Source organism: Gigantopelta aegis, chromosome 13, assembly GCF_016097555.1.
Source record: "Gigantopelta aegis isolate Gae_Host chromosome 13, Gae_host_genome, whole genome shotgun sequence".
NCBI lineage: Eukaryota > Metazoa > Mollusca > Gastropoda > Neomphalida > Peltospiridae > Gigantopelta > Gigantopelta aegis.
Genome location: NC_054711.1, coordinates 34301345 through 34545394, shown reverse-complemented (window position 1 = coordinate 34545394; position 244050 = coordinate 34301345). Strand labels below are relative to the sequence as shown.

The 244050-nt window shown below is 37.7% G+C and overlaps 3 protein-coding genes and 2 long non-coding RNA genes across 17 annotated transcripts; 2 read left to right on the top strand and 3 right to left on the bottom strand.

Annotated features, from left to right (window-relative positions):
- Nucleotides 1-15364: 15364 nt before the first annotated feature.
- LOC121387366 lies at nucleotides 15365-16384 on the bottom strand. Its single transcript, XR_005959801.1, has 2 exons — nucleotides 16279-16384; nucleotides 15365-15843 (listed from the first exon to the last, which is right to left on the bottom strand). It is a non-coding gene; the product is annotated as an uncharacterized LOC121387366 (long non-coding RNA).
- Nucleotides 16385-23210: 6826 nt separating this feature from the next.
- On the bottom strand, nucleotides 23211-77584 carry LOC121387521 (chitinase-3-like protein 1). Of its 3 annotated transcripts, none has more exons than XM_041518666.1 (8): nucleotides 77412-77584; nucleotides 35506-35578; nucleotides 33465-33907; nucleotides 31531-31655; nucleotides 30364-30487; nucleotides 28715-28900; nucleotides 27790-27909; nucleotides 23211-23898 (listed from the first exon to the last, which is right to left on the bottom strand). In XM_041518666.1, exons 2-8 carry the CDS (start codon nucleotides 35561-35563, stop codon nucleotides 23644-23646), a joined length of 1311 nt encoding a protein of 436 aa, XP_041374600.1. In that variant the 5' UTR covers nucleotides 35564-35578; nucleotides 77412-77584; the 3' UTR covers nucleotides 23211-23643. The 3 variants fall into 3 exon arrangements, with proteins under 3 accessions (XP_041374600.1, XP_041374601.1, XP_041374602.1); XM_041518667.1 differs by lacking the exon at nucleotides 77412-77584 and adding an exon at nucleotides 39257-39279; XM_041518668.1 differs by lacking the exon at nucleotides 77412-77584 and adding an exon at nucleotides 35990-36080.
- On the top strand, nucleotides 57582-62737 carry LOC121387522. Its single transcript, XM_041518670.1, has 2 exons — nucleotides 57582-58453; nucleotides 62639-62737. Exon 1 carries the CDS (start codon nucleotides 57759-57761, stop codon nucleotides 58422-58424), a length of 666 nt encoding a protein of 221 aa, XP_041374604.1. The 5' UTR covers nucleotides 57582-57758; the 3' UTR covers nucleotides 58425-58453; nucleotides 62639-62737.
- A 12918-nt stretch (nucleotides 77585-90502) lies between the features above and the next one.
- Nucleotides 90503-131339, bottom strand: LOC121387475. 2 transcript variants are annotated; one of them, XR_005959824.1, is made up of 3 exons: nucleotides 130924-131339; nucleotides 128890-129092; nucleotides 90503-90614 (listed from the first exon to the last, which is right to left on the bottom strand). It is a non-coding gene; the product is annotated as an uncharacterized LOC121387475 (long non-coding RNA). The 2 variants fall into 2 exon arrangements; XR_005959825.1 differs by lacking the exon at nucleotides 90503-90614 and adding an exon at nucleotides 118836-120054.
- LOC121387474 (trafficking kinesin-binding protein 1-like) lies at nucleotides 99609-235276 on the top strand. Of its 10 annotated transcripts, none has more exons than XM_041518601.1 (19): nucleotides 99609-99634; nucleotides 128864-129071; nucleotides 130975-131175; nucleotides 134571-134651; nucleotides 202593-202669; nucleotides 202813-202929; nucleotides 205181-205275; nucleotides 206627-206717; nucleotides 207810-207888; nucleotides 210212-210342; nucleotides 211284-211358; nucleotides 215732-215934; nucleotides 216291-216494; nucleotides 217442-217585; nucleotides 219407-219418; nucleotides 226275-226429; nucleotides 228407-228553; nucleotides 229309-229423; nucleotides 231098-235276. In XM_041518601.1, exons 2-19 carry the CDS (start codon nucleotides 129038-129040, stop codon nucleotides 231696-231698), a joined length of 2562 nt encoding a protein of 853 aa, XP_041374535.1. In that variant the 5' UTR covers nucleotides 99609-99634; nucleotides 128864-129037; the 3' UTR covers nucleotides 231699-235276. The 10 variants fall into 10 exon arrangements, with proteins under 10 accessions (XP_041374535.1, XP_041374536.1, XP_041374532.1 ...); XM_041518602.1 differs by lacking the exon at nucleotides 99609-99634 and adding an exon at nucleotides 99698-99770; XM_041518598.1 differs by lacking the exon at nucleotides 99609-99634 and adding an exon at nucleotides 113202-114128.
- Nucleotides 235277-244050: the final 8774 nt, after the last annotated feature.

The window sequence follows — 244050 nt, the reverse complement described above, 5'->3', positions numbered from 1 at the left end:
AAACAAACTTATTCGTTTTTTGATTGATGATTACAATTAGTGTTAAAATGCAGTAACGTGCCTATATCCTTTTGTTTCAGCTATTGGATGTCAAACATTTGGTAATTTTTACTTATTGTTTTAGATCTTGAAGGTGGCGAGGAAATAGTTCCAGTTTTAGGGAGTTACAGATTTCGAAATTAATGTATAGAGTTCAAATCCCATCCCATCCCACCCAGCTGTTGGCATCTTCGACGCCTGTGATATATTTATTTTGCGTATATTGTGAAAGTAAGTAAATAATACAACAAAAAATAATAACCCAGATGAATTTGAACTATATACTTGGGCATATAGGCTACATGTAATTATTGACAGAGAAAAAAAAAGAAAAAAAAGAAGGCATTTACATGCATACATACATTCATACATACATAACAGAAAGTAAATGATATGATGAACGTTGACGTATTTTACACGTGTCAAAACATGGTGGAACTTAAGTAACAAATAAAACACTGAATGCCGAATAACACTAAGTATACATTTGTTTTGCACAAAATTGTTTACGCTTCGCACCTCTACTTTCTTTCTCCAATCTTACTTTTTAAAACCGATCTGACTATCTTTACGTTACCGGGTCCTTCCCCAGATTGGTCGATCTGTGATGTATCAATTGTTAACATAACTATATGACTGGTAATTGATAAACATTAACTGATACATAAATAGAAAAACTAAAGTTTGACACGATTTTCACGCCTTTGAGAGCAAAAACAAACAACGCTAACAATTATTACAAATGCTCTTTGAAGTTACCCAAACTGTGTCTGTAATTGTGTATTACGTAGCGAGGCTCTCCACCATGTACCAACACCGACAACCAAACACAGGATTTCGTTCCGCTTAGTCGGCGATCTATTATTCTGTAATTATGACGTAAATCCTCGACAGCAAAAACCACCCTAGGCAGGCGCGCTTCGCCTGATTGACCTGATTGACAATACTTTAAAATACTATCGCCAACGACAGTTTGATCAATCCACTCGAGTGGAGTTTTAGAGGTGCATACTCTCTTAAATATTTATGCGGGACAAAAGAATTGGGTCGAGAGATCGAGTTTATCGAGTTTATCGAGTTTTCGTAGGCCGTTATTACTAGTTTATATAGCAACTCGGCCGGGATCGTCGCTTTAGATCGTGAGATCGAAGTTTTCGAGAGATTGAAGGTGAAGTAATCGAAATTTGACTCTGTGTGTGTGTGTGTATATATATATATATATATATATATATATATATATATATATATATATATATATATATATATATATATATATATATATATTATTATTATTATTATTATTATTATTATATATATATGGACTCTGTCCAAAACAGCATTTTGTGTAAACCGACAGTTTTAAAGTCCCGTCCAGCTACCGTTAATTTATTAGGAATAAAACTCTGTCTACAGCGGATGCTGTCTATTCTAGACTTCGGATGTAAATTCAAGAACAGAACAGAACAGAACAGAACTTTATTTCTCTCAGATCACCAAACGGTTATACATTGAGGTGGTTTACAAACATATGTACTGACAGCTGCAGTGTACTATTAAGAACTTATGTTATATAATAATTAATTATGTTTTATAATAATAGCACTAATACATAAATGGGTATAATTATTATACAAGAATAATTTTAAAGACAGCACTGTACTCTAGACGTGATACATATGATATTACAAAACAATGGATATAATTATAACATATACATGTTTTTAAAAACAGTGTCGATAAAATTGAGGAATATACATAATTTCTTTGTTGTTGATAACTTTCTAGAATTAAATAGCTGATAAAATTTGAAAGTGTTAGGTCTGTTGTAGTAGTATTTGTTTAGATATGTTGATCTTTCATTTGTAAAATAAGGACACTGAAATAAATAATGATATTCGTCACCTAAAGAAATTTGACAAAGAGTACAAATTCTGTCTTGTCTTTCAATGTTTTGCCATCGGCCAGTTTCAATTGGTAAATAATGATTACTAGTCCAGAAGGGAATGTAGACTGTCCATAGATTCTCCGGTAAGTGAAAACGATAATTTTCGCATGCATGTGTTGATTTGAATATTCTATAGGTAATACATTTTGGATAGCCATTTAAATTATCATTCCATACCTGTATGTATTGATTTTTTAACCTTTGAGGCACAATACGAACCTAGGAAGAGGGTATAGGCAGGGCGATCCTGTGTCTCCATATATTTTCCTTCTGTGTGCAGAAATATTAGCCAGACTATTAAAAAACAATTATAATATAAAAGGAATAAAACTTGGTAACATTGAATATTTATTTACTCAATTTGCAGATGATAAACAGTAATATTAGATGGAACGGAGAAAAGCCTATATGCTACTCTGAATACTTTAACATTTTATTCTAGATTTCCAGGTCTTAAAGTGAATGTGGAGAAAACTAAATTGATTTGGATAGGATCAAAAAAACGCAGTCCTTATAAATTATGTAAAGAATGGAAACTTGATTGGACAGACCAGTTTAATTTATTGGGAATTAAGTTTGATGTTGATTTAGAAAATAATATTATAGTTAAAATTAATTATACTGATGAAGTCAAAGCTATTTAGTCTTTAATGAATATTTGGTCATGTAGAACTTTAACACCATTAGGAGAAAACACTGTTGTAAAATCCTTATTTATGGCAAAACTAAATCATTTATTTTCGGCCATTCCAAATCCGACTACTAATTTAATACTAGAATTTCAAAAGAAACTTTTAAAATGTATATGGAAAGGAAAACCAGATAAGGTCAAACGTGTACACATGAATTACAATATTAGAGATGGGGGTATTAAAGTTCCTTATGTCCAAATGTTTATTATGGCACAAAAGATTACTTGGATCAAAAAATTATGTACAAGTTCTAATTTGAAATGGACATTGTTAACTCTAAACGTGATTGATAAGTTTGATCATATAATGGAATTTGATCCAGATTATATTGAAAAGAATACTGTGCCAACAGTAAAAAAAATAACTTTTGGAAAGACACGTTATTGGCTTGGTGTGCATACCTCAAAACATGTAAGAACAAACTCAGTAGTGACAATGACATACAGTCTCAATTTATTTGGTATAATGATGACATTAAAATAAATAATAAATCAGTATTTTATAAAGACTGGTATGAAGCACGGGTTAGGTATATAAATGACTTAATAGATGACAATGGTAAATTTTATACATATGAACAACTTATTACAATATACAATGCTAAAATTAATTTTATACATTACTATAGTAGTTTAAGTGCAGTCAAGCGGTATTGCAAGATACATAAAATAAAAACATTCAAAATAAAACTACAAAAAAACCCATTCTTTCTTACAATAATTCTAAACTCAACATAAACTGCAAAGGCAGTAAAAATTATTATATATTGCTTGGATCAAAATTTCAAAAAAACACCCATACAATTTAAAATGGGAAATTGAGCTAAACTGTCATTATCAAGAATACGATTGGAAACTTATGAATGCAATGCCGTTTCGCTGCACGGAAAACACATAATTAAGATGGTTTCAATACAAAATTAACCACAGAATATTAACAGATAACCGTTTTTTGCATAACATAGGATATATCGAGTTTCCACTTTGTTCTTTTTGTAAAGATGAAATATCAACATTAATTCATTTATTTTTTGACTGTAGTAAAATTAATCCCATTTGGAAAGGGTTGACAGAATGGATCCTTGAAAAAACAGGTATATCAATAAATTTTACAAAAGAAAATGTAATTTTGGGTTTTAGAACAAGTAACAATGATCCAATTAATTTAATTATATTATTAACTAAGCAGATTATATTTAAGAGTCACTTGAAAAGTTATACATGTATTCCAAATATGAAATGGATTTTAAAAAAAGAATTAGATATATAAATAAACATTACAAAAGTGTAGCCTTTTCCAAGTGTGAATATGATAAATTTGTTAAATTTTGGTCAGTGTGTCACAATTTATTTAAGGAATAAATTTAATTGTTATTATTTATTTATTTATTTTAATTTTTAAAATTTATTATTTGTTACTCTTTTTTTCCATATTCACTTTCATATAACTTTGCTTTTGTAGTCAGAATTGTATCTTGATGTTACTATATATTGTTGTTGAATGTATGTACGTATGTATGTAAATATTGATCATATGTATGTATGGTTATGTAAACAAAAATGGTTAAATAAAAATAAAAAAATAAAAAAAATACGAATGAATGCGTTCTTGTTTATAATATTTTGATTTAACCAATAATTTCCCATACCCAATTTGTTTAGTGTATCTTCTATATCAATTAACCACTTAAATTTATGTCCATGCTTGGCAGTTTCATATAGTGTCACGGGGATTCTATAATACCCGTAACTGAATGAAACACGGTTATCAAAATATCTCTCCTAACTGTATATCTATTAGATCTCTCTGTATCGAGCAGTATTACCCGCTGTGGCTCGTCTCTAGGTATGATCAGAGATAAGATCTTATATAAAGTATATATAATATAGCACGTTTAGTTCACTAGAAAACACAACAAAAACACAATACTCTTTGGAATCTGTATTAACCTACGCTGACAAATGTACTGCCGCAGTAGTTAATTAATAACAACAATAATAACAACCCAGAACTGATCACTTAATTAGTTAATCTCTAGGTGTCTAGTTTACACAATATGCTAATCACTTCACCGTGACACAACACCCACAGGTGTGATAATTGAGAAACGCTAACACACACACGTGTGATAATGGAGAAACGCTTCCAGGGGAACTTAATTAATAAAGGAATTACAACACTATTCCTAACTGGTTAATTTTTAATTAACCCTAACTACTCATTCAATAACCTTGTAATACAGAATTAATACTGGTACCTATCACAATAAAGACAATAACCTACAGTTTACCTAGGTCCTCTAGAATGACTGGCTAAGCTTTATATATATATATATATATATATATATATATATATATATATATATATATATATATATATATATATATATATATATATATAATATATATATATATATATCAGAACGGTGAGCCTACAGAATACTGCGTCAGATGACCGGCAGCACCGTCAAAATAATATTGGTATAATACAGTATTACAATATTTAAAGTCACATCAATCACATCAAGGTTATACACAGAGCAGAAATATATATTTACCAAAGTCCCGTCTGAACTAATATAGATCGTTCACTGGACGACGACCGTTCCCCTGGATACCTCCAAAATGGTTCTCTCGATATATCTAAAATCCTAGCTATTTATTCAAAACTCTCAGAGACAGCGAATATCGCCTGGGGGTACATCGCGGCACCTTACGTATCATCTGATATTTCTACCTCTCCCAGAGTCGGTATATTTTTCTCTGATCGTCAGACTGGATGTCGCCATACCGCGAGCAATCCCCTGGCCATAAACAGCACTACCGGAGATATTACGTAACTACTAGCCACATGGCCTCCACACCTGCTAGGTGTGTATTAGAAGTACGGCTCGATGACCGTCGCGCAAAGGTATCACGTAACAAGTTGCCCACCTGGGCTAAGTGCATTTGGAACTGCACACGGCCTTCTAAAACAATTAATATCGCCACAGGCGAAAAGAAATTAAGAGCATGTACCGTCACATATAGCATAATTCTATATAATGTTGCTTAATATATTTTAGAACTTTTCCAGTAATCAAAGAGGCCCAAAAGCTAAGCATCCTGGTTTTGATCTTAATATCCAAAGGGAACACACCCAGTTCGCCATAAATCATAGGTAGTGTGGTCTTTTTTCTAAGTTTTAATAAGTCTTTAAAATAATTTTAACTGTATTTGTTCTAATCTTTAACAAAATCATTCCTTTTTTGCTTGACAAAATGACCCATTTCTACAAAATATGATGCCTAGGTATTTATAATTATCTACAATATTTATTTTCATGTCTTTGATGTAAAATGTCTTATTTTTAGGTAGTTTTGAACCAAAGATAAGTATTTTACACTTATTAGCATTTATTTTTAATTTCCATTTTTCACAATATTCTAAAAAAACATTTAATGATTTTTGTAAGTCGTCTGGAGACTCAGCCAAAATTACTGTGTCATCAGCATAAAGTAATAAAGTAATGACTATAAATAAATCAATATTGTTATTTTCATACTCTAGTTTGATTCCATTACATTGTTTGCCTGTTAATAGATATTCTAAATCATTTAGATACATAGCAAATAAAATAAGTGAAAGGTTTTTGCCTTGGCGTACACCGTTTTGGCATAAAAAGTAAGCAGAATGTTCATTATTATGATTAATGCATGATTTAATTCCTTGATACATGTTATAAATAATTCTTAGGTTTCGGTAATCTTACCATTGAGTATATTATTTTCATGCGAAACAACAATATTTAAATTGTCATTTTCATCAATAGCTGTTTCGTTAATTTCTTTGAAGAATTCAAATAACTTATCTATTTCTATATTCGCTTCACTTGAAGAATTGTGTTATTGTTTACTGAGTTAATTAATTTCCACAAATCTTTAGTCTTACCTGCATGCATTTGTCTTATGTTGTCCTCAGATGATTTATCATATTTCTTTTTATAGGATTTCACAGTTTTCCTATATTTCTTGCCAAAATTTATCACAGAGAGGTGATCAGCATTACACTTTGTATTATAAAATTTAAGTCGTGCTTTATGAAAATGATACCTTGCTGTTCTACATTCTTTTCAAAACCAAACTTTATGGCTAAATTGTTCTCGCTTATTTTTTTTGCTGAATTTATCAAAACTCCCAACAGTTTTTTCTGCACTTATCTTCATTACATGTGCTAAATCACTTACTAATCTGTTTATTGTTGTTTTTTTATCATTTGTACCAGTATTTATAAAACCATGTTCTATATCAGATGAAAGAGCATTAATCTTTTCCTCGTCCAAATTATTACTATATGCGTCGGCTGACAAACTATCAAGTTTCCTAATTGTTTTCGATGTTTTACCTTTATCAATAGTTTTGTATAATTTCACGTCAGCATCTGCTATGAACAACAGTTCGAGATAAAGTGGGCAGTGAATATCTGAAAGTATTGGATTGAAATCACAAATCTGGAAATCGTTTATGTATGATAGAAGAGAAATGGAGGCAATGTAGTAGTCAACTACAGATGAATCTTTACATGTAAATTTTCCCAAATGTTTATCATTGCCGAAACGTCCATTTAAAATAAGCAAGTTAGTAGACTTACACATGTCTAACAGCTGAGAACCAATATTGTTCGTTTTAACATCTTGACTGACTCTAGTTAAATGTATATTCATATTAACTATGCATGCTGCACTATTCAAATATTCACTCACACTTTCGTCTAGATCAAGCAAGTCAGCAATGTCACAATCAGCAATATAATCAGGTAAAGTACTGGTTCTGGCATTCATATTACCAAGTAGTAAAATGTAATCTGCCTTATTAACATGGTTTCTTTTTTTACAGTGTAGAAGGTTTCAGCATTGTAATATTTTGAGTTTTCAGGCGGGATATAAATCGTACAAATATGTAGATCAGCCGGCAGTTTTGTCAGTTTTCTGTCAATTTTACACCAAAGTAAATATTTTGATTCAATATCTAAAACGGATACAAATTTAGATAGCTCTTGCTTAATGAGTATTGCAATACCTCCAGATCTACATTTCGTTTTGGTTTTACGGTTATTACAGCACATAACGTAACCTGGAATATCAACAATATCAAAGGGATCCAATTTTTTCTCTACAAAACACAATGTCATAATTTTCAATAAAATCAATTAGATCTGGAAAATTAGACTTTTGTCGAAGACCACACACATTTAATGTTGCAACCCTAAGAGTTGTTAGCTTACCCTCTCTTTGTCCGTTAACATTGCTTGTTATGATATCACCCGAGCTAGTGTCGGTGTGATGTATTAAAGTTTCCATTACGCTATGTGCAGTATAACTGAAATATGGTGCTGTGACACATTGTTACGACTTGTAGCATCATGACTTAGCACGGGCTCTCCTAGCACAGTGCCATTGTTAACAACATTGATGTGTATGTTAAAATTATTTACATTATTACCACAACCATTAAATATAAAATCTGAACAAGCAACATTATTTTGAATATAGTAATGTGACAAATCATTGCGATTTTTAACGTCATGTGGCTTGGAATTACATAACACAAAATCACTACCTATAAAATCATAGTGTATATTATTGTCACATACGTTATGTGTTCCAGCCTTTATATCGTCTGTGGTTTCCACAGACGTGGAAGTATGGTCTGTCACACAAAGCGGATCAACGTGTGTTGACCACTGAACACAACTGCTGTGCCCAAGCTGACATAAATTATACTCTCTATTTAAAGCAGATTTGTGTGGATAATTATCAGCTTGGTTAATGTTTAATGGCTGGGAAAATGTTTTACACCTCTAGCCATGTTGACAATTGTTCTGTTGCGGTGAGGGAGGGGCCATAGGCCCATGTGCAGTGGGATTCACTACATTTTGAGGGTAATATAATGGTTGCGTTGGCATTGGGCAGGGGTAGGGCACATATAGACCTTGATATAAAGGGAGTGGGTGTAGGGGTGGGGGTGGGGGTGCTGGTCTGGGTTGAGGTGTATTCGTATTGAGATAAACACATATTCCATTTGCAAACAGTTTGTCCTTTAAAAGTCTGGCATATTCTCCTCTAGCTTTCGCTTGACGTAGCAGTGGATAGAGTTCCCGTCTTCGCTCCGCCATCTCACGTGGAAACTGTTCGTTCACTCCATACGGCGTATCTCGTTGGTGCAGCCGAGCGTACCATCTCCCTTTGTTTAAACCAGTGAAAGCGTGCTACGATTGTACGAGGTCGTGACCCTGTTCTGTTTGGAGGCCCAATACGGTGCGCATTTTGAAATATAATGTCCTCCTCGATATCAAGTTTTTCGTTAATAAATGATTTTAGCAGTGTGTCGCAATTTTCATCCTGTTGTTCTGGCAGTCCGCTAAATAGGAGGTTATTTTTCATGCTGCGGTGTTGCAGATCTAAAAAGTTTTCTTTCATCTCCAATATCTCGTTATGCAAATAACAAACTTGATGCGAACATATTGAAAATGACTTTTTAATATCATTCACTTCATCAGTTTGTCTTTGTAGACACGTTTCCAAAGTGTATGTCCGCCTCGCTTGTTGCTGTATGTTGTTATCATATTTCTCACATATAGAGGCAACATTATGTTCTATTTTACCTAAAGTACTGTCGGAAATAGAATAAAACTGATTTTCGTCGATTATTTCTTTCATATTAAACTGACAAGTAAATATTTTGTAAATACCTATTTAATGATACTCTACCTAATTTAGTATTTACTTGTTTGGGTTCTCATTGATGTACAAGGTGGTGTTTATTTCTTTAAATTAAAAGAAAGATGTCAGTAAACAGGTGATTTGTGCACTTTATTGGAATAGACTATAACAAATTTTGATCGACATGTGTCAATTTCATTTACCCTTAAACAAACGTTTAATTTAAAACTTCAAGTTAACTGAGTATTTTGAATTGCAGCATAAATTATTAATTATGGTCAGCATATTTAGTGAATATAAATTCAATATAAGTACATTAGAAATTTACCCAGTCTTGCAACCACTTAAAGGTGCAATATCATAGTTATATATGAGCATCTGTTTGTGTTAAAGATTCTCCAATAAAAATATATTTTCTACTAGTAGATAAAATTATATTGTTAGAATCATTTATGGGCATATAGTTGAAGGAGTAGTCTTTAAATTTTAAAGCAAAATTTAATTTTAAACAAATATTTGCAATAGCCGTGATTATGCAACCTGGATATAGCACCTTTAATACATGCACATAGTACCTTTAATACCGGTATACTAGATCAACTTTCGTGGCAAAATAATTACATATGATTATGTTGTAACAGATAATGGATCAGACCTCTTGCTCTTTCTTCCACTACAGCCGCCATGCACGCGATCTTACCTCTACAGTCTGGACAGGACAGGACTAGTTTTTAACGTGTACATTCAGAACAAGCTGTTGTAGCACACGCCTATCATTGGCACGGGTGCCGGCGTCGGCCGGCTCCCCTGTCCATGACAGGAAAAGGTGGGGAAGGTAGGAGAGAGGACCGCCTGCGCTGACTGGCGCAAGAGAGCACCAGCCGCCCGAATGATCGGTAGCAGGCGGAGGGCGTGGTGGTGGTGGTGGCCTCAGACCACAATTAATTTCGCTATATGTTTCTATATAGCCTTAGTGGCTATAACATTTTTATTAATATCAGCAGTCCCGTGAAGTTTTGTATGTACCTTTGCCTGCATGGGGGACACATACCCTGAAAAGGACAACCCCTGTTGTCCAGCTCTTTCTCCCAGCATATTGGTTTAAACAGACACACCCTCTAAACCAGGCCGGAGTACACCCATTTTACAAAAAAAGCACTACTTTTGCATGGGCCGGAATTACCACAAACAAGTCTTCAATGTCAACAAGTTACACATGTTTACAAACTACATGCTATCCCCTGTCACTTCACTCAAACAGTTGCCACTTCATAGCTGTCTGCCATGAAATAATCACAGTCAAACAGCAGACTACTTGCGCGGTGAAACTTCCGGTTTTGGACAACCAAATGGGAAGATAACTGTAATCTGAGGCCTATGGTATGGAATTTGGATGATTGCCAATATGAATGCCAAAGGGAATAAGTGCGCATTTTAGATTTGGCGCATTTTTGAATGGTCGGTCTAAAGAGTAAAATAAGGGAGCTACGTATAGGTTTGGAATTAGTGCGTCGAGAGTAGCTCGTTAATTAGACCTCGTTGATGCTGGGGTGTCTCCCTAGGTTGCCCATGGAGCCCTTAAAAAAAGGCCTGATCTCTTCTGATCGTGGCGTTACAACCCAGGGGAGACTCGATCGATTGTGTATGTATCTGGAGAGGCAAAGGCGGCTCTTGATGTTCCAGAGGTTCCCGTCGTTGGTGTGGTCGTTGCGTCCTCCTCCTCCGATTCCAAGTGCCCAAGAAGTCCGTACCAGCAGCAAGGATTTGGGGGTTGGGTGGAGGGAGCCGGTATTCTTTTGTCCAGCTCCCACCGGGTGCATTGCAATTGTGTACTCGGAGCCGGTTTTCTTTTGTCCGACTCCTTATTAGAGCACGTGCTGGGCCATTATTTTTTATTTGTGGGCGGATGCATTGTTATCATTAGTCAATGCATCCTGTGTAGAATGTTGCGTGTGCGCATGCTGTATGTCTGTGTACCTATTTATTGTGTTATGGTTGTTCCTAAGTCCCAAATCTAATTATCCAACGGCTGATTAGAGCCACCCATCCCCCCACCTCCTTGAATTGCAAGTTTGAATGCAAGGAGGGGGGAATTAAACTAGCCTAGCTATCTAATTTGAAGGGAATTTCCCGTATAGTGTATGTATTGATTTAAAAACCCTAGTGCTTCACATGGTAATTTTTGGAAGTAGGTACTGTTCGTTAGGCAGATATGTAGTGTAGTTCGCTAACCCTATTTGCCAATATTCAATGACGCCTCCCAGTCCCTCCCAAGACCCCCAGGGAATTATGTAGGTGGGTACCTATTAATTACTAATATAATATTCTTACTTAGTTTGTCTTCTTATCTGGTTAGATATGGGCAGTCTAAAAAACTCACCTTAATCTGCTGTAGTAAAACATGGATCCAACTACCAAGACATGTATAGGTGCGAAAACAAAGACGTGAAAGCTATGTACAAGTGATGCTCCTAATCCGTGATTGGCTGGATTGGACCAATCGGAACGCTGAAAAAAGAAGTCTGCCAGTGGTCACCTTTTAGACAATAACGGCAGATCCCCAGTACTTAGGACGCCAAAGAACGTGTTATGAAAGAATCGCGCCTTTTTGAGGGTTTAATAAACAATGAAGCACACCTGTTGTCAATGGTGTAGGTAGCGAGATAATCGGATTATTATGTGTATGTGTTAGTACTTGCATTGCATCTTACCAATCTGTTTAATATAATAAAACAAATAATTAAGACCCCTGTTTCATATGATTTTAATCAATAAAATAATGCTATTTATTCTGCTTGTTTTATATGCGTTCTGGTTTGAACACATTTTTTTTTTTTTTTTACAGTCAAATGTTAATATCCCACTTTCTAAAGTCAGGACTGAACTTGTGTCCCAGCCCGCTTCTCACTCACAATCCGTTGTATTTTCTTATTAATGCCGTAGCCAGCATGAGGGAGACGAGGCACTTGCCTAATCTGGAATTTCCCCCGTTTTATTTTATTTTTCCCATGACACTGATATTTATTTTACAGGTCTGGGTTTTCCTCGGCGTGTTTTCCTCTGTGACTATGCCTCAGTTTATCATGAGTTTAATTGGTTTCTTAGAAACGCAAATATCTTTCAGGTTTGTACCAATCACTGAAACAAGAATTACTTAGCCTTGCTTTTACAGATGGCTTACACATAGTGCAAACGTTTGGTAATATGACATTTTATTTATGTTGGTATTAACTCTGCACAAACTCTGTCTACACCAGCATATTGTATCGGTCCCAAGTGAATCCTGTTTAGACAGGGTCCACTGTGTGTGTGTGTGTGTGTGTGTGTGTGTGTGTGTGTCTCTCTCTCTCTCTCTCTCTCTCTCTCTCTCTCTCTCTCTCTCTCTCTCTCTCTCTCTCTCTCTCTCTCTCTCTCTCTCTCTCTCGTTTATATGGTTGTACATAGTGCTCAACACTAAAAGGTGGAGCATATATGGATTAAACCATGAGTATAGTACTTCCATAACTGAGTTTCACGCCTTATGACGATCTTCAGATGGCTAACCGTGACGTTTTTCATCTTATGACGTCATTGAAGCGCGATTTTTGTGACGGCACTTAGAGATAAGTTCAGATCTTTTATTGAGGTTGTTTTCTCCTTGTATGGACAGGCTAGTTAATGTTTCATCTAAACACAAGTTGCACTGCCCAGAGAGGCACCTTTGGGTGTTTGATTCCTTTATTATCCTCCAGCTTATGGTATACTGGGCTTCCTACCGCTTTGAACAGCTCCCATATGGACTTGGACAATTATGTTTTCTCTTCGTATTTGACGTGTTTGGATGACTTGATATGATTATTGTGTCTCTGCTTAAAGGTTCCTCCAGACAGACCTATGTAGCTTTTTGTTTCATAAACAGATGTTACGTTGGCTTCATATACTAGTGATTTTTTAAGGCATTTACCACCTAGTGGACGCTGTTCCTTGATTCTGCAGTTAGTCATTTTCTGGTGACTTTGTTTTGTTTGACTTTGGAGTTATGGCTTCTTATGATTGATCCAATGTTTTCCACGCAACTGTAACTTACTTTGATGTTATTTCTGTTGAACATTTTCTGATAATTATGGTCATGTGGGAAGTGCCAGGATATTAAATTAGTTTTTACAGTCTTGTTATATTGGGGGGGGGGGGGGGGGGGGGGGTTGTAAACCAGATGCTATTTATTGTTCTGGAATCCTGCCGTACCCAGCTTGGGTCAGCTGAATTGTTTCTGCATAGTTACTTGCTTTTAGGCCGTTGTTGTAGGTTGGAGCAGTTTCTTTGAAGTCGTCATAGCTGGAGGATAGAGATGATCTTCGTTTGCTGATAGTTGACGGTATCTGCTTTATGTTGCCGAGTAGGTGATTTGAATGAGAATCAATATACATCTGTTGGTCGTTAGGTTTTTTGTGTGGCTTGTAACATCCTGTTGATTTAATTTTCATTTTGTATGGTAAATTTTAAGCCGAATTCTGCAAAGAGTTTTATCAGGCGTTTTCTCGCAGGGTCTGCATCACAAAAATCGCGCTTCAATGACGTCATAAGATGCAAGACGTCACTTTCGTCAAATTATAACGATCAGCCATCTGAAGATCGCCATAAGGTGTGAAACTCAATTATGGAAGTACTATAATCATTCAAGGCTGGCCAAAAGTACTCATCCGCTTGTCCCAGACAGTAAAATTTACAATTCAGTCGTTCGCCGGGCAAACACAATTTCCGAACACAAACTGCCTTCTTATCTTTTTTGTACACTTGCGATTTTTGTAATTCCGTAGTTTGCAGCAAGTGGCGTGCACTATTTCAAATCTTGGCCAAGATCGCGAGTCCGTTCACAGACTTTGATTGGTTGTGCAAACTTGTAAGAAAACTGTGTGTGTGTGTGTGTGTATGTGTGTGTGTGTGCGCGAGCGCGCACGCGCGCGTGTGTCAGACCCCTGCATTTCACGAAACGATAGTTTTCGATACCATGTTGATAGCCCCTGCGTGTACTGTAACCTCACCGTGGTGCAGGGGTGAAACATTCTCGTTGAGAATGGCTAATACAGTACAACTCCTTGTTTGCCGTAAGGTGCAACCCGTGAAGATGGATGATGGGATTCTGGTGATTGAGTTGGGGCATACCTGCGGGTATCATTTTTGACAATACATCACTTTGTCCCGGAATTCAGATAGACGGGCGGTCAGGAAGGCACACCTGATCAATCGGCTGGTCACACCAAGCTCCAGAGCAAACAACCTTTGTTTTGTTTACATTAGTCAAGAGCAAACATTGTTTTATACACCATATGTATTTGTTACTCTTGAGGTGGTGGCTAGGGTCAATTCGGTGAGTTTGTTTTCTTAATGCCCATGTATATCAACCATGTATCCCTGGCATGGCTGTTTGCTGGTTATCCGCAGCACTATGTCCCCTTGTTGGACTCGGTGGTAGGTGGGGGCATGGTTGATGAACCTTTCATTCATTAAATATGGATAAACCTAAACTTCCAATGTCAAATTCTAATAGGACCCTAAAAAGGGTCCACACCGAAGTTTTGGACTTCTTGGCTTCAGACGAGCAGTCCATGAAATCAATTGGCCACGGTTTCTTGTCATCAGTTCTACTGATGATGGGGCCTTGAACAAATTATCCTAGTTTGCCATTCAAAAGGCAATAAAAAAAATAAAAAATTAAGAATGGGCTGTTGGTTGAATGTTCACAAGTCTATAGCTTTTTGTAACGCACCAATTAAAGTAACTCCGCATACCTCAAAGTGAGTGGTCAGATACAGACATCTGGAAGGAATCATTGAGGACGAAGTATATCAAAATCTATGCTCACAGGGTGTTACTGCCGTGAGGAGGATAAAGGTTCATCGAAACAATGACTTATTATTGACCAATACTTGTATCCTCACCTTTAATGTCCCTACTGTCACAAATGGACGAGAGATTGACTATTGGTAAGACATATTGTCCACGAAACAAGTCAAACAACAAATTTATATACAAAACATGAATATACAAAATGATGATATGACTCTAGCATAACACTACCCCAACCTTAAATTAAACTCATAAAAACTGTATTCCAATGTCCATGGTTTACTAGTTGGAACCAATTAGTCAATGTCCGAGCCTTAGTACATTAATCGTTTTAAACCTGTTCAGTTTGTATCAGTATTAACTCATCTGAAATTCACTGTCATTGCGAATACTCCGTCAATATCTTGATTACGACCAGACACTAGCACATCTTGGTTGGCTGGCTGCTGACATCTCTTGCAGACATCCTAACAACAGTCCGCCACCATGCTAGTCTGTAGACATCTCTTGCAGATGGCTCTCCTACAGTTCTGATGGTTACATCTGTGTCATCCGTCACACCCAGTTATAGCTCACATAGCCCACACAGCTCTCGTAGCTCACATCATTCTTATGGTTCTGGCTCACGCTCAAACCTAAAGGCTGAAACAAAAAATGGCTACAAATTGGCTCACTTACTATAATTATGGCAATAGACTACCACCTCATTATAAGGCCCGTCTGACACTTATAAAAACTATCGTAACACGATAAAACAAATTAACCTTAACCCTTGTCTTGTACCATATTTACTCCTGGCGCATAACAACACAAATTACGCTTAACCCTCTAATACGGTTAGTTACACAGCCGCAAACATACACTATACACACACACAATTATCCTATAACAAAGTAACACTACCTGATATTATGCACTAATATACAACACTACTTACATGTATATCTAAATAAAAAGAAATAAGCAACCCTATTAATAATCACCACAAACAAATTACAATTAACTAAACTGCCCTGTATTTGAGTCTTGGGGGAGAAATATAGTCAAACTATCTGTTCAAAAGACTTAACCACATACCTCCTAAGAACCGTTTTCCCAGCCAACTTGCCTGCTGGAAACCTTCTTTGCAAAAGCATTGATGAACAGACAGGTGACGTTCACCTTTCCCACAGCCTGCATGCAGCTTACTTTCCCCACTAAAGAAACTCAAAATACTGCTCATAAAAAGTTATGACAACGATTTCACATTTTACCAAGTATGTTCATACTCTACCAGATATGACCAAATATTGGGGACATTTATGGTATAAAACCCCTCTAACATCATAAAATACATAAAACTAATCTTTTCTGTGACAATACCCATCCCCTTAGTGGAAAAAAATTATCTTACAGAAAGGATTAAGGAACCTTAAAAGTCAACATAATACACCACTTTCCTCAAACTCTATATACATTCACTATTAAATACCATACCACATTAAGATCATATATAACATCTAAAACACTACATCTTTAATACATCTATATATTTTATAGTTCTTTGAAATCAACACATCTGACATTCTAATCTGATTCTAATCTATACTGTCACACAATGAAAACGCAAAAAAAACCACTTTTCATTGCAAATAACGACAAACTATTAATGAATTGATGGATAATGTAATATGACATTGACTGGTATTCATGAGATACATTCACATGAAAACATGGCCAGTTATGACATGGCGTAACGGGATGTTGACCAGGTCGAGGTCTGTTGATGTCGTTCAACAAGTCGTCCAATAGTTGATGGATGGACTCGGAAGGTCCTAGCAACTTGGCTTTGCGAAGTCCCCCCTTGAACCATGCCCAACGCTTGCTCCCTTTGTTTTTCTCCGAGTCGTGGCATTCTTAATGTGACGAGGAATATGACACCGTTACGTGACTTTTATGTGTCCACATACTGGCATTTCACGTGCATTTCATGCAGCATGACTGAGCATGTAGTTAACGCATTTCACACCATTTTGTGTGTTTCTGCTATTGTATGTGTAACGAGAACAAAACCAGGATTAAAACCCAGACAAAAGTACCAATCAATGGTTTCCTCTCATAAATTGTTATTTTAAGTCCAATAAATATATTTGTTTCATTAATCACAGCAAAATATTGAAAAATATCTCTTTTGCGTTTTCATTGTGTGTCAGTATACTTAGATAATCTGCTCCCTCATTATCCTTCCTTTTGATTGCTTCTATGCGAATTATGTAGGGTTGCAGCAGTAACGCCCATCTCATCAACCTAGCATTAACCATTTTGGCCTTGTTCGAGTATGTTAGGGGATGATGATCAGTTTCCACGACAAATGACTTGCCATAAAGATACCTGTGCAGCTTTTGGACACCCCACACCAAAGCTGAACATTCCTTCTCAATAGTAGCATAAGACTGTTCACGGGGTAATAATTTCCTATTTGCATAAACCACTGGATGTTTTTTCCCATCCTCCTCCTGCAACAATATAGCACCCACTCCTCGATCCGAAGTATCAGTCCTCAGAATAAATGGTCTCTCAAGATCAGGAACTTTTAGAATAGGACTGCAAATCATTGCTTTCTTTAGTGACTGAAATGCATGTTCATGGGCTTCTGTCCAACCCACATGGTTTGGATTTCCTTTTCTCGTTAGATCAGCAAGTGTAACAGCAATCATAGAGAAATTCGGAATAAACTTCTGGTAGAATCCAACCAGGCCTAAGAATGATTTCACCTGTTTCTTTGTTTTTGGTCGCGCTGCCTCTTTAATAGCTCTGACCTTGTCTGGAAGTGGCCATAACCTATCTTAACCAATCAAATGACCCAAACATTCCAGGTTGTGAAATCATGTGTAACACTCAGATGGTTTTGCTGTGAGATTTGCTTTCTGGAAACGCATAAACACTCTCCCCAGAACTGATAAATGTTCTTTCCATGTCATAGTGAAAATCAAGATGTCATCAATGAAGTTCTGAATACCATCTAACAATTTCCTCATCAATCTACGGAATACTGCTGGCGCTGTCACCAAACCAAATGGTAATACTCTAAGCTGAAACAAACCTTGTGCTGTGGAAAATGCCGTTTTCTTCCGACACTACTCTTTGATTGGAAGCTGCCAATAACCTTTACACAAATCTAGTTTTGAAAAAAACCTGTATCCTGACAACTTTGAAAACATTTCCTCAGCATTTGGCACTAGCTCTGCATCAAACAAGGTTATTTTGTTCAGATGGCGGAAATCAACACAAAATGTGTTTGTACCATCCTTTTTCTTTACCATGACTATAGGTGAACAAAAGGGTGATTCTGATCTCAAAAATTATACCCATCTGTAGCATTTTTTCTATTTCCTCCTTTACTGCATCCTTCATACTAAACGGCATAGGATATTGCTTAATTCTTATCAGTTCGTTTGAAGTAAGCTTGATATCATGATGTATTAGATTTGTGTAACCCGGAACATCTGTCAACGTGTCAGAAAACTGCTTTAAAACCTGGTTAATCTCCTGACGTTGGTCGTCTAACAGTTCCACAATTATCTTAACATCATTAACATTTTCTGTTTGCATCGGGTCAGGATATGATGGAATATTATTCTCCATCTCTGATTCAGTCTCCTCCATATCCAGATCAATGACTGCTACATTGACAATGGAAAGCACACATGCATCTGCATCAGTTCTTTCAAAGTAAGACTTCAAAACGTTGATATGAAACAGTTTGCTCTTTCCATTAATATCTACTGTGTAATCCAAAGTACCTACCTTTTCAATAATTACAAATATACCTTTCCATTGCATCAGTAATTTATTGTTACTGGTAGGAAGGAGTATCAAAGCTTTGTCATCCACCTTTAGCTGTCTGTCTCTGAGATGCTTTTCTGAAGTTGATATGAGCTAGTTGACAAGTTTTGTTAAGTTTCTCGTACAACTCGAACACATACCTGTAGGTAGTTTTAACATCAGGGTCTTGAACCTCTTGTGCAATGTCTTTCAAAATCACCATAGGACCTCGTACACTGCGCCCATATAATAGTTCAGAAGGAGAAAACCCCAGACTTTCCCGAGGAACCTCTCGATATGCAAACAGCAGTGCATTTATATACTTATCCCAGTCCCTTAGATGTTCTGAGCAAATCTTCTTGAGCATCGACTTCAGTGTTCCATTGATCTTCTCCACCAGTCCATTGCATATTGGATGGTAGGGAGTAGTAGTAAGCTAGCGAGTCGGTAAACGTCTACTCACCTCTGCCATTAGTTCGGATGTAAACTGAAAACCCATGTCAGTGAGTATTTCTCTAGGTACACCCACTCTACTAAAGATGTCCACCAGTGCCTCAGCAACTCTCTCAGTATCGATGCCAGGTAACGCAACTGCCTCTGGGTACCTCGTAGCATAGTCGACAACTGTAAGAATATACCTGTTTTTCCTGTCAGTGACAGGTTCTAATGGACCGACCAGATCCACTGCAATTCGTCGAAAAGGAATTTCTATGAGTGGCATATCTCTTAAAGGTGCTTTTATTATCTACCCTTTTAGAACTGTCCTCTGGCAAATATCACATGAACGACAAAAACGAGCCATCTCTGACTGAATACCTGGCCACCAAAATTCTGCCAATACACGCTCTTTTGTTTTCTGTGTAAAAAAAAAAATGACTTGCCATCAGTGATTCATGTGCTATCCCCAGAACTGTATTCCTTAGCTGCTTAGGGACGACTAATTGGGTAGACCTTTGTCCTCCAGTTCTTCCTGGTGCTTGAAATACCCTATACATAATTCCCTTCCGTGTTGTAAAAGACACTTTACCTCCACCTTTAGTTATTTTTTCTGCTCCTGTCTGTACAAGTTCCCTGCATTTCCTTAAACTGTGATCCTCTTGTTGGGCCTGCTGTATTTATGCAGGAGTTGCTTCAATCTGTAAAGCTTCTGGAACTCTCAATTTCTGACACCTCTTAGCTTCCTTCACCATCTGTGCCCTCGTTTGAACAGCCTGTATAAGAGCTTCCCAGTTAGGACCAGGATCATCTGGTGGCCTTACTCCCGAAATGTTACCTAGTATTAAATCAAATACTGGATTGTTCATACACCAAGCCTGTAGTTTACCACTGAAAATAAACAACTCTGCAATAGGAGCTTCTACTTCTGTACCATCCGCTAAAAGACAAATTGGGATCTTACCATTAAGTTGGTCATCAGGTACTAAACTCCTAATGACAACTCCACTGCAACCAGTGTCCCTAAAACCAGACACGTGCTGAGTACCAATCTTACCTCCAAGTACTGGCATTCTGTGTGGATTTGTAACCTGTTGATTACAAGCTGAGGTCAATGTCGGTTCGCTGTATCTTGTACCATCAATATTTACCACACGTCTATCACAAGTAAGGACATTTTGACCTTGACCCCTCCCTTTTCCTTGGCTATGTCCTCTTCTTCTAAAACCCATTTGTTCATACCTACATTAATATTTTAAGAAAGAAAATGTAATTAATATAGCCTTATTAGCAGGGGGCATGTTTAAATGTTTGTAAAGTCAGGAATGCCCCTTTAAGAGTCATGACTGTAATTTCTTAATGAAGTATAATGATGGAGAAAGCACTTTAAAATGTATGTCTAGGTGTAGTATAACGTGTTCATTAAAATTATACTGATGAAAAGTATGAAGTTTTACTTCCATCCGACACGAAAATATAATTTCCATTCGATATCAAAACTAAACTGCTTATATAAGACAAAGGGTTAATCAGAGAAGTAAGTTTGTTAATGTAGATTTCAAAAATTTTTCTTGGTTATGAAAAAAAAAACATTAGTTAATCAAAGTTCTCTCATACACTTTTGATAGAATGTTGCATTATTTCTGTTAAGTTGGCATTTTTTATTTCTACCAATGTCCGACACCAAAACTATCTAAACTTCACTAAGTCAAAATGGGTTAATTAAAGAATATGTTATATGACAACATTAATGCAGCTTCTCCTGCCTCATACAAAACTATATTACTTAATTCCTTATGGACTTAAAAGGAATATAAGCGCAAAGATTGAAAATCCATTCGATACCAAAACTAGTATTTTGAAATATGCCCAAGACTCGAGTCCGTTCACATGACTCGAGTACCCGTACAAAGAAGAGCACTCTCATTTAATTATTTTCTTACATCATTTTACCATATGCTTGCCGCCGGTTACATTATAGGGCTTTGAGACATCGAGGCAAAACCTCAAAAATTATAGAGATATTCGGACAAATTGTACTAACCTGAGATCTTTTTTACAACGTATTTCCATCATTTTACCCTCAAAATTAATTAGTTGTAATCCATGTAAAAATGCGTAGTGATTCGTTTGCAAGCCTATATAGCTGTTTGGTAGTAATGCCTATAGGCCCATGGACTATGGTCTCACTACACAGTTAGAGAGAGAGAGAGAGAGAGAGAGAGAGAGAGAGAGAGAGAGAGAGAGAGAGAGAGAGAGAGAGAGAGAGAGAGAGAGAGAGAGAGAGAGAGAGAGAGAGAGAGAGAGAGAGAGAGAGCTGTGATGATGGCACCCTTGAATCAGGTGTTCACGAAAGATTTACTCTCAAATAACCTTGTATTGAGAATCATTCAACATTAAGTGAGAGGATTACATATTAAAGTATGTTCATTCCCTTTTCCTTTCTTGTTCTAACAGCACATTACAAAGTTTCCAGAGGACTCCATTTTGAGCTTAAGCAAACAAAACAAAAGTGGACCCATTGACCAGTGCTTCGTCCTATACCTGACCAAGGGCCTTCAGCCGCTGGACCCTGGCTTCTAATTTTCTCACTCCTTAGAATTGCCACAGGTTTAATTTAATTCTGAAGTATGATCTTGACTACATTTTTGGCTAAAAATGAAATATTCCCTGAAGGCACCACATCACCATTTCTCGTGTCGTTAATGGTCATGGTCATGGTCAAAGGGGTTTTACGTGCACATTCAGAGAAAGCTGTTGTAGCGCACGACAGCGCAGGTGTCGATTTCCGCCAGCTCCTCCGTCCAGTACAGGTGTCGTTACTTGTAGCAACTTAATATAGTCCGGTTAAGGAAATAGTTCCTTATTAAACAACACAACAACAACAACAACAACAACTACTACTACTACTACTACTACTACTACTACTACTACTACTACTACTAATAATAATAATAATAATAATAATAATAATAATAATAATAATAATACTAATACTATTACTAATAATAATACAAACTTCTGAAATGCCTTGTGGATCTTTTTTTCTCTGATTACTATGTCCGTCTCATCATTCTATTAAAATAGGGGTTTTTGTAAATAATTTCAGTTTAGTTTGACATAAGAAGAAAAGTAAAATTGTTTTGGAAATAACAAAGAAATATAATTTGTGTGTGCAATTTACAAATCAATCGGCTCGGAAGTAAATAACTTGTAAATTACATAGTATGAAAATATGCGATCCCTGTGGGACGGACTACAAGTATGTTGACTCATGTAGTATCTAAATAACCACTGGTTTAAAGTTACTTGTTATAGTTAGCACTAACTGTACAACTGTACAAGTAGTATACTGCCACTGTTATAACACCAACATGAGGCGGTGCTCTGTTATGAGGTTGGTTAAATGACAATTTTCGTGGTCGACCCATGTTCATTTTTTGCAACGTATTTTTCAAGGGAGATTATTCCCAAACACTAGTAGACACGTGACCTTGTCGATGGCTGTAATGTTTTCATACAGAATATATTGTATTGAATTGCATGGAATAATTAATGTGTGGTGTGCAACCTTAATATCAAAAATTTATCGAGTTGGCATGAAGATGTTTCGTTTATTTGTTTCTGTTTTGTCTTCGAACACGTTTGAACCCTTGAGTCTTGATTCCATGAGGCCTAATTTTGTTGAGACTGACAAGAAAATTAAATTAATATATTTTATGCCGTGTGATCTCTTGAGATGCAAATTAAAAACAAAACCAAAGACAAAATCCAATTCAAAGCAAGTTTATTTTGTGATAAGAAATGTACTAAAGAAAATGTTAAACTATTAACTCATACCATTATTTTACATCCTAATATTTGTTCTCTCTTATTTTCTCTCCCGCTCCCCTATCTTTATCCCCCCCTCTCTCTCTCTCTCTCTCTCTCTCTCTCTCTCTCTCTCTCTCTCTCTCTCTCTCTCTCTCTCTCTCTCTCTCTCTCTCTCTCTCTCTCACACATACACACACTCTCTCTCGCTCTCAAACATACCCAAAGACGCACTCGCAATACACATCATTTAATTCTATTTCTCCCAACCATCGGATACACACATTCATACAAATGTGGTACTTTAAATACAAAATGACATATATTTATAGATACTGATGACATAACGCAAGAACAAATTATATCTCCAAAAACGATATCTTAAACCACAGTTCATAAATATACAACAAACAATGACAGCAACAATGGAACCACACTTGAAGTCAATTTAAAACAGTCTCCTTTCACAAGCAGTCTAAAATCTGGATCAACCGTTGGTCTTGATTCCAGCTTCACTTTGGACAGTTTCTTCCTTATAGCTGTGAGCAGCGGGTATTTTCCTTCATGGCAAAATTTACCAGAGAAGTCGTCAAAGCTGAGTTCCCAGAACATAATACCAGCTAACTGGTTTCGAATGATGTAGTCAGCCTGGAATGTTAAAATATAATGGCTATACTATAGTCCGTCCCATCATTCTATAAACATGTTTTTTTGTAAATATTTTCAGTTTGGTTTGACGTATGAAAAAAAGCAAAAGTGTTTTGGAAATAACAAAAATATACTATTATACAATTTACAAATGAATCGGCTCAGACATAAATAACTTGCAGTAAATTCCACAGTATGAAAAAAAGACGTTTCCGGTGGGATGGACTATAGACAGATGCGTGTGCAAGAAATTGTGCAAGATAGGTCTGTACTCTGGTCTTGCTGCCCCGGACAATATACTGGAGAAAAGAATATTCGCATGAAGCAGCGGGTTTCAACGCTGGACACACACACACACACACACACACACACACACACACACACACACACACACACATATATATATAGACACACACACACATACGCACACACACATATATAGACACACATACATACTGACACACACACACACAGAGACACACACACACACATACACACACACACACACATATATATATATATATACAGACGCACGCACATACAGACACACACACACACACATATACAGACACACACACACACAGAGAGAGACAGACACACACATATACACAGCCACACACACATACACACACACATATATACAGACGCACACATATACAGCCACACACATATATACAGACACACACACACACATACAGATACACAAACAGACACACACACACATACAGACACACACACATACAGACACACACACATGCAGACCCACACACATACACACGCACGCACACACACGCACACACACGCACACACACATATACAGACACACACACACACACATACACTGATATACACACACATATATACAGACACACGCACATATAAACATACACACACACATACAGACACACACACATACATACACACACACACGCACGCACACACACACGCACACACACACTAACTAACACACACCTATCCCCACCCGCGCACCGTGTACGGGACGTTTAAAATTACGTAAAGCAATATCTGGCCAATTTTGGTTCCCTCTTTTGCATTCTTTAAGACGTTTTTCTGTAGAAAAAAGTACCTAATATTTCAGTCATATTTACCTGCCTTGATAGCAACTCGATTTGAGTTACCTTTCTTGATATCAAACCGATTTGAGTTACCTTTCTTGATACCTATAACATTTGCATTACATGGTATCAGGGCATCCTCCCCCTGTCATTCTCCCCAGTCATCCCCCTATGGTCTTTTCCCCGCTAGGTCCTTTCCCTCCTAGGTAATTTCGCCTTATTATCAGTTGTAAACATTCAAAATAAACACATGAACAAATTCAAAATGTTGAGCTAATCAAGTCTACATATTGCAAACTGGGCAATTCCACGTAAGTATTCCAACACTGGTCGGTTGTTGTAAACATTTGCAATACATACGTTAATTTACGAATAACATTTGAGTTACCTACTACCTCTACCTCGTTAACAATAGTTAAAAGTTTGTTTTGTTTAACGACACCACTAGAGCACATTGATTAATTATAATTAATTATCGGCTACTGGATATCAAACAGCTGGTCATTCTGACTCGTAGTCATCGGCGAAAACATGCTACATTTCTTCCTAATGCAGCAAGGAATCTTCTATATGCACTTTCCCACAGACAGGAGACTTGTGAAGAAACCCCAAATCAATTGAATGGATCAGCCAAGGTGGTTTGATCCTGCGATGCAAGCACCTCAAGCGAGCACTCAACCGACTGAACTAAATACAGCCCCGCTGATAGGAATACATTATTTACTTTAAAACCGATAAAATGTTCGTTACTAACCAATATTAGTCTGTAAGATTTGTGAACGCAGTGTAGCTGGGGAACTGGCCTAGGACACAAGACGGGTTCTGAATTGGAGGGGGAATCGGGGCTTCAGACTAGTAATATATGAGTTATCTACCTTGACCTAAGCCAGTCTGATTGGAGTTACCGGCCTCTGTGGCGCAGTGGTTAAGCCATCGGACTGCATGCTGGTAGGTGCAGGGTTCGCAGCCCGGTACCGGCTTCCACCCAGAGCGAGTTCTTAAGGACTGAATTGTTAGGTGTAAGACCCTCTTTTCTCTCACTAACCACTAACCAGCTAACAATTAACCCACTGTCCTGGACAAACAGCCCAGATAGCTGAGGTGTGTGTGCCCAGGACAGCGTGCTTGAACCTTAATTGAATACATGTATAAGCACGAAAATAAATTGAAATTGAAATTTTTTTAAAAAGGAGTTGCCTCCATTGAAACCAATAAGGTCTCACTACACATATGTCATCTGCCATTGAAACCCATGTTAAATTGCCCAACTTCAAATGCGAACATACATCATATAAGCATTTATTTTCACTCCAAAATTGAGAACATTTCCGTCTCAGTTTTTTTCAATATGACTATATCTGGCTGTAGTACCGGTCAGAACAGGTGGTTCATTAACTCCGGCTGTCTCTTGCTCTATACACCCATGTCCCAGAAGGTCAATGCACAATATTACAAAAATAACATGGGTAAAATACAGCCAGGCGGCTTACCATTAAACATACATTTTGTTTTAATTCTTCATCATTTCCTAGAAGTGGATATGTGAACCACAACTTGTGTCACAATTATTGTCCGAACCAAATTGTTAACAACTACGAAAAATTACTCTCCTACCTTTAATTGCCGTTAGATTTCCTCCAAAGTTTGTCCAGACAGAAATCGCAAAAAAACCCACTACAAATATACAGATTCCCCACACGAGACTGCAATGATGTCGCCGATATCGTCTTTGCTGAGATTGCATAGGTCTCACTACACAGATCACTTCCAGGTGAGAGTTCATTCATCACGGTCCACTATAGTTCCTAATTGTGGCACATGTTATGGTTCACATATTCACTTCTAGGAAATGGTGAAGAATTAAAACAATATGTATGTTTAATGGTAAGCCTTCTGGCTGTATTTTGCCCATGTTATTTTGTAATATTGTGCATCGACCTTTTGGGACATGGGTATATAGCGCAAGTGACAGCCGGAGTGAATCGGTTAATGAACCACCTGTTCGGACCGGTACTACAGCCAGATGCGGTCATATAGCAAAAAACTGAGACGGAAATGTTCACAATTTTGGAGTGAATATAAATGCTTATATAATGTATGTTCGCAATGGTGTATGTTGTTAGTGCCAACGAGAACCCGTTCTATGGGCAATCTTCGATTGAAGTTGGGCAGTTTAACATGGGTTTCAATGGCAGATGACATCTGTGTAGTGAGACCATAGGGAAAAATACATGCAGTTTTCTGCCGTCTCCCATGTTTTTTTTTTTTATGGAATGCTCTTCAAGAGGGGTGAAAGCCTTCAAAGTATGTGACACAATTAATATGAAATCAATGATCTCTAGTGGTATCATTTAAAAAAAAAAATAATAATAATAATAATAATATGACGTCATCGCGTTTGCTTTTATATCATAACATGTTATAACGTTGTTAGATTAAATCCTATCCTTTCACCCCTCTTGAAGAATATTCCATAAAAAGTCAAAATGGCAGCTGATACAAAATTACATGTTTTTTCCCCTATGCGCTCTCAGCGAAGTCGATATAGGTGACATAGTTATCATCTGGTATGTGGAATCTGTGTCATTGTAATGGTTTTTTCAAGATTTCTGTCTGGACAGACTTTGGAGGAAACCTAACGGCAATTAAAGGTAGGAGAGTAATTTTTCGTAGTTGTTAACAATTTGGTTCGGACAATAGTAACTATAGTGGACAGGGATCAATGAACTCTCACCCGGAAGTGATCTTGGTACAGACCCTACACTGTCAGACTAAAGTTATCTACCTTGAGACCAGTGAGATTAGAGTTACCTACCTTGATAACAGTACTCTCTGGGTCCTCGTAACCGACCCACTGATCTCCCTTGTAAGCGAATGGCACTTTTTGTTCTGTGTCGAAAACTCTCTTCCAGCCTGCATCAATATTTCTGCAGATCTTTAAAAAATTATAAAAATAAAAATATATAAATTATTAGGAGTGTAACGAATATACATGGTAGTGAATGTGATACATATATTCTATTCGAATGGTTTATGGTGTCACCTGGCCCCTAAACAATTCCTGTGATGTTGAAGTGGAAGTGACAAAACGATTGCGCAGATGACGTAACCTTATTTGTCGATCTTCAAAATGTGACGTCACTCAAGGTGCTCCTGACCGTGGGCGATCTGCTGTTGACCCCGTTTGGTGGAAACGTCTCCTTAGATTGTGTATTGTCTGCTGCCTGCAACCAAACACTCGCGTGACTTCCAGTACTGACTGTCCAGCTTGAAGCCTTTCCATTGCACACTCCAGATCGTTATTCGACAGTCTAGGCATTCTTTTATTATTGATTTTCGCAGTTTCATGTATTTTTCTGTATTGTAGGAATAATGTGCATATACCCGTGTGAATTTTGCAATGATGTGGTGGCCATGTGACCTTCCGTACGTGCAAGTCATGCGTTGCATGAAATTGACAATGCGCGTCATCTCGGACGTCGAAGTACGGGCTTTGTGCAATGTAAAGCCATCACCAAGGCAACACACAATTTACCATTTCAGATACTTTAAAATAAATCGGGATATTCTATAGGACTTTGTAATAACGTCAAGTTTCTTTTTTGTTTCAGTATATATACATATACATATATATATATATATATATATATATATATATATATATATATATGTTATAACACGAATATGAGGTAACGAATACGAATACTTCTTTTTTAAATATGATTTGTTTCTATGCATACTTCCGGATAAATCAGTCGAGACTCCTCAGCAAACAAATCGCCTGGTTTGCCCTTTGCAATGACGTCACTTCCGACCTCGTGCGTCGAGTTGGGGTTGATGGTGAAGCTAGACCCAGCCCCAGTCAGTCCTACGACCAGTTTGTCTCGCGGTGCGCCGCCTTTCAGCCAAACCTTAACCGCATAATCCTGCAACAGAGAAGCGAAGATGATTTAAAAACAACTCCCTTAAGTTGTTCTTTTGAAGCCTACCTCTCAGGATCCCCGGGGGTGAGGTAGGTCAGAACGATCAAGTTCATGATTATTTTTTTTTCATCAATCAAGGAAGCTTCTCACCAAATGTAATTGGAAATGGTCTAGTAGATATGCAGAAATTACAGTTTAAAATGCACATTTAAATAATAATCTCGTTGGGTCGAAATCGGAATGGTCGAATATACCTCAACGCTCGAATCAGAAACGAAGTCCCGAGTTACACTTACACGATGTTGACCGAATGGTTACGTCGAAGTAACCAATGGGTCGAACACTTTCTCGAGCACCAACGGGGTTCAAACCGACGGGATTCATCTGTATATATCACTATACTAGTACACTTCATCCCATTCCCGATGGACCTGACGTTAATGACATTTACAAATTAGATAAACCATCTATTGATATTTAAATATGTGAAGCTATTCGGTTGTAGCAATAGAAAATAAACAAACAAAATTATATTTTGGGCTCCATGCCTCAGGCCAGTCATATGTGTTCGACCTGGAGTATAACAATCCTTAAACATTAAATAGGAAGCACTCTTCAATACACTAGGCAGTCAATTTGATACGTCATATTTCCCAGCCACATGAGCCAAGCTCCCAAAGAGATATCTAAGAAGGATTTGGGGGAATGATCCTCGGAAAGGTTTGAAGTAAAGATGTCCTGAGACACGGTTTCAAGTCAGTTTAGTGTTTTATATTATGGACGATGAATTAAAACAAACCCACCAAAAGTAATTTTAAAAAGGCACTCCAAACGGTCGGGGTGGTCACGGGACCCATGTGGACACCCCTACCCATGGATCGGCCAATGACTGAGGTAACAACGTGTATGAACGCACCACCCCGATTTTGCTGTGGCCAAATTTAGCTGTGGCTGTGGCCAAATTTAGCTGGTTCTAAGTCCAGACCAATTTACGCAGGGCTAAAAATGCTAGTGTGCATAAGCATACGAGACACAGGGCGAGGGGTGGGGGTGGGAGTCAACTGCTCCCCTAGTGCTGAAGCAAAATCAAAAATTCGGGCAAAATGTGCTTTTTTAAGACCTTTTTACCATTTATTTCCATCATTCTACCCTACAAATTAGTTGTAATCCATTTTTAAAATATGTAGTGATTCGTTTGCAAGCCTGTATAGCTGGTTGGTAGTAACGCTAATATGAATAAATGTTGTTATCCAGATTCGGGCATTTTCGCTTAATTCGTGCAAAAGCCAGCCTGCCCCTCTACAAAAATGGGAGCCCGTATTGTACGCATATGTTATTGTGAACTTGTATAACGCCAACAAGACCGTCGACCGGCTGGTGCGTGTTGGCTCACATATTCAAACAACTGCTGACTCGACCTTCGAGTCGTTTTTAATTGGTACGTGTGCACTAAGCATCATACTCACGACATTGTAAATGGGATCAAATCTCGGATCGGACGACCGGTTGAAGAGCGGACTGTTAAAACCCGTCAATCTACTCCAGGACCCGAAGAAATCGTATGCCATGATAAAAATGTAATCTACATATCTGTAATAAATAAATAAATAAAATGGAAACATATTGGTTATTGGTATAACAAAACGCCAGCACAATAACCTCAAGGTTTTGTATTTCGTAATCGTGGTTCAAATCGTATTTCTGCACAATGCAGAGTTAAAGTGATATTTTGACAATTTGTCTATAAGAGGACTACCAATTCTCAGGACAAATCCTACTGCTGTTTGTATGACGATATATCCTATCGTCTGTAGGACGGTCATTCCCAGACTGCTTTGAAATTGTACATAACACTTGATTGAATATTTAGAAAGTTGAGATGACATGTCCTTCTGCTGTCAACAAGTAAACTACTCTGAGTTTGGTTGTTTAGCATCAAGAAGCCGACCACATGATTGGATCGATTGGATCACATGGAAGGATTACGTACTTAGGTTTTGTCTTCTCGGAAACTCAACTGTAGCTACTAAAAGCTCTTACTGACAAAATACATTTATAATCCTCAATAAAAATTAAGTAACTGAATTTTTTACATAAATAATATTTGAACTGTATCTTGATTTATTTTAACAATGTCAATAATGTATACATGAAACACACATGTTTTTGCAAAAACACCTCAAAATGTCTCCATTGTGACTAAAAATGAACGAACCTCTACGTCATGATAAATATATTTTAAAATATATCATTTTTTTCATTCTTTTTTTTTGGGGGGGGTGGGGGTGGGGTGGGGACAGTATATTTGGTAACTATATTATTATTATTGTTTTGTTGTTCTTGTCGTTGTTAATGTGGGAGTTTTAAAGTGCATGTAATACTTGATGTACGGCAACTCCATTGTATATCCAGGTAAGCTTTATTCGCTGTCATTCTGAATTCATTATAGCTTGTTCAGCCACTGTCAATCTTCTGCACGCAGAATTTTTTATTTGTAGAATAAAGGGACATTTGGACACGGGATAATACTGGTTTTACTTGTTGTTAAGTCTAACTCAAGACACGATCTTAATCAGATAGAAACAAATGGTGTTGATACTGCAAGCAATACGAATTCCTCTGATTGTATCTACCTGGAAATTGTCGCTATCTCATACGCTTTGTGAATTTTCTGTTCTCCAGGAGACACGGCTATGGAGAGAAGGAGTTGTTTCTGGTTAGTATCTCGAGCTTCCTTCACAAACTCATCATAGACGATCTAACAACAAACAAACAAACACGCATTTAAACATTAAAGGTACACAAAATATGTATCTTTGTACATTTCAAAGGAGAACACGTGTTCTAGTTCAATCTACCGGTAGTCAGGTGCCAGAAAGGAGTGCTAGATAAAACAGATAGCACACATCCTAGACGGTGATACGCCTTTCATTGCTTTATAGTTCGCTCCAAGGATTGGTTCTCTTGAGTGTCACAAAAACTATCTACAAAAGGAATAGTGCCAGAAACTATTACACCAGAAAGACGTTTCAGAGTGCGTCATTAGCACCGTTGCAATTAAAACATTGATGTATATTAATACCTAACTGTAACATTAATTTCGAATCGAGTGTTTGGCAGCACACATTGTTAACTACGGTTAATGTTTGTGTAAGACCCGGTAACCAAACGGTTAACGTATCGGGCTGTCAGATGACATGGCAATCGGTGCAGTAGGTTCGAATCCTTGTGTTATTAAATATTACATTTCATATATGAGAAAATTCATCATGGACGATCTTGATGTAAGAAAAATTTAAACATTAAACGTAAATAAAATACGTTTTACATTTCAAAAGAGAACACGAGTTACATTTCATATCAGAACAGATGATCAGGAAACACGGTTTTACCTTACACAGAAAACGTTTTCAAGAAACAAATTTTTCAGTTCACTTCAGAAAGTGTTTAGAAAGAACTTTTTATATTTCATATCAGAACACATCTTCAACAAATAGGTTTTACCTTTCATATCAGAATAAGTGTTCCAATCTAATTATAATTAGCTCCACTATTACATGTGGATCTAACGGCAGCCAGTTGGAGCTCATGTCCACCAATCAAAACCTTACTTGCAGAATCATGCCAGTGATTTGAAAATAATTTGAAAATATTCCGAATTATCCTGAGGGTATACGATATGTTTCATGTGAATTATCTGGCCCAAATGAATTTAAAATCCGGCGTTCACAACTTCTCAAATCTCAATTATGCACTTTTACCTGAACTATGTTTTCCAATTAGGTCAACAAAGGAATCCCTGGTGAAGCATACCCCATACTAATACTGTCTTCAAGGTTATATATTTTAAGTATGAAACGGAAAATGCGGCTGCATACCTGGGCCCCATTTCACTAAACAAGTTTACGTCTGCTGCTAGCAGTTATACCGGTCGTGCGTTTGCACGTGTTTGGCATCAATTCCACGCAGAAAATTACATAATTACGGAAGATGGAGCATTTTAAAGACAAAAGAAAATGAAATATGTGTTCTTCAAACTATATTTGTTGAACTATAATAGTAATAAGAATTGTGGTTTAGTCGTAGATTTACGTGCAAAACCTGGCTTAAGATGTTTTGTGAAATTGGGCCCTGGTTGGTGATTTTAGTATAATTACATCCTTGCATCTGTTGTTTGCTGAAATTAAAATGGAATCCAATGACGAACTCAATACGCTATGCCGTTCACACAGTGTGTAAAGAGGTTCTTTGGTTAAAAAATTACCATGTACCATTACCATGTACCACCCAAAGCCAAGTTTAAAGACTCAGTAGGTAGGTGTAAGGTCACTACACCGACTTCCGTCCGACTAAACACTAACCACTAACCCACTGTCCTGAACAGACAGTCCAAATAGCTGAGGTATGTACCCAGGACAGCGTGGTGGAACCTTAATGGGATATAAGCACGAAGATAAGTATAAATGAAATAAAAATACCACGTTCACTTTTTTTAAATAATCTTAATGGATCACGATTTCTTTTTTTCTTTTTTCTTTTTTCTTTTTTTTCTTAATTTTTTTTTTACCTGCAAGAGAGATGAGAACTGTCTCTTGGCATTCTCCGGGGCGTCGGGGTACTCCCAGTCTATATCCAGTCCATCGAAGTCACGGTCTCGAAGAAACTTGATTGACGACCTGACAAACTTTCTAATCCACTGTGTTTTTCTTGTAAGCTTTAGAAACGTCGCCGTAGCGGCCTTATCCTGACCTCCTACTGACAGCAATGTCGTTAGTTCCGGTCTCATTTTCTTCAGCCTGTTTAAGCGGGCGTAATTTCCCGCGCGTCCCTGATAAGTGTCGTCACCAGGAGAGGGGAGTAACTCTAACGTGACGTCATCAAGAACCGCGAATGCGTAGACGAGGTGAGAGCACAGTGACGTGTCAACGTCTTTGAAAGAATAGCGAATGGCTTCGTTCGGACGGGAGAGAGACCAGCTTGTTATGTAGCACACTGTAACGAACTCCTTTCCTGACAAACAAACAAAAAAGAAAGAAAAAAGAAATGTGGGTAGAATGAATGAATGAATGGATGAATGAATGATTGAGTGATGAATGAATGAATGAATATATGGATTGAGTTTAGGATGGATGGATTAATGAACAAATTAACTGGTTAATGGGCAAAGGTAAATATATGAATGAACAGATAATCAAGAGAAATAACAAAGAAATGTAGCAATAACTGATATGATAATCTGAATACGTTAGAGATCACGTGTTGCACACATGTCCTCAAGCAATAACCACTGGTGTAATACTGGATACTATATAACATGGAGCTTTTTTTATAACCCGACGCCAAATATACTAGTAATGCATTGCACACGTTCTGTTAAACAACAACCAGGTGTAATATATAGAGGATATTCCATGTGTGTTGTCAAATATGATTTATTTGCGCAACAAGTGTGATACGATTGCAAACTTCACGAGATGAGATATAAATAATATTTTACCAAAAAAACATGAAATTTTCTATTTACTATATTATAACTTTTGGCAATTTACCTTTAATTTTTAAAATGCCTGCAGCAAAATGGTTCCGGCTTTCTTACATCGAAGATAACACTTTGTACAGTGCTATCGTCACTGAGTGACTGATAGCACTTTTATTTCACTAATATTTTAAGATACTTAACTAAATGTTATATAATAATGAGTTTTCTTACACACCCATTGGTGAGAACATCATGCGTTATTTTTGATAACACATGGTTGTTTACACACGTACCTGTGTTAACAATTTCAAGACATACGACTGGCTGCTCCTAGGTGATAACCAGGTCACCAGTGCCATGCATCCAATAAAAACCAACACGGTGGAAATAGATTACACTGTGGCGTATAGTTAACCTAACAATTATGTCTGTGACGCGTAAGTTAGCTACAAGTGCAACGACTGTAAATAACTTTTAGTCGAAAAAGATGTTAAAATTTGCTTAAAACCCGGTTGTGAGATAAATGGTATCTAACGGCCACTCATGTATTATTCTCTATATAAACAACTCGTTGTGAGATAAATGGTATCTAACGGCCACTCTTATTCTCTATATATTTAAGCTGTTTGCATTATGTATCACCCATTATTATATACTAGCATTATCTTTTGCGGCAGACATATCGAGTGTGTGTGGGTGGGGTGTGTGATATGTGCATTTGTGTGAGATGTGTATTTGTGTGTGTGCGTGTGTGTGCGTGCGCGTGTGTGCGTAAAGGTGTGTATGCCTTTGTTTATGTGTATGTGCTTAGGCGTGTGTCTGTGTATGTGTTTTTTTATGTCTGAGTGATTGTGTATGTCTGTATGTATGTCTGTGTGGGGTTTTTGTGTGGCTGTGTGTGTGTCTGTGTGTTTATGTGTGTGTTTGTATGTGTGTATGTGTGTGTATGTATTTGTGTATATGTATACGTGTGCGTGTGTATGCGTGAATACATACACATGCACACAAACACACACACACGTGTGTATGCATGTGTGCGTGCGTGCGTGCGTGTGTGTGCGCGTGTGTGTGTGTGTGTGTGTGTGTGTACTGGTGAGTGTTGAGTGTTTGACCGTAACTAGTTACTTACCCTTGATTCCTACTATTGTCACCAGAAGGAACGCCAGCGTAGTTCTAGTAACATCCATGTCAGCTATCTAGGCCTTGAATATAAAACAAACTTCATTATATGTACTCATTGAAACAAATAAGGAATCACACCATCACTAACAAGAACGAATGACTGCAACCAAAAATATCATCCACTAAGGTGACAGAGTTACTGACATTTAGTCTCAATTACTAATATCCAATCTCACATTACTGATATTCACTCTCACATTGCTGACATTCACTCTCACATTACTAATATTCAGTCTAACATTACTGATATTCAGTAACACATTACTGATATTCAAACTCACATTACTGATAATCAGTCCCACATTACTGACATTCAGTCTCAATTACTGATATTCAATTTCACATTACTAATATTCACTCTCACATTACTGATATTCAGTCCCACGTTACATCTGTGTACTTTATACAGCCATTACGACGCTGATACCGACCGAAGATTGGTCTTCAATACCAAGTGGTCCCTTATTTCTTCCAGTATATTTCTATACATGTTTAAAGATGTCCAACTGCAATGCGACTTCCTTCGAGGCTTTGAGATCTTTAAAAATGTTTTATCCCACGACTCTGACTTGCATTTTAGCGGAAAGATTCGATACCATCCGTAATGTAAACTAAGACGTGTCCTTTCTTTTTTAAAAATCAATCATCTCTGACGTAGATGAATATAATGGCTTACGGTTATCTCCCTTACATCGGCAGTAATTGAAGATACGTGTTCAGGAAAATGCTATATAGAAATCCGCCCAGGTGCGAATCTAGGATTTGTTTTAGGAGTGCCCATAATATTAATGCATTGTAAAAAAAAAAACCAGTCACTTAAAGAAGACCAAAATTAATTGCATTACTCAAAATAGGAGAGGCTAATTACAGGAAGGAAGGAAATGTTTTATTTAACGACGGACTCAACACATTTTATTTACGGTTATATGGCGTCAGACATACGGTTAAGGTCTCACTACACAGAGTTCATTGATCTATAGTTCCTAATTGTGACATATGTTATGGTTCACATATTCACTTCTAGGAAATGGGGAAGAATCAAAAGAATATGTATGTTTAATGGTAAGCCTTCTGGCTGTATTTTGCCCATGTTATTTTGTAATATTGTCATCGACCTTTTGGGACATGGGTGTATAGCACAAGAAATAGCCGCAGTGAATCGGTTAATGAACCACTTGTTCAGACCAGTACTACAGGCAGATTTGTTTTAGGCAAAAAACAGACGGAAATGTTCTCAATTTTGGAGTGAAACTAAATGCTTACATAATGCATGTTCGCAATGGTGTATATTGTTAGTGCCAACGAGAACTCGTTCTATTGGAAATCTTCATTTGAAGTTGGGCAATTTAACATGGGTTTCAATGGCAGATGACATCTGTGTAGTGAGACCTAAGGACCACAAAGATATAGAGAGAGGAAACCTATTGTCGCCACGGGATACTCTTTTCGATTAGCAGCAAGGGGTCTTTTATATGCACCATCCCACAGACAGAATAGTACATACCACGACCTTTGTTACACCAATTGTGGAGCACTGGCTGGAACGAGAAATAGCCCAGTGGGGGCCACCGACGGGAATCGTCCATGGAAGTTGGCCAATCTATTAATTAATCCTCCATCTGCCCTTTGGTAATTACAGATTTCTGTCATGTAGTAATAGAAACATTGCGTTGTATAAAATTACGAAGTGGCCCAATTTAATATAACTGCATGCATTTAAGGTATTTAAAGAACGTTTTGTTGCGGGGGGGGGGGGGGGGGGGGGGGGGGGTAGTTTTTTCAGCAATCCTCATTTTCGCTGAACATCGCCATTTCAATTGTTACTGTACCCTATATTGGGCCCAAAGTACAAACTGTATTCTAAAGGAGAAGTTTAGCCCTCGGAGGCAAGGTAATGGGCGGATGAGTGGGTTAGTTCCCCAACTCTGATGATAAATTATTACTTCCAAGTTGAAAATCAAATTAATATACGACTGTCTCACCCCCACCCCCACCCCCACCCCCACCCCACCCCACCGCCTCATCTCTAGTTGCTATCATCTAAGATTCTTCCGACCACAATGAAACGTAATATTTAATTTATTGGCAATATTTGCACAAATAATCAATGCCATTTAGGCTATTACTGTTACAGCTGTTTTAGCTCAGTAAATATTGATACAACTTCACAACGCGGTAATTCACGGCCTCGTAATGCATTCCTACTGACTGACTTTTTTTGTGTAAATGATTAACGATTTTCATTTATGACATATACATTTTTACACTGGTCAAAGGCCGTGGCATGTGCGTTTTTGTCTATGTGAAAGTGCATATAAAAGATACCTTGCTGTATTACACAAAATGTAGCGGGTTTCCTCTGATGACAGAATTACCAAATGTTTGACATCCAATAGCCGACGATTAATTAATCAATGTACTTTAGACCGGTGGGTGGTTGGAGTAGTGTACTGGCAGGAACGAGAAATAGCCCAATGGGCCCACTGATGGGGATCGATGCTAGATCGACCACGCATCAAGCAAGCGCCTTACAACCAGGCCACTTCCCGCCCCTAGAAAGACAGATGCTCAGAAACTCGTTTTTAGGGCAATTTTGTGTTCGACGCCCAGCCACTGGCTTTGCCAGAGACCGGACGTGGGATGGACGTGCCTGAACCTCGTTAGGATACAGGCACGCAAATAAAGTAACAGTAACAGTAATAGTCTTGTAGTCCCTATATTGTGGATGATGAATTTAGAAAAACAAAAACTTCATTAAAAGGGTTCTTCAGTAGGCGGCGGGAGGAGTCATGGGATCCGTGCCCCTGTCGTGATCCGTCAGTGGTGCTATATACAAGATATGAAACCTATTTATAAATCTAGTTATTTACCACTCGGGAAAAGAAGACACACGGCAAACCTGTTTCATAAATTACAAACAACACTCTGGTGTCATAATCTCTACTAACTGAACCATAAAACCACGATCTGAAACCGGTTTTGTGAGCGATTGACGTAACGAGTCTATAGATCTTATCTTGTGATGAGGCGGGACGTACCGTAGCCCAGTGGTAAAGTGCTCGTCTGATGCGAGGTCGGTGTGGGATCGATCCCCGTCGATGGGCCCACTGTGCTATTTCTCGTCCCAATCAGTGCACCACGACTGATTTACCAAAGGCCATGGTATATGCTATCCTGTCTGTGGGATGGTGCCTATAAAAGAGTGGCGGAAAATAACTCAGTGGTAAAGCGCTCGCTTGATGCGCTTTCGGTCTGGGATCGATCACCGTCGGTGGACCCATTGGGTTATTTCTTATTCCAGTCAGTGTATCGCAACTGGTATATCAAAGGCCGTGGTATATGCTATCCTTTCTGTGGGAAGGTGCGTATAAAAGATCCCTTGCTACTAATGGAAACAATATAGCGGTTTCCTCTCTGAGACCATATGTCGAAATTGCCAAATGTTTGGCATCCAATAGCCAATGATTAATAAATCAATGTGCTCTAGTGGTATCTTTTAACTTTATTTTTTACTTCAAAAATGGCTGAATATATACGTCCTTACCTCATAAGGAAGGAAAAGTTTTATTTAACGACACACTCAGCACATTTTATTTACGGTTATATGGCGTCAGACATATGGTTAAGAACCACACATATATTGAGAGAGGAAACCCGCTGTCGCCACTTCGTGGGCTCTCTTTTCGATTAGCTCTTACCTCATAAAGACAGGGGCCAAACGTCTTCTCTCATACACTGACCATACAGTTACATTAAAATGTAAACGAACTCTCCTTTCTTTTAATGTACTTCCGTGTACACAAATCAAATGAATAAGGCGTTGTTACCCTACATATCTGATACATCTGAGTAAATACATGTACGAATCTATTCTTAGATATTCAAATCACCATAGAAGATAAAGGATCATAAATATTTGTCAATATGGTTGTCGTACACCCGATAAGTACAATGATCCATTGGCAATGAAATATATATATATATATATATATATATATACATGTACATGTGTGTATACATACATATATACATGGATGCCTCGACAGCTCAGAGCGCATCGTGGTTAGTCTCGCAATTTGCGGGCGATTCGGTGCCACAGGTTCGAGTCCACGCAACGGCATGGGACAATTTGTGAGGCCAGAAAGTATTTAATTATCCCCTGTGCCAGTGCATTAATATCTACGTATGTAACAGTCAACCTCGACATACATACAATATATAGATATTCATACATCAATACATATAAACATACATACATACATGCATACATACATTCATTCATTCATTCATGCATGCATACATACATACATACATACATACATACAAACATACATTCATTCATTCATACATTCATACATACATACAGACAGACATACATTCATTCATTCATACATTCATACATACATACATATACTATTATATACAGAGAGATAGACAGCCAGACATACAGACAGACACAGAGAGACAAAGAGAGAGAGAGACATAGAGAGATAGAGAGAGGAGAAAGAGAGAAGAAAGAGACAGATAGATAGTGTTCGTTTGTGTGTGTGTGTGTGTGTGTTTGTGTGTGTGTGTGTGTATGTGTGTTGTGTGTGTGTGTGTGTGTGTGTGTGTGTGTGTGTGTGTGTGTGTGTTTGTTTGTGTGTGTTTGTTTGTTTGTGTGTGTGTTTGTGTGTGTTTGTTTGTTTGTGTGTGTATGTGTGTGTGTGTGTGTGTGTGTTTGTGTGTTTGTTGCGGTTGTTTTTAAGATATGCAGTCACCGTGCACACTAACGTATTCTCTCCTGGTGGTTTTATATTTGCATTCACATACAATACACATTTGTTCAGAACGATACACTGACATATGTACACTAGCGTATACTCTAAATGTTTTCATTTACATTAAACATTTGTTTGCACTAATAACGTGTACTCTCTGGACGTCATGAATATTCAGTAACATTACATACATAAAGGATATTAAACGAATTACCAGTACTAATTACATACATAGAGGATATTAAATGAGTTACCTGTAATATTACATACATAGAGGATATTAAATGAGTTACCTGTAACATTACATACATAGAGGATATTAAATGAGTTACCTGTAACATTACATACATAGAGGATATTAAATGAGTTACCTGTAACATTACATACATAGAGGATATTAAATGAGTTACCTGTAACATTACATACATAGAGGATATTAAATGAGTTACCTGTAACATTACATACATAGAGGATATTAAACGAGTTACCAGTAATAATTACATACATGGAGGCTATTAAACGAGTTACTAGTAATAATTACATACATATAGGATATTAAACGAGTTACCAGTAACATTACATACATAGAGGCTATTAAACGAGTTACCAGTAGCATTACATACATATAGGCTATTAAACGAGTTACCAGTAACATCGCATACACAAAGGATATTAAACGAGTTACCAGTAACATTGCAAACATAGAGGATATTAAACGAGTTACCAGTGGTATGTACTCTCTGAGCATCATGAATATTCAGTAACATTACATACATAGAGGATATTAAACGAGTTACCAGTGATATATCCGAGATGTCGAACGCCCAGTCTCGGTTATTAACATGTTTATATATCGAGTGAAATAAATTTTAGTTGTCACGAGCATTAGAGAATGACATATGAATTTTATTTCACGCAGGACATAACTTTGTTAACTGGTATCGAGCTTATTATTTATTTAAAATAAAATAACAAATGAATGAATGAATGAATGAATGAATGAATGAATGAATGAATGAATGAATGAATGAATGAATGAATGAATGAATGAATGAATGAAACTAAATGCAAACATAAAACAAAAAACAATCCCTCCACACCGGTCTACATTTATATATATAATTCACTACTCTCCTGAAAAATATTTAAAATAAAATAAAAAGAAGTAAAATAATAAAAATAATAATAATAATAAACAGAAACAGACAAACAACAACAACAAAACCCCAATACAACAAAAATGCAGGATGATCGTATATATAATAAAATCGATATCAAAAGTCACACCATAATAACGGATCTTTAGTTTGTTAATCTCACATAACAGACTTGGGGGTAATGTGATGGAAGAATAGCTCCCGGTCATGGGATCGTTAGCAATCGTTAGATAACGAGTCAGTGGCGAATCCAGAGATTTTCAGTGTAGAGATGGGGGTTGCACAAATGGAATGGGTCCGAGTGACTGTGCAGAGTAGCACACAAGTGCTACTTGGAACCCTCTAATTACAGTGGATTCTTCCACTGTTATTGTCTATTATATAACCAGTTGGTATACTATCGGGGGGGGGGGGGGGGGGGGGGGGCCTCCCGCCTGCTACCGATTCAATCGGGCTACTGGTGCTCCCTTGCACCTGCCAGCGCAGGCGGTCCCTTATTGCCCCCCCCCCCCCCCCCACCTTTCCTGTCATGGACGGAGGAGCCGGCCCCGGCTCTTGTGCCCACGACAGGCGTGCGCTACAACAGCTTGTTCTGAATGTGTCGTAAAACCCTATGACCTGACCTGACCTGACCTGACCTATCGGGGGGACAAACTATTTTTTACATGGGGGTGAAGGGTCGGGTGGACTTAGGGGAAAAGGAAATTCGCAAAGAGAACACATAAAAGAGGAACACAAAAAGGGGCACTTAAATATGTTTATGGGGGAACGGATCCCTTGCACCACCTTTTAAATCTAACTGAAAATTGCAGTACTTTATCCAAAGTCAATCAATTATATAGCTAGTCAGCATAGGCGTACTGGCTCGCATCTTTGTTGAGGGGTGGGGAAGGGGCAAGCTGGTTTTTGCCTCAATTAAACGAAAACGCTCGAATCTAGATAACAACATGTATACATATTAGCATTACTACCAAACAGTTATATAGGGTTGCACATGAATTACTACGCATATTTACATGGATTACAACTAATTTTGAAAGTAGAATGATTGAAATACATGGTAAAAAGGTCTCAGGTTAGCACATTTTGCCCGAATATCTCAATAATGTTTGCCCGTTTTTGAGGTTTTGCTTCAGCACTGGGGGGAGGGGGGGGGGGGGGGGCAGTTGCGTACCCTCCACCTCCCTGTTTCGTTTGCTAGTCAGACCCGTAAATAGGCCTAGTTGGGGGCCCACTGAAGTTTTAAATTGCAACTATTTAACTACGTGTGTGTGTGTATACATGTGTGTGTGTGTATATATATATATATATATATATATATATATATATATATATATATATATATATATATTCTGCTCCCCACTCCCAAACACGCACACTTTACATAGCACATACCATACTTATGGGCCTACCATTTGTAATGTCGTAATATTTATTTCATCGACATAATTTCATTCTTTCTGATTGTGTTTTATGTTAATAACTAAAAGAAAGAAAGAAAACGGGGTGAAAGAAACATATATTGATATTTTACCAGAGGTCAAAGTGAATGATAATAGAAGGTTGGAAATGTTTTATTTACTGAGATAGGAAACCCGCTGTCGCCACTTCATGGGCTACTCTTTTCGATTAGCAGCAAGGGATCTTTTATAGGCACCATCCCACAGACAGATTAACACATACCACGGCCTTTGATATATCAGTTATGGTGCATTGGCTGAAACAAGAAATAACCCAATGGGCCCACCAACGGGGATCTTCTTGAATAGAGAATACTGTTAGTAATCAACGCCTTGTGATAAAGAGTATGCACCCTGTGGGCCTAGCCCGAGTACTCGAACGGTTAGACAGCTAGACGGGTGTTTGGACAGTTATCATACGTATTTAACCAGAACATTATTGGAAGGGTGTGCTATCGGGTTTCTTCATGTATAGTATTCGGTAGTGTGTGTATAATACTATTTGTGATTAATATAGGAAAAATGATCGATGTAAAGATATTTAATGTCAAACAGGAAAATTGTATTAGAGCGGGAATCTTTGACTACCGTGGTTAGTGAGAGAGAAGAGTGTGTAGTGGTGTTACACCTACCCAGTCGTTAAACCTCGCTCTGGGTTGGATCCAGTACCTACCAGCCTAATGTCCGATGGTTTAACCAAGACACCACCGAGGCCGGTTCACTAATTTCAAATCACGCGAAACAACGTCATTCAAACAAAAATAACACATTGATGCTAAAGTTAAAGCACATTGATGTATTAATCATCGGCTATTGAATGTCAAATATTTTGTAATTTTAACATATAGTTTTTGAGAAGAAACCCGCTACATGTTTTCCATTAACAACATGGAATCTTTTATCCAACAGACAAGATGGCACATACCACGACCTTTGAAATACCAGTCGTGGTGCACTGGCTGGAACGAGAAATAATTCACCGATGTGGATTGATCCCAGACCGACCGCGCATCAAGCGAGCGCTGTACTATTGGGCTACTACCCGCCCCAACTCATAATATTACAAAAGCGTGACTTGCACTAATCCGAAATCACGCGGAAGAAAGTCATCCGAACGAAAAAACACTTTGATACCAGTCAATTATAAGGTCTAAAATATCAGGCCATGTCTTGACAGCGGTTGAATTTCTCCTCATACACCGGACCATGTTTCATGTTTTCCCTATCTATCACCATGCAGCTGCTGCTCAGTCTTTGTGGAGTCATGCCTGCGGTCAGTATGTGTGTTTTGTCACGATCGCTCGCTACCGATATGGCAATCTGATTAAAATTAGCTCTACTGGATCTACCAGTAGATCTAACAGCATTGCGTGGACTCCCATGTCCAGGTGACATTTCATCTATAAATAACAATTTAAATATCGACCAATTACACTTCGCCTTTTATAGCGTTATTCGGGAGCATACAAATTCTAAAAATATCGGGCAAGACTATTTATGCAATAGGCGAACTTGTTGGTCTATTTCAACATTGCTAAAAAACAGGTGGGAAAGTGCAGTAATAAACTTTGGATTGTATACTAGTATAAACAGATTTTATGGCTATACCATCACGGGGTTTTTTTTCGTCTTATATAATTTTTTATATTGCAATTAGTTTCCGGCATACTTCGTAATTCATCCGAATCATTTCGGCATAATCCGGAATGTTTCCAAATTCTTTTCAAATCACTGGCATGATTTTGCAAGTAAGGTTTTGATTGGTCGAATGAAAGGCCAACTGGACATGAGCTGCAACGGGCTGCTGTTAAATCCACATGTAATAGTGGAGCTAATTTTAATTAGATTGCCGATATGGCTGGTTCTAACTCTATAGCGTTAATGTAAAGATAAAGACGCTAATACTAGCTTTTCAGATTGCACACCATTATTCACCTTTGCATGCATTTCAGTCAATGTCTATAACAATATAAATTCTGTGATCAACAATACAACATTGAAAGAGCAACATGATTGCTATATTTAGGAAGTACTGTCACTTGATAACTACAAATCAAAAATTATTGTTATTATGTTTTTAAATAAAGGTTGATAACCCCCAAAATCGAGATGTCCACATTTAGGCGGGAGCACCACCTCATTTTGGTGCTTTTTTTGTTAGCGGCAGTATACCACATGCATTGCTTTTATCGTTTAGTAATAAAATTAACAATTAGTGGTGTCGTTAAAAAACAAATTACATATTACTTAAATTTATCGATTTTGATTTTTGTCGTTTAGATGTTTGTAGCATCTTAAAATACAGTTTATAAATACAAAACGGAAAGGGTTCGCACCTCTGAAATTATGGTCAGTTAGCGGTTTAAGAGCACAATGCCAGAACAAACAATCGTTTCGTAGCGCCACGGAGCGCTTCGCGTCTACTGAACGCGGGACAGGTTAAATTAACATTAATGTTCTTTTCATGTGTTCCGGGTACACAATTCAAGATGACAGAGGTGTTACCCGACATATCTCACATATGTTATTAATACATATTTAATCTATTTAATCTTACTAATAAATGTTTACTTTCATTTATGGGGCAGGTCATAGCTCAGTGGTAAAGTCCCCGCCTGATGCGCGGTCGGTCTAGGATCGATCCCCGTCAGTGGACCCATTTGGCTATTTCTTTTTCCAGCCAGTGCACCACATCTGGTATATCAAAGGCCGTGGTATGTGATATCCTGTCTGTGGGATGGTGCATATAAAAGATCCCTTCCTACTAATGGAAAAATGTAGCTGGTTTCCTCTCTAAGACTATATGTCAAAATTACCCTGTAACTGTAAAACTGTAACTTTAACTTTAACCGTCGTCCTTTCCTGATGATAACTGAAAATAAAAATGTGTTTTGTTTAACGATACTACTAGAGCATATTGATATGTTGATCATCGTCTATTGAATGTCAAATATTTAGTAATTTTGACATATAGTCTTAGAGAGAAAACCAGCTATTTATAAACAAATATGGTAGTGTCAGGTTTAGAGCTCTGGTATCACCATCTTACACAGAGGTGGATCTAAGGGGGGGGGGGGGGGGGTAGTTATAATTTTATTATATATTAATTTTCATTTTTTTACGATCCCCCTCCAAACCTCTCCCAAAGTTCCCTTGGAATTCCACCTCATGTCACTGCCCCCCCCCCCCCCCCCCCCCCCCCCAAATGGATTTTCTGGATCAGCCACTGTTACAATCATAGGTTAAACGTTCTACATAAGTGAATAGTATTGATACATACAGCATATTAATCCAACAGTAATAATGAATATAGATATATGAAAAACATAGTTTTATAGCTAGAAATAAAAAAGATAAACGGATGGAAGAAAGGAAGAAAAGAAAGTAGAAGAAACGATTGGGAGGGGGTGGGGGGGACGGTGAACGAATTAAAATAATACATTTCGAAATATACTATATCCAGAAACAGTCTACAGTTATGAATATACTTGCTGTTTGTCGTGTCATACACTATAATATCTAGAACCAGTTTACAGTTCTGAACGTATTTACCGTTTGCCATATACATAAACCTATATCGAAAACGACAGTTGACGTTATAAAACATACCTATGTCGTCTGTCGTGTGGTGTAGTAGCGTCATTAGAGATGGAAGGGACAAAGTAAAGTTTTATTTATTTTAGATCAGGTTTTGGGATACATAATGAAATCGTCTGCCAAGACTACAAATGAAGGTCTTGGTGACCGTGACCTTTTGGACAGTTTCCCAGGTCACGGTGATTCTGAAAGCAACGGGGGGGGGGGGGGGGGGGGTGACGTAGCCCAGTGGTAAAGAGCTCGCTTGATGCGCGGTCGGTTTTGGATCGATTTCCGTCGGTGGGCTATTTCTCGCTCCACGTGCACCACGACTGGTACATCAAAGGCCGTGGTATGTGCTATCCTGTCTATGGGATGGTGTATATAAAATATCCCTAGCTGCTAATCGAAAAGAGTAGCCCATGAAGTGGCGACAGTGGGTTTCCTCCCTCAATATCTGTGTGGTCCTTAACCATATGTCCGACGCCATATAACCGTAAATAAAATGTGTTGAGTGCGTCGTTAAATAAAACATTTCCTTCCTTCCGAAAGGAACAAGATGTGGCTTAGTGGTTAGAATGACCACTTGACATCCAATGGACTTCGGGATAAACATACCACAGTAGACTTATAAGTGTTCCTGGGTCTGTCTGTCTATTTGTCTGTCTGTCTGTTTGTCTCATCCTTATTCCCCCACTTTGGATATTCCCCTTACCAAATGTTTCACATCCAATAGCCAATGGTTAATAAATCAATGTGCTCAAGTAGTGTTGTTGAATAATAATTAAAAAGAAACTTTTAACCTTCCACCAGTCTTTCTCATTAACTCTCTTATAGACTACATACTATTAGACCACCACTTATTCTAGACCAATTGATCTCATATTAGTTCTAACTTTTGTAACGGAACGGGTGGGGTAATATATACACTCTCACTCTCTCTCTCTCTCTCTCTCTCTCTCTCTCTCTCTCTCTCTCTCTCTCTCTCTCTCTCTCTCTCTCTCTCTCTCTCTCTCTCTCTCTCTCTCTCTCTCTCTCTCTCTCTCTCTCTCTCTCTCTCTCTCTCTCTCTCTCTCTCTCTCTCTCTCTCTCTCTCTCTCTCTCTCTCTCTCTCTCCGTGCTATGTCCTTTCCTGTATGTGGGAAAGTGCATATAAAAGATCCCTTGCTGCATTTAGAAAAAATGTAGCGGGTTTCCTCTGATGACTAAGAGTTTGACATCCAATAGCCGATGATTAGTTAAACAAACCAAACATGTTATTTGTCTGTCTGCGTGTCTCTGTCTTTATCCCTTGATTAATATATAAGAGCAACCTTACATGACAATTAGATATGTTTTTTGGGTGGGAGCTAAACTCATTGTTATGCGCATGGTACACCACTTCACAGCGATGTGGTCACTTTTCGCTTTTAAGATTAACCCGAGTGTGTACGTTGCTGTAAAGCTGTTATCTGTGAGTAATTTCCTCCTTTAATATTCGCGTCACGCACTCAAAGATGAGAAGTCGAGAATTTAGTTACACCCATCCTCGCACTAACGTTACAATCTGTTTAATTAGAATGTTTTGTAAATTTCTTCCATTAAAAAAGAATCTACTTTTAAAAAGTGTCTCGCAACTATTTTTTCAGTGTGCAAGAGCGAATCCCAGAAGGGGGTTTGCGAGTTGTGTGCACCCTTTTCCTAAACTTCAAACTATCGAAATTTAACAGGCTTCCAATTTCAATTAATTTTTGTATTTATGTTTTATATATAAATACATACGCAAAATGAAAAACGCGTTGGTTTTCATATTGCAGCCTCATTAAATATTCTTTCATTCTTTCATTCACCGGCCTCGGTGGCGTCGTAGTTAGGCCATCGGTCAACAGGCTGGTAGGTACTGGGTTCGGATCCCAGTCGAGGCATGGGATTTTTAATCCAGATACCGACTCCAAAACCTGAGTGAGTGCTCCGCAAGGCTCAATGGGTAGGTGTAAACCACTTGCACCGACCAGTGATCCATAACTGGTTCAACAAAGGCCATGGTTTGTGCTATCCTGCCTGTGGGGAGCGCAAATAAAAGATCCCTTGCTGCTAGTCGGAAAGAGTAGCCCATGTAATGGCGACAGCGGGTTTCCTCTCAAAATCTGTGTGGTCCTTAACCATATGTCTGACGCCATATAACCTTAAATAAAATGTGTTGAGTGCGTCGTTAAATAAAACATTCTTTCTTTCTTTTTCATTCATTTATTGATTCATTGAGTCATTCGCTTTTATGGAGAAACAAATTCTAGTGGAAAAGAAATTACAAATATATTAATAAAGAACTTGTAAAACCTTTACAAATCTACACAGGAAAAAGAATAGAATCTTTTACAAATAGTTTGTTTTGATCATTACTCACAGTCAAATGAAAGCTGGAGTGTTCCTAATTTCACCATTTCATCATTTCACCAGAAGACGTTTTTATTCCCCCGCTTCAACATTTCGTTTTTATCATTTCAAATCCCATAACTCCATTCATCCGTCAAAATACAGATCTTTCCAAAAACCGGTCTCAACACATATTTCTTCTTTTCTGTACTACTCAAGCAATTATTTCACAAAGATTTAGATTTCTGTTGGCGTCCTACCTCCCCAGAGCACACACTGCTCTTTGTTCGGGGGCCTGCGGAATGATGGTCAATATTGGCTAACAACCAGAGTCACAATAAGCCCGCATTTCTAAAGTGTTGCTAGCTAAGTCGTCTGCTTTCTTTGTTGGACGGGAGACACACATAGATCTAGAATCTTCATAAACCTGTCATGTTATACCATCACTTATAATCCGTGTAATATGGTGTGGTGGTGGTGGTGGACGGGAGACACACATAGATCTAGAATCTTCATAAACCTGTCATGTTATACCATCACTTATAGTCCGTGTAATATGGTGTGGTGGTGGTGGAGGTGGTGGACGGGAGACACACATAGATCTAGAATCTTCATAAACCTGTCATGTTATACCATCACTTATAGTCCGTGTAATATGGTGTGGTGGTGGTGGAGGTGGTGGACGGGAGACACACATAGATCTAGAATCTTCATAAACCTGTCATGTTATACCATCACTTATAGTCCGTGTAATATGGTGTGGTGGTGGTGGAGGTGGTGGACGGGAGACACACATAGATCTAGAATCTTCATAAACCTGTCATGTTATACCATCACTTATAGTCCGTGTAATATGGTGTGGTGGTGGTGGAGGTGTGGACGGGAGACACACATAGATCTAGAATCTTCATAAACCTGTCATGTTATACCATCACTTATAGTCCGTGTAATATGGTGTGGTGGTGGTGGAGGTGGTGGACGGGAGACACACATAGATCTAGAATCTTCATAAACCTGTCATGTTATACCATCACTTATAGTCCGTGTAATATGGTGTGGTGGTGGTGGAGGTGGTGGACGGGAGACACACATAGATCTAGAATCTTCATAAACTTGTCATGTTATACCATCACTTATAGTCCGTGTAATATGGTGTGGTGGTGGTGGACGGGAGACACACATAGATCTAGAATCTTCATAAACCTGTCATGTTATACCATCACTTATAGTCCGTGTAATATGGTGGTGGTGGTGGTGGAGGTTGGGGTGGTGGTGGACGGATAGACACACATAAATACTCTTCATAAACCTGTCATGTTATACCATCACTTATAATCCGTGTAATATGGTGTGGTGGTGGTGGACGGGAGACACACATAGATCTAGAATCTTCATAAACTTGTCATGTTATACCATCACTTATAGTCCGTGTAATATGGTGTGGTGGTGGTGGAGGTTGGGGTGGTGGTGGACGGATAGACACACATAAATACTCTTCATAAACCTGTCATGTTATACCATCACTTATAATCCGTGTAATATGGTGTGGTGGTGGTGGACGGGAGACACACATAGATCTAGAATCTTCATAAACTTGTCATGTTATACCATCACTTATAGTCCGTGTAATATGGTGTGGTGGTGGTGGAGGTGGAGACACACACATAGATCTAGAATCTTCATAAACTTGTCATGTTATACCATCACTTATAGTCCGTGTAATATGGTGTGGTGGTGGTGGAGGTGGTGGACGGGAGACACACATAGATCTAGAATCTTCATAAACCTGTCATGTTATACCATCACTTATAGTCCGTGTAATATGGTGTGGTGGGGGGAAATAATCTTCATAAACCTGGTGGTGTACGGGTGGTGGTGGTGGACACACATAGATCTAGAATCTTCATAAACCTGTCATGTTATACCATCACTTATAGTCCGTGTAATATGGTGTGGTGGTGGTGGAGGTGGTGGACGGGAGACACACATAGATCTAGAATCTTCATAAACCTGTCATGTTATACCATCACTTATAGTCCGTGTAATATGGTGTGGTGGTGGTGGAGGTGGTGGACGGGAGACACACATAGATCTAGAATCTTCATAAACCTGTCATGTTATACCATCACTTATAGTCCGTGTAATATGGTGTGGTGGTGGTGGAGGTGGTGGACGGGAGACACACATAGATCTAGAATCTTCATAAACCTGTCATGTTATACCATCACTTATAGTCCGTGTAATATGGTGTGGTGGTGGTGGAGGTGGTGGACGGGAGACACACATAGATCTAGAATCTTCATAAACCTGTCATGTGTTACCATCACTTATAGTCCGTGTAATATGGTGTGGTGGTGGTGGAGGTGGTGGACGGGAGACACACATAGATCTAGAATCTTCATAAACCTGTCATGTTATACCATCACTTATAGTCCGTGTAATATGGTGTGGTGGTGGTGGAGGTGGTGGACGGGAGACACACATAGATCTAGAATCTTCATAAACCTGTCATGTTATACCATCACTTATAGTCCGTGTAATATGGTGTGGTGGTGGTGGAGGTGGTGGACGGGAGACACACATAGATCTAGAATCTTCATAAACCTGTCATGTTATACCATCACTTATAGTCCGTGTAATATGGTGTGGTGGTGGTGGAGGTGGTGGACGGGAGACACACATAGATCTAGAATCTTCATAAACTGGTGTCATGTTATACCATCACTTATAGTCCGTGTAATATGGTGGTGGTGGTGGTGGAGGTGGTGGACGGGAGACACACATAGATCTAGAATCTTCATAAACCTGTCATGTTATACCATCACTTATAGTCCGTGTAATATGGTGGTGGTGGTGGTGGAGGTGGTGGACGGGAGACACACATAGATCTAGAATCTTCATAAACCTGTCATGTGTTACCATCACTTATAGTCCGTGTAATATGGTGGTGGTGGTGGTGGAGGTGGTGGACGGGAGACACACATAAATATATACATATACTCTTCATAAACTTGTCATGTGTTACCATCACTTATAGTCCGTGTAATATGGTGTGGTGGTGGTGTGGAGGTGGTGGACGGGAGACACACATAAATATATACAACTCTTCATAAACTTGTCATGTGTTACCATCACTTATAGTCCGTGTAATATGGTGTGTGGTGGTGGTGGAGGTGGTGGACGGGAGACACACATAAATATATACATATACTCTTCATAAACTTGTCATGTGTTACCATCACTTATAGTCCGTGTAATATGGTGGTGGTGGTGGTGGAGGTGGTGGACGGGAGACACACATAAATATCTACATATACTCTTCATAAACTTGTCATGTGTTACCATCACTTATAGTCCGTGTAATATGGTGTGGTGGTGGTGGAGGTGGTGGACGGGAGACACACATAAATATATACTATACTCTTCATAAACTTGTCATGTGTTACCATCACTTATAGTCCGTGTAATATGGTGTGGTGGTGGTGGTGGAGGTTGGGGTGGTGGTGAACGGATAGACACACATAAATACTCTTCATAAACTTGTCATGTGTTACCATCACTTATAGTCCGTGTAATATGGTGGTGGTGGTGGTGGTGGAGGTGGTGGACGGGAGACACACATAAATATATACATATACTCTTCATAAACTTGTCATGTGTTACTATCACTTATAGTCCGTGTAATATGGTGGTGGTGGTGGTGGAGGTGGTGGACGGGAGACACACATAAATATATACATATACTCTTCATAAACTTGTCATGTGTTACCATCACTTATAGTCCGTGTAATATGGTGTGGTGGTGGTGGTGGAGGTGGTGGACGGGAGACACACATAAATATATACATATACTCTTCATAAACTTGTCATGTGTTACCATCACTTATAGTCCGTGTAATATGGTGTGGTGGTGGTGGAGGTGGTGGACGGGAGATACGCATAAATATATACATATACTCTTCATAAACTTGTCATGTGTTACCATCACTTATAGTCCGTGTAATATGGTGTGGTGGTGGTGGAGGTGGTGGACGGGAGACACGCATAAATATATACATATACTCTTCATAAACTTGTCATGTGTTACCATCACTTATAATCCGTGTAATATGGTGTGGTGGTGGTGGAGGTGGTGGACGGGAGACACGCATAAATATATACATATACTCTTCATAAACTTGTCATGTGTTACCATCACTTATAGTCCGTGTAATATGGTGTGGTGGTGGTGGTGGAGGTTGGGGTGGTGGTGAACGGATAGACACACATAAATACTCTTCATAAACTTGTCATGTGTTACTATCACTTATAGTCCGTGTAATATGGTGGTGGTGGTGGTGGTGGAGGTGGTGGACGGGAGACACACATAAATATATACATATACTCTTCATAAACTTGCCATGTGTTACCATCACTGATAGTCCGTGTAATATGGTGTGGTGGTGGTGGTGGAGGTGGTGGACGGGAGACACACATAAATATATACATATACTCTTCATAAACTTGCCATGTGTTACCATCACTTATAATCCGTGTAATATGGTGTGGTGGTGGTGGAGGTTGGGGTGGTGGTGGACGGATAGACACACATAAATACTCTTCATAAACTTGTCATGTGTTACCATCACTTATAATCCGTGTAATATGGTGTGGTGGTGGTGGTGGTTTCGGTGGTCGGTGGGGGTGTTTGGCTGGAGGTGGTGGTGGATGATAGACACACATACACACCAGTCAGAAACATGCCATGTTTTACCATGACTTCTGGACTGTTTGAGGGGTGGTGGATGTGGTGGTGGAAGGGGTGCTTGGATGGAGGGTGGGGATGGGGATGGGGGTGGGAGTAGCTCAGTAGGTAAAGCGCTCGTCGGGGTCCATCCATTGATAGGATTAACAACTCTCAGTGCACTCTGGGTTTTCTCCGGTTCCAACAAGTGTCCAGGCGTGTTTGTAGGAAGTTATGTTCTGAGTCTAGACTGTGGCAAAAGTAGGTCGCGGTGACCTAGGTATTGTTCGAAACAAACACAGCCATCCTGAGTTGTACTGAGTTTTAATGATCCTATATGAATTGATAAGGCAGATTTGGCCCAGACAAAGATTTTCTTTAATGTACAATAATGCGTGCAAAGTAGGTCGCAGTGACCTAGTTATTGTACGCAACAAATCGCCATTCCAAGTTGTACTTGCATACAACGTTTGATGGCCATGTATGAACTGATAAGGAATATATGACCTGGACAAGGATTTTCTTTAATGAGCAGTAATGTGTGAAACGTAGGTCGCGGTGACCTATATGCAACACACTGCCATCACAATTTGTACTTGCATGAAAGGTTTGTTGATCCTATATGAAGTGATAAGAAAGACATGTTCCGGAAACGAAAGGTTTACGGATGGACGTACGGACGAACAACGCAATACTATAAGACGACAAGTCAAAGACGGGCGTTCAAAAAACAAAACTCGTCTTGAACATCGGAGGCTTTCGACAACTGAACACCTTCTGCACACGCGCCTGGTGTCCCACGACTGGTACATTAAACAGCTTCGATCCTACGATCAAAGCACATCGAAGGATCGCTCTACCGATTGAGCTAGGTCCAGGAGGCCGAACGCTCGCGAACTCTCGCGAGAGAGAGAGAGAGAGAGAGAGAGAGAGAGAGAGAGAGAGAGAGAGAGAGAGAGAGAGAGAGAGAGGGGGGGGGGGTTCGTCACAGGATCAAACCTCCTTAGTGGACCCATTGTCTGGCTGCTTTTTCCTCATACCAACCAGTGCACCACGACTGGTATATCAAAGGTTGTGGTATGGGCTGTCCTGTCTCTGGGAAAGTGCATATAACAGATCCCTTGCTGCTAATGGGGAAATGTGACGAGTTTTCTCTGAAGATTACAAGTAAACATCATCAAATGTTTCACATCAAATAGCCGATGATTAATAAATCAATGTGCTCTAGTGGAGTCGTTAAATAATAAAAGAGTTAAACCAAAGAAAAAGGGGGTTGCGAACGACCGCAATCGCCCGCCCTCCTGAACACGCCTAAGGTGAACGCTCTGCCTTTGAACTCTAGCCGGCTCCCAAATTGTTGGAGAGAGAGAGAGAGAACTTGTTTGTACGAACACCATGACAAAGATAACTAGAGATAACCGCCCACACTGTAAACATAATCTGTTACTAATGATCTGAAACATTCAGTTCATAATGTGTCACGATTACAACTGCAAACAGTTTTTCATACGCTTTTTACTTCTCATTTCGTGTTTGTTCCCTATACACTAGTAAACCCAAGTGACGTGTTTGTGTATCGGCTGTATGCAGTGGTATAAACGTATTATGAAAGATTTCTTTTCATGATGTGTGTCTATTCGATTATCCAATCATCCGTCCGTCCCTTCATCCGTTTATCTCTCATTCGGTTCGTTCGTCTGTGTGTTACATTAAATAATATAAATAGCAATAATCATCTCCAACTGGACAGTAGGCATGGCGGAGCGGGGGGGGGGGGGGGGGGGGGGGGGGGGGGGGGGGGGGGGGGGGGGGGAATCAAAAATATTATTCGTAGTAAATCTTAAGGCAGAGATGAATGTTACTTGTTGAATGTAGGAAACTGCATTTCAGGACATCTACTTTTCAAACGTTTACGTGGGAGCATACCCCGAACACTTTTTCGAACTTTGCTTTCCACCCTCGATCTCGGTCGCCCCCTCACCCCATATCTGCTTGCTACCGCCGCACCTGGACTGTGCACCACGACTGGTATATCAAGGCCGTAGTATGTGCTATTCTGTTTGTGGGATGGTGTATATAAAAGATAACTTTCTACTAATGGAAAAATGTAGCGGACTTCATTTCTAAGACTATATATCAAAATTACCAAACGTTTGACATTCAGTAGATCAGTGTGCTCTAGTGGTATCGTTAAACAAACAAACAAATAAAAATAGTTTGTCCACTACACAACGAGGCATGTACATCAATTCCGTACCGATGGCGATATGATTTTAAGTCTCTACATCCAACAAAATTCCATGCACGTTGTCTTGGAAACGCAAGCTAAGACACCAGTCTGTCTGTCTGTCCAGGACATACACCTCAGTTTAAAGCAACAAACGAAATGTAGTTGAGAGTTCCAGCACTCACCTGTAATAGTTCACAACGTTGACGCGACAGGTGCGTAAGGCAGGGAGACCTCATATCTCGGGCGTTTATGATACGTTGAGTGTATCTCTTGATGTTAAAAATTCGGAAACGTTTTCAGACACGGAATGTGAGAGATTGTCTCCCGTCTTTGAAGTAGTAAGACCTTGTGCTATCGATTGCTGGACATGAATCCAGCCGCTTTAAACAAGTAACTAATACACTGTACAAACATGGACCTTTTGTTCTCTGTATTTTTATTTTAATATTTATTTTAAAGAAAGCAATTTCTAAATGGAAATATTAATAGAGACGCCTGAAGAAAATTATGTATCCAATAACCTAACCCTGTTTTCTCTTCTTCCGCGTATAAAAAAAATATATAAAAAAAAAATAAAAAAAAAAATAAAAAAAAAATATATATATATATATATATATATATATATATATATATATATATACACACACACACACACAAACACATATATATATATATACATTTGTTTAAAAAATCATAAATGAAGATAATATCCCATTAACTTTTGTTAAAAACAATATTGGGCCGAATTTACGAAACCTGTTTTTGTCTAATACGCCTGTAACTAACATATTTATAATGTTTAAACACCTGTTTTTGTCTAATACGCCTGTAACTAACATATTTATAATGTTTAAACACCTGCGTTTTAAAAAAAAATAGGCTTCGTATATTCGACTCACATTTCATTAAAACATATTATTTAATATGGATTAGTTACACGATTACCTTCTTTTCTCAACCCCCCCTCCTTCCCCCCCCCCCCCCCACAAAAAAAAAAAAAAACAAAAAACAAACACCCAACATACAACTAAAACGAAAAAGACAACAAATTGTTAATAATTAAACAATTTGCGCAACCACCATCAAAGAGAAATAAGCTCATATTAATACCTAAAGAAAAATATATGGTAATCGCAAAAAAAAAAAAAAAAAAAAAAAAAAAAAAAAAACGACAGTATAAAACCAATAAAAGCAAGCTCAAACGGTATCATCCCACTATCCCTGATTTCACTAGCCCTGATTTCACTAGCCCTGGTACCAACAGCCCTGAAAAATGACCAATTAATGGCTGCCATGGATGTTCCATTTCTTTAGACTACTCCCCTGTACATATAAACTATTAATAAATAAACATATCTTGTTTTACTGATTAGGTAGACACAATAGATGAGATACCCTTTTAATGCCTCAGTTGAAAACGTGGAGTACTTACTTAATCCTCTTCGTACAATTCCTTTATCTATAAACATGTGTTGTTTTAATATGCTCGCTGTGCGTTAATCCTCTTCGTACAATTCCTTTATCTATAAACATGTGTTGTTTTAATATCACTATTACTGTCAATACATAATTAGTAGGGACCTCTATATATGAATGTTGCAAATGTGACTATACAAATAAATGCTCCAGTTTCAAATATGCAGCCAATCCAACCAGACGTTGTCGAGTGTGCTGTGCAATTAGCCCCCCCCCCCCCCCCCCCCACCTGGGGGGATTAATTGCAACGTATGGAAGCCTGATCGATAACCGCGTCTCGTACACCGGGTCACGGGCAACCGTGACCTTGGTGTACGGAGATAGGATACCGAAGAAAGGAAGGTGGAGGAAGAGGAGACGTGCGCCAGCGGCAGCGCAGGGGGAGACAAAACCGGTGGCTAAACCGCCGGCAGCGACTCCGTCTGTTAGACCGCCCAACGCCGCTCACCCGAAGAAGAAGACGAAGATGGAAGTGGCCCCGGCTCCAGTCATTGCAGTCTCTTCAACGGAGGATGAGGAGTTGAAGGAGTTCGACACAGCGATCTGTGACACACCATTCAACAGACCCGATCCACCGCCCTTTACTTCAGGTTTTCCGGATGTGTCGCCAATTAAACCGGCGACACCCGTAGAGAACCAGGCCCGGAAGACGGCTGTGGTCAAGAGGAAGGCGACCACTCCTCCGAGTGCCACTCCAGCCAAGCCAAGTCGCCCTACTCAACCGCCGAAGCCAGAGAAACAACCAGAGGGACAATGGACACTTCAGGCCAGCAAACTCCATCCGCGGTTCCAACAGCTGATGAAGATCAATCTCGAGGACGTGCGCCAGCTCATTAGTGAGCCGAAACACAAGGCGTACCACCCGCTACCTACCGAGCCCGATGAAGGGGACTTCGCCGTCCACCGAGTCCAGGTTGATGTGGATATCAACGCAGTTTGCGTCACCATTCGCCGGAGGGGAAGATACAATCAAGCGCTGCTACTCAAGGAAATGGACAACCCGTCACTACACCGTGTCCTCAAAATCATTGCGGGGAGTGAATACCGTCACATCACCAAGATACTAGCAGCCTCTCCCTACCGGCATGATCTTCCACATCTGGACGCCACCGACTTCATCGGCTCGCCGTAGACGCCAACCTCCTAACAACCTTTTCCTCCGTGAGTACCAACCTCTTTTTGGGGGGGCTAGTTAGACTTTAAACGTTTTCGATCGAGTTCCAAATTCTTATGTTTATTTTTTTATAAATATTCTAACGCACTTTATTTTGGCACCCGATCAATTGCTCAAAATCACCTTAAAAATCTTTTGGCTGAGCAGTCTTAACTATTTTGGGTCAAATTTTAGAGTCCAGACATGTTTTTGGATGCAGTTACTCTTTGTAGACTTAGGTATTTGTCAGGCTTCACCGAGGAATCGAAATTTAGCCAATCAGAGCACGGCTCCCACTCGGTGTTACTTCAAGTTTGCGAAGTGTCTGCTATTCGGTCCGTGCTCGCGTTTGACCGCACTAAATGGCTTTTTTCCAAAACCTGCCCACTTCAAACTCAATCCCCCCCCCCCCCCCGCCCCCCCCACCCACCCACCCCCACCCCACCCCACCCCCCGCTACGGAGTTGGTCACTGGCGAAGTCAGAGGCTAAATCCGTAGTGGGCGTGCCTGAACCTTCGTGGATAGGGGCACGTTAATAGTTTCCCCAGTCCAGATAAATGCTCGCTGTGCGTTATGGCGGAGGTAACTTTGTAGAGGGTGCCAGAGGCAATAAAGTAGCAATTTTGGATGACTATGTCTTCCATAAGAACGCACAAGTAAAGGCGGCCATGAAATGGAGATGTAGCGAGACTAAGAATTTGAAATGCAATGTGTTTATTGTAGTATCTGAGGGGTTAGTTGTTAAACAACAGTACGAACACAATCACGCTCCCAATGTTGGTGACAACGTATGTTGCATTGTTTGTATGGTTTTGAAATGTCATGTTTTAAATGTATTAATTTTAAGTGCTATTACCGTGCTATTACCATAAACACTATCGAATAAAACATTTATTTAACTATATTCATTTTTGTAATTACTTATTTGATTTAGTTTGTTTATAATGGGGATGACAACCGGTGGCAGTAACAGCCAATATGACTGACAATCTGGGGCTAGTGTAACCAGGGCTAGTGGAATCAGGGCCAGTGGAACCAGGGCTAGTGGAACCAGGGCTAGTGGAATCAGGGCTAGTGGGGCTAACTCGCTCAAACCACAACCCCAATAGATTTGTACTAAAAATTAAAACAAAATTTAAGAAAACAATTAACATTTGTATTCTAACTGATGAATATTCTGCATTTGTGTATTTAAAACGAAAACGAAAACGAACAGGCATTGTTAATGATTTGGAAAAAAACAATTAAAACGCAAATGTCTGATATTGCATACCAACACTTGCGTATTTGACTAAGAGTGCAAACGGAAGTCACGTGCACAAAGCACATGCGCAAGTGATATGAGATGTATGTGAAAATGACGCCAGTATTTATGGGATGCATCGTCGCCGTTGTTGTAGTCGGGATACACACACAGCTGTGGTGATGGTTCGGTGTCAGTGCAAACAGCCAAAAAACCGTGTTTGACAAGAAAAATGTTATTTGGAAAAGACATGGCTTCAATAAACTGCATAGTTCATTGGCTTCACACAATGGACACATGTCTGTAGCTTTCTACAAACCCACACACGTTGGCGACTGAACGGAAATAACAGAAATAAAAGAGTATTGACCTTCTTCCCCACTTGTTATAAGACAGCCGTGTCCGCCTTTCCAACCCCTCATAAGATAGCATCGTCCTTCATTCCCACCCACTATAACAGATCACTGCAATCTCTCCCACACCCTAGAAAATACAACTGCCCTTTTCTCTCACCTGCTATAAAATATCACTGCCCTTCTCTCACACACCCTATAATAGATCACTGCCCTTCTCTCACACACCCTATAAAAGATCACTGCCTTTTTCTCCCACACCCTATAAAAGACCACTGCCTTTCTCTCACACACCCTTATAAAAGTTCACTGCCCTTCTGTCACACACCCTATAAAAGATCACTGCCTTTCTCTCACACACCCTATAAAAGATCACTGCCTTTTTCTCACACACCCTTATAAAATATCACTGCCTACCCCTATAAAAGATCACTGCCTTTCTCTCACACACCCTATAAAATATCACTGCCCTTCTCTCACACACCCTATAATAGATCACTGCCCTTCTCTCACACACCCTATAAAAGATCACTGCCTTTTTCTCCCACACCCTATAAAAGACCACTGCCTTTCTCTCATACACCCTTATAAAAGTTCACTGCCCTTCTCTCACACACCCTATAAAAGATCACTGCCTTTTTCTCCCACACCTTATAAAAGATCACTGCCTTTTTCTCCCACACCCTGTAAAAGAGCACTGCCTTTTTCTCCCACACCCTATAAAAGAGCACTGCCTTTCTCTCACACACCCTTATAAAAGTTCACTGCCCTTCTCTCCCACACCCTATAAAAGATCACTGCCTTTCTCTCACACACTCTATAAAAGGATCACTGCCTTTCTCTCACACACCCTATAAAAGATCACTTCCCTTCTTTCCCATACCCTATAAAAGATCACTGCCCTTCTCTCCCACACCCTATTTGAGACTAAGTAATGCCTTTTTGTCCCATCTGCAAAACGAGAGCCTTACCCTACTTTCCCACCTTTTTTTTTTTTCTGTCCACATTATAAGATAATATTGCCCTTCTTCCCCACCACTCATAAATGGCATTACCTTCTTTCCCACCCTTCATAGATAGCATTGCCTTCTTCCACACCCCTCATAAATAGCATTGCCCTTCTTTCCCACCCCTCATAAATAGCATTACCTTCTTCCAAACCACTCATATATAGCATTGCCCTTCTTCCCCACCACTCATAGAATGCATTGCCCTTCTCCCCCCCCCCCTCCCCCCTCATAGTTAGCATTGCCCTTCTTCCCCACCCCTCATAGATAGCATTACCTTCTTCCCCACCCCTCATAGATAGCATTGCCCTTCTTCCCCACCACTCATAAATAGCATTACCTTCTACCTCCCCCCTCATAGTTAGCATTGCCCTTCTTCCCCACCCCTCATAGATAGCATTGCCCTTCTTCCCCACCACTCATAAATATCATTACTTTCTTCCCCACCCCTCATAGATAGCATTGCCCTTCTTCCCCACCCCTCATAGATAGCATTGCCCTTCTTCCCCACCACTCATAAATATCATTACCTTCTTCCCCACCCCTCATAGATAGCATTGCCCTTCTTTTCCACCCTTCATAGATAGCAATGCCCTTCTTTTTCACCCTTCATCGATAGCATTGCCCTTCTTCCTCACCCCTCATAGATACCATTGTCCTTCTTTTCCACCCTTCATAGATAGCAATGCCCTTCTTTTTCACCCTTCATAGATAGCATTGCCCTTCTTCCTCACCCCTCATAGATACCATTGTCCTTCTTTTTCACCCTTCATAGATAGCAATGCCCTTCTTCCCCACCCCTCATAGATACCATTGTCCTTCTTTTCCACCCTTCATAGATAGCAATGCCCTTCTTTTTCACCCCTCATAAATAGCATTGCTCTTCTTCCCCATCCCTCATAGATAGCATTGCCCTTCTTCCCCACCCCTCATAGATAGCATTGCCCTTCTCCCCCACCCCTCATAAATAGCATTGCCCTTCTTTTCCACCACTCATAGATAGCATTGCCCTTTTTCCCCACCACTCATAAATAGCATTGCCCTTCTTCCCCACCCCTCATAGATAGCAATGCCCTTCTTCCCCACCCCTCATAGATACCATTGTCCTTCTTTTCCACCCTTCATAGATAGCAATGCCCTTCTTTTTCACCCCTCATAAATAGCATTGCTCTTCTTCCCCATCCCTCATAGATAGCATTGCCCTTCTTCCCCACCCCTCATAGATAGCATTGCCCTTCTCCCCCACCCCTCATAAATAGCATTGCCCTTCTTCCTCACCCCTCATAAATAGCATTGCCCTTCTTTTTCACCCCCTCCCCCATAAGAGAGAATTTGCAATGCAACGACCCCCATAACTCAGGAGTAATGATACTATTTTCCATTGAACTACATTCAAATTGCAACATCGTTTCTTCTAATGACGCTGGGTTCATGTTACGTTTGGCCACATTTATTCTGCATTTTATCTTCTTCCGTTTATGAGAACAAACTGATTTCCGGCCTTGAAATGTTCCAGTTTGTTGACAAATAATGCTCGGGACTGCTAAGAACAAAACAGCCCTTTGATAGAGACCAATTGTCTGTTGTAGGTGGGTCAAACATGACGTCACTGGGTGATGTATGACACGAGGAATGGTTTGATTTGTCTAGCTAGTGAGGAATGTAGCATCATGACATTTGCACCAGAGAAGACTTGACAACAACGCTGCTGCAGCAAAAATAAGTAAACGGTTTTCACTTCAAAAAGTAACAAGGATGATTTGTTCTAAATTATTTAATAATAATAATAATAATAATAATAATAATAATATTATTATTATTATTATTATTATTATTATTATTATTAAAAAAAAGCCAAACAAAAAGCTCGAGCTTGTAGCTTTAAAATTGGTATCCCGTAGCGTCTGCCAAAAGGTTGTTTTGTTTAACGACACCACTAGAGCACATTGAACAATTAATCATCGGTTATTGGATGTCAAACTTTTGATAATTGTGAAGCATACTCGTCAAAGGAAACCCGGTATTTTTTCCATTACTAGCAAGGGATCTTTTATATGCACTTTTCTACAGACAGGATAACACATATCCCAACCTTCGATATACCATTTGAAAGGTGGGACGAACAAAACAAAAACAAAAAAAACAGTCAAAGAATGTGTCCACCGAGAAGGTTCGATCCTGCGACCAAAGCACCTCATGATCAGGCCAGCGCTCTACCGACTAAGCTATGGGGCGTTCTGGTCCCTCGCCTGAGATGCTTTGGTCATAGGATCGAAAGACTTCAGTAGCCCCATTCTCTAATCGGCTTTAACCCATCCCAGCCAGTGCCTCAAGGCTGATACATCAAAAGCCGTCATATATGCTGTCCTGTCTGTGGTAAAGTGCACATAAGATATCCCTTGCTGCTAATAGAACAAAAGTAGAGGGTATCCTTTGAGGACTATGTGACAGAATTACCAAATGGTTGACATCCTATTGCGGATGATTAATTAGCAAATATAATCTAAAAGGTTACCTGTTTAGAGCACATTGATTTGTTAATTATCAGCTATTGGACGTGGAATATTTGTCAATTCTGACATTTACTATATCATATAGTACCTCGGGTAAGCGCTCGACCACCGAGTTATATCCCTTTCCTTTCCTCGAAATCGTCATGTTCGTCTTGTCAATCGGCTTGAGCGCGACGTAGCCCAGTGATAAAGCAGTCCCCTAATGCGGTCGGTTTGGGATCGACCACCGTCGGTTTGGGATCGACCACCGTCGGTTTGGGATCGACCACCGTTGGTGGGCCCATTGGGCTATTTTTCGTTCTTGCCAGTGCTCCACGGCTGGTATATTCAAGGCCGTAGTATGTGCTATCATGTTTGGTGGTATATATTAAAGATCCCTTGCTACTAATGAAAATATGTAGCAGGTTTCCTCTCTTAAAAGCGCAGACCCTAGTTTCATCCCATGAAAAATTACCAGTAAGATTAGTTAATCTGCAAACCTGTAGCACATTTGAATGAAGTTAAAACAGAGTGCACCACAGCTGGTATATTAAAGGCCGTGCTATCATGTCTATGGGATGGTGCATATAAAAAAATCCCTTGCTACTAATGAAGTTTTTTTATTTGGGTTTCCACTCTAAGACTATATTTCAAACTTACTAAATGTTTGACATCCAATAGCCGATGATTAACAAATCAATGTGTTTTAATGGTGTCGTTACACAAAACAAACTTTGACAATCGGCTATTTTCGTGGCTATATCGTACGAAGCACTCGTATCGTGTGGCGTCGTCTTAAGACAATAAAGTTTTGTTTAAAGAGTGCACACAAGCAAGAATAATTTAACATACGACTGATAGTTAAAGTGGCACGTTCTCCACTTCATGCACAGCGGTAACAGTTTCATTTTGTTTTTGACCAGTGCATATTTGTGTTCAGCGCAGCGTTGTTTGAGATCTAGCACCGAATATATTTAATGCACCAACACCTGACTCCAAAATAATTGCATTAAGTAATTACAACATTTGTACTGAGATTACTTTCAGTGTAAATTTTCCTAATGGGTCGAGTTTGATCTACACACAACACGGGGGCCTAGTTTCTTATCCGATTAACATGGGGAAAAAAATGAAAAAAAAAAATAATAATAATAAAAAAAAAAATAATAATAAATAAAACAAACAAGCAAACAAACACAAAGAAACAATCTAACACTCTAACAAAACAAAAACCTATTTTGGATACAGCGTTTAAAATTGAAACCGCAATTAATGCGTGACAGCAGAGGTAAAAACGTACCTGTCGTCAGTTCCAGCCAGTGCACCACGACTGGTATATCAAAGGCCGTGACATGTGCTATCCTGTCTGTGGGATGGTGCATATATAAAAGATCCGTTGCTGCATAAGAAAAATGTAACGGGTTTCCTCTTAAAGACTATGTCAGAATTACCAAATGTTTTACACCCAACAGCCTATGATTAATAAATTAATGTGCTCTAGTGGTGTCGTTAAACAAAACAAACATTAACTTTAAACTTTGAAAAAGTACTTGTTTAGTTTAGAAGTTTTCTCTAGTTGAAAATCACCTTATATTAATTACTATATGCTGATAATTGTATACTACCCCACTAGCCCTTAAAATTAATCACCAGTTATGTTAGGTTATTGCCTAACTTAGGCTCCAATCTCGTTTTCAACCAATCAATATTGTCGTCTATGTAATTTGATTTAGTTGCATGCACCCTTCAATAGATTTATGAGACCAGAGCCGAGTTCAGCCAGACCGAGCAGACAAACGTCCGCTACACTGGTTTATGCGCTTCACATTAAACCGAATGACCACACCGGGAACCAGTCGAAATAGTTCCCAAGCTTTAGCGAAAAACGACTGGCTTAACTTAGTGATGATATTATGATTAATGTTTGGGCTAGGCTTTTGAAACATTTATATTTATAGTAGCAACTATAACAACATTGTCATCCATGGGATTTGACTTGGTGTGATACACCCTTCAATACAGTTGTGAGACACGATATATGTGATTAAGTTTAAAGTCGTTTTATTTGTATAATTTATATTTACAGCGACATCTATAACAACATATGTTAACATTGTCGTCTATGGGATTTGATTTGGTGTGATACACCATTCAGTACACTTTCGAGACATCACATGTTAAGCATGGACTAATTCCATTGGACGCTCTTCAAGGTTATGAGGTAATCTGAAAACCGTAAACGTCACTTTGTCTTGATTTAAAAGTCTGTACACTGAAAACGTTTGATAAATTTGTACATTAAAGCCGTGTTTACTTTTTATCGCGTATTATTGTTTTTGGAGTTAACTCTCCGGCTAGAAGCCACCACAAGGAGAGTGTATTATTGCTCAAGTCAATACGGCAAGCGAACTATTTTGGAAGAGAACTCAAACACCCGGTATTAAGGGTTTAAAAGACTAGTACGGTCTACACGATGGTGAAATCTGTTCAAGGAAAAAAGGAAAGTAGGAACCGGGGTGGAGTGGTGCCTTAGGATGATCATTATATTGCTGCACGTTCAGTTTCTGTAAACGAAGTGGAGTAAAGTAAATGTTATGTATTGTTCAATTTATACACTAGCACCTACACACGAGAGAGAGAGAGAGAGAGAGAGAGAGAGAGAGAGAGAGAGAGAGAGAGAGAGAGAGAGAGAGAGAGAGAGAGAGAGAGAGACGGAGAAATAGAACAGAAGATAAAACAGCAGGCACATAAAGATAGAAAGAAACGGATATATGACGAATAAGAGAGAGAGAGAGAGAGAGAGAGAGAGAGAGAGAGAGAGAGAGAGAGAGGAAAGTGGGAGAGAGGAAAGTGGGAGAGGGGAAAGTCAGAAAGAAGAATGATGAACGGAGGAAGGGAGGAAAGAGGTGGCTAGCAGAAGACAGGCGAGAGTGATAGAACGACGACACCAATTATTCATTGTTGCGTTATGTGTCAGGACGCGGGCCACAGCGTCACCGATGTTTACTGTTTACACACACGCATGTTTGTTCGCATTGTTGTCAGGTTTCTAAAAATCGATACACTTTTCTTTTCAAATGTCCTTTGTTCAATCCACGACGTTACCACATAGTGAAAAGCAACTTTTTATTTATTTATTTTATCATTTCAAATTTAATTTAAAGGTCCTATCTCAAACTTGAAACTACACTATTTCGTTATATGTGCATTTATTTTTAATAAATAACCACATATTAATAGATCCCACGCATAATTTTTCCACAATTAACTGTAGAATAATATTTTTTAAAAAGTCTTCAACTGGATGACAAGAAGAGTTTCCCGAATAATTTCTGGATAAATACAGTATGGCCACCATCTTTGCGGGGTTTTTTGTCCGCTGACCGCAACTAATTCTGAGTAAACTTAGTGTGTTGACCGTGTACGCATAAAACAGTGACGTCACTGGTTAATTCGTGTGACACTCTCAAGATTTCTTTCTTAAAATAAAATAAAATTCTACTAGTAAATCTTTTATAGGCATATAACTGAGTGTATATACTTTGTATTTCAAAGCAAACATTAATAAGTATTTTGACGGGAACCGCCAGTATTGCAATGTTGACATCACACATTAATTCTTCTTTTTTATGCTAATTGTTTAATATCTGTTATTCATAAATACTTTTTTTTAAATGTAAAGCAAAAGTGAAAGTCATTAGAAACGTAGATTGGGCTAAGCCAGGATCGTATCAAGCCTAACATAATTGTGTGAGTGGGGGGGGGGGGGGGGGGGGGGGGGGGGGGGGGGGGGGGGGGTGAATGCAGTAAAACAAAAACCATTATTAATTCAAGTAGAGAGAAGCGTCAATTTTAAACTAAAAATACTCTTTTTATTCTTTTTATTTTTTGTCCAACCCCGACTAGGTACAGCTTTAGAACAGTTTTAAAATGAATTTAAACGTCGTTTTCAACTAAAATCTATTTACGGACCTGGCGTTTGTAGTTAACTTATGCATCATAGACAAATGCATTTCGATCCTGCTTATTTTTCATTGGATGGTATGTAAGTGGCAACCTGGTCATTACCTGGGAGCAGCCACTCGGATGTTTATAATTTGTTATCACACATATGTGTGTTGTTATGTTTGTGTTACCAAAAATAACAAATCATGTTCTTACCAACGGGTGTGTAATATAGCTGATTACTAACTGACCACGCCACTGATGCCGGTCTTCTGTTCCACCTCTGTGCCAAAATGTGTACTTTAAAGAGACCTTTCTTGTGAAACAAGGAACCTTACTCCCCTTTGTATTTTACCAACACCAATATCGGCTTATTGAGATTTCGCGGCGGACCGTGTCCCCGTATAGGGGCAATTCTGTAAAACTGTTTGTACCGCAAAGATTGACTTTCATTGTAACATCAACACGGCACAACTTTTGTTGACACGTGTGATACGAACTGTAAATCCTTTCAGACCAAAATATTAGTTTAACAATCGTGAAGAGGAACAATCGTAGGTTTTGTGTTTATACTGCATAATAAAAATATCAATAAAATTTAATATATGAAAATAACACTTTAACAAAAGTATACTTTAGATATTAAAAGAAATATCGTTTTAAAGTGTGCCTTTAATGAATTTTAAAATAAAATAAAAAAATTAAAAAGAGGAAAAAAAGAGGAAATTTCGGCGAAATTAACTTTCTCATCCACCATCGGCGTAGTGCTTTGGCTTAAATATATCTTTTTTAATTCGTGATGTAAAATTCACCATTAATCTGCTTATATATATTTTTTTTATTATGATAGAAGTTTTATTACATTTCGCGAGAAAACAGAGTTTATATATATAAAATACACAAAAAACACCCCACAACACATACACTCACACGCACATACACACACACACACGCACGCACGCACACACACAACCCCACATAAAAAGACAACATCACAACCACAAAATTACAGAAAAACATAAATATTAGTTGACAAATAACATCTCTATCCAAATTAATTTCATTTATGTACTGAAATGATCATCTATAGGTACAACTACAAGCCAAGTTTCACTGATCTATGAATTTGGCGTCGTTGTTTTACACCAATATTTCGAGGCGGGACAAAAAGTATATAGCGGATATTTCATGTTTTTTGTAAAATATGATTTATATCTCATCGAGTGAAGTTTGCAATTATATCTCACGAGTCGCGCTTGCGCGACGAGTGTGATATGATTGCAAACTTCACGAGTCAGGAAGAAAGAAAATGTTTTATTTAACGATGCACTCAGCACATTTTATTTACGGTTATATGGCGTCGGACACATGGTTAAGGACCATACAAATATAGAGAGAGGAAACCCACTGTCGCCACTTCATGGACTACTCTTTTCGATTAGCAGCAAGGGATCTTTTATATGTCCCAGACAGGATAGCACATACCACGACCTTTGATATACCAATCGTGGTGCACTGGCTGGAACGAGAAATAGCTCAATGGGCCCACCGACGGAGGTCGATCCTAGACCGACCGCGCATCATGCGGACGATTTATCGCATCCCATCCCATCCCATCCCATCCCATCCCTAGATTTCACGTAAATGCAATTCTGCGTAGATTTATTTGGTGCACAGGAACTCTTTTTCGCGAGTGGGAACTTTTCAAATAATGAACTGTAAAAACATTTACTGTTCATCTCCACAGCTCTGTCCTTGTCTCCCTACATAGTATGGCACACTTCGTGGGGAAATACGGGTTTGGAAGGAATTTGCCTTGAACCTTTTTCCTTTTTTTGGGGGGGGGGGGATGGGGTGGGGGAAGATGTGCTGACATCCATTAACAGAAGTTCGAAAAATCAGTCACATATATAGCAAGCATTTAAAATACGTCAGTGAATACCCCTCGCCGACCGGTAGTCCCAAACACAACCCCTAGTGGAATACTATGGTTATATATAACATAGACCTTTACTCCAGTGACTGAGCGAGGCGGGACGTAGACCTCTGGTAAAGCGCTCGCCTGGTGCACGGTCGGTCTAGGATCGATCTCCGTCGGTGGGCCCATTGGGCTATTTCTTGTTCTAGCCCGTGTACCACGACTGGTATATCACAAGCCGTGGTATGTCATATCCCGCCTGTGACCTGATTCATATAAAAGATCCCTTGCTACTAATCGAAAAATGTATCTGGATTGCTCTCTAAGACTATAGGTCAAAATTACTAAATAGCCGATGATTAATAAATCAATGTACTCTAATGGTGTCGTTAAACAAAATAAACTTTAACTTTCCCAGTAACATACAAAACAAAAGCATCTCAGTGGTGGATCCACAAAATCCTCTCTTTTTTTTTGGGGGGGGGGGCAAGGACATGAGGCGGAATATCAGTGGAACTTTGGGGGAGGTTTGGAGGGGATCGGTAACTCTCGGTGCCCTTTCAGTATTGGAGGGAATCCTCAAATTCGGGTAAATTTTATAAGATATTTGGACGAAATAAGCTTGACTGAAACCTTTTCACCATGTATTCTACTCACAATATTAGTTGTGATCGATGTAAAGATACATTTACAATCCTATATAGCAGGATTCGACGAGGCTTTCGTTTCCAGCTGATGAATTTTTGGTCTGGGCTAGTGAAAATTATCAACTATATTACTGTGATACATAAAGCACTGGCCAAAGTAGCCTGAGTACTCTGACTGTAAGAGAGCTAGACGGACAGTCAGAGTACTCGGACTATAGCCAAAGTAGCCCGAGTACTCTGACTGTAGGGTGTATACTACCAAATCAAATCCCATAGACGACAATAGTAACATATGCGGCTAAAACTCCTACCTGCAACGTATCAACCGACATAAACGCCACGGATATAAATACTACCACCCCTTACACTTAAAGTGAATCAGAAAAAAATGGGGGTCAAGCTGCTCGTTTCTGAGATAACGGGTAGGGTCTATGACTACCCTAGTTTCGCACAAAATTTGAGTACTTTTTTTTACAGGTACCCCATACATGTTTCAAGCACAAGGCTACTTGACACATTGGTACTAGATGAAATAAAATTGCACATTTATTTTACCCAGATGAAACTATTATTTTTTACAACCAACACACTCACATTTATAACCAATCACAGGACTTGTGGTGATCACTTCTCTATCAAAAGTTCGGTGCACCTCGAACTTTGACCCAGCCGGAAGTTATTTGGTATAGTACTACCTATACTGATAACATACATTTTTCAAAAAGTGTCCAGCTATGTGTCTTTATGACAACCAGGATCTGGTGTATTCTGACATAAACTGACAACCTCACTGAAAGTGTTGTTTCTACAGTGCAACCTAATATAATGTACACCTCAAAAAGCATATATATTGCATATAGTTTTGTACAAATGCAATATGTCATATTAAACAACAAAATGTTTTAAAATAAAACTCCTGAAGATATTTACTTTCAGTTGGGTGTGTGTACTCAGGTATATATGTAGAGACAACAAAGATAGTCAGAGTACCTCTACCCCTTTAAAGAATGCCATTAAAACACATGCACTTGATTGACCCCTAGATTATGAAGACCTTAACAGGCACATCAAAGAAATATCAGTATTAAAAAAATACACTGTCTGAGGAAGGAAACACAAACATGACTGTACCTGTATGAAGTAATGACTTAATGTCCTGAACATTAGTGTTGGGAGGAAATCCTGTATGCTGGGTGTGGGTGTCTTCAAGTTACCAGGTGTGGGAATTTCAAATCCATCGGCCATGCTGATTTTCATAATGAACCATCAAAACCATTGGCAGCCACCAATATTCCTGACTATATTTTATTTATAGCCTACTGTAGTTGGAGGTTTTAATAGTTGTGATATCTGGAATAATCATGCAGCTTTAACACATTTATTTTTGATTAATTACTGAAAAAAACTATTTTTAAATGACAAAATTACCCGAACATCTATTTTCTTGCATTATTTTCTAATCCGGATGAATACAATATGTACATTAGATGTATTCCTACAATCTGTAATCCAGCATTTTATTTAGCTAGTAACATTAGGTAATACAGCTTTAACAATAAAATAAATTATCAACTTAATCCAAGGCAGATAATCAAATCTGAAAAAATTGGTTCTGAATCTAGTATAAACTCAAAATGCTTTTCATGAGAGCTAACTAAGTGATTATTAAGAAACAAAAATGATCTGGAGATCTAAGTATATGTTTAACAACCTTATTGTTATGTACAAATAAGAACAGAAGGCACAATAGTGACAACAAATTTAATTATGTTTTTGGTAAAGTTTTTCTTCAAATTTACTTTAAATTTTGCATAAAACTACAAATTTGTCTAAAATATAACTTAGCACCCTATAAATATGTCAAAATGACAATAAAAATCAACTTCTTTACAAATTTGAGTTTTCAGAATTTCATACATAAAAAATTAACAATGTTAATGGAAACTAAAGACATTAACCCACTATTGGCACATGCTATTTTTAATATAAAAATAAATTGCTATTAAAATCTTAGTTCAGGTTGCCTATATATAATACCATATTTAAGAGCAGTTGTATATGGCAAGTCAAATACCATGTAAAAAGAAATTATTGAAATCTTTACAGTATGAATTATAGGCCAAAACCAACTTTTCTTCAGTGCTAACTTTGATTCAAACTCCATTCAGAGCCATGTACAGAGATTATTGTCAAGGTCAAGGTCATTGTGAACTTGCATGATCGAGTGATGGCTAATTAATCAACCAGTATAGTTTAATTAAATAAAATGACAAAATCATAATATTTTTTATTATGCACTGAATATGTGCTATAGGGTGTATACTACCAAATCAAATCCCATAGACGACAATAGTAACATATGCGGCTAAAACTCCTACCTGCAACGTATCAACCGACATAAACGCCACGGATATAAATACTACCACCCCTTACACTTAAAGTGAATCAGAAAAAAATGGGGGTCAAGCTGCTCGTTTCTGAGATAACGGGTAGCGTCTATGACTACCCTAGTTTCGCACAAAATTTGAGTACTTTTTTTTACAGGTACCCCATACATGTTTCAAGCACAAGGCTACTTGACACATTGGTACTAGATGAAATAAAATTGCACATTTATTTTACCCAGATGAAACTATTATTTTTTACAACCAACACACTCACATTTATAACCAATCACAGGACTTGTGGTGTTCACTTCTCTATCAAAAGTTCGGTGCACCTCGAACTTTGACCCAGCCGGAAGTTATTTGGTATAGTACTACCTATACTGATAACATACATTTTTCAAAAAGTGTCCAGCTATGTGTCTTTATGACAACCAGGATCTGGTGTATTCTGACATAAACTGACAACCTCACTGAAAGTGTTGTTTCTACAGTGCAACCTAATATAATGTACACCTCAAAAAGCATATATATTGCATATAGTTTTGTACAAATGCAATATGTCATATTAAACAACAAAATGTTTTAAAATAAAACTCCTGAAGATATTTACTTTCAGTTGGGTGTGTGTACTCAGGTATATATGTAGAGACAACAAAGATAGTCAGAGTACCTCTACCCCTTTAAAGAATGCCATTAAAACACATGCACTTGATTGACCCCTAGATTATGAAGACCTTAACAGGCACATCAAAGAAATATCAGTATTAAAAAAATACACTGTCTGAGGAAGGAAACACAAACATGACTGTACCTGTATGAAGTAATGACTTAATGTCCTGAACATTAGTGTTGGGAGGAAATCCTGTATGCTGGGTGTGGGTGTCTTCAAGTTACCAGGTGTGGGAATTTCAAATCCATCGGCCATGCTGATTTTCATAATGAACCATCAAAACCATTGGCAGCCACCAATATTCCTGACTATATTTTATTTATAGCCTACTGTAGTTGGAGGTTTTAATAGTTGTGATATCTGGAATAATCATGCAGCTTTAACACATTTATTTTTGATTAATTACTGAAAAAAACTATTTTTAAATGACAAAATTACCCGAACATCTATTTTCTTGCATTATTTTCTAATCCGGATGAATACAATATGTACATTAGATGTATTCCTACAATCTGTAATCCAGCATTTTATTTAGCTAGTAACATTAGGTAATACAGCTTTAACAATAAAATAAATTATCAACTTAATCCAAGGCAGATAATCAAATCTGAAAAAATTGGTTCTGAATCTAGTATAAACTCAAAATGCTTTTCATGAGAGCTAACTAAGTGATTATTAAGAAACAAAAATGATCTGGAGATCTAAGTATATGTTTAACAACCTTATTGTTATGTACAAATAAGAACAGAAGGCACAATAGTGACAACAAATTTAATTATGTTTTTGGTAAAGTTTTTCTTCAAATTTACTTTAAATTTTGCATAAAACTACAAATTTGTCTAAAATATAACTTAGCACCCTATAAATATGTCAAAATGACAATAAAAATCAACTTCTTTACAAATTTGAGTTTTCAGAATTTCATACATAAAAAATTAACAATGTTAATGGAAACTAAAGACATTAACCCACTATTGGCACATGCTATTTTTAATATAAAAATAAATTGCTATTAAAATCTTAGTTCAGGTTGCCTATATATAATACCATATTTAAGAGCAGTTGTATATGGCAAGTCAAATACCATGTAAAAAGAAATTATTGAAATCTTTACAGTATGAATTATAGGCCAAAACCAACTTTTCTTCAGTGCTAACTTTGATTCAAACTCCATTCAGAGCCATGTACAGAGATTATTGTCAAGGTCAAGGTCATTGTGAACTTGCATGATCGAGTGATGGCTAATTAATCAACCAGTATAGTTTAATTAAATAAAATGACAAAATCATAATATTTTTTATTATGCACTGAATATGTGCTATAGGGTGTATACTACCAAATCAAATCCCATAGACGACAATAGTAACATATGCGGCTAAAACTCCTACCTGCAACGTATCAACCGACATAAACGCCACGGATATAAATACTACCACCCCTTACACTTAAAGTGAATCAGAAAAAAATGGGGGTCAAGCTGCTCGTTTCTGAGATAACGGGTAGCGTCTATGACTACCCTAGTTTCGCACAAAATTTGAGTACTTTTTTTTACAGGTACCCCATACATGTTTCAAGCACAAGGCTACTTGACACATTGGTACTAGATGAAATAAAATTGCACATTTATTTTACCCAGATGAAACTATTATTTTTTACAACCAACACACTCACATTTATAACCAATCACAGGACTTGTGGTGATCACTTCTCTATCAAAAGTTCGGTGCACCTCGAACTTTGACCCAGCCGGAAGTTATTTGGTGTATTCTGACATAAACTGACAATCTCACTGAAAGTGTTGTTTCTACAGTGCAACCTAATATAATGTACACCTCAAAAAGCATATATATTGCATATAGTTTTGTACAAATGCAATATGTCATATTAAACAACAAAATGTTTTAAAATAAAACTCCTGAAGATATTTACTTTCAGTTGGGTGTGTGTACTCAGGTATATATGTAGAGACAACAAAGATAGTCGGAAGTTATTTGGTATAGTACTACCTGTAAGAGAGCTAGACGGACAGTCAGAGTACTCGGACTGTAAGAGAGCTAGACGGACAGTCAGATTACTCGGACTGTAAGAGAGCTAGACGGACAGTCAGAGTACTGTGACTGTAAGAGAGCTAGACGGACAGTCAGATTACTCGGACTGTAAGAGAGCTAGACGGACAGTCAGAGTACTGTGACTGTAAGAGAGCTAGACGGACAGTCAGATTACTCGGACTGTAAGAGAGCTAGACGGACAGTCAGAGTACTCGGACTGTAAGAGAGCTAGACGGACAGTCAGATTACTCGGACTGTAAGAGAGCTAGACGGACAGTCAGATTACTCGGACTGTAAGAGAGCTAGACGGACAGTCAGAGTACTCGGACTGTAAGAGAGCTAGACGGACAGTCAGAGTACTCGGACTGTAAGAGAGCTAGACGGACAGTTAGATTACTCGGACTGTAAGAGAGCTAGACGGACAGTCAGAGTACTCGGACTGTAAGAGAGCTAGACGGACAGTCAGACTACTGTGACTGTAAGAGAGCTAGATGGACAGTCAGAGTACTCGGACTGTAAGAGAGCTAGACGGACAGTCAGAGTACTCGGACTGTAAGAGAGCTAGACGGACAGTCAGAGTACTCGGACTGTAAGAGAGCTAGACGGACAGTCAGACTACTGTGACTGTAAGAGAGCTAGACGGACAGTCAGATTACTCGGACTGTAAGAGAGCTAGACGGACAGTCAGACTACTGTGACTGTAAGAGAGCTAGACGGACAGTCAGATTACTCGGACTGTAAGAGAGCTAGACGGACAGTCAGAGTACTGTGACTGTAAGAGAGCTAGACGGACAGTCAGATTACTCAGACTGTAAGAGAGCTAGACGGACAGTCAGAGTACTGTGACTGTAAGAGAGCTAGACGGACAGTCAGAGTACTGTGACTGTAAGAGAGCTAGACGGACAGTCAGAGTACTGTGACTGTAAGAGAGCTAGACGGACAGTCAGAGTACTGTGACTGTAAGAGAGTTAGACGGACAGTCAGAGTACTGTGACTCTAAGAGAGCTAGACGGACAGTCAGAGTACTCGGACTGTAAGAGAGCTAGACGGACAGTCAGAGTACTGTGACTGTAAGAGAGCTTGACGGACAGTCAGAGTACTCGGACTGTAAGAGAGCTAGACGGACAGTCAGAGTACTGTGACTGTAAGAGAGCTAGACGGACAGTCAGAGTACTCGGACTGTAAGAGAGCTACACGGACAGTCAGAGTACTGTGACTGTAAGAGAGCTAGACGGACAGTCAGAGTACTCGGACTGTAAGAGAGCTAGACGGACAGTCAGAGTACTCGGACTGTAAGAGAGCTAGACGGACAGTCAGACTACTGTGACTGTAAGAGAGCTAGACGGACAGTCAGATTACTCGGACTGTAAGAGAGCTAGACGGACAGTCAGAGTACTGTGACTGTAAGAGAGCTAGACGGACAGTCAGATTACTCGGACTGTAAGAGAGCTAGACGGACAGTCAGAGTACTCGGACTGTAAGAGAGCTAGACGGACAGTCAGAGTACTCGGACTGTAAGAGAGCTAGACGGACAGTCAGATTACTCGGACTGTAAGAGAGCTAGACGGACAGTCAGAGTACTCAGACTGTAAGAGAGCTAGACGGACAGTCAGACTACTGTGACTGTAAGAGAGCTAGACGGACAGTCAGAGTACTCGGACTGTAAGAGAGCTAGACGGACAGTCAGAGTACTGGGACTATAAGAGAGCTAGACGGACAGTCAGAGTACTAGGACTATAGCCAATGTTTCTGTTGGGAGTAGAGTGACTTTCTCAATCATTTGTTGAACACTGTATATAGCTATTTGGTCGTAATGCTCACATGAATAAATGTTGTTATCCAGATTCGGGCATTTTTGTTTAATTTGGGCAAAACTCAGCCTTCCCCCCCCCCCCCCCCCCCTCCCCTACAAAATTGGGGGCCCGAACGCCTATGATACGAACTGCCCGAACACTCTACCCTAACAGATACAAAAAAGTGTCCTTTTTTTGTCTAGAATGAGTAAATGAATGTGGTAAAAATTTCCGTAAAACTGTGTTCAGTAAGCATTTCTGTAAAACTGTTTTCAGTAAACATTTCTGTAAAACTGAATAGGCCTACAATATAAATTTCTGTAAAAAAAAAGTATATTAAAGTAGCATTTTTTTGTGCCTGTATGACTAACCTAGACTTGACTTTTGACGGACTTTGGTACTGCCCAGTGGTATGTAATTAGATGGCGTGAAAACCAGTCATTTCTTAAACAATTTACATACCTAGGAGAGCGGCGGCGGCGTAACAATCCACGCTGACCAATTAATTCTGTGCGACGTCTGGTAAACGACGTCCAATTCCAAACACAACAAACTGAACTGGAAGAGAATTACTCATTCAAACATTCTCCCGTCTCCAATATTTAGATTGTTTAGCGGATTCTCTTAGTCTGGGCTGAACCCAAAACATCGGCTCGCAGTGTTACAGGTAACCTACCGCCTACCTGCACAGGTAAACAGTCGCTTGACTTGAAACTTAGAAACTTTATTTCAGTACACTCGGACGGAAATACGATACCAAAAATGTTAGTTTCTTTTGTTAACGACATCACTAGAGCACACTGATTTATTAATCATCGGCTGTTGGATGTCAAACATTTGGTAAATTTGACTTCTAGTCTTAGAGAGGAAACCCGCTACATATTTCCATTACTAGTCAGTGTCTTTTACAAACAGGATAACACATACTACGGCCTTTGATATGCCCGTCTGGTTGGAACGAGAATTAGCCCGATGGGGCGTGAAACAGATGTCAGACACACGTATAGGTACGACAGGTGTAATTACTAGCGTCGCAAACCTGAACTTGCGGTATTTTGTGAAACTGGCTCTAGCAGGGGCGGGACGTAGCTCAGTGGTAAAGCGCTCGATTGGTGCGCGGTCGGTTTGGGTCTATCTCCATCAGTGAGCCCATTAGGCTATTTCTAGTTCCAACCAGTGTACTACGACTGGTATATCAAAGGCCGTGGTATGTGATATTCTCTCTGTGGGATGGTGCATATAAAAGATCCCTGGCTATTAAAGGAATGCTAAACTCACATATGAGCCTGATGTGTTGGAAAGATTTATATTCAGTCCACCAACACAATGTCATACCGACAGTTTAAAAAAAAATGAAAAACGTGTTATTTTAGAATTAATTTTTTTAAAAAGGAAAAGATTTTTTGCTACTAACTGGGAGCAGCCATCTTGCGTCCTTTTTGGTAGCCACGCCCACAACAGCTGGGCGGGAAGTGACGTCAGCTCCTACTATAGTGTAGTAAATACGATACAAAAAAGTCACTAAACAAAGATGCATTACGACAGTGAGCACGAAATGGATAGCGAAGAGTTTTTTGAAGAGGCTGAACACAGGCGGGATTTTTTTTTTTTTTTTTTTTTTTTTTTTTTTTTTTTACAGCCGTTTCAGTTTGAACCAGTGAACACCGCTACCGAAATAGAAACGCGTTGGGAGGGGATACAGACTTGATAATGTGGACTGGTGTGTTTGTGGTAACTGTTTTTCACAAAAACAAATTGTAGGGGTTTCCTCACTAAGACATTAAATTTTGTAAAAATTACCAAATGTTTGACATCCAATAGCTGATGAATAATTAATCAATGTGCTTTATTGATGTCGTTAAACCAAACAAACCTTTTTCTTTTCTTTTTTTAGGGGTGCGGGTGGGGGTGATGGGGTATCCAGCATACCTTTAAATTGATCATTTCCGAGTTCATTCATGATATTACGGTTATATATTAGTGACTAGTAGGCCTATAGGGACATTTTAAAGATGTTATCGTCTAACAGAGACTTTTTATCGATTGTAATTACATATTAAATATATTTTTCTGCATAAAATATTAGTAGCTGTATATTAAACGTGTTTCTGATCGTTCTAAAAATGTGTACTATGTTAAATTTCATTTTATTTCCTAAAATATAGATTGGGCTTCTTACAAATATTAATTGAATATACAGACACTGATATTCTAAACAATAAAATATATTTAATATGTAAGTTTAATCGTAGAACTATTTTATTAGTCGGAAACATCTTACAATGCAGCGAACTCAGGAATGTCCCTTTAATTAACGCTATAAGAAGAACCGCATCACTCCTCTCGGAAACTGGCAGGGATGGGTTGCTCTGTTGTGATCATTTTTGTATCGCCATTCATCAATTTACTGCGTTACACCTCTCTTCCCCATCCACTTGTTATATTGGCCTGTAGCCCCATGACACGAGTCATAGGCAGTGTGGATGCCTAATGTGGGTACCCACACCAATATAAAATCCAGACTATGCCAATGATCACGATACGTATCGTAATATATACTGAACAAAATTAACCAAGGACCAGTAGATTCTCCAACCGGATGCGGATATTACAGGTCCGATTTTAATGAAACAATGTTTAGACGTTATATGTGATAAAAACTTGCTACAATGATATGACACTAGCAAAGAATTACCAAAAGGTCAACCGCGAGATTTAGCCAAGTCGGTTAAATGGTTGCTTGAGATGCATGCGTCGCAGTATCGAACCACCATTCAACTGATTGGGGGTTTTCTCGTTCCAACCAGTGCACCACAACTGGTCAAAGGCCGTTGTATGTGCTTTCCTGTCTCTGTGAAAGTGCATATAAAAGATCCCTTGCTACATTAGGAAAAATGTAGCGGCTTTCCTCTGATGACTACGTGTCAGAATTACCAAATGTTTGACATTCAATGGCAGATGATTAATTAATCAATGTGCTCAAGTGGTGTTGTTAACAAAACAAAAGTTTAACTATTGCTATCAAGGTAGATCACTCAAATGTTACTAAGGTAGGTAACTTCAATGTTATTCGTAAATTAACGGATATCACGGCTCCGATTTTATTGAAACAATGTTTACACGTTATATGTGATCAAAACTGGCTAAAACGATATGCCACTAGCAAACAATGACCAAAAGGTTAAACGCTATTACGGAAGGCGCGTAACATGATAAAGAAAATACAATGACGTGACTGTGAGGTATTGATATCAGGGGCGTGTAACTCGAAGCAGTCGTAAATGGTTTAATGTTACATCCATGCTACGGTTGGTCCAGAGTACAACTAAATGTTGTCGTAAATCTAGAAATTGACGCTTGTCCTAGGTGAGGAGTACAATTACGAGTGGTTCGAGTTACACACCTAACGTTTTAGTATTGCTTTTCGACTACCTACATTTAGTAGTAGAGCACGCTGATATGTAATTCTGTAGGAATTTTGTGCATATTTGGTATCATTGTCGATCAAAATAACAAAATATCTTAGGGTCCAAATCGATCTAGTACCCTCATAATTCGACTCAGCAACCCCAGCTAGACATAAAGATAATCGAATTTGTTCCTGAGATATGCCCCTGGACCTATTCGTTGGCGGCCATTTTTAAAAGGTGGTAGTTTATCATTTAAAATATTTAGGGGAGAAAAACACGACCCCCCCCCCCCCCCATAAACTTCGGTCGCTACAGTCTAGACCCCCGCCCCCGCCCCCGCTAAAATTCCTGTATTTACAACTTTGAATTGTAATAATATATCGGTACACCGATAATACCGCCCATTCCTAAAAACTGGTTATTTGTATAGGTAAGACTAATAACGCCTTAACTCTAAACCTGGTATAGAGTGCTCGTCAGAGGTCATGATATGTACTGTCCGGTCTGTGTGAATGTGTATATAAAAGATCCCTTGCTGCTAATGAAAAAAAAAAGAATATACATTTATTATATTTGTATATACATATACCACAACCTTTGGTATAGCAGTCGTGGGGCACATGTTGGGACGGGAAAGGACCCAGCAGGTTCACCGAACAGGTTCGATCCTATGACCCAAGCATCACAGGCGAGCTAATTCCCGCCTCTGGTTAGAGACAACGATGCCTTGACTAACACACCTAGGCTTAAAATCAGTACTGGGGTACGAACCCAGTGCCTACCAACCCTAAACCAGATAGCGAAATCTTTGCGCTATCCCATGTTGTTAGTTATAACTAGTTTAACATGGGTCCCGAGTCCGGCTTCCGATAAGATCGGGGGTCTGACTCGGGACAGGAACCCCATGTTGTAATGTAATTTCGCTAATATATCGCGCACTATAGTATCATTTTAATTTACTTCGTTTGTGCGAAATAGGAGATACGTTGCATGCGACGCGATGTTTTGAGATGCAAAGACATTTCGGAAGTACACTGATTAAGACTGTGTCGGATAAACCGCGATAAAGCTCATCACGGTGACGTACAGTGGTTAAACCATCAGGTTTCAAACTTGTAGGTACTGGGTTCGTATCAGTGGAAAACTGTAAGCTACTTCAATTATTTTCCGCTGCCTGTCTCTGTCTATCTCTCTGTCTCTGTGTCTCTCTGTTTCTCTCTGTGTCTGTCTGTCTCTCTCTGTCTGTGTGTGTGTGTGTGTCTCTCTCTCTCTCTCTCTCGCTCTCTCGCTCTCTCCCCACTTTCTCTCACTCACTCTATCCCCCCCTCTCTCTCACACTCCTCCGTTCTCTCCTTTCTCTCTCTCCCTCCCTCCCTCCCACCTCTCTCTCTCTCTCTCTCTCTCTCTCTCTCTCTCTCTCTCTCTCCTCTCTCTCTCTCTCTCTCTCCCCCCACTTTCTCTCACTCTTTCTTTATCCCCCTCTTTCTCTCTCTCTCACACTCCTCCGTTCTCTCCCTCCCTTTCTTTCTCTCTCTCTCCCTTCCCCACACCTCTCTCTCTCTCTCTATCTCTCTCTCTCTCTCTCTCTCTCTCTCTCTCTCTCTCTCTCTCTCTCTCTCTCTCTCTCTCTCTCTGTCTGTATGTCAGTGTCTCTCCCCCCCCCCTTCTCTCTCTCTCTCTCTCTCTCTCTCTCTCTCTCTCTCTCTCTCTCTCTCTCTCTCTCTCTCTCTCTCTCTCTCTCTCTCTCTCTCTCTCCTGTCTCTCGGATCTCATCTCCAATACTGAAGTAAGGAGTTTTCAACTGTGACAAAATGGACTTATTGTCAGGACAACCATTTTGAATGGTTACTTTTAGAAGCTGTGGTGTTGTATCTTTCCAAAAAAAAATGGGGGGGGGGTCGGGACATAGCCCAATGGTAATGCGCTCGCTTGATGCGCGGTCGAATTAAGATCGCACATCGTAGGTGAGCCCATTGGGCTATTTCTCGTTTCAGCCAGTGCACTACGACTGGTATATCAAAGATCGTGTCATGTGCTATCCTGTCTGTGGGATGATGCATTTAAAATATTCCTTATTACTAATTGAAAAACTCAGACTGAGAATGACCATGCTTGACATCCAATAGCCGATGATTAATAAATCGATGTGCTCTAGTGGTTAAACTTTTTTTTCTAATTTCCTCGATTCCTTTTTCAGCCATCGTGAGATGGGCAACAGCACTTACCATTTTCAGCCATCGTGAGATGGGCAACAGCACTTACCATTTTCAGCCATCGTGAGATGGGCAACAGCACTTACCATTTTCAGCCATCGTGAGATGGGTAACAGCACTTACCATTTTCATCCATCGTGAGATGGGTAACAGCACTTACCATTTCATAGGGAGATGTGTTCTGCTTAGTGTGTCGACTGTGCATTTGATTTCCTTCAAAATATCTGTGGGATGGCGCATATAAAAGATCCCTTGCTGCTAATCGAAAAAGAGTAGCCCATGAAGTGGCGACAGCGGGTTTCCTCTCTCAGTATCTGTGTGGTCCTTAACCATATGTCCGACGCCATATAACCTTAAATAAAATGTGTTGTGTACGTCGTTAAATAAAACATTTCCTTCCTTCCTTCCTTCAAAATACTTTACTTCCATGTTATAATCAATCGAGTATACGCTGTAGACGTTTTGGCGCTCTATCGATTGGCTTTTTCGTGATACTCTCGAGTGGATTATGTGAAATCATCTTGAAAAGTGCTTCAGAATACACCTAATTTGTTCTGAAGCATGTTTTTCATATTAAAAAAACGAAGTTTTCAAAGTGTCATCAGCACAGGTGTACGGAACATAGGCGTACAAAACATTTCTTTCTGTCTTTCTTTTAATTCATAAACTTTTATATTAAACCACCAAGAATTGTCTCCCTTATTACAAAGCAAGCGCCAGTTAGATCAAAGAAAGAAATGTTTTATTTAACGACGCACTCAACACATTTTATTTACGGTTATATAGCATCAGACATATGGTTAAGGACCACACAGATTTTGAGAGGAAACCCGCTGTCGCCACTACATGGGCTACTCTTTCCGATTGGCAGCAAGGGATCTTTTATTTGTGCTTCCCACAGGCAGGATAGCACAAACCATGGCCTTTGTTGAACCAGTTATGGATCATTGGTCGGTGCAAGTGGTTTACACCTACCCATTGAGCCTTGCGGAAAACTCAGTCAGGGTTTGGAGTCGGTATCTGGATTAAAAATCCCATGCCTCGACTGGGATCCGAACCCAGTACCTACCAGCCTGTAGACCGATGGCCTAACCACGACGCCACCGAGGCCGGTCCAGTTACGATCAATGCACGACTGTTCATCCAGCAGAGTTTGTTTGTTTTGTTTAACAACACCACTGGAGCATGTCGATTATTTTTAATCATCGGCTATTGGATGTCAAACATTTAGTAATTCGGATTCCAAGTCATCAGAGAAAACCCGCTACATTTGTTTTTTCTTATGCAGCAATAGACAGGAAAGCACATACCACGGCCTTTGTCTAGTTATGGAGCACTGGTTCCAGCAGAGTAACAAATCCATTTACGTTAAAAGGGAACCGATAAATTGCATGTACGTAACTATAGTGAATAACGTTAAAATTAATATAAACACATATTATTACATTTTAAATCCATACCAACTAAAATAAAAATTTAAATTTAAATATCCAGAGTAAATAAAAAAAAGTTTCTTTACAAATTACAATCAAATTGCATAGGTTAAATATTTTTTTATGATACAAGGATGACATGAATGCAACAACCAAGATAAATCACGTGCAGTTGTTCCTTTAGTCTCCATTGAGCTATTTCTCGCTCCAGCCAGTGCACCACGACTGGTATAACAAAGGTATGTGTTATCCTGTCTATGGGATGGTGCATATAAAAGATCCCTTGCTGCTAATCGAAGAGTAGCCCATGAAGTGGCGACAGCGGGTTTCCTCCCTCAATATCTGTTTGGTCCTTAACAATGTGTCCGACGCCATATAACCGTAAATACAATGTGTTGAGTGCGTCATTAAATAAAATATTTCCTTCATTTCTGTGTAAAGCTGTTTCTATTAATGCGGCTGCGGTCCGGGTGCGTCCGATTGCTATCCAACACTGGCATATATATGTGAGTGTGTGTGTGTGTATGTGTGTGTGTGTGTGTGTGTGTGTGTGTTGGTGTGTGTGTGTGTGTGTATGTGTGTCTGTGTGTGTTGGTGTGTGTGTGTGTGTATGTGTGTCTGTGTGTGTGTGTTGGTGTGTGTGTTGGTGTGTGTGTTGGTGTGTGTGTGTGTGTGTGTGGGTGTGTGTGTGTTGTGTGTGTGTGTGTGTGTGTGTGTGTGTATCCTCCTGTGCTATCCAACACTGGGATCTATATGTGTGTGTGTGTGTGTGTGTTTGTGTGTGTGTGTGTGTGTGTGTGGGTGTGTGTGTGTGTGTGTGTGTGTATGTGTGTCTGTGTGTTGGTGTGTGTTGGTGTGTGTGTGTGTGTGTACATACATATCCTCCTGTGCTATCCAACACTGGCATCTATATGTGTGTATGTGTGTGTGTGTTGGTGTGTGTGTGTGTGGGGGTGGGGGTGTGGGGGTGTGTGGGGGGTTGGTATGTGTTGGGGTGTGTGTTGGTGTGTGTGTGTGTGTGTGTGTGTGTTGGTGTGTGTGTGTGTGTGTGTTGGGGTGTGTGTTGGGGTGTGTGTGTGTGGTGTGGGTGTGTGTATGTGTGTGTTTGTGTGTGTTGGTGTGTGTTGGTGTGTGTGTGTGTGTGTGTGTGTGTGTGTGTGTACATACATTTAAGTGTGATAAAAGTTTACAAGCTATAAAATAAAATAGAATAAATCATTTAACAAATATTAAAATACTACTACTGCTAATAATAGTAATATTAAATAATAATTAGTATAATATATATATAAATATATATATATATATATATATATATATATATATATATATATATATATATATATATATTAATTAATTAATTGATATTTTTTGCTCCTGAAGTTATTAAGAATAGTTGAAAGTTCTTGGCCATTTTACTGTGTGCTTTGTTCTTTCTGTTGTTTTTTTAAATTATTATTATATAACTTATATATTTATTCACAATTACAATAATTTTTTATGTGACATACCCATCATACCTTTAAAAGTACTGGGGATGATTAAACACAAAAAGTAATATTTGTTTTTCACCTCCAGTCTATTGTAGCAATGTTTTGCCACATAATTAGCTACTGAGCCTTCAGCAGTTAGCAAACAAAATTAAAAAATTCATCAGCAGACGTACTGGGAGGGTTTACGTTCCCCCACTGATAGTTGTATAACTCACTGCACATCTGGTGATGCGTGTAGACCTCCATAGTACATTCCTGCCATCCCATTTACAAATCCTGGATCCGCTGTTGGATCTTATGGCTATTATTTCATATATACATACAATGCACACACGCAAACACACACACACACACACACACAGAGAGAGAGAGAGAGAGAGAGAGAGAGAGAGAGAGAGGAGAGAGAGAGAGAGAGAGAGAGAGAGAGAGAGAGGCACGCACGCACCCACCCACATACATACACATAGACACACACACACACACACACACACACACACACACCGTACGAAAATCGCATTAATGGAAACACTTACTTTAAAAACAATGTTGTGCGATATTTGACTCACCCGTATCCGAACCGCACCCGCACCGCAATCGCATTAATGGAAACATAGCTTAGTTGCAATGCAGGGGAACGCTGAAGCTGTTCAAGCATTTTGCCTTCACCCATGGGTTGTTTTGTTGATGTTGTTGTTGTTTTGTAATGAGATTTAATCTATATAAATTAATGGTCATTTGTTAAGAAACTTTTTAAAATGTTTTGTGGGGGAAAACATATGGGACATAATCCTGGATTCGCCTCTGATAAAATCGTGCATGTTTTGGTATAAGCAGGAAATGTTGCACGTCTGATAGAAGGCTATATTAAGCACATCTGCTCTAAATTCAAAATGTATTCAATATTTTGTTTCTTCCGTAATTTTACTTTACAATTAAACGTCAACTATAGTCCTGTTCAATTGTTTAGACCCTAATTTTTTTGCAAATGTTACGTTTAATTCCTAATCAATCCTTGTTTTCGTTACATTTGCATGAAAACAAATCCAAACCCCGACAGGTTTTATATACAATTCATCATCTAAAATGCACGAAGTTGACTTATTTCCATTTTACAAAAAAACTGTATGTTTTGAATTGATTGCATTTTTCATACTTTTAAAAACGCACGTGCGTCTGAGAAGAAATGGTTATGGAGTCGAGTTCTGGTCTGTTTTTAAGGGTATTTCACCGTGTCAACGTCACAGATTCTCATTTCACTCCGTTGTATTTTTATCCAGATGTGTTATAGGTTTCTTGGTTTAAATAAACTTAGTGTTAATTTTTATCGGTTAAAACTAGGATCTGCGACTTTAACCTATGCAATTTGATGGTGATTTGTAAAGAAACATTTTTTATTTTTTTAAAGAAACTTTTTTAAAATTTACTCTGAATTGTTTTCTTCTTTAAAAAAAAAAGTTATTTGAGTTGGTATGGATTTAAAACGTATTTAATATATTTTATATTAATGTTAACGTTATTCACTATAGTTACGTACATGCTAATTCATCGGTTTCCTTTTGACGCAAACGGATGTGCTACTCTGCTGGATTGTTCGAGGCGGGATGTACCCAGTTGTAAAGTGCTCGCTCGATGCGCGGTCAGTCTAGGATCGATCCCTGTTGGTGGGCCCATTGGGTTATTTCTTGTTCCAGCCAGTGCACCACGACTGGTATATCAAAGGCCGTGGTATGTACTACCCTGCCTGTGGGATGGTGCATATAAAAGATCCCATGCTGCTAATAAAAAAAGAGTAGCCCATGAAGTGGCGAGAGCGGGTTTCCTCTCTCAGTATCTTTGTGGCCCTTAACCATATGTCTGACGCTATATAACCGTCATTAAATGTGTTGAGTGCGTCGTTAAATAAAACATTTCTTTCTTTCTGCTGGATTGTTCGTGCATTGATCGTAACTGGCGCTTGCTTTGTAATAAGGGAGACAATTCTTGGTGGTTTAATATATAAGTTTATGATTTAAAAAAGAAAATGGTTTCATCTATTCAAGCACGTTTGTCGCGGTCACAACATTGACACTGCCAAATATTAAACATAGAGTTTAGGTTGGTTTCTTAGTAAGAAAGCAGGGTGTCGTGGATAAGTCATCGGGCATAAGGCTGGTATGTACTGGGTTCGCAGCCCGGTAACGGCTCCCATCCAGAGCGAGTTTTAACGACTTAATGGGTAGGTGTAAGGCCACTACACCCTCTTCTCTCTCATTAACAACTAACAACTAACCCACTATCCTGGACAGACATCCCAGATAGGTGAGGTGTGTGCCCAGGATAGCGTGTTTGAACCTTAATTGGATATAAGCACTAACATAAGTTGAAATGAATGTCGCAAATACTCGATATCAATTTGAGTGAGTTTCGCTACGTCACATTCATTTAGCATTATAGGTAGCAATCTGCCAAATAATATTTGACGGGGTCAAAAAGTCCTTCAAACAGGGCTACCTATATTTATATAGTGGAGTACCGGTACCGGCGGGGTAACAACTTCGTGCATTTTAGATGATTAATTGTATATAAAACCTGTCGGGGTTTGGGTTCGTTTTTATGCAAATGTAATGAAAACAAGGATTGAATAGGAATTAAACGTAACATTTGCAAAACACTTAGGGTCTAAACAATTGACCAGTACTATAGAAACAAGAGTACCGGTGAGGTACATGATACGCCCGTCATGAGTTTGATGGAAAACTATAGATATTAATGAATATGTTACTGGTATGATTCAATTCTAATTATGTGAAATATTTGCAGTGGAATGGATGAACAGTAAACGGTCCTGACTTCTTCAAAGACTAAACAAGATGTTCCTATGATGTTCACAATATAGACAATTTATTTGACTTATTTGTATCACAGTGACCTAGTAATTGTATGTGACACACCACCATCCCAACTTGTTCCTATGTGTGAGGTTTGATGGTCCTGTATACATCTGTATGCAAGATATGATCAGAACAAGGATCTACTGTTATGTGCAGTAGACCGTGAAAAATAGGTCACAGTTACCTAGTAATAGTACGCGACACACCGCCATTCCAAGTTGTTCCTGCATGTGAGGTTTGAGTGTCTTGTATGTAAGATATGGTCTGGACAAGGATTGATTGTTATGTGCAGTAGACCGTGAAAAGTAGGTCAAAGTTACACATGTACCTAGTAATAGTACGCGACACACTGCCATTTCAAGTTGCTCCTACATGTGAGGTTTGAGTGTCCTGTGTGCATCTGTATGCAAGATATGGTTCAGACAAGGACTTACTGTTATGTGCAGTAGACCGTGAAAAGTAGGTCACAGTGACCTAGTAATAGTACGCGAAACACCGCCATCCCAAATTGTTCCTATATGTCAGGTTTGATGGTCCTGTATGCATCTGTATGCAAGATATGGTCCGGACAAGGAGAAGTTAACAGACGGATGCACGGACAACGCCAGGGCCGTAGCTAGCGGGGGAGAGGGGTCCCCGAAAAAATCCGGAATAAATTATAAAAACTTAAAGAAAATTCTCTTCTTAACCGTTTGAGGAGTTTTAGACTATTAACTACTCAGTTGCCCCCCCCCCCCCCCCCCCCAACAAAAGACCCTAGCTACAGTCCTGAAAGCCATACCATAATATGACCCATCATAGACGGGCGTATATAAAACCGGTTGTATCACACCCTGTGATGTTGCGACATGCAGAACTGTTTGAATCAAAAGCACCACTGTGGAACCATCTAGTGCTGAGCCGGTTTTTCGTGCGTTTTGTGTGTGTGTGTGTGTGTGTGTGTGTGTGTGTGTGTGTGTGTGTGTGTGTGTGTGCCCATTTTTAGCTAAATTACATGCAATAAATGACCACAGATTCAGCTTCCTGTACCACGTAAACCCAATATTAGATACAAAATATTAATTGATATGGCAAATGGAACCTACAAACGTATGGATTCAGGTAATCTGGTGGCTATTTTGATTTTTTGCGGCACTGAAGTCAATTTCTAGGTGGCCTCAAACTTTGTTTTTTTCAAAGGGCATAGGTTCCAGAAGTCGGAACCATTGAGAATTCTTCCATAGGAAAAAAAGGCAATTTTCCTTGTTTGAGACATGTCTAAAATAATCTAGGAAAACATCATGCAGGAATATTATCGTCCTGTCGACAGTCCGGTTAAAGACATTATCAATGCCAAATTTTAATATTATCGTCCTGTCGACAGTCCGGTTAAAGACATTATCAATGCCAAATTTTAATATTATCGTCCTGTCGACAGTCCGGTTAAAGACATTATCAATGCCAAATTTTAATATTATCGTCCTGTCGACAGTCCGGTTAAAGACATTATCAATGCCAAATTTTAATATTGAATATTGATACTCATAATAAATATACTCAAAACAAATAATAATAATAATAATAATAATAATAATAAAGATTAATTTGACTTGTAGAGTGTAGAAAATTGCATCTAAGTTTCAAAACATTTTCCACCCAAAACCTTCTCACAACTAAATAAAACAAAAGTCAATTTCCACTGCATGCTTTAATGCACATGTATAACATAATGTATATAAAAGAAAACAAAAATATTTTAATATAATAAACAATGCAATATTTAAATAAATATATTGCTAAAAGAATATTATATTATATTTTTTAATCAAAGAAATATATTTACGTATTTTTCTTTGCATAAAAAAACAAACATCATATATTGTACATTTATATTTTTAAAAGCCTCATATTCCCATTTTAAACAATCCAATACACATGTATTTAAATAAATATATTGCTAAAAATGTATAGTATCTATTTTACCAAAGTATTTTTGTTTTAATGCTCAAGAGAAAATTGCATGGCAATGTCAGGGGAAACGGCCCCGAGTCATTTTCTTACAGCTAATGTATATGCACACACACACACACACACACACATTATATATATATATATATATATATATATATATATATATATATATATATATATATTAATTACATACCGCAAAACAAATTTCAAATAGAACAAATAGTATCTAACAAACAACTTCCAAGACTTTCACAGGATAACGTCTCTAACATTCTGTTTCTCAGATTGCTGTCCATCTGAAACAGACAAAAGCCATATAACATAGATATAAATATCAAATAGACGAATCATTAAACAATAAATATAAAACATGAAATAAAGCTTTACAGACACAGACCTGTTCGATCTAGACTTTAAGAAGCTGATTCCTAGTGTAAAATATGTTCGGCTTTTAAAGCCTTTTAGTTAACTGATACAGTACTTACAACTTTTTGCTTAATTATCATTTCTGGCAAATCCAGAATGGTTCTGGTCGTACTGATTTGTAGTAACCCAGAATCAGTCCTTCATATCTGAAATGCGTGATCGCACCTTATATTTTTTTTTTTTTTTTTTTTTTTTTTTTTTATATCTCAGAAGCATTTTCAGACACTGTGTTTAAACCTTTAATGGATATGGACATGCAAATACTTCTTGGAGCTGAAATTAATCCGGTCAAACATCTGTTTTCTTGAAGAGAAACAAGAATGACCTGATGACGACCGTTCTATATAAGGCCCGTCTTGTGAGTTAATCCTGTCGCCAGTAGTAGTAGTTTATTTACTTTAAGCCGTGTGGCTCATAAGCATACAAGTATATACAATATTATAAGTCATATATAAATAATCACCAACATAAACATAAACAAGTGGATGTGTATTTGGAGGATTGACAGTTATACATGTTGCGATCTTAAATGTAATGCATATTTTAAATATTTTCCAAGGTTACAAAGTTGTTTTTTATTCCGAACAGACATAATTGTATTAATTTAAAAACAGACGGTCTTAAACAGTAGTACTTGTTTACATACAAACATGTCATACAGCTGTTTTCCTTGAAGAAAGACAGGAATGACTTGATGACGACCGTTCTATATTAGGCCCGTCTTGTGAGTTAATCCTGTCAAACATCTGTTTTCTTGAAGAAAGACAGGAATGACTTGATGACGACCGTTCTATATTAGGCCCGTCTTGTGAGTTAATCCTGTCAAACATCTGTTTTCTTGAAGAAAGACAGGAATGACCTGATGACGACCGTTCTATATAAGGCCCGTCTTGTGAGTTAATCCTGTCAAACATCTGTTTTCTTGAAGAAAGACAGGAATGACCTGATGACGACCGTTCTATATTAGGCCCGTCTTGTGAGTTAATCCTGTCAAACATCTGTTTTCTTGAAGAAAGACAGGAATGACTTGATGACGACCGTTCTATATTAGGCCCGTCTTGTGAGTTAATCCTGTCAAACATCTGTTTTCTTGAAGAAAGACAGGTATGACCTGATGACGACCGTTCTATATAAGGCCCGTCTTGTGAGTTATTCCTGTCAAACATCTGTTTTCTTGAAGAAAGACAGGAATGACTTAATGACGACCGTTCTATATTAGGCCCGTCTTGTGAGTTAATCCTGTCAAACATCTGTTTTCTTGAAGAAAGACAGGAATGACTTGATGACGACCGTTCTATATTAGGCCCGTCTTGTGAATTAATCCTGTCAAACATCTGTTTTCTTGAAGAAAGACAGGAATGACCTGATGACGACCGTTCTATATAAGGCCCGTCTTGTGAGTTAATCCTGTCAAACATCTGTTTTCTTGAAGAAAGACAGGAATGACCTGATGACGACCGTTCTATATTAGGCCCGTCTCATGAGTTAATCCTGTCAAACATCTGTTTTCTTGAAGAAAGACAGGAATGACTTGATGACGACCGTTCCATATTAGGCCCGTCTTGTGAGTTAATCCTGTCAAACATCTGTTTTCTTGAAGAAAGACAGGAATGACCTGATAACGACCGTTCTCTATAAGGCCCGTCTTGTGAGTTAATCCTGTCAAACATCTGTTTTCTTGAAGAAAGACAGGAATGACTTGATGACGACCGTTCTATATTAGGCTCGTCTTGTGAGTTAATCCTGTCAAACATCTGTTTTCTTGAAGAAAGACAGGAATGACCTAATGACGACCGTTCTATATAAGGCCCGTCTTGTGAGTTAATCCTGTCAAACATCTGTTTTCTTGAAGAAAGACAGGAATGACTTGATGACGACAGTTCTATATTAGGCCCGTCTTGTGAGTTAATCCTGTCAAACATCTGTTTTCTTGAAGAAAGACAGGAATGACCTGATGACGACCATTCTATATAATGCTCGTCTTGTGAGTTAATCCTGTCAAACATCTGTTTTCTTGAAGAAAGACAGGAATGACCTGATTACGACCGTTCTGTGTAAGGCCCGTCTTGTGAGTTAATCCTGTCAAACATCTGTTTTCTTGAAGAAAGACAGGAATGACCTGATTACGACCGTTCTGTGTAAGGCCCGTCTTGTGAGTTAATCCTGTCAAACATCTGTTTTCATGAAGAAAGACAGGAATGACCTGATGACGACCGTTCTATATTAGGCCCGTCTTGTGAGTTAATCCTGTCAAACATCTGTTTTCTTGAAGAAAGGCAGGAATGACCTGATGACGACCGTTCTGTGTAAGGCCAGTCTTGTGAGTTAATCCTGTCAAACATCTGTTTTTATGAAGAAAGACAGGAACGACCTGATGACGACCGTTCTATATAAGGCCCGTCTTGTGCCTGTATCAAAACCTAAATATCACAATGTGTAACCTGTGACGTTGTGTTGTGGGTGGGTGGCTGGAGCACATACCTTTTATTTTAATTTTAATTTCATACATATTTATTATACAAATTGGCAACGTTTGTTTTGTGTAACGACACCACTAGAGCACATTGATTTATTAATCATCAGCTACTGGATGTCAAACATTTGGTAATTTGACATATAGTCTTAGAGAGGAAACCCGCTACGTTTTTCCATTAGTAGCAATGGATCTTTTATATGCACTATCCCACAGACAGGATATCACATACCACGGCCTTTGATACACCAGTCGTGGTGCACTGGCTGGAACGAGAAATAGCCCAACGGGCCCACCGACGGCAATCGATCCCAAACCGACCGCGCATCAAGCGAACGATTTACCATGAGCTACGTCTCGCCCCTATAAATTGCCATACATCATAATATGTAAAAATTTACTAACACAATGTTTAGAAGTCGCCTGTGATCAAAACTTGCTAAAATAATATGACTTTAGTACACTGGTGTATAGAAGATTTTGGAGGGTGGGGAGTGGGGATCGGGTGGAGGGGCAACCCACACTATGTACGTACCCGTATATATGATTTTTAAAAATTTAATAGGGTTTTTTTTAAGAATTACTCTAAAGTCGACTAGCCCAAAATTAATTTTTATAAAAAGTTTATTTTGTTTAAGGACACTACTAGAGCACATTGGATTATTAATCATCGGGTGTTAAAAATTTGGTAATGTTGACATATAACCTTAGAGAGTAAACCTGCTACACTTTTCCATTAGTAGCAAGGGATTTTTTATATGCAGCATCCCACAGCTAGGATAACACATAGCACGGTATTTGATATAAATCTCGTGGTGCACTGGCTAGAACGAAACAGCCCAATCGGCCGTTCGATGGGCTTGAATCCTAGACCGGCCACGCATCAGACAAGCACTTTAATTTATCACTCATCTATAGCTACATCCCGCCCTAAATTTTCTAAATGCTAAATAACTGTTCACTTGGTGTAAAAAATGTTTATATGGAATGCCAGTTCGTATTAAAGTGGGTATTAATTAATGTAGATTTGCAGGGATATAAATTGATGTCGCTACGAAGTCCATTAATTCGTAAATACATCTTACCCCTTGGTTGTCCTATATATTGAGTATGGCGGGTTTTTTACCCAAGTGATAAGATAAATAACATTTGAAGAACAGCGTTATAATATGTTTTATAGGATAAACGCGTCCAATGTGACTGCTTTTAAAGTGTTTTTTTCTTCAAGGAATTTGTCATTTTTGCATTTACTTTTGCCACATTTTAATGCGGAGTGAGTTTTATTAACATCATTAGAGTTTAGAATAAACATATTATATATGTGTGTGTGTGTGTGTGTGTGTGTGTGTGTGTGTGTGTGTGTGTGTGTGTGTGTATTATATTAATAACATTAAAATAAGACGATTTTCGTTTTATTTTTATTTTAATATATATATATATATATATATATATATATATATATATATATATATATATATATATATGGTATACATTCTACAAACAATAAAAAACAACAAGTAATAGTGATCAGACAGTTTGCAGTTACTAATTATGGCTTATTTCAATAATATAACAAAATGCATTGATACACTAATTATACCTATGGTTATGGGTACCTTTTCGTCAATAATCCAAATTTAAGAATAATAAATCTGGTTTTGGAAACTGATTCCCTCCATCCATTATACATACGTTTATAAATGTTTGAAATAATTTTATAAATAATCCAAAATTATCCATTATGAATGAAATCGGTATGGTTGTAAAATAAAGTGCATAACTTCATGGTGGTAACATCATTTCATTATTTGTGTAGAATTGTGGAAATGTAATCATGATTGCTAGACAATGTATTCACAATCGTAATCGATTACTTTCAATTATCTGGTAATCGTAATCGTAATCGATTACTTTTGTCAAGTAATATAGAAATGACTGGAAATTATGGCCAACCATTACGCAAAATGACTAAAGTGATTCAAGTCTTATTGTTGACACTTGTATACAGGCTTTTGGTCTTAAATATTGATAAAATCACATTTTAAGAACAAACAAGGATAAGTATATTGATTATACGATATAAAATACTACTTAATAATAATTATTTATTATTATACAATAACTTAATATTCAACTTTTGCTATAGTTTCAGATTAAAGAATGTTATAGAAAATTTGCTCAATAACACTTGAATATAACAACAAAAGGTTCTGGTAATTAATGTTTCTCTGGTTTATTCTTAAACAAACAACACAGAATCTGCTATATTATTGATGTCTTGTTATCTATGAGCTTTTCATCCCTGATTAGTTGTAATGGTTCGCTGGTTTATTCTCAAACCTAGCATGGAGCTAACAAGTGGACACGTGGGAGACAACATAGCTGTACCTATCCCTCTTGTGGATAGGGGACACGGTGACCCACGAAATATTCTCGGAATAATCATAGACCGTGATGATAACGATATGTACGTAATTTGTGTGAAAGCAGGGATTCTAAAAGGGAAGTTTACACCCAACTGTGGTGGACAGGGATATGTTAGGTGTAACTGTGCTGGTTCTAAGGGATGCGAGTCCAATCGATGCAAATGTTTCAAAAGCAAAATTCAATTTTCCAGCCGTTGTCATGGTAGCCTTGTATGCAAAAACAAGTGACCTTTCTATACCAATATGTTACTTTTCATGATTTGACACTGACTACTTGGTAACATTCAACTTCATCTTCATGTACAACTTCTGGAATGATTTGCTTTGAGTTTAAATAAAGCGTTACATTAGGACTTGAGTGGTGTGGTATTATAGATAACACTTTAGTCATTTTGCGTAATGGCTGGCCATGATTTTAAGTTATTTCATGAAATCATAAGGAGCCAAAATCTTACCGGCTCTGCACAGGGCGGTCTTCCACAGGACGGTTCTGCACAGGACGGTCTATAGTATACGCTGCGGTGACCGGTTACCAGTCGTTTGTCTACACGTGTACTGAGTTATGGGGTGGGGGGGGGTGGTGGGGGGGGGGGGGGGGGGGTGGGTGGGGGGGGGGGGGGGGGGTGGTGGGTGGGGGGGGTGGTGGAGAGTCAGTAATAATAAAGAAAACATATGTATATTGTGGATAATACTCAATAAAATATATATGTTTATATGTATAACGTGTGCGTGTGTGAGTATTAAACGGCTCTATACAGGTCGTTCCTACACAGGGCGGTTCTGCACAGGACGGTCTGTAGTATAGTGTACTAAGATATGGGGGTGGGTGGGTGGAGAGTCAGTAATAATAAAGATAATAATCAATAAATAACGTGTATATATATATATATATATAACAAAAAAATAATTAATATAGTGACGACGGCTCTGTACAGGACGTTCCTACACAGCACGGTTCTGCACAGGACGGTCTGTAGTATACGCTGCAGTGAATGGTTACGAGTTGTTGTTTGTCTACACGTGTACTGAGTTATGGGGGGGGGGGGAGGGGGGGTGAGAGTCAGTAATAATAAAGAAAACATATGTATATTGTGGATAATACTCAATAAAATATATATGTTTATATGTATAACGTGTGCGTGTGTGAGTATTAAACGGCTCTATACAGGTCGTTCCTACACAGGGCGGTCTTGTATTTTATATACTTAGATATGGTGGGAAAATCATTAACATTAAAGGTAATAAATATATATTTTGTATAATACTCATTGCGTTCGTGATGACACCGTATAAAAACGTGTATTTACTTTTCCCAATTAGAAAAAATGCAACAAAACACATTCTGATATTTAAAATATTATTTTACTATTAAAAGAAAATTATACGTAATTTCAAGTCACTCAGAAACCCGCAAACACTCTCCGTAATTTAAAAAAAGTACTTTCTGGTTCCTTTCTTATTGAAATGAACGCCATCTTTGTGGAACTCGGCCGGGTATTGGATGTTCAGACCAATCACACGTTTTCCAAACTTTTTCCTGAGGTGTCTGTTGATGGAATTTCTCTGCTTACAACGGGCAACGGGCAACTATATTTACGTGCCCCTATCCACAATACGCTCTTGAGGTAAGCCCGGGAGATTTCTTAAAGTTTCCTCGTCTGCTAATCTCTACGAAATATACTTCTTCAACTCCGAGTCGTTTGAACGATTGTTGAATACAATTAACCATCAGTTTTTGCAATTTAGTGTCTTTTCTTTTATGTTTAACGGTCTCTGTATTCTGTGACGTATCCCCACTCTTATTTATCTCATTTGTCTATATAGTTTCGTGTTTCATTTCCAAACAGTGCTTGCCAAATATTGTCGAAAGATACGTTCATTTTTTAATTCAATCAATAATATTTGATTATTTGTGTTTTTGAATACGGTAAATATGACGCATATTACTATTATTCAAGAAAATCAGAAAGTTGAAGACGTTTTCACCCTTAAAGTTTGTCGCGGCTGCGAAGCAGGTAATAATTCTTATTATTTATTATAAGATTTACTTTCATAATATTTATTGTTGGAGAATTTTTTTATAAGCAATAATGTTAAAGAGACATTCCCGAGTTTGTTGCATTGTAAAGATATTTCCGACTAATAAAATATTTCTACGATTAAACTTACATATTAAATATATTTTCTTGTTTAGAATATCAATGTCTGTATATTCAATGTGTTTCTGGTCGGCTTAATATTTTTAAGAATCCGAAAATGGATTTCGTCCCCAAATAAAATGAAAATTATCCTAGTAGAAATATTAGAACGATCAGAAACACATTTAATATAGAGCCACTAATATTCTAAACAAGAAAATATATTTTCAACATAACTTGTTACAATGTTATATAGCCTGACCAGCTATAGCGTAGCGTATATACAGCCAACCAATACATGTATTCATTATATATTTTCAACATAACTTGTTACAATGTTATTTAGCCTGACCAGCTATAGCCTATATACAGCCAACCAATACATGTATTCATTATATATTTTTGGATATGTATGTATTATATGTATAGTGGCAATCCCTTCTTTAAATTATTCTGTATTTCCTATCCTATAGTATTATAATTATTAAAATTATTTAATTTATCTTGATTTTTTTTTTACTGTTTGATTTAGTGCCCGTTTTAATGAAAATTTAATTATGTATTACTCGGTTATCCTCATATATATCATAATTATATTTGGAAAAAATACAGCATTAATCACGTCACTTGGTACTATTTTAATTTTTCGTTTACCCAGTACATCTCAGGTAGTACATAAATATATAGCTGAAAGTAAGAGATTAGAGTTGAACTAACTTATTATTCTGATCTTACTGCCCCATATAAGGTATCTACTCTCTCTCTCTCTCTCTCTCTCTCTCTCTCTCTCTCTCTCTCTCTCTCTCTCTCTCTCTCTCTCTCTCTCTCTCTCTCTCTCTCTCTCTCTCTCTCTCTCTCTCTCTCTCTGATATATATCCAATACACCCGACATTGATGGTACACAGTATTTTACGCAGATATCACTCCTCTATTAGTAATAGTTAGTGAATTAAATTTGATCTACAAAAACGACGTGTCTATATACGGTAGACAAACGTATTTTACGCAGATATCACTCCTCTATTAGTAATAGTGAATTAAATTTGATCTACAAAAACGACGTGTCTATATACGGTAGACAAACGTTTATATTGTCTAAAGTTAGCAATGTCCATTACTGATATAAACTGACAGAACACAACCAGTCGCACACAACGAACGTACTGGGTAGCGCCGTCCCGTGTAGCGCTGGCTGCAATGACCCATACACGTCACGTGACCGTCCTGTGGAGAACCATCCTCTGCACAGGGCGGTAAGCTTTTGGATACGTGTCCATGAAATGCATGCAATTTTCAGTCATTTTGCGTATTACCTGGTGGTCACAAGCACTTCGCGAAATGACTGATTTGTTTAGGCATTACGCGTAATGACTGGTTTCACAGATTGTCTGGAACATCGTATATATATATATATGTGTGTGTGTGTGTGTGTGTGTGTGTGTGTGTGTGTGTGTGTGCCTACATATATTAAAATTAAAATAAAACTATTTTGTTTTCCGATTGTTTATGTTAGAAAAGAAATTCGTTTTATTTTTTATTTAAGTATGTTATTAATTTAATGCTTACTAAAGGAAGAATTGAACTAATGACTGAGCATTTGTCTATAGAACACCTTAAATTCAAATTATTAACACCTATATTTGAACTGAAACTAGCCATGCTAACTTTACGCCATAGTTTAACTTTATTGGCAACGAAATTCCAAATCAGCTGAGGTGCTCCAAATGCAACGGGATTACGAAAACAATTTCCGGTAAAAACGGAAGTAGTGTTTGGGGTTGGAAGGTCATACTTTTTCCTTTTTTTGTTGTGGATAGTAAGTTACAAATTACTTGCAGAAGTCGTCCAGTTTCGTAAGTAATGTTTGGTTAGCGTATTTTAATAAATATGTTATTTTTCTTACAGGAATAAGCAGTGTTTCTTGTGGTTAAATATTACCTGGACAGTTGTCAACTTGTTTGCTTGCTGATTCAGTCGAATCGATGATTGGTATGTTGAGTTGTCATTGGAACTTGACTTGTTATCGATTGTGTGTGTCACTGGGTGTATGTGTCACTGTCACACTACGTGTAAACTGTTGCAAAATGTGTGAACAAAGCATGAATGGGATTTAGGTTATCGGCAACATCATATCTCCTTGTAAAGATTGTGGTTGAATAACTTCATGATCATCTCTGAAATCTGTAACCTTCTGTTCATGTAGGGGCGGATTTAGCACAGTTGGTTGAGTGCTCGCTTGAGGTGCTTGTGGCATGTGTTTTATCTATCGACGGAATACACTTGTAAGGTTATAAACATTTTATTAATTGATATTTTTAGTTAATTGAATAAGGTAATAGATCAAATAATCAAATTGATCGTGCGATTACAATGTGTGTGCGTTGTAGCCATTTTCTCGTTAATAGGACGCTTCATGATCCTTCGAGGATACATATAAAAGATCCCTTGCTGCGAATGGAAACAAGTACCTGGTTTCTTCTGATGACTATAAGTCAGAATTACCAAATGTTTGAAATCCAATAGCTGATCATTAATTGATCAATGTGCTCTTTGGTGTTGTTAAACAAACCAACTTTATTTATTTTTGAAGTGTTAACTCTCATGCTAAGACTTTTGCCGTAATAAAAATGGAGCGACTTTCAATAGCACTGTCAGCCATTAAAAGTTGAACATATATTAAAATTGTAATATACCGGTCAACCTAGTTACCACCCTGTAACTAGTCCGGAGTTCGCCCTGGAAAAGAAATGTCACCCGGACATTAAACCAAAGCACTTGCACTGTTACAGCATTACATGTACATGTACCTGTGTAAAAAAAATTATTGTTGGCTATAACATGTTTTACTTCACTGAGTAACAAAAATGAATTGATAGAAGAAAAAAAATCAGTGTTTACGGAGCTCACAACAAACTTATCCAGGTTACATAGAGAGTAGAGTCATGTTATGCACACTGTAAATGAACTCAACCATGCTACAGTGACATCAGCCAGGCTAGAGCCACAGCAACAGAGTTACTATATACATGTACAGAGCACCGTGAACATATCCATTGTGAGAAAAAGTCCCTTGCTGTGCAATATTCTGGTGAGATCAGTATTCATATAATATTCTGAGTGTTGCTGTTGATTTGTAACATTCATTGAAATATCAACACATTGAGTTCAGAACTCATGAGCATGCAGCCAAAACAGGAAAAAAGAAACAAAACGATTCTGCAAAATAATCAAAATAATACAGTTACTGATAACATACTAATCTCTATCAGGACTACGTGTTGCATTGCGTTATACTTTGGCATGCTCCTATACCACGAAGGTTTCGAGCATGTCCGCCCCAGGGTTCGCTCTCTGGCAGGCCAGGAACCCAATCTGGGACTACGTGTAGCTCTGGCACTCGCCAAATTCGCCAACTGCAAATTTTAAAAGCATTTGGCGAATTTTATTTAGAAAAAAACCCCTGGGTTTCTGCAATTTTTAATGTTTAATAAATAATTTGGCGAAATGTTTAGAAGTCGCCTGCTCTATAACACCAAAGCACATTGATTTTTTTATCATTGGCTATTGGATTTCAAACATTTTGGTAATTTTGACATATAGTTTTATAGAGGAAACCAGCTACATTTTTCCATTTATTAGTAGCACCATCCAACAGACAGGATAGCACATACCTTTGTTATACCAATCATGGTGCACTGGCTGGATTGAGAAATAGCCAAATGGGCCCACTGACGAGGATCAATGTCGGACCGACTGCATACCAGGCGAATGCTGTACCACTGGGCTACCTCATGCCCCTTAACCTCAACAAAACAAATTATGCCAAAGTATTTGTTTGGGGAACAGGATCAGTGATTTTTAAGTGTCAACCTTTGTATCAAATATACTTAGTTTGAAAACAAACCAAAGCTGGGTTTAGGGTTGAGTCTGTAGTGTGGTACCAGATTGTTAATAAACACACTGATAGAACTGGATGTGACAAAACACAGCACATCTGTGTTGGTGTGAACTATAGATCTGGCAATAGATAGCATGGAACATGTGCTATATTTTGACAGTGGCAGACTTTACTTTAAAACAGGAAAAAGTATATACATGTATATTAATCAATGTGGAATGCTTATAATTTTTGTAGTTTATGGAAGAAAATATATCTGAAAATATGAACACAGTTAATATATATACAGAGGATTTGTCACAAGTGTTTTTTCATATGGATAATATCAACCGATTCTATGCTAATCGGTATTTGTCACGGCTCTGCACATACCACAGCCTTTGATGTACCAGTCGTAGTACACTGGCTGGAGTGAGAAATAGCCCAATGGGTCCACTGACATGGATCAATCCTAAACCGACCATGCATGAAGCGAGCGCTTTACCACTGGGATACATCTCGCCCCAGTTAACTAGATGTTAATATTTTACATGTTAAAAAACACTATGAGATATGAAATTATCTGAAATATCACCTCGGTTATTTTTTAAAGGTTAAATTTATAATTTTAAGTAAAGTTAAAAGCAGACAAAATTAGTTTTGCCAGGTTGTAGTTGAATATAGATCTGTAAACTTCTGTAATTTGTATGTTATTCTCCATCTGCTGTAGTATTCTACTGAAACGGATGTACATAGGATGACAGTGTTTCTGCCAGAAAGAAATTTTTGAGTATGAAAGAAAGAAAGAAAAGTTTTATTTAACGATGCACTCAACACATTTTATTTACGGTTATATGGAGTCAGACATATGGTTAAGGACCACACAGATTTTAAGAGGAAACCCGCTGTCGCCACTACATGGGCTAGCTACTCTTTCCGATTAGCAGCAAGGGATCTTTTATTTGCGCTTCCAACAGGCAGGATAGCACAAACCATGGCCTTTGTTGAACCAGTTATGGATCACTGGTCAGTGCAAGTGGTTTACACCTACCCATTGAGCCTTGCCCACTCACTCAGGGTAATGGAGTCGGTATCTGGATTAAAAATCCCATGCCTCGACTGGGATCCGAACCCAGTACCTACCAGTCTGTAGACCGATGGCCTAACTACTATGCCACCGAGGCCGGTTTTTTCAGTATGATGCTATGGAATTGAATGCAATCACAATCAACTGTGGGTATGGGAAGCTTATCCCAGAAAGAAAATAGGTTATGTTTAGGGTTAGGGTTAAGAAAATCATACAGTAATGATAAGAGTCATTAATTTTGTCAAAAGAACTTAAGAGAATAAAATCTGCAAAACAATTTGGGTATTGTGCCATTCCCATTTTACCTTTTGGCAGAAACCATGGATGAGGTATTTTGTAAGTCACTGAAAACAAATCTACTGGTAGAAATAACACTTAAAATTTACTCATTATTGGGAATACAGAGTAGGCAGTAAAATATATTTAAACCGTATATGGGCAGGATTTAGCTCAGTCGGTTGACTGCTCACTTGAGGTGCTTGCATCACAGGATCGAACCACCTCAGTGGATCCATTTAACTGATAGGATTTTTTCTCTCATTCCAACCAGTACGCCACAATTGGACAACGGCCGTGGTATGTGATTTCCTGTCTGTGGGAAAGTGCATATAAAAGATCCTTTCCTGCATTAGGAAAATTATAGCGGGTTTCCTCTTTTGTCAGAATTACCAAATGTTTGAATCTGATAATTCAATGTGCTCTAGTGGTGTCGTTAAACAAAACAATTTTTTTTAAAAACCCTGTAGCTCATAGTTCATAATTTTGTTATAAAATTAACCTGCAATTGTACATCACTGTACCAAATCCACTTAAGAACAGGCCAAATACAAAATACATGTATGAAAAATTACATTAATTAATTATATTATTATTTATTGTGTTCAAAGTAAAAAGGATGGTATGGAAATGCCTGTCATATCGACTTTAGTGGGTGTTTTTCAGGGGTCAATATTTCATAATCTTAGGCAACCAGAAGTTTGTTCACATGATATTTACACTGGTAACAGACTGTTCAGTGAATTGATCTATAGTTACTTAACAGTGATTTCAACCAAGAATCAGTCTAGAACTCTATAAAATATCAGGTCTTTAGATTGCATCAAAGTCGAGATGATAAAAGTTGTGCCCAAAATACATATATGTCCAAATTAAGTACATGTGTACAAACATGCTGACCTGTAACATATTTCACCTCAAAACCACTGAAATGTTAAATTTAAATATAACTTGAAATAAAATTTTGAATATTGACAACTCTCCAGCAGTTGTTAATGACAATACTGAATTAAAACGACCTTCCTGCACTAGAAAAGACACAGGTCCCCATTGTGCTCAAATTAGTGAGATCTAAAGCCTTGAATATGTACTTTAAAAAAATAATACAGTAGGTAATAAAATTCTGGTGAGCTGTAAGTTTCCAACTTTTGATTAAATGAGAACGATTTACCATGTCAGGGATAGCTCTGGGTGGACAAAACAATTTGCCAAATTGTCTATTAAACTTAAAAAATTGCAGAAATTGTCAGTTATTTTCTAAAAAATGTCAATTATTACTTGAAATTATTTCGTCAAACAAAAATAAAATTCGCCAACTGCTTTCAAAATTTGCAACTGGCGAATTTAGCAAGTGCCAGAGCTAGCCCTGCATGTAAACGGTTGGCAGTTTGTGTGAATTTGAAGTTGTGTAACCACATGTGAACAGAACGATAATTCACATGAAATATTGTGCCCTGTTTTTGGAATGTATGGTGAAACCTGTCTAAACTGGATCCTTAACAAACTGGAATCCTGTCAAAACCGGCCAAGTTTCATGGCCCTAAATGTTCTAAATTCTAAAACGTGACCCTCTAAACACAAGATCCTGTCTAAATGAGATAAACATTACATCTCCAGCATGATCCGGTTTAGACAGGTTGCACTGTACATTGACCGGCGTCGTGGTTAGGCCATCGGTCTACAGGCTGGTAGGGACTGGGTTTGGATCCCAGTCGAGGCATGGGATTTTTAATCCAGATACCGACTCCAAACCCTGAGTGAGTGCTCCGCAAGGCTCAATGGGTAGGTGTAAACCACTTGCACCGACCAGTGATCCATAACTGGTTCAACAAAGGCCATGGTTTGTGCTATCCTGCCTGTGGGAAGCGCAAATAAAAGACCCCTTGCTGCCTGTTGTAAAAGAGTAGCCTATGTGGCGACAGCGGGTTTCCTCTAAAAAAACAGTGTCAGAATGACCATATGTTTGACGTCCAATAGCCGATGATAAGATAAAAAATCAATGTGCTTTAGTGGCGTCGTCAAATAAAACAAACTTTTTTTACTGTACATGTCACCCATTATTGTCTCTAGGAGTTTAATAGAGAACAAAATTAATATTATTACATGTATGCTTTTAAACTTTTCCTACTTCCACTGAAATTCAACCCATGTGACCTTTAAATGATACAGTAGTCAGTGTTTCTGCCAGAAAGAAATTTTTGGGTATGGCACTAGGAAATTGAATATTTTCAATGTGTGTGCTGAATGCAACCACAGTCAATAGCGGGTATGGGGGCCTCCCCCATAAAAAAAAAAATGAGTTAGGTTTAGCATGAGGGTTAAGAAAATCATACCGTAATGATAAGAGTCATTAATTTTGTCAAAAGGTCAACTTAAAAAAAAAAAAATCTGCAAAACAAATTGGGTTGGCACCATACCCATTTTACCCTCTGGCAGAAAGCCTGCATACATGTGCACATATCGGTGTATATCATCTACATACATACATATACAATACATATATTCTTTACCTGTACTAATGTAACTCTGCTGTCGTGTGACAGCTGGTGGTTTGTGTAGCAAAACAAATATATGTATGTTTTCATTTCATAAAGGTGCCAGGGTGTAAAATATAGATGCTGATGTCCAAAAAACCTTTACAAGGCTTGAAATTGTATTATAGAAAACCAACAAATGGTGCAGTGGGGTATAAATGTACAATGTATTCATTCATTCTAGCTGGCCATGCTTCATTGTAGATTTGTGGGCGGGATGTAGCCCAGTGGTAAAGCGCTCGCTTGATGCACAGTCGGTTTGGGATTGATCCCCATCAGTGTGCCCATTGGGCTGTTTCTCGCTCCAACCAGTGCACCACGACTGATACATTAAAGGCTGTGGTATGTGCTATCCTGTCTATGGGATGGTGCATATGAAAGATCCCTTGCTGCTGATCGAAAAGTGTAGCCCATGAAATGGCAACAGCAAGTTTCCTCTCCCAGTATCTGTGTGGTCCTTAACCATATGTACGACGCCATATAACTATACATAAAATGTGTTGAGTGCATTGTTAAATGAAACATTTCCTTCATTGTAGATTTATGCTCCAGGTTTCACCCAGTCCCTTCCCATAGCCAATTGCCAATTTTTGTCTCACCTGTACATGGTAAAAAGGTGAGATATATCCCTGTAGGTACACATAATATTACATATCTGATGACATGCAATGATGGCAACAGTGTTTAGCACAGTTTCTCACAAACTATAAGTCCTAAGTCAAGGAAATTTGTTTTTTAAATATATATATGTATGTATGTACACTAAATTTTTAGTATTTTAGTGTACCTGCTCCACTAACATTGTGTTGAGCACTTTATGTTCAATAGTGATAACAAATATATTAATGTATGTATGTATGTATGTATATACTGACATCCCAAAAAAACCTTTACAAGGCTTGAAATTGTTTTATAGAAAACCAACAAACGATATTGAAAGATATGAAAGTAACATGAAGTCAACCCCTGCAGTTGCCCATGGCAATCGGAAATGCCATGAAGATTTTAATTCTCCACAGCACGTTTTTGCCTAGGAGTATATTCAATGGCATGTTTTTTTGCCTAGGAGTATATTCAGTGGCATGTTTTTTTGCCTAGGAGTATATTCAATGGCATGTTTTTTTGCCTAGGGTATATTCAATGGCATGTTTTTTTGCCTAGGGTATATTAAATGGCATGTTTTTTTGCCTTGGACATTGTGTTAATTGCAGGGGTTGGAGGTTCAACATCTAAACATCGCAATGCACTTTGTGATACATGCAAAATGTTTTTAAAGTGGTTTCTAAATTGGTTGTTTTCATTTAGCAAGAATATTGAACAAATTTTTCTAAATTATGTATGTTACGTTTCTTTTGGACATCAGTATATATGTTATACAGTGAAACCTGTTAAAACCGGGCCCTCTGTAAACCAGAATTCCCTCAAAACCAGACGTTTTTTGTGGCCCCTTTTTAAATATTAGTACAAAAGAGAACCTCTAAATCATATACCTCTTAAGACCAGACTGTTTACTTGGTCCAGAGGGTGTCCAGTTCAGAGGAGTTTCACTGTATATGTAAAACTAATTGCTGTCTTTTTTAAAGCTGACGGTGACATTTTTTCCAACAGATGTGTCGGTGGAAGTTCACACTTGAGCTGTTTTGTTATTTAAAACTACATGTTTATAACCGAGAAGTAAAATAACACAATTACTTGTATTTAACTGAGGGAAGATGATCTATGTGAAAGTAACATATATGCATGTAATGAGGTACATGTGATGTATACATGTGCAAGCAATACTACATGTACATGTATACATGTATCAAATGTAACATTTCAATTTACATTATAAATGTACAACTGCTGGTGGAGAAATAATTAATACATTTTAAAATAACAAATTTCATTCATTCATTTCAACATATTTTCATGATTACATACATGTATATCCAATTAAAGTTCAAGCTTGCTGTCCTGCGCACACATACACTCCAGCTATCTTGACTGTCTGTCCAGGACATTGGGTTAGTTGTTAGCGAGAGAAAAGGGTGTATAGTGGTCTTAAAACTCATTCTGGGTTGGATCCGGTACCTGTCTACGAACCCAGTACCTACCAGCCTTTTGTCCGATGGTTTAACCACAACACCACCGAGGCCATTGATGAGAAACTATATAAAACCCTATGACCTGACCTGACTGCTGTCTTATTCAGCAAAAACTCAACATAGACTGAGTAGTGCAGCAAGTACATGTACATATATATCAGGGGTGGGGAAAAGCCCTTTTTTCCTGGTCTTGGACTGATTCTCGATCTCTGAGACCGAAATAAAAATTTTTAAACGTGTGTTTGCCGGTCCCATTTTTGTCATTCTTGTTGGTCCGAAGCACCTGTCCATTTCTATTATTGGAACAAATTCCTATCTGTCAAGTGGACCAGCCTGCCCAGACATCTGTATCTCGTGCATGATTGACAATAATAAATAAATTGTGGTCAATATGGCTGGTGTTTCAGACATCTATGATTTTAAAGTCTGCCCAAGTATATATCACCAGTCACTGAAGTCAGACCTACAGTAGTGTCAATCCACTGCCACTAGGCTAGACATTTGTCAAAGTCGCTGAGCCGGTCAAAAGATTAAACAGACGTTAACAATGATACCATTCTTGGTGAGAGAGTCATCAAGGCATTACACTCCAATTAAAACAAAGGACCCAGAGTTTGCAACTGGTTATAATCAACACCTGTGTATGGAGCTCTGTTGGGTCGAGTGTCCTAGTCCGAAAAAAAGGCTTTTGTGCAATACAAAGTTACACTGCTTGAAATAAAATAAAATATACTGAAGTAATCTATAAATGTATTTATTGTTGACTGTTCAATGTAGTATATCCAGTAATTATAAAGGATTTTAAAATTAAACAGTTTCTACCTTTTTTGTTAACAAGTGGGAGTGAGCAGAACAGCTACATGTACTGTTATCTCAAGAGCCAGTAGAGGTCAAATTTCACCCAATCAGCGTTGACGTTATTAATATCTTTGTCTAAACATGTGCTAGCTCAGGATGTCAAACGCTTCAAAGGTGCCAACTTTTATTAATTTTCAGGACACAGTCCAGAACACTCGTAAAAATTCATAACTTGTATTCCTTTTTTTATATTATTTATTCCATTATATAAAATATATACAATTTGTGGTTTTTTTTCCACTGATGTGATAAAAAAAATTCATCGTTTCGCGTTCATGATTCAAGATAAAACTATACAAACGTCACAATGATTTAAAAAAAGAACCTATTTGGCAAATATCGTCTTTTAAATTTCTTCTTTGTTTAGTCCTTTCTTTTTTCCCCTCCCCCACCCCCGATAGCGATGACATCAAGTGGGACCGATTGACAATTTTATTTCCCCCCACCCCTGATATATATATATAGAGAGAATAATTCACCCATTGCAAACCATTTACTGTAACTGTATAATGATTTGGTTGCCAAATTTATATAACAAGCAAAAGCAAAAGTTAGATATGGTTGGAAACCACAAGTTGTAAGATAAATTGTTTCCAACAGGTACAAGTGTATTATTCCAATTTCTGAAACAATAAAAATGTAATGTTTAAATATAGTTTAACAGACACTGAACATTAGGTTGAAAATGTATACGTTAATGACATCATACACATATCACTTGATGCACGGTCGGTATACACATTTATTACATACTTATTCAATCTTACTATAGCAATAAAGACATTTATCTTGTATCGCACATACATGTATGTGCAATCTGGACCGGAACTTTTAAACAGGGAATTCCCTTTTTATTTTTACTGCAGTTAGTGCCTTTTATTTACTTAAGTCATATATGATTTACAAATAACGTCACAACGTATTTGAAACATTAGACAAGACTGCCGCAGAGTATGATTTTTAACGTTAAGTAAATCCATGAAAGGACTATTAATCATAGATTTTAGAAAGTGTTGTTATGATGTTAAATTAAAAACATTTTTATATAACATAAAAGAAGGTACATGTATGTAATAAATACAGAACTTCACATACGTTGTTTTTGCTTCCTATTTCCCAGTTCACCATGACTGGTATATTAAAGGCTGTGGCATGTGCTATCCTGTCTGTGGGATGGTGCATATAAAATATCCCTTGCTACTAATGGAATAATGTAGCAGGTTTTCTCTCTAAGACTCAAAATTACCATATGTTTGAAATTCAGTAGCTGATAATTCATAAATCAATGTGCTCTAGTGGTGTCATTAAACAGAACAAAGTTTAACTTTCATGTATACACACATGACATTCTAAAATGACATTTGTTTTGGTTACTTGGATCACAGCTAATCACAAACCTCAAAAGTGATCTCCATCAAGTGTTGGAGACAAAATGTATCCACAATGGGTAGTCTAGATGTGTGTGTAAGAAATACCATGTGTTCGCACATGTCTATCTTGTATTAACTAGCAAAGTTCTATTCCGAGATATTTCTTCTTTTCTAAAATACATGTATCATTATTTATTTCTCATATGGTGAAATCTGCAAAATTATGATATTTCAATTTATTCTAAATATTAATCACAAACTAAGAAAACTCATTTTTAAAATATTAACTATTATGATGAATCCTACATTATTAACTAGTATATATTATTTTAAAAAAAATATGTTAAAATATATCAAGAAAAACTGAACCAAACTATCCCATTTATTTATTTTTTTAAGAAATCTGCATACGATTGAACCTAAACATCAAAATACTTTTCTTGAATTAAGAAAACCTTCCCAAAAACAAAGTGCATAAATGAGGAAAAGACAAGTAGACATTCAAAATATTTTTATACATGGAAATGTATATACGGCCACCATTAACATTTAATACTAAACAAACTAAATGAAACAACAGTTTCACACTGCTGTCATTGTTGTCTGCTTCGCAGATTCATTGCTTAAGAGTTTGGTGACATCACGTGACACATGTCACTCTTGAAAAACAATAACCCGCTTTACTGGAATAGCTGAAAAATGTTAACATTAGACTATGACATGCATTTAATCTCTTCACAACAGAAAATGGCATGGATATTAACATTTGTTGGTTGATTTTGAGAATAAAGTGAACATGGTAAAACATTATTTCATCAAATCGATCATACATTACAATGCACGTGTGCAGAAACCATTTCCCATTAATAGGCCGGTTCACGGTTACTCAAGGATCTATTCTTTAGAGAAAAATTATTATTTATATTCTTTATGGACATGATAAAGAAGAAATGTTAAAATATTATATATATTTTTATAGACATGTACAGTAGAAGAAGAAACATTAAAATATTATGGAAGAAGAACAAATATTATATATATTCTTTATCTAGACATGATGAGGAAGAAATGTTAAAATATTATGTAAAGTATGATGCAGTTAACTGATACTGCTGCTTATAGACTGTGAACTGCTCTGTTGTGACATATTAAGGAAGTTATAAATATGTACATGTATGATATATATAAGGCTGGCAGCTGATAGTGTGTGTACCTGAGAAAGTGCATGTACACACCAGGCAGGTGTTACAGTTATCTACCACATGCTGGATACAGGCTGAACTTTATTTTATATACACAAAGAAACAAGTTAAGCACCCCCTGTATTTTTCACAATGACTTGTCTTACGAGGTTTGGCGTTGAAAGCCTGATAACATAACCTCGGAAAAACAAATGTGTTGTGCAAGAATACATCTTTGACAGTAAGAAAACAACAAGTGTATCCAGTTTTGAAATTTTAATCATGATTCTGAGACGAAATCCAATATGCTGTATTTGAGCCAAAAACTGAGGCACAATAAGTATGGAGGTGCAGAGTCAGAAACACAAGTCAACATCATGATTGATGATGAAAAATGTCATTTGAAGTTCACAGATGACATTCATGACACAAATCATCAATAGCGGGTAAACCCACCACGTGCCCGGATGACAACTTCCACCCTTCGTCTCATCCCTCCAGTAAGTTGTCTGATCTGCTGCATGGGCAACTGCTGCCATTCTCGATGAAGAGCTGCCTCTAATTGTGCCAGAGTCTGTACAGGTGGGGTCAGTGCCTGTACTCGACATCCCAAGATGTCCCAAACATGCTCTAGCGGGTTTAGGTCAGGACTCATGGCCAACCAGGACAGGGTCGTCACAGCTTTAGTTTGGAGTAAAGCTGTTACTGCTCGGGAACGAAGTAGCCTAGCTTTGTCATCCATGGTGGGGAGTGGATGGTTGTCAAAATGCGGCACAACAATTGGTTGCAGGACGTTACAAATGTACCGATCACCATTGAGGTTGCCTTGGATGGTGACAAGATCCAGCTTACAATCATGAGATAGGCAACCCCAAACCATTACTGAACCTCCACCATACAAAGTCATAGGTTGTATGTTCCTGGGTGTGTAGGCAGCATTTTTATGTCTCCAAACTCTCAATCGGCCATCTGTGACATGGAGCAGGAACCGGCTTTCATCGGACCAATGGACTCTTTGCCAGGACCTCTGATTCCATCCTCTCTGGGCCAAACACCATGCTAAACGGCATCTCTCATGATGATCAGCAAGAAAGGGACACTTGATGACCCTTCTGGCCTTCAATCCCACACATTTCAGACGATTCCTCACAGTTCTGGCTGACATCCGTCTATTGGGTAACCATTGGCTCTTCAGAACAGGAAACGTAGCAACGGGTTGATGATGTACGAGCCGAAGCAGGGCCCTGTCCTCGCGCTGTAAAGTCGGGCACGGTCTCCCTAACTGTGGGAGATCCTTTACAGCATTGGTATGCCCGTGTTTTAGTATCAGTCTGCGGATTACGGTGTAATGATACCCCAGTTGACGTCCTATACTTTTGAAGGTCATGCCGGTTGCATACATACCAATAATATGCCATCTTTGGGCCTCTGATAACTATCGACGTGCCATATTCAACGATTAAATTTCAACAATGCAAGACAGTGACGTTAAATGGCAACAATTGCAGTGTATTGATACTGCATTTGGAACAAAGCATGGGTGGCATGATGCACGTGCATGTCGTTCTGTTGTGGGACGTCACAGTTGTCATTACAGTTGTCATTGTACTCTCCTATTATTTCGATGGAACACCATTCTTGACATATTCATCACGTAATTTGCAGTTTTTACAAATGGGGCTATTTCAGTACTAATTACATCTAGAGGTGCTTAACTTTTTTCTTTGTGTATACATCAAGATGAGCTAAAATAGTCACAACTTTAATCTCTTAAGCACAGTTACCAAAAAAAAAAAGGAAGAAAAAAGGCTAACTGAATTAATTATGATCTAAAATAAAGTTTATTTAAAGTTTGTTTTGTTTAACGACACCACTAGAGCACATTGGTTTATTGATCTTCAGCTATTGGATGTCAAACATTTGGTAATTCTGCCATATAGAGAGGAAACCCGCTACATTTTTCCAATATATGAAGATATCTTTTATGTGCCATGCCACAGCCTTTAATATACCAGTCATGGTGCACTGTCAGAATTAGCAAATGTTTGACATCCAATAGCCGATGATTTATGCATGTATGTATCAATGTGCTTTAAAATATTAGTAAATGGGTAACATATAAACAAAAATTATTAACCAAATATATTAATACAATGGCCATTTTTAATTAAATTTATCATTTGGCTAATTCAGAAATGGGCTAATAAAAGGGGCCGCATACATTTGTATTTTAATCAGTTAATTATCATTAATAAACTTGTACATAGCTATATTAGTGAAATTGTTATTTTAAAATTTATATTACTGTTAAAAAAAAGAGGCACATAATGACATAAAGTATTAGTAACTAATAACTTGATGTTTACTTACAGTTTGTAATAACATTTTTAACAATTCCTGAAAACGGGTACATAATACATATATGTACATACATATACATGTACAAACATATACCTGTATATATATTTTTTTGCCATAGTTCAATCCACAATACATGAATATAGCAGATGTTCCTTTATACGAGTTGTACATGTACTTACAGAATACACGTATGTTGACACACATTGTACTATAGTACAGTTACATATAGTGTCATCCATTTCACAAAGTTCTTATAGTCGGTAACCAATAATTATTAATTAATACAAAAATGTTATCCTCTTGAAAGTTGTCTGTAAATAATAGTGCTTACATTCCACATTTTAAAGTCTTATTTCATCAGCTGTGAATTCACCTCTACCTGTTTTCAACTTCAAAAGAACTTGTGTGTGTACATGTGTGTTGCATAATTAGCATATCACCAGGTTGTGTGTGTACATGATGTAATGCATATATTCACATGGTGTGTGTTTAAATTTAGACACCTTGACGTGTTGACACAGTCAGCGTGCTATTCACGTACACTTTTTAATATTTCACTGTGTGACCTTGACCCAGGTGACGGACAGTGTTACCTCTGTGTGTGCGTGTGTACCTTTGGAGTGCTAAGGTGTCGATATGGATTACGTGATCCATGGATTAACTGCTGATTCTCTCAGGATGATTTGTTGATCTGTTTCAATATGCCTCATAAACAGGTGGTTCTTTGTGTTGATTTTATGTTGTGATTCATTCATTCATTTGATTATGCCTCTCAACTATGGATATGTGTAGTTTGTATTTTGTCTTCATTTGTTTCATTATGCCTCATGAGCAGGTGGCACACTGGTTAAGTCATCGGACTACAGGCTGGTAGATACAGGGTTCACAACCCGATACCGGCTCCAGAGCGAGTTCTTAACGACTCAGTGGGTAGGCGTATACAGCCACTACACCCTCTTCTCTCTCACTAACAACTAACCACCTAATAACTAACCCACTGTCCTGGACGACAGCCCAGATAGCTGAATTGGATATACGGTAACCACAGAAATAGGTTGAAATGAAATGAAAAAATGTGTTGATTTTATGTTTTGATTCATTCATTCTTTGTTTGATTATGCCTCATAAGCAGGTGCATGGGTCTTTGTTTTGATTTTATATGTTGTGATTTATTCATTTATTTCATGATGTGCCTCAAATACGACTACAACATTTGTCTTGATTTTATCAGTTGGTTTATTCTAAGTATAAGTACATACATGTATGTTTATAAAAAGGTGTATTATACACTACAGTCTACATGTACCAGTATATTATACTATATATATATATTTATCAGTAGGGCCATAAGATTAGGGTTTCTGCCAGAGGGTAAAACAAGTCTGGCGCCATACCCAAAATTCTTTGTACATGTTATTTTTTAAAAGTTAAACCTATTGATAAAATGAATTACTCTTATCATTACTGTATGCTTTTCTTGACACTAACCCTAAACTTAACCCATTTAAAAAAAAAAAAAATCTGAAAAGTGATTTGGGTATGACACCATACCCATTTGGCAGAAACCCTGAAGGTATATATTTGTTTATAAATACAATGTATATATAATATACTACTCAAAAGAATTTAAGGGTCAGACGATATTTTCGACATTATTTTCTGAATGTCAATTATATTAGCTAGACCATAATGTCACGCATGGTATTGTTCCATTTTGACGAAAGTGGGTCTAAGCAACCCATAAATGAATTAAAATCCACTGTTATTGACACTGTCGACTAGTTCTAATGGCGAAAACATGCTTACATTTGCACGTAAATTAGGGCGAAAGCGAAAGGTCTGCTAAGTGCCCATAACTTGCTTTTTCACAAAGCGCTTCATTTGCACGCTTTGCACGTGTATTCCATGTTCCCAATGCTGAATTTCCGTATAATTGGAGCTTGCGTTCGTGTACGGTGCACACTCCAAATTCGACAATGGTACGACTTCAACTGACTATCGAAGATCGAGGAAGGGCTATTGCTTGGCTTCAGGATGGCAATACGTAAAGAAATGTTGCTCTGAGACTTGGTGTCAGTCAGAGTGTCGTTGGCCGACTGTGGCAACGTTACCAAGCAACGAATTCTGTTCGAAATCGTCCACGTTCGGGAAGACCCCGAAGCACTACAAATAGAGAGGACCGCTACATCACCAATATGGCTCTACGTCAACGCACAACCACTGCACGCCGATTACGTGACAATCTGCTGACTGCAACTGGAACTCAAGTGTCTGATCAAACCATACGCAATCGTATGAGAGCCAATAATCTACGCTGCCGTCGCCAGGCTGTTCGACCACCACTCCTACCACGTCACTGGTGCATGCTTCATCTGCGGTGGCAACGTGTTCAGTGGGGTCGAGTGATGTTCACTGATGAGTCCAGGTTTAGTCTCCAGTTCAACGACGGTCAGGTTCGTGTCTACAGACGTCCTGGGGAGCGCTTCGCTGACGTTATCGTTAGACAACGTCACCGGTTCGGTGGTGGCAGCGTCATGGTGTGGGGCGGCATCTCTATCCACCACAGGACCCCCCTCTGTGTGGTGGATGGCAATCTGAATGGAATCCGCGATCTGAATGAGATTATCCAGCCATTGGTTCTCCCAGGCCTTCAGCAGATTGGTGGCGGGGCAGTTCTGCAGGATGACAATGCCAGACCCCACCGCGCCAGGGTGGTAACGGACTTTCTCAGACAACAAGGTACCGCCAGAATGGATTGGCCAGCATATTCGCCTGACTTGGCCCCAATAGAGAACGCCTGGGACGAATTAGGCAGGAGAGTTCGGGATAACCATGCCCCTCCGGCCAACCTTCATGATCTGGGTCAACTTCTTATGGCAGAGTGGCAGGCCAATCCCCAAGAGTTCTTCAGACGTCTGATCAACAGCATGAGGCAACGATGTGTCGAGTGTATTCGCGCCAGGGGTGGATTCACACACTATTAAACGAATGTTCTAATGTGTAAAATCCATGTTTGACAACCTTCAACTTTGACAGCATGTCATGTGACTTTCTTGTATACAGTGACGTTTATTTGTGGTTTTTTGTAAATATGGAACAATTAATAAAATGTTTCGTGTAGTTTACATCATCAATCTAATACACTCTGAAACTTATTTGGTTATAAATTTTTGACCCTTAAATTCTTTTGAGTAGTATATATAGATATTTTGTATGTGTGTGTTGTATGTGTCAGACGTTTTGCCTAAAAATAATTTGAGTAGGGATGTCACGATACACTGATGTATCATGATACTACTGCTGCTGACACGATACCCTCAATTCCTATTTTAATTTCGTATACCGATTTGTACTGAGACAAGTTATTTCCTTCAAGGAAAGACAGGTAAGTGTGCAGAGAGCATGTGCCAATACGTTTATGATGTGATGTTTCCACATTAAAACTGTGTTTAATGAGTACTTCACTTTTATAATGATTATTTATTTATTAAATTCTTTCACCCAAGCTTTAACTTCTTGTTTTACTGAAAAGCACAACGGATCGGGTATCATGATATGTATCATATTCATTTGTGAGGTAGGTTTATCGTGACACCCCTAAATTTGATGGGTACGTAATCAAACAAAACAGATCATAAGTGACCCTATCGATTAATTTGCTAAATTTTAGAGTACATAATTTTACCCTTCATTTAGCTAAGTCGGTTGAGTGTTCCTTCGAGGTGCTTGCATGTGTCGCAGGATCGAACCGCCTTGGTGGACCCATTCAACTGATTGGTTTTTTTTCTCATTCCAACCAGTGAATCACAACTGGACAAAGGCCGTGATTTGTGCTTTCCTGTTTGTGGAAAAGTGCATATAAAATATCCCTTGCTGCATTAGAAAAAATGTAGCAGGTTTCCTCTCAGAATTACCAAATGTTTGACATCCAATTAATAGCCGATGATTAATTAATCAATGTGCTCCAGTAGTGTCGTTAAACAAACAAAACATTACTCTTCGTAACCTCTTGCAGAAACTCTGTGTGTGTGTGTGTGTGTGTGTGTGTGTGTGTGTGTGTGTGTGTGAAGGTACATGTTAAATAAGTATTTATTTTAAATAATATACCTGAAGGCAAACCTGTCTTAAGCAGCCACACAAGGGAATAGTAAAAAACAACCACTTATGACAGGTGGCCTGGATACAGGCTTACACTTTTACAGTTCTTGACACATTTCTTCTTCTTTTTTTCTTTTTTTTACCATACAGGTACATGTGTATGTACTGCTAATTAATGGATGTGTGTTCTTTAGTTTATTGCAAATCAGCTTTCACCTTTTTGAGAAACAATGAAACGTAACCGGAATTAATTAATTTAAATGTTTCGAATTAATTCTGTTACAAGTTTGTGTTCTCTTTTCATTTAATTATTTAATTGCTACTTCATGCAATATATTGTCATAGATCAATCTACAGATGTCAAGCTTAGCTTACCCAGAGGCAGTTAGATGCATTCCAAATGCAGTCACACGTTCTTAAAGGGATTCATGTTTTATTTCATGACATGCTAAACACATTTTAATTATAGTTATATGGTTAAAGATCACACAGATAATTAAGAGAGAAAATCTGCTTTTGCCATGCAATGGGCTACATCTTTTATATGCAATATCCCACAGACAGGATAATACATACCATTGCTTTTGTTAAAAAAAAATTTGTTTGCAATTGTGGAGATGGGCCATTACATGGTATTTGGTCCATGGGTGTGGAAATTTCAAAATGATCTGTTAAACTAAGTTTTTATTATAACTTAAAGTTAACACCCTTAAGCACATACAAATATACTTTTATTGCCAATTTACTTATGTTTTATGGGTTTTAATGACGTTTTTTTTTTTTTAATTTTTAAATTTGTAAGCCAGGACGTGACATTTGTCTTTTGGTAATATTTCATTACTGTTATATCAAATTTAAAAATTAGGTATCGGGACATCACATCTAAAATATACTACATATGAAAATACTACTTTGCCTTCTTTCATATCATAATTAGTATATTAAATTGTTTTTTCAAAATATATAATGTCACATCCTGGCTGATTTGACATATAAAAGTTAATTTATATTTAAAAACTATTTTTCAGAAATAAAAATCCTTTTTAATCCTCCTCCTTCTCAATGTTCCAAGTATAAATAAAAGGTATAATGATGACTGGTTGTATTAAATGATTAAAATAACCACCTCAAACTTTGAGCCAGGACGTGACATTCAAGATGGCAGGTTATATTTTAGTAAAGATTAAAAATGTATTAAATCTCTCTATATAAAGAAATTGGCAAAACTGACTAGATAATGCACATGTACCTAAAAGAATTTAGTTTTATTTTCAATATTTTTGCCTTCACCATTAAGAATCAGAAACAGAGAAAGTGGACGTTCGGGGGAGCATGTTCAAATACTTAACATGGATTTATGTAGATAAACAAATACTATTATCAATTCTATGCTTCTATGTTTTGACCAAACAGTGAATTATTGATAATCTACCAATTTAAGGAATATTGTATTTATACTAAATTTTCCATTTTGTAAATCCAAACTGGTGTACACATACAATAAATATTGTGTCAAAGAATTGTTCAAATAGAATGTTCTGCTAAAACCTTAAGTTTATTCCTTGGCAGATACGGGTATCCAAACATGAATTAGAATATATAAACCAACATTTCTCCAGTGAAGGATGTAATTGGTAAAGATACATGTTGATCATAAAACTATTGCTATTGTCAACCATCAACAGTTTATATTAATAATATACATTGTTGACAGTTTGGCCTATCAGATAATGATAAACAGAAAGAAGAAACTGTCCAAAAACTAATTTCTATACTGACTGGGGTTCATATTTTGAATTCCAATTAAATCAGATGATCATAAAAATACCAGCAAAAGGCCAAATATAATATATTTTAATTCTAAAACGTAAATTGCAAACAAGAAGTCTTCAGAATTAAATGTCTTGCCTACCATAAACTTATTCAGTGTCATTGATAGTGCATCTGTAGATATCCATCTCAATGCATATTAAAAATGTTTTTAAAACATTTTTAAAAAATCAAACTTCAAAAAATTAAATTAAAATTTTAAAATAATAAAGTTGAAAAACAAATTTTGACGTGCATTGAGGAGAACATTCATAGATGGAACTATAAATGAATCTTTACTGATGCAGGACATGTGATTTATGAGAAATGAAGCTACATTTGTACAATCAATGTTGAGCTAAATGCAGAAGTGATGCGGCAGCCAACGAAAAAGTAACACCTAGATACTTCATCTTTTTAGTTTGTACATGTATTGTACAGGTAGGACAAAAATCACCAGACTTAGCAACATCAGGATAAGCAATCTGGTTACTGGTTATAAAAGTATACTATATGAATATTGTATGAGATCATTGTTTTTGCACAACGACAGATCAATTAATTGGGATTTTATGCACTTATGTTGATGATAAAAATACTTAAAACCAGTAAATATCATTGGTTTCATAAACTAACAGTGTTTCATTAGTAGTATTTGATATACATATCATTTATTAGTTGTATAAGTGAACTGGACAAAAAGTAACGTCCTGGCTCGTCACGTCCTGGATTGTACTGAAATTTTTAAAAGTAAATGTTAGATCATAAATAATATTTTTTTTAGTAAATTGCTATATGCCATTTAGAAATAGACTGGATAAACAGTGTATTTCAATAAGCAAACATTCAACCAGGAGAGTGGCTTGTTATTACATGTAGTTTCCCCTATCCTGTGGCTTGTTATTACATGTAGTTTCCCCTATCCTGTGGCTTGTTATTACATGTAGTTCCCCCTATCCTGTGGCTTGTTATTACATGTAGTTCCCCCTATCCTGTGGCTTGCTATTAGATGTAGTTCCCCCTATCCTGTGGCTTGTTATTACATGTAGTTCCTCCTATCCTGTGGCTTGTTACTACATGTAGTTCCCCCTATCCTGTGGCTTGTTACTACATGTAGTTCCCCCTATCCTGTGGCTTGTTATTACATGTATTTTCCCCTATCCTGTGACTTATTACATGTAGTTCCCCCTATCCTGTGACTTATTACATGTAGTTCCCCCTATCCTGTGACTTGTTATTACATGTAGTTCCCCCTATCCTGTGACTTGTTATTACATGTAGTTCCCCCTATCCTGTGGCTTGTTATTACATGTAGTTCCCCCTATCCTGGGGCTTGTAATTACATGTAGTTCCCCCTATCCTGGAGCTTGTTATTACATGTAGTTCCCCCTATCCTGTGACTTGTTATTACATGCAGTTCCCCCTATCCTGGGGCTTGTTATTACATGTAGTTCCCCCTATCCTGTGACTTGTTATTACACGTAGTTCCCCCTATCCTGTGACTTGTTATTACACGTAGTTTCTCCTATCCTGTGACTTGTAACTATATGTAGTTCCCCCTATCCTGTGACTTGTTATTACATGTAGTTCCCCCTATCCTGTGTCTTGTTATTACATGTAGTTCCCCCTGTCCTGTTACTTGTTATTACATGTAGTTCCCCCTATCGTGTGGCTTGTTATTACATGTAGTTTCCCCTATCCTGTGGCTTGTTATTACATGTAGTTCCCCCTATCCTGGGGCTTGTAATTACATGTAGTTCCCCCTATCCTGGGGCTTGTTATTACATGTAGTTCCCCCTATCCTGTGACTTGTTATTACATGTAGTTCCCCCTATCCTGTGACTTGTTATTACACGTAGTTCCCCCTATCCTGTGACTTGTTATTACACGTAGTTCCCCCTATCCTGTGACTTGTTATTACACGTAGTTCCCCCTATCCTGTGACTTGTTATTACACGTAGTTTCTCCTATCCTGTGACTTGTAACTATATGTAGTTCCCCCTATCCTGTGACTTGTTATTACGTGTAGTTCCCCCTATCGTGTGGCTTGTTATTACATGTATTTCCACCTATCCTGTGGCTTGTTATTACATGTAGTTCCCCCTATCCTGTGACTTGTAACTACATGTAGTTCCCCCTATTCTGTGACTTGTTATTACATGTAGTTCCCCTATCCTGTGACTTGTTATTACAAGTAGTTCCCCCATCCTGTGACTTGTAAAGTTCTACATGTAGTTCCCCCTATCCTGTGACTTGTTATTACATGTAGTTCCCCCTATCCTGTGACTTGTTATTACATGTAGTTTCTCCTATCCTGTGACTTGTAACTACATGTAGTTCCCCATATCCTGTGACTTGTAACTACATGTAGTTCCCCCTATCCTGTGACTTGTTATTACATGTAGTTCCCCCTTTCCTGCGACTTGTTATTACATGTAGTTCCCCCATCCTGTGACTTGTTATTACATGTAGTTCCCCCTATCCTGTGACTTGTTATTACACGTAGTTTCTCCTATCCTGTGACTTGTAACTATATGTAGTTCCCCATATCCTGTGACTTGTAACTACATGTAGTTCCCCCTATCCTGTGACTTGTTATTACATGTAGTTCCCCCTTTCCTGCGACTTGTTATTACATGTAGTTCCCCCATCCTGTGACTTGTTATTACATGTAGTTCCCCCTATCCTGTGACTTGTTATTACACGTAGTTTCTCCTATCCTGTGACTTATTACACGTAGTTTCTCCTATCCTGTGACTTGTTATTACACGTAGTTTCTCCTATCCTGTGACTTGTAACTACATGTAGTTCCCCATATCCTGTGACTTGTAACTACATGTAGTTCCCCCTATCCTGTGACTTGTTATTACATGTAGTTCCCCCTTTCCTGCGACTTGTTATTACATGTAGTTCCCCCATCCTGTGACTTGTTATTACATGTAGTTCCCCCTATCCTGTGACTTGTTATTACACGTAGTTTCTCCTATCCTGTGACTTGTTATTACACGTAGTTTCTCCTATCCTGTGACTTGTTATTACATGTAGTTCCCCCATCCTGTGACTTGTTATTACATGTAGTTCCCCCATCCTGTGACTTGTTATTACATGTAGTCCCCCTATTCTGGGGCTTGTAATTGCATGTGTACATATTAAACTACTATAAAAATAAACCCCTTTAAATTGAAAGATTCTGTTACAGAGAACGTGACTGGATCAGTGTTCATTATGTTTTCAGGGTCGAGCCACGTTAAGCAAACACAATGTTCCTTAAAGATTCCCCCTATCCTGTGACTTGTTATTACACGTAGTTTCTCCTATCCTGTGACTTGTTATTACACGTAGTTTCTCCTATCCTGTGACTTGTTATTACATGTAGTTCCCCCTTTCCTGCGACTTGTTATTACATGTAGTTCCCCCTTTCCTGCGACTTGTTATTACATGTAGTTCCCCCATCCTGTGACTTGTTATTACATGTAGTTCCCCCTATCCTGTGACTTGTTATTACACGTAGTTTCTCCTATCCTGTGACTTGTTATTACACGTAGTTTCTCCTATCCTGTGACTTGTTATTACATGTAGTTCCCCCTTTCCTGCGACTTGTTATTACATGTAGTTCCCCCATCCTGTGACTTGTTATTACATGTAGTTCCCCCATCCTGTGACTTGTTATTACATGTAGTCCCCCTATTCTGGGGCTTGTAATTGCATGTGTACATATTGCCTGCTTATTTAGATGAGTCAGGTGGAGAAAAATAAACCAGCAACCAGTGCATTGTTTAATCAGTGGCTATATTTAAAAAGGAAAGGAATGTTTAACGGCACCCCAGCACATTGTTTAATTAGCTATTAGGAAAGGCATGTTTGTTTAATGACACCTCAGCACATTGTTTAAGTAGCAACTTTTTGGAAAGAAAGGAATGTTTGTGTAATGATGCCTTGGCACAACAGCAGCTGTTATGCATACAGTAGATATGTAACATAAGGTAACTACTAGAAAGAAGGAAGGAAGGGAATGTTTTATTTAACGACGCACTAAACACATTTTTATTTACGTTTATATGGCATCAGACATATAATGGTTAAGGATCATGCAGATAATGAGAGGAAACCTGCTGTCGCCACTTCATGGGCTACTCTTTTCGATTAGCAGCATGGGATCTTTTATATGCACCATCTCACAGACAGAATAGTACATACCACGGCCTTTGTTACACCAGTTGTGGAGCACTGGCTGGAATGAGAAATAGTTAAATGGGTCCACCGACGGGGATCGATCCTAGACCGACCGCGCATCAAGTGAACGCTTTACCACTGGGCTATGTCCTGCCCGCCAGAGAGAGATAGACAAACAGACAAGAATAGAGTATGAGAGAAAGAGGAAACAGGTGCAGTATATAGGCTTCCTCCACTGAAAAAGCAGCTATCACTATCAGCTGAGCAAAACGCTACTTGAGATTTTTTGCTCAGGTATCAGTTTATACAGACGGTATTGCAGTGTCACTGCATATGATGAGCTTCATGTTTCCATTGGTCAGTTGGTGAATCCAGATCGGCTGATAGCTCACGTAGTACAATTTATTTCCTGACCATGCAAGGTGGAAAACATTGAATGCATACAAGAGCTGTCAGCTGATAGCTTTCTTGTGCAGTAGGCTTTACATGTGTATGCACATTCCCATAGGTGGGGCGCGACGTAGTGCAGTGGTAAAGTGCGCGGTTGGTGTAGGATCGATCCCCATCAAACATACGGGTATTTCTCATTCCAGCCAATGCTCCACAACTGGTGTAACAAAGGCAATGGTATGTACAATGTACTATCCTGTCTATGGGATGGTGCATATAAAAATCCCTTTCTACTAATTAAGAAATATAGTGGGTTTCGTCTCTTAGACTATATGTAAAATATTAACAAATGTTTGACCTCCAATACCCGATGATTAATAAATCAATGTGCTCTAGTGGTGTGATTAAACAAAAGAAACTTTAACGTTTTATTTCCATAAGCAGAACTACATTCTATAGTCTTTTTTCATTTCATTTCAACTTATTTTCGTGCTTCTATCCAATTAAGGTTCAAGCACGCTGTTCTGGAGACGCACCTCAGCTGTCCGTTCTGGACAGTGGGTTAGTTGTTAGTGAGAGAGAAGAGGGTGTATAGTGGTCTTACATCTTCCCATTGAGTCGTTAAAACTCGCTCTGAGTGGGAGCCAGTGCCGGGATGCGAACCCTTATGTCCGATGGCTTAACCATGACACCACTGAGGCTGGTCTTTAATGTACAGTCTTTAAAGAAAACAGTCTTTAAAGGAATGCTAAAGCAAGGCTTTTGGACTGGTGTGCATACTCAACGATACATAATGCACATTATTGCTTAATATCAACAAGTATAATCATATAGTTAATTAATAAAATGGTTAAATGTGACGGCTATTATATATAATGGGCGCAGCCATTTTGTACCATCCCAATGAATACGCCCTCTGGCGAGCTGGTGGTTACGTAATACCTAACGTGTCACGTCAGGAATTAGTCTTCGAACTGAAGAAACAAAACATACCTGATTTTTGCGGATGCATCACAATGTTCTGTAATAATATCTACCCAGTAACACAGCAATGTGTATATGTGGTTTATTTTTCAATACAAAATATACCACCATTGTCAAAGTGTTGAAATAACTGCATTATATTTTGTATATAAATTAACCCACGTACTGAAATAATAGTCAGAGTGTTTTCTTGCTTAATTGGTCTTTTCTTTCCATGGCCTGTACCTGTGGTTCTTGATTGGCAGGTATATATTTAGACGGTCCCTAAACACTGTGTCTAGAGACACTAAAAAGACGTGCCTCTTTTATTAAGATCACAGGGTATTGTGTGATAACCTCAAATCGTAATGGATTTTACCAGCTTTATTACTGTAAGTAATTCTGTAAAACCCTTGATTAAGTAGATTTTCCCATCTAAAATCACAAAACTGACCAATTACGTAGTCCCAGAGAAAAGAAAATTATTACTTGGCTATCGTGAGTGGTCGTTTTTGCTCGAACGTATCCTACCAATAGGCCTAATAATATGCATTTTTTCTTTGCATTTTTTAAAAGAAAAAAATACTATAACTCCATTTCGTTATCTTGATGCAAATTGAAATATATTTAGTTAAATAGTTTATTATACTATCAAGTCATTTATGTTGTTTTACAAGTCAGGTTGATGAAAGCGAAGCGCCTTGTCATAAATTAGAGCATTTGTTTACACTGTGCATAATAGAGAAGTTGGACCTGAGCTGACGTCACTTTGCCCCAAGCTATACCACCGGACGTCACAAAAACGAAACAAAATGGCTGCCCCCAGTTAGCAGGAATAATCACGTGTTTTTTATTAATTCTAAAATTACGCGTTTTTCATTTGTTAAAGTGTCAGTATGTGTTGGTGGTCCGGGTATGCATCTTTCCAACACATAAGGCTCTTGTTGGAGTTTAGTCTACCTTTAATGTACAGACTTTAATGTACTGTTTGAGATGGAGGAAGGAAGGCACGTGTGCAGGAAGTTTAGTCTACCTTTAATGTACAGACTTTAATGTACTGTTTGAGATGGAGGAAGGAAGGCACGTGTGCAGGAAGTTTAGTCTACCTTGAATGTACAGACTTTAATGTACTGTTTGAGATGGAGGAAGGAAGGCACGTGTGCAGGAAGTTTAGTCTACCTTGAATGTACAGACTTTAATGTACTGTTTGAGATGGAGGAAGGAAGGCACGTGTGCAGGAAGTTTAGTCTACCTTTAATGTACAGACTTTAATGTACTGTTTGAGATGGAGGAAGGAAGGCACGTGTGCAGGAAGTTTAGTCTACCTTTAATGTACAGACTTTAATGTACTGTTTGAGATGGAGGAAGGAAGGCACGTGTGCAGGAAGTTTAGTCTACCTTTAATGTACAGACTTTAATGTACTGTTTGAGATGGAGGAAGGAAGGCACGTGTGCAGGAAGTTTAGTCTACCTTTAATGTACAGACTTTAATGTACTGTTTGAGATGGAGGAAGGAAGGCACGTGTGCAGGAAGTTTAGTCTACCTTTAATGTACAGACTTTAATGTACTGTTTGAGATGGAGGAAGGAAGGCACGTGTGCAGGAAGTTTAGCAAGGGAGGATCTAGACCGGCGAGCAAAGTTTATAGGGGTTTCGAGTGATGCTCCCACCAAAAATATATTTTAAAAAGTAAAGAAAATTTGCTTGAGCATGGTGGGTTTTGGACCCCTGAAACTCCCCCTGCACGTATGCCTGGGTGAGAACCAGTGTCTATGAAGGGTAATTGATCCAGTGACCCATCACTCCTCAAGTGAGCTCGCTACCACTGAACTACATGTACATCGTGTGCAACCATATTGAAAAACAAAATTCTCTACTTTAGTTATAAAGTGTGAAGAAAGTTAAAGGTTATTTTGCTTAATGACACCACTGGAGCACATGCATGCATTGACTAATTAATCATCGGCTATTGGATGTCAAACATTTAGTAATTCTAACTCATAGTCATCAGAAGAAACCTGCTACATTTTTATTAATGCAGCAAGACATCTTTAATATGCACTTTATCACAGGCAGGAAAGCACATACCACAGCCTTTGACCAGTTGTGGTGCAGTGGTTGTAACGAGAAAAAATCCAAGCAGTTAAATAGATCCACTGAGGTGGTTCAATCCTGCGAACACTCCACTGACTGAGCTTAATCCCACCCAAAGAAAGTGTTGAGAAATCATTAAACAAATGACATCAGTCTTCTTTCATCTTTTAATCCCTTTTTATTCTTCTCTTTTTCATTAGATGACAAAAATGATGAAGACAATGTTTATAAGTTAGAAAAGTAAAAGATCTCCTATCTACATGTACGTGCCCATGTACACGCGTTTATCTATAATCCACAAATAGCATCTGTTTAGCTTGAAGTGTTTGTCACTGTAACTGAACATTCGACTGACAGTATGCATCATAAAAAACTTCAAAAACCATTTAATTTGACAGCTTTGACTATTGAGTGATATGAATGTGTCCCATAAACATATGCCTGAATAAAAAAAATAAAAAAAGGTGTTATACAAGTATGTATATTTAATAATTTAATAATTGATATGACTGTAGTACATGGGCATTATTTTATGACTTGGGGGGTCATTATCATCTTCAGAAAGATGGTTGGGGAGGGCCAGTACTTAGTGGCAACAGAACATGTATACTATAGTCCATTTGTGTTAAAAGGACCTGGTGAATTGGTTTGTAACTCAATAATGAATCAAGTTTAAAATCAACATTAAACAAAATGTGTTGAGTGCGTCGTTAAATAAAACATTTCCTTCCTTCCCCACAGTATTGACCAATCAGCCTTATCGGAATCACTGACAGAATTTGGAAGGTGTTTTCTCTTATGATGTTTCACATATGATGTCAGTGCAAAATAGTTTTGTCTGCTAGATTCCATAATGCTTGATTGCTTGTATATAATTTGTATTATTTTTTTTATAATTATTATTAAATTGATTGAAGTAATAAAACAATTATGACACAGATGAGACCAATAGATGTTTTATGGAGCACAAAAAAATAAATAAAAAACAGCCTTGGTCAATATTATTTTTTGTCCATAAAACAACATATCGGTCTCATAGTTGTTTGTTATCAAATGGGTTTTTGACATGGATATTGTGTGTAAGTTATGGGTAAATAATAATATATGTTAGACGCCAGATATCGTTTGATCAAATGGGTTTTTGACATGGATATTGTGTGTAAGTTATGGGTAAATAATAATATATGTTAGACGCCAGATATCGTTTGATCAAATGGGTTTTTGACATGGATATTGTGGGTAAGTTATGGGTAAATAATAATATATGTTAGACGCCAGATATCGTTTGATCAAATGGGTTTTTGACATGGATGTTGTGGGTAAATAATAATATATGTTAGACGCCAGATATCGTTTGATCAAATGGGTTTTTGACATGGATATTGTGGGTAAGTTATGGGTAAATAATAATATATGATAGATGCCAGATATCGTTTGATCAAATGGGTTTTTGATATGGATGTTATGGGCAAATAATAATATATGTTGGACACCAGATATTGTTTGATCAAATGGGTTTTTGACATGGATATTATTGGTAAGTTATGGGTAAATAATAATATATGTTGGACACCAGATATTGTTTGATCAAATGGGTTTTTGACATGGATATTATTGGTAAGTTATGGGTAAATAATAATATATGTTAGATGCCAGATGTTGTTTGATCAAATGGGTTTTTGACATGGATATTATTGGTAAGTTATGGGTAAATAATAATATATGTTAGATGCCAGATGTTGTTTGATCAAATGGATTTTTGACATGGACAAACATTCATTTTCTTTTGAGTATTTTTTATGTAATATGTTTACCAAAGTCAGCATGTTTGATTATTTGTTTAGTTATTTACTATCCATGTATGTACAATGTATGCTACATTGATGAACCAAAACTAAAAATATGTTTGTTCATATTGTTTTAGTTTTCCAAGAAAAGACAACTAATCACCTGCGGTCCAGGGACGGCCAGCCTATCCAGTCTTTCACAATGTTTTGCACAGTCTGACAAACTGGCTGCTCATGATACTGGAGTGTGTAATGGTGCTGCCGTGGACACAACCAAAGAAAACGGAGTTGTGGCCCTTGATGAAATTCCAATGAGCAAAACTCGAGATGTTGGAGTGGTCACAGGTTTGTATTTCTATTCAATCTCTGAAATGAAAAACGAAGTTAAAAAAAAAAAATCCATTGTATAATCAAGTACATTCAGGACACAATAATTAAGTCAACAAACAACCCATGGTTGTTGTTTTAAAGTAGAATGTAACCCGGATAAGCCCATCAGCCCAGTGGTGATTATTTAAAGGACATTTCAACCACCTAGCTGGTCATGATGCCATCTACTGTTTTGCTAGTTAATATTATTGTAGATTTGGGTGGAACGTAGCCCAGTGGTAAAGCACCTGCTCGATGCACGGTCGGTCTGGGATCGATCCCTGTCGGTGGGCCCATTGGGCTATTTCTCATCACAGCCAGTGCACTGTGGTATGTACTGTCCTGTCTGTGGGATGGTGCATATAAAAGATCCCTTGTTGCAAATCAAAAAGAGTAGGCCATGAAGTGGCGACAGTAGGTTTCCTCTCTCATTATCTGTGTGGTCCTTAACCATATGTCTGATGCCATATAACCGTAAAATTAAATGTGTTGAGTATGTTGTTAAATAAACCATTTCCTTATTGTAGATTTATGCATCAGAGCTCTCTCTTCCCATTGCCAAATTAGCCAATTGCCAATTTTTGTCTCGCCTTTAGAAAGTCAAAAAGCGAGATATAGGTATTACATTTTCATTGAAGATGGAGGTGACAAATACATAAATTTTTGTGTTAACGTTTAATCTCATTTAAATGTCCTAAGTCAATGAGACTTGGTTTATCACAGTGCATCAAAATGTTTTGTGGTAGGTGAGACGTTTAAATATGCAGAATTCTTCTTATACAAAGTAACTATAACATTTAGTAGTTGGCTATAAAAAAAAAGAGTTTAAATTAGCTACTTTTTAATAATTTTTGCGGACATGGACATATCTGAAAATGTCCTAAAACAAAATTCTTTTTAGTGTTAGCACTGGTATTATTTGACAGATATGTGTAACAGTGCCGATGATGTAGTACCTATGGGTGTTTGGTTGATTTTAAAGTTCACTCACATACTGTATTGACAGATATGTGTAACAGTGCCGATGATGTAGTACCTATGGGTGGTTGGTTGATTTTAAAGTTCACTCACATACTGTATTGACAGATGTGTGTAACAGCTCTAATGAGATAATACCTATGGGTGGTTGGTTGATTTTAAAGTTCATTCACATACTGTACTATTTGACAGATTTGTGTAACAGCTCAAATGAGATAAAACCTATGGGTGGTTGGTTGATTTTACAGTTCACTCACACACTGTATTGACAGATATGTGTAACAGCTCCAGTGAGATATTACCTGTGGTTGGTTGATTTTACAGTTGATTTGTGTACTGTACTATTTGACAGATATGTGTAACAGCTCCAATGAGATAGTACCTATGGGTGGTTGGTTGATTTTACAGTTCACTCACATTCTGTATTGACAGATATGTGTAACAGCTCCAATGAGATAGTACCTATGGGTGGTTGGTTGATTTTACAGTTGATTCGTGTACTGTACTATTTAACAGATATGTGTAACAGCTCCAATGAGATAGTACCTATGGGTGGGTTTTTGATATTACAGTTCACTTACATACTGTATTGGCAAAAAAAATTACTAGTCCACTGGACAAATATACATCTAGAAATCTACTTGTCCGCCAATATTTTCACTTGTCCAAATAAATGGATTGTTTTATTCAAGTACCAGGGTGATGTTTGTGATTGCAAAAAATGAAACTGCACTGAAAATTATTACTTGTCCATTGGACAGCCACAGAGGCACATTTTGCTTGTCCGAATAGATTTTCACTTTTCGGGACAAATGGACAAGTGCTTATTTCGAATGCTGATAATACCTACATGTATGGGTGGTTGCTTGATTTTACAGTTGATTCATGTACTGTATTTCAGATGTGTGTAACAGCGCTGATGAGGTGGAGATAGTAAGTCTGATCGAGGAGCAGATTCCGCGATATCGTCTCCGTGCCGACACAACCACACAGTTCGGTGGCTACAACCACAAGGACTGGATCATACAGACGCCCATCGTACCGCCCGACCTTGACCTCACGCTGACCGACGAACAGATTGGAGGAACACTGGATTATTTTGGTGAGTCTGGTTTTAAAATACACATGTTTGAAAGATAGTACTGTATGAGTATTATTATTTCTATTATTATTTATGCCATCAGACACAGATTTGGGGGGCATGGGCCCTGCCCCCCCCCCCCCCCCTAAATTTTGCGACAGTTATAATTGTATTATATATTAACTTTCTTTTCTTTTTTTTTAAAATCCCCTTCCAAACCTCCCCCAAAATTCCCTTGGTATTCCGCCTCATGTCATTGCCCCCTCCCCCCCCCACCCACCCCAAATGGATTTTCATGATCTGCCACTGACCATCCTTGGAAGAGGACCTCAACTTGATCAACATTTTAGTATAAAATTATAAAAAAAATCTTTTGACTGTTCACCTAATGCCAATCTATAGTCCGTCCCATCCTCCTACAAAAATGTTTTGTTTTTTGTAAATAATTTCAGTTTGGTTTGACTTAAGAAGAAAAGTAAAAGTGTTTTGGAAATAATACTAAAAATTACTACCTGCTCAGAAATAAATAACTAGTAAAAAAAATTCATAATATGAATAAAAGCATTCCCTGTGGGAGGGACTATAATTGGTTGGACAATGTATTGTTTTTTGTATTTTATATCTTGATGAATCAAAAAGAAAAAATCCACCCCACACACCACCCCACTCCCCCTTTCTCATCTGGCACTAGTTTTTTGCAACTAGCTGGATTGTTCAGACAGCTATGTTTTTCCTGTAGTACAGGTAGTAGCATGAATTGGTAAGTAATTACTATCCATTGAGTTTGGTATGAGGGGTGTAGTGGATATTGCTGCCATGTATGTAGTAACTGTAAATAATTAAATTAATGTGAGCAAGATATTAATACGAAAAATGCATTATAGTTCAGTGCTGCAACGATATAAACCTGTATACCTACTTTTCACAGTCTACTGTATATAGAACCTTCTTCAATGGATACAGTATCGTAAGTAGTTGGTCCAAAACAAACTGTTCATTACAAAAATTTCACATAATTAGATTTGAATCGTACCCATAACATATTCAGTAATATCTATGGTTTTCCATCAAACTGTTAACAGGTGTATCATGTACCTTACCGGTACTCTTGTTTAACGATTCTGTCTGAATAAAACGTGGGTAAAATCTACCAGTAACTAAAGGTAGGAGTGTAATTTATCGTACTTCGGACCTTAGAGCCAGTAGAGGTCAAATTCATCCAACAGCGACACGGTCATTAATCCCTTAGTCTGAACATGGGCTAATCAAGCTGTGAAACACCTCAACGGGGGTCATCTTTTGTTCATTTCTAGACACAGTTCTGAATGTGGGAGTTACAATTCATACTTTTTATTCCTTTTTTTTTTATTAATTTTTTTTGCCAGTGTGATCAAACGTTTTTTTTTCATTCCCTGTTCATGATTCAAGATAAAAACATACAAATGACACCATGGTGTTTTTTTTGTGGGTTTTTTTTTACACTATTTCAGTATTTGGCAAAGATCACCTTTTATGTGTTAAAAGTTTATACATGCATGTAAATAATTTCTCTATTCTCTTTTTCTCCCCCATCCCCCCATGAACCCCACACAGAGATAGTCATGATGTCACATGGGATTGATTGACAATTTTAGTTTCCCCACGTCTGGTACCATCAGAACGTTTACACTCATGTCACCTTAGTCTGCGCAGCACAAAAGTCTGCGCATGTTAATTACGTTACATTACGTCTTAAAACAAGTGTTGGGGTATGTTTGTAAACAAACCGGCCTCGGTGGCGTCGTGGCAGGCCATCGGTCTACAGGCTGGTAGGTACTGGGTTCGGATCCCAGTCGAGGCATGGGATTTTTAATCCAGATACCGACTCCAAACCCTGAGTGAGTGCTCCGCAAGGCTCAGTGGGTAGGTGTAAACCACTTGCACCGACCAGTGATCCATAACTGGTTCAACAAAGGCCATGGTTTGTGCTATCCTGCCTGTGGGAAGTGCAAATAAAAGATCCCTTGCTGCTAATCGGAAGAGTAGCCCATGTAGTGGCGACAGCGGGTTTCCTCTCAAAATCTGTGTGGTCCTTAACCATATGTCTGACGCTATATAACCGTAAATAAAATGTGTTGAGTGCGTCGTTAAATAAAACATTTCTTTCTTTCTTTGTTTGTAAACAAATAAACAATATTAATTTAATTCATAAAACAATGGTTAAACAAGACATCTTGATTGTGAATATATGTCTAAAACTGACAGATAACAATTTAATTGAAAAAAAAATTAATGCACTAAAAGTATACTTTTGCCAGCCTCGATCAACATCGTTTTTGAATCACCTGTCAACACGTCTATCAAAGCTGTAATGATCAACCTTGTATATTAACTTACACAAGTTTACATAGAAGCTTATTATACCTTATTATAATTTATGAAACCATAAATAAAATAAATGTTTTATTTTATCTGTTAACGTAAACATCCAAGCATACTTTGAATTTCCTTCCAAGTGACAGTGCAAGATGGCTGCACAGACTTTGAAGTTTGCACTTACAACATGGACTATTTTAGTTAGTCTGTTTCAAATTATCATTGATTGTCCTATATGTCTAACGAACACTATTTGTGCTCATTTACACAGTTAATAACAGACAACTTTTGTTGAATAATGATAAAAAAATTTGACATTGGCTTTTTTTTTAATATTGTCATTTTGTATTGTCCAAACTAAGGAGCATGGAACACCATTTATATTTATTTCATTTGCATAATCTAATTTTTTCTGAATTAGACTATAACAGGAAGTATTTGTTGTTTAGAACTTACAAAAAAGTCGGATCCATTATTTGTTGCTGTTTCTGTAAACATTAACGACAGAAGTGGTTGTTTCAATGTTTACTTCGCAGACTTATGTGCCATCAGGCAGGTCGGTAAATACAGGGGGGTCCCACTAAAAATGTGTTCATTACTTGAGTTTCAAAAACATTAAAATTAAAATAAATTTCTGTAGTAACACGTTTATTGTCCCATTGTACTGTATCTGTGAAACAAATATTTTTAAAGAAAGATTTTAACTTTAAAATATAACAAATGCTTAGGTGCACAGACTTAGGTGCCACCAGTGTATTACAATACAGCTGGGGATATTGTGGCAGCACAGAGGTTGGCACTAAATCCTGAAGTACTAGATATTCTTCTTTTTTTTTAAAGAAAAATGTGGACTAAATAATTTAGCATAAGAACTGAAACTAATTAAGTTCATTAAAAAGTGTATTCCTTCTGCTTTCATTAAAACCCCCAACACAATCCATATTTAACTTAACTAATATCAGCTATATTGCAATACATATTGCAGCATGGTTTATTGTATTGCAATATATCGCGATACGATTTTGATGTTATCGTTGCACCCCTGTTATATTTTAACCTAGGTCACCACCTAGAAGATAAAAGTAAAAGAAATGTATTCTGGACAAGAGAAACAAAGAGTCCATTGTTGTTGTTGATACTAGGTAGGTGCATTATGTTAGCTCAATACTTTGTCGTGTGTGGTGCTCTGCAGAAGAGATGGAGGAAATTACTACTGACTAACACAAAAGGCTAGCTTCCACTGGTTTGACTGTCAAAACAAATGCTATTGTTTAATTGATGTGAGCTAAAACTAAAGTAAATTCTGTGGAAACAACTCATCGTTTTTTGTTAGCTGTCTGCTCTTTTAATGTTGCATTTGCCGGATGCATTAAGGAAAATATGGGCAGGATTTAGCTCAGTCGTTTGAGTGCTCGTTTGAGGTGCTTGCATCGCAGGATGGAATCACCTCAGTGGATCCATGCAACTGATTGGGTTTTTTCTAATTCCAACCAGTGCACCACAACTGGTCAAAGGCAGTGGTGTGTGCTTTCCTGTCTGTGGGAAAGTGCATATAAAAGATCCGTTGCTGCATAAGGAAAATGTAGCGGATTTCCTCTGATGACTATCAGAATTATCAAATGTTTTGACCTCCAATAGCCGATGATTAATTAATCAATGTGCTCTAGTGGTGTTTTGAAACTTAACAAACTTTTAATAAAAATACACATTTTAGTATGTACCTGTCCCAATTCATTAATATCATGAGGCATTATTTTCATCATTTACAGTACATAAAAAAGGGGAGGGGTGGGCAGCACTTGCTGATTGGGATGCGGAAAACTATGTTATTGGGGTTTTTTTTTTTCATTTCATTTCAACTTATTTTCATGCTTATATCCAATTGAGGTTCAAGCACTCTGTCCTGGGCACACACCTCAGCTATCTGGGCTGTCTGTCCAGGACAGTGTGTTAGTGGTTAGTGAGAGAGAAGCTGGTGTAGTGGTCTTACACCTACCCATTAAGTCAGTAAAACTTGCTCTGGGTGGGAGCCAGTACTGGGCTGCGAACACTGTACCTACTAGCCTTATGTCCGACGACTTAACAACGACACCACCAAGGCTGATATTGTTTATTAAAACATGTTTCATTTACCCTAATCAGACTAACTATTTAATACAACATTGTGCTCCGTGAAGAATCAAGAAAGAATAACCACTGAGAACTTAATACATGTGTGCATGTTACAATTATCTCCCTTACATACTAACTCTTAACGGTAGTGTCAGTTGTGTGTATACATTTGCTGTGTTGTCCAGGTTCTTGGCCTGTCATGGGCAGAACTCTGGCAAAGTCACAGGTTGTGCCCAAGACAGGCATGCTTGAACAGTTTTCTGATGGAAACATGCCAAAAAAGGTTAGCCAGTCATGCTTGAACAGTTTTCTGATGGAAACATGCCAAAAATTAGCCATACCAAGAATTTATCAAGACATTCTCTGGGTCCAAACATGGGTCCCTCCCAAAAGAAAGTGGAGCTGAAAATTCCCAGTTTCTATGCCAAAGAGTCCTTATATATACTAGTTATTATATATTTAATTATTTACTGGCACGTAGTTTTCAAATGCCATCAGACATAGGACCCTGGCAAAAAATCCTGGATAAATGCCTGCATACACAGGTTTCTGGCTGTGGCAATGTAGTGGTTGTCATTGACCAGGATAAATGCCTGCATACACAGGTTGCTGGCTGTGGGGATGTAGTGGTTGTCATTGACCTGGATAAATGCCTGCATACACAGGTTTCTGGCTGTGGCGATGTAGTGGTTGTCATTGACCAGGATAAATGCCTGCATACACAGGTTGCTGGCTGTGGGGATGTAGTGGTTGTCATTGACCAGGATAAATGCCTGCATACACAGGTTTCTGGCTGTGGCGATGTAGTGGTTGTCATTGACCTGGATAAATGCCTGCATACACAGGTTGCTGGCTGTGGCGATGTAATGGTTGTCATTGACCTGGATAAATGCCTGCATACACAGGTTGCTGGCTGTGGCGATGTAGTGGTTGTCATTGACCTGGATAAATGCCTGCATACACAGGTTGCTGGCTGTGGGGATGTAGTGGTTGTCATTGACCTGGATAAATGCCTGCATACACAGGTTGCTGGCTGTGGCGATGTAGTGGTTGTCATTGACCTGGATAAATGCCTGCATACACAGGTTGCTGGCTGTGGGGATGTAGTGGTTGTCATTGACTTAAGACTGTTACGTGCAGGGTTTTATGGTCAGTAGTAAAGAAAAGTTTTTAACACCCTCCTCCTTCCCTAGCCTATAATCCATTTCATTTCAACTTATTTTCGTGCATATATCCCATTACGGTTCAAGCACACTGTCTTGAGCACACACCTCAGCTATCTGGGCTGTCTGTCCAGAACATTGGGTTAGTTGTTAGTTGGTTAGTGGTTATTGAGAGAAAGAGTGTGTAGTGGCCTTACACCTACCCACTGAGCCCTTAAGAACTCGGTCTGGGTAGGAGCCATTACCGGGCTACGAACCTGTACCTACCAGCCTGTAGTCCAGTGGGTTAACCACTGTGCCACCTAGGCCGGTTATAATGTATTCGTGAATTGAAAGAAAGGAATATGTGTGGATGGACACCTTAACACATTATAATTAAACTTTTTGGGCTGAATTTACCTGTTTTGTCTTACATATGTTTATTTACATATATTTAAAATGTTTAAACACCAGTGTTTAACAAAAACAGTCTTCATTTATTAAGCTTTTGATGTCTCAACAAATATAGTTATTTTGACATTTGGTTGAGAGACAGGATACCTGTTGTAGTGCTTTTAGTTTGAAAGTGGTGAGACGTAGCCCAGTGGTAAAGCGCTCGCTTGATGCACGGTCAGTTTGGAATCAATCCCCATCAGTGGGCCCATTGGGCTGTTTCTCGTTCCAGCCAGTGTTCTCTATGTCAGTTCCTTTCTGAGACTATAGATATGTTAAAGTTATCAAATGTTTGACATCAAATAACCCCTGATCATTAAATCTGTGCTCTAGTGGTGTTGTTATGTAATAAATGGCTCCTACAGGCCTGCCTCACCACTGAACTACATCCTCCCCCACTATATGTTGGTTTCAAACTCTAATGATCAGTCATTGAACTTTTTGACTGCAATCAGCCATGTTGACGCAAAAAGCTGTGGCAAAATTGATCTGTGATAGCATTTTTATCATTAATGGGTATTTTCATAAATTGTTATTAAATTGCCATTGCAAGATGATCTTAATTTCGAGGACTGAATAATTTTTCCATTTCATAAAAAGTGGCATTCATAATTAATAACTGCAGTTACTTTAAATACATACAAATAAATACACACGTGTGCACACACATACACACACATGCGCACATATACACACACGTACACAGACACAGACACACACACACACACACACTCACACACACACATGTGCACACACACTCACACACACACATGTGCACACACACATGTGCACACACATATACATGCGCATGCACACAGACACACACACACACACACACACACAGGCATGCACACATACACTCACAATGAAGGTCAGTAATACACACACATTAACATATATGATAAGTAGTACTTACTCCAGTTCTTTTCACTGCTACTTCCACAAAACGTCAGTAGAGCAATAGTAATACACGGCCCCTGTCATCTGCATCAAATTATGTTGTGTTTTTTATCACGTAATCCCAGCAGTAATTTGACGTCACTGTTCGTCCTGGCAGTTTGATCAGCAAGCCAAGACGTTAAGTGGCATGAACATAGGTTGTAAACACATTACATACACCTAGTTGTCTTTGTTGGTGATGTTTATGCATCAGTTATTAACATGAATGGCGATGTTTCTTTATATTCATCTTATTAAAGTCATGTACTTGAGAATAATTCTCCATTACTGCACGGTCGGTTTGAGGCCAAACAAAACTGTTTCTCATATTTCCTATTATTATTGTATATTGCACCAGTTGAACAAGTTTCATCCCCAAAGTTTTCTAAGGTAGGGAAACGCTGTTAAGAATGATAGCGCTGTTAAGAATGATAGCACGTAGTGTAAATACAGTGTAGATGTTTATATGATGTCTGAGTAATAGAGCATGTCAACTGTGTTTTATAACATAGTTGCTCATCATTATGTTTTGTAAAGAGGCCAAACAAAACTGGTTTGGATAGTTCGTCTACATTTTATGTTATTTTTATTACATGTATTGTACAGCATGCATTTTTTTAATTTTTAGGGTTTTTTTTTTTTTTAACCCAGCTCCCTTTCCTTTCTCTCACTTGAATTTCTTCTCAATCTGTCAGCTTCACCTGTCATTCACCTTATTTTGCTGTCCATCTCCACATCCCAGTCCTTGTCTTTCCAACAGTGACCGTTGCTTGTGTTTTGTGGCCATCCATTCCACACCTCACATTTCTCGTCAGCTTTATCTGTAGGCATAATCTTACCCTTTGGAGAGTGTTCCGTGGTTACTTCTGGCATGATTAAAAGGCACTTGTAGCCACATACATGTAGGTCAGAATGTACGAAGCCTGTTTTTCTTAAACGCAGGTGTTTAAGCATTGTAAATATATGTAGTTAGTGGCAGTGTAACGTACATGTAGTGCATACCAGCTAGTCGGTGGCAGGGTAACGTACATGTAGTGCATACCAGCTAGTCGGTGGCAGGGTAACGTACATGTAGTGCATACCAGCTAGTCGGTGGCAGGGTAACGTACATGTAGTGCATACCAGCTAGTCGGTGGCAGGGTAACGTACATGTAGTGCATACCAGCTAGTCGGTGGCAGGGTAACGTACATGTAGTGCATACCAGCTAGTCGGTGGCAGGGTAACGTACATGTAGTGCATACCAGCTAGTCGGTGGCAGGGTAACGTGCATGTAGTGCATACCAGCTAGTCTGTGGCAGGGTAACGTACATGTAGTGCATACCAGCTAGTCGGTGGCAGGGTAACGTACATGCAGTGCATACCAGCTAGTCAGTGGCAGGGTAACATACATGTAGTGCATACCAGCTGGAAAGCAATTCATTCCAAACAGTTTTTATCGCATTTTAGAGATACATGTACTTTGTGAACACAGAACTGGACAAACCAGTTTTCTCTATTGGTGTCGTTAAAGAAAACAAACTTTAACATTTAACTTTCAAACCAGTTTTCCATGACTGGTAAATCAAAGGTCGTGGTATGTACTATCATGTCTGTGTGATGGTGTATATAAAAGATCCCTTGCTACTAATGGGAAAATATAGCGGGTTTCCTTTCTAAGACTATATGTCGAAATTACCATATGTTTGACATCCAATAGCCGATGATTAATAAATCAATGTGCTCTAGTGGTGTCGTTAAACAAAACAAACTTTAACTTTTAACTTTCAAACCAGTTTAAAAAAAAATTAAAATAATAATCCAATGATTTAGAAGGGAATTTTTTTGGGTCAGTTTACACATTTTAGTTTACATGCATGTGTGGGCAAACAAGTGTTAATGAGTCACCTACACGTATACAATTCACAAAAAAATTGGCTGTCATTTCATTTCAATTTATTTTCATGCTTAGATCTAATTAAGGTTCAAGCATGCTGTCATGGGCACACACCTCGGCTATATGGGCTGTCTGTCCAGAACAGTGGGTTAGTTGTTAGTTGGTTAGTGGTTAGTGAGAGAGAAGATGGTGTAGTGGTCTTACACCTACCCATTGAGCCCTTAAGAACTCGCTCTAGGTTGGAGCCGGTACCGGGCTGCGAACACTACCATCCTGTAGTCCAATGCCTTAACCACTGTGCCACCGAGGCCGGTATTGGGTGTCGGGTTTGTACTAGTAATTAACACATAAGTCTATTGTAATGAGTCAGCGAACTTGAAAACGATCGTACTAAAGATCTGTGTTCTGAGTGTGTTGTGAGAATTAGAATACAGTGTGTTTGTTTTGTTTACACACAGTACATGTACAACGCTCATCCTGTCTACTGAAGACGTAGCTCAGTGGTAAAGCGCTCGCTTGATGCGCGGTCGGTTTAGGATTGATCTCCGTCTGTGGCCCCATTGGGCTATTTTTCGTTCCAGCCAGTGCTCCACAACTGGTGTAACAAAGGCTGTCTCATGTACTATCCTGTCTGTGGGATGGTGCATATAAAAGATCCCTTACTGCTAATTGAAAAGAGTAGCCCATGAAGTGGCAACAGCGGGTTTCCTCTCTCAATATCTGTGTGGTCCTTAACCATGTTTGACGCCATATAACTGTAAATAAAATGTGTTGAGTCCATCTTTAAATAAAACATTTCCTTCCTTCCTGTCCATTGCCAAATTAGCTAATGGCTTCTTCCACTGATTGGTTTTTTCTTATTCCAACCAGTATAACTAATCAAAGGCTGTGGTATGTGTTTTCCTGTCTGTGGCCTGCCAACATGTGATTCCTGATTGCATGTGTTTTCCTGTCTGTGGGAAAATGCATATATAAAAGATACCTTGCTGCTAATGGAAAAAATGTAGCGGGTTTACTCTGATGATGAGTCAGAATGACCAAATGTTTGACATCCAATAGCTGATGATTAATAAATTAATGTGCTCTATTGGTGTTGTTAAATAAAACAAACTTTATTTTTATACAAGTGGCTATGAATTTAGTCTTTGGCTATTGCTTTTTAATGTTTGTTTTTAATTAACTACTTTTGAATTAATTTTTTACATACTGTAAATCAGGAAATGTTAGCAAATTTAGCGAGGCCATATAAGATTTCATAGACTGTTCCGAAAAAAAAAAAAAAAAAAAAAAAATTGTTCCGAAAAACTTTTGTGTGATTGTTTTGTTGTTGATTAACTGAACACACAACAATGGTATATGCTATTGTTTAAACCACAACAGTAGTTATTTAGCATACATTTTTGCCCAGATGAATCTATTTATTTCTTTTACAACCGACACACATTTATCACGAATCACAGGACTTAATTGCTCTATCAAAAGTTGGGTGGAACTCGAACTTTGATCCAGCCGGAAGTTATTAGTCTCCTACTGGTCCAACCAGAGACGACTATAGGTTTCATCTCCATCCTTCTGTCTGTCTGTCTGTCCGTCCGTCCATCTGTCCCACATATAGTTTTTGGGATGTTTTGTTTTCAGAATGCTTTGAGATATTGAGCTGAAATTTTGTTTAACTTTCATGGTGATTTACTCATTTTTGACAGAGCTATGGCCCCTTGAACTTAGAAGACATGAAATTAGGTTTTCAGACTTTTTTTTCAGAAGGCCTCAAGATATTGAGCTGAAATGTTGTATTTAGCTTTATCATATAGTATTACAGATCTCGTTTGACTTTCATGGCAATTTACCTAGTTTTGACAGAGTTATGGCCCTTGAACTAAGGAGATATGAAAAATTATTGGGGCCCGGTAGGGGACATGTATTGCTTTAGCAGTGCTCTCATAATGCTTGTTTGGTTTAGTACTACCTATAGGTAGACTAGCGTTAGCCTCACATATTATAAACAAAATTCATACAGAGCTAGAGGACACAAGTTTACATTACATTCAGCTGCCGTATATGTCAGGATCAAAAAGTTTGTTTGTTTGTTTTGTTTAATGACACCACTAGAGCACATTGATTAATTAATCATCAACTATTGGATGCCAAACATGGTAATTCTGACTCGTAGTCATCAGAGGAAACATGCTACATTTTTTCTAATGCAGCAAGGGATCTTTTATATATGCACCATCCCACAGAAAGGATAGCACACACCACGGCCTTTGATACACCAGTCATGGTGCACTGGATGGAACAAGAAAACCCCAATCAGTTGAATGGATCCACCAAAGGTGGTTCGATCCTGCAACGCAAGCACCTCAAGCAAGCACTCAACCGACTGAGCTAAGTTCCACCCCTGTAAAAGGATCAGTGCTTTTAAAGTGTGTTGTATTTTTGATGTTCTGCCACAAATAAAGTTCTGATTGGAAAGCTAGGGTCGAGTGGTTCGTTTGTTAGAGGACTAAGTGAGATTTATTGCCTCCAGCCACCATTGAAACGACAGACCTGTCTCTCTGAACGAGCTGTGTATAGACTTTGTTAATTCTTATTATATTAGTAATATTCACTATAGATGTCACGGGGATTCTATAATTCCCGTAACTGAATAAAACACGATTATCAAAATATCTCTCCTAACTATATATCTATTAGATCTCTCTGTAACAGGCTGTTAAACCTAATATGGCTCGTCTCTAGGTATGATCAGAGATACGATCTTATATAAGTATATATTATTATAGCACGTTATTTCTCTAGAAAACACAACAAAAACACAATACACTATGGAATCTGTATTAATCTACGCTGACAAATGTACAGCCGTAGTATTAAATTAATAACAACAATAATACAACCCAGAACTGATCACTTAATTAGTTAATCTCTGGGTGTCTAGTTACACAATATGCGAATCACTTCACCGTTACACCACACCCGCACGTGTGATAATTGAGAAACGCTTACAGGAGAAGTTAATTAATAAAGGAATTACAACACCATTCCTAACTGGTTAATTTATAATTAACCCTTACTACTCGTTCAGTAACGTGTGATATTTAGAACGCTTCTTGGGGAACTTAATTAATAAAGGAATTACAGCTCTATTCCTAACGGGTTAATTTTTAATTAACCCTAACTACTCCTTAGTGATCTTGTAACACAGAATTAATACTTATCACAATAAAGACAATAACCTACAGTGTACCCAGGGTCTTCTAGGATGACTGGCTAAGCTTTACATTACCAAATACTCATATAATGTTAGAACAATAAGTCTACGATTTACTTCGTCAGATGACCGAAGACACTGTCTAAAGAATATTGGTATAATACAGTATTAAAATATTTAAGTCACATCAATCACATCAAGGTTATACACAGAGCAGAAATGATATTTACCAAAGTCCAAACGGACTAACGTTCCCAGGAGCCGTCCCCCTGACATGTGGTAATTATCGACTCCACCATTCAATAAATTCTAAATTCGTTCTCCTAGATATCTCTAAATTCTAGCTATTTATTCCAAAATCAGAATTGGCCTGAGGGAACAAGGCGGCACCTCACGTATCATCTCATATTCTACCTCGGTATATTTCTCTCTGATCGTCAGACTACTGACGCCATCGTCGCCAAAATCACGGTCGTCGAAACCGCACTCGCAGAGGTATTACGTAACTACTCGCCACATGGCCTCCACAGAGGGGCTAAGTGCATATTGGAACGCCAGATCGAGGATGGTCGCGCAGAAGTCTTACGTAACAAGTTGTCCACCTGGGCTACGGGCAATAAACTGCACACGGCCCTCTAACACAAGTAAAATCGCCACAGGCGAAAACAAATTAAGAGCATGTACCGTGACAATAGAGTATGACCTAGTAATATTCACTATAGAGTATGACCATTGTTGTATGCTTCTACAATGGGGGTGAACCATAAATGAATTATCCTGATTATTATTATATTTGTACCAGAAAGAAATTTTTTGGTATGGCGCTATGGAATTGAATTAAACCACAGTCAACTTGGGGTATAAGAAAAGAAAATGGGTTAAGTTTAGGGTTAGGGTTAAGAAAATCTTACAGTAATGATAAGAGTAATTAATTTTGTCAAAAAGTTAACTTAAAAAAATAAAATCTTCCAAAAAATGTGGGTATGGCGCCATACCTGTTTTGCCCTCTGGCAGAAACACATGGCTCAAGTTTGCTGCCATTTAATAGTAAACATTTTCCAGCTAATTAATAGTGTTTTGGTTGATTAAAATTGCATATTAAATACTTTTTCTTGTTTAGTACTTATGTCTGTAGTAGTGGCCCAGACTTCCCAGTTTCATACTTACTAAAAATGTACCGGTATAAACATTTGTATGGTCAACAAAATTAATTAAGAGCCAGCAGACTCTTTGGATCAGTGTTTGCTAGTACATGTATGATAATATGTTAGACGTTTTGATGACAGGTGATTTCTTTATGTCTTACTTTCTTTCTGTAACAGCAACGGGACATCGCTCAGTGGTACAGTGCTCATCAAACATTTGGTTTCTCGTTCCAGCCAGTGCACCACGACTGGTACATCAAAGGCTGTGGTATGTACTATCCTGTCTGTGGGATGGTGCATATAAAAGATCCCTTGCTTCTAATCAAAAAGAGTAGCCCATGAAGTGGCGACAGCGGGTGTCCTCTCTCATTATCTTTGTGATCCATAACCATATGTCCAATGCCATATAACCGTAAATAAAATGTGTTGAGTGCGTCGTTAAATAAAACATTTCCTTTTCCTTCTTTCCTTCTGTAACAATTTTTTTTAGTCACAGTCAGTCAGCAGAACTTGATTTCTTTCTGTCTTTCTTTCTGATGTTACCAAGATGTCTCGTTGCACTTACGTGAACTGGGTTGTTAAAATTTGTTTTCCTTTTTCTAAAACTGTCTTAAATACAAATTTGGACTTTAAATAGCCAGAATTAAATTGTACCTCAGTTCATCCAGGTCACAGATTATTAAAGTACTCTGAGTCTCTTTCTTTGAGCAGTCAGTTGTAGCCAGTGATGCATGACAGTAGTATTGATAAGTTCAACCTATTAATATTGCTGCTATCCAAAACTCAGTGAGCCATGCCTGGCGATGTCACACCACACCAGGGGATTCTTTCCGCTACATTTGTTCTGTATGCTAGGCACTGGTGGTGTTAGCTTTTCAGTCGACAAATGAAGAAAATGTTGATCAACAGAGAGAAATAGGCCATTTGGGGGAAAACATTTGGTTCACTGTAACCCCTTTCAACCTTGTTACAAGCACTCGCCTGATGCACTGTCGGTCTAGAATCGACCCCCGTTAGTGGGCCCATAGGGCTATTTGTCATTCTATATCAAAGGCTGTGGAATGTGCTATCCTGTCTAGTATGGTGCGTATAAAAGATCCCTTGCTACTAATGGAAAAATGTAGCATGTTTCCGCTCTAAGACTATGTCAAAATTACCAAATGTTCGACATCCAATAGCTGAAGATTAATAAATCAATGTGCTCTAGTGGTGTCGTCAAACAAAACAAACTTTAACCTTGTTGCATGTAGTTACAGGTCAGTGTATTGAAATTCTATTTTTAGTAGTCCCCAACTGGTCCAACCAGATGAGACTTCAGATCCTTCTGTCAGTCTTTTTGTCCATCTGTTTGTCTGTCCTGCATACATGTATATAGTTTTTCAGACTTTTATTTCGCAACATCTCAAGATAGAGATAAAATCTTGTGTATAGCTTTATCACATTGAGTTGCAGGTCAAGTTTGACTTTCGTGATGATTTACCTATTTTTCACTGAGTTGTGGCCCTTGAACTTTTTTTTTATGGTGAAAAAAATATCAAAGCCTGAAGATATTAAAATGGAATTTTGTATATAGCTTTATCATGTACTGTTACAAACTACCTGTAAGTTTAATTTTCATGATGATTTGTCTATTATTCACAGAGTTATGGCCCTTGAACTTAGGAGATATGAAAATTTGTTGGGCCCTTAAGGGACATACTCTCTGGATATTTGTTAACCAGTACAGTAATAAGATGTTTGTAATGTACAGATGACATGTTATTTTTATATATATAGATGATATGTTATATATATATATATATATATATATATATATATATATATATATATATATATATATATATATATATATATATATGATTATGAATATATAATAACAACGAGCATTAATGCAATTAATATTATTAATGTAAATATGACTGGTTATTAAATAAAACTGGATATCAATGTAAAACTAGATTATTATATTAATGTAAAGTTGACTGGTTATTAAATAAAACTGATTATTAATGTAATATTATATTTCTAATGTAAACAAGACTCAGATGATTCATGTAAAAAGAGAGAGAGAAAAAAAAGAGTAACTGGTTACTGGTTAAGTTTAAGCCAATAGTTACTTTTGCTTGAATTTCCACACTACTCTGTCACAGAAAGATGGGTGTTACCGAGAATGTCCTGTCTGTGTATACTAGTGATATTATGTAAGCAGGTACCAGGGAGATAATCACGCCCATTCGTGCAGGTGATGAGTATCAATATTTACTTTGTGTTAATACCTACTTTACCTGTAATTTACTTACAGCATGACGTGTCATTAGTGTTTATACATGCAGTTGGGTTACTGAAAGTGTTGACATAACTTCTCTTGCTTTGGCATTTTAATATTATTTTAAAACATGCCACACATGCAATGATACATACATGTGTGCATGTATTTGTGTAGAAAAACTCTACAACAAACAGATTTATGTTTGTGACAATAGCTTGATGATTCTTGTTTGCAAATTTGTCAACAAGAAAGATCAGTTAGTGTTGACATAACTTCTCTAGCTCTGACATTTTAATATCATTTTAAAACATGCTACACATGCATACATGTAGATATACGTGTGTGCATGTATTTGTGTAGAAAAACTCTACAACAAACAGCTTTATGTTTGTGAAAATAACTTGAAGATTCTTGTTTGAAAATTTGTCAACAAGAAGGATCAGTATTTCGTTGACAAACAAAATAAAAGTAGAATTGGATCATCTTGTTAATAATGTATTTAGTAGTTTCAGCTTATTGGTTTACAGGATTAAAGACACTGACTTGATTAGATATAGCCAGAGTAGAATAATTATCTCTATTACAGGGTTTACTGTTAAACTATATATTGCTTACTATATATGAGGTATCAAAGTTTGTGAAATCCTTTATTTTCGTGTGCTTAAATTTTTGTGGTTTTGCTAAAATATACATTTTGTTGGGTTCTTAACTCATGGATTAAAAAGATAGAATCATAAATTTGTATTTTTTAAATTATTATGTTCTTAAATTCATAGTCCATGAATTACAGGAAAAGTAGGCCACCACAAGCAAAGGTGATTTTAGAGACAAAAGTGATTTCAGAAACGAAAGTGATTTCAGAGTACGGCATACTCAGTGTGTTTCTGGTCATCCTGGTGTTGCAAAATAGAAGACGTATGTACTGTAGGTATCTCAGAAACTTGTGTCATGCAATGACTCGAACATTTAAGAAGCAGAGTACAATTTTATGAAGCGATCTTAGAGCTAAGATCACCTTAAGTGCATACCGTTAAGTTACATGTAGTTATGCACTTAAGTTGATCTTAGCGCTAAGATCATTTTGTACAGTGCAGCCCTGGGCCCATATTTTCGAAGCGATTTTAGCGCTATGAAATCATAAAATGATCGTAGACCATGAGGTCACTACAGCACACACCACAGTGACGTCATAGCCTACTATGGTTTTAAGATTTCGGTAAGATTGCTTCGAAAACATGGGTCCATGCAGGTGTGTATATTCCAACCAGTATTACATATACATGTATGTACATTTTCTCATATTTGGAGAGCTTTTATGTAGGTTTTTCTTGCTGTAATTATATAATGCTTTTAACTATAATTTTATCGAAACATTATAAAGCCTGTTAAAGGGTTGCCTATAAATTAACATTAAAAAGTAAGGTTTAAAAAGCCAGTCCAATGGCTCTGATTTCATGCTGGTCAGTTGTAGAGTGCACATCAGTTTTATCTTTCTTAATGCGGGCATTTGCAAAACATTTTGTCATTAGCTTTAAGTAACTATAGTCCGTCCCATGCATCCTCATACAAAAATAATTTTTTTTTTAAATAATTTCAGTTTGGTTTGAATTTAGAAGAAAAATAAATTAAAGTGTTTTAGAAATAACCAAAAACATCCACTATTTTTATATGCAATTTAAAAAACCATCGACTCAGAATTAAATAAATTGTAATAAATTCCATGGTATGAAAGAAGGCGTTCCCTGTGGGAAGGACTATACACAGATTATTTACAGCTTTGTTCATGTGATGGGCGGGATGTAGCCCAGTGGTAAAGCATTCACTTGATGCGCTGTCGGTCTGGGATCAATCCCCATCAGTGAGCCCATTGGACTATTTCTCGTTACAGTTCCAAAGGCTGTGGTATGTACTATCCTGTCTGTGGGATGGTGCATATAAAAGATCCCTTGCTGCTAATCGAAAAGAGTAACCCATGAAGTGGCAACAGCAGGTTTCGTCTCTCAGTATCTGTGTGGTCCTTAAGCATATGTCGGACTCCATATAAACATAAATAAAATGTGTTGAGTGTGTCATTAAATAAAACATTTCCTTCCTTCTTGTTCAAGTGATTGAGATGGTTCATTTCTTATTGTAATTCCACCCTAATAACAAGCTGGCAGATTTAAAAGTTAAAGTTTATTTTGTTTGGTATTTTTTACACTTAATCTTAGAGAAAACCTGCTACATTTTTCCATTAATAGCAATGGATTTTATATGTACTTTGCCACTGATGGGAGAGCACCTACCATGGTATTTGATACACCAGTAGTTCAATTTATAAAGAAAGCACCTACCATGGTATCTGATACACCAGTAGTTCAGTTCATAAAGAAAGCACCTACCATGGTATCTGATACACCAGTAGTTCAGTTCATAAAGAAAGCACCTACCATGGTATCTGATACACCAGTAGTTCAGTTCATAAAGAAAGCACCTACCATGGTATCTGATACACCAGTAGTTCAGTTCATAAAGAAAGCACCTACCATGGTATCTGATACACCAGTAGTTCAGTTCATAAAGAAAGCACCTACCATGGTATCTGATACACCAGTAGTTCAGTTCATAAAGAAAGCACCTACCATGGTATCTGATACACCAGTAGTTCAGTTCATAAAGAAAGCACCTACCATGGTATCTGATACACCAGTAGTTCAGTTCATAAAGAAAGCACATACCATGGTATCTGATACACCAGTAGTTCAGTTCATAAAGAAAGCACAACCATGGTATCACCCAGTAGTTCATAAAGAAAGTACATCCATGGTATATACACCAGTAGTTCAATTCATAAAGAAAGCACATACCATGGTATCTGATACACCAGTAGTTCAGTTCATAAAGAAAGCACATACCATGGTATCTGATACACCAGTAGTTCAATTCATAAAGAAAGCACATACCATGGTATTTGATACACCAGTAGTTCAATTCATAAAGAAAGCACATACCATGGTATTTGATACACCAGTAGTTCGATTCATAAAGAAAGCACCTACCATGGTATCTGATACACCAGTAGTTCAGTTCATAAAGAAAGAAGTTTGTTTTGTTTCAACGACACTACAGGAGTACATTGATTAATTAATCATTGGCTATTGGACGTCAAACATTTGGTAATTCTGACATTTTTCCTAATGAAGCAAGGGATCTTTTATATGCACTTTCCAACAGACAGGAAAGCATATACCACAGCCTTTGTCCAGTTGTGGTGCACTGGTTGGAATGAGAAAAAACCCAATCAGCTGAATGGATCCACCGAGGTGGTTCGATCCTGTAACACAGCACCTCAAGTGCGCACTCAACTGACCGAGCTAAATCCTGCCCCCTTTCAATTCATAAAGGTCATATGTCAGTATTTTAAATTAAAGTACATCTGAAGTATAAGTATACAGTGTACCTTGTTAACCTTTTTAATGCAAACCCGCCCCCCCCCCCCCCCCCCCAAAAAAAATAAAATTAATAATAATAAAAAAATAAAGTAAACCCACCCTGAAATTGGACAAAAAGCCAGCACCCCCAGAAAGAATGAAAGAAAAAAAAAGAAACATATCCCTAATTCTTTAACTACTGGTTAATTACATTTCATGTACCAGTCATGGTGCACTGGTTGGGACTGGAAAAAAAAAACCAATCAGATAATGGGTCCACTATAGGGTAGGTCCTCAGGTGAGCACTCTACCGACTGAGCTAGCTAGATCCTGCCCTCTTTGTTAATTACCGTAATGCCTAGTGTAATAATAAATTGGCAGATTTAAGTCGGCAGTCATCGAGCACACACCCCACACGACCAACCCCTCTCCGTGGCAGGTGCTCGCTGACAGACCGGGTGCATGACTAAGCCAATGTGTCTGCCTGTAATAAGGTTAAACTGGAATAACTGTAGTTATTATTTACACCACATAGGTATTGTAACGCCAATATTTAATACGGTTAATCTGGTGTGCCTATATAATTTCATTCATGTGTCCTTTCTATGTGGACTGCATGGGTCTACCCTGTACACTTGTGAGATGATCTGTTAGTGTATGGACGGAATGCCGTACTGTGTACAGAAGTATGTGCAGTAGACAGGTTGCTGGATTAGCCAATTTGACTGCAGGTTTTATACAGAGAGTTCAAGTAGGGAGTTGAACTGGACAGCTTGTTTTTATACACAGTGTTGAATTAAGGAGTTTGACAGCTGGTTTTAAACAGTGTTGAATTAGGGAGTCTGACTAGATAAACTGGTTTTATACACAGTGTTGGATTTATGGAGTTTGAACTATATATAGACAACTGGTTTTATACACAGTGATTAATTGAACAAGGTGTGAAGTAAAGCTAGCAAATTATACACAGTCCTGGTTTACTCAGGGTACTTGATTAAACAGTGCTGGAGTGAACAGATATGTTTATTACAGAGTTCTTTATTGGAGAGGTTACTGGAATGAAAGGTTTGTGATAGGACAGGTTACCGGAATAGACAATTTTTGGTTGGAGAAGTTAATAAACAATTCTTAATTGAAGAGGTTACTGGAATAAACTTCTTGAATGGAGCAGCTACTGTATTAAATGGTTGATGGTTGGATAGGTAACTAGACTAAACAATAGTTGATTGGAAACATTACTCAACGGTTCTTGATTGGAGAGGTTACTGGATTAAATAGTTCATTATAGGACAGGTTATTGGATTAAACAGTTGTTGATTGGAGAGATTACTAAACAGTTCTTGATAGGAGACATTACTAGACTGAACAGTTTTTGACAGAACAAATTACCACATTGACCAGTCCTGTTTGATAATCAGATTAAATTCCCATATCTACTTAGTAAACTCAGTCTGTGTAAATGTTTAGCTCTGTCTGGGTGATCAGTGTTTGAAGTTGAGGCCTCAGAAACATACTCCGGGTAGTTGGTTTCCGACGGAACATCAATAAAACGTAAACCGATACCTGTTCACTCAGGACCCATTGATTCTCTAGGTTGTTAACAGAGCTCTGCACTACTTACTGGTAACTCAGTGATCAACATACAGGTGTACTCTATGCAGGTATAGTGCACAGGTGTGTTGTACAGGTGTACTGTATACAGGTGTGTTGTACAGGTGTGTTGTGCAGGATACTGTATACAGGTGTATTATGCAGGGGTATTACAAGTAGAGTCAATGTTAACAGTAAACCAGATAGTGTGCAAACAGATTACATAGTTTTTGCTGGTGGTTTTATTGAATAAGAACAGTTGATGTTAAAGGAACACCAAACAGAGTGCAAATGGATTATATATTTTGTTGCTGGTGGATTTTTTCACTAAGAGAAGAATCACTGATTTAATAACAGCCGGATCGTTTAATGATGGAGGACGATTCTTCCCCCGAGACAGGTTTGTAAAATATACTGCTACATTCAATTTCAGTCTTGTAAACCACAATGTCAGCAATAGTTTTTGTCTCAATTTTATGAAGTAAAAGGGCAAGATATATATATGTAGGTACATATACCATATTTTTTTTAAAGGTTGCAGCAACGACAAAGGTGTGACTGTGTTAACTTTAGCTTTACATTCGAATGAGTTTCTCACAAACTATAAGTCCTAGCCATTCATTGAAATTTGGTTTATAGTTGCACCTATGGATGTTCATCACAGTGCATGTGAAAATAATAAAAAATTAATTACACTATTTAAATTAAAATACTTTTGTATTTGGTATAATGTTAATGTTTGCTTTTTGCTCCATTTCTCACTAATTATAAGACCTACATGTAGATTAATGAAACTTGTTTTATTGTTGTTCCTATTGACGTTGCATTTAAATGTAGATCCACCTTGTTTTACACCCAGTAGCCGATCTCTGTTTTTGTGTTGAGGTGTCGTTAAACATCCATTCATTCATTAAATGTAGATCCACCTTGTTTGACACCCAGTAGCCGATCTCTATTTTTGTGTTGAGGTGTCGTTAAACATCCATTCATTCATTAAATGTAGATCCACCTTGTTTGACACCCAGTAGCCGATCTCTATTTTTGTGTTGGGTTGTCGTTAAACATCCATTCATTCATTAAATGTAGATCCACCTTGTTTGACACCCAGTAGCCGATCTCTATTTTTGTGCTGAGGTGTCGTTAAACATCCATTCATTCATTAAATGTAGATCCACCTTGTTTGACACCCAGTAGCCGATCTCTATTTTTGTGTTGAGGTGTCGTTAAACATCCATTCATTCATTAAATGTAGATCCACCTTGTTTGACACCCAGTAGCCGATCTCTATTTTTGTGTTGAGGTGTCGTTAAACATCCATTCATTCATTAAATGTAGATCCACCTTGTTTGACACCCAGTAGCAGATCTCTATTTTTGTGGGTTGTCGTTAAACATCCATTCATTCATTAAATGTAGATCCACCTTGTTTGACACCCAGTAGCCGATCTCTATTTTTGTGTTGGGTTGTCGTTAAACATCCATTCATTCATTAAATGTAGATCCACCTTGTTTGACACCCAGTAGCCGATCTCTATTTTTGTGCTGAGGTGTCGTTAAACATCCATTCATTCATTAAATGTAGATCCACCTTGTTTGACACCCAGTAGCCGATCTCTATTTTTGTGCTGAGGTGTCGTTAAACATCCATTCATTCATTAAATGTAGATCCACCTTGTTTGACACCCAGTAGCCGATCTCTATTTTTGTGCTGAGGTGTCGTTAAACATCCATTCATTCATTAAATGTAGATCCACCTTGTTTGACACCCAGTAGCCGATCTCTATTTTTGTGTTGAGGTGTCGTTAAACATCCATTCATTCATTAAATGTAGATCCACCTTGTTTGACACCCAGTAGCCGATCTCTATTTTTGTGTTGAGGTGTCGTTAAACATCCATTCATTCATTAAATGTAGATCCACCTTGTTTGACACCCAGTAGCCGATCTCTATTTTTGTGTTGAGGTGTCGTTAAACATCCATTCATTCATTAAATGTAGATCCACCTTGTTTGACACCCAGTAGCCGATCTCTATTTTTGTGTTGAGGTGTCGTTAAACATCCATTCATTCATTAAATGTAGATCCACCTTGTTTGACACCCAGTAGCCGATCTCTATTTTTGTGTTGAGGTGTCGTTAAACATCCATTCATTCATTAAATGTAGATCCACCTTGTTTGACACCCAGTAGCCGATCTCTATTTTTGTGTTGAGGTGTCGTTAAACATCCATTCATTCATTAAATGTAGATCCACCTTGTTTGACACCCAGTAGCCGATCTCTATTTTTGTGTTGAGGTGTCGTTAAACATCCATTCATTCATTAAATGTAGATCCACCTTGTTTGACACCCAGTAGCCGATCTCTATTTTTGTGTTGAGGTGTCGTTAAACATCCATTCATTCATTAAATGTAGATCCACCTTGTTTGACACCCAGTAGCCGATCTCTATTTTTGTGTTGAGGTGTCGTTAAACATCCATTCATTCATTAAATGTAGATCCACCTTGTTTGACACCCAGTAGCCGATCTCTATTTTTGTGTTGAGGTGTCGTTAAACATCCATTCATTCATTAAATGTAGATCCACCTTGTTTGACACCCAGTAGCCGATCTCTATTTTTGTGTTGAGGTGTCGTTAAACATCCATTCATTCATTAAATGTAGATCCACCTTGTTTGACACCCAGTAGCCGATCTCTATTTTTGTGTTGAGGTGTCGTTAAACATCCATTCATTCATTAAATGTAGATCCACCTTGTTTGACACCCAGTAGCCGATCTCTATTTTTGTGTTGAGGTGTCGTTAAACATCCATTCATTCATTAAATGTAGATCCACCTTGTTTGACACCCAGTAGCCGATCTCTATTTTTGTGTTGAGGTGTCGTTAAACATCCATTCATTCATTAAATGTAGATCCACCTTGTTTGACACCCAGTAGCCGATCTCTATTTTTGTGTTGAGGTGTCGTTAAACATCCATTCATTCATTAAATGTAGATCCACCTTGTTTGACACCCAGTAGCCGATCTCTATTTTTGTGTTGAGGTGTCGTTAAACATCCATTCATTCATTAAATGTAGATCCACCTTGTTTGACACCCAGTAGCCGATCTCTATTTTTGTGTTGAGGTGTCGTTAAACATCCATTCATTCATTAAATGTAGATCCACCTTGTTTGACACCCAGTAGCCGATCTCTATTTTTGTGTTGAGGTGTCGTTAAACATCCATTCATTCATTAAATGTAGATCCACCTTGTTTGACACCCAGTAGCCGATCTCTATTTTTGTGTTGAGGTGTCGTTAAACATCCATTCATTCATTAAATGTAGATCCACCTTGTTTGACACCCAGTAGCCGATCTCTATTTTTGTGTTGAGGTGTCGTTAAACATCCATTCATTCATTAAATGTAGATCCACCTTGTTTGACACCCAGTAGCCGATCTCTATTTTTGTGTTGAGGTGTCGTTAAACATCCATTCATTCATTAAATGTAGATCCACCTTGTTTGACACCCAGTAGCCGATCTCTATTTTTGTGTTGAGGTGTCGTTAAACATCCATTCATTCATTAAATGTAGATCCACCTTGTTTGACACCCAGTAGCCGATCTCTATTTTTGTGTTGAGGTGTCGTTAAACATCCATTCATTCATTAAATGTAGATCCACCTTGTTTGACACCCAGTAGCCGATCTCTATTTTTGTGTTGAGGTGTCGTTAAACATCCATTCATTCATTAAATGTAGATCCACCTTGTTTGACACCCAGTAGCCGATCTCTATTTTTGTGTTGAGGTGTCGTTAAACATCCATTCATTCATTAAATGTAGATCCACCTTGTTTGACACCCAGTAGCCGATCTCTATTTTTGTGTTGAGGTGTCGTTAAACATCCATTCATTCATTAAATGTAGATCCACCTTGTTTGACACCCAGTAGCCGATCTCTATTTTTGTGCTGAGGTGTCGTTAAACATCCATTCATTCATTAAATGTAGATCCACCTTGTTTGACACCCAGTAGCCGATCTCTATTTTTGTGCTGAGGTGTCGTTAAACATCCATTCATTCATTAAATGTAGATCCACCTTGTTTGACACCCAGTAGCCGATCTCTATTTTTGTGTTGAGGTGTCGTTAAACATCCATTCATTCATTAAATGTAGATCCACCTTGTTTGACACCCAGTAGCCGATCTCTATTTTGTGTTGAGGTGTCGTTAAACATCCATTCATTCATTAAATGTAGATCCACCTTGTTTGACACCCAGTAGCCGATCTCTATTTTTGTGTTGAGGTGTCGTTAAACATCCATTCATTCATTAAATGTAGATCCACCTTGTTTGACACCCAGTAGCCGATCTCTATTTTTGTGTTGAGGTGTCGTTAAACATCCATTCATTCATTAAATGTAGATCCACCTTGTTTGACACCCAGTAGCCGATCTCTATTTTTGTGTTGAGGTGTCGTTAAACATCCATTCATTCATTAAATGTAGATCCACCTTGTTTGACACCCAGTAGCCGATCTCTATTTTTGTGTTGAGGTGTCGTTAAACATCCATTCATTCATTAAATGTAGATCCACCTTGTTTGACACCCAGTAGCCGATCTCTATTTTTGTGTTGAGGTGTCGTTAAACATCCATTCATTCATTAAATGTAGATCCACCTTGTTTGACACCCAGTAGCCGATCTCTATTTTTGTGTTGAGGTGTCGTTAAACATCCATTCATTCATTAAATGTAGATCCACCTTGTTTGACACCCAGTAGCCGATCTCTATTTTTGTGTTGAGGTGTCGTTAAACATCCATTCATTCATTAAATGTAGATCCACCTTGTTTGACACCCAGTAGCAGATCTCTATTTTTGTGTTGAGGTGTCGTTAAACATCCATTCATTCATTAAATGTAGATCCACCTTGTTTGACACCCAGTAGCCGATCTCTATTTTTGTGTTGAGGTGTCGTTAAACATCCATTCATTCATTAAATGTAGATCCACCTTGTTTGACACCCAGTAGCAGATCTCTATTTTTGTGTTGAGGTGTCGTTAAACATCCATTCATTCATTAAATGTAGATCCACCTTGTTTGACACCCAGTAGCCGATCTCTATTTTTGTGTTGAGGTGTCGTTAAACATCCATTCATTCATTAAATGTAGATCCACCTTGTTTGACACCCAGTAGCCGATCTCTATTTTTGTGTTGAGGTGTCGTTAAACATCCATTCATTCATTAAATGTAGATCCACCTTGTTTGACACCCAGTAGCCGATCTCTATTTTTGTGTTGAGGTGTCGTTAAACATCCATTCATTCATTAAATGTAGATCCACCTTGTTTGACACCCAGTAGCCGATCTCTATTTTTGTGTTGGGGTGTCGTTAAACATCCATTCATTCATTAAATGTAGATCCACCTTGTTTGACACCCAGTAGCCGATCTCTATTTTTGTGTTGGGTTGTCGTTAAACATCCATTCATTCATTAAATGTAGATCCACCTTGTTTGACACCCAGTAGCCGATCTCTATTTTTGTGTTGAGGTGTCGTTAAACATCCATTCATTCATTAAATGTAGATCCTTTTCTCATAAACTGTAAGGGCGAGACGTAGCCCAGTGGTAAAGCGTTTGCTTGATGTGCGGTCAGTCTGGGATCGATCCCCGTCAGTGGGCCCATTGAGCTATTTCTCGCTTCAGCCAGTGCACCACGACTGTGCATCGTTAAATAAAACATTTCCTTTCCAAACTATAAGTCCTACACGTACAAATGTACATCATTGATTTTTGGTTTATAGTTTTACATATCACAGAATTAAAAATTAATTATTTAAACATTTTTAATTAAAATATATTTACTTTTTGCTCAAGGCTATAAACAGTTAAACACAAGTCCTAGATCACTGAAACTTGGTTTATAGTTGCACCTATGGATGGCAATCACACTGCACGTGACAAATTTAGTTAATTTAATTAAAATTTCAAATGAACTTTTTAATTGAATTTTGTATTTATTTATTTAGTTGATCATGCATTGAGAGGAATATCTATAACTTATAAGGATGCATCTGTCAGTGACAAGGATGCATATATCAGTGACAAGGATGCATCTGTCAGTGACAAGGATGCATCTGTCAGTGACAAGTATCCACACAATGAGAATACTGCAACAGTTTACCGACACCTCTAGAGTACATTGGTTTATTAATCATTGGCTATTGAATTTCAGTCATAACAAAATATGCTACTACTATCAGTGTATATGCTATGGGATTTTATAGTAAAAATAATGGAAATTGTAACTTGATAACCCATCGGTTACCAAGCCCATATTTTGTGGTAACTCCATGCTTTATGCGTATTTCGATGCCTGTATATGTACATGTATGTACTTATATTATAACAATGTTTATTATCTCACTGGAACTGAACTGCATAATTTATCTGAACTATCTGTAAACAATTTGCATTAAGTGCCTACTATATAAATAAACACCTTGACTGAAATTAAGTGTATATCATTTCATTTCATTTCAACTTATTTTTGTGCTTATATCCAATTAAGGTTCAAGCACACTGTCCTGGGCACACACCTCAGCTATCTGGGCTGTCTGTCCAGGACAGTGAGTTAGTAGTTAGTTGGTCGGTGTTGGTGTTGTGGTCTTACACCTACCGAATGAGTCATTAAAACTTGCTCTGGGTGGGAACCGGTACCAGGTTCCGAACCCAGTACCTACCAGCCTTATGTCCGATGCCTTAATAACAACACCACCGAGGCCAATATACATGTATGACTTGAGTTGACCCATTACCTAATCAAGGTTTGTAGACTAAAGGCGAACATACATCTTGACTGGAATTACGTGTATGTACATGTATGTGTGTTATACAGTGATTTATATACCAGCTATATATATACACCTGCAGAACTGGTAACCTGCCACCTGTTATCAAGACGAACTCTTATAAAGATGTCTCAGTTTGAATTAAAGTCTAATTTATATTCCATGGAATGTACTGCCAGGTCTCTCTATGACGGGTTAGTGCTTGTACCCTCTCTTGGCATATACTTGACAGAAAAAGAAAACATGTTGAATGTTTTTTGCACTCATGGTGTCACCTTTCCTTTCATTTCAACTTATTTTCGTGCTTATATCCAATTAAGGTTCAAGCACACTGTCCTGGACACACACCTCAGCTATCTGGGATATCTGTCGCCTTTCATAATTTTTCATTAAAACTAAGGGTCCAATTTATAAAGACTGATCTTTGTACTAAAGCTAAAGTGGCAGACCCTATACATGTCGTTTCAACCCTAATGGCATTAATGGCATTGTTATGACAAATGGATACTAAGTTTGGTTACCGGCCTCGGTGGCATCATGGCAGGCCATCGGTCTACAGGCTGGTAGGTACTGGCTTCGGATCCCAGTCGAGGCATGGGATTTTTAATCCAGATACCGACTCCAAACCCTGAGTGAGTGCTCCGCAAGGCTCAGTGGGTAGGTGTAAACCACTTGCACCAACCAGTGATCCATAACTGGTTCAACAAAGGCCATGGTTTGTGCTATCCTGCCTGTGGGAAGCGCAAATAAAAGATCCCTTGCTGCTAATCGGAAAGAGTAGCCCATGTAGTGGTGACAGCGGGTTTCCTCTCAAAATCTGTGTGGTCCTTAACCATATGTCTGACGCCATATAACCGTAAATAAAATGTGTTGAGTGCATCGTTAAATAAAACATTTCTTTCTTTCTAAGTTTGGTTAATCTTCAAACCTGTAACACATTTGGATAAAGTTAAAATAGAGTGAATCATGAGTGTCTCACATTGAAATGGGAAAATACCATTAAAAATAGGGGGGGGGCGGGATGTAGCCCAGTGGTAAGACGCTCGCTTGATGCGCGGTCGGTGTGGGATCGATCCCCATCGGTGGGCCCATTGGGCTATTTTTCATTCCAGCCAGTGCACCATGACTGGTATATCAAAGGCCATGTATATACTACCCTGTCTGGGATGGTGCATATAAAAGATCCCTTGCTGCTAATCGAAAAGAGTAGCCCATGAAATGGCGACAGCAGGTTTCCTCTCTCAATATCTGTGTGGTCCTTAACCATACGTCTGACGCCATATAACAGTAAATAAAATGTGTTGAGTGCATCGTTAAATAAAACATTTCTTCCTTCTTCCATTAAAAATAGAATAGAGCTCATCTCCATAACACATGGTTCTCAGAGATACATTTTTTTTTTTTTAAATATGAAAAATGCATTTTGTGGTTTAAAAGACGCCAGGATGATCAAAAACACTTCACAGAGATGGATAATCTAAACAATAAAATATAAGTAATGTCTCATTTCAATTATGGCTCTATAATAGTAAAAAACATAATGCCATGGGGTTTAAAAACTAGGCTCTGTCACTTAATATTTTTTTCTACACTTATGATTTGCCCCCAGTCAGTTCTCCTTTCTGATATAAAGTGATATTGCCACTGGAAACTTACAAATCAAAAAGAAGAGATAAAATTCCATTGAAATTAGTGGGTAACTGAATTTAACTGTTTATTTATGCATTCCTGTGATTGTTATACCATATGTCATAGGATTGCGTGACGTCACACAAAACTTGTTAAAACATATTTGGCAGGGAAAATGATAACTTTTAAATAGGATTTAAAAAAAGCATGAGTTTTATTGATTTTATTATATCATAAAACAATTATTTATCTTATTTCGGGCAATATAGCAGGTTTTATATGGGCTCAAGAAATTGATTTTGACCTTGGCCTTTCGCCTCCATCAGTATAAATGTTTGGGATCCATAAAACCTGACATGCCCTCGCTGCATAAATATTAATAAATCTATTGGTACATGTATTTGACCATTTCAACTGGCCTCGGTGGCACAGACAACGGGCTGGTAGTTACAGGGTTCGCAGCCCAGTATCGGCTCCAACCCAGAGCAAGTTCTTACGGGCTCAGTGGGTAGGTGTAAGGCCACTACATTCTCTTCTCTCTCACTAACCACTAACCAACTAACAACTAGCCCATTCCTGGACAGACAGCCCAGATAGCGGAGTTGTGTGCTAAGGGCAGTGTGCTTGAACCTTAATTGGATATAAGCACGAAAATAATTTGAAATGTGAGTTAATGGAGCAGTATATCGGATCATACACATAAGTACTTATATGTATAACTGTTCAGTTGAGAAGAATAAAGCTGTTTCAAGCTGGCTTTATATATTAAGTATCTCTTGAACAGGTACAGGTGTGCAGGTATGCAGAAAAAGGTCACAATGACCTGCACTTTCACCTACATTATATGACAAGCTAATCTTTTTAAGGTGATTGTTCCCCACCTACGTTGTACCCAGGATGTTGTGCTTGAACCTCAATGGGATATATAAACACAGTAATATGTGGAAATCAAAACTACCAAAAATGGTAATAATATTTACCCAATTGTAATGATTTTGATGTCACTGCAGAATGTCTGTTATGTAATAACAGTACTATTATTAAATATACAATATCAGGTACTGATGGTTCTATTATGAAAACAATGACACTCATTACTAGCAGGTGACCCGAACTTGCGACGTTTTCATGAGAAAAATTACTATAATTATACTATTGTTTTGACATTTTGAGTACCCGGTAACCAACATTTTGAAATTAGTCCAGACTCAACTAAGTTACTAACTAAGGTTATCCACTGTTCCTGGTATGGTCTTTTGTCTTTTTCGTGGAGGTGGGGTGGGTGGGGGGGGGGGGGGGGGGGGGGGGGTGTTACATGTACTGGCATATCAGGAGAGGGGGTTTTGTGGTCACCCAGAAAACTGGATACATAATGATATTCATCAGTGCGATTTTGAGGAGAGTCCGGAAGCCTGAGGCTCGCAAAAATCATATAGGACTCTCTAGCTTAGCTCATAGAAATTATTTGTACAAATTACATTGATTCCTTGAAATAACACAGTCAACATATATCTAAAAATCATGGGAAACTACAGTCTTGAATAGCGATCTTTTCCATGGTTTCATGCAAAACATTTAGTGTCTTCTGTTTTACTGGAGACGCACAGCAGGGCTTGCTGCATGGGTTAATTGGTGGCGGGCTCTAAACCTTATAACACTTAAATTTTTTAAACCAAAATCGCACACTGTTCATGTACATGTATGTGTGAATTTTTGTGTATCTTATTCTTTAGCCAGTATGATATTGAAATTAGTTGAATACCGAGTCCAATTGCATGCAGACCATGTACAATTATGTACATGTATTTCTAGAATGCATGACAAGATAACACTACTACAATGGGCTGAATGACAAGGACAGGGCAGGTTCACGATTAAACATTCACATGTCTAAATAGACATGTATATATGTATGTATACATGTATATACTTCGGCTGTTGGGTGTCAAACTTTTGGTAATTTAGTCCATTATTTTATCAATAATATTTATATACCGGTATTCCCTGAAATTGTTTCGTTGATTATTGTAAAATTGAAATAACATTTTCCAATCTTCTTGACAACATAATTATATATAATGAATGCAAGTTCTTTGAAATGATAGTGTTTGAGTAAGGAGTATAGTGTTTTGACGGTCAAGAAGCAAAAACTAGAATGTATATGTAGTATAGTATATTTTCTGCTACTAATGTCTGTTATTAATAAAGGTAAAGGTGGTTTGGTGAGAATATTTAGGTTTTTGCTTTGATCTGCTACTCAACAAGGATTATTTGTGATCTGAATTTGAATAAAATTAGCTCACATTATCTCTCATACACCAAGCCCAGCAAGATGGATGGTGAAGAAATCTGTTTAAGAACTATAGCAGTAAGTGGGTTCTAATTTACCTAAAGAGGAGTCCAACAAAATTGTCAATGAATTACTCAAAGCCACATAAAGTCAAAGAATTCCCATCAAAGCGGTGTCATTGTAAATGTTTTAATGCTCAGTGGTGTGTTTGAAACCCCAGTGGTATATGAGCATGTTAAACTGGTTACCTACCTACCTACGGCTCAGTTGATGTGCACTTCATACTGTCATTCCAATAACACACATGCCAAAACATGAACATCACAATAATAATAATTTATTATAGGTATACATATTGGCCTTTGCGCATTCACAAAATACATAAATATTAAATAAAATTTTATGATATATAACCATAAAAGCATACAAAGATTACTATTCATAAACAATATACATGAACTAATAATTTTGTTTGACTAGAAATCTAAAATATAATCACTTCAAAATAATAATCACACAAGTAAATATTGTTTTTGTTACGGAAGAGCTTTAGTTGAAATACTAAAACATTTCTAAATACCTGAGCATGAATCATTGATTTTGAACATACATGTACCATTTTTTTTTTCTAAAATATTGTGGAACATTTTTTTCTTATTTTATAATATATTGAACAGATTAGTATATAGAGGATTCATCACAAGTATTTTTTAATATAAAAAATATCAACCGAGTCTATGTTAATTGGATTAACTAGACGAGGTTGATATTTTTCATATAAAAAAATACAAGTAGCGAATTCTATTTATCCTATAACACTTCTAAAATAACATTTTAATTAAATTTTTAGTAAATCACAGTATTAAAGTCGCCTCCATTGGTAATATGATGTCATCACGATTAGCACAAATTAGTTTGACGTCACGCATTTTAACTAAATCTTATGAAAACATTATGCTCAGGTATATATGTCTTGTTGGCTTGTAAACAAATGACCCATTCACAGCAACACATTATTACCTAGAAACCTTGTAAATTTGCATATACCTTTAAATTTGCATACCATTATTAACCAGGTTAATATACTTAATTATCACATGGGTTTATGACATGGATATCATGGGTAAGTTATAGGATAAAAAAAAATATTTCATCTTCAGTTTCATTACCCAGTATACATGTAACATTTTGTATCTTGTCTCAATAAGTACTTAAAGCAACTCACATTTCACGTATAATCTTAACATTATCATTACGGTATTTTACTGCAGTGTTCTTAGATGTGATTATTTTTTTATAGTTGTGTTAAAAAAAAAGAAATAATGACTAACTAGAATGGGTTTTTTTTGTCTACAGTTATTGATGAAATTTCAGTGATTATATCTAATTATAAACTGATTAAAATTCAGGTATGATAAATAATTCCTAAGTGAATCAGATATTACCTGGAAATTTCAGGGATGATACATAAACCCTAATTATTCATATTCCCTGTAACATAAACACTACTGTATGTCTCACTCTTTAGTTTGTGAAATGTTTAAATTAGTCAAATGTTTTATACTGACTCCCAAGTCCAGGCCATGTATGATTATGTATACTTCTAGAACACTTGACAATTTAACACTATTACAATGTGCTGATTATGCATGTCAAAGACGGTGCAGGTGATTAAACCGTAACATGTCTGTATAGTTTTATCTGCTTCCTGTTTAACATTAATATCAGTCAGACACCGATTCCATGTTCAGGCCCTGTACAGTTTCTAGAAGGCTTGACAATTTAAGTCTTTTAAAATGGGCCAATTACATGTATACTGTATATGACAAGGGTGGTGCATGCAGGTGATTAAACCTTCACATATCTGTATGTGCTTCTTCTGCTTCCTTATAACACTGCTATCAGTCAGAAATTGATTCCAAGTTCAGGCCCTGTACAGTTATGTATTTCTAGAACACTTGACAATTTAATACTAATAAAATGGGCTGATTATATATGATCCTGATTATATATGGCAAGGGTTTAAATTTTGCTGCAAGTGATTCAACCTTCGCATGTCAGTTTCTAGCATTGATATCAGTCACACACCGATTCCAAGTCCAGGCCATGTATGATTATGTATTTTTAGCCCAGGAGAGCATAAGACTACCAGACCAGGCTCAATGGCAGAGGATATATGGTGCTGACACTTCCTGGCAATCTCTGACGTTCTCTCTTTCTCTGTTGTCAGTTATTAATTAAAACTTTTGTTAACAGCTCTGTAGAGGATGAATATTTCATGCCAGCTGGAATCGGGTGAGCTAATTACTGTTAATCATGGTTAGGTTATTGTCACGTCTTCTCTGTGTTGGAGAGGAGTGATGTATTCGTGTTCTTCAAAACAGCTGACCTCCAAATGTCATTTTGTTCCTGTGGTGCTAGAAATCTTTAAATCAATGCAGTGGATGGATGGCTACATTTTGACAGAGTCAAACAATAGGAATTATTTCATTTTATTTTCAGATGTTCTATATTAGTTCATTTTAATCATGATGCAACATATATGAACATGTACTAAAAGTTATGTATTATAAATACATGTAGTGTGATTTTCACTTGACTATATATATTACATCATATTTGTGTAATTCATCTAGTTATAATTTATGTAATTGTTATTCGTTAGCTGATACTATTTAAAAAAAAAAAGTATTCTGTACATATATCTAAATATACAAGTATGTTTGTGGATTTTATTGTGGGGAGGTGGTGGCTTTTGTTTTAGGTGGGTGAGATATAATGCCATAATGAGGGACAAATGTGGAAGTAGAGGGTTTAAGATTGTGTTGATTAGGTAGGTGAGGCTAGGGTTGGGGAGTTAATAGCCCGAGTACTCTGACTGTAAGAGAGCTAGACGGACATTTTATGTCCAGATGTCCGTCTAGCTCTCTTACAGTCAGAGTACTCGGGCTAGGGAGTTAAGTAAAGGGTCCAAAATTGTATTTTGGGGGGGGGGGGGGGGGATGTGAGGCTGAGGAGACCATAATAACAGACATACATGCTGTATGGTAGGAGAAGGAATTGTCTCTGTACTGATGGTATTTTTTATTGTGTCTGTTGGTGTATCATTAACAAACATTCTAGTGATTTCCCTAGAAATTTGGCAGGGCATGGTAGACCAAACACTTTTGGGGCATTTTCACAAGTTTTGGCGGCACTTTTATTTCATTAAAAATAGACAAAAAATTAATTGAAATAAACTTTAATGTAATTTATGTGTTTGCTTTAATAAATGAATGGCAAAAGATATAAAAGGTATATTTTATTAATTAATAATACCTTTTTGGGTGTTTTATAAAGGCAATTTTAGAATTAATTACTGAAAAAGGCTTCTTTAATCTCAGGGCAGCATGGTGCTGATTAGGGCAAGATGGCACTAGACTATTGAGGCATGATATTTAAGTTAATATAAATATTATATTGAAATGTATACTTATTTTATCATAATACATCCATGTCTCTTTTTAATCACTGATCCATCAGTTTATATTGATCCATCTGTTTACATTGATCCATCAGTTTACATTGATCCATCAATTTACATTGATCCATCAGTTTATATTGATCCATCAGTTTACATTGATCCATCAATTGATCCATCAGTTTATATTGATCCATCAGTTTACATTGATCCATCAGTTTACATTCATCCATCAGTTTACATTCATCCATCAGTTTACATTCATCCATCAGTTTATATTGATCCATCCATTTATATTGATCCATCAGTTGATCCATCAGTTTATATTGATCCATCAGTTTACATTGATCCATCAGTTTACATTGATCCATCAGTTTATATTGATCCATCAGTTTACATTGATCCATCAGTTTACATTGATCCATCAGTATATATTGATCCATCAGTTTACATTGATCCATCAGTTTACATTGATCCATCAGTTTATATTGAGCCATCTATCCATTTATTCATTTTTATTCTGCAACCACCGTTTCTATTGACAGAATATGATGTTGGACAAAGCAAAGTCATATCCTGCTACTAAAATAGCTACATTATAAAATCACTCATTTGACCTCTAGGTCATCATACAATGCGGCAAAAATAATAGCTTTTCCCCTTAATTTTTATGGTCTGCATGATAAAGATAATAACTACATGTAGTTAATGACGTCGGATATCTGCTGTATCCTGTTCATATCAGGACAAATGAGAAATTCCGCTTGACAGAGCCTTGCGGAATTTCCATTCTTACCTAATTCACAGGATAAAGTCAATATCTGACGTCATTAACTAGTTATTCTATATGTACATGCATTTATGCATTTATTCATTCATCTACATGTAGTCACTAATTTATTCATTCCATCCTTTCATACATACATCAGTTCATTCATTAATTCATCCATTCATTCATTCATCTATCTATCAAGCCATTGATTGGTTGGTTCATTGATTGAATCATTCATTCATTCATTCGTGTGTTCATTCATTCACTGTAACTTTTAACACCAGTGTGTTTACAAAGCACTGAAATGTTGATAGCGTATATTGAGTAAGAGGGATACACCCTGCTGTAAACGTGATGTGTTTTGTCTGAATTTAGCCAGCAGCTCACATATATAAATTTGGATGGAAGCCAGTGAGATAGCTATGAGAATCTAGACATATTGAACCATTCTCTGCATTTTTGCACATTCTGAATGTCAAACTGTACCAGTCTGTTGGTGTGAAGCTAACATGTATGTAACATAGATTCATGCACATTGTGTGTGTCAAACTGTACCAGTCTGTTGGTGTGAAGCTAACATGTATGTAACATAGATTCAAGCACATTGTGTGTGTCAAACTGTACCAGTCTGTTGGTGTGAAGCTAACATGTATGTAACATAGATTCATGCACATTGTGTGTGTCTGTAAGCCTTCAATAAGTAATACATATACATTTTGTACATAGAATAGAATTTATCGATATGTAAATGAAATAATAAATTTTAGTAAAATTAAATAATAGTTTATTTCTATGCAAATAATTCTTGTACATCTGTAAAAATTTATATAATAATAAAACAATTAAAAAAAACAATCGATAATAATAATAAATATGATATTAAAAATAAAATCCATAAAAATTCATATTTACTTGTGTATAAAAATAAAATTAATTAATAAAAATAAAAATGATATATCAATGTGTATGTCATTTTAAAATTTAATCACTAATATTAATATGTATTATGTTACAGTGTGGACAACATGTTGATTATTTGTAATGTATATTGACTGGTTGAAATGCCAGGCCCCATGCTTATAAACTTTACGTTTTATAAGCACGGGCCCAGGTCAACACTTGTATGTTGTATCTGGTTGTCATGGTTGCATATTGTGAGCATCAGGTTGACCGACCATAATAATAATAATATAGAACGCCCAGATGACCTTGGATGTGTGATCGAGGCACATGTCACTGTGTCGTCCAGCTGTGACTTCACACAGTATATAGTGACAATTTATATTAACTCTTACACTTGTAAGACTGCATTTTGCTTCTTCTTTATCCATTAATTTTCAAATTTCATTGTGTGTGTGTTTGCCTGTGTGTCTGTGTTTTTGTCTGTGTGTGTGCGCCTGTCTGTGTGTGTGTGTGTGTCTGTGCCTGTGTGTTTGTGTGTGTGTCTGTGTGTTTGCCTGTGTGTCTGTGTGTTTGTCTGTGTGTGTGCCTGCCTGTGTGTGTGCCTGTCTGTGTGTGTGTGCCTGTCTGTGTGTGTGTGTGCCTGTCTGTGTGTGTGCCTGTGTGCCTGCCTGTGTGTGTGTGTGCCTGCATGTGTGTGTGCCTCTGTGTGTGTGTGTGCCTGCATGTGTGTGTGCCTCTGTGTGCCTGCCTGTGTGGCTGTCTATGTGTGTGTGTGTGTGTGTGTGCCTGCCTGTCTGTGTGTGTGTGTGTGTGTGTGTGTGCCTCTGTGTGTGTGTGTGCACCTGTCTGTGTGTGTGTGTGTGTTTGTGGATGCCTGTGTGTGTGTGTGTGTGTGTGTGCCTGTGTGTGTGTGTGTGCCTGTGTATCTGTGTGCCTGTGTGTCTGTGTGCCTGCCTGTGTGTGTGCCTGCATGTGTGTGTGTTTGTGTGTGTGTATGCCTGCGTGTGTGTGTGTGTGTTGCCTGTTTGCGTGTCTCCTTGTCTCTGTGTCTGTACTTGTCTGTCTGTCTGTATGCTATTTTTTATGAAAACATAAATACTTTCAAAATATATGATATGGCCATGGGAATCCAAACAGATAATTAGTATTATAACAGTCATATATGTCACTAGAGATGTAAATGTTAAAATGTAGACGATCACCTTACTAAAACTGTGACATCACAGGTTATTCCCGCGTACCCTTCGTATGTAGTAGTTGTACCATATAATCATAAAATGTAGAGTATTGGTATTCTAAATGTAAATCATTATAATAACAGTGCTTGCATTTACATATCAGTTCATTTGTTTGTTTATTTTAATGGTTTTCCCTCCATTATTTGAACAGCCCATTATATGCATTACACATACTAGCTAGCATATATATTGAGTATCACCTGGTGTTGACCTACATAGAGAGACACAGTCACCTGGTTTGTAATTGAATTGAATTGCTAGTCTTCGTTTTGTGAGTTATTTTAACACCTCATTGATACGGAGAGTAAACACAGACCAAGCTCTGTGTCAGACATTTATTTTAAGACGATGTAGGTGTGTTATTAGTGTATTCAACTGGTAAAGCCAGACAAGTCATGGTGGTCATTCATTGTTTGTGCATGTTTCGGTTTAACTGTGGCCGAACCAGGAAGTAAAGGCTGGAGCGATTTGTAGGTTTCAGCACAGGTAAACACACACACACACACACACACACACATGGTTGTGTATCAATATTAGAGGATCTTTCTTATGAGGATGTGAATCAGGGTTAGCTCTGGCTTTCGCCAGATTCGCCAATTGCAAATTTTAAAAGCAGTTGGCAAATTTTATTTTAATTTGGCGAAATAATTTCATGTAATAATTGACATTTTAAAGAAAATATCTGTCAATTTCTGCAATTTTTGAAGTTGTCTAATTTGGCAAAATGTTTTTTTTCACCCAGAACTAGCCCTATGAACTGTTTATTACAGAGCTTGGATTATTATGCTGAAAGATTGGTAAATTAGTATTAATGATTACAATGCATGTAGGATTACTGCAACTAATTTATTTATCAGCAATTAGAACAGGTCGGTAAATGTATTGATTAATATAGATAAATATTCATGATTAACCAGTAATTTAAGTAAATAATATATTATTATTAATGACGAAAACTGGCCAGTAAAGATATTGATTAATGCAGGTTAATTATTAACAAAGTAAGTAAATAATATATTACTGATTAAAATGGGCACTAGTTACATGACATAGGAAGGTGGGGGAGAAGGCATGTACCCCCCCCCCCCCCCCCCCCCCCCCCCCCAACGTTTCTTGATCCAGTAGCAGCAACGATGAATAAACATATATTTATATGTGTGTGGCCCATACACACTTTTTGGCACCTTCCTACATGTATGTCAATGACAGGTAAATAAATATATTAATACAGATACATATTAACTATTAATGTAAGTAAATAATACATTAAATACTTAAAACAGGAATTAATTTTGTTGATTACAGGGATCATTTTGTTCAGTACTGCATCACGATTCGCTATGCAAGTTTTAGAGATTGTTACACAATATTTAAACATTGACTAGAAATGTCGCTAATAATTTTTTTTTAAACAAATCTTTCATTAGATTATAATACAGATAAATCATTTTTTTTATAAATAATGCAAATAAATAACTGATTAATTAAATTGAATTTATTATTAATACAGGTAAATAAATAATTACTAATATCAATTTGTTATTTCCAAAGTGTTTAAACATTTTCCCATACATTGAGCACTACATACATTTGTAACTCATTACAGAATTCTACTGTTTTACTTTGATGATTTGTTTTACAGGATTGGCACTTTGATTTATATGCAATAATGACTCAATTCCAAGTGCATTTTATTTTTTATTTTTTCAAAGTATTGACTTATTAAGAGTCAAAGGGTGTTATACCTACATGTATGCTTTAGTCTGTTAATTTATGTAAACTTACTTTTGACTATTTTATTACACATTTTACTTCGAAAATATAGTAATATCTGGCTTATTAAATTCATATATTTCTTATACATCCATTGGAAATAACACAGTAATTGCCCATGTATGTGGAATATTTATTTTAAAACATTATTCTAGATTGGCACATCCACAGTGGAGCCACGTGCACCATCCAATGAAGTTAGCACTATGAAAGCTGACAGCTTTATATCATGTAATTAAGTTAATCTTAGAAGCACTTGCATCATAATTAAGTTTTAGTTGCATTGGAAAATACTTTTTAAATTATTTATTCCTAGTTTTTGAGCATAATATATATTTTGTTAAACCTGAAAGTACTGTTAAATACCTTTGGCCGAATGTACAAAGCCTGTTTTAGACTTACACACGTGTAACTACATATATATTCTATGCTTAAACGCTAAGAAAAACCTGAAAGTACTGTTAAATACCTTTGGCCGAATGTACAAAGCCTGTTTTAGACTTACACATGTGTAACTACATGTACATACATATTCTATGCTTAAACGCTAAGAAAAACCTGAAAGTACTGTTAAATACCTTTGGCCGAATGTACAAAGCCTGTTTTAGACTTACACACGTGTAACTACATACATATTCTATGCTTAAACGCTAAGAAAAACCTGAAAGTACTGTTAAATACCTTTGGCCGAATGTACAAAGCCTGTTTTAGACTTACACACGTGTAACTACATACATATTCTATGCTTAAACGCTAAGAAAAACCGGCTTCGTAAAATTTGGCCCCATATATCTTACAACTCATTGCCTAAAAACCTATCAGTAGTAAGTGTTGCATATGTGCAATGGTGGCATTGGGATATTATATAATTGTTATTAATTCTCTGTTATGTTAGACACTATAATATAATATATTGATACACAGTGTGCAGAATACATGTAATAATCAAACAAACATTCCTTAGTTTTCCTTTAACACCTGCTGATTAAACCATGTGATGGTCAAGATCTCATTAAATAAACATTCCTTTCCTTTCCCAATACTTGCTGATTAAACAATGTGCTGGGGTGGTATTAAACATTCCTTTCCTTTCCCAATACTTGCTGATTAAACAATGTGCTGGGGTGGTATTAAACATTCCTTTCCTTTCCCAATACTTGCTGATTAAACAATGTGCTGGGGTGGTATTAAACAATCCTTTCCTTTCCCAATACTTGCTGATTAAACAATGTGCTGGGGTGGTATTAAACATTCCTTTCCTTTCCCAATACTAGCTGATTAAACAATGTGCTGGGGTGGTATTAAACATTCCTTTCCTTTCCCAATACTTGCTGATTAAACAATGTGCTGGGGTGGTATTAAACATTCCTTTCCTTTCATAATGGCTGTTGATTGTGAACAATGTTCTGGAGTATTGTTAAACAAACGTTTGTTTCCTTTCATAATTCACTAATACCCCAGTATATATAAGCCACTGATGAAACATGTAGTGTGACATCGTTACAGCAACATTCCTTTCCTTTCCTTCCCTAATAGCTATTGATTAACATTCTTTCCTTATTTCTTGTCAGATTGTTGGATATTTGTGTTTACTATTACTCTAACACATTTCAAACTGTGGAGCTCTGTTACATTAAAGGTAGGGTCAATTCAAACAAGAGCCTTATGTGTTGGAAAGATGCATACCCAGACCACCAACACATACTGATACTTTAGCAAATGAAAAATGCGTAATTTTAGAGTTAATAAAAAAACATGATTATTCCTGCTAACTGGGAGCAGCCATTTTGTTTCGTTTTTGTGACGTCTAGTGGGATAGCTTGGGGCGAAATGACGTCAGCTCCTGACCATCTCCTGTATGTACAGTGTAAACAAAAGCAGTAATTTTCGACAAGGCGCTTCTCTTTGATCAACCTGACTTGTAAAACAGCATAAATGACGTAATAATTTAATAAACTATTTAACCTTTAGACTACTGGATTAATTTTTAACAAACACCACGTTGAGTGGGTACAAGTTTATACTTTTTACTCACATATATTCACTTAAATGTTTATAAATACATGAAATAAAGTTCATATATGAATCGGTAAGTATTATTTTCGTGTCTTTTTTTGTAATTTTTATTATTTTAGATCGGCTAATGGTGATTAAAATTAGGCAAAAAATTGAAAAAGTTGCATTTACTTACGGGCATTTGTGGCCAGCTGTCCAGTATTTATGTCCATTATTCCCGATAACAGTGGTTTTCTGACCAGAAATTTTTTTTAAACCCGAACTACGATTCATATTGCAATATTTGGTAATTTTCGTTGTTGGTAAATCGATCAAATTTATTATCAAATTAGCTGTCACAATCAGATATCGATCCCTGAAAATGACCGCGACATGCCGCCATTGTTGTCAAGCAAAAATACTTGCCGAAAACCACTTTTAGAACTCAAAATTTCAAGGTATTTTCAATTGAAAAAATCAAAATAAAAGCCACCATTTTGAAAAAACAAACTTTTTTCTTTAATTATATTTCCGTTTCCGGTGAGTGTTGTGTGCAAAACGGCAGGAAATATGAATTGGGGAATGCACTGTATACAGTGTACAGTATATCGACTGACGTGACGTCGGGCGAGATATCTCGCCTGCAGTACTCAGAAGGTTAACTAAATATATTTCAAGTTGCATTAACGGAACAAAATGGGGTTATAGTATTTTTCTCTGTTAAATAATCCAAAGGAAAAATGTACACTATTAGGCCTATTGATATGCTACATTGGAGCAAAAACGACAACCCACAATACCCAAGTGATAATTTTCTTTTCTTTGGGACTACGAAATTGGTCAGTTCTGTGGTTTTAGATGGAAAAGTCTACTTAATCAATAGTTTTACAGAACTATTTACAGTAATAAACCATGTCCATTACAATTTTAGGGGCGACAGGTAATATTCCACAATACTGGTATGTATTTTTGTGTCTAGATAGCGTCAATTAATTGGCTCGTCTGGTTACCAGTCAAATACACACCTGCCAATCAGGAATCACAGGTAGAAGCAACTAACAGCATAGACCAATTAACTAAGAAAACACTCCGTGTATCATTTCAGTACATAGGTTAATGCATGGGCAAAACATTGTTAATTGTTTCGACTTGTTGTGTAGCCACTTTGACAATGGTATTTTATTTTGTATTGAAAAATAATATATATAGTGCTGGATATACTTATTGCTGGCTTACTGGGATGTGTATTATTACAGAACATTGCAATGTATGACTATTTATCATCCCGCAAAAACCAGGTAGATTGTGTTTCTCTAGTTCTAAGGCTCATTCCTGACGTTATGCATTAAGTATTACGTAACAACCAGCTCACCAGAGGGCGTACTCACTGAGATGGTACAAAATGGCTGCGCCCATTATATATAATAGCCGTCACATTTAACCGTTTTATTAATTAACTATACGATTATACGTGTTGATATTAAGCAATAATGTACATTATATATAGTTGAATATGCATACCAGGCCAAATGCCTTAATTGTCCTCTCCTTTAAGATTTAAAATCACAGATAATTTTCATTTGTTAACATATATTTTTTTAATTTGATGAGGCTTTAATTAAAAACTCACTAATTAGTCTATATTATTTTTTACTTGCTGCACATGCAATTAGGCGCTGATAAAGGTAAGACGTTAGAAAATTGTCTTGCAGTTGGGGTTTTTAATGTGTGTGTCTGTGGTTGTGTGCTTCTTTTCGCTGTGGTTTTAAAGCACATTTGTCAGTTAGCTTTCGTGTGTTTTTGTGTATATGTTAAGCACCAATCTTTTTTTCATTATTACAGAGCTATGTTAAAACTGCAGTCCTCTGGGGCGACCAAAACATGCAAAACACTTATTTTTAAAGGGACAGACCCTAGTTTTTAAACACTACAACATATTTTTTACTATTAGAGCCATTTATGATCACTGAAATCAAACATTACTTACATTTTATTGTTTAGATTATCCATTTCTATAGAACCGAAGTGTTTCTGGTCATCCTGTTATTTGTAATATCACGAAATGCATTTTTCATATTTTTAAAAATGCATGTGCGTCTGAGAAGTAGTGGTTATTGATTCAAGTTCTAGTCTATTTTTTTAAGGATATTTTCCGGTTTTAATGTCACAGACTCTTGTTTCACTCTGTTGTAACTTTATCCAAGTGTGTTACAGGTTTGTAGATTAACTAAACTCAGTGTCCATGTTGTAACTTTATCCAAGTGTGTTACAGGTTTGTAGATTAACTAAACTCAGTGTCCATGTTGTAACTTTATCCAAGTGTGTTACAGGTTTGTAGATTAACTAAACTCAGTGTCCATGTTGTAACTTTATCCAAGTGTGTTACAGGTTTGTAGATTAACTAAACTTAATTAAGTGTCCATTTTTACGAGTTGAAACTAGGGTCTGCACCTTTAAGGAAATACGTACATCATTAAACAAGTTGTTGTTTTTTAAAGTGTCTTGGCATTCAGTCGCTTTGAGTGCTCGCTTGAGGTGCTTGAGTCGCTGCATCAAATCACCTTGGTGGATCCATTCAGCTGACTGGGATTTTTCTCGTTCCATCCAGTGCACCACAACTGGTATATCAAAGGTTGTGGTATATGCTTTCCTGTCTGGGAAAGTGCATATAAAAGATCCCTAAATTGCTGTATCAGGAAACATGTAGCGGGTTTCCTCTTGAGTCAGAATTACCAAATGTTTGACATCCAATAGCCGATGATTAATTAATCAATGTGCTCCAGTGGTGTTGTTAAACAGAACAAATTTTATATTTGTGTAAATACAGTGAATCATCATTATCTCAATGTTGAATGGACCGAATCTCACGATAATAGTGATTCTTTAAATAAACTTAACAGTGATTAAACATTTAACAGTTGTTATTGAAAACTAAGTCATGAGATAATAGTGATTCTATAAATAAACATAACAGTGATTAAACATTTAACAGTTGTTATTGAAAACTAAGTCATGAGATAATAGTGATTCTATAAATAAACATAACAGTGATTAAACATTTAACAGTTGTTATTGAAAACTAAGTCATGAGATAATAGTGTTATATAAATAAACATAACAGTGATTAAACATTTAACAGTTGTTATTGAAAATTAAGTCATGAGATAATAGTGTTATATAAATAAACATAACAGTGATTAAACATTTAACAGTTGGCTGTGAAAATTAAGACATGCGATACTATAGTGTTCTGGGAGGAGATAATAGTAGATCTATAGATAAACTTAAATAAACTTCCTTAGTTTATTACATACCTGTACCACTGTAAGTTTATCTGTAGAACCACTATTATCTCCCCTGACTTAATTTTCACTGACAAATGTTATGTTTAATCACTGTTAAATAACCACATAAATTAACATGTCATTATATGTAATCAAATAATGTACCAAAATATTTATCTCATGTATTTGTTAATTTTTATTTTAAAAACAATATATATATACCTGTGTATATAGGTGGGGTTTTTTGTTTGTTGTTGTTGTTTTTTTTGGGGGGGGGTTCTTACACCAAATCATTTTATGGTATATGTGAGACACTTTTGTCATTTTGTCAGTGTTGTGTTTTGTGGTTATACATGTAGTTAACCAGTAGTTACAGAATCAGGGATGTGAATAGTTTGGGGGGGGGGGGGGGGGGGTTAAAATTATTTTTAATTTTTTCTTTCTTTTTTTTAGCTTTTTGTCTGATTTCAGTGGGGTTTTTTTTTTTTTTTTTTTTTTTAACAAATTGGAATTTAATATAAAATACTGACAAATGACCTTTATTTAAGACTTGAACATCTGATATATCAAAGACAATGGTATGTGTTGTCCTGTCTGGAAAGTGCATATAAAAGATCCCTTGCTACTAATTAGTAAAATGTAGCAGGTTTCCTCTGAATACTACATGTCAGAATTACTATTGTCCATACCACGGAGAATGCCTTTTTTCATACTATTGTCCATACCACGGAGAACGCCTTTTTTCATACTATTGTCCATACCACGGAGAACGCCTTTTTTCATACTATTGTCCATACCACGGAGAACGCCTTTTTTCATACTATTGTCCATACCACGGAGAACGCCTTTTTTCATACTATTGTCCATACCACGGAGAACGCCTTTTTTCATACTATTGTCCATACCACGGAGAACGCCTTTTTTCATACTATTGTCCATACCACGGAGAACGCCTTTTTCCATACTATTGTCCATACCACGGAGAACGCCTTTTTCCATACTATTGTCCATACCACGGAGAACGCCTTTTTCCATATTATTGTCCATACCACGGAGAACGCCTTTTTTCATACTATGAAATTTACTACAAGTTATTTATTTCTGAGCCGATTGATTTGTAAATTGCACACAAAAGTAGTTTGGGTTTTTTGTTATTTCCAAAACACTTTTTCTTTCCTTCGTACATCAAACCAAACTGAAATTATTTTAAAAAAAAAAAACATTTTTATTGAATGATGGGACGGACTATAGATGTCTGGTATCCAATAGCCACCTGATGATGAATTAATCAATGTGCTCTAGTGGTGTATTTAAACTTACTTTCTATCAAGTTTTTTCAGACAAAAATGATTTCACCCTGGTGCCTTGGGTTCTAGCCTATGCAACAGAGATGCCAACCATTACGAATTTGGTGGAATCATTGCGAATTTAAAGCATAGATTATGCTATTACGATTGTCTTGTTCAAAATTCCAATTTTTAGAAAGAAAGTTGTAATTTCACGTATTTGGTGTCGGATCGTATTTTGGAAGACACTAAAGTTAACACCTGACAAATGGAACTTTTTCCCTCTTCACTGTCAACAATTGTAGATTGGTTTCCTGCCTTGTTCTTTAAACTTATGGATTCCAAATAGCAAGTATAGCGATATAAAATAAACCAATCTAGCAATTGGTCATCTGAACAGCCCCGATGTTTGCCAATTGGGTAAACTTGACTTTACCAAAATGTAAAAAAAAACACTCTTGAGCCATCACTGATAACATTCCTATTTTGGGGGGTGCGATTCCTCTTTTTAAAGGCCTGAATTCCTATGACACTCCAACAAGGGTTGGCATCTCTGTAATGCAATCTGTTGGATATGAATGATAATTGTACTATCTAACAAAGTAACATATACAACCAGGTGGGGCATTACCACAGCATTTTTTTTACTGTCTGATTTTTCGAGGCACAATGGCAAGCAAATTAAGTAAGGTGGGAAACCCAGGTATTTCCTACAAGAAGAATTCGGAATGGGAAAAGAACAGTGGGTAGTGTACGTGTTGCATATACAGTGAAACCTCTCAAAACATTTTTCAAGGTCCTTTTTAAAAAATAAGTACAGAAATTAACTTCTATAAACCAGGTACCTCTTTAAACCGGACATTGTACTTGGGTCCCTAGGGTGTCCTGTTTAGAGGAATTTCACTGTATACACATGAGAGAAGCATTCTTGTAGCTTTGTTATACTGTACACAGTGAATAGAAAGGTGTGTCCTGTTTAGAGGAATTTCACTGTATACACATGAGAGAAGCATTCTTGTAGCTTTGTTATACTGTACACAGTGAATAGAAAGGTGTGTCCTGTTTAGAGGAATTTCACTGTATACACCTCCGCTTGTAGCACTGTACAGTAAGGTGTGTCCTGTTTAGAGGAATTTCACTGTATACACATGAGAGAAGCATTCTTGTAGCTTTGTTATACTGTACACAGTGAATAGAAAGGTGTGTCGGTTTAACAACACCTCCGCGCACTCAGTGTAAACTGTACATGTAGTTATTACTGTTTGACATGCATTGTGACAGACTGGGAGAAAAGAAAGGAATGTTTGACACACGTCTGCATACACAGTGTCAACTGCATTGAAACCTGTGTTTGGCAGCCATCAATGAGAGTTTTAGAAAGTGACATATTAACACAGGTGGTTGCTTAATACAGGTCAGTTAATATTATACTAGGTAATTTAGGAATATCAAAATGTGGTCTTTTAATACAGGTTGTCGCTAAAGCAGGTTTGACTGTATATCTACATGTATAGTTATTTGGTGTTTATCATACATCTAGTAAATGTGATACTTTGTGCAGAGTGAAGAAAGGAAAATAATGTTGGTTTAATGACACCTCAACGTGTCTTTTTGGTCAACATTCTTTTTTGGTATCTTATTACATGATTATGGTTTAGATAATGAGAGGAAACAGAAGCTATATTCCTACTGAATAATCCAACCAGTGCCCTAAGACTAGTACATCAAAAGCTATGGTATGTGCTATGCTGTTTGTTGGAAATTATCAAATGTTTGACCTTCAATAGTTGTTGATTAATTAATCAATGTGCTCTAGTGGTGTTGTTAAACAAAAACAAACTTAAATACTTGAATTTCCTCAGAGATGGGATATTAACACATATCAGTGTGTTAGGTCTGTTGAACAGTATCACACCTTTTTTCTAGTCACACATGTGACAATAGTGCTGTCGGAAATAGAATAAAAATTATTTTCGTCGATTATTTCTTAAATATTAAAAAGACAAGTAAATATTTTGTAAATATCTATTTAATTATAGTCTACCTAATTTAGCATTTACTTGTTTTGGCTCTCATTGATGTACAAGGTAGTGTTTACTCTTGAAATTAAAAGAAATATGTCGGTAAACAGGTGATTTGTGCACTTTATTGGAACAGACTATAACAAAGTTTGGTCAATGTATGTCAAGTTCATTGCTGTTACAATATGTGAGGGACGTTTCTGATGATGATTTACCCCTATTCCTCTCCAAAACAAAATATTTGTAGACATTTATAAGTAACTTTTGAGCAAAACTGTCAAGAACCATTTTGAGTTTGTGATCTATTTTCCGGTATTAAAGGTGCTATCTCATAAGTTGCATAATGACAGCTATTGCAAATCATGTTTTTATTAAATTTTGCTTTATCATTTAAAGACTACACCTTTAACTATATGCCCATAATTGATTATAGGAAATGATTTTATCTACTAGTAGAAAATAAATTTTTATTGGAGAATCTTTATCACAAACAGATGCTGACATATAACTTCTGATATAGCATAGCACCTTGCAAGTTGTTGCAAAATTGTGTAAATTTCTACTGTATTTATAATGAATTCATATTTACTAAATATGCTGGTCATAATTAATAATTTATGCTGCAATTCAAAATAATCAGTTATCTTGCAGTTTTAAATTAAAAGTAAATGAAATTGACACATATCCATCAAAATGTGTTATAGTCTGTTCCAATAAAGGTCACAAATCTCCTGTTTACTGATATTTTTATTTTTATTTCAAGAGTAAACACCACCTTGCACATCAATGAAAGCCCAAACAAGTAAATGCTAAATTAGGTAGACTATCATTAAATAGATATTTACAAAATATTTACTTGTTTGTTTAATATGTAAGAAATAATCGACGAAAATCATTTTTATTCTATTTCCGACAGTACTATAGTTGTATACCCCATGCAGTAGTGTCCATATACCGACATTATCTAGTACGAGTGTTGGGAGGGGGATTGATCCGTGTAGTGAGGACACTGAGGATTATGTATTAATGTCTAGTATTAAAGGGGGATTTGGTTTAAAGGGGTTACATGTGCATGTACAATCTGTATTAATATTTAAAAAGGAACCATTAAAAAAAGAAGTCCAGTTTTGATGGAATTCCGGTTTCATTCATTTCATTTCAACTTATTTTCGTGCTTATATCCAATTAAGGTTCAAGTACGTTGTCCTGGGCACACACTTCAGCTATCTGGGCGGTCTGTCCAGGACAGCGGGTTTGTTGTTAGTTGTTAATGAGAGAGAAGAGGGTGTAGTGGTTTTACACCTACACATTGAGTCATTGAAAGTCGTTCTGGGTGGGAAGCGGTACCAGTCTATGAACCCTGTACCTACCAGCCTTCCGGTTTACAAAGGGTCTGGTTTTGAGGGGATTGACTGTATTATCAAATTTCTGGCATTTTCCACTACCTGTGATCTGAAACAGTGATGCGCATTTTGGCACACTGCTGTCTTTATATAACCCTATCAATATTTATCTAGTTTCATTTACAGTGTCTGTGTGTTATTGTTGCCATGGCAATGGGTAATGCTGATTACTTTGATATATGAGACTACACCTACATGGATATTGTACATTTGTGTATTCATGTTGGCATTGATTTTTGTTTTCATCGGTTCACAGCACAAGAATCAAGAATTGATTTCTTTGTGAATTACACAATGAACATGAGTCAAGAGAATAAATATATGTGTCTGTGTGTTTAACCCGTTCCAGTCTAAAATTATGTCAACATTTTATAAATTACACAATGAACATGTGTCAAGTTTGTGTTGTGTGTGTGTGTGTGTGTGTGTGTGTGTGTGTGTGTGTGTGTGTGTGTGTGTGTGTGTGTGTGTGTGTGTGTGTGTGTGATTTTTAACCCTTTGCCATCTGAAATTATGTCAAGGTTTTATTACAATTATTTGCATCTCAACCACAACTATTTGCTGAACTTCATTTATCCTTGATTCCGAAGAAGATTTTAAAACCATACTTTTAGCATTAAAAACCATATTTTTAGCACTAAATTCTAATTTTTAGGATTAAAATTGTGAATCTATACTATCTTCAGCCCAGCAATCTTGTGACCTTTTCTCTTGTTAAATTTAAAGTCACAGACCCTAGTTTCAGATTATGAAAATAAATTTTATTAATCTACAAACCTGTTACAGCTATAGTACATAGAGATTATTATATAAGTTTGTGTGTCATACTGATTTTACGAAACGAGTGTCAGGATTTACAAAGCACACATGTAATGGGATCAGGCTAAAACGGAACCACTTACCAAAACGGAACCATTTTTGTTGGCGAAAACGGAACCATTTTTAGCCAACACAGGTTCCGTTTTGTCCAATTTAGTTCCGTTTTCGCCTGGGCCCGTTTTGGCACGGTTCCATTTTGTCCACAGATTTTGGTGCCGTTTTAGCCAACACAGGTTCCGTTTTGTCCAATTTGGTTCCGTTTTCGCCTGGGCCCATTTTGGCACGGTTCCGTTTTCGCTATAACCCCATGTAATAACAAGTGTAATAACGTAATTTTGGGAAGCGACGTCATAACATGATGTTGCTTCTCCAGTCCTAGCGCAGACTGTGCATTTGAAATATGACATCATTTCTTCATCTCTTAGTTGTGGCGTAAACATTTTGAGTTGGGTCTTGTTATTCATAAAGAAAACAACAATAATAATATGGATAATAAAGAAATTATTATACTCGCATGTGAGTCGTACTGATTTTATGAAACTCGAGTCAGGATTCATGTATTATACCCTTGCTCTCACTCCTGACACTCGTTTCGTAAAATCAGTACGACACACAAGCTTGTATAATAATTTCTATTTATTATACGTTATTAACTCTGTTAAGTTGAACCATGTGGATAATAATATTTTGTAGTGTTTAGCTCTAATTGTCTTGTGTAGGTCATATGCACATGCAGGTATGTAAACACTGTAGATTTAGTGACAGTGCTGTGTCGCACTGGGATGGTACTCCTTGCTGTCACTGTAATGCTCTACACACACACACACAGCCACAGGTATTTACATAATATTTAAATTTAACCATACCTGTATCCTGGAGTGTATTGTGCAGAGTGTTACGTTATTAAAGTAAGGGATGTTTACTGATAAAGTGGGGTGAGTTGGTTGTTGGTGAAGTACATGTTTAGAAACTTATATGGATACAGACACAGACAGTAAGTGGAGGTTTTGTTTTTGCTTTTTGTTTTGTGGGTTTTTAATTACAAAACTGCTGCAACTTATTATATATTTTCCTTTTCTAATTTATTAGAGCTAGTGAAGGATAATATTTCAATATCTTAGGAAACAGGAAGTTAATTCGCATGATTTTAACCTAGTTATGTGAATTATACTTACATCAGAGGGACGGGATGATTTTAACCTAGTTGTGTGAATTATACTTACATCAGAGGGGCGGGATGATTTTAACCTAGTTGTGTGAATTATACTTACATCAGAGGGGCGGGATGATTTTAACCTAGTTGTGTGAATTATACTTACATCAGAGGGGTGGGATGTAGCCCAGTAGTAAAGCACTGGGATCGATTCCCATTGGTGGGCCCACTAGGCTATTTCTCGTTCCAGCCAGTGCACCACAACTGGCATATCAAAGGCTGTGGTATGTACTAAACTGTCTGTGGGATGGTGCATATAAAAGATCCCTTGCTGCTAATCGGAAAGAGTAGCCCATGCATAGGTGGTGATAGCAGGTTTCCTCTCTCAATATCTGTGTGGTCCTTAACCATATGTCTGACGCCATATAACCGTAAATACAATGTGTTGAGTACCTCGTTAAATAAAACAGATATTCATTAAAAAAACTCCATATGTCTGACATCATATAACCATAAATTATTATGTGTTGAGTGCGTCGTTAAATAAAACATTTCTTTCCTTCCTTTTATACTTACATCAGATGCATGTAACCTGTGCTACACACGGGAAAGTTTATATACTTACATCAGATGCATGTAACCTGTGCTACACACGGGAAAGTTTATATACTTACATCAGATGCATGTAACCTGTGCTACACACGGGAAAGTTTATATACTTACATCAGATGCATGTAACCTGTGCTACACACGGGAAAGTTTATATACTTACATCAGATGCATGTAACCTGTGCTACACACGGGAAAGTTTATATACTTACATCAGATGCATGTAACCTGTGCTACACACGGGAAAGTTTATATACTTACATCAGATGCATGTAACCTGTGCTACACACGGGAAAGTTTATATACTTACATCAGATGCATGTAACCTGTGCTACACATGGGAAAGTTTATATACTTACATCAGATGCATGTAACCTGTGCTACACACGGGAAAGTTTATATACTACTTACATCAGATGCATGTAACCTGTGCTACACACGGGAAAGTTTATATACTTACATCAGATGCATGTAACCTGTGCTACACACGGGAAAGTTTATATACTTACATCAGATGCATGTAACCTGTGCTACACACGGGAAAGTTTATATACTTACATCAGATGCATGTAACCTGTGCTACACACGGGAAAGTTTATATACTTACATCAGATGCATGTAACCTGTGCTACACACGGGAAAGTTTATATACTTACATCAGATGCATGTAACCTGTGCTACACACGGGAAAGTTTATATACTTACATCAGATGCATGTAACCTGTGCTACACACGGGAAAGTTTATATACTTACATCAGATGCATGTAACCTGTGCTACACACGGGAAAGTTTATATACTTACATCAGATGCATGTAACCTGTGCTACACACGGGAAAGTTTATATACTTACATCAGATGCATGTAACCTGTGCTACACACGGGAAAGTTTATATACTTACATCAGATGCATGTAACCTGTGCTACACACGGGAAAGTTTATATACTTACATCAGATGCATGTAACCTGTGCTACACACGGGAAAGTTTATATACTTACATCAGATGCATGTAACCTGTGCTACACACGGGAAAGTTTATATACTTACATCAGATGCATGTAACCTGTGCTACACATGGGAAAGTTTATATACTTACATCAGATGCATGTAACCTGTGCTACACACGGGAAAGTTTATATACTTACATCAGATGCATGTAACCTGTGCTACACACGGGAAAGTTTATATACTTACATCAGATGCATGTAACCTGTGCTACACACGGGAAAGTTTATATACTTACATCAGATGCATGTAACCTGTGCTACACACGGGAAAGTTTATATACTTACATCAGATGCATGTAACCTGTGCTACACACGGGAAAGTTTATATACTTACATCAGATGCATGTAACCTGTGCTACACATGGGAAAGTTTATATACTTACATCAGATGCATGTAACCTGTGCTACACACGGGAAAGTTTATATACTTACATCAGATGCATGTAACCTGTGCTACACACGGGAAAGTTTATATACTTACATCAGATGCATGTAACCTGTGCTACACACGGGAAAGTTTATATACTTACATCAGATGCATGTAACCTGTGCTACACACGGGAAAGTTTATATACTTACATCAGATGCATGTAACCTGTGCTACACACGGGAAAGTTTATATACTTACATCAGATGCATGTAACCTGTGCTACACACGGGAAAGTTTATATACTTACATCAGATGCATGTAACCTGTGCTACACACGGGAAAGTTTATATACTTACATCAGATGCATGTAACCTGTGCTACACACGGGAAAGTTTATATACTTACATCAGATGCATGTAACCTGTGCTACACACGGGAAAGTTTATATACTTACATCAGATGCATGTAACCTGTGCTACACACGGGAAAGTTTATATACTTACATCAGATGCATGTAACCTGTGCTACACACGGGAAAGTTTATATACTTACATCAGATGCATGTAACCTGTGCTACACACGGGAAAGTTTATATACTTACATCAGATGCATGTAACCTGTGCTACACACGGGAAAGTTTATATACTTACATCAGATGCATGTAACCTGTGCTACACACGGGAAAGTTTATATACTTACATCAGATGCATGTAACCTGTGCTACACACGGGAAAGTTTATATACTTACATCAGATGCATGTAACCTGTGCTACACATGGGAAAGTTTATATACTTACATCAGATGCATGTAACCTGTGCTACACACGGGAAAGTTTATATACTTACATCAGATGCATGTAACCTGTGCTACACACGGGAAAGTTTATATACTTACATCAGATGCATGTAACCTGTGCTACACACGGGAAAGTTTATATACTTACATCAGATGCATGTAACCTGTGCTACACACGGGAAAGTTTATATACTTACATCAGATGCATGTAACCTGTGCTACACACGGGAAAGTTTATATACTTACATCAGATGCATGTAACCTGTGCTACACATGGGAAAGTTTATATACTTACATCAGATGCATGTAACCTGTGCTACACACGGGAAAGTTTATATACTTAAATCAGATGCATGTAACCTGTGCTACACACGGGAAAGTTTATATACTTACATCAGATGCATGTAACCTGTGCAACACACGGGAAAGTTTATATACTTACATCAGATGCATGTAACCTGTGCTACACACGGGAAAGTTTATATGGGGTATGCTGTGTAGATATAGCCAGCTCTCATATATTAGCTGTGTATATAACCACTTGTGTGTATGGAATTCATCTTTGTATGCAATACTTAGCATGATATGCATACATGTATGATAGTTGACTGGGCCTGTGTGCAAAATGATCCTTTGCAAAATGCGGCATCGGGTAAGTTAAAAGGATGTCAGCAGTGCAGATGAAAAGAGGATCAGAACAATTAAAAACAGTTAAAAATGACTTGAGTATTATATTATAGGTAATCAGTTAAAAAGGACTCGAGTATTGTATTATATTATAGGTAATCAGATAAAAAGGACTCGAGTATTGTATTATATTATAGGTAATCAGTTAAAAAGGACTCGAGTATTGTATTATATTATAGGTAATCAGATAAAAAGGACTCGAGTATTGTATTATATTATAGGTAATCAGTTAAAAAGGACTCGAGTATTGTATTATATTATAGGTAATCAGTTAAAAAGGACTCGAGTATTGTATTATATTATAGGTAATCAGATAAAAAGGACTCGAGTATTGTATTATATTATAGGTAATCAGATAAAAAGGACTCGAGTATTGTATTATATTATAGGTAATCAGATAAAAAGGACTCGAGTATTGTATTATATTATAGGTAATCAGTTAAAAAGGACTCGCGTATTGTATTATATTATAGGTAATCAGTTAAAAAGGACTCGAGTATTGTATTATATTATAGGTAATCAGATAAAAAGGACTTAACTTATTATTTTTCACAATTCTTGTTTTTAGGGTTATATATTGCTGTAATTGTCAGTACAAATTCACCACTCAGGTTATGATTAATTTAATTTACTGACTTTTCCGCCTGCTGTATTTAATTCAACCTGGTTTTTCAACATTCGTTTATTTTTTTTTCCATTTTTTTTTTTCTTTGTTACCCAATCTACCGGCCTCGGTGGCGTTGTGGTAGGCCATCGGTCTACAGGCTGGTAGGTACTGGGTTCGGATCTCAGTCGAGGCATGGGATTTTTAATCCAGATACTGACTCCAAACCCTGAGTGAGTGCTCCGCAAGGCTCAATGGGTAGGTGTAAACCACTTGCACCAACCAGTGATCCATAACTGGTTCAACAAAGGCCATGGTTTGTGCTATCCTGCCTGTGGGAAGCGCAAATAAAAGATCCCTTGCTGCTAATCGGAAGAGTAGCCCATATAGTGGCGACAGTGGGTTTCCTCTCAAAATCTGTGTGGTCCTTAACTATATGTCTGACGCCATATAACCGTAAATAAAATGTGTTGAGTGCGTCATTAAATAAAACATTTCTTTCTTTCTTTGTTACCCAATCTTTCAGGGAAATGAAAGGTAACAGTGATTGTTATGCTATGTACACTACTATGAAATCATATGACTCTCTAACTTGTCAGTTCATTCATAACATAAAACCTAATACAGTCGAATCCACTTTAGTGCATATCGGTTTATAGCATAAATTGGTTATTTGAATATTATTCTGCTGCACAGAACCTTTTAGCATTAAATAGTGGTTACTTGCATATGAAAATAAAACAAATATAGACAATTTTATCATAAAATGTCCCACACTTATTTAATATTTTACCAGAAACAATTGTAATATTGCACAGAGAATAAAGCTGAATGTTCTATGTTGTATAAATGTATATAATTGTTCAACTGATAACCTGTACTATATAACCACCTGTTTTAAGTGACCACATCTTATATTATTGTTCAACTGATTAACCTGTACTATACAACTACCTGTTTTAAGTGACCACATCTTATATTATTGTTCAACTGATTAACCTGTACTATACAACCACATGTTTTAAGTGATCACATCTTACGATACCTTATTGCTCAACTGATTAACTTGTACTAAACAACCACATGTGTTAAGTGACCACATATTACATAATTGCTCAACTGATAAACCTGTACTAAGCAACCACCAATGTTAAGTGACCACATATTGTTACCACCTGTTTGATACATGCTTGATTATATACTAGTACAATGAAACTCCACAAAATGTTTAAACCAGAATTCCCTCAAAACTGGATGCCTTTCATGGCCCTTTTTGAAATATCAGTACAGATCAGTACATCTCTAAACCAGATACCACTGAAAAAACTAACTTTTTACTTCATCCCATGGGTGTCCAGTTTAAAGGGAAGGAAGGAAATGTTTTATTTAATGACGCACTCAACACATTTTATTTACGGTTATATGGCATCAGACATATGGTTAAGGACCACACAGATATTGAGAAGGGGAAACCCTGCATCACCACTTCATGGGCTACTCTTTTCGATTAGCAGCAAGGTATCTTTTATATGCACCATCCCACAGACAGGATAGCACATACAACAGCTTTTGATATACCAATCGTGGTGAACTGGTTGGAATGAGAAATAGCCCAATGTGCCCACCGACGGGAATCGATCTGAGACCGACCACGCATCAAGCGAGCGCTGTACCACTGAGCTACATCCCATCCCCAGTTTAAAGGGATTTCGCTGTATATGTTTTGTTGTAGCTTATCCATCCAGGGTATCAGGTAGCTTATAGTGTTATCACTTCACAGTCAGTGTCTTACAGTGTCACATTGAGACTTCATGGGTTACTGACTGTTTCATCACTGACTAAATAGACATCAAGATAAATATATATATACACACACACATAAAAATTACAGGCCAAATTTACAAAGCCTGCTTTGGACTTAAATGCATGTAACTATATACATGTATTTACAATACTTAAACACTTATGTTTTAAAAAAACAAACAGGGTTCGTACATACTCCGTATCAGGGTTTTTCCCCGACAAAAGACATTCTTGGTTTTATGATCTAGCATGTATTTCAAACAGTAAAAATACTAAAAACTATTCAGTTTTAATTTTTAAAAGATATTTCTATGGGTCACATGTTTTCATATACACCAAAGAAGAACCTGTTTTTAATGAATGTTTATTCTCTTTGTTATGATAATCAGTTTAATTCTGACTCGGTAACTTGCTAGACAAGTTAGTGCAACTTCAGTATGGTCCAATACTATTTAAAATTTGTAATAAAATCTAAATCACAAAAGGAATGTCATGATGTGTATGGATACTAGTGTGTGTCACTGTGACCTTTCTCCTTAAAAAGATATGGTCTCTTAAGTGAAGCAATTATATTTCCATTTTCTGTGGTAAGAGTTTATTTATATTTAATTCTGCTCTAACACAGTTATTCTCTCTCTCTCTCTCTCTCTCTCTCTCTCTCTCTCTCTCTCTCGCTCTCTCTCTGTGTGTGTGTGTGTGTGTCTCTCCCTTCCCCCTTCCCCCCTCCCCCTCTCTCTCTCTCTCTTCTCTTCTCTTCTCTTCTCTTCTCTTCTCTTCTCTTCTCTTCTCTTCTCTTCTCTTCTCTTCTCTTCTCTTCTCTTCTCTCGCTCTCACTCTGTCTGTCTATCTCTCTCTCATTAGGAGATGAAATAGTGAACATAGTTGTGGGTTTTTTTAAATGGAAGTACTGAAATATGTTTTGAAACAGGTTTAGCTTTCTTTCCTTTCAGTAATTTATAAAGAAGTGTAAAACATGTCAGCTTTTACAACTATTATAGCATTAACTTTTGCATTAATTTTTGTTGTACTTATGTCTTATTTGTTAGTTTGGCAGATCCAATGGCATGGCTTTATATAAGGTCATATTAAAGTAAACTCTACATTTTCATCCCCTTACATAAAGCTGTCCCAAGGATAAAGACCGGCCCCCTTTTTTATTGGCCAGAAACAATTGTTTTTGCTTAATGTTCAGTTATTTCCAATGTCGTGAAAATATAAAATAATATATACAATTTTATCACTTAAGTGTCCTTATTTTGAAAAAGATTTGGATGCATACCTATATAGTCCGTCCCATTCTACAAAAATGTTGGGTTTTTAAAAAATAATTTAGTTCAGTTTGACGTAAGAAGAAAAGTAAAAGTGTTTTGGAAATAATAATTTAGAAAACAGTTGGCTAATAAATAAATAATTTGTAGTAAATTCCATTGTGTGAGAAAAGGTGTTTCCTGTGAGAACGACTAGGTTATTTATTTAGTTTTATTGGCCCATAATTGGGGTTGGTTTTTTTCCAATGGCCTGTAACAGGCAACAGAATCAGTTTGACCTAGCTAGTTGTATATGTACAATAACTGTTACACCATACAGTTTATCTTTCTTTAATATTCATCCTTTACACTTGACCGTGTGTGGCGATGTACATTTGTGTATGTGCATGGGTGGTATGACTTTCAGTTTTCATGGAACATGATATTGATGTGGCCCAATCTACTGAGGTTTTATTTATTTATATGTTAATATCTGTGTATCAAAGGTCATAGTAAGTGCTGTCCTGTCTTTGGGGAAGTGCATATAAAAGATCCCAGCTTACTGCATTAGGTAAAATGTAGCAGATAATTTCTACTGAAGACTGTGTTTTTAAAACTTTTAAAATAATCAAATGTTTGGCATCCAGTAGCCAATGATTAATCAATGTGCTCTAGAGGTGTAGTTAAACAAAACAGATTTTAACTTTGTTATGTGTATAAAGGATATTTTCTGCATATAATTCATAACTATATTCTTAGGTAATTACAGGTACATATATTCGTATCACAAGATGTTTGTTTTTTGTTTTTGTTTTGTTGGATTTGGTGGTGTAAATTGTGTTTGGGCTTTTTGTTGTTGTTTGGTGTTTTTTTGGGGGGTGCAGTTTGTGGGGGTTGTTGGTTTTGGTGGGGGGATTTTGGGGGTGTGTGATTACAAGATCTGTCGTCTAAAATTTGGGAAAATGGAGAAAACCATCTAAATTGCTTGTTTTATCTAATGTACATGGTTACGTACATGTACAGAGATGAGTTAATATCCTAGACGTGATTAAGTCTCTTTCTATGGTTGATATAAACCAATAGTTTGTATCTGTCTTACACAGATCGAACTGTATAGTCCAGCACTTACATTGGAACGGGGGGGGGGGGGGGGGGACGTAGTCCAGTGGTATAGCATTCGCTCGATGCACGGTCGGTGTGGTATCGATCCCCGTCAGTGGGCCCATTGGGCTATTTCTCGTTCCAGCCAGTGCACCATGATGGTGTATCAAAGGCTGTGGTATGTACTACCCTGTCTGTGGGATGGTGCATATTAAAGATCCCTTGCTGCTAATCGGAAAGAGTAGCCCATGAAGTGGCGACAGCGGGTTTCCTATCTCAATATCTCTGTGGTCCTTAACTATATGTCTGACGCCATATAACCGTAAATAAAATTGTTGAGTGCGTTGTTAAATAAAACATGTCTTTCTTTCTTTCACATTGGAACAAATTTTGGTTTAGCTAATTTTAAGATATTGGATCAAAAATACCTGTAGCCAAAATATTAGCCAAATGGAATTTTTATTAGCCATATTGAAAATGCTTTAGCCAAATTTGTTTTACGCAGTACTGTATAGAGTATTTATATATGAATATGAAAATAAATAGGAATAACAAAACCTCAATGGGCAGTTAATATATTACTTCGATTTTTCAGCGGGAGTGGGGTGCGGTGGGGATGGGGTTATGCATTATCTTCAGAATTTGAAGCCAGTACCCCATACCACACACACCCACTTCTAAGGCCTTTGGCATTAAATTAACAAACATACAGAAATATGGGGGTGGGTGGATGTTTATTGAGGGTAGTTGTTTTTTCTTTCTTCCTTTTTTCCCAAATAAAAATTTGAGAGGTTTTTTTTATATAGAGCTCATTATTTCTTTAATTAAATAGCAATCTTTATGTTAATTTGAATTGTTTTGCTTTTTTTTTTCTTTTTTTTAAGTGACCCATCAATTCCCCACCCCAATTTCATAATTTGTGCCATGTTGTTGCTGTTGATTTCAGCGTTGTGTTAATTAATGCTTGTTGTGATTTCTGCTTGCAAAATACCTCAGATAAAATTTACGGTCTTTTTAAAATCCAGCTAACTTATTAAATGTCACCTCACAGTCTTACAAATTTATAGCAAAAATTATCTAACAGATATGATTATTGTAAACTACTTTTATTCAGTGTACATTTAACTGCAATTTGTATAAATACTGCATGTTCATTTCCCGCGATAGTGATCTGCATGCGTGCTCTCGACCATGGGTACGAAATTAACAAAGACAAAGGAATAAACAAAAACTGCAGTTAGGTATTCATTGATGCGAACAACTATTGTTTTTCTACAAATTTACATCAAGATTTACTTTTGCATAATCGTATTGTTTTTATTGTCCGCAACGATGTCTCTTGATGCGCGGGTGTCGGCTGACTCTGAAGCATGACATATATTCGCACCGAGAGCTGGCCTCAGTTCAGCCAACTATGACAGTATGTGATTGGTGTTCGTCATGTCCATTTGGTTTAACGTGAAGCACACAAACCAGTCTAGTGAACATTTTGTTTTCGCTCGGTCTGACTGAACTCGGTCCTTGAGATAGCCTACATGTCTTTCAGCCCTGAACTGGCATGTGTATTAAAATTGACATGCTTTGTCGGGCTGTTTTTATTACTTTGGTTCAAAGATTTTACAAAGTAAAAATAACAAGTTAAGATCTTCCAGATATTGCTGTCATACATGATGAATGCATGCCGTTAAAATTAATAACCGTGATTATTAAAATAAGCAAACATTATAAGGCCTACGCTGAATTCTGCATGACACCATTTTTTTTTTTTACCAGTCGCGAGATCGCTATTACGTTAATTGAATATTTGGTATTATTATTATGTTTGAGGTGTTGAATAGATTATGTAACCATTTGTTCACATCAGAAGACAGAAAATGGCTAAGCCAAAATTTTAGCCACTTGCAAATTTTATTAGCCATTTTTTGTAAAAATTAGCCAATGGCTAATTTGGCTACCGACAGCGCGAGCCCAGATTGAGTATATATATATCCTTGAAAATTATTAAAATGTGATTAATTTAAGGACTGTTTTATTAGCCAAAAAGTAAATGCTGTGGCCATTTTGTATAAAAATTAGCACTTGGCTGGCAATGGACAGGGCGAGTCCTGACTAAATATGTATCCAGTCAAGTCAGAAGTTGTGTCTATGACAGACGAGCTTGAACAGTTCTCTGATCAAAGCATGTTGGAAATTACTCACATCTGTGGCGGTATTTAATTGAGGTTATATAACTGCAACATAAAATATTGACTTTCTCAAACTGACGACAAGTTTTGTAGAAACATTCTTCATAATGGGACCCCTGTCGGTGGCACCATTGGGCTATTTCTTGTTCCAGCCAGTGCTCCACAACTGGTGTAACAAAGGCTGTGGTATGTACTATCCTGTCTTTGGGATGGTGCATATAAAAGATCCCTTGCTGCTAATCGAAAAGAGTAGCCCATGAAGCGGCGACAGCAGGTTTCCTCTCTTAGTACCTGTGTGGTCCTTAACCATATGTCTGACGCCATATAACTGTAAATAAATGTATTGAATGTGTTGTTAAATAAAACATTTCCTTCATACTATGGAATTCACTACAACTACATGTAATACAAGTTAGTTATTTTGGAGTCGAGTGTTTTGAAAATTTCACACAAAAATAGTATTTCCAAAACACTTTTACTGCAGTTTTTTTTTACATCAAACCAAACTGAAATGATTTACAAAAAGTCATCTTTATAGGAGGCTGAAACCGACTACATGTATATAGGTTTAAATTTGTGCTTTATATACGTACTTGTATTTTGTGCTTTATATACGTGCTTGTATTTTGTGCTTTATATACGTGCTTGTATTTTGTGCTTTATATACGTACTTGTATTTTGTGCTTTATATACGTACTTGTATTTTGTGCTTTATATACGTGCTTGTATTTTGTGCTTTATATACGTACTTGTATTTTGTGCTTTATATACGTGCTTGTATTTTGTGCTTTATATACGTGCTTGTATTTTGTGCTTTATATACGTGCTTGTATTTTGTGCTTTATATACGTACTTGTATTTTGTGCTTTATATACGTACTTGTATTTTGTGCTTTATATACGTGCTTGTATTTTGTGCTTTATATACGTGCTTGTATTTTGTGCTTTATATACGTACTTGTATTTTGTGCTTTATATACGTGCTTGTATTTTGTGCTTTATATACGTACTTGTATTTTGTGCTTTATATACGTACTTGTATTTTGTGCTTTATATACGTACTTGTATTTTGTGCTTTATATACGTGCTTGTATTTTGTGCTTTATATACGTGCTTGTATTTTGTGCTTTATATACGTACTTGTATTTTGTGCTTTATATACGTGCTTGTATTTTGTGCTTTATATACGTACTTGTATTTTGTGCTTTATATACGTACTTGTATTTTGTGCTTTATATACGTACTTGTATTTTGTGCTTTATATACGTGCTTGTATTTTGTGCTTTATATACGTACTTGTATTTTGTGCTTTATATACGTGCTTGTATTTTGTGCTTTATATACGTGCTTGTATTTTGTGCTTTATATACGTGCTTGTATTTTGTGCTTTATATACGTACTTGTATTTTGTGCTTTATATACGTACTTGTATTTTGTGCTTTATATACGTACTTGTATTTTGTGCTTTATATACGTACTTGTATTTTGTGCTTTATATACATGCTTGTATTTTGTGCTTTATATACGTACTTGTATTTTGTGCTTTATATACGTACTTGTATTTTGTGCTTTATATACGTGCTTGTATTTTGTGCTTTATATACGTGCTTGTATTTTGTGCTTTATATACGTGCTTGTATTTTGTGCTTTATATACGTACTTGTATTTTGTGCTTTATATACGTACTTGTATTTTGTGCTTTATATACGTACTTGTATTTTGTGCTTTATATACGTGCTTGTATTTTGTGCTTTATATACGTGCTTGTATTTTGTGCTTTATATACGTACTTGTATTTTGTGCTTTATATTTTGTGTAACACAATGGACTTTTTATCTTTATTTGTATTTACTCATGTGCCCAGACATCTAACGGAGACATCTCATTCTGATGTAAGATTTAATTAGGACATGATATCAATTGACGCAAGTCATCATCGGGTTATCGGTACTAGCTATAGTGTGTGGTTTATCATGTTACTGTCAACATACGACAACAGCAAGTGGGTTTTCTCAGTTTTACATTCCTTTATCTGCTTGTAACATGTGATGTCAGTACACATATATTTATACACTTCATATGCCAGTTTATTGCCCCAGCAGTCACTCATAACAGGGAAAATATTTTCCATATTTTCTCAGTGAGAAATATTCTGCATTTGTCTAACGAACAATACTGTTGGACAATTTGACGCTTACAAACCAATGACGTTGTCGGTACTAAGTATGACGTCATCACGATTTGGCAAAGACACAAAATGACGTCATGTAGTTTAAAGAGTTTGCGTTTATGGCTCTCTGTTTTTGGTGTTAAATTTATAACAAAATGTCATTTTAATGCAGTTCATTATAGATTTTGTAGCAGAATAAAAAGAACTTTTGTTTTTGAAAATTATCTATGAACGTGATTAAATTATGTAAAGTGCGTAAAGTGGTTTACATCGTTTGTATACAGGATGGCCTTCGTACATGTTCGTCAAAAATAAAGGCTTTTAGAGAAAAAAATAGCTGAGGTAATAAATAGAATAACAAACTTGGTACTACAAGTTATTATCAATTTTATAGCATAAATTTAATAATAACTGGTAACTCGTTTATTATCCTCTACATATGTGATTGTATTTGTATTGCATCGACAGTTTGTACTTTCCTGTTTCATGTGGTTATATAGCACATTGTCTCACACTTCACTACTTTTATTATCAGAGTATCATTGCTTGTGGAAATCCTTGTCACCATGGTAACTGGTGAGTAAATCATGTATCACTGGTAATTATTATGTGGTGATTACACACTGAAATGTCAGTCAATCTACACCTAATTCACACTTGTTAAGTTGTTAATGCCAGTGATGTTCAGATGATCGATTTGGCTCCACCGAAGTGATGTGATGACATTTCCACATTTTCATACCTGAAACCTTAGTGGTGTAGGAAGGAAATGTTTTATTTAACGATGCACTCAACATTTTTTATTACGGTTATATGGCGTCACCCATATAGTTAAGAACCACACAGATACTGAGGGAAAAAACCTGCTGTCGCCACTTCATGGGCTACTCTTTTCGATTAGCAGCAAGGGATCTTTTATATGCACCATCCCATTGACAGGATAGCACATACCACGGCTTTTGATATACCAGTCTTGGTATACTGGCTGGATCGAGAAATAGTCCACTGACGGGGATTGATCCCAAACCGACTGCGCATCAAGCGAACACTTTACCACTGGGCTACATCTCGCCCCTTTAGTGGTAACGGGCATGTAAAAATACTCTGTCTCAGTTAACACTTCCACTTCTAGGTCTCTTTAAAATGCTCTTATTCTGCTGTCATTGTCTGCTTCAAGAGGGTCAGTGGTGAGGAAAGTTTTCCGGATTTATCTGGAATTTCAGATTTTTTATTCTCTGTACATTGTTTTCGGGGTTTTTGCTGTTATAGTCCAGAATTTTCCATATTCTCCTTCGACAACTTGTTTTATGGTTTCTGCTGATGCTTTGCATACATACTGAATGAGAGCGGCCATTTTAGACCATATTGTATGACGCCAACTCTGGGGCCACCAATATTAAAATTTGCAGATTTATTTTTATTTCCCACTTTCATCCCTGGTATACATGTATATAGTCAGAATTTTGTTTCCTTGAAAATCTTACAAATTATTGGTTATACGGTCAACCAATAGCCAATGATGAATAAATCAATGTGCTCTAGTGGTGGTGTTTAACAAAACAAACTTTAATTTTACAAACACACCTTCACAAATAACTATATACATGTGTACATGTAACTGTTTGTAATATTATTATTTTGATTCAGTTTAACCTGATATATGTTTACGTTTGTTTGATGCCCAATAGACATTGTAGTTTTGTGCTATATAACTATATACATGTGTACATGTAAGTGTTTGTAATATTATTATTTTGATTCAGTTTAACCTGATATATTTTTACCTTTGTTTGATGCCCAATAGACATTGTAGTTTTGTGCTATATAACTATATACATGTGTACATGTAAGTGTTTGTAATATTATTATTTTGATTCAGTTTAACCTGATATATTTTTACCTTTGTTTGATGCCCAATAGACATTGTAGTTTTGTGCTATATAACTATATACATGTGTACATGTAAGTGTTTGTAATATTATTATTTTGATTCAGTTTAACCTGATATATTTTTACCTTTGTTTGATGCCCAATAGACATTGTAGTTTTGTGCTGGGGCGTCATTAAACATTCAGGGGCGGCACATAGCGCTTGCTTGATGCATGGTCATATTGGGATCGATTCCCAGTCATTGGGCTATTTCTCGTTCCAGCCAATACACCACAACTGATATATCAACGGCCGTGGTACATGTATGTACTATCCTGTCTGTGGGATGGTGCATATAAAAGCTCCCTTGCTACTAATGAAAAAAGATAGTGGGTTTACTGTCTAAGACTATATGTCAAAATTGCTAAATGTTTAACATCCCACAAATCGATGTGCTCTAGTGGTGTCATTAAACAAAACAAACTTTCATGAAACATTCATTCAATTTAATCTGTTTTATTTTTATTACATACCATCAAATTATTTTCCAGCAGAAAGTATGCACTAATGATATTAACACCTTGTAATACTAATATCCAATACAATTTGTCGGTTGCCCGTTACTGGCTTATTTTGACAAGTATGGGTACACAATATACAGCCACTTTGTTAGTAAAAGATATGTCTATAATATCCTTGAACCACTTCTATATCTTGAGTGTTTATCTGAGATTAAAGAGAGATGTATCAAGTTTTATCTTGTGTTACACAGTGTTGAAGCAACCAGGTGAAAACTGTCACACGATGAGCAATAATTACTTATTATACACCAGCCATGGCAATCTGCCAATCTGGGAAGGAAATGTTTTATTTAATGACGCACTTAACACATTTTATTTACGGTTATATGGCGTCAGACATATGGTTAAGAACCACACAGATATTGAGAAAGGAAACCTGCTGTCACCACTTCATAGACTACTCTTTTCGATTAACAGCAAGGGATCTTTTATATGCACCATCCCACAGATAGGGTAGTACATACCACAGCCTTTGATATGCCATTCGTGGTGCACTGGCTGGAATGAGAAATAGCCCATTGGGACCACCGACAGGGATCAATCTTAGACCAATCGTGCATTGAGCAAGCACTTTACCACTGGGCTACGTCCTGTCCTAATGCTAATCTGGGATGTTGAGATGACACATCATTTAGGAAGGACAAATAACTACCAGTTTATATGTTAAAGTTTGTTTATGTTTAACAACACATTGATTTACTAATGGTAATGTGGGATCTTTAGATGACACATCATTTAGGAAGGACAAATAACTGCCAGTTTATATGGTAAAGTTTGTTTATGTTTAACAACACATTGATTTACTAATGCTAATCTGGGATGTTGAGATGACACATCATTTAGGAAGGACAAATAACTACCAGTTTATATGGTAAAGTTTGTTTATGTTTAACAACACATTGATTTACTAATGGTAATGTGGGATCTTTAGATGACACATCATTTAGGAAGGACAAATAACTACCAGTTTATATGGTAAAGTTTGTTTATGTTTAACACACAATTGATTTACAACACATTGATTTACTAATGGTAATCTGGGATCTTTAGATGACACATCATTTAGGAAGGACAAATAACTACCAGTTTATATGGTAAAGTTTGTTTATGTTTAACAACACATTGATTTACTAATGGTAATCTGGGATCTTTAGATGACACATCCTTTAGGAAGGACAAATAACTACCAGTTTATATGGTAAAGTTTGTTTATGTTTAACAACACATTGATTTACTAATCGGCTGTTGCGTGGATGTCAAACATTTGGTAATTCTGACATATAGTCTAAGAGAGGAAACCCACTACATTGTTTTCATTAGTAGCAAGGGATCTTTTATATGCACCATCCAACAGACAGGATAGCACATACAACACAGCCTTTGATATATCAGTGGTGGCGTACTGGCTGGAATGAGAAATAGCCCAATGGGCTCACTTACGGGAATCGATCCGAGACCGACCATGCATCAAGTGAGCACTTTACCGCTGGGCTAGGTTCACCCCAGTTTGTTAGTACCCTCCCAGTACAACCAGAGTGCAATATATGTGTAGGTTTTGTCTCCATCTGTCCCACATCCAAGGGGGAGTTTGGGGATTTCAACCCTGAGACCCGACTGTGCTTCTAAAAAAATTTGGGTTTTTTACTCGTTTTTAAAGTGCTTATCCATAAGAACAATACATGTATGTTGGGGTTTTTTTATTTGTTCTTATGTGTAAGTACATGTAGTTTGGACACCCCCCACAGCAATATATTATGGATCCATGCTTGTGTGGAATGGAAAGGTCAGCTGGTTCTCTTTCACTCCTTATGAAAACCATGTATCGTGGTTGAACTGTCGGCAAGAAATCATGTCTTACTGAAATAACCAGTTTGGTGTTGACGTTTGATAGATTATTGGCTTATGGGGATTAAAGGGACATTCCTGAGTTTGCTACAATTTAAAGATGTTATCGACTAACAGAGACTTTTTAACAATTGTAATTACATATCAAATATATTTTTTCTGCATACAATATTAGTGGCTGTTTATTAAACGTGTTTCTGATCATTCTAATATTTGTACTAGGTTAACGTTCATTTAATTTCCTAAACTGTATATTTTTTTCATACGTACAAAATTATTTGAAGACAAAATCGAGTTTGGGCTTTTTACAAATATTAAGACAACCGGAAACACATTGAATATACAGATACCAATATTCTAAACAAGAAAATATATTTAATATGTAAGTTTAATCGTAGAAATATTTTATTAGTCGGAAATATCTTACAATTAATGCAGCAAACTCAGGAATGTCCCTTTAAGAGTTGATCAGGGAACTGACGTAGATCAAGTCACTGGGATGCTATACCTGTAGTTAGCCGATATGAAACAGCCTTCCATTTCATATCATATTTAGGTCATGAGTAAAATATGAAATTTTGTCGCAAGCTTTAAGAAATACAAGTTGACAAATGAACATTATTTCTTGGGGGATGTAAACTTGATTTAAAATGGTATAACAAAATTTATAACCTATTTTTAACCAGTAATCATCTTTTTAATAGTAAAATTATAATTGATTGATACAAAGGACATAAGTAAAATATAATGACATTAATTCAAGTCCGGTGGCAAGTCCTGCTCAGTGGTATTGTGCTTGCTTGATGATCAATCTCCGTCGGTGGGCCGGCCCATTGGGCTATTTCTCATTCCAGCCAGTGCACCATGACTGGTATATCAAAGGCTGTAGTATGTGTTATCCTATCTGTGAGATGGTGCATATAAAAGATCCCTTGCTGTAAACGAAAAATTTTAGCGGGTTTCCTCTAAGGCTACATTTCAAAATTACCAAATGTTTGACATTCAAAAGGCAATAATTAATAAATCATCAATGTGCTCTAGTGGTGTCATTAAACAAAACAAACTTTAACATTTTAACTAAAGTCCAAACCATATTATTAACAACTACAATAAATTACACTCGATCCTGCCTTTAATTACCTTTAGATTTTCCCCATGTTTTGTCCAGCATTTATTTAGCTATTGTAGAGAAGACATTACAATACAGTGGCCTAATCTTCTTTCTGTTTTTTGTTTTTCTTCTTTTATATTTAACTGCTTCCTTGTTATTTAAGGCTAGGTACGGCCATGGTACAGAACTTCTATAATCTGTGTATCTACAAAGTAATGACAAAAAAAAAAAATCTTCTTTTTCTACAATTTGTAATATTGGGTAATTGTGTATACCATATGTAGGCCTAATGCAGGTGTGAACTATTTATATCCTTGTTGGCTAAAGTTGCTGTGACATTGTGTTTTTGTTTTCAACTTGTTTAAACTGGGTGTATGACAACCGTATAAGATAAGACTTGTGTTATATCAGAGATTAATAGAAAAATAAAATGGCCTCGATCTTTACAACAGATGGCTGAAATCCTCTCCATTTAAGGCGAGCTATCACTCTGGTTCCCTGTCACTCCCCTGACCTGTGCCACATGACTGGTACATCAAAGGCCATGGCATGTACTGTCCTGTCTATGGGAAAATGTATATAAGAAATCCCTTGCTGCTTTATCGTTTGGAGTACAGCTATCGAAATAAGCAGAAGTTTTCACTCTATTATGCACCAGACATATACATTGGTAAATAAATCTGCTTCTCTACCGTCATTTTTACTACAAGGACAATGTTTTTAATTGCTCAAAATGAAACTGCATTGAACATTTGTATTTGTCCACTTTCACTTGTAAGTGGTGCATTTTGCTTGTCCGAGCAGATTTTCACTTGTTTGGACAAATGGACAAGTGTTGTTGTTTTTAGAACGGTGTACATTGGCAGCATTTGTTTTCCTCTCTAATTGACAAAGTGATTTTTGTTTTGTTTGTTGTAAGGGGCAGAATGTAGCTCAGTGGTAGAGTGCCCGTCTGATGTGAGGTGTGTCACTGCATGGATCGCTTGCCCTATATGGAATCGCTTCCACATCACTGGTACATCAAAGGCTGTGATATGTGCTGTCATGTCTGGCAAAATGCATATAAAATATCCCAGCTAATGGGAAACAGTAACAGATTTCCTCTCTAAGACTACCGTAAAACATTGTGGTCTATTAATGTTGTTGAACAAACAAACTTTACTTCGATAGGAGTTTAGTCTGTATGGCGAAAGTAGGTCCCCCCCCCCCCCCCCCCGAAACTCGTTTTCTCTTTCTCTCTCTCTCTCTCTCTCTCTCTCTCTCTCACTCTCACTCTCACTCTCACTCTCACTCTCACTCTCTCACTCATATTGTCAATGATGTGTCAAAATAATCATGTTAGATAGCAAATGGCTGTAGTTTAAAAATGTGGTAAGGTGTTTTCAAATAGTTAATCCTTTCCCTTCCTCCTCTAGTTCACTTTATCATTATGTACTGGAGTTCGGTTCAGCTTATTCTAACTGGTAACGAACAGGTAAAAACGTTATCTGAGAGAGGCAGGTCATTTAATGTTGTCTGTCTTGTAATGTCCAGGGCTTTAGATCTCACTAATTTGGGCACAACAGGCTTTTTGCCATTTTTGAGAACTTCAAGGTCTTTTTAGTACATTAATGTTAATAACAGCTGGTAAAGAGCTGTACATATTCAGAATTGCAATTCGCCCCTGTTATTTTAATCTAATTACAGCTTAACATTCCAATGAAATGAAATGTTTTAAGTTTAGTGGGTTTGGGCTTATTTGGGGCATACTTATTTTGGACACACCCTTTACTACCTCAGCTTTGGTTCAATCTATCCCAAATAAAAATGCATGCTTGCAGCTAGGTTGTCACAAGGTACATGTAGTTACAAGCTTGTTACAAGTTAGTATAAGTAATGTAAGCTATTTGCAAGCTTACATTTAGCTCGCGTAAGCTACATGTAGTCAGTAATTTTGCAAGCTTTTCCTCATGCATGTTTTCATTTGTTCAAGTTTCTTGCTGTTTTAATCATATTACATCATCATACGTATGTATTAATATTAAAACAATTATTATGACTGCTATCCACGTGATCCAGATGACTGTTATCTAAATTTATGGGGTTTTTTTATTTCAGTTTTGTGTGGTGACCGCCTGACCCAGATGACCAAGACTTACAATGACATCGAAGCTGTCACTCACCTGCTCGAAGAGGTACAAACTTTATTTCTCACATTTCATTTGTATTTGTTTCATTTAAATTAAAATAAAATTTCATAGATACTTATGAAAAAAATTCCATTTCGATTTACTCAATTGGTGTATTTGTTGTACCGTTTTGGTTTTTAATATTTCAGAAAGAGCGTGACCTTGAACTTGCGGCACGTATCGGTCAGACGTTGCTGGAGAAGAACAAGGAGCTGGTGGAGAGACAGGATCTGTTGGAGGAGAGTCTGGCCCACGCTAACGAGAAGGTTTGTTAATACCTCACTAAGTTTGGCCCACGCCGACGAGAAGGTTCGTTAATACCTCATTAAGTCTGAACCATGCTAACGAGAAGGTTCGTTAATACCTCGCTAAGTCTGGCCCACGCCAACGAGGTTTGTTAATACCTCACTAAGTCTGGCCCACGCCAACAAGAAGGTTCGTTAATACCTCACTAAGTCTGGCCCACGCCAACGAGAAGATTCGTTAATACCTCACTAAGTCTGGCCCATGCCAACGAGGTTTGTTAATACCTCACTAAGTCTGGCCCATGCCAACGAGAAGATTCGTTAATACCTCACTAAGTCTGGCCCATGCCAACGAGAAGGTTTGTTAATACCTCACTAAGTCTTGCCCACGCCAATGAGAAGATTCGTTAATACCTTACTAAGTCTGGCCCACGCCAACGAGAAGGTTTGTTAATACCTCACTAAGTCTGGCCCATGCCAACGAGGTTTGTTAATCACCTCACTTAGTCTGGCCCACGCCAACGAGAAGGTTTGTTAATACCTCACTTAGTCTGTCCCACGCCGACGAGAAGGTTTGTTAATACCTCACTAAGTCTGGCCCATGCCGACGAGAAGGTTCGTTAATACCTCACTAAGTCTGGCCCACGCTAACGAGGTTTGTTAATCACCTCACTTAGTATGGCCCACGCCAACGAGAAGGTTTGTTAATACCTCACTTAGTCTGGCCCACGCCGACGAGAAGGTTCGTTAATACCTCACTAAGTCTGGCCCATGCCGACAAGAAGGTTCGTTAATACCTCACTAAGTCTGGCCCACGCCAACGAGGTTTGTTAATCACCTCACTTAGTCTGGCCCACGCCAACGAGAAGGTTTGTTAATACCTCACTTAGTCTGGCCCACGCCGACGAGAAGGTTTGTTAATACCTCACTTAGTCTGGCCCACGCCGACGAGAAGGTTCGTTAATACCTCACTAAGTCTGGCCCATGCCGACGAGAAGGTTCGTTAATACCTCACTAAGTCTGAACCACGCTAACGAGAAGGTTCGTTAATACCTCGCTACGTCTGGCCCACACCAACGAGAATGTTCGTTAATACCTCACTCACATCTCACTTCTAGGATTGATCCCCGTCGGTGGACCCATTGGGCTATTTCTTGTTCCAGTCAGTGCTCCATAACTGGTGTAACAAAGGCCGTGGTATGTATTATCCTGTCTGTGGGATGGTACATATAAAAGATCCCTTGCTGCTGATTGAAAAGAGTAGCCTATGAAGTGGCAACAGCGGGTTTCCTCTCTCAATATCTGTGTGGTCCTTAACCATATGTCTGACATCATATAACCGTAAATAAAATGTGTTGAGTGTGTCGTTAAATAATACAAAAAAATAATAAAACCCACATCTCACTTAATCTGGCCCATGCTAACAAGAAGGTTTGTTAAAGTTACAGACCCTAGTTTCAACTAGTAAAAATGGACACCAAGTTTTGTTAATCTACAAACCTGCAACACATTGAAGTTGTGAATTACCCTTAAAATAGACTAAAACTCGACACCATCACTGTTACTTCTCACACGCACTTGCATTTTTAAAAATATGAGAAATACATTTTGTGATATTAAAACCACCAGGATGACCACACACACTTTCGTATGTACAGAAATTAATAATCTAAACCATAAAATGTAAGTAAAGTCTGATTTCTATAATGAAAAACGTCTCTAATAGTAAGTGACAAATAGACCTTGTTGTTTAAAATCTAGTGTCTGCTGTCACTGTAATCATCACACTCGCTCCTCCAGTCACGCTGGCGTTACCTCGGCCATGTACTCTATATTTAAGTACCAATATCATACTCTAGGTTTTGGCGTGTCCATTCCAAGCCCGGTCTCTGGCATGGCTGTGGCTTGACTTTGAACAGACGGGTAGTATGTTGCTATTGAATTTTGGACATCCTGAAGGATTGAGTCAAAACAGAACAATTTACACAGTTTCTTGAAGGAATTTTGGACATCCTGAAGGATTGAGTCAAAAGAGAACAATTTACACAGTTTCTTGAAGGAATTTTAGACATCCTGAAGGATTGAGTCAAAAGAGAACAATTTACACAGTTTCTTGAAGGAATTTTGGACATCCTGAAGGATTGAGTCAAAAGAGAACAATTTACACAGTTTCTTGAAGGAATTTTGGCACATTTTTTAACGGTTTATCGAAATGTAAAATTAGCTTTGTTGTGAACAGTATCCTAATTAATGTGTTGCTTTCTGTTTTCAGGCCAACCAGCTGCGCCATGATTTGTCAATGAAAGAAGAACTTTTACGAGCATACTTTGACGATGACAGCGAATACTCAGATTGCTCCACCCCTGGGTGAGTTTCTCTGTCAATCATCTATAATACTCATAGCTCCACCCCTGGGTGAGTTTCTTTGTCCATCATCTATAATACTCATAGCTCCACTCCTGGATGAGTTTCTCTGTCAGTCATCTATAATACTCATAGCTCCACCCCTGGGTGAGTTTCTCTGTCAATCATCTATAATACTCATACCTCCACCCCTGGGTGAGTTTCTCAGTCAATCATCTATAATACTCACAACTCCACCACTGGGTGAGTTTCTCTGTCAATCATCTATAATACTCATAACTCCACCCCTGGGTGAGTTTCTCTGTCAGTCATCTATAATACTCATAACTCCACCACTGGGTGAGTTTCTCTGTCAATCATCTATAATACTCATAACTCCACCCCTGGGTGAGTTTCTCTGTCAGTCATCTATAATACTCATAACTCCACCACTGGGTGAGTTAGGTTTGTGTTAAGCAAACAGTTGTGGCAAGCCTGCTGCAGGTTTCTTCCTCATTAAGGGGCATCTATAATACTCATAACTCCACCCCTGGGTGAGTTAGGTTTGTGTTCAGCAATCAGTTGTGGCAAGCCTGCTGCAGGTTTCTTCCTCATTAAGGGACATCTATAATACTCATAGCTTTACCCCTGAGTGAGTTTCTCTGTCAGTCATCTATAATACTCATAACTCCACCCCTGGGTGAGTTAGGTTTGTGTTCAGCAATCAGTTGTGGCAAGCCTGCTGCAGGTTTCTTCCTCATTAAGGGGCATCTATAATACTCATAACTCCACCCCTGGGTGAATTAGGTTTGTGTTCAGCAATCAGTTGTGGCAAGCCTGCTGCAGGTTTCTTCCTCATTAAGGGGCATCTATAATACTCATAACTCCACCCCTGGGTGAGTTACGTTTGTGTTAAGCAAACAGTTGTGGCAAGCCTGCTGCAGGTTTCTTCCTCATTAAGGGGCAGGACGGAACACAATGATAAAGTGATTGCCTGATGTGCAGTTGGTTTAGGATCGATCACCGTCAGTGGGCTATTTCTTGTTCCAGCCAGTGCTCCACAACTGATGTAGCAAAGGATGTGGTATGTACTATCCTGTCTAGAATGCTGCATATAAAAAATCTCTTACTGCTAATCGGAAAGAGTACCTGTAGCCTGTTGTGTGGCGGCAGCAGGTTTCCTCTCATTATCTGTATGGTCCGTAACCATATGTCTAATGTCATACAGTTGTAATCAAAATGGGTTGACTGTGTAGTTAAATAGAACATTCCATCCTATATTTCTACTATTTAGACCCAATATTGAAATAGCCATATTGTAGACATCAAGTAGTCCCAGAGGTGTTACTAACCAAACGTTTGATGTTGTTTACAGTGAAGCTCCTAAGGGTCTCCATGCGGGGATTGAACTGCTCCAGAAGAAAGTCATACAGTTGGAGGAGGATAACGTACAGCTCAGACTGGACGTGAGTAGATTATACAGCTACATGTTCAAGCACACTGTCCTGGGCACATGCCTCGCCTGTTGAGGCTGTTTATCTGAGACCTGGGTGTGTGGTTAGTGAGAGCGAAGTCGTTGTAGTGCCAGAAATTAATTTGAGGGCATGTAATAAAAACAAAACCAGCCATAAGTGGCTCTACTAGGTGAATCTAAATACGGCAGTGTTTCTGCCAGAACTAAATTTTGGGGTATGACATTATGAAATTGAATATTTACAATGTGTGTGCTGAATGCAACCGCAGTCAACAGGGGATATTGAGGGGTCTCCCACAGAAAGAAATTGAATTAGGTTTAGGGTTAGAGTTAAGAAAATCATACAATAATAATAAGAGTCATTAATTTTGTCAAAAGGCGAGCTTAAAAAAATAAAATCTCCACAAAAATGTGGGTATGGCGCCATACCCATTTTACCCTCTGGCAGAAACCCTGTAGGATGAAATGTTTTAAAACTACATTTTTATGCACTTTTACACTTTTTGAAAACAGAAAGCCATAAACACACTCTTTAAACTATGGGATGTATACTGACAAGGCTATTGGTTTGTAAACGTCAAATTGTCCAATAGTATTGTATGTTATACCAATCTAGAATATTTATCACTGAGAAAATATAAAAAATATTTTCCCTGTTGTGATTGACCACTGATGTAATATTAACCCTTGTTATCTTTACCAGGGCTTCTAGATTATGGTAGTCCCACTCCCATGGCTAGTGATATTCAATGTTGGGCTAGTAAATAACTACTATTGCCATGCCCGATGGCTAGTGACTGTTTTTGTCAAATGTTGCAGTTATGTCTATTTTATAAATATGAATATCCTTTCCCCGCACCAACCCACCAATGTTAATGTTTTAAGCTCCATCTCCATGTTTAGGTGACATATCTGATTATTACTATTATTTAGTAAAATTTTATTAACTTAAAGTAAAGTAGGGCTAGTGAATTTTTAATCATGGCTAGTAAATTTATTTAAATCACTGGCTAGTGGATTTTATAAAAATTCTAGAAGCCCTGTCTTCACCCATATTTTTACTGTATGGTGTATGTATTTGTAGAGCACCCAACTGAAGACCGCTACCAGTGACTTTGAGGAGAAGGAGAAGAAACTGGTGGAGGACTGTTTACAACAGATGGGTATGTGTTTAGGTCTTACTGTCTTTTACAGCTTGCTGACTTAAGCTATCTTTGAGGAAGGACGTAGCCCAGTGGTAAAGTGTTCGCATTATGTACAATCATTTGAGGATCGATTCTCATTGGTGGGCCCATTGGGCTATTTCTCGTTTCAGCCAGTGTGCCATGACTGGTATATCAAAGGTTGTGGTATGTGCTATCCTGTGTGTGGGATGGTGCATATAAAAGACCTCTTGCTACTAATGGAAAAATGTACCGGGTTTCCTCTCTAAGACTATATGTGAAAATTACCAAAAGCTTGACATCCAAAATCTGATGATTAATAAATCAATGTGTTCTAGTAGTATTTTAAACTTTAAACTTTATCTTTTTCTTTTACATATAATGTGAATCCGCAAAGTCATGCCCATTCTGATGGTTTCCATATATCCGCAGTACCCATGCACGTATACCCCTCTGTGAAAGCACATTGACAGAAATAATTTCAAAAGGACAGACCTGTCAAAAAGCAGGAGATTTTTTAAATTCACACAATTTAACCCAAAATCGCAAGATTTTAAAAAAACATTATTACAATAAGTTATATGAATACTTTATAATGTCATATATACTTCTTAACCTTAGATCTTGGCATTAAAAAAAAAAAAATTATAAAAAATTATTATTATTATTATTTTTTTTTTTTTATGTTTAAATATTATTATGACTTAATACATATTTAAAAAAATATATATATATTTTATCCAAAAATGTTAAGAACATGAACAAGAAATAAAAAAAATCTATTAGTACATTTACGGTATTACATTTACAGCCTTACAGGTTGCGTTACATTATCATTTGTGGTTAGTGTACCTAAGTACCAAAGACAAATTTATATAAATCTTATAAATTAATATTCAGTTTTTACTATAATGAGGAACGGTGGCGTGGTACTTATTTAAAATCATTATAATGATGCAATAAACATTGTATTTTCATTAATCATAAGTAAAACCTCATTACGGACATCGTGTGAAATATACCGGAATTATACCCATTTCCGTGAGTAACTTTATGTCAATGTCAAACACAACATTTTTTAATTGTACAAAAATAATTTCTTGAAGTGTACCCTTATAACCAACATTTTACCACACAAACATACAAAATTAACTGACATAAGTATGTTTATACAGCTAATTGGTCTTTTCGTTATCTTGCTGTGACATGTGATTCTAACATGCATCGTGTGTATCGCTGTCAACTCGGGAGTCTGGCAGTTCAGATTCGTCATAGTTGCATTATGTAATCCAGTGGGAAGACATTTTACAATTCAGAGGTGTTATTAGAACTAAATTGGATAGTTTTTTTTTTATATGGCAACACTGAATGTCAATACACAGCCTGTTGAATTAGCGGCAACACGCTTCGTAGCCATTACGATGACAACAAACATTATAATAACACGTCATTTTATAAACTCCATGTGCTTTTTTAACAATATAAATAGGCTATCCCACAATTCTCACTTCGGCAAAGGTTAAACAGTCAGGACACTTCAGCCTGTTACATTCTCGGAAACCGAAAGTAGTTGACATTTTCCATATGAGAAAAAAAAGGCAGAGTTACTTCCCTTCTGTTATTTTGACAAGAGGATCGATTTTTTTTTATGCTTACAAAAATGTCATTTAACAGGAGAAACTGTCTCCCGCACAGGTGAAAGGAGATTTGATCAAATACCGGGAGACTCCCGCGGAATCCGGGAGGGTTGACAGGTCTGCATGATAAGAATTTCGGTCAATTTATATTTTTTGACCACTGATGATGATGCCTTTTGTATGATTACATCTCTGTATCTTTGGGTGGGACGTAGCCCACTGGTAAAGTGCTCGCTCAATGCGTGGTCGGTGTGTGATCAGTGGGGTCATTGGGCTATTTCTCGTTTCAGCCAGTGCACCACAACTGTTATATCAAAGGCTGTTGTATGTACTACCCTGTCTGTGGGATGATCCCTTGCTGCTAATCGAAAAGAGTAGCAACATCGGGTTTCCTCTCACAATATCTGTGTAGTCCTTAACCATATGTCTGACGCCATATAACCGTAAATAAAATGTGTTGAGTGCATCGTTAAATTAAACATTTCTTTCTTTCTTTCGTTGTAGCGTTATACAGACATAGCTACTCTAGTGGTGAATTACATTTGATCTCAAATAGCATCATGTTACTTTAATTCTTTCCAACAGTATATTTACAGCTGAAATGTGAATGTCTCCAATTTTAATAACTTGTAGAATCTAATCAAATGGAGAGTAATATGTCTAAATGTTGTAATAAATATTTGCAGCTGAAGTGAACATTCAAGTGGATTGCTTTGCTGAGGAGCTGGAGAGAAAAACGGAGGAAAGCACACGACAGAAGGAAGAGATCCGAGCTCATCTAGCCAAGATGGCCGACCTGCAGAAACGCGTGAGAAATGTAAGTTCAGTTCACCTAAAAGACGCCTTGCTGCTAAGAAGGAGTAGCCTATGTAGTGGCAGCAATTTTTTTTAATTATTTTTATACGCCATATTTTAAACTTGGAAATATTACGTTCACAGTTAACTGTCACACATTAAGCAGTGTGCTGTGGTGTTGTTATGCCGTAATATGCTGGTTTGTTGTTATAGAAACAATCTGCTGGGTGTTGTTAAACGTTAAATAATTGACTGGGTTGTAAGATGATGAACAATATGCTGTAGTATATTACACACAAAACAATGGGCAGAGTTGTGAGACTGATTAATGTCAGGGTTTTTTTCTTCTAAAATTTGACTTGATACCCATGGCTTTGACATTGGGAATTTTAGTCGTTTTACCAAAAATTGGGAATTTTTAATTTCATTTCAAAAACATCTTATTAAGCCAAGTTAGAATTAAAAACAGTAATGCTATATATATGTATATACATGAGCTTATGTTTATTCAAATAAATATATCTATTGTGCATTACAAAACGTTATTAAGGAGGGAAGGTTTGTCAAGTGAATGAGATTTACATTCAGATTGGGAATTTTTTACTCCAAAATTGAAATAAAAAATGACATAGCCTCTGAAGAATGGTTGGGAATGGTGCCCATTATCGGAGTCTAGAAACATAGGTGATAAAACCCTGAATGTTCTAGGCTATAAGATAGTGAACAATGTGCTAGGGTGTAAGATGGTAAACAATTTGCTTGGGTATTGTCACACACAAACTATGTGTTGGGGTGTGAGAAAGTGAACCGTATGCTAGGGTGAACTTAAACATAAAGAATGTGCTGGGGTGTACGAAAGTGAACAATGTGCTTGGGTATAGTCACACGTAAAACAATGTTCTGGGGTGTAAGATGGTGATTAATGTGCTTGGGTGTTTTAAACACTTGTTTTCTCTGTTACAGCTGACCGTTGAGAACATGGAGCTGTCTAAACACCTGCACGCCTCTCAGGAGTGCCAGCGCAAACTCACAAAGGAGGTAACAACATTCAACATACACATACATGTAGACACGCAAACTGACAAAAGAAGTAACAACGTTCAACATACACGTACATGTAGACACACAAACTCACAAAGGAGGTAACAACATTCAACATACACGTACATGTAGACACGCATACTGACAAAGGAGGTAACAACGTTCAACATACACGTGCATGTAGACACGCAAACTCACAAAGGAGGTAACAACATTCAACATACACGTACATGTAGACACGCAAACTCACAAAAGAAGTAAAAACATTCAACATACACGTACGTACATGTAGACACGCAAACTGACAAAGGAGGTAACAACATTCAACATACACGCACATGTAGACACGCAAACTGACAAAAGAAGTAACAACGTTCAACATACACGTACATGTAGACACACAAACTCACAAAGGAGGTAACAACATTCAACATACACGTACATGTAGACACGCAAACTCACAAAAGAAGTAAAAACATTCAACATACACGTATGTACATGTAGACACGCAAACTCACAAAGGAGGTAACAACATTCAACATACACGTACATGTAGACACGCAAACTCACAAAAGAAGTAAAAACATTCAACATACACATACGTACATGTAGACACGCAAACTCACAAAGGAGGTAAAAACATTCAACATACACGTACATGTAGACACACAAACTCACAAAGGAGGTAACAACATTCAACATACACGTACATGTAGACACAAACTCACAAAGGAGGTAACAACATTCAACATACACGTACATGTAGACACACAAACTCACAAAGGAGGTAACAACATTCAACATACACGTACATGTAGACACAAACTCACAAAGGAGGTAACAACATTCAACATACACGTACATGTAGACACGCAAACTCACAAAAGAAGTAAAAACATTCAACATACACGTACGTACATGTAGACACGCAAACTCACAAAGGAGGTAACAACATTCAACATACACGTACATGTAGACACGCAAACTCACAAAAGAAGTAAAAACATTCAACATACACGTACATGTAGACACGCAAACTCACAAAGGAGGTAAAAACATTCAACGTACATGTAGACACACAAACTCACAAAGGAGGTAACAACATTCAACATACACGTACATGTAGACACACAAACTCACAAAGGAGGTAACAACATTCAACATACACGTACATGTAGACACAAACTCACAAAGGAGGTAACAACATTCAACATACACGTACATGTAGACACACACACTGACAAAGGAGGTAACAACATTCAACATACACGTACATGTAGACACACAAACTGACAAAGGAGGTAACAACATTCAACATACACGTACATGTAGACACGCAAACTGACAAAGGAGGTAACAACATTCAACATACACGTACATGTAGACACGCAAACTGACAAAGGAGGTAACAACATTCAACATACACGTACATGTAGACACACAAACTGACAAAGGAGGTAACAACATTCAACATACACGTACATGTAGACACGCAAACTGACAAAGGAGGTAACAACATTCAACATACACGTACATGTAGACACGCAAACTCACAAAAGAAGTAAACGTTTAGCACAAAGGGACGCAAACTAACAAAAAGAGGTAATTATTGGAAACCATCAAAGTAATATACAAGGTAGATTCATCCAAAGTTACAAAAGAGGTAATTGTGAAAATCCATCAAACTATACACGGTATATTGCACAAACTGACAAAAATAGGTAATTATGGAAAACCAAAACATACAAGGTAACTTAGTGCAAACTTACAAAGAGGTAATTATCAGAAAACATTTTAATTTATTTTAATTTAATTTTCATTGTCTTTTACATAAACATTCCATTAGTCCATTCCTAATAGCTACTGCCCCTGCGCGTGCTGTAACCGCACTGTGGTGCAGGGATGTAACATTCTCTTTGAGAATGGCCAATACAGCACAAATTGACATGTTCAGTAAAAGTCGGTATCTATCTGTGATATTTGTATTTTTGCACAGTTCTTTACACTGTGTTTTTTTTTAAAATCTTGAATTTTTATATTGATGTTGATCATCACTTTGTTTGTTTACATTACCATAGTTTGACACCCAATAGCCGATGTATTTTACGTGCTGGGTGTCGTTTAACACCCAGCACGTAATTCATTAATAGCTACTGATTATTAAATCATATTCTGAGGTCCTTAAACAAACATCCTTTCCTTTCCTAATAGCCACTGATTATTAAATAATGTACTGCTGCAGTGAAATCACAAGTATAGTATACCGTCACCAGTTATAGGGATACCATAATAATGATATGATGTTATTGTTTAGTCTGATTACCAATATGATCAACTCATGGAGGGTTAAATGTAACCCATTGGGCTATTTCTCATTACAGCCAGTGCTCCACATTTGGTATAACAAAGGTTGTGGTATGTACTGTCTGTGGGATGGTGCATATAAAAGATCCCTTGCTGCTAATCAAAAAGAGTAGCCCATAAAGTGGCAACAACGGGTTTCCTCTCTCAATATCTGTTACGGTTACGGTTACATGGCGTCTGACATATGGTTACGCCTTCCTTCCTTTTAAATGTATTTTATAAATAGTTTACTGTAGGTGATAATAATGGTGTAGTCACTAATAATATACTACTCAAAAGAATTTAAGGGTCAAAAATGTATAACCAAATAAGTTTCAGAGTGTATTAGATTGATGATGTAAACTACACCAAATTTTTCTTTATTGTTCCATATTTACAAAAAAACACAAATAAACGTCACTGTATACAAGAAAGTCACATGACATGCTGTCAAAGTTGAAGGTTGTCAAACATGGATTTTACACATTAGAACATTCGTTTAATAGTGTGTGAATCCACCCCTGGCGCGAATACACTCGACACATCGTTGTCTCATGCTGTTGATCAGACGTCTGAAGAACTCTTGGGGAATGGCCTGCCACTCTGCCATAAGAAGTTGACCCAGATCATGAAGGTTGGCCGGAGGGGCATGGTTATCCCGAACTCTCCTGCCTAATTCGTCCCAGGCGACTCTATTGGGGCCAAGTCAGGCGAATATGCTGGCCAATCCATCCTGGCAATACCTTGTTGTCTGAGAAAGTCCGTTACCACCCTGGCGCGGCGGGGTCTGGCATTGTCATCCTGCAGAACTGCCCCGCCGCCAATCAGCTGAAGGCCTGGGAGAACCAACGGCCGGATAATCTCATTCAGATAGCGGATTCCATTCAGATTGCCATCCACCACATAGAGGGGGGTCCTGTGGTGGATAGAGATGCCGCCCCACACCATGACGCTGCCACCACTGAACCGGTGACGTTGTCTAACGTTAATGTCAGCGAAGTGCTCCCCAGGACGTCTGTAGACACGAACCTGACCGTCGTTGAACTGGAGACTAAACCAGGACTCATCAGTGAACATCACTCGACCCCACTGAACACGTTGCCACCGCAGATGAAGCGTGCACCAGTGACGTCTGGCCGTTCTGTGACGTGGTAGGAGTGGTGGTCGAACAGCCTGGCGACGGCAGCGTATATTATTGGCTCTCAGACGATTGCGTATGGTTTGATCAGACACTCGAGTTCCAGTCGCAGTCCGCAGATTGTCACGTAATCGGCGTGCAGTGGTTGTGCGTTGACGTAGAGCCATATTGGTGATGTAGCGGTCCTCTCTATTTGTAGTGCTTCGGGGTCTTCCCGAACGTGGACGATTTCAAACAGAATTCGTTGCTTGGTACCGTTGCCACAGTCGGCCAACGACACTCTGACTGACACCAAGTCTCAGAGCAACATTTCTTTGCGTATTGACATCCTGAAACCAAGCAATAGCCCTTCCTCGATCTTCGATAGTCAGTTGAAGTCGTACCATTGTCGAATTTGGAGTGTGCACCGTACACGAACGCAAGCTCCAATTATACGGAAATTCAGCATTGGGAATATGGAATACACGTGCAAAACGTGCAAATGAAGCGCTTTGTGAAAAAGCAAGTTATGGGCACTTAGCAGACCTTTCGCTTTCGCCCTAATTTACGTGCAAATGTAAGCATGTTTTCGCCATTAGAACTAGTCGACAGTGTCAATGACAGTGGATTTTAATTCATTTATGGGTTGCTTAGACCCACTTTCGTCAAAATGGAACAATACCATGCGTGACATTATGGTCTAGCTAATATAATTGACATTCAGAAAATAATGTCGAAAATATCGTCTGACCCTTAAATTCTTTTGAGTAGTATATGTTATCATTTAGCTTAATTGGTTGCTAACACAACCAGAATGATCAACTCCTCGTGGAGTTTTAAATGTAATTAATAAATAGTTTACTGTAGGTTATATAATCATGTAGTCACTAATAATAATGTTGTTTTTTAGCTTGGTTACCAACACGACCAGTACGATGAACTCATGGAGTTGCTGACCACTGCTCAGGAAGAACTGAAAACCCTGCGTGTTAAACAGCGTCCGGGCGTCACGCGTCAGTATCTGTCGTCATCACTTCTCAACCGACTCAACGACTCACTCGCGTCAGAGCTGGAGACGTCGATCAGACAAGAACAAAGTCCAGCAGAAAGAAGGTGGGTAGACATTAAGATATTTACATGCATCAGACATGTCTCTTTTTCTGTCTTTTTATTTGTTTCTATCCCTGTCAATCTTTCTATATGTCTGTTTATTTTTTCTGTCCATCTCTTATTTCTCTCTCTCTCTCTCTCTCTCTCTCTCTCTCTCTCTTTCTCTCTCTCCGTTCTTGTCTCTTGTCTCTTGTTAACTGATTGTAAAAATAGCCAGATTTTAAGACTATAGCTATAGTTTAAAATGTGCTGAGAAGTTGTTAAACAAATATTACTTTCCTTGTTTCTTTCTTTACTGCTGTGTTCTGTTGTGCTATGCTATCTTAAATAGCTTTTTGTGTTCTTTTTCCCTTCACTAGAAAACAAAGCTGGAAAATCTTTGAGACCGCTCGAGCGGCAAAGAAAGCGAGTTCGAAGAAACGATTTTCAAGTTCGACATCCCTCAGCCAGACCGGTGCTGACAGCAGTGACACGGAGCAGAGGAAAGGAGCAATGTTCTCTTTCTCCGACACAGAGTCGGTGAAAAGTGACGGATATAGTGCTGATAATGACAGTATATACGGGTGGGTATTTTATATTATATAACACAGAATTGTCAGCATGTGTTAAAAGTGATGGATATAGTGCTGACAATGACAGTATATACGGGTGGGTATTTTATATTATATAACACAGAATTGTCAGCATGTGTTAAAAGTGATGGATATAGTGCTGACAATGACAGTATATACGGGTGGGTATTTTATATTATATAACAGAATTGTCAGCATGTGTTAAAAGTGATGGATATAGTGCTGACAATGACAGTATATATGGGTGGGTATTTTATATTATATAACACAGAATTGTCAGCATGTGTTAAAATTGATGGATATAGTGCTGACAATGACAGTATATACGGGTGGGTATTTTATGTTATATAACAGAATTGTCAGCATGTGTTAAAAGTGATGGATATAGTGCTGACAATGACAGTATATATGGGTTGGTATTTTATATTATATAACACAGAATTGTCAGCATGTGTTAAAAGTGATGGATATAGTACGGACAATACGGGTGGGTATTTTATTGGTGTGTATTTCATACAGTAAAACATACATTACAATACACAATGTGTTAAGAGTAATGGCTATAGTCATGCAAAAATATATTTAACAGATAGTTACACTTCTTTTAAATACGCATGTAGGTTTCAAAGAAATTTCATATTGGGCATATGAAGTGAAACACCTCAAACTGGACATTTGTCATCGTCCTTTTTGTAATATCAGTACAGGATCTCTTTAAACTGGATACCCCTCTAAACTGGACTTTGAGGGATTTTACTATCTGTTTTGCAAGCAACTGTTCATTACATAATTGTTCAGTTGGTACTAATAATATTATAGTGTGTGTGTTTTTTTGTGTGTTTTTTTTAATGCTTTATTTTTTTATTTATTTAATATGTATTAATTTATTATCATTTTATTATTATTATTATTTATTTATTTATGTATTTATTTGACAGCTCCACCTGCAACCTTGGCAGGCCAGGAATCCCAGGCTCTAATGACCTTGAGGCGTCATTGAAACGACTGGCTCTTCAGCGGTCCGGGGAGTACAGCGAGAGATCTTTTCTCCGAGATGAAAACAAGAGAGATGACTCTTCCAGGTAAACCAGGTGTCGTCAGATGGTCTTAATTACCAGCTATAAATAATGGCCTCGGTTGTGATGTGGTTATCCAAAAGATTTAATCTTGCTAGCATTGATTGAGTTGGGGGGAAAAACAACAATGGGTCTGCCGAGGTTTGATCCTACGATCCATGGGCCCATGTTTTCGAAGCTCTCTTAGTGCTAGAATATTGTAAAACTGTTGTAGACTATAGCATGCGTCATAGTGGTGTCATAGTTTATGACAGTTATACAATATCGTAACGCAAAGATAGCTTCAAAAATCTGTAGCCAGGTTCCTATTCCAGTACTAGTTCGGGGCCAGATCTGGCTTAGTTGGCCCGTGGATCGTAGGATCAAACCTCGGCAGACCCATTGTTGTTTTTTCTCCCACTGAATCGATGCCCCATGACTTATATATCAACGGTCCTGGTATGTGCTGTCTTGTCCAGACAGAAAGTGTGTATAAAATAACTTTTGCTGCTTATGGAACAATATAGTGACTTTCCTCTAAAGCCTACATGTCATACTTACCTTATGTTTGACATCCAATAGCCGATGATTAACTAATCAATGTGCTCTAGTGGTGTCATTAAAACAAAACAAACTTTAAGTACCAGTTCACAGCTCACAAGGTGTAAGGCTTCTGCTTAATCTTCACTCACCTCAAACCATTATTCAGTAACTTCTGGCTGAAATGTGTACCCATGGACAGCATGCTTGAACCTCAGTCGTATACAGACAAATAGCAGTGTAGTCACAATATCACTGGTCGCTATTTGTCACCAAACTTTAAGGTCATAAGATAAGCATATTGATTGAAAGGTAATATTGCAAGGTGGTGTATTTAAGATCGGAATGTGTTGGGGCTCAGTGGGTAGAGTACTCGCCTGAGGTGAATTGCAACCCACACACACACACACATTTTAAGGCTTTTTCACTCTATATAAGTGATATATCAAAACCCATAATAAGTGCTATCCTATCTTTGAGAAAGTATATCAAAGATATCTGCTCTACATGTGTGTGGCAGTTTTGAGAAAGTATATCAAAAATATCTGCTCTACATGTGTGTGGCAGTTTTGAGAAAGTATATCAAAGATATCTGCTCTACATGTGTGTGGCAGTTTTGAGAAAGTATATCAAAAATATCTGCTCTACATGTGTGTGGCAGTTTTGAGAAAGTATATCAAAAATATCTGCTCTACATGTGTGTGGCAGTTTTGAGAAAGTATATCAAAGATATCTGCTCTACATGTGTGGCAGTTTTGAGAAAGTATATCAAAGATATCTGCTCTACATGTGTGTTGCAGTTTTGAGAAAGTATATCAAAGATATCTGCTCTACATGTGTGTGGCAGTTTTGAGAAAGTATATAAAAGATATCTGCTCTACATGTGTGTGGCAGTTTTGAGAAAGTATATAAAAGATATCTGCTCTACATGTGTGTTGCAGTTTTGAGAAAGTATATCAAAGATATCTGCTCTACATGTGTGTTGCAGTTTTGAGAAAGTATATCAAAGATATTTGCTCTACATGTGTGTGGCAGTTTTGAGTTTGGTGTCACTATCTTTTGTCATTATAACATAATTTTGTGTTAAAACACCAAACAGTAATAGGTTTAAATAAGCTTCGATATCATGAAACAAACTTTCCTTTCTTTCTTTACTTTGAAGTCCTATTTCCCTTTATCTTCTGGCAGCTCCTCCTGTTGTTTCACTTCTTTTGCTGTCCACCTCCACTTTTCAGTCCTTGTCCCTCCAATCATATTGCTTTTAAAATTATACTTTTATTATAAAATTTGATTTTTATTTCATTTCAGATTTTTTAATGGGTGTGTAAATTATTTCTTAAACGGCTTTTAATGTATTCTCAATTTGTTAATGATTTATATACAATCTTTGTATTATGCTTAAAATATTTACTACATAACCGTAGTTAAACTAATTAATTTTAGTTGCCTTTCCAGTATTTCTAACACTGTTTTAGAGTGCTTCATAAATGTACTCTTCATACAGGAGGCAGGATTTAGCTCTTCATATGGGGATGGGGGGGGGGGGGGGAGGGTGTGTTATAGCTCTTCATATGGGGGGTTATAGCTCTTCATACAGGAGGCGGGTTTTAGCTCTTCATATGGGGGGTTATAGCTCTTCATATGGGGGGGTTATAGCTCTTCATATGGGGTGGGTAGGGTTTAGCTCTTCATATGGGGTGGGTAGGGTTTAGCTCTTCTTATGGGGGTAATAGCTCTTCATATGGGGGGTTATAGCTTCATATGGGGGGGGTTATAGCTCTGCATATGGGGGGTTATAGCTCTTCATATGGGGGGGGTTATAGCTCTTCATATGGGGTGGGTAGGGTATAGCTCTTCATATGGGGTGGGTAGGATATAGCTTCATATGGGGGGTTATAGCTCTTCATATGGGGGGTTATAGCTCTTCATATGGGGTGGGTAGGATATAGCTCTTCATATGGGGTGGGTAGGATATAGCTCTTCATATGGGGTGGGTAGGATATAGCTCTTCATATGGGGTGGGTAGGGTTTAGCTCTTCATATGGGGTGGGTATAGCTCTTCATATGGGGGGTTATAGCTCTTCATATGGGGTGGGTAGGGTATAGCTCTTCATATGGGTAGGATATAGCTCTTCATATGGGGGGTTATAGCTCTTCATATGGGAGGGGTATAGCTCTTCATATGGGAGGGGTATAGCTCTTCATATGGGTAGGATATAGCTCTTCATATGGGTAGGATATAGCTCTTCATATGGGAGGGGTATAGCTCTTCATATGGGAGGGGTATAGCTCTTCATATGGGGTCGGTAGGATATAGCTCTTCATATGGGGTGGGTAGGATATAGCTCTTCATATGGGGTGGGTAGGATATAGCTCTTCATATGGGGGGGTTATAGCTCTTCATATGGGGTGGGTAGGATATAGCTCTTCATATGGGGTGGGTATAGCTCTTCATATGGGGTGGGTAGGATATAGCTCTTCATATGAGGGGGGGTTATAGCTCTTCATATGGGGGGTTATAGCTCTTCATATGGGGGGTTATAGCTCTTCATATGGGGTGGGTAGGGTATAGCTCTTCATATGGGGGGTTATAGCTCTTCATATGGGGTGGGTAGGATATAGCTCTTCATATGGGGTGGGTAGGATATAGCTCTTCATATGGGGGGGTTATAGCTCTTCATATGGGGTGGGTAGGATATAGCTCTTCATATGGGGTGGGTATAACTCTTCATATGGGGTGGGTAGGATATAGCTCTTCATATGGGGTGGGTATAGCTCTTCATATGGGGTGGGTAGGATATAGCTCTTCATATGAGGGGGGGTTATAGCTCTTCATATGGGGTGGGTATAGCTCTTCATATGGGGGGTTATAGCTCTTCATATGGGGGGGGTATAGCTCTTCATATGGGGGGTTATAGCTCTTCATATGGGGTGGGTAGGATATAGCTCTTCATATGGGGTGGGTAGGATATAGCTCTTCATATGGGGGGGTTATAGCTCTTCATATGGGGTGGGTAGGATATAGCTCTTCATATGGGGTGGGTATAGCTCTTCATATGGGGTGGGTAGGATATAGCTCTTCATATGAGGGGGGGTTATAGCTCTTCATATGGGGGTTATAGCTCTTCATATGGGGTGGGTAGGATATAGCTCTTCATATGGGGGTAATAGCTCTTTATATGGGGGGTTATAGCTCTTCATATGGGGTGGGTAGGGTTTAGCTCTTCATATGGGGGGTTATAGCTCTTCATATGGGGTGGGTAGGGTTTAGCTCTTCATATGGGGGGTTATAGCTCTTCATATGGGGTGGGTAGGATATAGCTCTTCATATGGGGTGGGTAGGGTTTAGCTCTTCATATGGGGTGGGTAGGGTTTAGCTCTTCATATGGGGTGGGTTTAGCTCTTCATATGGGGGGTTATAGCTCATCATATGGGGTGGGTAGGATATAGCTCTTCATATGGGGGGTTATAGCTCTTCATATGGGGTGGGTAGGGTTATAGCTCTTCATATGGGGGGTTATAGCTCTTCATATGGGGTGGGTAGGGTTATAGCTCTTCATAAGGGGTGGGTAGGGTATAGCTCTTCATATGGGGGGTTATAGCTCTTCTTATGGGGTGGGTAGGGTTATAGCTCTTCATATGGGGTGGGTATAACTCTTCATATGGGAGGTTATAGCTCTTCATATGGGGTGGGTAGGGTTTAGCTCTTCATATGGGGGGTTATAGCTCTTCATATGGGGTGGGTAGGGTTATAGCTCTTCATATGGGGTGGGTAGGGTTATAGCTCTTCATATGGGGTGGGTAGGGTTATAGCTCTTCATATGGGGTGGGTATAGCTCTTCATATGGGGTGGGTAGGGTTATAGCTCTTCATATGGGGTGGGTAGGGTTATAGCTCTTCGTATGGGTGGGTAGGGTTATAGCTCTTCATATGGGGTGGGTATAACTCTTCATATGGGGTGGATATAGCTCTTCATATGGGGTGGGTATAGCTCTTCATATGGGGTGGGTATAGCTCTTCATATGGAGTGGGTATAACTTCATATGGGGTGGATATAGCTCTTCATATGGGGTGGGTATAGCTCTTCATATGGGGTGGGTATAGCTCTTCATATGGGGTGGGTATAGCTCTTCATATGGGGTGGTTAGGGTATAGCTCTTCATATGGGGTGGGTATAGCTCTTCATATGGGGTTGGTATAGTTCTTCATATGGGGTGGGTATAGCTCTTCATATGGGGTGGGTATATCTCTTCATATAGGGGGGTATAGCTCTTCATATGGGGTGGGTAGGGTATAGCTCTTCATATGGGGTGGGTAGGGTATAGCTCTTCATATGGGGTGGGTATAGCTCTTCATATGGGGTGGGTATAGCTCTTCATATGGGAGGGGTATAGCTCTTCATATGGGGTAGGGTATAGCTCTTCATATGGGGTGGGTAGGGTTATAGCTCTTCATATGGGGTGGGTAGGGTTATAGCTCTTCGTATGGGTGGGTAGGGTTATAGCTCTTCATATGGGGTGGGTATAACTCTTCATATGGGGTGGATATAGCTCTTCATATGGGGTGGGTATAGCTCTTCATATGGGGTGGGTATAGCTCTTCATATGGGGTGGGTAGGGTATAGCTCTTCATATGGGGTGGGTATAGCTCTTCATATGGGGTTGGTATAGTTCTTCATATGGGGTGGGTATAGCTCTTCATATGGGGTGGGTATATCTCTTCATATGGGGGGGTATAGCTCTTCATATGGGGTGGGTAGGGTATAGCTCTTCATATGGGGTGGGTAGGGTATAGCTCTTCATATGGGGTGGGTATAGCTCTTCATATGGGGTGGGTATAGCTCTTCATATGGGAGGGGTATAGCTCTTCATATGGGTAGGGTATAGCTCTTCATATGGGGTGGGTAGGGTTATAGCTCTTCATATGGGGTGGGTAGGGTTATAGCTCTTCGTATGGGTGGGTAGGGTTATAGCTCTTCATATGGGGTGGGTATAACTCTTCATATGGGGTGGATATAGCTCTTCATATGGGGTGGGTATAGCTCTTCATATGGGGTGGGTATAGCTCTTCATATGGGGTTGGTATAGCTCTTCATATGGAGTGGGTATAACTTCATATGGGGTGGATATAGCTCTTCATATGGGGTGGGTATAGCTCTTCATATGGGGTGGGTATAGCTCTTCATATGGGGTGGTTAGGGTATAGCTCTTCATATGGGGTGGGTATAGCTCTTCATATGGGGTTGGTATAGTTCTTCATATGGGGTGGGTATAGCTCTTCATATGGGGTGGGTATATCTCTTCATATGGGGGGGTATAGCTCTTCATATGGGGTGGGTAGGGTATAGCTCTTCATATGGGGTGGGTAGGGTATAGCTCTTCATATGGGGTGGGTATAGCTCTTCATATGGGGTGGGTATAGCTCTTCATATGGGAGGGGTATAGCTCTTCATATGGGTAGGGTATAGCTCTTCATATGGGGTGGGTAGGGTATAGCTCTTCATATGGGGTGGGTAGGGTATAGCTCTTCATATGGGGTGGGTATAGCTCTTCATATGGGGGGGTTTAGCTCTTCATATGGAGGGGGTATACATGTAGCTCTTCATATGGGGTGAGTAGGGTTTATAGTTCTTCATACTGGGGGGGGGTGGCAGAATTTAGCTCAGTCGGTTGAATGCTCACCTGAGGTGCTTGGGGGGGTGGGGCGGGATGTAGCTCAGTGGTACAGCGCTCGCCTGATATGTGATCGATCTAGGATTGATTCCCATCGGTGGGTCCATTGGGCTAGTACCAGCCAATGCTTCACAACTGGTGTAACAAAGGCTGTGGTATGTACTAATCTGTCTGTGGGATGGTGCATATAAAAGATCTCTTGCTGCTAATTGAAAAGAGTAGCCCATAAAGTGGTGACAGCAGGTTTCCTCTCTCTATATCTGTGTGGTCCTTAACCATATGTCTGACGCCATATAACCGAAAATAAATGTGTTGAGTGCGTCGTTGAATAAAACATTTCCTTCCTGAGGTGTATACGCCTGATGATCGAATCACCTCAGTGGATCCATTCAACTGATTGGGGGTTTTCTCATTCCAACCAATGCACTACAACTGTTAAAGGCTGTGGTGTGTGCTTTCCTGTCTGTGGGAACGGGAAAGTGCATATAAAAGATCCCTTGCTACTAATGGAAAATTGTAGCGGGTTTCCTCTGATGACTGTCAGAATTACCAAATGTTTGTTGTCACCCTTTTGTTTTATTTTGTTTTAATTTGAAAAAAAACTAACAAAGATTTAATTTCTGTTTATATTTTGCTGACTATAATATATGTGTTTTGATTTTTTTAATTTATTTGATAAATATTTTTTATATATGTACTCTTAAAAAAAGTAGGGGAACTTTAATAAGAATTTACAATTGCCAAAATTGTAAGGTATATTAGCTGTGTAGAATGATTATATGATAATAGTGAATTAATTGGGCAAACATTACAACCAGTAGTTCAGTATTACAGTAGGTTTTATGACCACCATAGATCTTGAAGGACGATTGGGGTCAGAAGTGAAATTTGAAAGTTGACGTTTTTTTATCAATAAATCACAAATTCAAACAATAAAAATGACTAAAAACAAAACAATAACAATTGTATTATCAACAGAATGAAAAAGATTGACAGAAATAATGTTCTGCAGTAATTAATGGACCTTCCTGGAAATTGCCAAAATCGAGAATGAAACCCCACGCACGTGTACTGTGTGATGCATGTGCAAACTATGGAATGTGTTTTGGTGTGTTGATAAAGAGACCTGAACGTTCTTTACTAGGCTGTCTGTGGTCAAAATGTATGTTTTAATATTACAGGTTCCCCTACTGTTTTTTTAATATATATATATATATTTTTTTTTTTTTTTTTTTTTTTTTTTTTTCCACTAAGGTAGAAGCAGTTTTTCATTCCTGAGTTATAATCATCATAATCATGCTAGCCAAACTTTGTGTTTTATTAGTTTCCAAATTATTGTAGAACATAGTAGTTATGCCTATGATGATAATATTATGTAGTTGTAAGTTATAAATAAATTGCTACCAATAAAATTGGAGTTTGAAAGATTAAAGATTAAATGTCATTGAGTAATTGACCTTATTTCTTAAAAAAAATTTATTGAACAAAACAACTTATATGAGAGAGAGAGAGAGAGAGAGAGAGAGAGAGAGAGAGAGAGAGAGAGAGAGAGAGAGAGACGGGTGGGGTGGGGTGGGGTGGGGCGGGCGGGGCGGGGTGGGGGGGGGTGGGGCGGGGGGGGGTGGGACGGGGGGGTGAGGGTGAGTTTTAATGTTACATCGCACCATGCAAATGCTGTACTTGCTGAGGTCGTTGTTGATGATTTACACTATTTGGTTTCGCACCATATATCTTACAATGTATACATATCCTTACTAGCAAATGTAAAACCAAAATGTAACTGAATTGACAGTTTGGTAAAACGATTTGCGTAAGCTTTTAACCGTGACCTTTAGCAGGGCTTGTAGAATTTCATAAAAATCCAATAGCCATGGGATCGGTGATTTTAAAAATGTACTAGCCATTATTAAAAATTCACTAGCCCTACTTTAAATAAATACAATTTTAATAATAGTATTAATCAGATATGTCACCTAAAGAGGAAGATTGAGCTTAAAAATCCTTAGATTGGGGTGGAAAGAGGGGGCAGGATATTCATATTTGCAAAATATGTAAATTATGCAGCATTTGACAAGGTTTTTTTCCACTAGCCATCAAGCTAGTTATAGTAATTATTTACTAGCCCAACACTGAATATCACTAGCCATGGGAGTGGGGCTACCATAATCTAGAATCCCTGCCTTTAGTAACCAATTAAAACACTTGAACCACTGGATGTCTTGATGATCCTCCATCTCGCCTCATTTGCCTGTTTCTTGTTATTAAACCAAAGGCAACACTTGGCATGCATTGGGAAATGTAAAAGTTAATCCCAAGAGAGACAAAGAAAGAGATTTGGGGGTGGGGGCTAGCTATCTCAGTGGTAGGTCACTGGATAGACTCATCAATTACTTTCCATAAACCGATGTTACACAGCTGTCGTTTACAACATGTTAGGGTATCTTTAAACAAACTTTTCTTTCCATTCTACAGGAAATAATACTCTTTAATATTTTATATTACAGCACAGCACCAAACTCGACACCCAGAACTCCCAACTTAACTCCAAAAACTCCTGATTCCATAGGGAGTGGTTACTCCTATCTTTCGATGACTGGTAGTCATAGCAACCCATACTTCCGCATCCCCGAGAAACTTCAGATCATAAAACCAATGGAAGGTATGTACAGTGAGGTAGTACAGTGAAGTTATGAAAACAAAACTTGTAAAAAACAAACTGATCTTTGTCACTGGCACCAAAATATTCCTCTGGCCTTTTTAAATCTGATTTCAACTCTTTTTTTCATAAATTAATTGCCTTAAAGTTGACTGAATTTGACCTGAGAGTATTTTCTTTTCAAACTTTTAATTAGTTACAGTTGTTTTGAATTTTAAAATTGATTAGCAATGTTAATACTGTTAGGACAATAACAAAAGGTCCAACATCAGTGTAATTATATATATATTTAACACACAGACCCTAGTTTCAACATGGACAAATGGACACTAAGTTTGGTAAATCTAGAAACCTGGGCCCCGTTCCACGAAGCGATCTTAGCACTACTATCGCCATAAATAATAAATAAATAAATCGCCAGCCCGTTCCACAAAGCAGCGTAGCTTACTATCGTTGTAAACTTTGGTGAAAATTAACAATTGGTACGAGGCAGTTGCAAGCCATTAACGTAAATGTCAAATGGCGGTTAGAAGGATACTAACTTTTTGTGTAAAAATGGATCTAATATATACCAAATACCTTTTATAAAACTCGGCATTCAATGAAAATCAGTCTAGTCCATACGACCTTCACACAAAAATACAGGAGATAACTCTCATATCTTAGGCATTCAGCAATTATCGCTTAGCAACTGACAAAGTTACTTCATGGATGTCCGATACCAATTAATACATCCAAGATGTTCTGAAAAGTCGGTAACCAATTTATTATTTAACTTATTCGCACTTCTTCGTAAAGAAGATTTTAATCATTAAAGGGGCACTTACAACTAACGTAAGGTTGTTTTGTGAAAAGGCTGTAAAGTTTATGGTGCCAGTTGTGAAACTCACCTTAAGTCACTACCAAAAACACTTCAGATGTATGTAAATGGATACTCTAAATTACAAAATCTAGGTAATGTCTCATTTGAGTTATCAAAAAGGCCTCTAATGTAAAAAATGGGTTTTGTCACTTTAATTACAACACATTACATGTAGGATTGTTCCTTGTAGGTATGCCCATTGAAGGCAATTTACTTTCAATCAACTTTTCTGAGACAAAAATTATTTCACCCTGTGGGAAAAGGCGGGCTACAGTGTTCGAGATTAACGGTATCCCGATATCCCGGGGATACCAGAATTTAATTTTGGATACCAGACTTCAAGAACCCAGTATCCCACCGGGATGCCATATAATACTAAATTCTCAGGTGGGATACCAGATTTTGAAATGTTAGTATCCAACTGGGATACTGGCTAAAAAAATTAATCTCGAACACTGGGCTATGACATAGCTCACCTGATGCACAGTCTGTTTAGGATTGATCCCTGTCTGTGGCCCATTGGGCTATTTCTCATTCCAACCAATGCATGACTGGTATACCAAAGGCCAAGGTATGTGCTATCCTGTCCGGGTGCTGGTGCATATAAAAGATCTTTCACTACATATTAAAAAAGTGGCAGATTTCCTCTCTATATATCAAAATTATTAATTGTTTGACATCCAGTAGCCGAGTGGGCGGAACATAGCTCAGTTGTAAAGCGCTCGCTTGATGTGCAGTTGGTCTGGGATCGATCCTCATCGGTGGGTGGGCCCATCGGGCTATTTCTCGTTCCAGCCAGTGCACCACAACTCAAAGGCCGTGGTATCTGTTATCCTGTCTGTGGGATGGTGCATATAAAAGATCCCTTGATGCTAATCGAAAAAGAGTAGCTCATGAAGTGGTGACAGCGGGTTTCCTCTCTCAATATCTGTCTGGTCCGTAACCATATGTCTGACTCCATACAACCGTAAATAAAATGTCTTGAGTGCGTCATTAAATCAAACATTTCCTTCCGTCCTTTCAATAGCCAATGATTAGTAAATCAATGTGCTCTAGTGGTGTCGTTAAAACAAAACATATTTTAACTTTAATTACAAAGTACATGATTTCTGTTACAGGTTCTCTGACATTAAAACAGTGGCAGCAGCTGGCCACGCCCAACCTGGAGGGTATTTTTGAGGAACGACCCGGGGTCCAGATCAAGGGGGAGCGCAAACTCAATCTGGACGAAGAGGTCTACAGACTGAGTGACTTCGAAGAAGATGGTACATGTTCTGTTCTTGTTTCTAACAAGTCTCTTTTTTTTTCTCTTTTTTTTCTTATCTTTTCTTTTCTTTTCTTTTTACTTTCTGATTAGTCAAATGTCAGCGATTGAAATCGGGGTCCATATGCTTATGAAACTTTTAAAGTCTAGACATTTGGACAAGAATTTATTAAAGTTAAAGCCTTGAGTTTTGAATTTAAAGTTTTGTAAACTTGGGGCCTGACTCCAGACTTTACCAAAGTGTCCGGACTGTAGTTACATGCTGTTTGTGTGGGTGAGATGTTATTAAAATCACGACTTAAAAACACGGGGCAAGATCTTACTTCCATTTGGTCTCACCGTTTCTATCAGTAGATCTGATGTGAGATAGTTTCATTTTATTCTCTCTCTCTCTCTCTCTCTCTCTCTCTCTCTCTCTCTCTCTCTCTCTCTCTCTCTCTCTCTCTCTCTCTCTGGTACGTTTCTGTTTGATGCACACTGATTGGTCAAATACAGAAGGTTGTCAATTAACATTAACTTTTGTAAGAAACATTAAACAATGTGATAGGGTGTTGTTAAATATCAAACAATGTTCTGGGGTGTTATATATCAATAGTATGCTGGGGTATTGTTAAACATCAAACAATGTGCTGGGTGTCAAAACATCAAGCAATGTGCTGGGGTATTGTGAAATATCAAACAATATGCTTTGGTTTCATTATTAAAATGTGCTTTTATGTGCTGCATATTAAAACAAATAGTTGTGTTCCGTTCCAGATGAACCAAGTATTTCAAGCCAACACTCAGATTCTGGTTTCTCTGCATTTTCAACCACAGATTTGGCCGATCGTAGAAAACCCGACAACCACTTCCCACTGTCCTCCCCACCCAGGTGAGAAATGTGACAACCACTTCCCACTGTCCTCCCCACCCAGGTGAGAAACCCGACAACCACTTCCCACTGCCCTCCCCACCCAACTGAGAAACGTGACAACCACTTCCCACCATCCTCCCCACCCAGGTGAGAAACGTGACAACCACTTCCCACTGTCCTCCCCACCCAGGTGAGAAACCCGACAACCACTTCCCACTGCCCTCCCCACCCAACTGAGAAACGTGACAACCACTTCCCACCATCCTCCCCACCCAGGTGAGAAACGTGACAACCACTTCCCACCGTCCCCTCCACCCAGGTGAGAAACCCAACAACCACTTCCCACTGTCCTCCCCACCCAGGTGAGAAACCCAACAACCACTAACCACTGTCCTCCCCACCCAGGTGAGAAACCCAACAACCACTTCCCACTGTCCTCCCCACCCAGGTGAGAAAAGTAACAACCACTTCCCACTGTCCTCCCCACTCAGGTGAGAAACCCAACAACCACTTCCCACTGTCCTCCCCACTCAGGTGAGAAACGAGAAACGTGACAACCACTTCCCACTGTCCTCCCCACCCATGTGAGAAACACAACAACCACTTCCCACTGTCCTCCCCACTCAGGTGAGAAACCCAACAACCACTTCCCACTGTCCTCCCCACCCATGTGAGAAACACAACAACCACTTCCCACTGTCCTCCCCACCCAGGTGAGAAACCCAACAACCACTTCCCAGGTGAGAAACCCGTCAACCACTTCCCACGTCCAACCACTTGCTGTTTTCAGTGGTAGGGATTAAAAACATTTTCTTGCGTACAGTATCAGTGTCTATGTAATTTTCAATGATATTAGTGTGTTGGGATGAGGACACACTAAAATGTCTATTTGTATTAATGCATCAGGTAAATGCAACTTTAAAATATTACACTACAAACAAGAAATGCTAACTTAAAGTTGTTTTTTCACTAAAGTTACTTGAATTACGGTAATTTTGAAAATAATTTCTTTCGTAGGGAAAGTGCTCATCTGTGGCAATTTTGAGACTGCCAACAGTAATTTTAAATTGGTAACTTTTTCATCAAATTTAAAAACCAAAAATATTCCTACAACCGATGGCAATAATTTTTATCCAGCAGCAAAAAAAACGGCCTTATGTAAAGCCCCTGAAGTATGGCAGTTCATATCATGGGTACAACAATTGTTGTCATTGCCATTGTTAGGTTTGAGCCCTGGGAAAGTGTTTTTAAGCCTTCCTATTGCTCATAGGGGCTGGACGTAGCCCAGTAGTAAAGCACTTGCCTAATGCACGATCCGTCTAGGATCGATTCCTGTCAGTGCCCATTAGGCTATTTCTCGTTCTAGCCAGTGCACAATGACTGATATATAAAAGCCTGTGGTATGTGCTATCCTGTCTGGGATGGTGCATATAAAAAAAAAGCTTGCTAGTAATGGAAAAATGTAGCAGGTTTCCTCTCTAAGAGTATATGTCAAAATTACAAATGTTTGACATCCAACAGCCGATGATAAATAAATCAATGTGCTCTAGTGGTGTCATAAACAAAATAAACTTTTAACTTTCATATCGCAACTACAGCAATTGCTGTCATTAAGGTTGAACCCTGGGACTCTTATGTTTAAGTTCCTATTACTCGGAAAAAATAAACTATTTTGTTGTTGTTCTGTTTTAGTTGTGTGGGTCTCGTAGGACTGACATCATCACCACTGACAACAGCTACCACAACGGCGATGACATCGACACCGAGATGCCACGTGACGTCACTGACCGGCGGTAACGCCTCAGCATATGGCATGTCGCTGGGTCTCGCCGCCATTCTCAACGAACGTGACCTCGGGTTCACCCGCTCCACGCTCGCTCCCGGCCTGCGTCACGCCGCGTCCATACCCACACACCTACACACCGCGGTCAACGAAACGTCACACAGATCGACAACATCGCCCTCGAGAGCCGACCCAGTTTCCGTTTCACAGTCACTCAAAGACCTGTCTGTCTGTGGTTTACCGAATTCATCGTCCACTCCAACAGAGGGCGCCGGTATTCTGGAGAAGATTAAAAAGACGGGGTTTTCATTGTATGGTTATATTGGCAGGAAGAGCTCGGCAGATAAGACTGATTCAGCTGGCGTCAGTACAACGGGAATTATATGTGACACGGACCAGATAGAAAAGCTAGACTCGCCCGTTGATGGTGAATCGAAGAGCAGAGTTCCGAGTGATAATGGAAGTGTGTTAGGCATGTTGACTTCTTTCAGGCGAGGAGGATTTCTTTGATGTTTTATTTCTAAACCCATACTTAACCTGTGGGGTCAAGGTTGTACCTGTAGTCCTTCCCAGTCTCCACAGTCATTGTTTTTTGTAAATAATTTCAGTTTGATTTGATGAAAAACCCCAAAGCAAAAGTGTTTTGGAAATAATTTAGAAAACAGTCGGTTCAGAAATAAATAACTTGTAGTAAATACAGTAGCAAGAGAATGACATTCCCTGGTGGGAAGGACTATAGCCTAAAATAGCCACGACATTCCCTGGTGGGAAGGCCTATAGCCTAAAATAGCCACGACATTCCCTGGTGGGAAGGACTATAGCCTAAAATAGCCACAAGAAGTAATAATATGGATTTCTCTAGGTAGACAAACAGCATTTTTAAATTAAAAGTTCATTTTGATGGTGTTTGTTTGGAAGGGGTTATAACCTCCTTAACACACACCCCACCCCCCACCCCATCTAGGTATGGCCCTGGGGTTTTGTTGTTGGTTTATTTTTAGTAAAAAACTAAGATTTTTTAAGACAAATTTAGTCTAGATATCAGTTGAGACTCTTAAAAGATAATTTATATGTTCTTACATTTGTTTTTGAAAAATCAAAGAGAGTAACAAAAATTATACATGTACTTCTCAGTGTCACAGAGTGAAAATATCACACTCGTTAAAGTAAACTGTGTTGAGGCAAAATTCTGTTTTATACAACCATGGGGCATCTTATATCACACACTCCTCATTGAATTGATGGGCACTTGGGTATCATCGCACGTCCCCTCAAAACCAAAAGGCTGTATGTTCAGCATGCTTGCAGATGTGTTCAAATTTATGAAACGTGTTCAAAATTGCATTATTTTAAATTAATAAATAGCTGGACATGTGTTAAAATCCTTATTAATGTTTTATTCAGAATTCATGTAGTTCTCTACAGTTGATTTACAAATGTTGGGTTTGAAGATGTTGTCTTCAATTTATTGATTATATCCATGTAGAGTGTTTGTTACTGTGTTAAAATAAAAACTGTACACTTGATGGAGAATGCAAAACACCAGTGATTTGTTCAGACTTCATATTTCACAAAAGCATATCTAATACAGAAATCATGTGGAGGTTAGTTCATAACAATGATCAATAAAACTTCATTCCCAGTTTTGCCAAATTCTCATTAGTATTTAACCATTTATAATGTGTGATTAGTATTTAACCATTTATAATGTGTGATTAGTATTTAACCATTTATAATGTGTGATTAGTATTTAACCATTTATAATGTGTGATTAGTATTTAACCATTTATAATGTGTGATTAGTATTTAACCATTTATAATGTGTGATTAGTATTTAACCATTTATAATGTGTGATTAGTATTTAACCATTTATAATGTGTGATTAGTATTTAACCATTTATAATGTGTGATTAGTATTTAACCATTTATAATGTGTGATTAGTATTTAACCATTTATAATGTGTGATTAGTATTTAACCATTTATAATGTGTGATTAGTATTTAACCATTTATAATGTGTGATGCACATTAATTTTTCTTCCTGTGACACTTGATTACATGATACCCTTAAATGCAGTCACAAATCGAAAAAGTGAAATTGCTTTAACACTGAAAAGTCTGGGCACATTTTCCACAATTCCACATTGTAATAGACTCATTTGTCATATCATTTATCAAGCCAGATATTAGTTTTAGTTTATGGTGAAAACACACGTCAAGTTTATTAAAACCATAGTTGTGTTTGTATTGTGCTTTAAGAAACAATATTATAACATGGCGAGGTGAGATGATAACTTTAATCCATTTTCTGGAATGTTTGTGATTTGGCAGCTGGGAATGGGGCTGGCACCTACATGGCCACCCTTTTGTACTGTAGGCATCTTTGAAGAGGAGGTATGCCTATTTTACAAGAGGGGAGGGTCATTATAAAATAGGTAATACAACGTATGTTTACCCGAATGTTCCTAGTTTTCGGCAGCATGAGGGGGTAGGGGGATCTGGTGCCTCTGTCATTTCGACCATCACCACATCTCCCTCCCACCCCCCCATCTCATTTTTCGTCTATATTTATGTCTTAGTATGCATAAATATGTTGATTATTTGGGTAACATACACTAGTCTGTTTCAGATCTGATTCTGTTTAAGATTTTAAGGAAATCACTCCTTGTTGAAATTGTATATATACTGACGTCCAAACGAAATTATACCAAGACTCTGAGAGACTACTGAAGAAAATCCAAAATAGGCTGCTTGTTTAAAATATATATATTCATGAGAATGGTCTTCTTGGCATGTTGTGAAAAAATTTAATTCCATAAAAGAACAGACATATTTAACCACAGTTTCATTTCCTTTATTCAACTTATAAAGGAATGTAAATCAATATTTCTGGGTATAGTTTCATTTGGACGTCGGAATAGAATTGATCTCATCCGGTCCTCCTAGAAAATACCAGTGGTCACACAGTATTAGTTACAGTGGCCACACACAATTGGTTAGTGGTCACACAGAATTGGTTACAGTGTTCAAACCAACAATAAAGTCAACTAGGTATAGGTGGTTGGCTAGATGGTTTTTTCATCTGTTTTGCACAGTATGATGGATTAAAGTGTGAAAAAAAGTAGTTGGACAAACCAGCAATATTTCTGACCTAGCTAGGCTACTTTCCTATTTCCTTTTTTTCCTGTTCCATCCATTACCCCACGACTGGTAATGTGAAAGGCTGTTTAACATCCAGTAGCCGAGGATTAATAAATTATTGCATTCTAGTGGTATTGTTAACTAAGTACATTTTAAAAGAGCTTGATCAGTAAGTATTAGTTATTTCTGCAATGGTGTGGTAGGTGGAGTAACTACATGACATTGTCAGGGCTGTAACTATTGGGGGGGGGGGGGGGGGACAAGGGGGGCAGTTGCCCTCCCAGAAGAAATCTGGAAAGCATTATAGAAACTTAAAGAAAATTCTCTTCTTAACCATTTAAGGAGTTTTAGACTTTAATAAACCAACTATTGGTTGCTAGTTGACTTTTTTGTTGGGTTGTGTGCTGTACATTGTATGCAGACATGGATTTGATGTGACTATCAATGACACATGCTCATATTGTGCATATATATGTATACCGGTAATAATATGCATTTGATGGGATGTTATGAAGCAGTGGATGGGTATGGATCAAGTACCTGTTTTCATATAATTTAGTAGAACAAAAAAAAGTAAATGTTTTTGGGCTTCAAATGGGGGCGCCCCTCGAGTTTATACAGGACTGTTTGAATGTCACATTACAGTCGATCATACTGTGTGTTTGTATATACTGGTAATAATATGGATTTGGTGTCATGTTATTAGTTACACATGCTGTGTTTAGGTCAGGAAATGACATTATTCGGAGAATTGCTGTATATTATTGTTTGTAATCTAGTGCTATTTATTTATCGCTGTATATTATCAATATCGTATCACCATTTGTCTTTCATACAAATAACATAATATATATAGAGGTGAGAGAGAGAGAGAGAGAGAGAGAGAGAGAGAGAGAGAGAGAGAGAGAGAGAGAGAGAGAGAGAGAGAGAGAGAGAGAGAGAGAGAGAGAGAGAGAGATTACTAGTAGAGAAGAAGAAATGCTACTTGTAGAGAAGATAAAATGCTTTCTCTAGATCTAATTATTTATAAATGGCCAAACTAAGTGCATACTTGATTATTTAACCCCCAATACCTGGTATGGTTTAATATTTAAGTATTTGGAATTTATTATCCAGTCTTGTTTTCTTCTCATTGTTCAAAACCCATTTACTGATATGAGTAGGTTACAAGGAAATATGTTTTTTATGATGTCCACACTTCATGATGAAATAGCTGTGATCCATTTTGTACATGTGTACTATGTGAAAAAAATATGAATTGTTTTTTTAAAAACTCTCAGCCTGTATTTCTAATATACCTATTAATAGGTGAGGTGGGGCGTGAGGGGGTATATTGTTGTTGTTTTTCACCTTTTAGATGTCAGTTTACTCTAGATCTGATTATATTGGAGTTACTAGTAGTTAACTGATCAAAGATCTGAGGCCAAAATATCAATGTTCTGTTTTCCTGTACAAACTGATTGACCAAAATTTGATTAATGTGCCATATTTGCTCATATTACCGACCGATTAACCAGTTACTGTACCAACAGATTCACCATTAGAAAAATAATAACCAGTAAAAACATATAGGGCCAAATTTACGAAGCCTGTTTTTTTAAAATGCAGGTGTTTAAACATTGTAAATGTAATATGTAGTTGCACATATGTAGACAGGTGTTTAAACATTGTAAATGTAATATGTAGTTGTAAATATGTAGACAGGTGTTTAAACACTGTAAATGTAATATGTAGTTGCACATATGTAGACAGGTGTTTAAACACTGTAAATGTAATATGTAGTTGCACATATGTAAACAGGTGTTTAAACACTGTAACTGTAATATGTAGTTGCACATATGTAGACAGGTGTTTAAACACTGTAACTGTAATATGTAGTTGCACATATGTAGACAGGTGTTTAAACACTGTAAATGTAATATGTAGTTGCACATATGTAGACAGGTGTTTAAACACTGTAAATGTAATATGTAGTTGCACATATGTAAACAGGTGTTTAAACACTGTAAATGTAATATGTAGTTGCACATATGTAGACATGTGTTGTAAATTTGGCCCTTAAAGGCGCAGACCCTAGTTTTAACCATAAAAAATGGACACTAAGTTTAGTTAATTTACAAACCTGTAATTCATTTTGATAAAGTTACAATAGAGTGAAAGAAAAGTCTGTAATGTTAAAACAGGAAATTTCCTTTAAAATAGACCAGAACTCAAATCAATAAACCACTACTTCTCAGACACACGGGTGTTTTTAAAAATATGAAAAATGCTATTTTTGGTACTACAAACACCAGGATGATCAGAAATACTTCGGTTGTACGGAAATGGATAATCTAAACAATAAAATATAAGTGATGTTTTATTTCAGTGATCATAAACGGCTCTGATAGTGACAAATATGCTGTAGTGTTTAACAACTAGGGTCTGTCCCTTTAATGTTTAACAGTATTTAAAACAAACATACAAAACGCTTTCTCTTAAATGCTACAAACCAGTCCTTGAATATGTGGAGAGGATGGAATACAATTCTTAGGGTCTGAGGAAATCATAGCACGGAGGGCTTACTGGGTTAAAAAAAAAAATAAGTCAATAAATAAATACATATTTGAGTGGAGATAAAAAAAAGAAGTTCATGAACCATTGGGTTAAGCACAAAACCATGCCTGGCATTTAAACTGAATGTACAGTGAAACTCCACAAACCTGGACCCTCGGTAAACCAGAATTTACTCAAGACCAAATGTTTTTCACAGTCCTGTTTTAAACATTGATCAGTACAGAACCTCTCAAAAGTGATAACCCTTAAAAACGAGACTTTTACTTGGGTGTCTGTATTTTTATTCTAGCGAAGTGAAAATTCCTTTAAAAAAGAATTCATTTCCAGTCAGATGATTATGCATACGGCAGCAATACAGTTTTGTGTTTTTGTTAAAGATATTCAAACTATTTTGCTGGGGTTGACATTAATGCTGGCCCAGTGATTTCATGGTGTTTCATACTATAAAACCATTATAGTAAGGGTTGACATTGATGCTGGCCCAGTGATTTCATGGTGTTTCATACTATAAAACAATTATAGTAAGGGTTGACATTGATGCTGGCCCAGTGATTTCATGGTGTTTCATACTATAAAACCATTATAGTAAGGGTTGACATTGATGCTGGCCCAGTGATTTCATGGTGTTTCATACTATAAAACCATTATAGTAAGGGTTGACATTGATGCTGGCCCAATAGTTTGTTAGCGTCTTGTAGCTATGCAATTGTTAGTGATATATTGTGCCTTGTTATTTTTAAACTTTGTACTCTGTTTAATGGTCAGCTCTGAGATGAGTGGTGTGTATGAGGTTGTAACATTAAATCACATCTTCTCTATACATCTTGTATGTTATCTGTACATCTGCTAGGATCGATCCCCGTTAGTGGACCCATTGGTCTATTTCTCGTTCCAGCCAGTGCACCACAACTGGTCTATCAAACACTGTGGTATGTGCTATCCTGTGTGGGATTGTGTATATAAAAGATCCCTTGCTACTACTGGGAAAATATAGTGGGTTTTAACTCTTAAGACATGTATGTCAAAAACTACACCCTCTTCTCTCTCACTAACAACTAAACCTCTGTCCTGGACAAACAATCCAGATATCTTATAGTCCGTCCCACAGGGAACGCCTTTTTTGATACTATGGAATTTACTACAAGTTATTTATTTCTGAGCCGATTGATTTGTAAATTGCACAAACAAATAGTATTTGTTGGTTATTTCCAAAACACTTTTACTTTTCTTCTTACATCATACCAAACTGAAATTATTTCCAAGAAATAATTTTTATTGAATGATGGGATGGAGTATAGTTGTCTGGCATCCAACAGCCACCTGATGATGAATTAATCAATGTGCTCTAGTGGTGTATTTAAACTTACTTTCTATCACGTTTTTCAAACAAAAATTATTTCACCTTGGTGCCTTGGGTTCTAGCCTATGCAATCTGTTAGATTTGAATTAACAAAATACACTTTTTGTAGAAGGACTATAGGTGTATTCCCAGGACAGCGTGCTTGAACCTTAATTGGATATAAGCATGAAAATAAGTTAAAATGAATGAATGAATAATGAAAAAATGTAGCAGGTTTCCTCTCTAAAACTATGTTAATCAAAATTACAAAATACTTTACATCCAATAGCCGATGATTAATAAATCAATGTGCTCTAGTGGTGGTGTTAAACAAAACCAAACTGAACTTTCTCCTGACCAAGTGTCCACAATTCGATATTATAAGACCCCAAATAGCCGGACATTAAAAATGTGCTGAGGTATCGTTAAATAAACCACTCCCAACCTGTGTCCCATGATTGGTACATCAAAGGTCATGGTATATGTTGTCCTGTTTTTGGGAAAGTGCATATATAATGTGGGGTTTTTTTTCTTCTAAAACTATGTCAGAATTGTCAAAAGTTTGACACTCAATAGTTGATGGTTAATGCATCTATGTACTCTAGTGTTGTCATTAAACAAAGCTAACTTGTTGAGCATTCTGAGTACTGCGAGTCTGCGAAAGCAATACATGTCTCCTGGGCCCACATTTTTTTCAAATCTCCCAAGTTCAAGGGCCATAACTCAGAAATGTGCAAATCTTGATTCAAACTTGATCTGTAGCAGCTCAATGTCTTGAGGCACTGCGGGGGGGGGGGGGGGGGGGGGGGGGGGGGGAATAGTCTGAAAACTAAATTTCTTATATCCCAAGTTCAAGGGCCATAATTGGTAAATTGTCACAAAAGTCAAACTTGTTCTATAACAGTACATGATAAATCTATATACTTAATTTCAGCTTAATATCTTGAGGCATTGCAAAGAAACTAAATGTCTGGAAAAGAAATTTTTGTAGCTCCAAAGTTCAAGGGCCATAACTCTGTGAAATATTGGTAAATCGTCACGAAAGTCATTGTTCTGTAACAGTACATGATAAATCTATATACTTAATTTCAGATTAATATTTTGAGGCATGAAAACAAAAGTAAAAAAAACTATATGTGGGACAGACAGAAGGAGAGACAAAACCTATTGGTCTAACAGGTTGCACTGGTAGGGGACTACTAAACTGTCATTTTTACTTTTTTTCGCACGCCATTTCTCCAGCTGACTACCCACATGCAGGGCCGGATTTAGACCTTGGGGGGCCCGAGGCACTTCAGGTTCGGGGGCCCCTCAACATAGAAATTAAATTATATGACAAATAAAAAAAATGAACTAATTTTATAATTATTACAATTTTTATCAAGAAAGTCCTTAGTCGGTGGGGGGGGGGGGGGGGGTGGGTGGAGGAAATCTGGCACTGCCCACATGCCTGGCACACTGTTCATGATTAACTTTGCACCACACACTTCCGATGCACGATGCATAGTCAACTTTTATCCTCTTGGCCATTTCTGACGAGCTGTGTCATCTCCCATCATAAGAACATGCACTCCTCATTTGCACTGAAATCCGCTAAATATAACAGAAACTTAAAGAAAATCCCTTTCGTAACCGTTTGAGGAGCTTTAAGTATGTAACCTCGCTGAAATGGCTGCAAAATAGTATTTCAAAATGTCCTGGCGGGGCATGACCCCGGACAGCCTAGTGTCTTGAGTCATCCATGCTCATTCGTTCCAAGAATTCTTCTGGAATATATATTATTATTTTATTTTTATTTATTTTTTACAGGAATAAATTCTTTACTATGGAACTCCAAAATTTCAGTATTGGACATTGAGACTCCAAAAAGAAAAGTGGTTGAATTGGATAACCATAGTGGATGCATTCTATCATGAAACATGGCATGTTTTGGGGGATTTGTTTTACTTGACTTCATCTACAGGTGAAAACAATAATGACTTCACCTACAGGTGAAAACAATAATGACCACCTACAGGTGAAAACAATAATGACTTCACCTACAGGTGAAAACAATAATGACCACCTACAGGTGAAAACAATAATGACTTCACCTACAGGTGAAAACAATAATGACCACCTACAGGTGAAAACAATAATGACCACCTACAGGTGAAAACAATAATGACTTCACCTACAGGTGAAAACAATAATGACCACCTACAGGTGAAAACAATAATGACCACCTACAGGTGAAAACAATAATGACTTCACCTATTCAGCAGGGGTGGGACATAGCCCAGTGGCAAAGCGCTTGCTGGATGCGCGGTCGATTTAGAATTGATCCCCGTCGGTGGGCTCATTGGGCAATTTCTCGTCCCAGCCAGTGCACCACGGGTGGTATAACAAAGGCTGTGGTATGTACCATCATGTCTGTGGCAAAGTGCATATAAAAGATCTCTTGCTGCTATTGGAAAAATGTAGCGGGTTTCCTGTGATGACTACGTGTCAGAATTATCAAATGTTTGACGTCCACAAGCCGATGATTAATTAATCAATGTGTTCTAGTGGTGTCATTAAACAAAACAAACAAAATCACCTATTCAGATCTTGATTTGAAAAAAGGGAAATCTTCATTGAAGAGGAAATAAATTAAGTAACAATTTCTTATCAGCAAGTGATCTTTTATATGCACCATCCCACAGACCAGATAATACACGCCATAGCCTTTGTTACACCAAATTGTGGAGCACTAGCTGTAACGAGAAATAGCCTTGAAAGTAAAAAAAAAAAAAACACTCATCCAGAAAGTTTATGAAAACAAAACAAAAATTGATTGATCAGCCAAAAGCTTGTTGGTGATTAGGTCAATTTAGATGGTCCGTCAAAGTAAAGGATACCGTACTATTGACAGTTAAGAAAAATGAAATGAAATAAATCCCTACAGTTAGTACAGAGAAAAGCAGGGCTTCTAGATTATGGTAGCCCCAATCCCATGGCTAGTGATATTCAATGTTGGGCTAGTAAATAACTACTATTGCCATGCCCAACTGCTAGTGAAATTTGTTTGGGTCAAATGTTACAGTTAAATCTATTTTGTAAATATGAATATCCTGACCCCATCTCGACCCTCAAATGTTAGTGTTTTTAAGCTCCATCTCCCTCTTTAGGTGACATATCTGATTAGTACTATTATTTAGTAAAATTGTAATAACTTAAGTAAAGAAGGGCTAGTGAAATTTTAATCGAAGCTAGTAAATTTTTTAAATCGCTGATCCCATGGCTAGTGGATTTTATAAAAAAATAAAATAAAATCTAGAAGCCCTGAGAAAAGGCAGATCTTGGGGTTTTTTGAAATCAAGATCTGAATAGGTGATTTTGTTTGTTTTGTTTAACAACACCACTAGATCAGATTTTGTTTGGGATGCTGATGTAGCTGTTAACATGAGGTGATGGCAGACTGTGGGTCATAAGGTGGACATTGCTGGAGTTCCTAGTCGAAATTGCTTGAAAGACGATCTTCATAAGTCTCTGGCTAATCATCTCAGTAACTAACACGACACGTTGGTAAAATACACCCTGTCGAATAATGACATACACGTCCTTGCTGTCATCGTCATCTTGTCTAGAAGAATGGATTATGTTTCAAAGCCTGGCCAGACGAGATGGGGCTCTATTCCAGTCGCTTGTGTTGAGAGATATTGATCAGTGAGTCGCAGTGTGTCTTCACGGAATTGTTCATGAAATTCCACCAGACATCTCCAATGTGCCACCTCTCTTTGGTTTTGCATATTAACAACACGTTTTGAGGGATATTGGTTGTAGGAGCTGAGAAAAGCAAATCAAATTGTCGAAGTCTGCAACCAAAGCCACCCCACCCACCCATTAGAAAATAGGCTGTCACATATTGTTGCTGCCACAATTCAACTCTAAACCAGGGCTCGAAATGCTCCAGAGGCGTCCCCCAAACAGCCTGAAGTGACAAACCAACTGTGTACTGGGAGTTGTGCTCAGCCATTTTCTAGGCCTCTTTTTAGAATTGGTTCCCAGACTATTATACTAAATGGCAAAAGTTATTGTGACACACAAAAGACAAAGATAATTGATGATAAGTTTTTACTGACATGTACGAAATGTTATAACATGGAAAGAGAAATGTCAGGAGGTATGGAAACAAGCAATAGTCCATGAAACGGGTGCACCTGCCATATGTAAATGAGCCACATCACTAGAGGGGGTCCAGAGCGAAGTTCACACAGTCAGTAGCGAGTGTGTCCACCATGAACATTGATACAGGCCTGGCACAGTTGTCTCATTGAGGTCACTAAATGCTGGAGAAAGTTCCTGGTAATGCCATTCCAGATCTGAGGAAGGATCAGGGTTAGGGGTTAGGGGTTGTCATGGGTGGTCGCCCACTACGGGGATGGTCCCTGACCTGGTTGTTTTGTTGATATCATTGCCATAAGTGCCATATGGTGTTTCTGTAATTTTCACTGAGGCATGGCATGACGAAATTGCATCAAACAGTTGTTTTTGTCAGCGATGTGAAGTTTTCTACTGGGATGTATGCGGCCATTGGAACTGATTGAACGCTGGAACGCTTCTCATTTCGACAGTCTGCACCACCAGGTTGGATTCTTTGTTAGTGAGGTTCCTTGCCTCCACGTCATTTCTCCGTCTGACTATGTTGACTTGTTTGTTCCGCGACTCGTATGACGGCCATTCTGCAGAACGCCATGGTTGTTCGCATTTAGTCTCTATGTCCGAGCCTGTCCTAGCAGCACTGGAAGATTGACCGCCCCACTCTAAAAAGAAATAGGAAGCGGGGTCGGCCCCTACTACTCTTTTCTAGACTTACCTTGTTTTATTGTGATACCATCTCGTATCCTCTGGAGTCGAGCCCGTCCGCACCACTATACCAACCCATGACGACTGGACTATACCCTAGTCTGATTCTCTCTCTCATTCAGACGGATCCGGCTTCTCAAGATCTGTATTTCAGCACAGCACTACACCTTCAACATCTATTGACTATCAATCTAGGTTTTTTTTTGACGGGATGCAACCCATCTCGTCCCTACAAGCTGTGCACCCTAACGGCCTAACGAGGCCACTCACGTGGTCATATAGATCGGACTTTAAACTTTTAGACCTTCGTTCAAAGTTTATGTCAAAATTACTTTCTTTTTCTAATATTATTAAATAGTCCGATCCTCTCTTCTTTCTCTTATTTATTTTTGGACTGTCCTTCTAAAATGCTCCAAATTATATAAATAATCGACCGAGCAGTCAATTATTTTTATTTTTGGTTTGTAACTTCTTCTTTTTTTTCTTCTTTTCTTTAATTCTATTAACTTTTTTACTCATTGCTATTTTCAAATTTCTGCCCATTTTCAACTCTACATACACACACACACACACACACACACACACACACCCGATTGAACACTCACCTTTGTTTTTACCAATCGAACCAAAACTTTAGAACTTTTAATTAGATGAAGGCTGTTGAATAATATAAGCAATACAGTAAAAGAAAAATGTTTGAGTACTATAAACAACTAAGGGGTCCAGTTAAGTATTAAAACGCTCACCTGATGTCTGATAGGGCGTTCGGGGGTATGCTCCCTCGTAAAACGCCCACCTGATGTCTGATAGGGCGTTCGGGGGTATGCTCCCTCGTAAAACGCCCACCTGATGTCTGATAGGGCTTTCGGGGGTATGCTCCCTCGTAAAACGCCCACCTGATGTCTGATAGGGCGTTCGGGGGTATGCTCCCTCGTAAAACGCCCACCTGGTGTCTGATAGGGCATTCGGGGGTATGCTCCCTCGTAAAATTTCGAAAA

Coding starts and splice junctions, on each gene's coding strand:
- LOC121387521 (XM_041518666.1), bottom strand. CDS start 35,563: ATGGATGTTACTAGAACTACGCTGGCGTTCCTTCTGGTGACAATAGTA. Junction 33,908..35,505: donor GACAATAGTAGGAATCAAGG/GTAAGTAACTAG, acceptor TTTGTTTGTCAG/GAAAGGAGTTCGTTACAGTG. Junction 23,899..27,789: donor CAGAGAGTACTGTTATCAAG/GTAGGTAACTCT, acceptor TTAACATTCCAG/GCTGACTACATCATTCGAAA.
- LOC121387522 (XM_041518670.1), top strand. CDS start 57,759: ATGGAAGTGGCCCCGGCTCCAGTCATTGCAGTCTCTTCAACGGAGGAT.
- LOC121387474 (XM_041518598.1), top strand. Junction 215,935..216,290: donor CAAAGTCCAGCAGAAAGAAG/GTGGGTAGACAT, acceptor TCCCTTCACTAG/AAAACAAAGCTGGAAAATCT. Junction 216,495..217,441: donor GATAATGACAGTATATACGG/GTGGGTATTTTA, acceptor TTTATTTGACAG/CTCCACCTGCAACCTTGGCA.